The 242,883-nt window shown below is 37.2% G+C and overlaps 2 protein-coding genes and 1 pseudogene across 9 annotated transcripts in view; 1 reads left to right on the top strand and 2 right to left on the bottom strand.

The window, feature by feature from the left end:
- The first annotated feature begins 8,976 nt into the window (after positions 1-8,976).
- On the top strand, positions 8,977-143,067 carry FAM53B (family with sequence similarity 53 member B). 8 transcript variants are annotated; one of them, XM_039340897.1, is made up of 7 exons: positions 8,977-9,042; positions 16,369-16,458; positions 18,088-18,153; positions 48,878-49,122; positions 56,565-56,619; positions 77,604-78,382; positions 136,189-143,067. In XM_039340897.1, exons 4-7 carry the CDS (start codon positions 49,054-49,056, stop codon positions 136,534-136,536), a joined length of 1,251 nt encoding a protein of 416 aa, XP_039196831.1. In that variant the 5' UTR covers positions 8,977-9,042; positions 16,369-16,458; positions 18,088-18,153; positions 48,878-49,053; the 3' UTR covers positions 136,537-143,067. The 8 variants fall into 8 exon arrangements, with proteins under 8 accessions (XP_039196831.1, XP_039197268.1, XP_039197088.1 ...); XM_039341334.1 differs by lacking the exon at positions 18,088-18,153 and adding an exon at positions 83,686-83,821 and having other exon boundaries at positions 136,189-136,345; XM_039341154.1 differs by lacking the exons at positions 18,088-18,153; positions 136,189-143,067 and adding exons at positions 83,686-83,821; positions 93,333-95,674.
- A 7,162-nt stretch (positions 143,068-150,229) lies between these two features.
- Positions 150,230-242,883, bottom strand: part of LOC120306755 (phospholysine phosphohistidine inorganic pyrophosphate phosphatase) — a 130,430-nt gene continuing 37,776 nt past the window's right edge. The window contains exons 6-7 of the mRNA XM_039340587.1: positions 239,483-239,574; positions 150,230-150,657 (exon numbers count right to left, since the gene is read on the bottom strand). Of these exons, the coding sequence (XP_039196521.1) occupies positions 150,561-150,657; positions 239,483-239,574 (189 nt within the window). The 3' untranslated portion in view covers positions 150,230-150,560. The remainder of the gene's footprint in view (positions 150,658-239,482; positions 239,575-242,883) is intronic.
- LOC120312910 lies at positions 213,751-213,935 on the bottom strand (annotated as a pseudogene).

Raw genomic sequence — 242,883 nt, 5'->3', positions numbered from 1 at the left:
GATGAACCCTTTTTCCCTCCCCCTGGCCTAAGCAAACATTGTAGACAGTAAGGGAAATGACCTTGACAGATATACTGTATGCAGGCGCTGCTGCCTGAAGCATTTTTAAGTGCAGAACCTCCAGATAACATTCAAAAGCAGTTCAAGGAGACATTTCCCTAAACTAAACCATAAAAAGGAGAAGCAGTTACAGCACATTTGGCCTTGCATGAATCTAGTACAGCCAATCTCAGCAAAGGTTTTAGCCATTCTCTAGAACTGATTTCATGTCAGTGAGGCTGACAATCACACATATTTTTAAATTGTTTTCAATAAGGTACATCAGGTATGCAAGACATTCTGTCATATTAGAACAGAATGCAAGCGTACTTTACTCAATTTTATTCAGTTGCTAAGCCGTGTCTGACTCTTTGCAACTCCACGGACCATAGCACACCATTTCTCCACTGACCTCCATTGTCTCTCTGAGTTTGCCCAAATTCATGTTCACTGCATTGATGACACTATCTAACCCATCTCATCCTCTGCTGTCCCCTTCTCCTTTTGCCTCCAGTCTTCCCCAACATCAGTGTCTTTTCCAATGAGTCCTCTCTTCTCACTTGGTGGCCAAAGTATCTGAGCTTCAGCTTCAGCATCTGTCCTTCCAAAGAACAGTCAGGACTGACTGTTTCCTTTAGGACTGACTATTTCAATTTCCTTGCAGTCCAAGGAACTCTCAAGAATCTTCTCCAATTTAAAAGTAACCATTTTTTCGGCGCTCAGCCTTCCTTATGGCACAACTCTCATGGTCATAGCCATAGCACTGAAGTAGTATTTTAATTTCATCTGAAGTATGAGAAATGTAGGAATTTCTACTTAGATGGGATGGTAAAAATTGGCAGTTAAAATCTTTGGAAGATTTAACACAAGAAAATATTATTTACTCATGGTTTCAGTATAGGCAAATAGTGGATAGGTGGAAGATAGATCGCAATGTGGGTTTGCTTAGAGAAGATGAAAACTTGTTAAAACAAATAAAAAATCAAAGACGAACTCACATTAAGAGAATTTATGGGGTGTTAGTAGAATTGGATTCAGAAGCAGAATTAGTCAAAGAATGTATGATTAAATGGGCACAAAATTTTGGTGAACCAGTTCTACTGGATACCTGGGAAATTATTTGGGTGAGGAATGTCAAATTTACACAAGCCCAAAACTTCAGGGAGAATTTTTACAAAATGTTTTATAGATGGCACCTTGATTCACAAAAAATGTCTCGCATGTATCCTGACTTATAGCCTAAATGTTGGAGATGCGGATGTTTGGATGCTACTTACTATCATATCTGGTGGTCATGTAAAAATATAAAAGCTTTTTGGATTAAGACATGGTGGAATATTCAAAGAATTTTTGGAAGGAGGGTAAAATTTACCCCACAATTGTTCTTGTTAGGTATTGTTATTGATTGTGATACTAAAGAGACCATATTGATGTTAAATTTAATTACAGCCGCAAGGTTGTTAGTAGGGCAATGTTGGAAGAAGGAATCTTTGCCTACTTTGCAAGAGTGGTTTTTAAAAGTTTCTTATTTGGCGGAAATGGCAAAGATTTCGGCTTTTTTGAAGGATCAATCGCAAGAGAAGTATTTTGTGGTATGGAAAAAATGGATAGATTTTATACAATATAAGTTGGATATAAAAATATTATTTAGTTTTTCAATAACTTATATTTAAAATTTAAAATATTTTATAGACTTTATTCTTTTTTATTTTTATTATATTTTCTTTTATCTTTTTCTTTTTTCTTTTTTTTAAAGCATTTTTCTTTTGGTATTTATGTTTTTCTATATATATATATTATTGTTAATTATTTTATAATTTGTTCAATTAATGTATTTAGATTTATTCATGGTTTATACCTTTTTTAAGATTTTTTGAAGAAATTTCAATTAAGCCTGTATTCAGCTCTGAGAAGGTCGGGGGAGGGAATGGGAGGGTTGGGGAGGTTTGGGGAAGGGTTGTTTTGTTTTTGTAAAATTTAAAAAAAATTTCAATAAAAAAAAGAAATGTAGGAATTTCCTCTACTAACTTATTGTATAATTCCCCTGTACTAATATCTGTCCTATCTTCACTTTGCAACATCTAGAGGGGAACTGTTATCCCAGTTTGTTTGAACAACCTACCCTATATTAGGAATGGTTTGGAGGCCAGAGTGTGCTCTCAATTAAGTTCTTTGGTTTTGCTTAATGTAAAATATTTACTGCACTACTCTAAGGAGAATAATTGTTGACTTTCACATTGTACATATGAATTATTTCTTAGAAAATGCCCAGATAACTTCCACTTTTTTATTTAAAAGATTATGGCAGCTTATTTTAAAACACAACTCTAGGTGGCTCATAGCAGTTTGTATTTTGAGGGTTTTTTCCAAGAAACATATTTGCTTCTTGGATAGTCTCTATCTTCTGAAACTACTGGATAAGTATCACCCACTCCATAAATGCCCTATTACTTTGAAAATCAGCTATATAGAACGGCATCATGCTATTATTCTCTAGAGGAAACACTGAGGATGACATATGGCAGTTCTGTAGGAATGATTTGTACTTGAATATTTTGCATTCAGAACTTGGATTTTTGTTCTTGAATATTTTTGTAAACAACACTTGGGTACGATTGTTTTGATCTATATTTTAACTCCTGTCCTTATCCCTCCTATTCTTCAACAATAATAAATATATACAGTGCCTGGCTTGAAAAAAACCTATAACTTGTTTTACCTTTTACAGCACAGAGTCTCCCTGTAACATAGATGAGCAATTTTAAAAATTTGATAAATAAAATAGCACTTTTTTTCATAAAAAGCATCATTTTCATTTACAAATTGTTTACCTTTGGCCAATGTTTCAGGGTGTTTATTACTATTGTACAAAACTGTTGTATGCATGCAATCTAGAGACATTTTAAATGAAATGTTTGGCAGTAAGTTCTATAATTTGTTTTTTCCTTTTTATTTTCTGGATTATGAGACGGCTTTTCTTACATTAGCATTATGGAAATCAATAGGCTTGCTGTGTTAAATGTCACTAGTGGGCACTTGTGCACTGAGGACATTCTCAATATTTTTTCATACACAGTTATGAATACAAATGTCCCAACTGCAGAAATTCCTGTTATGATTGGTACTAAACAATGAGTTACCAGTTCCAATTTAAGATGAGTAAATTTCTTTAATTGCAGTCTTAACTGCGTTGAGATTGATAAATAACACAGATAAGTTTGACATATAAAATTCTTTCCAAAACCTGTAAAATCTCTTTAACCCTGATTCCTAATATTTCTGGTATTTTAGATCTGTATTATTGACAAACCATTAACATTGGAATTAATTTGATCATTCATTTAACAATTTAACTGATTTGTTTCTTAAACCAGAATTGGCAGAATTCATACAATGCAAAGCCAAAACTGCACTGTGACTTATATGTGTGATTCTAATTGTAAACAAGCAATGATTCATGCTATGTTGCCTTTAACTGCAGATTGTTGTGAATATAATATATATGAACATAATGCTTTAGACCAGTTAAAAAGAAGCTGGTATATATAGTCTATGTCTAAAGCAGGGGTAGGCAACCTTGGCTCTTTTATGACCCATGGACTTCAACTCCCAGAATTCCTGAGACAGCATGGGAGTTGAAGTCCACGAGTCATAAAAGAGCCAAGATTGCCTACCCCTGCCTTAGACATAGACTATATATACCAGCTTCTTTTTAATTGATTTTTAGACAGCCCTACAGATCGTTATACGTATTTTGAATTGTGACAGAGTGAAGCTGTCAGAGAAAGAACTAGAATCATTAGATACAGGAATGCATGTTCTACAAAAAAGGATGAAGACATACATAGAAATCTAAATGGAAGCATTTGAAAAAACAAAGGAATTTGGAATGTATGCCTGTTTTCACTTGAATTTATAAAGCACTATTCAAAAATATTTATCATTCCTAATTTAGTCATGGTCATAGAGGTCCTTGCATTATTGAAACCCGAGTAGATAAACTCAACAGATAACAGCTGGCCAATTCCTTCAAGTTTATCAGGGAAATGATATCCTAAGAGAAGAGAATTGTAACTGTAAGGAGGAATTATGACAGGTCTTTAAAAGTTAACCTTGCCTTAGGAAAGAAAGCTAGAATTAAATTGAAAATGTTATAAGAAGCTAAGGGAAGCAGAGGTTTTGGTTTGCCAGAATGGTTTTATATTATCCAACATCAGTGCTAACATGGATAAAAGAATGGATAACTCTCAGAAATGAAAGATTGTTGAATTTGGAGGGACATGACTTACAACTCGGTTGGCATGCTTTCTTATGGTATGGGAAAAATAAAATAAATATTTTCAAAACCACTATATTAGAAATGCATTGTTATTAACATGGAAAAAAATAAAATGTAAAATATATTTGAAAATTCCAGGATGGCTTTCAACAATGGAAGCATTTGTACAGCCAAATCTAATCAGTCTTGAGAAAATATGGACATACAAAGATATTCTGAATTCTTAAGGGAACTTAAAATCTAGACAAGAGATGGAAAATCAGGGTATTGATCTATCAAATGCAAGAGAGATACGATAAAGATGTTAAAGCGTATGGATTTTATAAAGAGCAGATTTTGTTTCATCAGATATTACTAACCTCTGATGAAAAATTAATTAAGAAAACATATAACTTTCTATTAAATTTGAAAATGGAAGACAAATAAACAATGATACATGGGCAAAGAATAGAAATTTAGAGAAATGGCAAAGCCTGTGGGAAAGAAATTATTAAATTGACAATGTCAATCTCTTATAAAGAAAATCTATACAAAACGTTTTATAGAGGGCACTTGCCATCAGCAAGATTAGCAAAAAGGTTTAAAAATATGTCAGATAAATGTTGAAAATGTAATCATAAACCAGGTACTTATGTGTGGTGGACATGTGTTAAAGCAAAGGGATATAGGACAAAAATACATACTTGGCTAGAAAAGATGCTGGGGAAACATATAGATTTTAAACCTGAATTTTTTTATTAGGTATAATGCCAGAAAAGCTTGATAAAGTGCATATTTGATTTTGCATGTGACAACAGCGGCAAGAATTATTTTTGCACAATATTGGAAAAATGAAGAAATACCACCAGAGGAAGAAATAATTAAAAAAATACTAGACTGCGGAAATGGACAGACTTACTCTGAAGTTGAAATAAAAAGAAGAAACAGAATATTTTCAAACTTGGGACTTATTTTATCAATGTTTGGAGAAACGAACTAGGGATTAGGAATTTAATTTGTATTACTGAATGATAAACTCAGACAATACGTTAGTTGAATAAGCACTGTTGAATTGTATTAAAAAATCAATTAAAAACTTATATAAAAAAAATTAACCTTGCCTTGACATGGATAATTGTATTAGCTGTGAGCTTACAGGAAAAGCTCACTCTTTTCCTGGGCAAGGTGCTTTGCCAGATATAGCTGCAAATAAAATCCAGTCATTCCAGAGAATCAGTTTCAAGCCTGCTTTTGACTTAGCCTTCATTATGGCCATTGTCATAATCACCAATGCTAGAGGACGGATTGGAGGAGAATCATGTTAGCCACCGAATGTTCTAAATCTATGGAGCTTGGCCTGCATCATCTGGAATGCAATGTATTACAGAAAAGTAAAGAATGATAATTACTGTACTCCGCAGAGCTATCTGTGAGTGACAATATACATGGTCTTCATGTCAGACTGGCTATCCGCTGAGATTAATTCACAAGAGGCAACATTTTTTGGTCAGATTGCCTAGTTTTAATTATCCATCTTGTAATCTCTAGACTACAGCTGGAACATCTTATACATGGAATTATCTTTTAAGAAATAGTAATTTGAAATATAGATGTTGAACTGCTGTGACTAACATGTTGGGAGACCGCTTCTTGCCAGTGTTCAAGATTAAACAATTGAAATGGCTTCCAGTCAATTTCTTGTTTATAATTTAATATACTGGTGCTTCTTTTTATTTATCTTAAATAAAACCTTTAAAATATAGCTTGACAAAGGCAACTATGCAATGCACCAAAATTAACACAGTTTATTATTTTATGATGCTATGCATTTCAAAACATATGGATTATTAAAAATGCTAATTACACATGTCACTTTCATTGCTTTAAATCTGGAATATAAGAATTATTTTTACAACCAGTAAAGGTATGTATGTGTCCTCTCTCTGGCATAAATCTTGTTTCCTTATAAAATGGATCACAAGAGAGAAAAACATGGATTCTATCTCTTTCTTTTTGTTCCAATCTCTATTTTACTTGGACTCTTCTGAATTTTTTACATATTAAAAATATTTTTAAATGGTGATACCATTACAGACTGCTAGATAAAACCAAATGGATTAACAGATTAAGTATATCTGAAATTTGTAAAGGAGTTTCAGTTTTCAGTTACCAATAAAGCTCTTATATCAGGTTAACTTTAACCAAGGAGCAATTGTTTTAGCAACCATTAAAAGTGTATAAAAAAACTTCAGGCAAACCAAGCTTTGAATTTCCTCCAAATCAATAACCCTGTGGATTATATTTCTCAGACTATTCAATCTGGAAAACAGGGACTCCAAAACTATAATTTCAAGTGCTTTAAGCACTGAAATCACTACAGCTGTTCTTTTCTATATTAAATCAGACATGTTTAATTCAAATGTAATAGATGTAGAAGGGATAATTTTGCTATGCAGGATGCCTTTTCTTATGAAGTCAGAAGGAATGTGGCAAAGCTGTTCACATGCAGATTTCAAATAACTAAGTGGAGAATTAACAATGGTAGCTTTTTATTTCTATTAAAAATGCTTACTGTATTATTAACTTCAATTTATCCAATGCTTGTTAACATCTGTAGAGTTTGATTACAAAAACTATAAATACTGACTCAAAAATAAAGCCCTTGGATGTAATGGTGTTACAGAACCCTTGTGGAAGAAAGAAATACTTAAAAGTGCTAGCACTATGTTAGTAGCCATCTTCAGATTCACAAAGTAAGAAACATTTATTGTAATAATGAAAGAAGTATAAGCTCCGGGGTCTTTTTTTGCAAGTCAACAGTTTATTAAGGGATCAGTACATGCCAGTAGGAGTCACTCTAAGCTTAATAGAAAATTTAAGAAATTAAAATAAGGCATATTTGCATCCAATGCACTAATTAATTTTAATAAAGTAGCTGATTTTCCTGCTTAAAGAGCACCAGCACCAGTGCTTCTTAAAACACAGCTGTTTTCTAGGTAACTACTCCACAACAGAATTACTGTTGTAATTACTAAAAGTTTCCTTAAGTTCTGAAATAACAAAACATTTAGTTATTGGGGTATTGGACAGAATTTGTTGGACTAAACTGAAATTCTAATATGTGCCACAACACATACCACACACATATCTCACCAAAATTAAACAATTAAACATAGTACAGATAGACTCAATTTACCATAGTAATATGGTGTGACAAGTATTTTAGATTATATAAATTTTTCATGTGCCTCTGAGAATTTTGCTGAATATCTTCTAGGACACAAAGGGTCTGAAATTCGTATCTTTTTAGTATCTCCAGGGCAGATATACAAATACTTGGCCAACTCTGAGGCAGCAGTGTGGTGATTTAAAATAGGGTAGCAATTAAATAGATCCCGATTCAAGTCATTGTCAGTAATGGAAATTTACTAGATGCCTCACTACTACTTTCTCAGCCCAAGGCTTGCTATTGGAAGTTACATCCCCACATATTTAATATGCTTTGGGTTTCTGAAGAAAAGATGGGATGTATATTATATCTGATTGACTTTTGACTAGACCAAAATTTATTTATGATCCAAGACAGCGAGGGTATACAGATTCAGTATAGAGAACCAAATCTTAAGTATGCATATTTTTCAATGTGTACAACTACCGTACAGGTAGTCCTAAAATTACAACAATTGAGCCCAGAATTTATGTTGCTAAGTGAGAAATCTGTTCAGCGAGTTTTGCCCCATTTTACCCCTTTTCTTGCCACATTCATTTGTTAAATGAATCACTGCAATTGTTAAATTAGTAACACGGTTGTTAAGTGAATTTCACTTCCCTGTTGACTTTGTCAGGTCGCAAAAGGGGATCATATGACCCCAGGACACTGCAACCATCATAACTATGAACCAGTTGCCAAGCATCCCAATATAAATCACGTGACCATGGGGATGCTGCAAGCGTCGTAAGTGTGGAAAAAATGGTCATAAGTCACTTTTTTCAGTGCCGTTGTAATGTCAAACAGCCACTAAATGAACTTTTGTAAGTCGAGAACTACCTGCATTTTCAAGGCTTTGAAACATCGGAAGTCTGCCTCAATCCCAAGAAGTACCGTCTCCCTTGCAAGCTACCATGCCGCCGCCTTCTTTCAAGTAAAGCTGAACAGGAGGGCCCCAGCAGTTGCGAGCCCAAAACCCGCTGATGTGCTCTCTCTCTCCCGCCCCCCTGTTACAAATGCAATAGCCATTGCTGGCGGCCCCGCCAAAGTCAGACACAGCCTTTTGCCTACGACAGCCGCGCGATTCGCACCAGAACATCGAAACCAAACTTCCACGCCGCCGTGCTCGCCGTCCCTCGGTTTCTTTTTAAAGGTCTCGCGGAGAGTTCAAACCCGGAAGTGACCAGTTTATTTCCTTTTTCCGGGAAGGTCCCATTCACAGCATTGGCGTTTCAGCCGGGGGGGGAACGGTTTCGTCGAGTCCTCGCTAACGATCAAAATCGGGATTTCAATTGAGGATCCTATAAGGATCAACTTAGAAACTGAATTTCAAGCCCCGAGTCCTAGAAAGGAATGGCAGTGAGCTTCATCAGTCGCTTACCAGCCTTTCTTTCTCAATCCTTCCCCCCCCCGTTTCCCGCTCCTTTGCCGTTGGTTTCGTCCAGGGGCAGATACTGTTACAATGTGTAGACTGGGACAACTCGGGCACTTTCATTCCCTTCTTGGAGAGGCAGAGAGGAAGGCAGCCTACCTTAAGGTGGAAGCTCTTTTTTTTTTTTCCTTTATTGCTTATTCTTCCCCACTTTCTCTCTTTCCTCCTTCCTGGTAATTTGCACTTTTGTTTTCTTTTCTGCACGTGAAAAAGGGCACTTGGTATTTCATGGGGAATCGCCCGAGCGATCCGGTGCCTCCTGCTGTTGCTCCTTCCAGGTCTGCTGCTTTATTGGCATTCCGAAATACTCCGTAGTGAATAGGAAGGAGATGACTGATCTCGGGGAATCCGTTCGGCTTTCTGATTTCACCGCTCGGTGCTGCCATGGGCTGGAAAAGGGTTTGGAGAAAGGCTGGAGGAGGCGAGAAGAGGCATGGGGGTGGGGGTGGAAGGAGGTTTTTTTTTTTTTTAAAAAAAAAAGTTGAGTTGCCTCTCAGTTTAATGTACTTGGCATGTCACTGCATCGGTGGGTTGATTGACTGGATGCAGACCCCGAGGGTAAGCCGCTCCTGCTGCTGATCAAACATTGAGTTAACATTTTCTTTCTCTTCCCGTCCGTCCCCCAAAGTAGATTTTTTTTTTTTTTTTTTTTGCTTTTCTCTTTTTAGGATCATTCTAATTCACTGCATGTTTTACACTTGCACATGGCGATAGGATCTGCCCTTGAACGGCTGTTGTAAAGTCATATTTTTTTTCCAATACGTCATTGATTTATCAGCTGTATGAGCAGATCCTCCCAGGCTTCATTTCTCGCGAAAATGAAAATCCGACTGGCAGCGGATACTCTTGTATGCAAATCTTTTTAAACTGTTCTATTCATCACAGGACTTGCCAGCAATATGTAGATCTCTCTGCCATACTTGCTCTGCGTATTTATATCTTTTAATTTACATCTGTTTTCTGAGTTGGTTTGATAATATATATTTCAATGTGCATTGTATGAACTGTATAATGATTTTGCTACAGTTGAATGGAAGACAGACTGCCAAGAAGTCTGTGTGTTGCCTTTTCAGCTTTATGTCTCTGGGAGTAGGTTACTCATACATTTAAGTAGCTTGTTGTTGTTGTTGTTGTTGTTGTTGTTAAGTAGCTTAACTTTCTATTAATACTTGCATGGACTTTTCTACTCCCTTATTTTTATGAAAGGAGGATGAAGTATGGCCAGTAAATACAGACAAACAGTAATTTATATTTTACAGATAGGGCAAAATGAAATGTGATCTTATTAAATATTTTTTCTTACAAGACCAAATTTGAAATAATCAAATGCAATAGTATTCATTTGTGTTCCACACATGAGCAAAGTCACATTATAAAATAGTCATGAAAAAAAAGAAAATAAATAATTGTTTATTTGCTTTTGCATTTGTCTTAATTTAAATGTCATTTGCTTAGCAACCTATCACACACTGTGTGTTTGGCAGTACATAAGTTAACTATTTGCAGATATTTTAGTTTTGGAAATAAAGCTGTGGAAGTTATAAAATTTGAAGCAGAACTTATTCCCCCCTTTTTGTTTTAAGAGGAAATGAATCATTGGTTGAGATGATTTAAGAGCTAATTTGACACCATGGTATAAGGCTTGAACTCAATCAATATATAAGTTATATTCTGATCATAGCAATGCACTGCTTTGTTAGAGGGAAGAATGCAAAACTATGTAAAGTACCGTTAAGAACCATACAATCCAGATGTGAAAATGTTAATTTGGTTTGATGTATAGTTATTTCACTATTGGGCCAAATTTCAGTTTGCAGGATTTCTTGCACTTGGGTATATAATATTGATTAATTCTGTGTACTCTGCCTATATTGAAAACAACTACTTGTTGCAACTTGAAGAAGAAAGGTAACGCCATCAGCAATGATTGAATCTGCATTTAAATATTTTTTGAATGAACATTTAGGCTGCAGTCCTAAAGTCACTTATAAAAGAGTAAACTTGGAATTCTTAAACTTTGCAAGTACAAACGATAAATTTCCAATTTGATTTAGTGGTGAGGCACTAGGCTAGAACATAAGAAACCACAAGCTAAAGTCCTGCGTTAGCCATAAAAGCCAGCTGGGTAACTTTGGGCCAGTCATTCTCTTTCAGCCCAAGCCATCTTACAGAATTGTGGGTAAACAGGAGTAGGAAGGTGTGTTGAATATGTTCGCTGCCTTGGGTTATTTATAAAAATAATAAAGGTGAAATACAAATAAATAAAATAAAAATAAATTTGTGGGACAGCTCCACATAAATAAAAATAATGCTTTCATTTAGGTTAGGCTCTGGCAGAAAATAAATAGGCACCAGGTTGGCTCTGGCAAAGCTGCAGTGGTGTCAGTATATTTGCTCCAGCTTTGCTTGCCTGGGCAAGCCCGACTGTTTTTAAAACTAATTGCAAATCCCCCTCTCATAACCCCTGGAAATCTGGAGAATCCCTTCAATAAGCACAATTGAAGCTCAATGAGACTTATTTTAGAGGAACATATATAGTAGCCTTCCAACATTGGACATTCTGGCTGGGAATGATGGGATTGAATTGAAACAGTTATGGAAAGCCCACTGGAGAAGACACACATAGCAAGTTAGGGTTGCACATGACTTAAGAATTAGGTCCATAATCACATTTTCTTTTAATAGTGAAAAGTATACTTTAGCATTTTCCCACAAAACACTCTCCCATTGTTATTGAGATTATAAATTCCAGAATTTCAGGTATCACAATCAAAGATCAAGTTGGCTTGAAATTCCGAGAATTACAACTACAATTCCTGGATAATGATAATGACTCCTTTAGTTTAATCTCTTCTGTGGAGTGAATATTATGAGTTCTTGTGGCACAATGGAAAACCTAAAAATATCATAACAAAACCTGTGTTTAAAGATAGAACTATATACTAGTGAAGTAAATAAGGTTGATGTCATATAGGCAGAGCACTGAATATAATTACAGACTCCGATAAGTTTAATCGTCTGTAAGTTTCACTCTTGATTGATGAAATGCTACATGAAAGTTCAGATGAGGCTTGAAAATTGATGAAGATTTTTAATGGCTAGAGCTCCTTGATATTGGGGTTTAACAGATTGGGAATATAACAATATAAGGTTCTGCACATATATTACTTGCAGACCAACCTAATGGACTTTTCTATCTGAGACAAATGCTTTTCTCTTTGGGTAAAGGTATATAATATCCAAGATTAGATTAAGTTAGTTTATTTTGACATCTGAAACAGGAAATTCTTCAATTGCATTTTCCTTTTCTTAGTTTTAAAAATATAATTAAAAATTGAGACCCTGGCCCTTCATGACACAAAAATTATCAGTTGCCACCCATCTATTAAAGAAATGTTGTTGACTAAATGGCATAAAAATCTAAAGGTTTTCCTATCCAGTTGTGTTGGGGCAGGAATGGGAGTTCACTCCATTGCATGGCACTCAGGTTTTGAATCTGAGCTGTCAGTTTTCCAGTTGACAAGCTCAGCATCTTTAACCACCGAGCCATCGTGCCCCCTCTAAATGGCATACTTTCATTTTAATTCTCAATATTGTACTGGAAGCATGTTTGGGGTGCTTTTATTGACCTCTCCTCCAATTAGAGCATCATAGTAATCCAAATTTTTGTGAATTGTTGATCATATGGAAAAATCCTATTGTTGCATCTGTAGGATAGGCTTTTCCATCCCAATTTCACTCATACACACATACACACACACACACACACACACACACACACGGGAAAGGTTGCAAATAGAAAAATCCATTTATATGGTTTTAAAAAACCCATATTTGGTTTTATAATTGTATGTTACACTTCCTTTATCTGGATATAAGTTTTAGTCGATCATTAAAAAAACCTTCTCATAATTATTTCTTCTGAGTTAACATAAAATAATGAAGGTATATTGTGTTTTTATATTTAACATCAAAAGATATTGTATAATATATTGGTAGAAGAGGTGTTGGCTTTAGATTTAACCCAGATGTTAATACTTTCTGAATTCTCAAAAAACATTGCAAATGTAACTCACACTAGAAAATGCTCTTCATGTTTCATAAAGTAAAACTAACTTGCAGGAATTAGACTTCTAAAATTTCTCGGTTCTAGGAGCTGTCTTAAATTCTTGCTTTACATGATGCTTAATCACATTCCCTGATCTTGTGGATTTTCACATCTCTGCCTTAAAAATTGATTTCATCATGTTTTTGATATTTTGGGGATGGACGAAGGAGAGGAAATATATCTTTATCCAGTTTAACAAATTATGTGTAGCTGTTCTATATTTTAGTATACTGTGGGAATAATGGATATATAAACAGAGAAGAATTAGCAGGATAATCAATAAAATGTAATAAGTGAAGTTTACTTCATATTTGTATGGCTGTAAGGTTCAAAAATGATCAGTCATTTTTTGGTGGTTGGTAGGTTATATTAAGTTGTGAAATGCATGCTTCCAATGAAAGACTGCTAAAAATCACACATTGTACCAGCATATTTTAGTGGTTTGATTTGTGGGTGCTCTGCACTCTACAAACTGGAGCCCCAGGAACTGAAGGCAGATTTTCCACCTTCTGTAGGAGTTCAAGGTGACACATGCTGAAAAAAAAATCTTTATTTTGTCCTTGGAAAAAAAATGAGTTGAATGCTAGAGAAATAGAAATCAGGACAAATTGTCCAGGGAGAGCTTGATGGTGATTTGTATTTGGCTGATCTTGTTCCCAATCCAGTCTTAACATACTTAAATGCTATCTTAATATAGATGAATGATTATTTAAGTTTAGCTTGTTTTGTTGTAAGATTTCTCTGCCTCTCTTTATAAAAGAATGTGATCTATATTTCTTCTTCCTCCAGCAGTTTTTTACTCATGCCTTCAGCAAGCTGTTCCACTGAATAAAAAAAATTAAGTGTTCAAACATCAAAAACTTTTGTGGCCTCTTGAAGATTAACAAATCCATTTCAGTATAGGCTTTCCAGGAGTAGTCCATTTCATCTGGGCCACATAAGCTGATGCTGTTATACATATGTTATACTTTAAGGAGCCTCAAGACCTTGATTTAAATTTGGTACAACAGAGTAGCATGATTATGCCTTTGGCTGTTGTTTAATTCAGTGAAACTGCCCAAGACAAATCAAGCTGCCACTCTTGTGTTTATCAAGAATTCACTGCATTTTAGATGGTATAAAATTAGATCAAACAGAATATCTACATGAGAAAAATAGGGCTTATCTGCATGGAGCAACTTTTCAGTTCCATTAGTTGAAGAGGGTTAGTAAACTTTGGCTGTCCCATATATGAATGGCAAAATGGTGTAAACTAGAATTTTTGATTGGTTCTCAGTAGGAAAGCTCTAAATAGCCCTAAATAGCACTTATATATGATGGAATGATTGTTCCTGTTTCACTGGTGATGATTTTGGAAGCAGCCTAAACTCATCAAGTTTTAATGATTTTTAAGAGCTGTAGATATTTACTACTAATAATTTGTTCTAAAAATGTCTTGATGATAGTTTTTGAGCCTTTGTGAGAAGTCTTGGTGACTAACTTATAGTTGTAAACAGAATGACAGCTATAAGGTAAAGTAAGGAGGAGAAGGGCTTTTTGCTCAATTGTCCCCTGTTAAACCAATTTCAAATTGTTTTAAAATTGCAGTATCAAAATGTGGCCATTATAGCTATTGAATTTTGGCAGCATGATCTCAGGGTATTTCAGGACCTGCAAATGGAGTGCTGGGACATATAATCTGCAAACTATGGTTTAACCCATGGTTGGGCAATTAATTTTCCCGAGGAGCCACATGAGAAACTGGGACTGTTGTGGTGGATCAAACCAATAGTGCTGTGAAGGTGCATAGGAACGCACCCATGCACATAGGTAAATTTTAAAAAATAGCAATCACATTTGAAATAAAAGCACTGCAGTTGTATTGAGTGCACTTATTTGCATTTGATTTCTAATTTCTGATTAACCTCACATGAGCCACATAAGGAAGCTAAAGGGCTGGATGTGGCCTGGGGGCTGTAAAATGCCCAGAATTGTTTTATCCAGAGTGTTAGTGATTCATTAAATAAGTTGCTAAAACATCAGCTATTAAAAGCTCCATTTCAAAGTGTCTTGCTGGTGCCTTATATCAGAGGTCCCCAACCTTTTGAGCACCAGGGACCGGTTCCATGGAGAGAGGTTTTTCCATGGACCAGAGGGGGTGTGGTTTCATGTACTGCCTGCATCCCGCGGATGGGTTTTCCTTGTTTGCGCAGACCGGTTTCTGGCATGCTGGGCCTGGTGCCGGTCTCTGCCTTGCATTACAAGGTTGATGTTACCTTCAGTTTCATATATGAACAACATAAAAATAAACAGTCACTTGCATGGCACCAGGCTAGTGCCATCAGAACCAAGCAAACATAATGTGAACTAGTTTTGCATTTGCAAACTTTGTATGATAACAGTCAGCTCATCTTAAACTATTTTTTTCAACCAGAGTCAATATCTGGAAGGCAAAAGCTACTCTGAAGTTCAGTGCTCCTGAAAAACAGAAAAATGTTGACTTAGCCTTCCCTTTTCCCCATTTCTGAAACTGAAGGGTATAAGAGTCTCATAACAGAATTGCGTTTACTGGAGCAAGAACTAGGGAGGAGTACAACAGACATTATACTGTACTAACTAAATGAAATCACTTCTGGCACTTCAAAAACATTTGATTGGGAAATGTTTTGAGTATACTACCAAACTCAAAACCATCCTAGTTTTGAAGTTATTGTGTTAATATCTGTTGAAAAATTTGTGTTGAAAAATTTGAATACCTTTAGAATACCAGAGAAAAATAGGCTCTGTCTTAGAAGTTGACTTCATCTGTATATTAAGTCACTTTTCCAATAGGTTTGAAGTTGGCTTATCATATTGCATAAAGCAAGCCAATTGGGGTTTGTTAAAATGACTTGGTGTGATGTACAAACCAAGCCAAAGTGTGATAGGATGAAACTCTTCCAGTAGCAGATTTGGGAGTATTAATGAAAAGCTGATAATCATGCATTAGTTAATAAATTGTTTCTTTATTGCCATGGGAGGATCATTTTCTTCATCAGATATAAATGACACAGGTCAACATTGAGGAATGAGTAAATATTGAATTGCACCCAGAAGCTTGCTGGTAACCAATATGATTTATGAAATAGAGATGTTACATAGGCATAATGAGCCCTCCCTCCACTGTTCATGCCCTTGTATTCTGGACCAGACTAGCTTTACAGACACCCCCATGTAGACCATATTGCAATAACTCACTTGCAAACTGGCTATGGCATAAGCAAGAGTAAGAATAGGCTTCTTGGTCTAGGAATGAGTAATGTTAAATTCATAGTTTCTACTTTATTTCAAAATTTTCCTAACAGATAAGGGAAGACCATGATAGGAGTCATACCTGCTTCCTGACAACACAAAACGTCACACAGAAAGATCATGGGGAGATCTGCATTTTAAAGGTACAATACATTGTGTAGCATGGCTCATTCTGCTTGTCTAACTGTCTTATCTATCTCAACTGTTTGAAAGATGGATATTGGAAAGTCTGTACATTATCGAGGTGTTTATAATGAAATGTAAGAAACGGTATGGAAATAATGCCTTGTATTTCCAGACGAAATTACTATCAATACAGGAATTAACACATATATTTGAATTGAAATCAACTTAGCTAATATTGCTGTTCACATTTTCTTGGAAATAAACTCCACTTAACTAAGTGAATTATATTATGGAACATAGTATAACCCCGTTATATAAATTAGTATATAAAATCTATTTCTTAGATTTTAATGATGAATCCAGTCTGCCAGTTTGTAAAACACTTTAGAGATTTTTCTATCTTGAGAATCTCATTAAATGTAACTATTTTCAATTGCTCTTATTGGGATTGCATTTCTTAAGTTTAACTGTTTTAATATTGAATTGATACACCACCTTTCTATTTATTTAAGTGTACAATAAATGAAGTTGAATTATCCTCATGTCATTCTCAGCTATTGCCTCTGAGGCATTACTAGATCAGAGCTCAGTTACAGAACCTGGGTGGTCCCTCTGAAACACCTTTTACTTTAAAAAAAAAATCCGAAATGCTAACAGAAATATCACTCACAGGATGAGTTTGAGAAAGGAGTAACTTGAAGCAATAAACCAAATTAGTTTATTTAATACAAGCTTGTTTTGATATACACACAGGAGTTGAATAGGTTACTCCTGTTGTATTTCCATAAACATTAGCAGGAGCTTCCTAAATATACAAATTATGTTAGGAAATGCAAAATTATAACGAATGAAGTGACAAAGTTCAATGCTCATATGTGTGAAGCTATGCTCATAAAGCTTTCAGAGGGGAAAAAGGTCTGAATTTATACCGCTGCATAGGAAAGCAGGTTCAGTGCTTCTGCATTCTCCTTGATGGGAAGGCCTATTTCTGTTTCTCTTCACTTGTCTCTTTTGGGCAGAAAGATATCTGTTAACAAGATCTTGAGTAGATTCTGTCAGCTTTCTTTTCTCTGTTGGGGGCAGGTAAAGTTTCAGTTTTGTTTCAGTTTTGCTAACATTGGACTTCCTTCCTCCCTTGTTTTGCAGTCATGATTTTTTTACATTTCTTTTCCTCATTCACTGCCTCAAGCCACCAACCATCCTTTTGCATAATCTCTTCACTTCCTTGTGTTTTTATGCCACTTTAGTCATTTCACAATAGGTAGCTTACTGTATGTAGGAAAATATAGTATACATTGCATTACAGTTTTATTGATTAGTCAATATCAGTAAAACTATACTCTACTATACCATTCAGAGGCAACATACAGTGATCCAAAAAATTATATCAATGACAATAAAATATAGCAAACAATTTTAACATAATCATAAAACCATAGCACCGAGCAACAGAAATGCATTACATACAGGTGGTATTCATTTAGGAACGGGCTATTAAATTGGTCATTAAGTGAAGTGGTCACTAAGTAACACCACGACTGCTTATAATCTTATTTCCTCTTTCCTTTGTGGATTGAGGATTGGTGGCAAAATTACTTTTCAGTGATGTTCATCTTGTTTTTTTAGAATTATTGTTTTCTTCCTAGAACTGCCACTGAGGAAGTGAGCAACCAACTGGAAACATCCATTAGCATAACTCCACAACTTCCAAGGTATTCTATAACAGTCATATCAAACACAAGGCCTGAAGGCTGCATCCAGCCTGTGATTGGCCGATATTTGGCCTGCGTAGGTGTCCCAGAGATGGTGAGGGACTGGCTCCCACCGCCCTGGCTCTGGCCTCGCCCAGCCCGGCGGCCCCAAAGCATGCGCACAGGAGGCGGTGAGCACACAAGGGCCAACGTTGTCCGGCAGCAGGGAATGCATAGCCCACTGTGAATACCGGGCTGGCCCTCCAGCAGCACTGCGGTGACACTGGCAGCACATGGAGTCGGGGCATGTGATGCGGACAGCCAGATATGCCTATTACGTCCCATCTCCTTTTGGTTGGAGAACAGGTCACTGCTGGTCATAAACTCAGTCCCCTCATTATGCCTTCAGCAAGCTGTTCCACTGAATAAAAAAAATTAAGTGTTCAAACATCAAAAACTTTTGTGGCCTCTTGAAGATTAACAAATCCATTTCAGTATAGGCTTTCCAGGAGTAGTCCATTTCATCTGGGCCACATAAGCTGATGCTGTTATACATATGTTATACTTTAAGGAGCCTCAAGACCTTGATTTAAATTTGGTACAACAGAGTAGCATGATTATGCCTTTGGCTGTTGTTTAATTCAGTGAAACTGCCCAAGACAAATCAAGCTGCCACTCTTGTGTTTATCAAGAATTCACTGCATTTTGGCTCGCAGGTGGAGTGCATTCCCCTCACACACCTTGGTACCCGCCTCAATCACGCTGCCAGCCACTCGCGCAGGTCCATTAGGCCACTGCCCAGAGCTGCAGGCCCATCTAGCACGAAGGAGACAAAGCGGTTGGCTGGGAAGCCCTGAGTAGAGGTGGTAGAGCATGCCCAGGGCCAGCAAGCAAAGGCCATGGTCGCCCAGCCCCAGCAGAGATGGGGGGAGGCACACAATGCTGGCTGGGCCTGGGGGGGCATAGTGCCAATGGGGATCCAGCTTTCCCTGCTCGGGATGGCCTTTTGCTTGCTGGGCGTAGGCATGCTCTACCATCTCTACTCAAGCTTCCTAGCCGGCTGCTTTGCCTCTTTTGTGCTGGGAGGGCCTGCTGTTGTGGGCGGCGGCAGCAGCCCAATGGACCTGCGTGAGCTGCTGGCAGTGTGGCAGTGCAGGCCCAAGGTGGGACCAAGCTGCATCGGGTGCATGAGGGAAACAAGCTCCATGCACGGGCCAAGGGCAAGATCTGCAAGGGGGTCGAGGAGATGACCAGCAGCGACCTGCTCTTCAACCGCAAGCAAAAACAGATGGGACAGAGTAGGCACATCCGGTGGTCTGCATCATGTGCCCCCCTCCTCACCTCCCCTACTCCGCCTGCTGCTGGAGGGCTGACCTGGTATTTGCAGAGTACGCTGGTTGAGGGGCCAGCAGACTGTGGCTGCTGACAGACACTGTTGGCCCCCATGCGCTCGCTGGCCTCTCTGTGCAGGGGCCTATGGTGTCAGGCAGCAGCTGCCCCAGCCCCTACCTCACCTTGCCTTGCCCCATGGCAATGGGACCCTCGCCCTGCCCCCTGCCTCTCCTCACCCCACAGGACGAGCCTCGTCTCCACCGTCCCACTCGCCTGAGATCCTCTGGATCTCCCCCAACCCTGCCCGGCGCCCAAAGGCATCCTCCCATCAAGAAACAGTGAGGTGGCCATGCCCATCCCGGCTATGCCCACCAAGTCAGCTGTATCCAGTGCAGCCACCACCACCCAGTGGGTCAAGCCCAACCAGCCCTCCAGAGGGCACCACAATGCTGAAATTGAGTTTGACACCCCTGTTCTATAACATAATTATTTTCAAAGTGTTGAAGTAATTTTTATACTATCTTTTCTTAGGTCTGTTTTCCATTCATTTATTTGAGAGATTAATCTATCTTGTGGCACTATTTCATATAAGTGCAATCATTCTACCTTATTCTTTCTTGATTATTATTATTTCTTCCATTTCTTGACACTACAAATAATGGCACGTTGCATATTCAAAATCTCTTGTATGCTTGGCTAATACTCTCAATCTTTTACTAAACAAATTATTCATGCTTTTTAATTCATTCTGTTAACCATGTGAACATAAAAATTTATTTGTGTTAACAAACTGATCTTCTACTAAGTAGATGATCAGAGAACTCTTATCATTCTTATTCATTATTGGTTCCAGTTGTTTTTTCTGCATTTTCCTGTTTCATTCCCACTCATTTATTCATGTTACTCGATTTAATTTTTTTCCCCTTTGGATTACTTGCTTTCAGAAAGTTGCACAATTTCTCCTAGCACACATCTGAGATTTTTCTGCTATCACTATTCATTAGAGTAAGTCATGCTACTATCATCAACCTATGGTTTCCTAATTTCATAAAAACCCATAACCATCTGGATGACATCAGTTCATACTTTGTTATTTTATCTCCTTCTTGCATAATTAACTCTATACTTTTAGTTCCCTGCATGTATTCATCAATTCCATTCAGTATGGTCTGCTCATCTTATGAACGTCTTCTATATCTTTCTCTTAATTTCACATGCAATATATTTGTTTTTCTTTAATTTATGCTTTTTACCACTTACTCCTCTAATTTTCAAAATTTTAGTCTCTAAGATGCCATGTAGACCCTTAGCTATTGACCCCTACTATCTGTTATGGCTTTGTGAAATCAGGGCTTTTTAGTAATATAGAGCAGGTATAAACTAGAGCCCCAGCTTTACTCAGTTCTGTACCATATGCTGTCCTACTAACTGTAAGGGTAATACCCCTAAATTTTGACATGTATGTCACAAGCATACCAATGCAAGTTTGACTTGAAACATTGTCCTTTTATTCTATGCCAGCTTAAAATTTGTAATTTAAGAGTTACCTTGCAAGCCAACATAATATTGCTCACACCTGTCATCTAGGAAGAACATATATTACAAAATTACATTTCAGTTTTACCTTACTGTAGAAAGATTTATCTATATTTGGATTTTAAAAAAATACTAAAAATAGTATTTATACTATTGAGAGATCTATGTAGTTGTATATAAAATATGCACATTGCTGCAGTCAACAATCACTTTTAGTTTGATATTTCTATTAGAAAAAAATCTTATGAATTGCACTTAAATTTATGGAATAAACTGCAAAGCAAAGCAAAACTGAAGTCCCAAAAGATGAAAAGCAAAATAATGAGCGTTACAATTGATAAGCGAAGATAAAGCTGTAGCCTTTTATGTTAGGACTTTTACTTTAATCTTCAATTGCTTACTGGTTCCAAAAATAGAGCTGGTCAAGAAACAGAGCAAGGACACATATCCAAAATTGGAAGAACTATCATGTTATCCTCTTTTCAGAGGAAAAAATTATTTTTTTTTCAAATCAGTGAGTCTTTTCTGCTTATGGAGAAAATCGCTTTATTCGTAATTCAGAAATGTCCAAGTACTGCTTTTTTAATGGAAAATTTTAGTTCATTCAAAGAAGGGTAAAATACAAAACACTAGAATATTTTACAAAAGAACAAAAGAAAAAAACAAAAAACCATTAACAAAAAAAAGTCTTTAAAAAAAAACCTGATACATACATATAACATCCTCCCTAGTTGAATGCTGATTAATATAATACAGCAATGTTGGTTTTCCACCCCTTGCAAAACAGGCTAGAAGAATTTTAAACTGTTAAATGTCTAACTCTACTTACAAATGTTAGCCTATTGTCTATAAATTATATTAATAACAAAATGGTTAACAGAAAAAAACAGTAATAATGAACATATTATGTAAAGGTATAAAAGTAATAGAAATTGTGAACAGTATTAATAGAAAGACAAAGTTGAAATTCCAAAATCCTCTATTAATAAACTGTTATTGTAATCAACTTGTAGATGGGATAGGATGATTGGGGATTGAAGCCGTGGTAAATTTTCTATGAGTCCAATACTGTTTTATAACTGTTTCATAGTAACTTGCTGCTCTATGAATCCCCGTCATCCACAGCCATAACACACTCCATTTATAATTACTTATGTATAAAAATAATTGCCTTAAACTTTTGTTATCGCTTGTACTAATGCATGGGTGTTCAGTGTTGGATTCTGTCCTCAGTTTTAAATACTATCATATGCTTAGATACTGTATATGAGCTTTAAAACTCAATAACTTTTATCAAGTTAAGTGAAGTAGGCAGAAAAAAAATAAAAAAGTCTAGAAACTAGCTCATGAAAATACACAAAATTAAAACAAATCATTATTTCAAGTATATTCAGTTGCTATACGCTGACTGTGGCCCCATCTCTTATTATTACAGAATTATTTCTGTAAATGGATCTATTATTACAATTTAATGAAATCTGTTGTACCATTTTTTGTCCTTTGGAGTTTATGTGATAAGAAAAATGTTAGAAGATAGTTGGCTATGGATAGAGGTTGTTAAAAAAATAAAATAGCATTATTTATATTGAGTATGGTGATTTATAATCTTGATATTCTGTATACTGCCCACTAAGGTTTGAGGTTTTCTCCTTTTCCTCCTATCTATCCACACCAGACTTGTTCTTCAGCTCTCTGTTTCTCTACTGATTCTTTCACCATTAAGGGTTTGCAAAGTCTGGAATCAACAGAGTTATTCTATTAAAGGGTCACTTGGGTGGGGCATTCCTGGTTATTCTTTGCATCCACAACAGGGTCAGGGTTTTATCAGCAACATTTGCTATTTACAGATTTCCCACAACTGATACAGAAAGCCATCTGTAGGTCTCATGGGTCTATGCATGTCCAAGGTCCCTCATTCAGAGTACTGTGCATGACTGAAAACTTGTGTGTGTCTTGCCTACACAATTTGTGCATTTTATTTTTTAATTATGATAGATTGAATATCAAGCTGCACACATCTGATCATATATCTGTATATCAGAACAGCTGCAGTTGCACGCAAATGTTTAGAAAATTATGGTTGAATTATATATTTTAATGAGTCTCCACATGAACAGTAGTTGATGCAACTTCTGCAAGATACATAATTAAGCACAATGTATTTCTGGAAATTAGCTTATGCACTATTCATGTGTAGTTGTTCTGAGACTTTAAATAAAAAAATGGTTCATGTGTAGAAGTTTGGACACCCTGTGGATTTAGTGCTATTTTTATTTCATAATAAAGTTATTAAAAGTGATTAACTCATTGGGCCTATTATACAGTTAATGAAGGGGAGATAATTCCAGAGGACAACAAATAGTCTGACCTTTCTAATATCCCAGTTTTGAATTGTTGATTTGCCCATCCTTTAGCCACATAGGATATATTTTGGAGAAAAAAGTATGAAACTTTTGGAAAAAATAACATATTGCCAACATCTAAGGTGGTCCTATTGTGGTTTACTGTTTTATAGCTAGCACTCCAGGGAGTATTGTACAGATGAAAGGAAAAAATTATTTCACCTAAACATCAATGTATCCTAAAATCTAACATTTCATAATTGATGAAGAAACTGAAGCTATAAAGAGGCTGGATATTTCAGCAAGACAGTGGTCCAGAACATACTTACAAATCAACCATAAAGTACTTATAGAAGAAAAAAAATAAAGGCTTTGGAGTTCATAGGACCTCAATTTGCATAGATCACAAACATACAAGAGCACCTGAGAATATTTTTGAGCTAGATGTATGCTGCTGAGAATAGTGGGAAATAAATCCCCCCCATCCAAAAGAAGAACTGAAATATCGTTATTTGGATACAGAATATATTTAGAAGTATTTTTAATTATTGATTTGTAAAATATTTTTAAATTAAAAAATGTTCTTTTGCAGGTGAATTTATTTAGTTTAGCTATTTAAATGAATATAAGCCTGACCAATGAGATATAAAATGCTTAAAGAAAGAGTGTTCTTATGATTCAGATCTGAAAGAACACACTTTCACTGGACAGTCAAAAATGTATGCATTGATCCTTATAAAGTTTTGGAGAAAATTATAATTAATTAGTATCAGTGGTACAATGGTCTTTCCCTTATATGTAATTCTATAAAATATTTTTGGTATATGATTATATCTTTTTATTTTGTTTTCATAATGATTTTCATATCATTAAAGAATGTTGCACTGACAAATCCTGTATTTAAAGCAGACGTGATACTGCCTGAGTTTTCAAAATCTGGGAATTTGATTCGAAGACATAGTTTTAAGAATGCTTCTGGGCTATACTGATGTCAATGAGTGGACAGAAAAAAATAATTCCAAATCTTGAAATACCCCTCTCTCCAGCCTTTTATTTAACATGGTTTTATTTACATATGTGCCACTTGTTTTCTTTTCTGCTATTGTACTTGAACTAAATATGGAAGGACAAATGTATCTGTTGCATCTAATGCTTTATTAAACTGCCCATGAGTGAAGAAGGTTTGTTAAAAAAAAAAAAAAGATATCTCTGAGGTAAAAGAAGTTTTCTTGGTTTCTGCAAGAAACAGGGAAACAGCAGATGTGTGGGGGAACAGCAGCTCGCTGGGGAAAAACCTCTATCACTCACTTGCAAAGAGATAAACACATATATATCAGAAAAACAGCAAAGAAGATAAGCTACCTAGAGATAAAAGTTATAGAATTTGAAGTCAGGGAGAAGCAGGAGAAATGGCAGACAATAATAGCTACAAGTGTTTTGATAATATATTACTGTAGAAATGAGTAGGAGTGGTAATATCCCAAACTTTAAAATGATTTAGAAATTCTCTCAGGCAGAAAAGCCCACAAGGCAAATGTTTTTAAAAATACAGCTGTATGTATTGTAGACCAGGGGGGATATTTATGTGAAGGCCTGTTGTTAAAACTTTGGCAGGGCTTCACTAGGTGGGGCGGCTCCATTTTGTGGATGATAAATATGGTTCTTTGTTTTGAGGAGCAGGAAATAATGGAATGGAAAGAGAAAATATGCAGCCATGTCAATTAGCATATTGTGGAAAGAGTGTTTTAATCCTGCCAATATATCTTTTCTTTTTCCTGTAAGGCAGTGTTTCTCAATCTTGGTAACTTTAAGATTTGTGGACCTCAACTCCCAGAATTCCCCATGCTCACTGGGGAATTCTGGGAATTGCATTTTAGAGTTGAGGTTGAGAAACACTGTATAAGACATCAGAGATAATAACCAAATTTGAATCACCAGATTGAGTGATTTTGTACATAGAAGAGCTCATTGATCATTAAAAGAGTCTGGATAGAAAGTTTTCTTCCATCAGTGTAAGAAGCACATACATTGGCATTCAAGTCATCAACCTTCTTAGAATTTGAATTACATTTGCATTACTTTGATGGGATGTCTTGGTTTCTTTTTATTTCAGTCTGTATAATGTTGCAGTCAGGATTATATTTAATTACAGGCAATTGACAACTAGGAATCTGTCTCAGGGAAGATATTGTACTGAGCGATGACCATATGCTTTAATATCTGCATGATTTACTAGAAATTTGAATTAGATTTGGTAGAAAGAAATTGCTCTTATAAAAGAAAATCTTGCAAACACTTTCTAGTGGATTGAACTTTCTGTTTGCAATCTTATAAAATTATTCTGCCAGCTTCATTCGTTTTAAAAAGTTGCAGCCACCTTAAATATTTAATTCTTAAATATAGTTTTTTAACTATACAGATACATTCTGTTGCTTCTATAAATTGGTCATTAAGAAGCTTCCTATTTTTGACACATAAAACACCATTTTCTATATGGAAAAAAATTGATTCATCGAAAACCTGGCATGTCATACTCTCAATGTAGTATTCTTTTTTTCTTAGCTAAAAGTCTGTGCAAGAAATTTAGAACACCATTTGCAGGTCAATATGTAATCTATGATTTTAAAAAAATGTAATTTTACCATATATATTAGGCTTAGTCATTAAGGTTACAATTTGCCTTTTCTTCCAAGACTTCCCAACTCTGTTTTATTTTGTTTTTCTATATGCTCTAAATAAATAGGCTGGGTTGAAAAAGAGTAACTGGGCCAAATTCATCTAGTCATGAATTATGCCTGGCCCTAGATTTGAGCTTGTTTCTCCATGATACCATTCCAGCTTTTAAAATCAGAATCCTAATTAACATATTAGTAGCATTAACAGCACTACTAACTCTTATGAATGAAAGAAAAACTATAAATATAATTTCTTTTTCATCACTTGCAGAAAAAATTATACAAATTAAAGGATGTGGATTATGGCAACACAAAAGACACACACAGCTCTTATAGCACTGGTAAATGATGTCAACAGAAACCTTCACTAAAGTTTGCATGGTTGAAGAGAGTGGCTGCAGATGGTTTCTCTTACGCTCTAAGAAAATATGTGAAATGGAAAGGGAGAGTTCACATCCTCCTACATATTCATACCCCAATTAGAAATGGCAGCTCTGATTCCTTTGCAGCCAACACACATAGGGGCCATCTTCAGGGAACAGACTATAATGTATTTAATGAATCCAAGGAAAGTAAGACATTTTAAAGGCTGCAGGGCAATATAGACTCATTGTTCAATCTGCTAAATTTGCACTAATTAGAACTGCAGCTGTTTAGCTTCTCCTTCATTAAGAGACGTTTGTATCTGACACATTGAAAACCCTTTGATGATACTGCCCATATTGTAAACAAAGAATATGGTGGTATTCATTTGCAGTGGTATTCATTTGCTGAAAAGATGGGTACAAATATAATTTTTAACCATTACCTTTTAGATAGTTTTCTCATTTCTGAATTCAGAGAAAATACAGTTTTAGCTGAATGAATTATTTATAAATTGTCATAAAAAATCAAGTTATTATGACTCCCTTATCTGGGACTCAGTCAAGCTGAATACAGTATGGTTTTCTTCTAAATTGGCAAGTGTGGAAATTCATTGCAAATTCTACAGGGCATATTCAAAGAAATATGAAAAAATATTTTGTGAAATTGTTTGTGATGTGCTTTCCACAAGTCAAATGTAATAATATTTGGTATAGAATTTGGGATCTGTTTGCATCTGCTTATGCTTACATGTTAAAGCCAAAATATGTGCATGCTGGATCACTTCTAGGCTTCACAATTTGTGTAGTGCCTTGTCAATATTCTTGAATAGGATTTTTTGAGATGGGACTTTTTTGGATGCTGAATTGCTACAGTTATATTTGTTATTGACATTGCATTTGCACACATCTAATGAAGTCTTTCTACTTCTATTTGGGCCGCATATAACCTAGTAAAAATATATACTCAGATCAGCTTAATAAAATATCTACTTGGATATTTTTAAACAACTCTGAATCGCTGATTCTCCAAGAAGGTGCCTCCAAACTGATTATGGTTCCCTGAACTCCCTGGCTGGGATTTCAGGCAGTTGTAGCCCCCAACGATTTTGAGGGGCATCAGAGTTGGCAAATTTGTTTATATTGTAACACTTTTGTATATTATCAATGGAATAACTTAGTTCACTCACTACATTAAACCATAAAGTAATTTGTTTGTTTTGGATGATTAACATGTGGCATGAATATAACCCTTACAGTTAATAAACTGTAGACCTCAGTGTCCCCCTCTTCCCCATCATCTTAGCTGAAAATTGATAGCATGCTATCACCTCATTTTGAGGTAGATAATAGATGAAAGGTATAGTATCATCCCTAAAATAGGCATATTGCCCACTAAGAGGTTGCCACCCTGGGCCTTAATGTGCTGTGTAAATTAATTCCTTATTTATTATACAAACTATAATTTTTCAGTGAAGTATAATCAGGTGAGTAAACCTATAATCAGAGATAGGAAGTTTATACTTTTATGGTCACCGTTTGGAGGGCAACATTCCTTCATTAGATCAGATTCTCTCTGTGGGGTATCAGCTTTGAAGGTTTCTCTCTCTTCTTGGTTATGAAACAAAAGGCATTTCATCAGTCAGCCACAGAAGAAGATAAGAAAGGCCAGAATATCACCCTTAATGAAAGACCAATTTCATGAGTCTGCTTTTGTCCTTGAATTATCCAGCTCACCATTAAGTATGAAATATGGGTTGACTTGAAAGAACTCTTATTCTTACATCTCCCCTCCCTCTTTTTTTCTCCATGTCTTGTCATTTTTAGATTGCAATCCTACACAGAGAAATTGATTCTCCCTATCCCTTCCTTCCTTGATTCTACATAAGCCAATTTGAAAACCTTTCCTGATTTTCATTTTCATTTTATTTTTAAACAGCAAAGAGCTACACAGGGATGAGTTAATTATGTCATAACATTACTGGAGAGGGGAACAGCCGGCATTTTCAGCCAATATGATTTTGCAAAGAAACATCAAATTTTATAAATGCAACATGTGTAAGACTTAACATTTCCTTTTTAATATCAAAATTGGAGAGAAGGACCTTAAAAAATATTAAAATGAATACAGTATTGCTCCAAACTTTAATTTAATCACCAGTATGAGTCAGGCTATTATTTATAATGAAGATTCTAAAATTCCTACATTGTTGTATTATTTAGATTGAGGAATTATTTTTATAACCCCTTTAATCTATAGTCTTGTCAAATACTTTTTCTATGCTTATTTAATCAGAATTCCAGAGATGTTCTGTGATCTGTATAATGTGTGGGCACAGTTACTCAAAGAATACCACATGCTATTTATAACTTTTATTCTACCTTTCATCTGCTCTTGCAGGCACACTTTCTATCTGGTGCTATTCAGATACCCTGCTTAATGATGCTGATTAATCTACTGGAATAGCTGGGGGTCAGAATTCAATTGTGCTACTATATGTGGGAATGTCCTTCTCTTATAACACAGACTCGAAGCAGAACAGAAATAGGCAGATTAGGTATTTGCATAAGTACTGAGTTTTAACAATGTGCAAAGAAAACATAAAAAGGAGATCCAGCCCAACCCTACTCTAGAATTCCATGTAAGGCAGTATCAGAGGCTGCTGATAGAAATCCTAGAATTTCTAATTCTGTATGCTCTCCATGACTCAGCAGTAGAGTTCTTGCATGCTTAAAGTTTAAATGTGTTATGATGGTGGATATTGTTATGTCAGCTGAAAATATGACTGTAAAATTTCTCTTGGAGAAATGCCTCTATTTGTTGTTGTACAGAAGGATCATTTGCTTTGTATTTATTTTCAAGAGCCACATCCTAAAGCAGCTTATCCCTCTTCCTCTGACTCTGGTTAGTTTTAGATTAACATATTTCTTTCATCATCTGACTAGACTTTGTAAGTTCATTTTTGGGTAACATTCAACGGAAATTTAGCATACTCTTAAGAAAGAGTTTGGCAATCCTTTTGCTGAAGAAACTGGATAAAATTAGGAGGTTGAATGCTGTGTATATAGATGGCTGGTGCTTGTTGGTCCAAATTATACAGAGTGGCTGATAGATTTGGAGTTCTGAATATTATGGTTAGCTAGAAATGGAAGTAGAGCCTCTACAGATTGTAACATTCAATTTATTAATTAATTAAAACATGCTTGGACTACAAGAGTAGAGTCACAAAATTTCAGGGTCAAGAATGTGCAAAAATAACAATGGAGATTTTCTATGCAAACTAAAAAAAATATATCACAGTTCGTGATAATTTTGCATTGTTACAGCTGTATCAGCTTGGCAATTTCTGTCTCAAGTCTGGCAAGTTGAAAATGTTTTGTAGGGTGCCAAGGCTAAGCATTTTTTTTTCATGACTAACAAGCATGCATTCTCTGTTTTACTTCCCTTTCTTTAACTGTCTCACATTCTTGGATGCCTGAAAATATTTTTATCCCACCTTTCTTCAGAAGAACAAGTATCGCATACTTCCTACTTCCTGCATTCGTATTAACAACCTTGTGTAGCTGGTTAGGTGAAGTAGCAATGACTTTATTAAGCAATGTTACAGTGGCTTATTATATTTCGTATTTATATCATAGGGCATACACATACATTCTGTTAGAAAACCCTGAAAAATTGATGAATTTCTACATGCCATTATCCATGTTTATACTCCTTCTAAATCTTAATCCATTTGCTTGTGTGTTTTGGAGCAACTCTGTGAGTAACATTTGTTTCATCAGAAACCCATGCATCACTTGAAAAAAAAAATCGCCACAGAAAAGCAGACAACCGATTACACAAGATTTATATTTTTGATGAAACATGGATTCACTGAGAATTGCTATCAGAGGGATGATAGAGTTGCACTCAGTTTTCCTCTTGAACTCACAGGCTTGTAGTCCAGGCTTGGGCCTACTAGACAACAACTGTGACAACCATTTTCTTGTTTTATTCTCATTGGGCATTGTTGTTTGCATTCTGACACACAAAGCCCTAACAAAACAAATGAATTGGGTAGGTGATGCATCTTTGCTTGTCTAGAGTCATGCATGCTCTGGCCATCCGAATTTTATACGCACGCCCTCAGGCATGGGAGTCCTGAACTGCTGAGATCACTCTATACATTAAAATACCAAACAAATAAAAATAAACAATTTAAAAAATCTCAGCGTCTTTGGAAGTTGGGTGGCAGATAAATTGAATAAATAAATTAATGTCTAGCTGCTTATAGAACAGCATAAGGAAATTGTATTTATTTTTTAGATAGTAGTAAAACTTCAGCAAGAGATTGTGTAATATACTCAATTAATGGATAAGAAATGCACATAAATTCTATTAAAAATAGTGTTCAAATTCACCTTTCCCAGCCAGATTTACACAGGGTATCACTACAGTTTATTTAAATAAAATGTAGACAAAGTAACGGGACTCACAGTAACAAACAGGATTGAGGAGAGAAGACTGAACAGCTGTTCTCCACAAGTGAGTAAAAATATCTTATTACTGGCTAGTCAGTACTTGTCTTCTTAAACAAGCCAAATAAATAGATCAGCTTTAGTCAAACGGTTACTGTTGGACACTAACACCCATCATCCCTCATCAACAAGCCAATGAACATAATGCCTAGGATTATGGTAATGCAGACAGACATATCTGCAGAGCACCCTCTTTGGCATGGCTAATATAGACTAATATTATAGCTTGCTTTAATTTTTAAAGCATTGGAGAGTTGCAACTAATGTCCTTCATGATCTGCTAGAAGGAACTTCAGCTACCAATTTAATAGTAATTGTGAAATAATAAATTTAGCTTGAAGACATGCTGTTGAACAAGCAGTTATTTAAAGGGTTTTGCTTTACAGTGTCTTCAGTTGTCTCTAATTTGTTCACAAAGCTTTTTTTAAAGGAAGTTTATCAGTTTATGTTAACAAACTATCTCAGTAACTGTCTCCTGACTAGCAGTAGCTTACAGTATCATGTGCATAATGGTATCTATTTTATTTCAGACTATATATAAGGTAGTGACTCTTAAATGATGTTCACAAAGGTCATTTTTCTTTGTAAAACTGAAGATTTTAGATTAATTAATAGAAATCATGGATGAGAGAATTGGCTTTGTTGCTTAAGTGCATCAAGATGCATCATTTTTGTGCATTTATTTTACTGTTGGAAATAAAATAGTATATATGACACATGAGCTACTGCTTTTTTGCAGACCATTTGGTAATTGCATTGCTTGTTTAAGATGATTGCTTGATTTCATGTTCATTTAATTGTTAAATTTGTTTCTAATAAAATATGAATTAATACTGGATTATTCCCATTATAATCCAAGTGTGTGTTATAAAGACGTGCTAAGCATTACACTGAGTCCGGCACTGCAAAATAGATTAGTATATTAGAAGATAAATAGCTGCTTCTATGTGTGGAATTTATGATTTGTATTTAATAATTGTAGAGAGCAGAGCTATGATAAACTTGGCTCTTTCTATTTTATTTTGTTATTTGGCATTTTTCATGAGTATGGAAAAACAATTATTAGCTCAAAGTTTCCAATTTCCACATATTGAGTATGTATGGTTATTTTTGCCAGTGTTTGGGATCGTCATCTGAACAATGCTATTACTATGCACGGAAAGAAACTATAATGGTTTTTAAACATTGTGTAAGAATCGGTTGAGAACATGTAGTTAAAAGAAAAGAAATGGAATGCATGAGAATTTGTCTGAGAGGATTTAACTGTGTTGGATTATGTAACTTGCTTTTAACTCAGATGGCAAACTATATCCTAGGAATAACCTCTCCCATCCCTCAAAAAATAGATGTGGCAAATTTATTTATTTGTATCGTGTCTTTATTATTTTTACTAACAACCAAGGTGACAAACATATCCAACACATCTTCCTAGTGTTATTTTTCCCACAATAACCCTGTGAGATGACTTAAGCTGAGACAGAATGCTAGGCCCAAGGTCACCCAACTTGGACTAAGGCATGACTAGAACTCACAGTCTCCTGCTTTTTAGCCTGGTAACTTTTTAGCCACTATCCCAAATTATATAAGTAGTAAACTATTTGAAATATTTAATGTTCTCTTGAAAGTACTAATTCCACATAGTATAAACTGGAATTTTTGAAGTTAATTTATAGAATATTATTTTTTATGTTGCTTTTTATTTGTATTTTGTTTAATTTTGGAGTTTTAAAACTGACTACCCAGAGGCATGCATGTGAGATGGACAGTTATATAAATTGAATAAATAAAAAATATAGATGGAACATATAATTTTAATCAATACATCATTAATATTTGGCTTTTTTTTTTCTGAACGGCGGGAATTTAAACTCAGTCTTGATTGTCTTTTTCCTTGTATAACTCAGGAATATCTTGGAAAAAGAAAAGGATGAAGATGTTGATATGTCATTTTTTTAGCTATGCAATATGTCTTGAACTTAAATATGATTTATAAATTGCAGTGTCTGGGTTGCACATGTCACAGAAGCCAAACTCAAACAGACCCCATAACTTAGTGGAACAGCAAAGGAAAGACCAATAAAATACAGCTTGAATAAAATGGTTGCAAGATTAGTTTACTGGGCAAGAAAAGAGAAGTGAATGGTACATCCCATTACATCATAATGCCTTCGTGGCTAGGAAGCACTTGCCATTCTTTAAGCATTGGAGCTTACACTACAGTCATAAAATTTATCTAATTAGACAGAAATGAGAAGAAAGGTAAAGTATCTGAGAAGCTTCATGCTGAAGAAAGGTTGTGCTTAGGGAAAAGAGGAGTAGCCTGTAATATAACTTCTGCATACATGGGGCTAGAGTCTATGGAAGAGATTCATTATTCCAAAGTAATTAGAACTTTCTTTCTGAGGTTATATATGCTTCCTCACCGCATTGCACTGCCAAGTTGGATTGCTACAATGTGCATAAGATGAGATGGCCTGAACATTTTAAGAGGTTCAAAATGTGGCTGCCTGGCAATTCACAGGAATGATTCGTTTTGGATAATTTATTGACTTGCAGTTTTATTTTAGGTCCATTTTAAATCCATTCTTTCTTCAGAAGAGACATTTTGTCTATTAATGGCATTCTTATTACCAATATTAAATAAATAGTAACCCCCCACCCACAAAAGTAAAAGAGAGTGATTTATTTATATATGTGCTTGTTTATATAAATGTAAGTATATGGGTGACTATGGATATGTAGATTATCAAATAGCAGGTTTTTTTATCTGGTGGTCTCACAAAATTAACAGGTTTTTCTCCAAAATGTCCACTTGTTTCCTTCATGGGACAAAGGTATTTTGTAAACAGACAAGCTTTTAATTGTGGTAGCTGCTTATTTGTTTGTTTAGCTTTTTGATGAAAAGGGACACCAACTGGTATTGTAGTTAAACAGTGGACAGGGATCTAGTTTAAATCTGTCCCCTCAGACATGCAAGATCATGTGGTGAATTTGCATTAGTTATTCTGTCCTTGTCCAATCTGTTTGACGATGATGGAATGTTAGTATAAATTGGAGGATTGCTGTATATGCAACATTGAACCTTTGAAAAAAAAGCAGCATATAAATCAAATAAGTAAATAAAATGTGTATAAATCTGAGCTTTTGTGGGATACAACCAAATAAGCATGAGCCCATTTTTCAAGCATAGCAGTATGTATCTTTTATAATAAAATTGCCTGTTCCTTGTTTAATTACTGTGCATTATGGCAGAATTTATAGTTTTAGACTCATGTAATATCAAATCCTAGGATTGCTGTGTGTAAAAGGGAAGGCTAATGATGTTCTTGAAAAAGTTTTTGGAAGGGCATCAAGATCATTTTTCCCAGGGACAAAGAGTTTAAATTCTCTTTCCCCATGCATCTGAAAACTAAAGAACTAGGCCTGTTATTGTTTCTTTGAAAAGTCAAATGTGCATTTAAGTAGAACTTCAATTTAGGGTGAAGAAAACAAATATATTGTTTCTTTACACTCTTCCCACATATTTATATAGGTTCAACTATGTAACAGGATGTCTTTTTAAGATGTATTTTGCCTGTACTTGCACTATCATTATAAATCTTTTGAGTTTCTGCAAAAGCATTAATCATTACTTTAAGGAAAATACAGTTATCCTTAGACAAAATTTTGATTCTAGATAACTTTGACTTAACATTTAACTGCTGCTCAAGAGTTTGGAAGTGAGTTTTAAGACACCATGCTGCTTATTGGAATGGTGGTTTAATGCAGAACTTATTTTATTTATTTATCAAATTTATATAGATGCCCATCTCATCAAAAGTGACTCTGGGTAGCAAAGAATTTAATGAGCACATATACAGTAGGTTATATTTAATTTAGTGATGAATATTTCTACTTGTCTTTTAAGCATACTTTTTCTACTGGAAAAAAAATAGCAAAATAAAGGCAGAAAGAACTTAACACAATGGCAGAATGCTTGATTTCTATGTGAAAGCATGTCTTAAACCATTGATTTTCATGAAAGGACTTCAACGGACCTTAGCTGGAGATTGAGAAAGTGTATTACTCAGAAGAAATAATATTGTGCAAATTCATATATTCTCCAGCACTGAAGATGGAGAATCCACCAATGGGTTTAGACTGTGTTCCTGCCCAATCAGATCAAGTCAGCCAAAGTTGCCACGCCCGTCCTGGACCATAGAGATCCCAGTCTTGACTTGATCTCGCCCAGGACAGACGTGCAAGTTTGGCTCTTAGGCAGGTACAGTCTCTATTGATGGATTTTCCATTTCCCCAGTTTGCTGTGCAGTGCTGTATTTAGCACAGAATTTGGCTTCCCATTATCAAATTTTCTCTTTCTTTCCCATTTAGGAACTTCAGAATTTCTTCTCAATTCCTGATTTGGGGGGGAATAAGAACTGAGTTTCTCTAAGGAAGGGGCTCTTTCCTTTGCTCCCCCCTACCCAACCTCTCTCAAAGCCCCTAATTCGCTGGATTCAACTGAGGACTAACGGCTGTTAGTCCCCAGCTGACATTAAATCGACCCCATTTCTACCGGAGCTTGCGGCTGCAGCTCCGGTGGCTGAATACGAGCGTCGGTGGAGGAGGCTTTTTTTTGTGACATGCTCAGGCTTTCCTCGGGAATCTCATGTTTCTGGGGCCTTTTAGACTTGCAGCTGCAGTTTCACCCCGGTTTCAGTCTGTCACCTCTGTTTGCCTTCTTCAGCTCGCGGCCCTACGATTGTCCCTTTCTTGGTCGGAGGCGCGTGTGCGACAAGAGGCCAGCGCCGATCAGCTGGTAGGTGGCAGATCAAAGGGACGGAAAGCTCCATTTTTTGGCCTCACTAGTCTCCAGGCGTGGACCTTTCCCCTTGCCCAAGGGAGCGTTCGTTCTGCACCAGCATTTTTTTCCGAAGCTCCCTGGACCTCGGCAGACTTAGCTGCCTACTCCTTGCGTGGCCGCCATTTTGGACTGCGTGGTCTCAGAAGGTCCCGTTTAATTTCAAGGGGAATTCTGGAGGAAGGGGCTCCTTCCTCCTCCGTTACGGATGTTCTTCCCTGTCCCCGGAGAAGGGGCGCTCATTGGGGGGGTGAACTAAGACAGACAGTCCAGGGAGAACAAACGGCTCCACCTTCGCCATTTTGGGGGATGGCCACCATTTTGGGAGCCAGATAGGCCCATTTTTAACTTGAGGCCTGCTATCTCAAGGTATTACAGAGCCTCCAAGATCCCTTAGAGCACAATTGCTATCCTGTCTTGAGTTCCACTGGTCTTTAGCCCCCATCCAAGATCTGTCAGGCACAACAATTACAGGCCTTCACAATTATCCAGGCCCTCTTGGTCCCTTTCAGGTTTGGTGTCTCCTGGCCTCACTTTGCTCATAACAGACTTAACCCAGCGTGACTGGGAGCACTAAATTACCAACTGGATTCCAGGCGTACCTTACCGTGTGCCTGTTCTTATCCGTACAATTAGTTTCCATCTGGATTCCAGGCGTCCCCTGTAGTGCGCCTGTTCTTATTCACAACAGCTCTATCCATATTCCAGATGCCCCCTGTCGTGCGTCTGTTCTTATCCGCACAACAGCTATAGCTGGATTCCAGGCGTCCCCTGTCGTGCATCTGTTCTTATCCACGCAGCAGCTTATCTGGATTCCAGGCGTCCCCTATAGTGCGCCTGTCCTTATCCAGTGTCTACTGGATACCAGGGTCCCCTTCATACTCCTGTGTTATCAGAGAATGGAGGATTCTATGCCTTCTGCAAAGGACGCTTTGCTGTCTTCATCGGCTCCTATGCATCCTAAATCCTCTAGTCAGGAGGTTGCTGGCAAGATTGCGACCAAAGCCAAGGCCAGACCTATCACCAGGACCTCCAAGAGAGCTGAAAAGCAGGCCAGCCGGAGACACCAAGCCCTAGAAAAGGAATTTTCAAAGGCACAGAAAATAGCCAGGTTGAAGAACCTCCAAGCCAAAGGGTCAACCTTTGACTTATCCCTGGGCCCCCCCCCCACCTCCCTCCTGGGGATATGGTCGACAGGGGAACCCTTATCTGCACTGTGTGGGATTTATTTATTTATGAGACTTATATACCGCTTTAAGTGCAAGCACTCTCTAAGCGGTGTACACCAGTAAGCAATGTATATATATATATATTTACATTGCCCCCAACAATCTGGGTCCTCATTTTACCTACCCCGGAAGGATGGAATTCTGAATCAACCTTGAGCCGGTGAGATTTGAACCGCTGATCTGCTGAACACAGTCAGCTAAAGTGGCCTGCAGTACTGCACTCTAACTGCTGCGCCACCTCGGGCAGAGCTTTCCCCATTTCCCAACCCGCTGTTAAACGGGCTCAACACGAGACACCCAAGGCTACCTTCACACCTACTGTGGCCGGGCTTCGGCCGAGTGAGCCAGTCCCCTTCCCCATGGAGGACCGTTTGGGCTTGCTGATTGCTCAAGCGGTAGATCGCACTTTTGAGGCAAGAGCGCAAGCTTCTAGGCCAGCGACTGTCGCTCACTTGCCTATTCATCAACCGGTTTCTGAAACCTATTATGCTCCTTCTTCCCCATCTGGGTCCACTTGCTCAGAAGACTCATCCCTTCGCAAACATGACATTGAACAGGAGATTCCGATGTTTGAAGAGGAGGAGTCTCCCCTGAAGCTCCTTCCTTTAGCGGCCTCCTCAACCCTTCCTTCTTTGTTCCCTTGCTCTGCAAGGTCACATCCATAGCCCATCTCGGGCCTGATCCTTCCTCAGCAACAACCACCGTTTCCCCAGAATTGGAGGTGGATCGAAACTTCACCAAACCGGTGGCAATTCAACACCTCATTCCTTGCCCTCCCATGTTCCTAAATGCGGTCCAAAAGCAGTGGACATCTCCGGCCTCTCTTTCCCTCCCAGGTAATACGGACAAAAAGCTATACAATGTGGCTAAGGATTTGGAGGAGGCCCTGGAGGTGCCCGTGGTGGATGAGCCCTTAGGGCCCCTAGTATCACCCACTGTCATTCCCGGCGACATCTCTGAGGCTCTCAAAGCTGAGGACCGTAAATGCGAACTCACCTACCGCAGGACGCATCGAGCGGCTGCATGGGCTATTAGAGCGGCCACCTCTGCATCTTTCTTTAACAGATCGGCCCTTCGCTGGCTAAGGCAGCTCCAGGCCCGTATCCCAGCGGAGGATATCTGCACCCACCAGGATCTTAGCAAGATGGTGGCGGCCACCGAGTATGTGTTAGATGCCACTCTCCAGGCTGCCAGATTTTCCTCAAGGTTATGGCTTCCAGCGTCACTGGTTGCCATATGCTTTGGTTGAAGCATTGGCAGGCCGATGCCAAGTTTAAGTGGCGTCGATCAGCGGTGCCTTATCAGGGAGGCAAGCTGTTTGAGGATGCTTTGAATCCTTATCTCACCGAAAATAAGGACAAACGCAAGGTCCTTAATCATCTCCTTAAGAGATCGGACAAACGGCCCAATTTTTACCCACGAAGACAGTCCTTTCGTGCAGGGGCTAGGTACAGCTACACTCAACCCATCCGTCCCTTCCCGGCCAGGCAGGACAGACAGGATAGGCAGTCTGACAGACAGGCGGTCAGACCTAGACAGCAATCTCAGGGCAAGCGGCCCTTTTGCGGGAACGGCCGACCATTCCGCCGCTCCAGGTGACTCTCCAGCAGTTCCTCCCATAGGGGGCAGACTCTCTCTCTTTGCCCACCAGTGGGAGGCCATCACCACAGACGCATGGGTACTAAACACCGTACGTCACGGTCTGTCCCTGGAGTTCATCTCCAACCCTCCAAATCGATTTCTCTCTTGCCCCTACCCACGGAATCGAACAAAGAAAAGGCTAATGAACGAAGCCGTTCAACATCTACTAAACATACGGGCCATAGAACTGGTGCCGGCGGATCAGAAAGGTCGGGGGTTTTATTCCATCGTCTTTGTCGTCCCCAAGGCATCAGGGGGATGGAGAGCCATTTTAGATTTCAAGGGCTTGAATTATCATCTTGCATACCGCAAATTCAAGATGCAAACGCTCTGCTCCATCTTGGGAAGCGTAAGAAAAGGGGACTTCCTGATGTCTATCGACCTCACGGAAGCGTACCTTCATATCCCCATATCACTCGCCCACCGCCGGTTTCTAAGATTTGCACCACAAGGGGTGCCATTTTCAATACAGAGCACACCCATTTGGCCTATCATCGGCTCCCAGGTATTTACCAAGATCCTGGCAGTTCTAGCAACTCACCTAAGGATGGTACCAGTCAGAGTCCAATGCTACCTGGATGACATATTAATCCAGTCATTGTCCACCCAGTCCGCCCTGGCGGACTTCGAACTGGTGGTGAAGCTGCTCCAGGATTACGGGTTCTCGGTAAACTTCCCCAAGAGCCATATGGTTCCCACAACAAGGCTGTTACACCTAGGGGCCATCATAGACATGGTGGAGTGCCGGGTCTACTTATCACAGGAATGCTGGGGTATCATAAGGGAGTTAGTACTCCAATTACACAGGAGTCGAACTGTAACGTTGGCCAGTCTCTCCCAGTTGTTAGGGAAGATGATCTCGGCCATAACGATCGTCCCTTGGTCCAGGCTGCACTCCAGGGAACTTCAGTGGTTCCTGCTCCTCTTCCAGAGACAGAACTTCAGCGCCTCCCAGTAAAGGGTGAGACTCCCACTACAAGTATCGCACTCCCTCACGTGGTGGCTCTCGCCCGCCATGCTCAAGGGGTTCTACTTCAAGGAGCCAGATCGTCTCGTGCTAACGACTGATGCCAGCCTGTTTGGCTGGGGAGCGCACCTTCACTCACAGTGGACACAGGGCTGTTGGTCTCCTCAGACCTTTGGCACAACATCAATTGGCTGGAACTCCGGACCATACATCTGGCCCTTCGCCACTTTCACAGCCTGGTGACGAGGTGTCACATATTGGTCCTCACAGACAACGTGGCTGCCAAGGCTCATGTAAACCGGCAAGGGGGCACCAGATCTCGGACCCTATTGACCGAAGCTCTCCTACTGGGCTCCTGGGCAGAATCCAATCTGGCCTCCATCAAGGCCGATCACATTTCGGGGGAGGCGAACACTCAAGCCGACCTCCTGAGCAGGGCAATGGTAGATCACTTGGAATGGCGCCTCCACCCAAGGATTTTCAGAGAAGTATGTCACCGTTTTGGCTTGCCGTTGCTGGACCTCTTTGCGTCCCCGACCAACGCCCAGCTGCCTCGATTCCTTTCCCAGTTCCCATCTACAGGAGTGGAACGAACAGATGCTCTTTGGAGCCCATGGCCGGTGGGCCTGCTTTACGCCTTTCCCCCTCTCCCTCTCCTCACAGCGGTCATCCACAAACTTCTTCGGGAGCGGGCGGAGATTCTCCTAGTGGCTCCGTACTGGCCACGGAAGTCTTGGTTCGCCGATCTGGTGAGTCTTTCCCTTGCGGATCCATGGAGGATTCCTCCGGACTGGGTTTCACTCAGCCAGGGGACCATTCTCCATCCGGACCCCCAATGGCCCCAGTTAGCCGTCTGGCACTTGAGTGCACAATCTTGTCACGGGAGCTTTGCTCTCCAGGGGTCATTATGGTAATCCAGGCTTCCTGTCGCCCTTCTACAAACCACATTTATGAGGCCACATGGAAGAACATTCGCTCATGGTGCTCAGTTCGACACTTGTCTCTATCAGACCTTACGATTCCCCATATTCTGGACTATCTGTTAGATGGTTTGGAGAGGGGCTTGGCCCCAAACGCATTGCGCAGACAGATCGCTGCTCTTTCCACAGTACTCACCTGTGACTCCGTGGTTTCTTTGGGACATCCCCCCTACTCTGCTCATTCCTCAAGGGTGCCGCTAACACCAGGCCCCCTGTAGTGCACAGGTACCCTTCTTGGGAGTTCTTCAGGCTCTGACCAAGTCACTCTTTGAGCCTCTAAAAAAGTGCGACGTTCGCTATCTGTCCCACAAAGTTGCATTCTTGGTGGCGATCACGTCGGCGCGACGCATTTCTGAATTGGCAGCGCTCTCTACCTGGGATGACCTGTGCATTTTCCACCAGGATCGAGTGGTCCTTTGCCTCGACCCTACTTTCCTTCCAAAGGTCAATTCCCTTTTCCACAGGACCCAGGAAATTGTGCTCCCGGATTTCTGCCCTAAGCCATTGCATGATGTAGAACGGCAATGGCATCTACTGGACGTCCACAGAGCACTCCGGTACTATATTTCATGGACGGCGGCATTCCGCAGCTCAGAGGCCCTCTTTGTTTCCTTCCGTCCTTCTTCCAGGGGTCGGAAGGTTTCCTCCTCCACGATTGGCAGGTGGATTCGGGCATGTATTGCGGGGGCATACCAAGCTGGTTCATTGCCGGTTCCACGACGGGTTACAGCCCACTCTACCCAGAGTGCTGCTACTTCGGCGGCCTGGGCCACTCAGGCATCCATTGAGGATGTTTGCAGGGCGGCCACATGGTCTTCACCATCTCCTTTTATACGGCACTACAAGATTGATAGGTTTGCCTCGGCGGAGGCCTCCTTTGGTAGGAGGGTTCTCCAACAGGTTGTACATCAAAGTGCCACACCGGACTGGTCTACTTCCCACCCCCAGGGACAGTAGGATTTGGTATGACCCATTGGTGGATTCTCCATCTCCAGTGCTGAAGAAGGGGCGTTATCTTACCTGAACACTTTTTCTCAGCATGGAGATGGAGAATCTACTCCCACCCTTGCAGGTCATTTGGGTCTAGGGTTAGTTTTAGTTAGTGAGCCACAACGTCTTGTGGTCAGTCAATGGCTACGCTCGTGTCAAGACTGGGATCTCTATGATCCAGGATGGGCGTGGCAACTTTGGCTGACTTGATCTGATTGGGCCGGAACACAGTCTAAACCCATTGATGGATTCCCCATCTCCGTGCTGAGAAAAGGCGTTCAGATAAGACAACGCCCCTTCTAATATATTTAGTTATCTGGTATCTTTCAGATCTTTAGAACAGGAATCCTTTTGTCTTGGTCATGTTAGCTAGGTTGATAATACTTATAATTCAAATAACTTGTGGTCTGCTTATAGCACTTAGGTTGCCTTGTGCTCATTGACTATTTAAATGCCACAGTTATATAAATGTTTGCAGCTGAGATGAAATTAATGCCATGAGATATAGCAAAATAAAAGTTTTTTTTAAAAAAAATATTTGCCTGTTTTGCTCTCATTTGAAGGAAAAAATGGAAATTGAATTACAATGCATCCTTCATAGAGATGAGTACATAACTCTTGAATCTTTGGTGAATATAGTCATCTGTCACTCCTTTCCCATAGGTTTCTTGCTTATGATATTTCATTAATTATTAACAATGCCAAGAAAACTCCCTAGAGTACTTACTGTTTTTATCAGTGTAAGAAAACAGCGCTCTGCCCTTTTCAGAACTTAATTGCTTCTCTAGTCCCAGCACAGGCCAAGTGCTGATAAAAACAATTCATTTTGCACAAAACGGCTGTCATGAAAGATAGCATTTACTAATCACCAATCTTTTTAATAAAAAAATAATGTTTAATAAAATTAAATTCCAAACTAACTCAGTACTGCTGCTGCTTCATCTAACATGTGGTCCCTAATGCATGGCCACTTGGATGAGTTACAATTTCCAGTAAGCAAAGCTGGAATGTCAACAATGAAAAGCTCTAGAAGCTCTATTTCATCAGCATCTGGAGGGCTACAGTTTCAGTATTCCTGAAGCGGAATGGTACAGGAAGCTGACAGTAGCTGATAATGATGGGAGTTGTAATCCAGCACATCTACACTGGACCAGGGTCAGGATGGTGATTCTATAAAACTGCTTCTTACTCAGACATTCTTCCCTTCTTTGTTTTAGTCTTGGCTCTTCCTTTATTGTGAGAATGACAAGTGAAAAGAAGGGTGAGGGGCTCATTTTTATGTCTGCCAGAGGAGCAGAACCTCCTCCCCTTTCACTTCCCCTCTCCAAGGAAGCTTCCAGAATATTGGTTTATGAGTTTCAGTTGCTCAGATCTTTTATTACTTGACATTGATACATGATTTGTTTCAAATTCTGCTGGTATGCTATCAATTATTAGCTGCTGTACTTTCAAGGATTTCCCTTTTGCTTTGCTAGTTAACAGTTCTGAGGTGAAGTCACACACTTGTGTGACATGACTAAGTCAGTTCCATTGGCTGGCTAGATTAATGTTCTGGATGCTCTGAGAGGTGAATGATTCAGGACCCTTTGCTTGTCAATAAAATGTCATGGGAGAGGGCATTGGAAGGTCACTGACTTAGTAACACCAGTTTGTGTATGTTTCTGCCTTTGTGAGTTTAACCAATCAGAAACTCAACTTTCTTGGTTTTGTGTCATGGTTCAGGACTCTTTGGGGTCACTAGTTTGGTAGCTTTAGCCTGTTGGAATGAGGTCGAGCAAGAGGTCTTACAGAGGTCACTTTCTCATCGCCTCTATTTTGCTGCAGGAGATATTGGCCATCAAGCATGTGGAGCTGCCACCTCCTAATGGTGAACATTTCAGATATGTACAAATATCAAGTTATGCAGCAGTAAATATGAACTGAGCTACACTTGTTTTTCACAAATAAAAGTGCTGAGTGGAAAAGAAATTTTAATATTGGCAAAATGATACTATAAAAGTTCATGTTAAATAGGCCTTCCGCAAGTACCAGGCTTTATGTCTGTAGGTACCGTTTATAAATACAGGAGTGACAGTTGGAACAAAACAGTAGAAAAATTATTTTTTTTTCTTCTGTTGACCCACCTTTTACTAGTTTTATTTTAATTGGTTTGTACAGGGCAAAGACAGAATGGAAGAAATATTCTGATGCCACTATAGCTCACAGCATCCTCCCTAGTGGTTTTGCTGGCATGAACTGCTAAAATAGATACAATTTTCCACCTTTCTTTTCAACAACAACTATGGATTATCCTAAAGTATAGCATAATTGTCACACTGAAAGTTCTTCTTAATACAAAAAAGTGTTTTGATTATATGTAGATTAAGTGTAGTGCTCAACATTTGTGTTATATACTTTTCTTTTCAGGGAAGAGCAATATTAAGAGAAAAACTAAACAGCTTGAATTAGCCTTCAAAAAAAACCTTCAAAGAAAAAATAGGCAGTGGTGATATTTCTAAATAATTAATTCAGAATAGCATATTGTATTGCAATAATTATTTTTCAGAATATTTTCATTGAATATTCTCATTTTCATAAGACTTTTACTGAGTTTTTTTATGAATTATGGTTATAGGCTTTTATTTTCAGTAAGTGTTATAAGTTACCAAGATAATTTTATTTAGAAATATCTGCATGTTGCTAATAATTCTATTTTTCCCTTTGCCTAGCTCCAATCTCTCATGATACTTTTCTGTTTCTACTTTTATATGTTTTTTTCTCTCTTTCCATTCTTCATCCGCCTTTGTCTCACCAGGCAGTAATATTTGTACTTTTGGGCTTCTAAGGCCTTGCATATCTCTAGCATATTTATTTCTATTTAAATAAAAAATTCCCCCTCATCCAGATATTCCTTTCTGTCTATTTTGCATTATCAGTGCTAATGCAAGTAATTGCTAGCAGGCAAACCTTTCTATCACTCCATGTATTGAAGTTCAATGAAATTTCGTAAGATTTTCATTATTTTCAATTCATCATTCATTATTTAGTCCAATTCAGATTATAATCAAGAATTGATTGTACAGCAAGATACTGAGAAACACACAAAGGGAGCATAGCTAATTACTGTTTCTTGTAACATTCAAAGGAATTCTTAATCAGTCTGAAGTGTTTCTGCTTGAAAAAAAGAAATGGCCTCTAACCCGTCTTCTTTGTGTTAACTCTCTGAGACATGTAAGATATGAAAGGTGCCTGTTCTTTAAGAGCAAGTAAGCAGTCTGAAAATATTCCTAGACCTGTTCTAGTTCTCAGAGATTGAAGTTCCCAGAAATGACTGTTAGCCATTTCAACTCATTACTTCCCTCTTAGCCTTGGGTTACATTGAAGATAATTAGATTTCAAAACAAAATATGGTAGAGGTGGTAAAGCTGCAGACGGGTATAGCAGCTTCTGTATGATGCAACATTTCAGTGGAGGGGGGTGTTTAAATTGAAAAAAAGAAAGAGGGTATGAATGGTGTATAAAACTTTATGTTTTTTATCAGATCAAATCAATTCACTGAAGGATCATTATGCCTAATGGAGAACTAGAATGAGAGTCTCCCCACACCTAATTCATCACCTTATATCACACTAGCTCTTAAAACCATACACAATAATATCTCACAATAATATCTCATGCTGTTCTTGTGTATGTATGATTTAGTATATAATAACAACAACAACAACAACAACAATAATAATAATAATAATAATAATAATAATAAGCTGTTGCAAGAAGATTGCACAGACTGATTACAAGCAGCGGCATGACAAAGTAGCAACAATGGTGCATTGGAAGATCTGCCAAAAATATCATTTGCCTGTAAGCAAAAACTGGTGGGATCATAAAATAGAGAAAGTCATAGAAAATGATAAAATTAAACTGCTCTGGGACTTCAGAATTCAAACAGACAAGCACCTGCAACATAACACCCAGACTTAACAATGGTCGATAAGAAAGACAAAAAAGTCTGGATAGTGGACGTGGCAGTGCCTGGAGACAGCAGAATAGAAGAGAAAGAACTGGAGAAGAGAACAAAATACAAAGACCTACAAATAGAAATAGAAAGACTGTGGCAAAAGCAAGCAAGGGTAGTACCAATAGTCATAGGCTCCTTGGGTGCAATCCCAAAACAACTGGAGCACCACTTGAACACCATTGGCATTGACAGATTCGCTATTAGTCAATTGCAAAAGGCGGCCTTATTAGGAACTGCTTCCATCCTGCGACGATACCTGTAATACCATCAAATATCCACATCTGCCTATCCCAGGTCCTGGGTAAGGACTCGATAGGTAGACAAAATGCCAAATCCAGTCTGAACATCTGGCTGACTGTGTGATGATCCTCAATAATAATAATAATAATAATTGCTTCCATCCTGCGACGATATCTGTAATACCGTCAAACATCCACATCTGCCTATCCCAGATCCTGGGTAAGGACTTGATAGGTAGACAAAATGCCAAATCCAGTCTGAACATCTGGCTGACTGTGCGATGATCAATAATAATAATAATAATAATAATAATAATAATACCTTAAGCAACAACATCTACCTATCCCAGGTCCTTGGGACGGACTTGATAGGTGGATAAAAATGTGAAATCCAGTCTAAACATCTAGCCGACTATGAGATCAACTATAATAGTATGAACAAAGGATTATTTGTATGAATGCGTCAAAATGTATGAATCATAAGATTTCAGAGTCAATTTTAAAGTACTTTTTAAAAAAAATCCCAGCACCCGTACATGAATTATAAAGGTATGAAATGTTTTTAGCCAAAAGGTTGGGGAAAAGAATTAGGCCTCCCTTTCCCCTGAATGGTAGTCTCGGAAACCATTATGTTTAGACTGAAATAAATAAAAAGGAAAAAGTGAGCCGTACAATGAACATTTTATGTGTTGGGTAATTTGCGCCATTAATAAATCACCGTAAAGAGTATCTTTCATAGCAAAGAGAATATTTTATACCTTGTTGTTTTCACGATTCCTTAATGTCATTAGGTTGTTTGCTGATTAACGAGGAAACAAGCAGCAAACTGTATTTGATGATGCTCACTAAGATCCAACTCCATCATATTTCATTTTTTTAAGTAACTGAGAAAATGTATTGATTTTATTCCTTTCATTGTTCTGCACTCTAGGTGAACCTAATTCTGATCAAACAAAGAATAGAATATTTTTCTTTACTTAATCTAGCTAATCTTTAAGTGAATATATATAATGACACTTACTTGCATGTTCAAATACAAATAAACAAGAAGAATATGATTTATAAGCTGAATGGAGAATTAATTTTGGCTCTTACAAGTTCTAATACTAATCACTACATTCCAAATCATTATATAAGACTGCTTGAATTTTATTGCATCTTAGAGAATAAATGCTTACTGTGGTTTAGCTAATGACTTTCCACTTTTTCTTTATATTGGCAAAAAGCAACATTCTAAACAGGATTATGGAATTATTTTGGAAAATTGATTTCAAATTAATCTTACTTGTAATTTGTCCATTTTTGTATTTAAGTACCTAGCTGCTGGGCCTGCCACAAGCTGAAAAAAATATTTTCTTGGCTATCTGACTGCTTTCCTATTGTATTGTATAGCTCATACAGTATAAATGTATTTTAGTTGTTTGAATTTCAGTTTGAAATGGTTTGAAGGCATCCAGAACATAAATGGAATTGGATCATGTGTAAACAAATTCACGAATTACAAAATAGTTATTCAACTTTTAATTTCATTGCAAAGGAGAATCATCCTGCTGGATCTTGATTAACTATATTGATACGTGTGATAGGGTTGAAATATATTATTAGAATATGTGTATGTTTTAACTGTAGCTATTTAAGCAAGCCAGTTAAGCAAAGTAATCACAGCTTGTTTGGCCAATTCTCATTTGTTCTGCCAAGATTCAAAAGAAATGGATGTGGCACCATACAAACGTTCAGAATTTTGAATTCAGATGCAGTGACAAGCTATGGTTAAAATAAGTTAGGATTTGTAAATGACTAAACTATAGTTTCAAATAGTAGTTTGTTGCCAAATAAAGTACAACATTTATCCTAGGGTGCATTTGTATAACACAAAGCAAGCTATGTTACTGCTTTGTGTAAGAACCAGACCAGTACTAGAGTGATGTAGATCATGACAGCACATGCTTGGAAGTAACTCTGGACGAGTCTTCTAGCCAATCTCCTGTCCAGTGCAGGAATTCACATATTATTCCATACAAATGGCTATCCAATCTTTTATCAAAAGCTCCGCTGATGGAGCACACACCACTTCAGGAGGCAGGTTGTTTCACTGCTTAATGGCTCCCAGAGTCATGAAATTCCTCATCCTAACAGTATCTCTGTTTCTTATTTCTCACTGTAAAACTTCTACCTATAAATCAGTACTGCAGAAATCTCCTTAATGCATGTCAGCATTGCTGATGTGTCCTCTCATGCTGTTTGCTAAAACCAGTGCTTTTAATTCCATAGACTCAGAATATAGCATATGCACCTTTGTTATGCAAATCAGTGTGCAAATTTGTAAACCAATAGGCTTTTCTACACAATGAGGAGTTCTTATTTTCCCTCTCTAATAATCCAAGACATGTCAAGTAAAATATATTCTCCTGTTTAGTATATACTACGACACACACAGGTTTCATTGCTTGAGTTGGGGCACAAATACCTGTCCATCTGTAGAAGCCCATTTGCATACAGGTTTCTTTCTTTTTCATAGCAGGACCCTTGGTCTATTGGGGGGGAGACTATTTCCTATAGCTGGAGCCGTTTGTAATGACTGTATTTCATGTTTCAGTAGAATTAGATTTCTAAAGTGCATGTGTGTGTATGTGTGTGTGTTCAATATATGCTTGTTTACTGCTCCTTGTTTAAAAGTTAGAATTTAGAGGTAACTTGGAATTGTTTAGCCCATGCCTTTGGCTCTTCCTTCTGTGTTGCCAGCATATACAGCTTTCTTTTCTTGTTACTTCACTGATTGCTTAGCTGATTGCTGTCAGGACTATACTGTTCCCCACTTACTCACTGTCCTCCTTAATTAACAATCTGTCTCTTGCAACTGCAGAATTCAAGTAGGAAGGAAAGGGCTTGTCTGTTCTTCCTGCAGGTATAATTTAATCCTATGGTCACTGTGTTCTTCTCTGGTACACATGAGAAATGCAAGAACTTGTCAGATTTATTGCAAGAGCAAGGGCAAACTTCCCACAAAACATAATGTTGGTGCAATGATTTGTGGAAATGAAGAATAACTACAGAGTGTTTGTATTTTATATCCCTCCCCCTTTCTCTTTCCTTCCAGAAAGTGAATATTTTGGACTACTTTTTGTCAAGCTGTCCAGTTGACAAAACAGATGGGAATTGGTGCTGTTGATCCTTTCATCTGGGAAAATGCACTGAATGGGATATTCTGCCTAATATGGCCAATTGTGACCTTTACCTCTACTGGAATGGACCCCAGTTCATGACTTTGTTACCATGGTGATGATCTTAACTACAGCTCTGGAAAACAAAGGTGCTGATTCTCTATCATGCAGGGCTGAACTGGTAAGAGTTCATGTCACCCTGATGGCTCAGCTTATATACTAGCATTTATGTCTTTCAGATTACAAGGCTCTGCTCCCATTTTAGACTGCAGCATGTGGAACTATATTCATTGTGTGGTTCTAAGCCAATGTGAGCATAATAATGAGTGAACAAGAAGAGTTTTGTGTGCCCAATATCCCATTTAGAAAACAATATTGCCTTGTCCATATAGGTCAGCGGTTCTCAACCTATGGGTCGCGACCCCATTTGGGGTCGATCGACCATTTCACGGGGGTCACCAAACAAGGCGATCCACCATTCCCCCCCCTCAGGGGGCGCCGCCGCTCATGCGCGCCGCGTATGGGGTGCCGCCGCGCATGCGCGGCACGTTTGTGTGACGGGGGTCGCTGTCACACAGACGTTGAGAACCACTGATATAGGTAGTTCTCAACTTAAAACCGCAACTGGAACTGGGATTGCTGTCATAAATTGCTGTCATAAAGTTAGACATTATGTAACTGAACCATTTTACAGCAGCACTTCCAGCATTCCCCGTTGGGTCATTATTGAGGCTCGGTATTCAGGGACCAAGCCCACAATGGCTTGGACTGAGGCAGGTACTTGCTTAACAACCCATTGTGGGCTTGGTCCCTGAATACCAAATAATAAGGTCGCGATTACTTCCAACTTCTCCTACTTTCCTGTTTCCCCTCCCACCCATCTATGCCCTTTTGGCACCTTGCACCCTGCCTTGTGGGGCAGCAAGTAGCCCCAGGATTGTGTAGCTCCAGGACTGCTTGCTATATCCCATGAAGCCTCAGTCACCCCAGCCCGCCCCAACAAACATTCATTCGCCCAGCTGCCTTCTCTCCCAGCCCCACATGGCTCCCTGACCAGCCCAGCCCAGTCCATATTTGTTTGCCCAGCTGTCTGACCTTTCATCTTTTGCTGTCTTCTTTTCAGAGGCAGCTTCTTCAACAAACTTTTCCTACTTTCCTCCTTTTTTCCCTTCTTTCTGAACACAGCACTGTTTTCATAAAGCTGTCTTGGAATGCCTTGGTGGCTGAGACTTCCCAGGGATTCCTTGCAATTTCAACATTGAAATCTAAAAGCAAAATAGCAATTTTTGCTACTGTTAGTTATGACATTAAAGAAAAAAACAGAGAAAAGATAAACATGTACAAATGTTGCCTTAAATCCCACCCATTCCATATCCCTCTCTTTCCTTTCATCTGCAGATTTTTCATGTTGTAATAAGTTGAAATTTCTGTTACACATGAAAAATGCTAGAAATCATAGTTTGTGCAAATTATAATTAGTTATAGGACATTAATTAGAATTATATTGCAATATTTATATAGTTGTTAACAAGATATGTGCAAACTATAATATACTATTTGATTATACTGAAGTAGAAAACTGACATTTATGGCAAATTACGAAGAGTCCTTTGTAATTTATTTCTTCGCATGCAAAGCAGCAAGGAGAGACTTGCAGAAAGCCAAGGCTGCTGTGATGGGTTTTCAGAACAGTTACAGGTAGACCTCAGTAATAAATGCATAATTACAACTGGTCCTCGAGATTCCAGCCATCCCAGCACCCCTGCAGTCACATGATCATGATCTGGGCACTTAGCAACCAGCTTGCAAGATAGCTACAGTGTCCCAAGGTCACATGTTCATCATTTGTGATCTTCTCTGCCAACCAAGCCAAGTCAGTGGACAAGCTGGCAGGGAAGGTCACAGGTTGTTTGGATAACTCTCAACAGCCACTCCAAGCCATTCCAAGCCTCCAAGAACACTGTGCTCATGTTGCATGGGTCTCCCCAGACTTTCACACACCCTTCGCCACACTGTACTGTCCATTTGCACACCTTGTGCAACCTCCCCCTAACCAACAGCAGCCATTTACGTGCTTTCTGGCCTGCTTGCAAGTCAACAGCAACTTCCTGATGGCTTCCCCATGACTTTGGTTATGGGTGGTTGGCAGGAAGTTGCAAGGAATGCCTCGCTTAATAACCCACAAACCTTGCTTAATGTTGGCAAAGAGGATTGCTAGGTTTGCAATCTCTGAGCAATGTGGTCACGTGGTGTCTCGTTTTATGATCACGTTGCTTAGTGATGGAAATTCTGATCCAATTATTGTTAACTGAGGACTCCCTAAAACTGTGATAAAAATCTGCCTATTTTAAAAATAATAAAATATCTCCCAACTTTAAATTTAAATCTCTCCCTACCATTCATCAATATAGATTGATTTTCAAAATATCACAGTCAACAAGATCTCTAGAGAACATCCACGTTACCTTTCACCGAATAATTCTAATTCCACAGTAATTCTATGTATATGCTGTCTCCATTGTTTGTGTTCTCACATCATAATTAATTTCTTGTATGTACTTAATAATAATAATAATAATAATAGTAAAGTTGGAAGGGACCTTGGAGGTCATCTAGTCCAACCCCCTGCTCGGGCAGGAAACCCTACACCATTTCAGACAAGTGGCTGTCCAGTCTCTTCTTAAAAACTTCCAGTGTTGGAGCATTTACTGCTTCTGGAGGCAGGCTGTTCCACTGATTAATTGTTCTCACTGTCAGGAAGTTTCTCCTTAGTTCTAGGTTGCTTCTCTCCTTGATTAGTTTCCACCCGTTGCTTCTTGTCCTGCCTTCAGGTGCTTTGGAGAATAGCTTAATTCCCTCTTCTTTATGGCAGCCCCTGAGATATTGGAACACTGCTATCATGTCCCCCCTTGTCCTTCTCTTCGTTAAACTTGTGTATATACATATTCCCCCCTTACTGTATTACTTTATTCTCAGTATAGAAATAGAGATTTAATGCCACCTTTTGGTTTGGTTTTTTAGGCACCATATTTTGATAAGTATCTTGCATGTTTTAACGTATTATTAATATTTAATATTTCCGGGTATCCAAGGAAACTTTAGCAAAGCAGGTATAGATAAACAGAAAAACATCTTGCTGTTCACAAGTTTATGGATCAAGTTATCTGACTAGAAATTCAGAAAATAAATTATTTGCTTATTATAAGAGAAGTATGGTAAATGATAAATAACATACTCCTTTACTTCCTGATTTTGGTAGATGGTTTAATCATTATAAAATGAAATTGCAGTTAAGATAGACATAAATGTCTATCTTAAAATGTCTCATTTCCTCATTTTCATCTTGTTCTTGGGCCTAAGCTTTGCCTTATGAATAAATGATAAATGTAGATTTTCAAGGTAAGGGTCAGAAAAAGTGGAAAAAAATGGGAAAACCCCAGAGTTTTTGTTGTTGTTTTTCTTTATAATATCCCTTAAAATTATAAGGATTGTAATTTTCCAATGTAGTGAAAAATGATTATGGACAATACCCCAATGTGTTAATTTTAAATAATGCTTAATAAAATGGTTAAGACATGAAACAAATTTCTGAATTTTGAAATACGCATACCCCAGATTAGGAAAGAAACTAAAGGTAAAAGAGTAGAGATATGTATTTCAACATGGGCAAATATTTTGTTGTCAAAATGTTATAAAAATATTAAATAATAAGGATAGGATTTTAAAAAGTATGCAAGATTTATGAAATAAGAATTGAACCTGTGAGGTAAAAGGGTGGCAGTCTCAGCTTCTTTTTCCAGAAGCCCTTTAGATCCAAACAACCCATCTCCATCTCCTGAGTTAGTGTGTCTTCTGATAGGTGTATGCCTCATCTGGTATCCTTCCCTTAACCTGTTTTGTGTGTGAGAGAGGGCTCCTACTATCTGAGTTTTCTAGCAAATTTAAAATGAAAAGGAGAAAGAGAAATAAATGAAATAAATGCTGTAGCATCACCTCCTGGCCCTGTGGTCCTGAGGCATCTGGCTAAGGTGACGAGCTGTTTCCACTTCCCTTTGGTAGAAAGACCAATCTCACAAGAGATGAATAAAATCAAACTTCATTTTTTAAAAAAGAACATAAACATTTTAGATGCTTGTCACATGTAAAGTATTCAGTGATAATGAAGATAAAAAGATAGAACTGTTCAAATCACAGCTCTGATTTAAGATGATCTCTCAGGGGATGGGGAAAAGGTAAATGTTATAAGATGATATTGATATGCTTGTATTTGGGAAGCAACTCTGCTGTAGAGGTTTCAAGTTGTATGACACATTACTGAGCTTGTACAGTGAATATATATATATATATATATATATATATATATATATATATATATATATATATATATATATATATATCTATATATATGTTTTCTGAGGTTTTCGCGGGTATTTGTATATAGGTCTTTGGTTGTTCGGGTTTTCTCCCGCGTAAAATTGGAAGTGTCTTGGCAACGTTTCGACGAAGTCCCATTCGTCATCTTCAGGCTGGTGCTTTCAGCTTCGTGCCTCGAGCAGCAATGTGTGGTCTTAGCTGTTTCTTCCTTTTAACTGCCAGGGGGGGTATGAACTGATTGGGTGGGAGCTTGGCTGTGTTCTGATTGGGTGGAGGTGTGTTCTGATTGGTTAGGGGCGTGGCTGTGCTCTGAGTGGCTGGGGGGTTGGCTGTGCTCTGATTGGCTGGGGGGTTGGCTGTGCTCTGATTGGCTGGGGGAGTGTTCTGTTTGGTTGTGCTCAGGTTAGTCTGAGTTGCAGAGGGATTCACAAAAAATGATACCAGACCCACACTCACAAAAACCACACAGGAGGTCACCACCAAACATCCACGCAAAAAACAAACCCAAAGCCACACTGACTATGAGGCACGACCACAAACCAGAAGCCAGACCACAGCTGCAGCATTAGCCACTTTAAACCTCCCCAATCCATACATGAAGCAAACTGACACCCTCCATGAAGAGGAAACACGACCACGAACGCGAAGCCAAGGAATGGCAGGGCAGCCCAAAATCTTGAATCCCTCTGCAACTCAGACTAACCTGAGCACAACCAAACAGAACACTTCCCCAGCCAATCAGAGCACAGCCAATCAGAGCACAGCCAACCCCCCAGCCAATCAGAGCACAGCCAAGCCCCTAACCAATCAAAACACACCTCCACCCAATCAGAACACAGCCAAGCTCCCACCCAATCAGTTCATACCCCCACTGGCAGTTAAAAGGAAGAAACAGCTAAGACCACACATTGCTGCTCGAGGCACGAAGCTGAAAGCACCAGCCTGAAGATGACGAATGGGACTTCGTCGAAACGTCGCCAAGACATTCCAATTTTACGTGGGAGAAAACCCGAACAACCAAAGACCTACATATATATATATATATATATATATATATATATATATATATATATATATATATACATACATACATACATACATACATACATTGCTTACTGGTGTACACCGCTTAGAGAGTGCTTGCACTTAAAGCGGTATATAAGTCTCATAAATCAATCAATCAATCAATCAATCAATAAATAAATAAAATAAGCATCAAAGACAATAATGCTCAAATAGCAAGAGACAAAAATAACTTAAAATTAAAATTCTATGTTCTATGGCTAAGCATATTCCTTAGCAAAAAATGGATCCCTGATGCAAAAGTGTCCTGCTTGTTTCCCTGGATTTTATCTATCTACTCTTAGAGTCCAAATTTTAATAAGAGCTTAGGTGAACATTGGTAATCTTCTGCTTTATCTAGCCATCTTTCCCAGTTCATTCTGAAAGGATTTCAATTTTTGTATGGAGCAGAAAGGGAAGATGTTTTAGATAATGTCTCAGCATATGTAATTGAAGCCATGCCTCATTAATTGCAACTCAGTTGTGGCTGAGTGTCAGTGAATGTAGGATGGAATTGCTACAGAGAATGATTAAATAACATCTCATGTGGCAATAAATGTATTCTGAGCCTTGCTTCCCACTTCCCCCTTTAGAGTTTTGCACCCCAAACAGATGTTTGTGAGGATCCCAAGTTATATTATGCATTTTATGAAATTAAAGTGACTTTATATCTATAAAGGATGCTAAATTAAGCATTGTATATATTTCACACACACACACCTGTCTCTCTCTCTCTCTCTTTCTCTCTCTCTCTCCCCCCTCTCTCTCAAAAAAAAATAAATAGGAAAAACAGTATTTTTCTAGTGCAATGGTTCTCAACCTTTTTAATGCCGCGACCCCCAACCGGTCGTAAGTCGAGGACTACTCAACCAGTTGTAAGTCGAGGACTACTCAACTGGTGCAGCACTGTTTGCAGAATGGGACTTTTGGCGGGCTCAGCAGGGCAGAGACAGCCTGGACAATTCCTATTAGCTTTTGAAAGCCAATAGAATTAGACTCTATTCAAGAGAGTCTATTCTATTGGCTTTCAAAAGCCAATAGAATAAAAGGGAGTAGCATAGCTAAGGAAAGGGGGAAAAAATGGCGGACTGTGTTGTTTGGCGACCCCCGTGAAATGGTCATTTGACCCCAAATGGGGTCCCGACCCACAGGTTAAGAACCACTGTTCTAGTGCTTCAAAATTCCTGGAAACATTACTGTATATTTTTAATTTAGTGGAACTTATTTGGTCAACAGCACTCCAGCTTTTATTGTATGCGGTACGAACTTTGAATTTACTTAGCACACAATCTATTTAGTTCAATAAAACTTATTTCTCAATAGATACATTGTGTTACATGATTCAGGGTAAAAAAACAAAAATAAAATAAAATGAAACATAAAATTTATTAACATTAATGTTGTACCCGAATACAACATTATTAATATAAATTTAAGTATCTTTTCTTCTATAATAACTTGCCTTTTTTGGCAAATAAAATGATTTAGAAGGGGGAAAGAGGAGCAAAATATGAACGAGCAGCACTAGATTTATTAAAAAACAAGCCAATTAGTTAAACTTTAGAACCATTACTGCAGTCACTGGACAACTTTCTCTTATTGATTCCTGCAGTGTCTCTATTTCTTTTTCTTTTTAAATAAAAATCCAATAGCAACAATACTAACATAAATGAATAGTTTAAAAAGATTTATAACAATACAACTTAGATTATTTTTCATTCTGTATGGAGTAATTTTGATTTTTATTGCTTCAACTTTATTCCATTACGAACAGGATCATCCCTATGAAATCAATTTAGTAGTAGAAGTAGTAAACTTTTTTGAAAAAAATAATACAATTTTAAATATTATTTCTTTAATTAATCAATATAATTCTAAAGAAAAAAGGGAGTGGACAGTTGCAAATTTTATATCTTCTCTTAGTATGTTGACAGATTTATATAACTTAATATTTTCTCTGGATTAGCCTTTTATGCAGTTTTGAATATTGTTCAAGGGAGAACCATTACAATGAATAAAAATTACAAAATAGTAGAACAAGTGACGATTGTCACTGTCACTTTAGCTTTTCTTGTATACCTGAATTTATATCCTGTCTGCCATTAGGAATGAAGATGTTATAGTACGTGGCCTGGATTTCAGTATAATTCCTAAAAATATTTGATTAGGTCTTATGTTTGTTTTCAGCACACTCCAAAGAAGATGAGTCACGGTTCCACTCTCTTCTCATGTGGAATGATGGGTGAGTATTACTGCTTTTTGCCTCCCAACTCTGATATGATATGAATATTACAAAGGGACATTAGTATGGATTTTGAAATAGATTTTCATTGCTTCATTTTGAAGAAGAATATTTTGTTCTTTTTTTGTAAGCTAAAAAACCCATTTCCTAATTTCTCTTTGAACTTCATATGGTTAACTTCAGATCTGCTTTATATTAGATAACACTCAGCTGATATGTTTTCTGTTTGTAAATTTTCAACTGGCTGTTCTGTGCGTCAAAAACTTTTATGACCTTTTGACGCCTCTCAAGTATTGTGGTATCTGATAAATCATCTATTTTCACTCCAGTCTAAACCAGATGTACTTAATTGGGGTGATAGAGAACATAGTCTGTATATAAAACTGGTAGTTGGAACATCTGGTACATTCAAACTTTGATCTTGTGGTTCTTAGTAATCAGGGTGGATTTGATTTAAATCAAGTCAATTTAAATCACAATTTAAATCATGATTTAAATCACTAGTAAAAAGGCTTGATTTAAATCAAGTCAATTTAGATCATAATTTTTAAAGAGGAACTGTCATCTTTGTCCCGCAGCGGCTCCTCCTTTGATCTGCTGTTGACTCACCGACAGTCCCATTCACTTTAATGGGACGGCTGGTGATATGGCAGTGACACAACAAGGTGAGGGATGTGGCAGGCAACAGGTGAGTGGATGCCCGCTAACAGGCACTGCCATGATGGATCTGAAATGACAGGTGCTCTTTACATGGAAGGACTCATTCTTGCTGGTAGTTAGAATCTTTAATATTACGATTTGCAAACAAAATGAAGGTTTCCTATTTAGAATAATAAGCTGTCAGGTTAGTAAAACAGTGATATCAGAACCGATTTTAGGTTAATAGGTTAACCTATTAATCACACATAGTTGGAGAACTATTCAAATTCTTTTATTTAATTAAAATACTTAGAGCCTGGTACAGATGCATTTCTCTTCAAAAAATCATAGTTTGTAGTGTGCATAGATTTGCAAAACAATGGGATAAAGGAATATTCCTGAACTTTGTTTTATGATTTATCTCATGGTTACTGTGAAATTGTGTGAATGCAGTGCGTGTTATTTCAGTTTGTAGAGCTTGGATTCATTGAATGAGTTTACCAAAAATGTAAATATTGCAGAATATACAGCCTCATGCTACATAGCTAAGCTCCATTTCATGCTGAATAAACTAAATTATTAATGCATCTTAAATAGAAAAGTATATTTAGATAGATTTTTACTCCAAAAGCATTTTATTAAAATAAATTTGATAAAAATAAAAAAAATCCAACTTAAATTAAAAAATCCGATTTTTTTTTAAAAATCGCCGATTATTGTCCACCCTGTTAGTAATTAAATTTTACTTACTCACTGATATGTAATAAAAATTATAATTCTTCACATGCTCCAAGATTATTTTTTTGTAATATGGGGTATTTCAAAAGTATCCTTTATTCTGAATCTGCTTTTGCATTACTTATGTGTACTATAATTTATTAGGTCAAATGGAAGACCAATTCCTAGTCTTTAAAAGATAGCAGAACAGTCATTGTTTAACTGGTAGCCTTGTGCTGCTGCCAATAATGAGATACTGTGCTGGCATGTAAACCACCATCCATTTGACTAGAGAAATATATTGAAATTTATGATGGTTTGAAGTGTTGCTGATTGCTCTTGAAGAACTAGATGTTTTTTGAAAGATTAGTCCTGTATTGTAGTCTTTTATTTCTTATATGACTGAGCAATGACCTCTAGTACCAATTAAAATATTAGAAAGACTTTGAGGCAAACTGTTCTATCACAAAAACTGGTGCTTTGCAAACAAAGCATCTGTTCCCTCCATTCCTAGGCATTTACCCTCATCAGAATTAATTCTCAAGATTCCAGAAATGGAAGTTGCCTGAATAAAATGTGTATGGTGTATGTGTTGGTTGGATGGGAGATTGTTTGCATATATGCACAGTCTGAAGACCCAGGCTTCAGATTCAAGATATGAATTGAAGAATGGTTCTTCTTATGTTTCATATATATTAAAAAGAACAATAGTTCAAATAACAATATACGTTAACATATGTTAATAAGATCTTTCCAACCAAGAAGCTGTATCATCTTTGGAATTGTAGTCCAACATCTTTAGGGAGCACTCCATTGGGCAAGGCTTAGCTATATTAGCTGATCTTGTTTGCTACAATAACCTGTTTGCTACGATAACCTGTTTCTAACACAACCCAATCTTCTTGCTGACCATAGCTCCTCCTGTGCAATAGTCTTTGTTATGCCCAATCAAGAAGATCAAATCCTATTGGCACTATTTTTGTTTTTCTTTGTAATTGTAGGCATTTTTCCCAGTACTTTTTATTTTGGCTTTTAACTGGTCCAGATTAAGCAGCCAAGTCATTGTTGAAACTTGCTCAGATAGGTTCACTGCTGACAGCCACAGTGAATTTCAAACTGCTAGGCTATTTCCGATTAGATAATTATGTTCTTGTTTCCACAGAAGATTGAGACAAATACATCCTTTCAACTTTGGTTTTGGATTAGAAACTGAAGAAATAAAGTGCCTTATGGGACTTCTTTGAAACAGGGAGGGAACTTGGCTAGTTTTCTTGCTTTCTTGGTCAAGAGAAGTAGGGTGTCTTTAGAACTAATTGTCCATTTGGCTTTCAATGGAAGCAGAAAATGTAGGCACTATTAAAGCTGGTTAGTCCATTGAATAAAGTGATGGTCTTGTTGAAGACCATATTGTGTAAATTGAATAGTAGTTGGACAGGACAACTTTTCTCAAGCCCAAGCTCTCTCCCAATGTGCTAGAGTACAACCACAGAGCTCTGGAAAGGAACTGGGCTGAGGAAGTTTGAGACAGATTGCTGTCTAGATCATTCTGCCTCTTAGGCTGTAAACTGAAACAAATTGAGAATGGTGACTCATGGTGAATTCTTACTGCATAAGCCATGGGAAAACTATTCTTTGATTCTGAAAGTCTTGCCAACTTGCCTGAAGGAGAAGGTTAGGCAGGCCTGGCACTATAAAAAATCTTTGTCTTAAGGAACACTGGTGCCTTTTTATAATACTCCTTTTTCATTCTTGCATGCTGTAGCTTTATTCTAAATTTAAAGAAAACTATATATCGTATTTTCCATCTTTATTTACAATATGTGAAGGCTTTCCTAAAATCTGAGCTAACAGAACAAATTTGCATTTAACTCATTAATAAAATGATGTGGGATTTCCTATTTTTGCAAAAACTATTTGTTTATAGGATTTATAATCAAGTCAATGCCTTGAATACTGGTCTGTAGTCATTCACCTCTTAGGTTTACAGCAGAATAAATATTTTTTCTATCTTTAATGTTTTAATATCTGTCCTTTCTCATTCACTATAATCATTGCTTGCAGCTGCTGTTGAAACATGATCATGGAGAGCAAGGAACACATACAATATTGTATACTGTGCTTTATATATAGAAAGTGGTCTGTATAAATGGTCCATTTGTATTATATTTTTTATGGCCATAGCTATATGTTAAACAGTTAGAAAAAGATGTTGAATTAATGGCTGGATATCTTTCAGTCCAATCATATCTATTTTTAATTTGAAAGAAAACTAGTTATAAGTTATATTTCACATAAATATCGCAAAGGTCCTCAGAATATCTGCTGATAACTCTATTCTGCTTTATTTTTAATGAATGTTTAAACAGCCCACAGCAGCCCACAATCCTTAACAGGATTAAGAATATTTTTACTTTTTAGATATGTTGAAGTAAATATTTGTTGGGTTCAAGAAAGTAAAATTTGTTCTGAATTTTTGCTTTGCTGGAAAAGGTTTAAGAAATGTATTGTTAAGAACTGAGCAAGAACAGTTTTATGTTAGTTGGGTTAGTAGCTCTTGAGTCATTCCTTTTTTATCTTCCTCTACTATCAATATTTCATCCCACCTTTAATAAGAATTACAAATGTAGCAAGACAATCAGTGAAGAAAATTAACTTACTTTGATGGTTTGGCAGTTAGCCTTTTTAATGTTCATCTAATGAATGTTATTAAAAACTTTGTTTAATAAACCCCCACTCAAACATTAAAGCTCGACTTTCATCAAAAAATAATATTTAGAGTAATTAGCAGTCAATTGCAGCAAGAAAAGCTGCACTAGCTGCCAAGCTGTTTCTGAGGGAAATAAAAACTTTTGAAAGAGCACCTCTTTCAAGCAGCATTAGGAGGGCTAGAAGTTCTCATTTCTTGTGTCATTCTTTGCTTGAATGATGGAAGCCTAGTCTAATGCAAAAAAAATAAAAAAATGAGCAAGATATCATTTCCAAGTAGAAATTATGGACTTATTTAGCTTTAGAGTGCAGCCAATATCTGATTTACATCTTTAACTGAATCCATCTGTTCTGTTGCTTACGTTATAAAGAAGGAGTGATTTCAAGAGAATGTGAGAAGTAATCAGGAAAACTCATCAGTCCCATCTCGGTTTTGGGAAAAAATAGATCAGATCTGGAACAGAGATGAATAAAAACATTTAGGAAAAAATAGATTATCATAGTAATAAAAATACCTTGTGAAACTAAATAATTGCTAATTTGCTGTTGCATAGAGATAATGCTGATCTTAAAAGCACTTAATCTCTTTGCTTATTGAAAAAGGGATAAAATTAATATGTACCATTTTATGAAATCCTGCTTGAAATTTAAAAAAGTAAAATAATAGAAACACATTTAGTCCAAGAAGTTTTTCTTACATGAGTTTCTATTTGGTGACATATAGCTGGGATTTTTCTATCACTGTTTACCCATAGTTACTTATTCAATGAATTTGTAAAGATAAGACATTACAATATAATTACAAATATATTTTATATTTACAAATACATTACTTTCTATGTGAAATTTATTTTTGTGAGTTTTAAAAGAGTCAGAAGAAAATAAAGTGCTGCTAGATGCAAAATGATAGAATCAAATTAACATTTATAAGCACACTTCAACAGTGACCCACCAAATGTAGTTCCCTAGCCGACCGGACTCACAACATGCTCTTTCTGCTTGATCTGGTAGGATGGTTAGATGTAATCAAGAGAGGCAGTCTCTCAGATAACTCAGTCCCGTGCCATGTAGGAGTTTAAAGCAGGAGTCCCCACCCATTGGGAACTGGACTGCACAAGTGGTGAGCAAGTACGCAAGCATGGAAAACCATCCCCTTTCCCACTCCCTGCCAGTCCACAGAGCCAGAAAGGTTGGAGGCTGCTGCTTTTAAAGGTCAAAAACAGCACCTTGCTTTGGTTCCAGAAACAGACTGGTAGCCAAGGCAGTTCACAAAGCAGAGGTGTAACATGTGTTCTTCTTGAAATATAATTGCTTGCACTGCTGCATTTTGAACCAGATGAAGCTTCCAGATACGGTACACGTCAAGGACATGTAGAGCCTGTTGCCCATGTAGAGCACATTACAGTAATCCAACCAGGAGGTGATGAGAGCATGAGTGACCATGAATAGAGTTTCTTAATCTAGGAACAGGTACAACTGGCATACAATATGAAGTGAGCAAAGGTCCTCCTAGCCATGGCTGCCACCTGTTGTTCTTGGGTATTGATTAAATATTTATCCATCATTCTCCTGTGATGTTGGGTTTATTTTTTTCCTTTAAATATATGTTTTCTATGTGCTGACAATTCAGAGCAGATGTTTTCCAGAACATTAATCCAACCATGCTTAGAGATTTTGGAAAAAGATCTTCACAAAAAGGAAAAAAAAAAAAACAATTCTTTCCAAACATTTAGATTTCTGAGTTCATCAGGAAAAAAACATTGGCAGATGTTGAATAATCAAGGCCAACCAAAAATTTTACCACTGTGCTCAACTACAGAGAATATTTGACTGTTTAAATGTTCTTTGTATTTCTAAAAATTGCAGAAAGGATCCAGTTTTTTTTTTTGAGGGGTGCAATTTTCCTCCCTCCTGCGTTTTGTGTGTATGGTTATAAAGTAATGTTGTCATCCTCTTTTAATTTTGGTTTTCCCCATATTTAGTTTTCTATTGGTAGCAATAGCAATAAACTGGGAATGTATAAAGAGGAGTTGTAACTAGTTTTATTTTCTATATACCAGATTACACAAGAAAATACAAGTGGTAATTCCATTATAGGCCTTCAGTCCAACAACTAGAATGTGCTAGTTAGCTGGCAGTCTTCTTGCATATATCTAGGATATCATTTCTTGGAATTTCCACCCAGTATGATCTTTGACCCAGCACATAGGAGGGTATTAGACTGGGAAGACTGACTGTAGAATTCTGGGAGATGAAAGCCATGCATCTTCAAGCTTCCGAGATTGAGAAACACTATACTTGAGCAATCACCTTTTTTTCTCTCGTTAACAGTCAAGTTTCTGTACAGCATGGTTAATCTTCTTTGGGTGGGGAGGAGAAGTTTAATGTTTCTCTTTTTAAAAGATTTGAACTGCTGTGAATGTTGAAGTTCCCATAATGCTCTGCTTCTTTAGAGTTGTTTCTCAGCAACCCCATTTGGCTCCATTTTTGGCAACTTTGGACAACTCAGTTTAGACATAAATAAAATATAAAACACAATGTTAAATTATCACTGAGAACTCATATTTATTTTCAATTAAAAATGAATTATCACAGTTGTAAACTGTTTTTTTCGTACAGAAGATTTAAAAAATAGGCAATTTTGGAGAAACAAAGGATTTCCATTTGTGTGAAAGCTACACACAATACTGTGTGCTTTATAGGTAGTCCTCCACTTATGACCACAATAGAGCCTGGAATTTTGTTCATTAGTCATTGAAGTTGTACGTTGAAGAACCACCTGATCAGACTCAATATGACCCTTTGTATGACAGTTGTAAAGAGATTCAATATGGTTGCTAAGCAAAGTGCATGGTCATTAAGTGAACCCAGCATATCTAGTGGGCAGAAACATGCAAAAACAGTGCCAGAAACTGGCAAAATGTCACAAATCTCAGTCATGTGACCATGGTGCACTGTAACTGGTCATAAATGTGAACCAGTTGCCAAGTGCCTCAAATGTGATCATATGATTTCAGGCTGGGGTGTGGTAAGGCAATCATAACTTTGAGGACAAATTGTAAACAGCCATTTAAAAGTCTGTCATAAGTTCAAACAATCAATACCCTAATCAAGCAACTGCCAAACAAGGTAACAGTAAACAGCCCAACCAAAGAATCTCCAAAACCACTCCCACCAACACTGATAGGGCAAGCCACTGGAATACAAATGGAAAACAAGCCTCATTCCTTGTTAGCACTGATGATGTTATCTAGTTTGGGTAATTAAACATCTGCAGGAAAACAACCAAGCTCCAAGGGCCCCTCATTTTCAACCCTGAGCCAGAAATATTGTCCTTTATTGAACTAGTCATTGTTGAGGGCTACTTGTATTCTGGAAAGATAAAAAATATGCTTTTATTCCTTTCTCTTGCAAATGCATTACCCACATGTCTTTCTTATTTTTAAGTGCACCAAATGAGAAAGAAATCCTTGTATTTAAGACATCTTTTATTGATGTAGCTAAACATATTCCTTAGTGAGAAGCTGCTTGTTATAAATAAATAGAAGAAACAATGTGAAGGCCACTGGTTTCCAGCATGCATATTATTTACATGATGTAGATTTATGCTTGATGAATTAGATGCAAGTGCTTCACAGATGTATGATAAAACATTGGCTAAAAAAAACCCCTTGTTCTATGTGTCAGACTCAAAAGCATACCCATATTTCAAAATATTTAAAGCCCATAATTATGTGATGTGCTGCCATACACTTTTTAAAGTTGTTGCAAAGATGAAGTCTTCAGCAAACATAATGCATGAAGTTTATACTGTATTTACAAAGGAAGCACTTGAAACAAAAGATTGTGGATGTTTTTACTGGTTTATCAAATTTCTACAGCACCCATCTCACCCAAATGATTCTGGGCAGTTTATCATAACAGTTTGGTAAAAAGAATAAATTGGAAAACAGAATTAAGAACAAAGTTAAAAATTAAGATGTTAAAGAGGTGGAGGAAGCTCCCTCAATCCACCAACCATCCCATGGCTGCATAGCATTTGTAGAGCCCTAGGCCAATTGGGGGCCCAGTCCATTGTAGATATGATTGCATAGCACTTGTGCCCAGCTTCAACTCATATACCAGTTATCCTCCTTTCTTGGAAAAGCTAGATCTAGCGTAAGTTGTCCATGCTTTCATATATAATTGCTGTACCTCACCCTCGAAGCATATTTAGAACTTGGGTTAGTGCAAAAGGCAGTCATTGGTTTGCTTTTTAATTCTTGCTTCGTTGTATCATAAGCTTATCTTGCCTTTATTTTATGGGCTAACAGTTGTTTTCACACAGTTCAAAGTGCTGTTTTTCTTTACAGTATCTTATAGTTTTATACTTTTTAAAAATATCCTTGGCTTTCTAAAGCTTATAGTTGACAAAAATGTGGTGTGTACATTCATAAATAAAATCAGTGCAATTCAGTGATGAAGTTATGCCAGATTATTGTACAGAGGGACAATTTAAAAAGAAAATATAGAATTAAATAAATGAAGAAACCTCTTTTCGTCTCTGTTGGTAAAGATTGGCATAGTTCTGAGACTGCATTATCAAAGGTCTCCATCCTGTGGGTAGAAAGGCCTTGTTCAAGTTTTAATTTGTAAATCATCTTCCAGGTACTTACTGGATTGAAAGGTGACTTGGAAATTATTTTGTTAACAAATACAATATAAATAAGGCTCCAGGATCCTGTTATTATTGGCTATAACTAGTGTGAGATTTTTGCTTATCGTTTAAAGAGGAAGATGGAGGATCTGATGTAAGCAGGATGAACTAGTTTAAATCAACATGACTAATGAATGAAATAAAATACTAAAGAAGAAGGCCAAATAAAATAATGAAATAGATTCTAGTTTTTCATATTAAAGGGAGATAATAGTATATTTTTCCAAGTGCCAGTATATGTCATTTGATTATTTTAATAATTTAAATATAATGCTTTCCATTATACGTTATAGTTTTACAAAGATGTTGGATCATGTAACCCAAATGGATGACATACAGTTTTAACTGTTGAACATTACAAGTAATCCTCGATATACAACTACTATTAGGATCACAACTCTAATCACTAAGTAATGCAGTCATTCAGTAAGTCACTGCCAATTTTACAGTTTTATTTATTGTGGTCATTAGGCAAATCATGTGATTGTTAAGCAAATCCCCTTCTTCCCCGTTTGACTTTGTTTGTTGGAAACCCCTTGGAAAAGTTGCAAATGGCCATCACATGACCACAGGGACACTGCAACCATTGTAAGTGCGAGGACTACTTGTAAGTCACTTTTTTTCAGCCCATTGTAATGTATTTATTAAACAAATTTATATAAGCTACTCAGCTCACACAGGGGTGACTCATGACACCTTGAAAACATGAAACATGCTGACTATAATTTTCATTTCATTTTTTGTTTTGTTTTTTAACTTTAATTTAAATCTATTAGCACTTTCTAACCGTAGATACCCTAATGCAGTATGTGCCAATTTCTGAACTAATCGGATGGTTTGGCATTTTATAGAGCAAACCACAATAACGTACTTCAGATTAAGTTTTCAGGTATTTTGTTGATCTCATGCATTTGAAGAGCTGTTTTGTAGTTCCACATTATTCTAATTTCAGATGATAGTTTTTATGACTGAGATCACATAGTCACTTCTCGAAGTAAGGTAAATCAAGTTATAAATTGTTTTACAGCTTTTTACCCTGCCCTCTTCATGCCACTGCTGTTTGCAGAGTTATTCTCCAGTACAGGAGATGGAGAATCCACCAATAGGTTTTCTCTGTCTGCCTGCTCTTGAGACCAAGTAGCCAAACTTGACACGCCCCCTTTTGCTAGGAGATCCAGTCTTAACTTGGTCTCAGCTCTTGAAGACGTATCAGGTTTGGCTCTCAGCAGATAGCATGTTAGAAAACTCCATTGGTGAATTCTCCTTCCTTTAGTTATCCTCAATATTTTACTAAAACAATAATTTGGAATCCCCTTTAACAAAATTTCCCCACAAGCACTGGGCTCAGTGCTAACTCAATTGTGATTGAGGTGTGTGGTGTGGGGGGAGGTCTTTGCAGCTTTCCTACTTTCCTTTCCCCAGGGCTCTGGGGAAAACTGACAAGCAGGGGCTGCTCGGAACATATCCCACATTCTTCCCCCCCCTTTTTTCCTTCATTTCTGGTGCTCATTTCAGGCTGCAGGTCTGAAATTCAACTTTGAATTCAGACCGTCGGAACATCTCAGGCAGCCGGGGACAGTTGCGGACGCCATTTTGGTTGCCGCTACAGGCAACGAAGCCAATTTAAGCCTCATTTTTGCCTGCCGTTTGGAGGCACTCCCACAAAGAGTATTTTCGGTGTAGCGGTTAGCGCTGCCACCGCAATTGCCCCAACACCAGGATCTTCGCCTCAGTTTCCCTGAGATTGCTCAACCAGGATGGAGGGCAGAAAAGCAAGCCAACCATAGGCACCAGGCTTTGGAGAAGGAGTTCTCCAGAGCGCAGAGGCAGGCCTAAATTAGAGACGGATCAATTGGCAGTTGCTGAATTTGACCTTCCCTTAGGCCCTTCAACTTCGGCTCAAGGCGTGTGGTCCCTCACAGGGATGCCTGTCATGCTCAGCTCTCCTTCCACATTGGCTCAACACACAACAACGGTTCCAGGTCCAGCCCCAGAGGCCACCTTCACTCCTACGGCTGCAGGATTCAGGGGACTGGACATTGGAGACATTTTCTCTGACGGCTGCCTTGAGGCCTTGCTATCCAAGGTCGTGGACCGAGCTCTGCGGGAACGTTCCTTCCATACACCTGGTCAGGGGGCTTCCACATCAGCCATGCTACCTTATGTTCATCCTATGGGGCTCCCTATACTTCAGGAGCCCACATCTCCCGCGCACTCCTCCATGAGCGGCTATTCTTCCCCACAAGGTGAGCAGCCGGACCTTAATCTGTCAGAGGAGGAGGAACTTTCCCCTGAGACCTCCCCTTCGGGAGGCCTGTTCAATCCAGCCCTGCTTCTTATCCTGCTTCGCAAGGCCACATCAACAGCTAACATAGGGCCCGATCAGTTCCCTCAGTCGCAGGCTACATCAGATTTCAGCCCAAATCTGATATTTTTTGAAATGGTGGCAGCCCAACATCACGTTCCATGCCCCTCTATTTTTCTCATGGGGATCAAAAAACAATGGGCCTCCCCTTCTTCCTTCCCTTCCGTAAGCAGGTCTGACAAAAAGATGTTCAGTACCTCTACCTCACGGATGCTTTGGACTCCCCAAGGTTGATGAAGCCTGGACCCCTCTGGTTTCCCAGACTGCGGTCGCTGGAGACATGTCAGAGGCACTTAAAGCAGATGACAGAAAGTGGGACCAGACCTTCCAGAAGACCCATCAATCAGCAGCATGGGCAATCAAAACGGCCACTTGTGCACCTTCTTTGTGCGTACCACCCTTTTATGGCTGCGTCAGCTTCAGGCCAGGGTCCCTGCTGAGGACATTCGGACCCATCATAACCTAAGCAAAATGGTGGCGGCCACTGAGTATGCTGCGGACGCAACACTTCAGTCGGCCAACTTTGCTTCTAGGTCTCTAGCATCCAACATTACAGCCAGGAGGATGCTTTGGTTGAAACACTGGCAGGCTAACGCCAAAGCCAAATGGCGTCTTGCGACAGCTCCCTATCTGGGCACTAATCTTTTTGGGGAGGCCCTGGCCCCGTACCTTGTGGATAACAAGGTCAAGTGGAAGGTCATGGCCCACTTGACCAAATGGGCCAACAAACGCCCTGCTCCCTATTTCTGCAGGCAGTCCTTTCGGCCAGCGGCAGGTCCATCAGTCACTCAGCCTTCCTGCTCATACACACCCAGACAGGATAGGCCATATGACCATCCGTATGACAGGCTAGGCTTTCGGTCCAGACAGCAGGGTCAATCTAAGCTGCCATTTCGAGGGGCAGTAAACCCCTACAGGAGGTCCAAGTGACTCTTACACTGCACTTCCCATCAGGGGAAGGCTGGCCCACTTCTTCCATCAGTGGGAACTCACTTCCATGGACACCTGGGTATTACAAACCATCCAGTTTGGTCTGTCCCTGGAATTTCTGGCCAGCCCCCTGGACCGATTCATTACCTGTTCCATGTCCTGGAATCCACTCAAACAGGGTCTCATGCAGGAGGCCATTCAACACTTCTAGAGATTCAGGCCATAGAACCGGTACCGCCAGACCACAAGGGAGGGGGATTCTACTCCATCCTCTTTGTGGTCCCCAAGGCCTCAGGGGGATGGCGAGCGTTTCTGAACCTCAAGAGTCTAAACTATTACATCACATACAAAAAGTTCAAGATGCAATCGCTCCAGTCCATCCTGGGGGGCATCAGACAAGGAGACTTCCTGGTGTCAGTAGACCTCACGGAAGCGTACCTCCACATCCCCATCCATCGAGCTCACCGATGATTCCCCTGGTTTTGTTACAGGGGCAGTCATTACCAGTACAAGGCCCTTCCTTTCGGCCTATCCTCGGCACCCAGGGTGTTCACCAAGGTCCTGGCCATACTAGCCGCCCACTTGAGGAAGGTACTAATACACGTCCAGTGTTACCTGGACGACATCCTGATTCAAGCGTTATCTTTCCAGACAGCTCAGGCGGACCTAAAACTCACCATTCAGATCCTCCAACAACGTGGTTTCTCAGTCAATTTCCAAAAAAGCCAGACAGTTCCCTCATCCAGGCTTCTACACTTGGGAGCCATCATAGACACCTCAAACTGCATGGTCTATCTCTCCCAGGAGCGATTGGTCAGTATCAGGGATCTGGCCCGTCGGGTGTACAGGGACCGTACCCTTCCACTGGTCTTACTTTCCCAGCTCCTGGGAAAGATGGTTTCCTGCATAGCTATAGTTCCCTGGGCCAGGCTCCACTTGCGGGACCTCCAATGGTTTCTCCTACCATTTCAACGGGTGAATGGCAGTGCATCCAACCGGCAGGTCAGGCTCCCGATTCACATCCTCAGGTCTCTGCGCTGGTGGTTCTCATAAGCGGTGACCAAGGGATCACCCTTCAAGGAACTGGACCACATCACCATCACGATGGATGCCAGTCTATTCGGTTGGGGAGCCCATCTACAGTCTCAGTTTGCGCAGGGCTGCTAGTCCCGTGCAGACTTGAGACACAACATCAATTGGCTGGAGCTGAGGGCCATCCACTTAGCTCTTTGCCAATTCAGGCACTGGATCAGGGGATGTCACGTTCTGATCCTCACGGACAACATGGGATCCACGGCACATGTCAATCGTCAGGGGGGCACCAGGGCCAGGTCCTTTATGTCCGAGGCACGGCTCCTGGGTTCCTGGGCAGAGTCCAACCTGGCATCTCTCAGGGCTGAACACATCTCGGGGGTCGAGAACCAGCAGGCAGACTTTTTGAGTCATTCTAGGGTGGACCCCTCGGAGTGGGGGTTGCATCTGGATCTGTTCTCCGAGATCTCCCACAGGTTCGGCCATCTGATCCTTGACCTGTTTGCGTCATCAGCCAATGCCCAACTCCCAAGGTACTACTCCTGCTATTTTCTTCCAGGGGCGGAGGGGACGGACGCCTTGCGGACCCCGTGGCCGCATGGTCTCCTCTATGCCTTCCCTCCCCTCCCACTCATACTGGCGACCATCCACAAACTATTCCAGGAGCAGGCGGAAGTGATCCTCGTGTCCCTGTACTGGCCACAGAGGCTGTGGTTTGCCGACTTGGTGAATCTTTCCCAGTCTCCTCTGTGGAAGATTCCTCCACATCACGTGTCCTTACACCCAGGGGCCCTCCAACACCCGGACCCTCAATGGTTACAGTTGACCGTCTGGCGCTTGAGTGCAGTATCATGACACAAGAATTATTTTCCGCCCGCGCAATTACCATGATTCAGGTCTCTCGTTGCCCAGCGACCAATTGCATTTATGATTCTACTTGGAAATTTTTTTGTCATTGGTGTAGAAGGCGACAACTGGATGTCTACAAATTGACCATCCCTCAGATTGTAGATTATCTTCTGGCCGGTCTGGAAAGAGGCCTGGCCCCTGCTACTATTCATAGACAGTTGGCGGCCCTGTCAACATTACTCACTTGTGCGGATTCAGTCCCCTTAGCTCACCATCCTAGGATTCGCACCTTCATCAAGGGTGTGTGCAACACCAGGCCTCTTGTGGTACACAGGTACCCCTCTTGGGAATTGCCTCGCGTGTTTCACGCTCTAACAAAACCACCCTTTGAGCCCATGGCTACTTTTCCGTTACAGAACTTGTCTCTTAAGGTTGCGTTCTTGATCGCCATCACGTCAGCCAGGCGTATCTCTGAACTGGCTGCTCTCTCAGTCAGGAGTGACCTTTGTATCTTTCACAGCAATTGGGTGGTCTTTTGTCTGGACCCTGCCTTCGTGCCCAAGGTCAACTCGCTCTTCCATAGGGCTCAGGAACTCATTTTGCCAAATTTTTGCCCCAATCCTTCTCATGACTTAGAGCGGCGTTGGCACCCACTGGACGTCCACAGGGCACTGCGGCGTTACATAACGCACACGGAGTCTTTTCGTAGATCTGAGGCCCTATTTATCAAATTCTGCCTGGCTTCTCTAGGACAGAAGGTTTCTGCTGGAACTATTGGCAGGTGGATCAGGGCCTGTATTGCGGAGGCGTATCAGTCCTCTTCCCTGCCGGATCCAAGTCATCTTTCTGCCCATTCTACTCGCAGTGCTGCGACCTCTGCGGCATGGGCCACTCAGGCGTCCATCAAGGAGATTTGTAGGGCTGCGACATGGTCCTCGCCCTCCCCGTTTGTACGCCATTACACGATTGACCCCTTCACTTTGGCGGACGCCTCCTTTGGTCGGAGGGTCCTTCAGCAGGTGGTCTCCGGGGACACTGTTGCGGCCTTATCTGTTTCCCACCCATCGGGACAGTGAGGCTTTGGTTTGTCCCATTGGTGGATTCTCCATCTCCTGTACTGGAGAAGGGGCGTTGTCTTACCTGAACGCCTTTTCTCAGTACGGAGATGGAGAATCCACACCCGCCCTTTAGGTCAGTTAGGCCGAATTTAAGGGATTGAGAGCCAACATCTCGTCCACCTTCAGCCACTTTCACCCTCTTTAAGACTGGATCTCCTAGCAAGAGGGGGCGTGTCAAGTTTGGCTACTTGGTCTCAAGAGCAGGCAGACAGAGAAAACCCATTGGTGGATTCTCCATCTCCGTACTGAGAAAAGGCGTTCAGGTAAGACAACACCCCTTTTCAGCTGCATGTTTTAGACAATTTACATAATCCAATAGTTTTCTTTAGCTAAATGCTTATTTTAAAAGTCTTCAGTTTTCCTCCCGTATCTGTTTAACTTCTGAATCGCACAGTGGACTTACATTATTATTTCTAGTAATCTAACTTTTCATTTGAGTGTTTATCATTAATTCTAATCAAGGTTTGACATTAGTTCTCTATCACTGATTTTTCTTTCAAACTGTTCAGAGAATGACTGTTTATTTTCTTCCAATATTAAGATCAATTGAGAATCACCAGGTAGTATCATGGTGATGTAAAAGCATCCACAGTTGTGTAGAAAGTACATCATATTCAAAGAACAGTATTTTGATTTTGTTCTTTTTAGATGCATTTATGTCACATTTTTCTTTTCATATTGAGGAAGTCTTAAATCATTTTTTAACTATGTATAGATGTGATTGTGTGAATAATATCTATTACTTCATGGCAACAGACTGATTTGGTTCGGAAAAGAAGGAGATAGAGATAAATATATCACATTTGTATAACTGCCTATCTTAGAACTATTCAGTACAGCTTACAACCAATAAAATAATATAAAACAGTATAAACATCATGGGAATCAGACACTCCCATGAATCATTATTTGATTAGTCTAAATAGTCATAGGATTGGTCACTGCTGACATACGTTGTTCAGGCTACCATTGTTTTGCTCCAGGTACCGGCTCTAAGGCCCTAGGACCTCAAGTCATTTTTGGGTATATTTAAAAAATTGAAATTGTTTAGCTGTCTGCATTTATGCTACACATGTTTTACCAAGTTTCTAGTACCTAATTAAAATAATTATGTCAGCAAAAAGTCCAGAAATTTTAGTCTACATAAGGCAGACATGTCAAACTCGCAATGTCACGTGACATCGTGCAACATATCGGAGCTTTTTCCTCATTGCCAGCAATGGGGTGGGTGCGGTTTTGTCGTGACACATCCAGCCCACGGACTGGCAGTTTGACACCCCTGACATAAGGCTTCAAAACAAAACATCTAAGCAGTGGTTTTAAAGGTCAGCCAATACCAAGCATAGAAACTTTTTTCATATTTGATATCAAGTCTATCAGCTTTTGAGAAAATGATTAAAGAAGAAAGCATGGGATGAGCACATAAAGATTGTAGGAAGGGACCGAAGTTCTGTTTTAGTGCCTGATTATGCGGGGAAATTATTTTGGTGCCTGATTATGTGGGGAAATTATAAAATAAAATAAAATAAAATGGAAACCTTATGGATAGTGATGCAGTTTGAGTGTGATAGTGCATGCACTGTGAACTGTTCCTGAACGACAAAGAAGGAAAAAAGATTATTTCCTCTTGCATACAATGCTAACAGAATAATCTTTTTTCTGGCCTTTGGATTGTTGCCATCTATTGCTTTGCAGGCTTTTTTCCTAATAAATATTCATAATAGATACCCACACATCACTATGAACAGAATTTCCCCTTATTAAAACCTTCATCACTCAAGTCTTTGAAACTGAATCCACCATATGTACACCACCATGTCATTCTGCTTAAATAGCCCTTTCATTCATCCAAATTGTTAGGATACTGAGCTACTTTGGAACACAATTAGATTTGCACTCTAGTGCTTTGAGATTGATTGTAAGCTTTAATAATGTATGGACTTAAAAAATGTTCTCAGTGCTATAATCCCAGTATTTTTGCTTCATGCTGAATAAGATATTAAATGGCCATTCAAATATGGCTAAAACTATATTTCATGCATAAGCAGTTTCAGTTCCACTCTTCTGATTTCCTTTGTCTCTTAGAAGAGAGAAAAAAGTAGAAGAAAAAAACTATCACTTCTGATAATAGTACAGAATCTGTTGCTTTTCTCTGTTTCTGTTCTCACTGTTTGTTTCTTAACAAAGCTACTGTCAGCTGAATTTAAATCAGAACTTTAATAACTGTCAACCGCAGCAGATGTAGGTGAGATGTTGAAATGAATAAGTAGCCCATGCCAGCTTACAATGGATCTCTAATTCTAGATGATTTTATTTTTATCCAAAAAGTCTGAAGTACATCTCATAGGAGAGAGGGTCCATATTCAGGATTTTTTTGCTCTCTGACCCATATTCTATCAACACAATGATGTATCTTTAAGATCACAGTGATTTAAAAGAAGTTCTTGGATGGGCCATAGCTTGAACTGGTTGAGATCCATGGAATAATAATAGCAGTATATATTTAAGGTGAATGTTTTTTACCCAGTGGGAAAAGTATTTTTTCCCTAAATTCAAGTGCTAAGTATGAGCAAAACATAAGTAGAATATAATATAGTGGTTTGTCTGGACATAATACTTAAACTTATGATTTAACTATTGATCTCTGAAAGAAATACAGAACTAAATGTAGAACGTAGTTATTAATAATATAGTTAGATTTGATAAGGACTACGATGTATGATAGGAATTACTACTTTTTCTAATGATCTAGAATAGCTCAGAAGCTTCCTGTGTCTATTTTTTTTCTCCAGTATTTTCAATAACCTAGATAGTAATTTGTACATTTATTACACTATTCTGATCAGGAGAATGAGCACTGCAATCCCAGTAAATTGATTTACTCGAGGGCTAGTACGGTGGGTTTTTTCCCTTTTACTGAACATTATATATTTTATTTAGATTTCACTTAAGACAAGCTTTTTCATAGACAGGTGAAAACTATTTTGATTGATGCTTCAGAGTTCTGAAAAGAATTAACATCAGAGTCCTCTCTTTCTGAAAAATCTTACACTGTATTTTCATTTACTGAATTCCAAGATGTTTTCATATGCCATCTAACCAAATGATCAAATAATAATAATATAAAGAACTAGGCAACTTTGTCAATATAGCTGCAGAAGAGCGAATACAGGTAGTTCTTGACTTACAACAATTCATTTAGTGACTGTTCGAAATTACGGCACTGAAAAAAGTGACTGATGATCATTTTTCACACTTATGACCATTGAAGCATCTTCATGGTCACGTGATCAAAATTCAGTTGCTTGGCATCTGACTCATATTTATGACGGTTGCAGTGTCCTGGGTCATATGATCACATTTTGCAGCCTTCTAACAAGCAAAGTGAATGGGGAAGCCAGATTCACTTAACAACCATGTTATTAATGTAACAATTGCAGTGATTCACTTAACAACTGTGGCAAGAAAAGTCGTAAAATGGGGCAAAACTCAACAAATATCTCACTTAGCAACTGAAATGTTGGGGTCAATTGTGGTGGTAAGTCGAAGAATATCTGTAATGTGGGCATGATTTATCTATTGTATAAATCATCTAGAAATGTTGTAAATACCGATACTGTACTCTCTCATGTAAAGTTATTAAGGCTTTTGTAAAATGGGAAAACTAGGCCCCAGACCCAAAGCAACTTGCTAGCATAACTGATTTCTGTTTTTGTTCCCTTTTATCTGGTGCCCTCACCTCTGAATGTTCTTTTGGCTATCACTAATACAGCAGGACAATTGTCTATGGAGATTCTCAATCATCCAGGTCATAGTTGTCCCAAAGGCAATTGGAGTTTCTTGTCTTTCTTGAAAATATTTTGCTTCTCACCCAGAACTGAAGAAGCTTCTTGGATGAGAAGTGAAATGTTTTCAAGGGAAAAAAACCAAGAAAATGCAGTTGCCTTTTGAAAAGCATCCTTAGCACAGAAGGAAAGTATTTCTCAGCCTTAGCAAGTTTAAGATGTGTAGAAGTCAACTTCCAGAATTCCCTCAGCCAGCAAATCCACACATCTTAAATTTCCTGAGGTTGAGAAAAACTACACCAGGATAAACAGTGGTACCTCAGTTTAGATGTAATTGTTTACTGGGTATTACTGGTTTTATATGGTGTTCTTAAAAGTGAAAAAATAAAACAAGTTACAATTCAGAATAGTATAGAGAAGTGTATCTAGAAATGATCTTAGTATTTGGTTTGGATTGTATGACCATCCAACTGAAGATGGCAATTAATCATTGCCATTAACCATTGATTTTGAGCATTGGTGTATTGTTGAAATATGCTGTTGATTCATATAGAGGCTGTTTGTTTTTCTCAAATTCATTCCTTGTCCTCATTTTTTATTCACTTGCATAAAAATCCCCCAGTAACTGTTCATTTTATTTTTAATGGTAACATTTTTAGCCTATTTTGTTATTACTAAAAACAATTTTAGTAAGAAGACCTGGCTCTGCTTGGGGCCCTAATGGGAGTACCACACTGGAGGTGGTTGATCAACTACTAGCAGCTCCCCCCTCCCCCTCCTATACATGCTGCTCCTTTCCTCCCTATCTTTTGGTCTTAGTTATAATCTGTATTTTCATAATCTGTATTTTTATTGTGATTTTATACATTGGTATATCTACTTACAGCTTCATTTGGTGTTGTAAGCCACTCAGAGTCACCTTGCAACGAGATTGGCAGCAAACAAGTTTAATAAATAAATTTCCAATTTATAAAGGCAGATACCTAGGCCCAAAATGCTTCCATTCCCCTTGCAATTTATATGGAAATCGTGTAGATTTAAAATGGCATCTATGGTTCTTCATTTCATGTTCCCATAGGAACAAAATGTCATTTCTCATCTTTCTCAGAATGAAATAGAATCACATAGCAAAACCCTGCCAGGGAAACCAGCAGCCTGGAACTTGAAACCACTGCCGACTTTCTCACTTGTAGCAGCAGATGGGAGTGAGAATTGGAACAAAAAAGTTAGACTTGTGGAAGATGATGTTCATAGGCTGAAAGCACTCTAGATCCCAGGTGTAAGCACAGGGAACTGACAAATGGATGCAACATGTTCCAAATGTCATTTGTCAAAACTTGCTCAACTTCTGTCATACCCAGCACTTTGGTGTTTCTTTTCATTGTTTTTTTGCAGCTCTTGGTCTCAGATAATTAATTTGTGTCATGCTCCATTTTAAATCAATAACCCATGAAAACAAATCCTAGGGATTAACCTTAAAGAGACCCTGGAGATTTTTTCTTGTAATGTATTGTGCTTTTCAATGATATGGAGGATAAGGGATAAATAGCACTAATGAATGTATATTATTGGATGGCAAATATAAATGGATACTTCTGGCTGAAAGGCTTTGACACTATGATTCTGGAGAGGTAGAAACCTCTGGACATGTCTTTCTTTGCTGGTCTTTTTATGGTGACATTTGAACAAAATTTATTTTCCTGATAATTAATAGGTATCTTGTTCATTCTGACACAGTTTTTCTTCAGTAGTTGCTTAAAGACGAAGAGATGGTAGTCACAGTGCAGGTAGCTAGATTCTGTGCAGCAGCACTACAACTTTGCCAAAACCTGATGAATTATAACTATTTTATTCAATTAATGCACTAAATCTTTTGATATTATCACCCTGTTGTACTTTAGTACCTAATAACTATAGGCCTTCACAATTTAAGGATTAATATTACATTATAGCTTAGGCTGTTTTCTTATTTAGTGCAACTGATAAATAGACTGCCAAATTATGATTTCAACATAGATTTGTTGTTTGTTGCTGTTTTATTCTGACTGGATACACTTTGAGCATTTTAATTGTACTGGTCTTTGACTGTAATAAATATTTGATTGATTGATTGATTGATTATATATTATCTTATCCTTTAAAACTAGAAAATGACAGATGGAGAGATCTCAGCAGGAAATACCCCCTTCAGGTCGAACAGCCAAGTGCCAACATTTGGGACTGCTTGTCTGACAAAAGCGATGAAAGCTCCTTATGGCAGAGAGAGCCAGCTAACGCATGCTCAGTAACCAACTTGATCAAGGATCTCAGCCTTAGTGACCGTAATGGCAACCCTTCAGCACCTCCCAGCAAACGCCAGTGCCGATCACTCTCTTTTTCCGATGAGATGTCCAGTTGCCGGGCTTCATGGAGGCCCATTGGATCAAAGGTCTGGACTCCTGTAGAAAAGAGACGCTGCTATAGCGGGGGAAGCGTGCAGCGTTACTCCAATGGATTCACAACCATGCAGAGAAGTTCAAGCTTTAGCCTTCCTTCCAGGTCATGTACTCTCTCCTCATCATATGACCAGATGGGATTTAGCAATAGATTTGGGTGTCAGCCATGCCAAGGAATGCAAAAGTCAGCCACTTATGGACAGACAAGTGATATTTGGGGTAGTGATCATTGCTCTTCTGAGAGTGGTAGGGTTGACATCCAGCGATCTCTCTCTTGTTCCCATGATCAAATTTCCTTTTCGGAAAATTGTCTGCCCTCAGCAAACAGCACACCTGCCTCAACACCAGAGTTGACAAGGCGCTCCAATGGGCTTTCTCGAAGTCGGTCTCAACCATGTGTCCTTAATGACAAGAAAGTTGGAATTAAGCGAAGACGACCTGAAGAGATAAAGGAACAAAGACCTTCATTGGACCTTGTCAAGATGACACAGGTAAGAATTTATTATCTCACACCAGGAATAGCATGGTTAGACCTGACATTTACAGAACAACTAAGGGATTTGTTTATGCATAGAAGTCTGCACTGTGTTGACATTGTTAGCAATAAAACTCAAACTAGTTTTACTTCTTTACCTAATTCCACATCTTCTTTCTGTGCATGGGTCAAAATTCACGGTTACTGTAATTAATATTTACTCTAACTCCCCCATTTGAAGACTATTTTCATTTTTATTCAGAACAATGTTCTTCAGCAACTTAATTCACTTTACAATGTAACTTTTAAATAAATTTAACATTTCTTACAATTCAGCATTATCAAAACTGAGTTGTTTTCCTCTCGGAAGAAAGATATTGGCAATATTTTTTGACCATATATAAAACTGCTGAAGAGTTGCTTATATACTGTGGAAAGTGGAGGAAACCTCAAAGGCACCAGTGTTCACCTATTTTCTGTTTTGAATTCTCTAAACTAGGGAATTCATTGTCTAATGAGCTTTGACTTCAGAGTCACAACTTTTGTAATTTTCCACTTTGTTATTGCTCTTCTCTTCAGCAGCAGTACTTTCCTGTTCACTCACGAATCCAAAGAGCTGAACAGATAAGCGATCTGAACTATATATCAGAGGATGTGACACCCATACATTTTTACTTTTAGTGAATACTTGAAAAAAAATAGTTTTAAAAAAGTGTGTGCTGCCTGACTGAGCTGTAAGAGCTCTTAAAGCATGCCAAGTCCCTTTTATTCTCGTATCTAATAACTAAAGCGTTATGATTCAGCCGTTCTGTTGTCATTAATTTTATAAGCTTATGCTACTTAATAAAATATCAGCAACTTTTGTATAGTCCAGAGATAAATCAGGCATGAAAAGTAGCTTCCCACCAGCAGTGCATTAATTTTGCCTTTGTATCAGAATTCCAGTTTTGCTACCATGACATGTTTATGCCCTGACCCCCATAGTCATAAGGCTGGAAACACTGCCTATAGGCATGTAAAACAGCCGTATATCTCCAGGAGGCTTTGGTCTTAACTGCTTTGAATTATATATCATTTTGGTATTTCTTCCAAATAAAATATGCTCACTAAATGTTCCTATAGTTTTGTTAAGAGCATATTTCTTCACCAAGTGCTCCTTTTTGTTTTTTGGTTTTATTCCCCTTTACTTTATCTGATTGAAATATCCCTTGATGGAAGGAACTTTTCTCACCTCCTTTCTGTGATGTATTTTATATACCCTTGGCTGATTGAAAAAGTTGATCTGCTTTTGTTTAAACTTTTTATTCCCTAATGAAGTTTGGTACGTAAATAAAAAGGGTAAAGAAATAACATGCATGGGTGACTTCAGAGGCAAATATTACTTTAAACTGCTTTGGAATTAATTCCTGCTTGAAAATGTGTGAACTGTAATATGCTAATTTACTTTTATTAGCCAATAAACTAGATAAGTAGTAAGTTGAAATTCTACTACTTGGACTTCCCAGAAGCTTTTTACTCTCTTGTACTTGCAGTAATCTTTAAAAAAATATAGTTCTTTGTGTCTATATCCAGGAATGTTTGGGTATTCAAGGAAGTAGGAGCCAGAAAAGGGATCTCTAAATAAAACACATTTTTCTATTGCTTAATTCTTTTTAACCAGCAGGGCTTTAAATATATCTTGCACATATTCAGCAGAGCATAGGGGACTTTCAATTGCTTTATTGGGATAAGAAGATTAAGATTAAGAGTGAAAAAGTATGCCTTTGAAGTTGCTCTGGGATAGGAAAATGTACAACAAAACCCATATATTACCAAGAAAGAATAAAGGTAAGACAGTGATAAACTTGATCTGCTGTTATATTTACCTCCAAGAAGATTGCTAGAACTATAAGGTAAATATTCTGTATAGATCTAATCTGCAAATTGAACTTAGATCCCAGTGTTGTCAGTGAGATAATTTAAACAATGTTGGTATCAAAGGAAGAACAAAGTTTACAAAAAGGCACTCTAATCCCAATTATTTAAGCCTCTCAGAATCATTGATAATTTAAATGACTTTCTCAAGTGTCAGTGTAGGTTTCCTTAAAGAAATCAGCAAATTTATCTTACTCTTCATATATTGAACCAGCAACCTTAACATTGCTTTATAGTTTAGCAGCTATGAGTCAGTTCATGTCCTTTGGTCATGTGTTTAAAGTCTCTCTTTCTCTCTCTCTCTCTGTTAATTAAAATGTAGTCAGTGACTGGACAAGTTTAAACCTTATTCCGACCAGTTAATTGCTTTAACATTTTTATTTTATTTTCTATAGAGCTGCATTATTTGATTGAGCAAACATATATAGAAAGATATAGCCATCCTTTTGTATCCATGTTATTTTGATCAAATGCAGAGCTACCTTTTGTGCATTTCATTTAAAACAATGGCAATAAACACTTCATGTTTTTCTTACCTCTTGAATATGTAAATTTAAGTCAAATTTAATCATTCAAGATAGAAATACTTCCAAATAATGGACCATTCATGGTTTAAAGTTGGATAAACCGAGAATAATGAATAGTTGCATTTATTTACTCTTAAAGCTTGGATCATAGCTTGTGGATACTTCTTATCCAAAGACTCCTTTGTGCCAGTTAAATCTGTGGTGATAGATAATATTTTCCCAGGTTTGGATAATTTTAGCCATAATTAGCTAGAACTCTTCTCGATTAAATAAGAATTTAATCTTAATTTATTTCTATTCATGCCTGATATAGTTCCAGGTTTAAACGTTACAATGTCCGATTGTAGGATATATTAATTGATGCAGAATGACATTTTTTTTCTGAAATTTCTCATGAACTGGAGGTTTTATTCTGTAAGTACAGCTTATTTTTACATGTAAATGTCTATGTTGTCTTTTCTACTGGTAGAAAATTATATGCATGTTTTAATATTGCTGTCAAAATTTATTCAGGATCCAGTCAAACTTTCCTGTAGCAAAAGTTGATAATTTGAAACAGAATTTGATAATATAACATGAGCTTTCTTGTAGTTATAGAACTGTAGTTCAGCTTAAATTGTTTTAATAAATCAAAACTAAGTTCAAATTGTTTTATAAATTTAGATAGTCTCTAAATTAATTTTGTGTCCTGGATATCAAAGTCTAAAATATTTTTAATATGGTTATAATAAAGAATTTATTTGATTGCTAAAATATCTTTATAATATTCCTACTTTATCCTGAATATTCATATAGTTAGAAGAACAATCTTGTGTGCCTTCGAGTATGTAAAATGGCTAAATGAGAAAAGTAGCATTTTCACACTTTAAGTACATTTTCTTTTAAGGGTGCCTCCAAACATTGATGGGGTACTCACTATATCTGACAGTGATGCAGAGCAACACAATATGTTCTGCTGTACAGCAAGATTCCTACTGTGCAAAACAATACAAGATCTCATCTACCCCAGCATTGAAGTTAACCATTTCTGTTGTGTGGGTCCTTGTGTGATCTTAACCATCTGGATGAAAGAACTAAATTAATTGGTCCCAAATGGCAAATCAGAGATCTAAAAACATCTTGATGGAATATTACAAGAAGGCATTCAGGCAAAGCAAGCTCCCATGTAATTGTAATTGTGATCAGTCTTTTTCATGATATGCTGGTTTTAATGAATGGAAGAAAAGGGAGAGAAAAACCAAACCAACCCCCCCATAAAACCATGGTCATATTCTCCTAACTGGCCTTCAAAGTTATGGCCATCACAGCACTCCTGAGGTTATGTGATCACAATTCAGGCAATTGGTGGCCACCCCCACATACAACAGCTGCAGCATATTGTGGTGCTGTGATTCCCATTTGCAACCTTCTCTGTTGGCTTCCTACAAGCAATGGGAAAACTAGCAAGGAGGTCATACGTCATGCCAATAAGTTACTGGTTTTTGTCCTGGACCCCATCTCAATGCACCTACCCACATGCCTGCTGCTTATACTGCGCTACAGTATCTCCTCCCCCTCCCACATTCCATAGCATCCACCTACTTGTCAGCTTGATTTCAAGTTGCCTAAGGAAAAGCTTGTTGTGACCAGGACTTGCAGCCTCACTGGCTTTGCTTGTGGGAAGTTGGCAAGAATTCAGTCATATGAAGTCTTCACATAATGACAGCAATCCTCACTTAACAGTGGCAATGGGGACTGCTGGGATTGCTGTTGCTAAATGATATGGTTACATGACATTGCATTTTACAGGTTGTGAGACTATATTTTTATGCTAATACTGAGACTGAGTGTCCAAACTACAACCCAAAACCCACTTATGCATCATCGAGTGCTGGCTGGGTGTGGCCAATTGGGTGAGCGTGGCTGCGGTGATAATGGCAGACTGGGTAGGACTAAAAAGTTCAATCAATCAATTCCAACTTTGCAAGATCTTTTTTTTCCTGCGAGAAGTTAAAATTGACTGATTGAACCTTTTTTTTTTTTTGGTGGCAGAGGCCTAAAGCGAAAAGATTTTATAAAACCCAGCTGAAGGCCTAGGACTGGGGTGACGGTATGTGTGCCCACAGAGAGGGCTCTGGCACCCGTGCCATAGGTTCACCACCACTGTGCTAATACATACATACATCAGACTGCTGGATCTGTTCCCCAGAATCTGTCCATTGTTAGAGAGAGAGAGAGAGAGAGAGATATGACAGAGATGTTTCCTGAGAGAAAAGGCATTGGTAGTGATAGTCAAACCAATAGATTCTTGGCTGATAATGGGATTTATGTTTTAACTCTGAAGAACAAAAGAGTTAGAAATTACTGAGTTGGTTTTTCTTCTCTATTTTTTTTAAAAAATAATTACATTCACCAAAAATGTGACCCAAAACATAAAAATGATATTAAAGGTTAGGTATGTTTACCCCGTCCAGTTTTTTTCCCACTGCCTGGACACTAATAGAATTGCCTTTATGAAAAACTGCATTATTGTGCAAGGACATTAGATACATATTGATGCAGTGAAAATTCATACAACAGTGAACTGGTATATTTGTATGCATTCTGGTAGGAACACAAGGAAGTCATTTGTTGTGACAGGCAAGAAAGAACTTTGCCTAAGGCACTGGAGTAATTCAGGAGACTAGGGTCCCTCTTCTCAATCTTTCCTTAGTTTTTTTTCTGTGTGACCAAGGCAAATTGTTCAGGGTTTTTTTTTTTTCTGCTCCTTAAAGAGTTTTTGTGAGCCATAATCTATTGCTGTTCTTTAGGTCACAAAGATTCCTAGAAAGTAGACTTTATAGAAAAGAGGGGAAGCAAAGTTTTTAAAACCAACAGTGCCTTTTTTTTCTTTTTAAAGGAGCACAACAGAAAACATAGGAGGCAGTACTCTTTCCCACACAGGCAGCAATTCTGTGCTCATGCTTCAAGATCAAAAATGGAATCTGCCATCTTTAACTTATTCATGATCACTCTTTCGCCAATTAATTGGCAAGGTATTTTATTTAATTTTATTTAATTATTTTATTTTATTTTACTTACTGGATTTATAAGACTGCCCCATTCAAACAGTATGACTCAAAATAATAAACCACACATGCAAAGACATATAACATGAAAACCTACTGGATAATCATGTTGGTGGGGAGATCACATTCCTTTCTTCCTCGCTCCCTCAAATTTACTTTGCTTATGAGAAGCTTGGAAGTGGAGAAGAAATTGAGGGGATGTATGGGTCAGGAATGGTACATAAGGGAGCATAAGAGAGGCTATGTGGTTGAGAAAGGTGCATTCATGTGTGTCACAAATGAACAAATGGGGAGGGCATGTAAGTGAGTGGCATAGATCAAGAAGGGTGTTTGAGGGTTCATGAGATGTGTCCTGTGGGTCAGATAGGGCCCTTGGGAAGGCAGTGTGGGTCAAGAAGGGAGTGCAGGGTTCATGGAGCATGTGAGAGGTGTCATGCCAGTTGGGGATGGTATGCATAGGGGTTGCGCATGTTGGGAGGAGTGCACGGGGGTGTGCCATTCACTCTAGGTCAAGGAGGATATGGATGTGTGAGGAAGAGGTGCTGTGTGGGTTGAAGAAGGCATGTGGCGAGACAGCACAGATCAGGGAAGATCCTTAGGGAGTTACATAGATGAGGGGATCATGCCATGGTGATATAGGATGGGAAAATTGCATGGGAATTCCTTCCTCTCTGTTCCACCTCTCCCAGAAGGCTGCTAGATGGAGGGGCAGGGATCAAGAGATTGTGAGACTGGCTAAGAAACTGTCATGGAACATTGAAAAGTATGTATGTATGTATGTATATATGTATGTATGTATATGTTCCCACAGTAGCAGCCAGTAATACTGAAGAGGCCACAAGTTCCCCAAATTTCATTCCCTTGGGAATCATAAGTCCCAGATTTTGGACACATTCTGTAAGTTAGCCCATTTCAGATGCCTTGCTTCAAAAATTGTTGCTCAGTGATACACCATTTTGCCCTGTTAAAGGTTAAACTACTAAAACAATGAGAGCTTTACTAGAATGGATGGATGGATGGATGGATGGATGGATGGATAGATAGATAGATAGATAGATAGATAGATAGATAGATAGATAGATGCGAGATAGGTAGACAGACAGACGATAGAATATATAAACATACAATACAAAATATACTGACACTTTTATTTGATCACCAGCTGTGGTCAATATAATGAAAACCTGCCTCCTCTCATGGTAACTGAACATTCTTTAAGGTAACTCTTGTGCCCCTTTTGTATATGCTATTAACTATGGAAGTATGACTGGTAGCTATGGGCAAGAATGCATTTAGTAGTAACAGTGTGTATGAAAATATTTTGCTGTAAGGGCTTATTGCTCTTTATCTGCGTTTTGCCAATAGTTGAGGAACATTTTTTGTAAACAAGCATTCTATAGATTAATTTGATTTGCTGATTGCTAGCTTTTAAAAAAAATACTGCAGTAAAGCTTTAATAAATGTTTTTATTCCAAATATTTTGTAAGCTGGTTTGAAAAACTCATTGGAAAATAGATTTCATTTCATTTAAAAATCACCAAATCCTGTATCTGTCATACTGTCAACCATGAAGTTTTAATTATTTCTGCAGCATATATTTATGCTGTTTTCAACAAAATAGTTTACAAACCATGATTTCTGGTCCTGCCTTAGGCCTAATACCAGCAGGATTCCTTAGGCCAGTCACTTTCTCAGTTCTAAGAAAGCAATGGCAAACCACTTTTAATTATAATTTATCGTCATAATTTTCCACTGGTTTGTGGATGTCAAATAGGCTGTATAAACACACCCGAATCTAGTAGTTTAATGAGCAACATTAATTAGCTAAGGCTCAAAATGAACTAAGGCTTGCAACCAAAGTCAAAAATAACAAAAAAAGCTTCTTTCAACATGTAAAAAACAAGAAAAAAGTGAAGGAAATGATTGGTCCATTAGTGGGGGAAGTGGCAAGAAGGTGACAAGCAACAGGGAGAAAGCAGAACTATTTAACTCGTTTTTTGCATCTGTCTTTACACAAAGGGAAAAAACAGTCCAACCTATCAAAAACAGTGCCATAAAAAACAGATTAGAAACACAAGTTAAGATAGGCAAGAAAATGGTAAGTGAGCACCTGTCCAGGCTAGATGAGTTCAAATCACCAGGACCAGATGGATTATACCCCAAGGTTCTCAAAGAACTGGCAAATGTGATTTCAGAACCACTGAACTATATTTTTCAAAGATCCTGGAGCACTGGGGAACTACCTGAGGACTGGAAAAGAGCTGATGTAGTTCTCATTTTCAAAAAAGGGGAAAAATAGATCCAGGAAACTACAGATCTATCAGCCTGACCTCAATACCTGGGAAGATTCTGGAAAAGATAATCAAACAACGAATCAGCGAACACCTAGAGGCAAAGTCATTACTAAAAGCCAATATGGGTTTGTCAAAAACAGATCATGTCAGACAAATCTTATTGCATTCTTTGACCAAGTGACAAAATTAGTGGACCAGAGGAATGCTGTGGATATAATTTACTTGGACTTCAGTAAGGCATTTGATAAAGTAGATCACAACCTACTACTTGATAAGATAGAAAAATGTTGGTTAGACAGCATCACCACCAAATGGATTCATAGCTGGCTGACCAGCCGTACACAGTGTGTGGTACTCAGTGGAACTGCATCTATATGGAGGGAAGTGTGTAGTGGGGTGCCCTAGGGCTCTGTTCTGGGCCCAGTGCTCTTCAACATCTTCATCAACGATTTGGACGAAGGGATAGATGGGGAACTCATCAAATTTGCAGAGGACACCAAGCTGGCAGGAATAGCCAACACTCCAGAAGACAGGCTTAAGATACAGGAGGATCTGGACAGACTTGAACACTGGGCGCTATCTAACAAAATGAAATTCAGTGGTAAAAAAAGTAAGGTTCTACATTTAGGCAATAAATGTACTATACTATACTATACCAAATGTACAGGTATAGTATAGGGGGTACCTTGCTCTATCATAGTAACTGTGAGAGGGATCTTGGACTCCTAGTGGACAATCACTTAAATATAAGCTAGCAGTGTGCTGCAGCTGCCAAAAAAGCCAACACAGTGCTGAACTTCATTAACAGAGTGATAGAATCAAGATCACGTGAAATATTAATACCACTTTACAATGCCTTGGTAAGGCCACACTTGGAATACTGCATCCAGTTTTGGTCACCGCGATGTAAAAAAGAGGTTAAGACTCTAGAAAGAGTACAGAGAAGAGCAACAAAGATGATTAGGGGACTGGAGGTTAAAACATATAAGGAACGGTTGCTGGAATTGGGTATGTCTAGTTTAATAAAGAGAAGGACGAGGGGGGACATGATATCAGTGTTCCAATATCTCAGGGGCTGCCCCAAAGAAGAGGGAGTCAAGCTATTCTCCAAAGCGCCTGAAGGCAGGACAAGAAGCAACGATGGAAACTAATCAAGGAGAGAAGCAACCTAGAACTAAGGAGAAACGTCCTGACAGAACAATTAACCAGTGGAACAACTTGCCTCCAGAAGTGGTGAATGCTCCAATACTGGAAGTTTTTAAGAAGAGACTGGACAGTCATTTGCCTGAAATGGTATAGGGTTTCCTGCCTGAGCAGGGGGTTGGACTAGATGACCTCCAAAGTCCCTTCCCACGTTATTATTATTATAACATACAGTCTAGGCTGAAATGGAACTGCCATTTTATCTATTATACTTCCCTTCACAGAGGTTTGTGAAAGAACGTTAAATATTATCGTTTGTAATCACATAGTGATAACATGTCTGCACAGACCTGGATTTACATTCTCTCTTCATAATTACCTATATTGATCCTGTATGTGCACAACTGAGCCAACTTGGAAACTGGTTTGTGCAAGAAAAATCTGCTTGGATGCCACAGCAAACATCCCGTGTTTCCATTTTCAGACTGGCTAGTTGCAATTCTGCCAAGTTTCTTGTGATTGTGGTCACAAGGGAGAGTCAAGGGTGGGGGTAGGGGTTCACTAGGATTTTGGTTCCTGTGGGAATTTGGATGTTAGGCATGGATATACACATATAGACAAAACATATTACACACAAAAAAAACATATATATGATCTCTTTAAAGAGAGAAAGAAAGAAACACTATACAAGTACCCTTATTGCTGTCACTTCTTTGAAAGGAATTTTGTTAGTGACTTTAGGGTGATTTGTGCAAATATCTACAGCTTGTGTAGGGACTGCCTCTTCTGCTGCCCCCTACAGAGCAATTGAAAAGAAGTCTGCTCCTTCCTTTGAACACTGAAAAGCTTTCAGTTTAAAAATATATGTGTGAGAAACATTGTACTCAGGCAAGTTTAGGTATTCAAAACCTCCAACGCATATAACACTTTACTTTAGCATTTGAGGAACAGTAAGTGGGGTTTTGTGTTTGTTTCTTTTTGTTCATGCAGCAGCAGAACAGCTGCTCATAGAGCTTCCTTTCCCTCTTTTTCATTTTTTTAGTGTTGTTTTAATCCCAGACATCAATCAAACCACAACACTAAAAAGGGGTGCAGAAACACAATTTGTTCTAGTATTAGCCTTGACATGCTTCTCTCTGATTGGGGAAAGCGGGAGATAGAATTGTAGAGTAATATAATAGAATTACATTAAGTTCTCTCCTTAGTAGGATAAAGGAGGGTGGTGAGTAGTACTGCTGAGCCTTTAAAGGGAACTGTTAAATATCTACAGCAAATGACTTAATTTAACTATCTACACAATTTTAATAGCCTGTTCAAGAAAGCATCAAACCATTCAGGTTCATTGCAGGGATACCATAATCCATGATCCTTGTTGGTCCAATAGGATGTGAGCAATGTAGTATCAAATGCCAGCCAGGTAAGTCATATCAGAGTTGCCAGCTCTTTGAGAAAGGTTCAGAGCTACAGCGAGCAAAGTAGATGGGGCCCAGGTGTTATGCTATTATGGTAAGTGTATAAAGAAAGGGAGTGCAGATATGCAAAGGATGTTCATTTATCACATTAAGTCTTGGCTTGTTGAACCACAGGTTGTAGGCAAGTCAGAAAGAAACCGCATTCAGACTTTGCCTTATTTGTGGAAGTAACCACAGAGGCAATGACTCCAAACCAGTATTATCAACTGGTGACTCGAGAAGTAGAGGGTTTTCTTCCCTGCTGTATTGTATGGAGGTTCATTGCTATACACGAACTATGATATTCTATTACATACGAATTTTCAGCACAAGACAAAACATATATCTCCTTTGTTACAGTTTAGGCATATGCTCATTTTTTTTTCTCATTTGCATTGCATTCAAGATTGGTTATGGAGTCAATAACAGTTTTTGATTGGTTTTATAACTTATGTAGTTTGATGTATTTTACATTGTATTTTATATCTATATTTCTATGGTAATCTTATATTATACACTCTAAATAGGCAATAAATATGCATTTAAAATAAACAGCAATAGGCAATAAGCCTGCATTTAAAATAAGTAATTGCATGGAATATCCACATTATTTCTTAGTGGCTTCACTGATGTTGACATAATTAAGCTAATGACCAAAGATCTGTGGCCAGTTCTCTTTAACACCTACTATCTAAAAATGCATGACACTTAACTGTCAAAGTGAAAAGTAAATCCTGAGCTAAGAGGGGTTTTGAAGCTTTAATGAAGGGAGATAGAGGGGGTTTAAAACATGGGTTTCACAACCTGTGGAACTACAGTTTGGTACTGGGCCACAGCCCATTGGAAACCGAGCCATGCAAGTAGTGGACAAGCGGGCGAAGCTCCATTTGTGCAAGCGGTGGGCGCACACACAAAATCATCTTCTCCGCTTCCCATCACTGGCAGTGTCAGGCTGCAGAGCCAGAAGGGTTGGGGCCTGCTGCTTTAAAACATCCCAAAAGTTCAGCTACACCTGAATCCTGTTCTTATGAAGAAAGAAAAATTGTGTGTTTGTGTGTTGATTATGACTGTGTGGAGAAAGGTAAGATTAAAGCTTCAGAGAAGTATTTTAATTTAAAAAATGGATTCATATTAGATGTAAATTGCCACACTTCAACCAAACATGAGATAGCACTGCATTTGAAGGGCAGCAGCCTTAAGCAAAGTGATTTTCAAAATAACAGTAAGTCACAGGAAAATATCCTACTAGAATGCATCAAAATAAATCTTATTGCTTGAAAAGTAATAACGAGTAGAAATTATTTGAAGCATAAAGGCATAATGGCAATATCTAATGTCAATTTCATGAATTACAGTTGAGGAATGAACATTCATCAGATTGTGCTGTAAATAGTTTTTAGATGTACTGGCCCCATTAGTCTAATCTAGGGGTGTCAAACTGCCGGCCCATGGGCCGGATGCATCATACCAAAACCGCACCTACCCCATTGCCGGCAATGGCAAAAAAAGTCACGATACGTTGCGACACATCATGTGACGTTGCGAGTTTGACACCCTGGTCTAATCTTATTCAGGATAAGGAAACATCTGGAGTTTGAAAACCAGGTAGCTCAGTGTGCAAATCTCAGCTACAGAAGAACCTCACTATCACTACAATACCCATACATAAAACACATTGGTCTATCTATTTAGAATTCTCCTTTCACTTTAAGGAAGGAGCTCTCTACATATATGTTACTCATATAAAGTTATCCGCCTTATTCAAGCAAGTGGGAGATCTTTATGGAGGAACTTCACATATGTGCAATAGGTTTATGATCCCACATCCATAAGAGTAGTATAACTTTTTGATAAATATGTTGCAGTTTAACTTCTTATTACATTTTCTAAGCTAACATATTCATTAAATATAAGGTTTCATGGACTTCTATAGATGCATCCAATGTTTTCTTTAACAAGGATTTTATATAAATTGATAAATGCATTGGAAAAAGAAACAGAGGAAGAATAGCAAGAGAATAAAGTGCTAATTTAGCAATATTGTCCCCTCATAAACTGAGGTCTGCCTGAACCACCAAATATTTATTTGAAAAATACATATATTGTAATACTTGAGTATTTTCCAACTACATATAATCAATGTCTTATCGTTTTAAAAGTATGGAAAACTGCTGTCCGAGTTTACTCCCCCTACAAATAGTATTCTATATTAAGAACACTTAAAACAAGAACCCAAATATGGGAAGCCTAGTATGGGGTTAAACCTGCTTTTCTTGTTAGTTTCTTGTCATAGGTATAACCTGCCCTCGCTTCACTTTCTTTGAATTTGATAGCTTTGTTCAATATGTCATGACATATCACTACTTGACAAACAGAGCCATAGTGGTTATTGCATTATATGCAAAGTCAAAAGTGCCCTGTAGAATTGCCTTGCATGTCCATGATAAGGATTGGACTAAAGTTCATGGAGGAGATGCAAAAGATTCTGGAAGAAATAAGCTTTATCTTAATGATGCTTGTCTTGTCAGCACTTCTTAAACTGATTAACACATACACGAGGGTTTATATATCTGATATATCTGATGTATCTGAAAAATAGAAACATGAATGAAAGTATGGAATTTTAATATAGAGAGGTTCCATGTCCCAGTGCAGAACTTTGGCTATATGGTCATTTTTTAGTCAATGTGTAAGGAGTCTGGAGTAATAAATGTTTATAAAATGTGTGTATATAGGATACTAGTAAGTGATTAGAGAACAAACAAGATGTATACAAATCCTAGCCAATATTGCATCTTTGTTCAGCTTGTTCCCATATGGGTTGAAACTACAGCTCCTAAAATACACATCTGATATTAACACAGTATAGTTGAGGAGATTTGTTTTGAATATTTTTTCTATATAATATTGATAACTAACATCTTTGCATAATTAAAATCAAGCAAATGACATATTTGCAAAGTTGCTGTTGTTTTAGGCTATGTAATGGCTATTTTCATGGAAGGAAAAAAAAGAAATTTTCTTTACAGATCTTCTATGTTCTAAATAACTTTAGAGATTCCTGGGAAACATAAAGGAATCCTCCCTAAATCATCTTAAATCTGTATTTAGATTTGCCCTGAAATTATCAAGATTTAGGGATTGAAAACCTGGACATTCACAGGATTTAGAATTTGTGCAAGGAAGCAGAGAGTCCACAACTATGAAGTAATTTAATATGTCTGAGCCCTAAGACTAGATTTGGAGGGGGTATGTTATATAGTGAATTGTATAGTCATGGCATCAGACCCACAAGATCTTTTCTAACTCTAGGCTTGAGTCCAGTAGTAAGCAAGATATCCAGACTCCCTTGGATTATTAGCAGTGCTTGTAAAGAATGGGCAGGTGTAGTTCTTTAGCAGACAGCTGCACTGCAGACTCATAAATGTTGGTTCTTTATTTCTCAGGCAGCCTCAACAGACAAATTCATTGAGACAGCAATTTGTCAGTTGAATATACAGCTGCCTTTGTTTTCCTGCTAACGTAGGAGCATATGGAAAGAGGAAATAAAAAGATTCTATTCTTTGTGCTAAATATACTATGGCTTAATCATTAATAAGAAACAGGCCTGGCATGGTATGTGTCAAATGTTCATAAATGGACAGATTTCCCAAAGAAATGGGACAGAAGAGGTAGCTGCTTATAAAAGATTAATTTAAGGTCAAGATTAGGGTTGTGCATATTTGCATTTTTCATTTACAGGAGGGAAAATCTTGTATATGCAGCTGTATGGTAAGTGCCCCAAACACAGCACCAGGTTCCTAAATAGTTATATTAATCCAGCAGAGGAAAAAGAAAAGCTCAAGTAATGCCTCTTTGTGTAACGTTTGGAACAGTAAACCCTGATCTCAATAGCATGTTAGCCATGGTTTTGCGTGAGGAATGAAATGAACAGTACTGAAAATAGAGTACTGTGCATAATTATTTCATTATCAAAAGTAGTCTTTCAAATGCTAAGTGGAATATGTGAATATATGCACTTTTTAAAAAAAGATGAAACGATAGAACACTTTTAAGTGAATAAAAATAAATGTTCTGTAATGTTGGGAATTTGTAAAGCAATATGGGAAGAATTTCTTAAACTGTAAAGAGTAGATTTTTCAGACAAAATGCACACTACTGAAACTTATACTTTTGTAATATGAAAGCATGGAAAACTATGAAAAAGGAATAGAAAATAAGTCTGTTGTATTGAATGGAAAGCATTAATATTATAATTTAGGTTCCAGGCTAGGATCTTGATTTTTGTAAATCAAGGTAACAAAGAAATGTCTCTAAATTGTAATTATCACAAGTCATAATGTGAATTCACTCTGAAGCTTAGCTTGTTCCGCAATCTAGATAACAAACATGCTTTAAACAAATTATGACTTAGCATGATGAATGACCCCAGGTTAATATATTATTTAATTAGCAGATATATTGCCATTCTGTAATATGGAATATTTGTGCTTGGATATGCATGTAATAGTTTGTATTCAATCTGCCAACATATATTTCCCCAGATTGATAATATCTGTCCTGAATAAATTATTTTTTCTTATCTGAAAGGACTTCATGACATTCAAAATCAAGCTTCATCATTTTCTTATGAGAAGAATGAAAAGCCACCTAGGATAGCCCCTACCTGACAAGATAGGTGGCAAATAAATAAGCAAGTTTCATGAAAGAAATCAATTTTAGAAGATTAAACTGGAAAGGAAATTGGAGCAAAGCAACAAAAAGAACACCAGCAACAAAACTATTCCTCCAACAAAGGGGGATTCTGAGCAAAGAGAGTTAAAAACAGCTATGTGTCAAAGTAGAAAATGTATTTAGTAATAAAATTTCAACAGCTGCAATGTGGATTATGTGGCATTAAATATTTGGCAGAAAAGCTAGCTGCAGTTAGAAATAGTATGAAGTTAATTCTTGTCAGTAAAGATACATCTGTAGTAGTACAATAAGATGATATTATTAAAGTGCCAAGTGAGAAGGCATTTGCTTGGATTCTCGAAAGTCTGAGTCTTTCCCTCTTGGTGATCTCACATTCTACACGAGTTTCTGCAAACCAATCAAATATGAATGAGGCCATTGGAATGTGGTAGAACAACAGGTGGTTTTGGTTAAGGTAAAAACTGTCACTCCCTTGGAATACAATTGATCATAGAAAAGGGCAGGTCCTAATAGATTTAGATCCTGAATGGCAACAGGGAAAGTAGGCAATTCATAGCCTTTAAAGTTGTGTAGTATTCCAATTAAAAAGTACAAAACTGGCCCCAGCGACACCTCAACCGCATCTTTTCTTGGGATCATGTGCCAGTTGAAAAAGGCAGGTTGGTTGATTCTACCCCACCCCCCAAAGGTTTGAAGTGTGGACAGATCCGAAACACTCTTTTTGGAATAAAAAATTCCTAATAACTGTATGTGTTTTGAATACAGAACCAGTAGGTGTACCTGGATTACAAATGGCTGATGGTTACTTCCAACAGTATATATTTAGTTACTTTGTAAACCAGTCTTATTGTACCTGACAAGAAATCAAAATTATTTCTTTTATCTCTTTATTAACTCATTTATCTAATGTAATAATTAGACATGATTTATCTACACAATAGCCAGTTGATAAATTATTGGGATTTCTTTAACTAATATTTAAATTCCCTATAATTCACCTCAAAATCCATTTCTAAAATATCTTGTCTTGAAATACTGTACATGAAAAATATGGTGTTAAAATTTTTAATAAAGCTTGCAAGTTGTAGACAATTATTACATGAGCATGCTCAAGAAATGCATCAAGCAAGCAAGATCTCATTTTCTTCAGTGAGGCTCACTAAATGTCCTAAATTGTTTTAGGCCAATCCCTATTTCATGTCAGATCTACATTCAGAAGAATTCAGTGCAATTCATAACCAGGTTAGTTTTTTCAGAATTAGTAAGACTTTATATTTCCAAGTATCTCCATTCTTAGCATTATTGCATTGCTACTATATTTCCATTGATTGCAATTAGTACTTGTTTTATATTTGTATAGTGTGACAGCCAAGTGGTTCAACATGTACTGTGTTAAACAAAGTTTAAGCAATACTCTCATCATCATCAACCATCCAATCTTGGATCACTTTCTTTTCTAGACTTACCATTTTTCCAAGTTTTATCAACCCCTCTAAGAAAAGGGATAAACTTGTCCTTTTTACTATTTGCCTTCAGTGATTTAGTCCTCAGATCCCAGTTGACTATTGGTGATCATATCACTCACCTACCATAAATATAAAACTATACTACAGTATAACCATGAGCCAACACACTTGTGTAGTAGCTGCTTGGTTTTTCTGCTTTTTCTCTTCTTGATTCCAGGTCTCTCAGCAGTAGATAACTACAGCTATTTCCTTTGTATATTTTCTCCATCAGCCAAATTTGCCTTATGGCTTTGTAAGTAAGTTTTCTGTGCAGTGTATATAAAGGATGGTTACTTGGATACTGTGGCTCTTCAAACTTTGGTTGGCATGTGGGTTGAGAGCTAAAACATTACAGAAAGGTAAATATTTTACCTTGTTTGCTAGAGAAAACAAGTGTTTGTGTCATATGAAGATACTAAGCAAAAGAGTTGTATCTTTAGAAGAAGTCAGGGATGCAATGGAGAATGAGAGACACAACTTAAATGCTTGTGCAAGTGATGACAGTTTCTCCCAAATATTGCTAGCCTGAATCGTCCTTAGTAACACTATATTCTCTACATGTTGTTCTATTTATTACTTGCATTTTGTCCTAGATTGTTCTGATACTGTATTTCATTTGAGACAGCTGTCTTTTTTTTAAAGTGCTATTGAAAAGCTTGTACTCATGTATATTGACTGTAATTTTATGCATTTTCCAACAGATAGAGGGTCCTTGTGAAAGGCATTGCTATAGAACAGTGTTTCTCAACCTTGACAATTTTAAGGCATGTGGACTTCAACTCCCAGAATTCCACAGCCAGCAATGCTGGCTGTGGAATTCTGGGAGTTGAAGTCCACATGCCTTAAAATTGTCAAGGTTGAGAAACACTGCTATAGAAGGATCTTTTTGTGCTCTCAGAATTTAGACCCCCTTTTAGTCCTACTGAATGAGAAATGTGGAAATGAAGCGATCCTTTTTTTTTCAATATTAGTGATTTACAGTTCTTGCAGGCTTCTGTGTTTATCACCAGGCACAGTTATAGCAAACAAGTTTAATATGTAACCTATGTGGGTTGACTGGGGATGTTAGTAGATTCAGTATAATTAAGTGTGAATCACTTAACAACATTGCACAGAGATAGAAGCTCTGGCTGTGCTGAAGCCTTACATTCTGTAGTAGATGCAGAGAATACAATGAAAGAGATTTACAAAATGAACCTAAACTTTTACTTAGTAGAATCCTATTAAGTTGCTTCTTCCTTTGCTGCAGAAGTCTCAATAGTGATATGGCAGGAGACCCAATATATGGAAGAGAATCAATTTTAGCTCAGTTTGGGTCCTGGAAGGGAATTTGTATATCAAAATAACAGAACATAATTCTGGTCAGCAACTGAATTTAGCAGTTATTGAATATAGTAGCAGTACTTTCATCTGCAGAATACAACTGCTTTCCTTTGCTTTAGAATCCAGCTAATAGGCTATAGAGTACTACTCATTGTTTACTACTTCACTCTTTCCCACTTCTACCACAACTCCTACTACTGCTCCTCTAACTACTACCCCTTGCAAGTCCTACAGCTGAAGAACAGTTTATTTTTATATCCGCTTTAGGCTGCTTTACTTCCACAGACAAAAGAGACAGCAACACCAAACCCTCTCTGCTCAGCTTTTATAGCCTACAGTTGTTGTGCTGGCTAAAGAAATACCTTAAAGCAGTGTTTCTCAACCTTGACAATTTTAAGGCATGTGGAGTTCAACTCCCAGAATTCCACAGCCAGCAATGCTGGCTGTGGAATTCTGGGAGTTGAAGTCCACATGCCTTAAAATTGTCAAGGCTGAGAAACACTGCTAAAGGGACAGGGCAACAGCAGCACTGGTACTAGCCATTTTGTAAGTAGCTTGTCTTTTCACATACATCACCCTTTTTAATCAAATAATTATTATTCTTTGATTTCCCCCCCCCTTTCAATGAGACTACTGCTATCTCTGTGACCTTCCCATATTATAATAGGTCAGCAATGACATTTTGCTGTCCCACCCAAAATGTAAGAAGACAAGAAGTTTCCATAGCTTCCTAAAGAGATATGTAATCAGATGGTAGTGGTATCACAAACATTTATTTGCCGTACATTAATTTGCTCCATCTAGCCTCCCTTCAATGTATTGGACCCCAATTCTCATAATCACAGAAGGGGATGTGGGGAGGCAAGTGACAATATATGTATCATGATGCGAAATCTTGGGTTAGATATAAGGATACAAATATCTAAGGAAAAGATTTGTGTTATGATATCACTGTGCGTGTGTCATTTCAGTGACCACGATGCCCAGAACCCCATATGGCATAACAGAAGGATACTTGGGAACTATAGAAGTTCAACAGATTGGTTGAGAAAGTCTAGTAGAAATCCAAGTTGGTGTTTCATAACTTTCAAAACAAGATTAATGATCATTGGACAGAAAAAGAAGATATATCATGAAGTATTTTTGTACCATATGATATAAAAATAGGTATAGCACAATCTGAGATGAAATATAAATGTGCTGTTGTAGTTGTCACGTGATTTAGTGGGGGGTTTTCCCCTTACAAATGAACATTGTTCTTATGATAAATGTTGCTAAAGCAATCCAATTGAATAGCAATTTTTCCTAATATTTTGACAGTTGCTTTTTTATTTCTGTTTGTGAGCTTGAAAAAAAAAAGCAAAATCCATACCATATGGACAGCCTTTTCTCCCTATCATCTGTTATCTGAACTAATATGAAATAGTAGCAGTCTTTTTCTCTACTCTTGCAAGAGATAATTGAACAATCTTCCCACCCTGTCACCTTTGGTCTGACTTAACTATATTTCTTAGAAGCATTCCAGATTAAAAATTACAGAAGCAAGCACTGCATACCTTTGTTCTCTCCTTTCTATTATTTTGTTTAATCTCCATCTCCTAATCCAATGGCTCCCAACCTTTTCTATACCCCGCCCCCGTAGAATGCTTCTGATACATTCTCACATCCCTTACAAAAGTTCTAAATAATGGCAATGAATTATGCATATACACCATAATTTTGAAAACCCAAGTTTTCACACCCCCTATATCGTCTTACACCTCCATGAGGTGTGAGCACCCCCCCCCCCCCGGTTGGGAACCCCTGTCCTAATTGCAGCTAAAAATTATTAAGACCCGATGACTGGGTTTTAATAGTACATCTTTAGTTATTTTAAACCCTGAGATCCCGCAAACCTGTTTTTTTTGCAAAGGCTGTTTAAAAATACTGTTTGGTAAGTACATATGCTTGAGCAAGTTGCCTTTGGAATCTAGTGTGCTATACACTTGCATTTTCTTCACTCACGTCTCAGAACGACATACAGAGAACAAATACACTGGAGTAAAAATATAATTCATCAATATAACACAAGGACATTTTTATAAGAATGCAGATGCAATTTCTTTGGTGTAATGATAACAAAACCTGGAAAAGCTGGTTTGAAGCACTATCCTCTTTTTCTTTTTTAAAGGAAATAACCTTTCTTGAAACCCAGCTATTTCTGGGACAGGATGCAAAAGCAAACATTAATTGTGTTTTATTTGCATTTTTGACAATTATTCTCCAAGGATTCTCTTGGACATTTTAGCTAAAAATGGTTTTCATTATATGTAATGATGGAAATGTGTTGCTGGAAAAAATGCAGGAAGATCTGGCTCTCTTTAGTTCAGGAACAGCTCTTCCTTTATTCTGTGGAAATGGTGTGGTTCTGTATGCCTTTCTCAACAAATATTCTAACTTCCTTCCAACTTTAATATTACTATTTCAGGTACTTTCCTATGGTGCTTTATAAGATCTGCGTCTTGCAAATTATTTTTGCTTAAGGGCTTGTCCACCCAAGATGCAACAAATTTGCAATATCCAAATTGCATTTCTAACTTCATATAAAATGCTCAAGAGGTCAAAATCAGCATGCTCAGTTGTGCCTGCAAAGAGACAGAGAGCACTATAGCTGGCAGAGATCAGCATAATACCATTGTAACACCTGGTTCCCATTAGTAATGTAGCCATTCACATCTGAACTGGTGGCATTCTGAACTGTCTTCAAAGGCCGTCCCATGCAGAGCTAACCTAGAGGTTACCAAAACATGCACTGCTAAGGCTAGGCCAGGGATGGGCAATTTCTTTGGGCTGGTAAACCCATCTGGAATTTTGAAAATATGTTGACTGCTGTTACAAAAAAGCTGCTTTGGAGGTAAGGTTACTCACAAAACACCATCAACCATAAGGCAACTTGGTGTGTTTATTTTTAACCTTCCTTCTCTTTTTTTCTGACATAAAGACAGATATCATTAGACTGTGGCCATCTGACATTTGCATCTTCCAAGAATATTTCTCCACCTATGAGGTAGAGATACTAGAAGATCTAATACTGTATTAGGCATTCAAACTTAATTATTTGTTTTGTAGCAAACTTAGTTATTTTTAAGATTCTTAAAAATTACTTTTGAATAGAAGGGACAGTTTGTTGGGTGCCAAGGGAGATATCATCTAGTACTTTGATGTCCTTGGCTCCACACTTTCTATATATAGTATTCTGGTACAAGTTAGCCTGTGATTCACTTCTGGCCATATTACCTGAACAACATATGCATCTAGTGTTGAGCAATTTCCATAAACTGTAAATAGAACAGTAGATTTCACATCCATCATGATGGGAGTCAACACAATGAATCCAGATTTTTCGGAGTGGAAGATTGCATTTAAAAGCAAATAGAACAACAAAGTGTAATTAATTCCTTGTGGCCATTAGAAGGATTGTCATTGATAAGACTGAGATGAGGAGTAAAATTATAAATATTTTCTTTGAAGTTTTTTTTAATATTTGTTACTTCAAAGAAAACAGTTTTGCCAAAGCAGATGCAGAAATCAAATTACATCTATGTGGGAGTAATATGCTAGCTTGCAAAGAAGAACACAGCAGGATTTGACAAGTCAGAGTCAACATTCTTGACTTTGGTTCAGCTAATTTTCATAGCAGAGGAAATATTTTGATATTACAAAAAGCTGGACCAAATTTTTCAGGCAAAAAGGATGTTGGAAGAGTCCTGCCCTTGTTCTGCTTGAGTTATGATGCTAAAAACAAGAATTGCCAGAAGAGTGGTTGTCACTGTGTATAATTGCAGTAAAAATAACTAAAAATTATCCATTATCATTCATGTGTCATTCTTGTTTCTGTTCCCTTTTCCACTTGGAGTACATTAATAGCTTATATATAAGCTAGTCACATCTATTTCATACAGGAGTTTTGATTGTTTGGCATGTAGGTTAAATTAATCTGGCACTAAGTATATGCAGTCTCATATTACCATCTAGTATCCTGGGCTTTGATTATTGTAGTGTGCAATTTGATCTGTGAGTAAAGGTACAGTTTGTACTTTGCTACTCATGTCATTCCATAATAGTACACAACGAGGAACAATGGCAAGACCTTTTGCTTTCTTGCAGTTCATTAATAGATGAGTTCTATTACATATGTTTAGTTGAAAAATGAATATGAATGACTGTGGCTGGACTCAATATTTGCTATGTATATATCAAAATTACTTAAATGCTAATTTTAATAATAATAATAATAGTAAAGTTGGAAGGGACCTTGGAGGTCATCTAGTCCAACCCCCTGCTCGGGCAGGAAACCCTACACCATTTCGGACAAATGGCTGTCCAGTCTCTTCTTAAAAACTTCCAGTGTTGGAGCATTTACTGCTTCTGGAGGCAAGCTGTTCCACTGATTAATTGTTCTCACTGTCAGGAAGTTTCTCCTTAGTTCTAGGTTGCTTCTCTCCTTGATTAGTTTCCACCCGTTGCTTCTTGTCCTGCCTTCAGGTGCTTTGGAAAATAGCTTAATTCCCTCTTCTTTATGGCAGCCCCTGAGATATTGGAATACTGCTATCATGTCCCCCCTTGTCCTTCTCTTCGTTAAACTAGACATACCCAATTCTAGCAACCGTTCCTTATATGTTTTAGCCTCCAGTCCCCTAATCATCTTTGTTGCTCTTCTCTGTACTCTTTCTAGAGTCTCAACATCTTTTTTACATCGTGGTGACCAAAACTGGATGGTATTCCAGTTTTGGAATACTGGTATTCCAGTATTCCAAGTGTGGCCTTACCAAGGCATTGAAGAGTGGTATTAATACTTCGCGTGATCTTGATTCTATCCCTCTGTTAATGCAGCCTAGCACTGTGTTGGCCTTTTTGGCAGCTGCAGCACACTGCTGGCTCATATTTAAGTGATTGTCTACTAGGACTCCGAGGTCCCTCTCACAGTTACTACTATTGAGCATGGTGCCACCTATGCTGTACTTGTGCATTTGGTTTTTCTTGCCTAAATGTAGAACCTTGCTTTTTTCACCATTGAATTTCATTTTGTTAGTTAGTGCCCAGTGTTCAAGTCTGTCCAGATCCTTCTGTACCTGAAGCCTGTCTTCTGGAGTGTTGGCTATTCCTGCCAGCTTGGTGTCATCTGCAAATTTGATGAGTTCCCCATCTATCCCTTCATCCAAATCGTTGATGAAGATGTTGAAGAGTACTGGGCCCAGAACAGAGCCCTGGGGCACCTTGCTTCATAGTTTTTCATCAGGCTTATATTATTGGAAAAAATCTGTACAAAGTTTTACCATTATTTTAACTTTAGTTATAGCAATTGTTTGAGCAGTAATGCTGGGACTCGAAAAATAACAATTGTAGACAGTATCTTATCCATTCAATTTGTAAAAGAATATGGTAAACAGGCTCCAAGGTAGTCTATATAAAATTCCTCCTAGGTAACCTTTGGAGTTTTAAAAACTTCAGTTTTATTTTGGTTTAAATAAACTATTTGCTTAGCATTGTTAATTTTCAATAGTATTTTATAATATTAAATTATAAAGTGCTATATATTTTTAAATTGTTTTCAAAAATACATTTGTGTTCTTTTAAATTAGAATCTTTTAAAAATGGGAGTGAAAATATATCACTTCTACAGTGGGGTAATGAAAGTTGAACTAAAATTGATGCATAAATGATATTTTGATGAATTAGAGTATTTGAGCAAGAAATAATTTAGGAAAAGGGACTGTTAAAATATTTGATTCGGTCCTCCCCAATGTATCATCCATGTAATCCTAAGGAATTACATTGCTAAATGTTGTGCAGTGTCTCTGGCCATGCCCTTAATTCAAAAGGAAGTGCATTATAGTTCTTGTTTTAGAAGTGATGCTCTTAATGAATGGCAGACCTGTCAGTTTGGTTGATTTATTCCTGAACTTGAGACACCTATTTCAGTCCCATATACCAACAACCCAATGCACACGTCAATGTAGTTCAGATCTTGTCTTGGACTCTTGAGCTGTCTAGACAGTTTGGGGTGAAAGGTCATTTAGAAAATGTTACAGAACTGCCTGTGCCATAATTGGATTATTGTGGAAATCTGAAACCAGTTCCCTGAAGTAGTGGTCCATTTAATATCTGCCCTTTTTCCCCGTTGCAATTTGAAAAAAATGGAATAATTTGTCCTTTCTTAGTGCTAGCTTTTTAATCTCTTAGTTTGTAATTCTACTTTTCCTTACTTGGCATTAACCCCATTAAATCTGATGGGGAGTTATTTTTGAAGAGGGGAATTTACATTGCATAATTTTTCTAGGAATATTCTTGCCTTCATAGAATTGCTTTGCCGTGTTGTGTGACTAAAAATTGGAATGAAAGTCAACAAGGCTGACCTTTGTATAGAAACAAGAGCTGCCTGACATCCAAAACAGATTATGGAGAAGCTTATTTGAGATGTTGGCCACTAAGTAGTAACTGCAAAGTATGGGGTGAGAGATCAGTAGAAACAAAACTAAACAAAAATAAATAAAATCTTAGTTGTTCAGGTCCTCTAGTCATATCACACAGTACTAGAAAAACATAAAACTCTCCAAGATCTGTTGCAGGAGTAATTTGAAGAAAACTGCTGGGATTTATAAATGGATCATATCCTATCTACTAACACTATGATGAAATGCTTTTTTTTTTTTAGCTTCTTAGTATATTTGCATCATTTGGATATCCCAATATTCATAGCATTGATGATATTGTTTTATTTCTAAGACTACAGATCACAAAGAGAAAATTTGAAGAAATAAGGAAAAATAAAAATTATTTTCTCTGTTCCCACTACTTACATACATACGTCACATTTCATTAAGAAACTCAAACTGGAGTACGCTGTATTGTTTCCCCTAAGTTTTCCCATGATCATACATTGTTGACTCATCTTGAAAAACTAGGAAAAGTCAGACCTGATTTGTACACAGAAAGCCATATGAATACTGTATAGGTTAGACAGAGAGGTTAAAAAAAAAGCCCATATCTTTGAAGAAGGTAGCGGCAAACCATTTCAAATGATTTCCAAGAAGACCACTCAGAATATGTTCATGAGGTCATCTGGAACCATATTCAATTCAACCTGATATTTTAATGGAAAAATCTAACATATAAATGGAAGAGCTAGCAATCTAGTTAGGAACAGTTCCTGTGACTGTAGTGTTTTGTTTAATTTTGTTTTATTTAGTTTTGTTAGCTAAAAGATAATCAACTAGCCTTAAATGATGTTTTCCTTTCATCTTTATTAAAACATTTCATCTTTATTAAAACATTTATGCCATAAGTCTTTTATATTCTGTATGTATTTGCCTGTATCCATTGCTGCAACATATGATTAAGATCTGTAGTGACTTCAGCATGGAAAAAAAATTGAGGGAAAGGATTTGATCTTGTTGACAAGGCTCTTTGCCCGTGAGTGAATTCGTTGAACTGGAGTATACATATATAATGAGCACCTAATTAAATCTAATGAGAGTTTTTGTTGTAGCTCATTAAATTTAGAAGTAGACATTGTTAAAATATTGGATGGGTTTATAGCAGATCAAGCTGCAACCAACTTATTATTTATGAAACAAAATACATTTTGTAATGCTAATAAGCCGGGGAGATGGTTGGCTTATCAATTAAGAAAGAAACAGAGACAGAGAATAATAGAGAAAATAAATTATAAGGGTAAACTAGTTTCTCAGAAGGAATTAATAATAATCAAAACTTATATAAATCTACTAATGTACAATTGTTAGATATAAATAAATATTTAGCTGAGGCAAGTTTTCCTAAATTGACTGAGGATCAGAAATATGAAATTAATGGCTTAATTACTAAGGAGGAAATTACCTCAGCAATTCAACAATTGAAATTAGGGAAAGCACCGGGTACGGATGGGTTAACAGCTGTTTATTATAAAGCTTTAATGGAGGAGATGATTCAACCATTAAATGATCTTTTTAATGGTATCTTACAGGGTTTAGAGATTCCTCCTTCATGGCGTAGTGCCTTTATATCATTGATTCCAAAGGAGGATCAAGATCTTACTTTACCAAAAAATTATAGGCCTATATCTCTTTTAAACGTGGATTATAAGATATTTGTAAAAATTTTGGTAAATAGGCTTATGAGGGTGGTGCATCATCTTGTGCATAAAGATCAATCAGGGTTTATAACAGGAAGGTATATGAAAAACAATGTTAGACAAATTATTAATCTATTAGAATACTTAGATAAGAACAACCAAGTTCCTGCAGGGCTCATATTTTTAGATGCTGAAAAAGCATTTGACCAATTGAATTGGCATTTTATGCTAAGAGTAATGGAAGAAATGAATTTTGGTGAAAACATATTACAAGCCCTTAAGGTAATATATCAAAAACAAACAGCACAACTTATTGTTAATGGAGGTCTTTCGGAGGTTTTCACAATAGAGAAAGGTACTAGACAGGGGTGTCCTTTATCGCCATTGTTGTTTGTTTTAACATTGGAAATATTATTGATCAAAATTCGAGAGTCTCAGGAAATTAAAGGAATATATGTTAATAAAAAAGAATATAAGTTAAGAGCTTTTGCGGATGACTTGGTTGTTACTTTGTCGCAACCTGATTATTCTGTAGTAAACTTATTACAGTTGATTCATCATTATGGCTTGGTCTCGGGTTTCAAGATTAATGTAAATAAGACCAAAATTTTACCTAAAAATATGTCTAGTCAGGAGAAGCAGATTTTGACTAACCTGACGGGTTTTGAGATTGTTAATAAGGTAAAATATTTGGGGGTGATGTTGTCTGTTTCTAATGTAAAATTATTTAAAAATAATTATGAAAGGTTGTGGGTCAGGGTACAGAAGGACTTGAAGAACTGGGAAAAGTTGCAATTATCCCTCATGGGAAGAATTGCAGTGATAAAAATGAATATTTTACCCAAGTTTCTTTTTCTGTTTCAAATGTTACCAATTTTGAAAAATGAGATTAATTTAAATGAGTGGCAGAAGGGTCTTAATAAATTTATCTGGGCAGGGAAAAAGCCAAGGGTTAAGTTTAAAATTATGCAAGACTTCCGTGAGAGGGGTGGACTTAAGGTACCAAATTTGAAATTATATTATGATGCGGTGGTTTTAACACTAATCAGTGATTGGGTAAATTTGACAAACTCTGAGATACTTTATCTAGAGGGATGGGACTTACTTTATGGGTGGCATGCCTATTTAATATTCAATAAAAAAATGGATTGGGCTTTTAAATCTCATATCTTAAGAATCTCTTTACTTAGGATTTGGAGAAAATATTATAAAAGTGATTTCAAAGTACCATTATGGGCTATACCTTGGCATGCGATAGAAGCAATAAAAAGAGGGGTTAAAATGGATATGGTGTCCTACAGACAGTTACTTAAATGGGATGGACAAAACTGGCTATTAAAATCACGGGAAGAGTTAGCACAAGAAAACTTTATTTATTCTTGGTTCCAATATAGGCAATTACTAGACAGATGGAAGATGGATTGTAAGGTGGGTTTTCTTAGAGAAGATGAAAATCTTATTAAGCAAGTGAAGGATTCAAGACAAACCCACATTAAGAGAATTTATGCGGTTTTAGTTGAATTGGATTCAGAAACGGAACTAATTAAAGATTGTATGATAAGATGGGCGCAGAATTTTGGTGAGCCAGTCTCATTGGACACCTGGGAAAAAATTTGGGTGAGAAATGTCAAATTTACACAAGCACAGAATTTAAGGGAGAATTTTTATAAAATGTTTTATAGATGGCACCTTGATCCACAAAAAATGTCTTATATGTACCCTGACGTGCAACCCAAATGTTGGAGATGTGGTTATAAGGAGGCTTCCTATTATCATATTTGGTGGTCATGCAGAGAGATAAAAGCATTTTGGATCAAAGTATGGTGGAATATCCAGAGAATTTTTAGAAGGAGGGTAAAATTTACTCCGCAATTATTTTTGTTAGGTATTGTTACAGATTGTGATACAAAGGAGGTTGTATTGATGTTAAATTTGATCACAGCCGCTAGGCTGTTAGTAGGACAATATTGGAAGAAGGAATCCTTGCCTACATTGCAGGAATGGTTTCTTAAAGTAGCTTATCTGGCGGAAATGGCAAAGATCTCGGCTTTCTTAAAGCAACAAACGCAAGAGAAGTTTTTTGCTGTTTGGGATAAATGGATAAAATTTATACAATTTAGATTGGGTATACAAAAATATTATATAGTTTTTTCATAAGTTTTATTTTTATATATATTATAGATAATCTTTTTATATATATAAATATAAAGTTTTTAATTTAATTTTTATTTTTATTTTTTTTTTTTTTACTTTTTAAGCCTATATTCTGCTCTGGGAAGCTCAGGGGGGGGGGAAGGGAGGGGGGGTTTGGGAGGGGTGGGGTTTTTTTTTTTTTTATATATGTATTGTTTAGTTTTATTTTTTTGTATATGTTGTCTCTTGTTTTGTATTCTTTTTTCTTTTTTGTAAAATTTATAAAACTTTTAATAAAAAAAAAAATATTGGATGGGTTTTAATATTTTTAGTATTTTGTTATTGGATTGTTTTTGACAAGCTGCTGCTTTCAATATAGTTTAAACAATGACACTATGAAATCCTGTAATAAAGATATAAAGCTTTTCATATCCATGAATTTGTTATGATCTTGCATATCTCATATCACTGGCCACTATAATTACAACCATATTTCAGATGGGAGTCCATGCTAACAGAAAGTAGAAGGGTAGCTTCTTAAAGTATCTAACAATATTGCGTCCTACCAGTCATTTGCTATGTATCAGCTAAAGAACTTAATAAATCAGTTAAGGAAATTTAATTAACAGGAGAATATCAGAATCTATGACAAGGTAGTGATAAAGAATGCAACCTGTCACTCACAAAGAAAACTTAATTGTTAAGAGAATATTAGAATCCATAACTAGGTTGTTCAACTAGTATATTTCAAAATTATGGTGACAGTAATTATTATGCTATTTCTAAAACATCAACCACACAGGTTTTGTAATATTTAGCTGCATTCATAGAATCACAAAAATGTTTAGAGTGTTATATAAAAAAAATCTTTATAGAATGAATATAAGTAAACTTTTTTCTTGTAAGAAATGGATTTATAATTTTATATCCATGTTTAGTTCATAATTGATAATTTAATATATACTCCCATAATCTTGTTTTGTTTAAAATGTCAGATTCTTGGAAATTCTTTCTTCACCAGAGATGAAGTAAAACATGAACATAATCCTGTTCTCCCACTCCTATCTAGTTCTTTATGTTATATGGAACTATTCCTGCAGTAATTTCACCAATTCTAAATTTAGCCAAATTTGCAGTTTTTTGAAACATTTTGCTACCAACAATAATTTCTAAATTATGATAACTTTATGCTGATATATAATGTGAAAGTTTTGACTTAACTGCATAAGGATTTATAAATTAGTTAGTTTACAACAAGGGATTAAAAATTATTCACCTCTGTTTTAGGGAATGTAAGAACATTGATGAATTTTATCTGTCATGTTTCTATTAATAATTTTTGCTTGTTTTCTAATGCACCAGCACTATTGTACAGAACATGGTCTTCCCAAAATTATATTAGCAAGATGAGATTATGGAAAAGGTTCTTCCATTCTTAGTGTGTGTATCAACGGCAATTTTTTTAGAGCTCTTGAAGTAATATTGTAGAACGATATTCATACACATAGTCATTTTTGTGTCTGCCTTCTGGCCAAAACTTTATAATTCATATAATCTTGAATTATAGTTTTGAAAACCAGCAATTTAAGACTTACATTTCTGCTTTAGGTGTTTGTGCCATGTGTATTCAACAAATGCATCTGAAACAGTCATTTGTAATGAACATTGTAGTGGCTTTCTTCCAAAACTGGAACACTTCTAAAACAGAATCTAAAGTGCATTATGTAAGCTATTTAAATATATATTTTTATGTGCAAGTAATTCTTTTAAAAGTTCTACTTTTCTTTAGGGATGAAATGACAACTACTTAAATTATATTGAAGACATTTAAATAATCAACTTAATCTGTAGTTGTAACTAGTTATTAATAAATTCTGAAAATATTTTTCCTATGTAATATATTTCCCTCACAATATTGTTCATATAGTTATAATGTAAGATTAGTGTCATGGTAGAAGTAAGAAAGAAATTTAGGTTATTACTACTCAGAAATAATAATCTTCGTTAATATTCAGGGCATGTTATCAGTAAATGTTAAAAGGCGTGTTTGTGAAATCTTTATGGTGTAGAGGATATCAGTGTGCCTTTGCTTTTAAGGTTGGACTGAGGTGGAATATTCTACTGAAAAACTCAGAAATTCTTCCTGGTTGAGAATTATGTTCTCGCCCTTGAAAAGATAATGATGCCTTTGAATCTTTAGTGAATGTATTCATGATGTCAACTCATAGTGACATGAATACATTCATCCATTCTTGGCAACAGTAAAGAAGTTCTTTGTCATTCCCATTTTCTATGGCATGTTTTATAATTATCCAATCTAGCCTCCCATTTGAGTATTAAGTAGGTCCAATATGGCTTAGATTTTGAGACCAGTCAGGTACTACCCACCTACCAAGACCTACTACCTTCTTTCCTTCCTTAATTCTATAAAGCTGCCTTTATGTCAGAGGATCTTGGTGCCAAACAGAGATAAAAACAAAAACTATTAGCAAGTTGTATGGCTAATTTTTATACCATTTGGCCAACACAAGATATTCTAGATCCTTTTTCTTTAAAGTTCATTTCAGGCAAGAAAGAAAGCTAAATTCTTTCTTCTCTAATCCGAATGGGATTAGTTCATTTATTGCACATTTTGCCTTTCGGCTCAGGCTTCATCATTGAACTGAACCCATTCTAAGTATTAAGTTAATTTCAGACTCACCTTTTTCTGTCTGCCACATTAACCACCATAACAGTTTCAAAAACATTGCATGTTTTACCATGATGTCACTTGAATACTTCCAGCTGTATTTAGCTACTTTGTGGTGTGTCATTATTTGAAATTATTATACCAATAGCAATGAATAGGTCACACTTTTAACAGAAGTAGACCCAGAGACCCATTTCATGCCTCATCTAAAAAACTTTTTAAAAAATAAGTTTTCCAGAGTTAGTTTTCAAATAGTAACTCACTCCTTTCTGGCTTGCCATATTTCAAGCTTCACTTGTAAGCATAAATGTACAGGGAGTGGTAGAATGCTCTGAATTGCAGTTCTTGAATGAAATGTGAAATAGGTACCTTGAGCAAAAATTTTAAATAAGAAATGTCAGAAATAAAATTGTTTGGAAAAAAACTTAATAATTAAAGTATAATAGGTATAGGCTATTCACACTACCATATTCTCCCAAGCATGTAAAAAACTACTAACACAGTTAATCTGGTATTTTCCTTCTTACTAGGTATTAGTGCATGACAAATTGAAATGAGATAAGTTTGTTGTGAATTATTTTTCTTTATCATGGTGCAAATTACATTCTTGTCATATGGTAAAATGAAACCAGATCCCATTAAGCACTAGCATTTCTCATAGATTCATGATGATTTCAAAATTCAGAGGGATGCATTGCTTGTCCTTTTGGTCAAGGTATTTATCTGTGCTTATTTGGTGGTACTTTTTGAATTTCCCAAGAATGGTTTTTACAAGAGTCCTTTTCCTATGATTCAACAATATGCTAACACAACTATGTACAGTGTACTTTTGTATTCTGAAGTGCAGATATTAGCAAAACAAAATGTCGTGAAAAACTGAAACACAAACTAACACAAGAAAACTGATGTAAAATTGTAACTTTCAGGTAATACTTCTAGCACTTCTAGAAATAAAAACTTACTTAGGCAATAATCCTTATCTGGCTTTGAATTTCTACAGAGAGTCTTGAGATATTTTTAAATAAAAAACTCTATCTTTTTCTCATACTTTCAAGAAACTGTCGTTTTTACAATTACAGTATCCATTTTGCTTTTCCATCTGCATGTATGGTCTAATTCTGTCAGCTGTCCGGTGGCACTTAAGGCTCATCCTCGTGGGGAGAAGATTCCATTGTGATGGAGAATATTTTTCATGAAAGACATGTCATACTCCTGTTACTTAAACTCCCTTAGTGTGAGTAAAAGTTCTCTATGGAGTATTGGCAGCACCTCATAGCCTCCTACTCTGACATATGAGCTTCCCCTGCTAGTGCATATTTGTAAGCTTCAGCTTGTGTGATATTCAAGTCTATTTATATTTACTTTGGTCACGGTCTGTGATCAGTAACCTCCTTCCACCCATCCTTTTTTTCTGGGACTTTTTTCTTGTTTTCAAATTTCTAATTTAATAGCTGAAACACTCACTGCAGCAAAATAAGGAAATTTAATAGCATTCTACTTCTTACCTCTAGATCCATATTTTTATCATGTATTTTCATTCTTAAAAATGTATTTAGGGGCAGAAATAATATGCGGAAAAGCATTACATAGAGCAGACATGTCAAACATAAGGCCCGCAGGCCGGAGGCGGCCCTCTATGTGGTTCTGTCTGGCCCGGGGACCTGCTCTGGAAACAGCGAAGGACTGGCCCGGCCCAGGCCGATCAGGCCCTGATCTACAACCTGGTTGTGTCCATCAAAGCCAGAATGTGCTCAGCCTTAAATACATGGGGCAGCCCCGCCCTGCCTCCTGGGTGCATGCGCAAGCATCCAGCATCCCTGTTGGCTGTCTTGTCCCGCAGGCTGACTTCACCCAGGCGCTGGCCATCTCCTGTGCGCACACCCAGGGGGTGGGGCAGAGGTGACGAGGCAGCTCCTTGCTGGTTCCAGTGGATTTTAGGCTGAGCGCTTTCTGGCTTTGATGGACAGAACCAGGTTGTAGACCAGAGCCACACCCCACTGGCACCTCCAGCCTTGAAGCCACGAGGCATCCCTTTCAACAGGACCGCCCCCACCCGCCCACATGGTATAGGAATGTCCGGCAGCAGCATATTAGTGCTGGCAATCTCTCCCCCTCCCATCACCCCTTCCTGAGAGCGGGGGAAGGAAAAAGATGAGAAGGCAAAGGAAGGAATGGAGGGAGGGAGGGAGGGAGGGAAAAAGGAAGGGAGGAAGGAAGGAAGGAACAGGGAAAAAGGAATGGAGGGTGAGAGTGGGAGCGGAAAAGGGAGGGAGGGAGGAACAGGGAGGAAGGAATAGAGGGTGGGAGGGAAGAAGGAAGGAACAGAGGAAGGAAGGGAGGGTGGGAGGGAGGGAGGAAGGAATAGAGGAAGGGATGGAGGGTAGGAGTGACCATGTCCCAGCGCTCGCCCCAGTCCCATCCTCCACCGGAGACCCTCAGATCTGCCCCAGTCCTGCCCAGGCACTTCTGAAGCAAGTGATGTCCAGCTGGTCACACCCACCCCATAGACCATGCCCATCCCATCCACATCCACCCAGTAGGCCACACCTATCCTGGCCACCCCATTCCCACCCCCAAGGGCAACCACAATGCTGATGTGGCCCTCAATGAAATTGAGTTTGACACCCCTGACATAGAGCTATCACATTTATTGTGTATTTAAAATTTTCATGCATTTCCCTGAAAGATGCAAATAAGTTTGTTTCCTGAAGCAGTAAAATACTCCATTATAAACCATTTGTATAGTGAGGAAGACTAAACAATATTACAAGAAATGATCTTGTCTGATCCAGAGGTTTACCATTGGCCTATCTAAATTACTGTTGCCTCCGGCAGGAGCAGACTATGATCCTTCAAATGTAGTTGGATTCCCAGTTTTTAATGAGCTCTAGCAGCATGAGTGGTAGTAAGGGATGATGGAAATGGGAATTCAACATCTGGAAGAACTTAATCTGCTGTCCAGTGACTGACAACAGGACTTCAAGTATATGAGAGGATTTTTTTCGCCATCTTATCTAGAAATGTCGGAGTCCAAGTCTGAAAAGTTTTGCATAGAAGATGTATAACCTTGCAGTTCAATGTTATAGTGTTAAACTTCCAACATAACACTTTATTTACCTAAGATGGTATTAATCATTAATCATTATTGATTTATGAAACATATGCCATCAGATTCTCAGTAACTAGTATTGGTGATTGATAGTTGTCAATTACTTATTTTCAGTTTGAAAAAAGGTCTCAGGTATGTAATGAAAACCTAAGGATATTTATTTTTCCAGCTATCTGATTATTATTATTTAATAATCCATCTGAGGTACAAATGAAAAGCAGTGATTGAAACTGGTGTTCTAGCAAATTGAATTGTTGATAAATGTTTCAGGCTTATGTCTCTTGGTTCATATTTAAGGTTTAAAATAGCTCTGTAATCCTATTACTAACCTGAAAACCTCTGTGATGTCTGCACCTCAATACTGACTTATTTTTTTTCTGTAACTAAATCAGAATACATGCAACCAGAACAATCAATCTATTTGCCATTCCTCCTATGACAATAATATCTGTTTTGCACCAGTTTTATATTTTAATTTTCTGTAACTGGGGATGCGACCTCTTACCTTCTATAAAGTAGCTTGTGGATGATGCTATGTTTTGACTATTTGTTTATTCTAGCAAGAATACTCATTCTTTGGTTGTGCTAGGTATAAAATAATGTTATAACCCACTCTCTATGTGGGCAGTGTAATACTGTGCCAACACCAAAGAGGTACGATACTAAATTTTGTATTCAAAAGACAAAAAAATAATAAAGCATATAAGTTTCAGTTTCTTGAAATACTTCTGGCATCCTCCTACAGTTTCCTGGATTGAAGCAAACACTCAATTACTATCTGTAATTTGAATAAGCCTGTTAAGATATCTGACATATCTTGGACAAAGACAGCCTTACCTTAGTGAAGCTGGAAACCTCCCTTTTGGAAACAGTCTTAAAACTTCAAAGAATCCGGAAAGGACCAGTTAGGTGGTTAATTGAGTCAGCTGATAATGATCATATAACACCAATGTTTGTCATCTACTAGCTCTCTTTCTGAGGTCAGTTCAGATTGCTTGAGGCTAGGCTACCTGTAGAAACATCTTTTTCCATGTTTATCTATTAGGCCCTTTAGTTGCTCCTCCCAGTGACCCAGTGCAGTACCATCAACTTCCTTGGATGATCTTGGCTATAGAGCTTTAAGAGTGTGTGAAACTTTGCTCGTGTGATTTTATCCAACAAGCAGGGTCCAAAACCTTGTAGCCTTTCTCCTAACGAAGGCATTCAAGCCATCTCATCATTCTGCTGAAATTGCTTTTTTTTTTTTTTTTGCTTACTAGTTCTCTGTTCTCTGAATTGGATTTTATGCTCTTCCAAATATTATTTTATATTGTTTTACTCTATTTTACAAGATTATAATTAAAGATGGAAAGATTTATTTAGATATTCAGTGTGTTCATTTATTTTTTAACAAATAAGCTAAACTAAATTAGTATGATATGCACAGCATTCAGAGAATTCTTGCAGTTGACAGCATTAAAGAACAAAAAAAGTGACATTGATAGGAAATTAAAAAGTAATACCATTTGTTTGGGAGCATTAACTAGTCCTTGCTTAACGACCATTCATTTAGCAACTGTTTGAAGTTTCAACAGCGTTGAAAAAAGTGATTTGAGACTGGTGCTCACATTTATGACCACCAATAGCATTCCTGCAATTATGTGATAGCCATTGCAATTGTCCCAGCCAGCTTCCAACAAGCAAAGTCAATGGGGAGCCTGGAAGGAGGTTACAATTCACAATTACATTGCTTAATGACTGCAGGTAGCTCATGTAACAACTGCAACTAGGATTGCTGGAGCCGCCATTACTAAGCAGAGCAGTCACATGGGGTTTTGCTTAACAACCTCCAATTAGTGATGGAGTTGCCCCCAATTAGGGTCATTAAGCTAGGACTACCTATATGACATTAATTTGAGCAAGTCTTTTTGCCCAGTATTCACCTTTAAATTAAAACAATATACCAATTATTTTGTACTTGCTATGTTTACCCACAATGAACAAATACATGGTATAACAAAGATCTATACAGTAAGGTCTTTTAGTGAAAATAGCCCACATGCCAATTTCATCTTAATGAGGGACATTGCCCCCCTTTTATATATGTAAATTTTAATATGAATTTTGATTATAATGATAAAATCTAACCTATACTTTTGAAACTCTCATTATCATAACCTTTAACTGAGTGAAATGGTGCTTTATAGGCCAACAGTTTTTGAACCAAAGTATCTCAAATAGGCTAACTCACAACATGGTTCCAAAATCTGCAAACCATGTCTCCTGAGGAATGAAATTTACAAAGTTGTGGCTGCCTTAATGCTTCCAGGCTGCTTTTGCACTATGGGGTGCTGTTGCAATCACATCATTTTTGTCTTCAATGTTCTGTAACTGTTTCTCAGTCACTCTCATAATCCATGACTTCCTCCCCCATCTAGCAGCAGCCACATAACTGCCGGTCAGAATGCGGGAAGAAGGAAGGGAGGAAGTTAGGGAACGAGGGAGGAATAGGGACACCTATTCCTACCACCCCCTACATCCTCCCTTTTTGTTGTTGAGTCCATTATGTCTAAAGATCTAGTGTGGCACCTGAAAGGACTAAGGTACCTATCATAAATGGTTGTGCTGCCTGCTTTCTTTCCTTTCCTGTGTCAGGCTAATGTTTTGTTTAAAAGTGTGCAAGTATATGAGAATTCTATTAAAAAGAAAGCTGTGGAGATTTGAAGGTAAGAAAAATGACAAGCGGCAGTCTAGAAAATTGTAGATTATGTTTCTTATGACTGCCACTTTGTGAACAGGAAAGCTCTTTGTGCACATGGGTATTCAGAGGAAGGTGATAGTGGAGACAAAAGACAAAAATTTGGGGGTATCAAGGTTGGGAGGTAAGTGGGAGCCTGTAAGGCACTGTTAATTTATTGTTGATTGGGTTTTGTCCTCAATCACCATTATATTTTTTTATAATATATATTTTGGGTTATGTTTTTAATGTGGTATCAGCTGCCCAGAATCACTATGGCAAGATGGGCAGCCATGTAAATCAAATAGTATATTGTGACATCACAATGGAAACATCATTTCCTTTCTACTTGTGTCCAACATTAGGATGCCAAGTACAAAGGAGCAGATTTACATACATTGCAACATAACCAGTGCTTTTTTTGTAAAAAAAAAAAAAAAAAAAAAGGTGGCAGAACTCACATACGTCATACAACCCGCCTTTCCTACCCTACAAGGTTCCATCCAAAAAAGGTGCACTAAAGGTGGCGTTCCTGATTGCCATCACATCGGCCAGACGAATCTCTGAGCTGGCTGCACTGTCAGTCAGGAATGACCTCTGCATTTTCCACAGTGATAGGGTGGTCCTTAGGCTAGATCCCTCCTTCATTCCGAAGGTGAATTCTCTCTTTCACAGGACACAAGAAGTTATTCTCCCAAACTTTTGTCCAAACCCAACACATGACTGGGCCGAGGAATACCAAGCCTCGTCTCTGCCGCCTCCAAGTCATCTCACTGCCCATTTCACTCGAAGTGCTGCAACCTCGGTGGCATGGGCCACTCAGGCGTCCATTGAGGAAATTTGTAGGACCGTGACATGGTCCTCGCCTTCCCCGTTCGTCCGCCACTACAAGATCGATCGTTTTGCCTCGGTGGACGCTTCCTTTGGTAGGAGGGTCCTCCAGCAAATGATCTCCAAGGATACCCTTCCAGCCTTATCTGTCTCCCACCCATCGGGACAGTGAAGCTTTGGTATGTCCCATTGGTGGATTATCCATCTCCTGTACTGGAGAAGGGGCGTTGGTCTTATCTGAACGCCTTTTCTCAGTACGGAGATGGAGAATCCACACCCACCCTAAGGTCAATTAGGCCGTTTTTAGGGAACTGAGAGCCAATACCTCGTCAACCTTCAGCCACTTCGCCCTCGTTAAGAATGGATCCCCTGGCAAGAGGGGGCGTGTCAAATTTGGCTACTTGGTCTCAAGAGCAGGCAGACACAGAAAACCCATTGGTGGATTCTCCATCTCTGTACTGAGAAAAGGTGTTCAGGTAAGACCAACGCCCCTTCTATGGGAAAAAAAAAAGCCCTGGACATAATTAAAGACATTTCATTTTGTATCACTGTAAGTTAGGCATGGATGCTTTTGATCCCAAAGCCATTTTATGACAGCACCTACAATGTCTGCAATAATAAAACATTGATTTACCATAAAATTGGCAACATTGAATGAATTGGGGCCCAGAGCTAAAACGTTCTGGAAAAGAAAATAGGGGAAATGGGGAAATTTATTTTCTGCAACTCCCAAAGTGGTTTTTCTAAGGTACTAAGGGAACTATCATAAATGGTTGTGCTGCCTGTTTTCTTTCGTTTCCTAGGAAGGAAGGAAGGAAGGAAGGAAGGAAGGAAGGAAGGAAGGAAGGGATTTATTTTAGAGTAGGTAGCTGAAATGCAAAAATGAAAGTGAACGTTACCCGCCAGCTGCCTCTATTTTAAGCACAAGTACTGTATAGTCTCTGCTGATTTGGTATGAAGAAGACTGGCCAATTCTTGATAGCTGCTGCCAGATGCCTGACATACTGACATACTGTAAAGTGGCAGCCAGAAGCATTTGTTCATGATGGCTTAAGAAGTTTTCTAGAAATCCTAGGCTGTTCCCTTGGCTTGAGACATTCATGCGCCTTTATTTCAAGCCAAACCAATCTACTGTAGAAACATTAATAGCTTCAACCTGCTCTTCCTCTTAAGCACATTTTAATAGTTGTGTCTTGGTTTTTGGTTTGAGGCTGAGGAAGAATGGTTTAAGAGAAAGGAAAACAGACAAAACAGAGATGGGCATCCAAACAAGACGCGTAATAGGACAATGCCATTTAAGTTCTATAGCCAATTTCAGTCTTGCTGTTATAATAGATCCTTTGGGCATGTTATTCTGAATACCTGGGGCAAATTGCATCTTATTTTGCTCAAGATATTTTTTCTTAATAATTGTAGCCATTATTATGATACACTGGAGCAAATGTTAATTATCTTTTCAAAACTATTGAAGCAATTAACATTGCACACCTTGGCCATAACATCAAACTGCTGATAAATGCAAGCATTGCTGATAAATGCACGCACTGCATTGTTCATGAGACTCATGGCCTGGCCAGTCATAAATATTTGTGTGAATGCATTTTTCCCTTAACGTTTATATGCTTTATCTCTGCCTGTCTATCTGTCCTTCTGTCTCTGCATGCTTTTTTCTTTTTTCTTGTGCTCTCCCTCTTTGGCTCTTTGCTTTTTCTTGACAGATTCCTGCTGGTTGTTATGCTAGCATGAAATCCTGCAAGGTCTCATGGTTACTGTAAAATATTTGCTGTGAAATCTTACAAGAACTCATGGTGACTGTATCCTTCCTTATACATAATACAGGGGAGATAGAATAAAAAAAACCTCTCAGTAAAAGAACTCTAAAGCATGAGTTTCCAATCTTTTGGCTTGTCTGGGCTGCATTGAGTGAAGAGGAATTGTCTTGGGCTGCATAATAAAATATACAATATAATTAATGTAGATACAGTACATAATAATGTTAAACGTTTACGAACCTGTGAGGCTGCATTACTACTATCCAGAGTCACATCCGGCCCGTGGGCTAAGGGTTGGACATGCCTGCTCTAAACATACAAGTATTATGTTGCTTATTACTGCTGTACTTAAAATAATGGTTCTAGTAATGGTTGATCATATCCTCAACACATAGATTAATAGATTGCAATAATAGGAAGAGACTTTGGAGATCATCTAATTCATCCCTCTACCTACTGTTGGAATCCACTACTCTGCAGATGGCCATCTAGCTTCTATTTAGCTGGAGAGTCCACCAGCTCCTGAGAAGTATATTTCATAGGATATTCCTGTGTCCATTTAAAATCTCCCTCTTTGTAATTTAAACCCATTGTCTCCTAACTACTGTTGTGGAATAATACTTGAACAAGTGTTCCCCATCTTCAACAAAATATTATTTCATATGCTTGAAGATAGCTATCATGTTTCTCCTTAGGTTTCTCTTTTCCTGGTTAAACAAAGGCAGTACTTCCAACCATTTCTCCTTTTTAAAAAAATCATTATTTAGGTTTTTTATGATTCTGTGCCTTGTCTTTGGAAATGCTTCAGTTTGCCAATGTCCTTCTTAAAATACATCATGCAGAACTGAATACAGTACAATGTTTTAGCTACGGCCTGAGCAACAGAGCACAATTTTGACTTATCTAGGTCGTGACATTACATTAGACTACGGATACAACCTAAGACTGCATTTGCTTGAGGCCTACTTCATCTGACTTTGGAAAATGGATTGGAGTCAGTATGGAAGCAATTACTGCTGCGAGATTAGCCATTTTCAAGGATTTCTCTGTCCCACTTTTGTTGGGATATGAACAGATTAATTTTGCCCCTCAATAGCAAACATTGAACACAGAGAAGCATACTAGTAGAAGTAGAGAGACAAGTCTCTTTTTGTTAACAACTGTAGATACATAGTATTATTACAGTGTGTCTTATATAGCTTGAAGTTCCAAAACACAGAACAGCTTTTACTCTAGTGTTTAGTAATGCTTTTCTTTCTGTTGCTTTGGAAGGAATATATAGGAAGTTCCTGTTTTTGAAATGATTGTGCCTCTGTTAAATTGGCAGGTATATAGACTACTATTGAACGTATCCTTTTCAGTATTTGTTTTATAAAGATGTTTAATTACTTGTTTTCCTGATACTCACAAGATTGCAAGTTTTTACAGATCCATGTGTCCATTTATTACTCTTGGACTGTAATTGCCCCATTACATATAGAGTTACCATGTTTGTATAAAAATGCATACAGCCTCCCAGGAAGTAACTGCTAGCAAGATCTACTATATTAGATGAGAATTGTTCCCATATTTTTACTTTCTTATATCACTAAGGTTTAATTTTAATTATTTTGTCATTTTATTTTATATAGTATAACATTTTTTCTTTTCTTAATTTATAGTTTTAATCTTAGTATTAAAATTTTTATAGAGCAGTCTTAGCATTGGGTTAGTAAAGCTAGCTTTCAGGTGTCTTTTTTCTCACTGTTTCACTATTATTAGTGAAATGATTGTAATTCTTATTTACGTTATTTTAGGCTGGTGGGTCTATGACTGAAATAAGTTTTATTTAGATTTTGATTTGCTTTTTCTATAGCTGCTGCATCACACCATTCAACTTAAGAACCACTAACACATTCAAATCTTTTTTGGATACTACTTTCAATAGTTTTTCAAGTATTGAAATCACAAAAAGAACTAAAATAAATAGAAATATAGAGTATTTATTCAAATATTTATAATGAGGCATGGGATTTTATGCTGGAAATATTTCTGCTCAGTGCCTCTCTAGATTTTTCAACTCTTAGTAGTGACGATTCCGCAGAGATAAACATTGCTCCATTGTCCCAAATTTTCTGTAGTTAACAAGTTTTTCTATATTCAGGCTAAATAAAGCATTCCCATAGCTGTTTTGGCCTGTTAATAACAGAGCATAATTCCTCTTTTAGACTATGACTAATGTTTATAAATTTTATTTTTAATCCAGTTTTAGATTATTTCTAGAATTCTCTCCTTGAATGGAATTATTTAAACATAGAAGGAAATAATTGAATAAAGTACTGTGCGATACCACTAAAGATTTCAAATGGGCGACAAAGAAGTAGAATTTGAACCCAGCCTTTTCCCAACTAAACAAAGTTGGGAAAAGGCTGAGTTTAAATTCTACTTGTTTGTCAGCTTTCCGTATGTAAGCAGGATTATTTTTTAAGGAGGAGTTGTATTAATAGATGAATAGATCACTTGCAATCTGGGCTAGTCATTTTCTCTCAGCCCAATCTACCTCACAGGGTTGTTGTGAAGAAAATACAAAAGAGAAATGAGCATTAGGTATGTTATCTGCTTTGAGTTATTTATCAAAATAAGAAAGGTAGGATATAATTAAAAAAGACCTTGAAAATTTGAAGGATGCACTTTTTCATCATATGATCTTGTTTTATGTTAAGTATTTTCTATCATCCTGAAATCCTGTTTCAAAAAAAGTATGATTTTTATTCTCTGTTACTTCTCTATGTTCAAAATGTGTATGGTTCGTCTTATACATTAATCCTTTGCAAGGTATTTTGACATTTGTTTTGAAGGACATCCTTCTTTCAAATAACTTATTTGTCTTTCTGAAATTGTCCTTCTTTTCATGGAATATGATAAATGTCTGATAGGTAGAAAGGTTTTCTAGCACCATTTACTTGACTGGCTGCATTTGCATTCAAAGGGGCTATATAATGATTTTATTATGCATTGCTATTCAGAACTGAAAATCACTTAGAAATAATTTTTTTTTTTTATCTATAGGGAGACGTATTTCTTTATAGAGCCAGTGAGATACTTATGTAAGAAATCTGTGTCGCCTGAAATATAAGCCATCCTTCCTATAGCAAACTATATTTATATAGTGGACTAAATAAGTTATGACCCAATCTTTCTAACATATTTCCTTACCTAAACAGAGAAACAGAATGACTACAGGCAGCAAAAAAAAAAAAAAAAAAAGGTGGAAGAGGGAGTGACTTCAGACTTCATGCTGGTTTCTCCATTGACTTTGCTTGTGAGAAGCTGGCAGGGAAGCTGGCAGGGAATGTTGGAAGTAGCAATCGTGACTATGGGCTGACCACAACAATATTGTATTGCAGTGTTTCCCAAACTTGACAATTTTAAGGCATGAGGACTTCAACTCCCAGAATTCCACAGCCAGCAACGCTGGCTGTGGAATTCTGGGAGTTGAAGTCCACATGCCTTAAAATTGTCAAGTTTGGGAAACACTGTTGTATTGGCCACAAGTTTGCAAATACAACTGGTGTGAAAAACTTTGAAATTTCAGTTACATAGGATGACTGCCAGATTTTATCTGCATTCTTTAAATTAGAGAATTTGAGGTACCTTGATTCAAACAAAATTTTGCACTACGATGCCTCTTTGGGTTAATTGAAGGTTACATACAGGCAAACAAATGGAAGAGTTTTAGTAGAATATAATGAATATGCTATTCTAACAGGACTTCCATTTGTCAGGAAGAGCTAGCCAGATGTAGTCATTAAGGTGCCAGACCAAGACTGAAGAGATACAGGTTCAAATCCACTCTCAGGCATGGAAACTCACTAGCTAACTTTGGTCCGTTGTTGTTTCTTAGTCCGACTTAAGAATTAATTACTGTTAGTGTAGTTACTGTGGGAAGAAAATGGAAGAGGATATAATTATACAGCCTTTCTAGAAGAAAGGTAGAATATAATCTAATGAATAAATGAATTGGAATTAGCTAATTAATCCAATATTCCTTTGATTTCTGTGCAGAGAAAAAGCTAGCACTGGGAAGCATTTCTGTAATCAGAAATAAGCACAGGAGGAACATTTTTATATCAGTTCTGCACAGACAGTAGTACTTGATGCAGGCAGAGGCTGTAAATGATCTTAATATTAATTGAGAGGAGAGTGTTTCTACTTGATAGCATGCAGTAGATACCCAGATAGTCCTGAGCAAGGTAGCTTAATGTTTTGACTTATATAATGTTCTGAATAATTTTATGGTGTGATTTTATTCCTAACTCAACATTTTCTTTGTTTCTTTTAAACTTTGAAAAAAGACTAATTGGTAATAATTCCCTGTTGCCTGTTTCTGTTTGATCTTAGGAATTTTTATAATTTCAAAGTGATTGTTTTGTCTAATGGACATAATTAAAAAAATTCAAATGAACAGTTGGTCTCCTGAAATTCAGATAATAAGGTATTTTCTGAAAATGGCAGGTGAGACAATATTTTCAGGATAGAAACTTGCAGATAATTGTATAGCTGCTGTTTAGGGTCTTAATTTGCTTTGTTTGAACCAGCTGGGTAATTTTGTGTTTTAAGTAGATTTCCATATCTTTATATGTATTCATATTCTGTATGAGGTTTCTCAATCTCTGATTCTGGTAGTTCCCAAAGCATTTTTATGACAAATAACAAGACAGTATATGGAGTTTACCATGGTGATAATTTGTGGTCTGTGGAAAGATTAAAAAAGAATTGTGTGGTATTCATTTGCATACTTTTGTCTCCTTGCTCCCTCCCTCTCCCAATTTTGTGATTCCAATGCACTATGCAACTTTCTCATTTTGCCTGCTAATATTGATAACAGCAAATTTGTTTCCTGTCTCAGCTTGAATGAAGGTTGACGTACTCACACTGTGCTGCTTTTCAGACCTATTAGTAGCTGCTTATTTGGAGCATACTCAAAAACCTAAGACTGATTGCCTACCCACTAGATTAACTTTCCTGCTGTATGGTGATGTCAGATACCAAACCTGCAGAGTCACCTAACTATTATGGTTCCAGCACAACCAAAGAGTAGCTCATTGTTGGATTTAAGCAAATACATTATTCAATTTTAGGCAAATAAAAGCATTTGTGGCTTTTAGAGCAGCATGAAATATTGAGGTGTTCAAATGTTGCTTCTTAGTTACTATAAATGATATCGATGGAACAAAGAGTGAATGTAGAATAACTCCAGAACTGATTTATGGAATACATACTGTGTTTTTTCATATGAGCGGCATGGTGAAGATGCTCACCTTCCACTCAGAAGATTTAAAGTTCAATCCTAAGCAGTGGATTGAAGGGGGCAAAGAAAAATATCTGAACTCCACACAGACGTCAGGAAGGGCATCTGGCTAGTAAATGCTCACTCCATCCAGTTACCCTGACGCTATGCTGAATCAGGGTCATAAAAAGAAAAAAGGGCTTTTACTTAAAAATACCATTTATGAGTAAAAGATGTTCTTGCAATAACTCCTAGACAGCAGTAGCACTTAGACTTAGATATCGCTTCATAATGGTTTATAGCACTTATAGTGGTTTACATAGTCAGCATATTGGCCCCAACAATCTGAGTCCTTATCAACAACTCTTAGATATAATTTTCAAACTCTATTCTATCAGTCCATGTATCTTAATGCATTCTAAGAATTATCCAGTGGGCAGATGGTTTCAGATTATCCAATAAAATGATTTTGCAAACCTTTAAATAGACTTGAAACATAAAAGAAATTACCTTATTTTAGGTCAGACTTGGATAAATTTAAACTACTCCTAATAGGCTGTGAATGAAGACTAAGTAACAAAGAAAGCAAGCTGTAACAGGGATGGATAAAGAAAAAAATTAATATAGATATAATTTTATTTAACATTAAATTTGACCCAGCTATGTAGGCATTGATTATCAGGTTATCCAAGCCATATTTAACTGACTACCTATCACAAGGTAGTTTGTCAAATGCTTCTCTGAAATTGATACATTATGTCTACAGCAGGGGTGTCAAACTCACAATGTCACGTGACGTGTAGCGACATATCGTGACTTTTTTGCCATTGCCGGCAATGGGGTGGGCACGGTTTCACTATGATGTATCCAGCCCACGGGGCCGGCAGTTTGACACCCCTGGTCTACAGCATTCCTAGCAACTGTTAAGGAAGTTAAGGAAACCCAGTGACCGCAAACGCTTCCAATATATTTACAGATCCAATAGCTTTGTGATTTATCCTAGAATCTTTCTAAATATTAATGGAAAACTAAATAATCTTAGGCCCCATGATTCTTCTTTTTTCCTACTTTTGAAATAAAAGACAACATTTAAGTGTGTCTCCCCCACCACACACACATACATACTTGGTTCACAGAATCACCTCTTTTTTTTTTTTTTTTTTTTGTCACAATGAATTTCAAATAGAATGCCAGTTGAGCATAGCCCTTGTTTGATCACCCTGTGCCTTTTTGTTTGGAAAAATGCATTTTCTATGTTTTATACAAACATTAAGAATAAACTAAGGGTGCTTCTGTACATTAACTGGCCTGGGCAAGTCATCACAGTACTTCCCTGATGCACAGAGGATGAGCTCAGGGCAAAGTTTAATGGAGAAGATGATGGGGTAGTAAGGGGACTGGCTCCCAGGTCAAATCCAGTCATCTTCCTGGGGTATCTTATCTTCTAATTGTTCTGTTGTTGTTCTGAGATTCTACATCAGGGGTGTCCAACCTTGGCAACTTGTAAGATTTGTAAGACCTGTGGACTTTAACTCCCAGAATTCCCCAGCATGGGAGTTGAATTTCATAAGTTTTAAAATTGCCAAGTTTGGACATGTCTGCTCTACAGTTTTGAAGATCATTCTAATTTTTGTACCCATAGCAATTCTGAATTGGCTTTTTTATGATGAAATATTACATTTTGATTGTAAGAAAAATTAATGTTTGATTATAATAGTATTATAATATTGAGGATATTACATGTATATTCTGAAATTACTTAAAGCAAGTTCTCTGAGTCTGGTGCCATTCCAATACATTAGTCACATATTTCAGCTTGAAACTGAAAGAGATCAATATGGTTTGGGACCCTGATAAAGCTCCAGGAGGCTGGTAATTTTCTCACAGTGAATACAGTCTTATGCTAAGTTTCAGTTTTCATTGCATGGGAGGCTGAAAGATATATATAGCCTGCCTGAACCGCTGAGAAAATAATAGTGGGAAACAGGCTGCTTTGTGTGATTGTTTAAAAACCTCATGTTGCATTGTCAACTTGCAAATTGCATCTGCTATCGGATAAAGCTTTAAGGGAGTGGGAGGGTGGGTGGGAAGCATATTAGCTCCTATGCTTTCTTAATCGTATGTGATTTTATCTTGAAGAGCAAATATAAATTTTTAAAAAGTTCTCTAGACATCCGAATCGATCACAAGTCTAATGTTTATGTCATCTTTCCCACATATTAGGAAGACTGCAAATCTGCGAGGGATGGTGTTGAAAAAATTTTGTGCATTGTTTTTTTGGCAGAATCGTCCCATTTTCACAGCAGATATCATCTGTCTTGCAGTTTAAAGATAACCATAATAAAACAGTAAGACCCAGCAGTGACTGTATAAGTTTTATACCAGCTTGCTTTAAAGTTAACATATTTTAGTTTGTGTGATTTCGGTAGTGACAGCTGAAACATGGTACCCCCAGGGACTACTTCTGTCTCATACTGCTGGCTTGTTCTTTTTCAATGCTCTGCAGATAAAGCTGGTTTTATGTAGCATACGAGAGAGCTTTATGTGGGATAGCAATTATTTATTGGCAGCTGTTGAAATAAAATGAGACCTTCCTTGTTCATTAGGGCTGGCCCCACTTATATTTGTGATACAATTGTTTCCTTGTTTTGCCATTGGATTCTAAGGGCATAACATTTGCTTATTGGCAAAGCACAACAGTGAATTAATAGTCATATGTACTCTTTGGATATTTTGACCAACAAAGGATTGTATCTGTGGGATCACCCAGAATGAGTCAAATATTTGTGTCCTGGTGATCTCTCCCTGTGGATGGTTAAAATAGAGGATTTTAGCTCTTGTCTATAGACTAACTGGTAGGAATTTTAGTGAATTCAGAAACCAATGAAACAGTTAAATCATAGGATTAGGCCATGGATTCTCATTGCTATATTCCTCCCTCTCCAATGACTAACAGTCAGGATGAATTACACAAAATAAGATAAATTATACTTGGTTGCTAAATCAGTATAAATCTAGTCAATATATATAGGTTACAGGATTTGGGATTTCTTGGTGCAGAAGCTGATAGCCTGGAGAAGAGAAGTGAAGGTGTTTCATCTGATTCATTAGAGATAATAATAATAATAATAATAATAATAATAATAATAATAATAATAATAATAATAATAATAGTAAAGTTGGAAGGGACCTTGGAGATCATCTAGTCCAACCCCCTGCTCGGGCAGGAAACCCTACACCATTTCGGACAAATGGCTGTCCAGTCTCTTCTTAAAAACTTCCAGTGTTGGAGCATTTACTGCTTCTGGAGGCAAGCTGTTCCACTGATTAATTGTTCTCACTGTCAGGAAGTTTCTCCTTAGTTCTAGGTTGCTTCTCTCCTTGATTAGTTTCCACCCGTTGCTTCTTGTCCTGCCTTCAGGTGCTTTGGAAAATAGCTTAATTCCCTCTTCTTTATGGCAGCCCCTGAGATATTGGAATACTGCTATCATGTCCCCCCTTGTCCTTCTCTTTGTTAAACTAGACATACCCAATTCTCGCAACCGTTCCTTATATAAAATTGTTCTATGTTGTACGTGCAGCTAAAAGAAACTCTCAGTATTAATGAATGGAAATCCTGAATGCATAGGGAAGAAGCTGCAAATTTCTTGCTGAAATAAATAAAATTGAAAATTAATCCAGAAGGAGGTTGGTCACATCATCTATTAATATAATCTATTAAAAACTTTTTGTCTTGTGAATGTGTGTATAACACACACAAAATATTTAGTGCAATAAATTATTCAGTTTACATTAATGCAAGGAGAGTTACTCTAGAAAACATGAGTTAAAAATGAGTTTGTTTTATGAAGTCACAGGAATTTACTGGGGAAAAAAATCAGCTCTTTTAGCAGGGACGTATATTCTTTTTTAATCTGAGGCCTGCCCTCAATATTTGTAGTACTTGAGCCTAGGACAGGGGTCTGCAACCTTGACAACTTTAAGACTTGTAGACTTCAGCTCCCAGAATTCCTCAGCCAGTTCACAGTCTTAAAGTTGTCAAGGTTGCAAACCCCCGGCCTAGGATAAAAGCTAAGTTTGCTGTAAAAGAGTGATTAAATTTAATATGATCTAATTAAATGGGATTAGTCTGAGTCTCTGTTTATATGACAACCCCTTTCTTGCGTTAAAAACTGTTGGTAACATTTGGAGCAGCTCTGAAGGAGGCTTATGAGCTACAAATGGTGCTTTCTTGCCTTAAAATAAGAACATGGTGGGGGCTGCCTTTTTCATTCAGGCCAAGTTCAGCTCTGGCATGATATAAATCGGCTTTCCTCAAACTAATACCACCAGGTGTTCCTTGAGAAGACTTGGAATAAAGACGGGGAATTGTAATTCTAAGACTTTGGAAGACCATTGCAACAGTTTGTTTTCATATCTGTTTCATAACTGTTTTTATCAGTTATAGAAACCTGCCTGTAGAAACCCTTGAGTATACAGTAATGGTTTCTGGCAGTATGTGATCGGTTTGCTAATATATTAGTACACAGTCCTCAGTGTATGACCATAATTACAGTTGTTAAGTCATGACCATGCCTGATTTTACAACTGTTTCCAGCAGTGTTCACTACATGTAAAGTGAATTTAGTGTTCACTATGGAGGTTGGTTTTTGTTTTTGTTTTTTGGGCTAAAGACAGGTAATAAATGCCAGTTTCTGTCAAAAACATCATAAATTGCCATGAGATGCTGCAAACATCTGTAAATGTTGTCCAGTTGCTTAGCACCAAAAATGTATTCACATGACCAGGGCAGCCATCCAAACTTCAGCCATCCAGGTTGTAAGTAGTTTTTTTCAGCTCCATCAAAACTACGAACTCACTAAGTGATCAGCTGTAAACTGCTTTTAATCTCTGATTAATCTACTCCTTCATTATTAAAGCATTAAATAAAATAATTAGTTTTGATGCTTGCATTGACTAGTTGCAAAAAACCCCAAACTGCAATTATTATAACCAAGTGATTAAAAACAGACAAAATGCTGTCTGGTTTTATAAGGAATACAATTTAATACATAATTTGAGAAAATGTCTTTATTTGAAGGTGGTAAATCAAATAGCAAAGTGTGGGTAAATATCTTTCCAACAATTTTAACAGCACAAACTGTACAAATGATAGGGTAACCATCACCAGTATATATAAAAATACTATATGCTTAACTAATTTCTGCAGAATAACTTCCCCACAAAGGGAATATATGCTGTGTTATAGATCATAGTCAGTTCCATGCTAGAAGAGGAATGATGGGAATTACATTCTAAAATGTATGGAGGGTACGAGCATAGAAAAGCTTTCTGATCAAGGGTAAACAACAAATAATTCTTTAGATTATGTTTAACTAAAACTCTTATCCATACTCATGTTGAATGATGATGTATGTGTGTGCACTTCAAAAATAGCTCTTTACAGAACTCTTTACTTCAAATGTTGGTGCTTAAAATTTGTGCCATATCCTTATTGAGAAAGAAATAAAATAATGCTCAAATAGATACATACAGTATCAACTATGAGGAGAATTATATTCCATGTTTATGCTGGCTGAGCCCCAATTTATGCATTTTTCTGATCAATGAAAGCAGAGTGCTGGATGTAGAAATAGTTGATGAAATAATTAAATACCATAAACTATTCAAGTGCAGCCAAAACAAGACTGGTCAGGTAGAATTCACTGGCACAGTAACATTGGCAAGAATTTGCTTCCTTAGTTTATAACCCAATTCAGAATTTCTGCCAGACATACAGTATTCTGTTTATCCTTCATGCAACTTATAACTACTTTCTGTGTTATTTTTTCCCCCTCAGCATTGCTGTCATATGTATTCCTGACACTTCATTCATCACTTTGGAAGTTCAAGCCAGGGGGAAAAATTGCCAGAGTTATAACCACCCCTTTTTTTTATGTAGCTGTTGATCTTGGAGTTCTTTGTTTTTTCCTTTACTGCTTTCATGTATCCTGGCAAAGTTGATCAAGTGCTGCTGGGAGCATTAAAACAGCCATATCTTTCAACGTCTTTTGGAGCTAAGCTCAGGTCAGGATGCAAATTAAAAACCCAAACCAACTAACATAGACTATTATGTTTCTACGCCGACTTTAGCACAGACCTTCCATGTATTTCATTTTAGTGCTTGAGTGTCATGGAATGTCAGAAAAATTCAGTCTCAAAATCCCAACATCTTACTCCAACAACTTGAGGAAGAGTTTAGAAGTGCTAGTTTCTGCTTTGAATTAGAAATACTTTATTGTCATCCAAATCTCAAACGGTAGTTAATTTCTCAGATGATTTGTTTGATAGGAGGAGATATATGTATGTAGGTAGGTATTTATTTGGTAAGACTTTCAGCAGTGTTTTGCCTTTCTTCCTTCCTAGGGCTAAGAGCAAGTGACAAATTCACCTACAGGTAGTCCTTGACTTATAACCACAACTGAGCCCAAAATTTCTGTTGCTAAGTGAAAGATTTGTTAAGCGAGTTTTGCCCCATTTTACAACCTTTCCTGCCACAGTTGTTAAGTGAATCATTGCAGTTGTTAATACTGTTGTTAAGTGAATCTGGCTTCCCCATTAATTTTGCTTGTCAGAAGGTCACAAAAGGTGATCACATGACCCTTGGACACTGCAACTGCCATAAATTTGAGTCAGTTGCCAAGTATCCGAAATTTGATCAAATGGTCAAAGTGATGCTGCAAATATAAGTGGGAAAAACGGTCATAAGTCATTTTTTTCAGTGCTGTTGTAACTTTGAACAGTCACTAAATGAACTAACTATCGTAAGTCAAAGACTACCTGCATTTGGCTTCAGATTTACAGTCTCCCAGTTTCTAGCCCAGTGCCTTTAACCTTTAATCACTACACAAAACTGGATCTTAGCTTGTTTTTATACTGTGATTAAAATGAAGGACATTCTTCTAACTTTTAGCAGTATCTCATGAGCACACAAGCCAGGAGGAAAGCTTCTTTATATCATTAATGACATCTATCCACAGTCAACCTTTTTTTTAAAAAAAAACATGTTTTATAATGGGTGCTAAAGAATAATAATGGTGACTTGTCTACTTTCTCTTTAAGTACCTAAGTAACTATTCTAAGAGTTGTTAAAGCACAAATGAACAATAACAATGGAACATTGTTCTTTTAGCCTCCAACTTGTTGACAAGAGTTGATTTAAATGATTAACTGGACAAATTTTGAACAGAATATTTCAGTACTCATTTCACCTTATCAAATCAGGTGACGTTGGAAGTTAGTTAATGAAAATACCATTTCAGCTAACCCAGCCATAAAGAATAAAGAGTTAGTTGTATTGCATAAAGTCAGTCAATGGGTTCATTGTAATTGATTAGGGAAAACAACATTGGTTACTATTTTATAGCAGTCAAGTTTGTATTTGACAGTTTCTACTCAACAGTAATTATTGTTTTTTTCAGAAATGTATTATGGTGTTAGTTGCCTCCTTAATATAGAGATAGAAAAAAATATTTATTTGTTGTAGCAAGGCAACCAATTTTTGCCTAGATTAGGATAAAAACCATTTGCAGCCACATAGCAGAGCAAATACATGGTTTTAACTCTAATCTTTTACTGTTGAAGTTCTTTACTATTAAAAAATTTCCCTAGGAATCTCAAAGAGAATATTTGCCTGTACAAGGCATTTCCTGTCTTGTGAATGCTTTGAAAAAGAAAGTTGATATTCCTGCAGTTTACAGGTGTTTGGAGTAACATAAGGTCCCAGTTCACAATTACATAACTTATGTAAATGAAGACATCCTTATGTGCACATAGAAATGATCCACTTTCATAGAGAACCCAGCTTCATAAAGGAGACTCAATATCATGTTAGTGTTTCCTTCTTAGAAGCTGGTTATTTTTTTCCAGCTCTGTGAAAAAAACATTTTAGCAAAGTAGTAAATGGCAGAGGATAAACGATGAATTGGTAAGACTGATATTGTTTAGAGCTGGTAACAAGGAAACTTTTGCAATATCCAATGTGTAAGGGGGGAAATCTATTAATAATTCTTCTAGAAGAGCTGCTTAGGGTTTCTATATTTTAGGCAGTTATGAAAAAGTGTATAGGACTTAAAGGTTTCTGGCTATGTGGCTTATAAAGACAGCTGAGCCCAAGAAATAGTTTGAAAACTGATATTCGGGATATTTATTGTATATGTAATTAAAAAATGCAGCCTATACTTTACACGGTTACAGTGGTAAAGTCATGATAATTTACTGACTACCTCATAGTCCCAGTTGATATATTTTCCAAAATACAAGCAGTTCTGTTATAGATATGTATTAAAATCCTAGGTTCCCTGTATCAGCTTTCTCTAACCTAGTGCCTTCCTTGATTTATTAGACCAAATTCTAAAATCCTCAGCTAGCATCAGGCAGCCTGGGAGTTGGGGAAAAGATGGCCTCTGTTACATCTCATTTCATGAGTTGAAGCTCTCACTGTGATTTTCCTTGCTTACTATCCATGTTTATTAGTGATTATTTAGAAATCAATTATTGCGGCAGTAAGTTCTCCCAAGTACATACGTGATCATTTGGTCTGGTTCAATGTGATGATTTTTATCTGTTTAAAAAGTTGAGTAAAACAATCCAAATAACATTGCATTTTTTTTTCCTTGAATGTTGTACAAAGGTATGCATGGGAAGATATACTTCCTTGTAATCAGAAAAGGAACATTTATTTTGGTGTTGAATTTCTTGAGCATATTTGATTTTAGTCTGGCCATTCAATTGAAAGTTTGGCTGTAGACCCAACATTTTAAGCCTCCTAGTGAAGTAGCCCTTCAGTCAAAAATCCTGGTTTCAGAATGCTAAAAAAAAAATACATGCTGAAACAAAGCTACTGCACATAAACAGGAAAAAAAACCACCAAACCAAGGTTTTTAAAAATAACATTCCCAGCCTTTTCAAACTAATGCATACAGGAGGTGCCAAGGTGAGGCTTGTATTGGCATGACGAGGCATGTTTGCAGAATATTAGTCCTGTGTGTGCAGATAAACCAAACCTTTTTCTCAGGGGCAACATGTAATGCTTATTCACAAGTAGTCAGCTGAGAATGAAATCAACTCTGGAATTTAAGGAATGCTGGGCCAAGCAAACAAGCCATGGAATCTAGATCTTTGTGTAGAGACTCATTTTGATAGATGATGTGTCAACACTTTTTCTCCCCTCTTACATTGAAGTATTTTTCTCTGCATCTGTCTATATAAAGATTAGCTAACCTATGGTGGCAGGCACCAGGCTGCTACTAGAATATCTGTCCCTCAGTTTTCCCTGTCCTCCCATCACATTTATCTTGTGTTTGGATGAAATGATTCTGCTATGTTTTCCTGGCAATGCCACCTGTGGCAACTAATGGATATGGAAAATTCATGACATCAGATTATAAAGTATGGAAAACTACAGGTAGTCCTCAGCTTACAACTACAGTTGACCCCACAATTCCTGTTGCTAAGTGAGTGGTTCAGTGAGTTTTGCCCCATTTTATGACCTTTCTTGCCATAGTTGTTAAGTGAATCACTGCAAGTTGTTAAGTTAGTAACATGGTTGTTAAGTGAATCTGGTTTCCCCATTGACTTTGATTTTCAGAAGGTCATAAAAGGGGATCACATGACCCTGGGACATGGCAGCCATCATAAATATGAGTCAGTCACCATGCATCCAAATTTTGATCACATGACCACAGGGATGTTGCAATGGTCATAAGTGTGAAAAATGGTCATAACTCACTTTTTTCAGTACGATTCAGTGGTGGGATTCAGCCAGTTCACACCAGTTCGGCAGAACCACTAGCTAATTTTTGGTTGCCCAGGCCCAAAATGGACTTCCGGAAGCGGTATCCACACAGAGAACCGGTTGTTCACATATTTGAACCCCACCACTGGTACCATTGTAACTTTGAACAGTCAGTAAGCGAATTGTTGTAAGTTGAGGACTACCTCTACAGTCTTTTTTGTTTGCCTCAGTGATTCACATATTATACTACACCAAGTCAAATTTTATATATCACATCCAAGTGTGAATCGTCCGTTTTGCCCTTATGAGACTGCTAGGCATAATTTCATGTCATTGGCTCATCTAGTCAAGTATTACTCACTGTAATAGTCCTTTATACCTTTAAGTTCCAATATCTGGGATCACTTAATGAACAGAAAGTATTTGCTTCTACTTCATGGAAAATAAGGCTTAATAATCGCAGGATAATCCTGCTTTTATATAGTAGGAGGATCAAAGTGTAACCATAACTTCCTTTTGGGAGACTTTGTTCTTGCTATCCAATAACCCATTTTCCATTTTTGTTAAATCCAGAGAGGATCAGTAATAATGGAACCTTCGCTATTTCCCATGTCAGTATAACATAAGCACATGTGGGGAAGGAGGAACATTAAAGTTGCAGAGAAAAAAAGCACCTGCCTTATCCAGATGCTGCAGAGTTGAATAGCTTCAGCATAGATAAATTTCCCTATTTGGGTTGTTCTTTCTGCATAAGAAAGCAAGCTCTATTTTCTGCTTCTTTTTATATTGAAGAAGCATATAGTATGACACATCAAAGACTGCATGTTATCATGTCTTAAATCAATATACAATGTCTCTCGCCTTCTCTTGCCTGTGGCATCTCTTCATCTTTTTCTTATCCCTTGTAACATTACTGTATTGTTGATTCCGTTTTTCAAAAAAAGGAACTTTTTTCAGATTTCGGGGATAAAATTCTTGAACATCTAAAAAGTAGAAAAGACATGCACACTGAACTAAAGATTTTAAAGCTCAGATTTATTTATTTTTTACTCGGATCTCACAATGTTTCACTCCTGATCTGTCTCTGAAACACCATTTTGATGATATAGTGGAGAACACGTAGGCTGCAATTGTTAATCAGTTTGGAAGCAGGAATCCTTGCTGATCAAGTACCCAGGTCTAGTCAAGTATGCATCAATTGGTTTCTGATCAGTCTAGTCCTCATTTTCATTCCCTTCTCACAAGCCGAGACACATATGGCTATGTGAATGTCTTTATTTAAAGGCAGTATGTTATTGCAGCAATAAATTCATTAAAAGGGAAGCCGGACTCCCACTCTGTGCAACCAGGAATCCAGTTTGCTGCATGTTGATGCTAGATTTCCAACCATCTTTTTATAGTGCAGAACAATAGATGAAGGAAGAAGAGCTAGATGGTAGTTCACATTAGTGCAGGAAAATTAGTTAGCAAGACGGCTTTTAAAAGGGAGATTGAGGTGGGTAGTGGCTGCACAGGTTGTTCCCAGAGCACTTTTTTTCAGAGGTTGCATGACCTTGAAACAATAGGTTACAATGGGAACTACTGTTTGCTACCTGACTTGGTATCTCTCCTCTTTGCTGATGTTTTTTTTTTTTTTTTGGCAGAAGTTCCGTTCCCATAGCTTCAAATTTACTCAGTGCCTACCCAAAACCTCTGCCCTGCCCTCTCCTAATATTTGACAATTACAATAATATTTGATAATTACAATAAAACCACAAGCTGTTCGAACTTGTGTCTGGGAACTGGCCTTGAGCTTAGCACCCCAGGAATGGGCAAATCATCTCTGCTTGTCACTTAAATTTTGCAAACGGGTGCAGAATTCAGTGGGATATTATCTTTTGTCTCTATGAACTTTGGAACATCACCTCAGGCTTCTCTGGATAAAATTGGCAGCCTGTCGATTGCAGTTGAAGGCAGTGCTGTGTGATTTCAAAAGCTCCAGCAGAATTGTGCTCTTCCTCTCATCTAGTCACAGCAGTTATACAATGGTTCAGACTAACCAACTAATTAGTTTGGTGCTTCTCCAATAATGGACTAATCAACAGAACACTTGTTCTGCAATTTAAAAACTGAAAAAAAAAACCCTTTTCAGTGCAAGATAGTACAGTATACACCTTTAATCCTGGGACACAAGAGAACAGGTGTTGACATAATTGCTTCGAAGCAGAGAGAGTGAAAAATGCCATTGTGAGAGCTAAACCACTTCATTTGCAGCACTGTTTGCAAACTGAATGCTTTTTGGTAGTTACCAGGTAACTGGAAATCAAAGAACCATGTCAGAGGCTGGGACCTCATGATTAACAAATGCTTCCTCTGCTAATAAGCTTACATCTGCAACAAAGTCATAGTGCCTCCTTCCCAACAGAACCATCCCTTCCCCCAAACTCTAGGAAACCTTTCAGTATGGGCAAACTTGGTTTGTGGATTTCAAGGATGGGGAAGGAAGCTTTCAAATGTGGTCTTTCTGATTTGTAAATTAAAAAACCTGAATGACAGCGACTCAGAAGTAGAAATCTGTGACCCTGTATCTTCTCAATGCATGAATTTAATCTATAACCTTGGATGGTTTCTAATGAACGGTTCTAGGCCTTTCCTATAAATTGAGCTAAATTATCTATCTGGCAAAAGGAAAAGCAAAGGAAAGTAAGAAAGCAGTACTGACCTATGGCTTTTATTTTAATCCCTGTTTTAAAAAATAATCACCTACCTCTTTGCAAACAGAAGAGAATATATCTGGTCTTTTGGATCTAATGTATTTAGACCCTACCTGGCCACCGTTTAAGTTCTTGAACATTTCTGGAGCTGACAGGAAGGCAGAACAAGCAACTTGATCATGTTCTTCCTCCTCTGAAGTTCAGATCTAGTTCCTGTGTTTGGGAGATGGGCAATGTTGATCTGTCCCATGACCGAAAGTTTGCCGTTTAAGAATCATGCAATAATAAAATGTTTTTACTGATATTCAGAATTAGGGAAGTAAAATTCTTCCTTCCAGCATAAAGCCTGAACTACTTGGGGAGTTTACACAATCAATTTCAATCAGGTCTGCTAAAATCTCAGTAAAATGTAATTAATATCTCTAACTGGGATAGGGCTGGTTTCTTGGCAGCACTCATGTTCTGTATATATTTCTTTTTTTTTATTAAAATTTTTATAAAAATTTTACAATAAAATCCCTCCCCACCTCTCTCCCCCCCTCCCACTAATCCCCCCCCTTCCCAGAGCTGAATACAGAGCTAAAAAAAAACCCAAAACATAAAAAATTAAATAAACACCAAACAATTGTACATAAATCCTAAAAGTTCTGTATATATTTCTTATGGCAATGAATTAAAATCTTATTTAAGCTTTGGAAATCATCCTAAAAGGATAAGGTAACAATGTAATAGAAGAAATAATCGAATTCTGAGAGGGAAAGAGTCATGTTCATGTATTGATTGCAGCACATTCAGCTGTCCATTTTCTTTTATCTTTTTTCAGAATTGTCAAACCTTTAACAGTCTTAGCACGACAGTTGATGACTGCCCTCAGCAGAACCAGTTCTCCCTTGGCACCAGCAGCAATAACTCATGGGTCACCAACATGGACATCATGCCTGGCAGGACACCGGCCTGCACCCCTGTGCCAGAGCCTCATTCAAATTCAGAAGAACATCATCCTAACCAGGAAGAAGATTTCTCCTATGAAGACTCAGATTTCTGTGCTACAGAAGATGAGAATAGTAGGAAAGAAGTTGAGAACTCCTCATGGAGGGAGAGTGGGACTGGTGGGGATAACATCTTTCAGTTGGGTGGTGAATTAGATATTGAGCAAATAGAAAACAACTGAGAGCACTAAAGGGGAGGCTCTGCCTGCACCAAGGCATTTAGCAGTGGCAAACTTACACATGTTAATGCAGACCAGAGGAAGAAAATCCGCATTTTCCCTCTCCTTGGCAAGTGAACCAGAACAAAAAGCTTTGCCAAAATTTGTTTAGCTTTTTGGGGGGAATTATTAGAACTACTGTAGCTCTTCATAGAGAAAATGTCCAATGTAACATCCACATATTTAAAAGAAAAAGAAAGCTCTGTGGATATATCAAAACTTGAAAGGAAAGACCAAAAACTCCTGGTCATTTTTTTTTTTCAAAGTAGGCTAATTTGCCGCCCAGAGAGTCAGCAGGTCCATCTCCTGATGGGAATGGCATTTGGTAATATAAATAAGCTTTTTCTTTTCTTTTCTTTTCTTTTTCTTTTTCTTTTTTTTTTTGCTGTTGGCTGATATAAATTGCACCTCAGCTGTCCTTATCAAAGGAGCAAAAAGTGGAGATTAGCGTTACGATTTGAATTCATTTTATGTTGTTTTTTAGATCACCTATTCATAGATCTTACAAAATCTCACAAATCAAATTTCTCATAATATATGTAAAGTCATAATTCTCAGAATCACAGTAGTTTGTTATGGTCTACCAAACACACACACACACACACACAGAGAGAGAGAGAGAGAGAGAGAGAGAGAGAGAGAGAGAGAGAGAGAGAGAGAGAGAGAGAGAGAGAAATACCAATAACATTATGAAAAGAAAGCACAATGGATTTTTATCCATACTAGTAAAAGAGATCTGTGCTGCTTAAGAGGCCTTCTTATCCAAATCAAACATACACAGGTATCCTTTGCAATGCACTCTTACTCATTTCCCCCTGGACCAGATTTAATGATTTGGATGCACAGTTTGATGCATGACCTCTAGTTCATTGTTGTTATTACTTTACTGGCAAGAAGAGGACAGAGGCTTTGTCTGGAGAAGTCAAATATTGAGAACATTTTTGCACTCTTGATATGATTTAGTAGTTGGCATCTGAAAAGGGATCATGGCTCTTATCTGCTATTATCTGGCATGAAGTTCTTAACTGCATTTTGTACCATTTGTCGTCCTTGGTATATAGCCTATTGCATTCATCAGTAGAAAAAAATTAAAGATAAATCTTGTTTTTCATTCATTACTCAGTATTTAGATATTTTCATCAAGTGAAAAGATAAAAGCAATATAGACTATACAGTAATTTGTTATTTCTAGCTTCAGTGAATGACAGTAGCACAATAGTGAGCACACATGGCACTGTTGAGTGGTTTGCATCTGTTTAGAATATGTCACTTTCTGCCATTGCTACCATGGAAGATAAGGATGTATATAACTAAGAGAAAAAGAAAATCCATCCAAAAGAAACCCACTTCCTTGTTTCCTTAACTTACTATAAAAGAAATTAAACTTAGTGAAAAATACAGGCAGAAAGATGTCATCACTCATTGCCTGTTATTTATAGATTTTCTCACCCTTTCATTTTATGTCCACGCTGATTTTGCTCTTTTCATTCTCAGCTTTCAGTTCTTTGACATATTAAAGCATATTACATATAGTATCCCCAAATTCACTAATCATTTTAGCATACATCTTCAAAAGATGGAACAAATAATCAAGCAGAACTGGGGTTCTTTCTTCTAAACACTGGAAATCCTGGTCAGCCACAGCTTCAGGTTCTGTTTTTTCAAAATACATCTAGTTTATTTCTAGAAACAAGTATGTTTGTGTGTACGTGTGTGGCTTTTGTAAAATAAGTCTTGATGTTCAGGAGGCTAAATTTTGTGCTCCTAAAATACAGGATAACATAGCAATGTGACAGAAATGCACTCTTCTAAGCTTGATGCAGTTTTGACTTGATTGTCAAGATATCTAAAGTAACAGAAGATTTTATTCAATTATAACACCAAGCCGTGCTTTTAGCAACAGACAAACAGACCTTCATTGTCAAAGCATGCAAATTTAAACTGCCAAAAATAGTATTTGCATTTATCCTCTAAAGTAAGAAAAATAAGATTATAATCCATTATCAGCCTGTCTCTTACAATTGTTATTTGGTTGGTAAGCACAAATCATAGTTTGCAGATTATGAAACAATAACACATTTATTATGAAGGAGAATGGAATTCAACTTTCCTAGTGAATTGAGTGATTCTTGCATTTTATATTTCATTCTAAGGAAACTTGATCATATAGCTATGTAAACAGGGACAAATGGATCACAGTAGACAAATGAGTTTTAGACTGCATCTATTCAATGCTCTGCTTGACTTTCCATTATATTGCTGGAACGTGTGTTTAACCACCATGATCATTCAATACATATTTTAAAATAGCCTTTCTTACTTTAGTATCCTCTAATACATTGTGATTATAATTCTCTGAATTTACAGCAGGCATAGTTTAAGTTATGTGGATAGTAGAGGCTCTGGGTCTTGCTATAACAAAACTAATACAAAATGCTGTTTGAGATTCTAATATTCACTTGACACTCCAACATTTTTCCTTCCACTTCTTACAGCTTATGTTGAGCAACCAACGATTATAATTTAGCACATAATGACACAGCCAAGTTATTCACTTATGAATGAAAACCAGTCCTTTCTTTATAAAAGAAAAAATAAGAGATGATTTCTTAAAAATGCTATCCTATTTTTACATTTTCCCATAATGGCTTTAATGCTTATGGCATCTAAAATCACAGAAGATCTCACCAAAGCTAAAGCTTCACAATTGCTCATTTAAGCTTCATACAGTAGGTTTTGTTTCTTCACATGTTCATTTTTTTATTTTCTGTCTGAAGCTTATGTGACATATAAGCCATAGGTTTATGCGTATACAGATATGCAAGTGAAAATAAATAGTATTATGCTAGAATTCTATTTCTATTCTGGTGCCATGGAATAACATGGTGGTCTTTATGAAAAGACTCTTTTCATTCTTGCAAAATCTGTTGATTGCAAACCAAGTTAATATACATTGCTTGTTTCAGAAACAGAGAAACGTAACGGGCAAGTTTTCATAGATTTGAGTTGGATTTAGATTTTGTTTTTATAGTTTGGGCTGAATTAGTTATTTTTAGATCTCACTGTGGGTTATCAGGAACATGACAGATCTGGAGGTCTTCCTCCTCATGTATCTCTCTTGTAAAACCTCTTGCTGCTTTTGACCCTTCCCTACAAATTTTATCAGGTAGTGGCTTTAATTATGTAGCAATGTTATTATGAACACTGAATGTTAGGAGTTCTGAGAAAATCTGTTAGGTACATTGTATTCATGTAAATGTGTTTGGATTCATCATGGGCACAAAGCTCCTAAAATTGTACTTATACCAACCTTCTGTAATTCCTGAAGGTTTGGGTTTTCACAAAACCATATTCCAGTCCTTCCTCCAGTTTTTGGTGTAAAGATAAAAGAATGGTTTGGTGTATATATGTCTAACTGACTCAAAGCCAAATCCACATTTTGAATTGTTAAGAATTTCCAAGGGAAAATTCTTCACTTTCAGACTTCAGTTCCATAAGTAATGACTGCTAAAGTTAATCCTTCCTGAACAAATGAAAGCTTATAAGGCACACTGAAAGAAGATGCTTGGCAATTCACACACAAAAGATTTTGGGTTTTTTTTCCTGAATTTTACTCTGCTACAAAAGTATTAAGATAGTTTGGTGTTCTGCTTTACAGAGAGAAACTTCTGTAGCCTAAACACAAAGCTATTGCTGCTGCCCTTCACAACACCACTCCAAGGAATCACATTTTCTTCTTGAGAATTTCTTCCTACATGGAAGACCTGGAGAAAGAGTCGGTGGAATGAATGGCAGAGGGGTTGGATAATACAGTATATTGTGATAAATGAGAAAGAATAAAAATATGTGTGAGGCATGCAAACTCATTTTTAACTACAAGATGCTTACAGCTATTACTGAGGACAGAACCAGAGTCACATGGTGCTATAAAATTTGCCCTTGTTCAAGTGATATCCAAGCTCTTACTAGAGAGGTAACATTTCTATTGAGTGTAATAATTAAATACATTTATGCTGACAACCTAAGCCTGTTGTTTATCACCTGGATATCACTATGGGCAAAAATTAAAATGGCAAATGAATCATCTTTAATTATTGATATAAACAGAGTGCAGTTTGTAGGGTATATGCAAGTATGCATACCATGTTATTGGATGCAGTTTTGGTTGTATAACATCTGGACAACCCATCAGGTGGCTCTGGCCAAAAGAGCTTATTCAATGCAAATTTGAATAATAGGTTTGATATTCAGGCTATATGTGTATCATCGGAGATCTGTTGAGCAGTGCTTGAAAATTCCTACATGGCAAATTGTAATAGGCACTCAAATGGATTATTATTTAGGCTATTAACTATTTCAGATACGGCATACTGATCTATATTTGTTTTCTGCATAGCTGTTCCTATTTTTTTCTTGGGAAAAAAAAGCATTGTGTAAATATAACATGCAGCATTTTGCTCTGGTACTGTTAAAATAATTGCAAATTTTGGATCAGATCCATATCATGATTGTGGTTGTATATATATTTACATCAAAGTAAGTGAGTTTGGTGTGACTTACTTCTGAGTAAATGTGTAGGGTTGTGCTGTAAGTTATCTCATTAATTTCAGTAAGTAGTATCTTCATTTCATTTAATCTGGATCCTACCCACTGGATTTATTTTCCATTTTATTGCATGGTTCTGTCAAAATTCTCTCCACCATCTTGGATTACATAGAGATTTTTTTTTTTACTAAACATTACCTATCCTCAGAGAAATGGTTGCCTGTCTGCTGTGCACAAATATAGCGTTCTTTGCTATAACATTTTCACTTGGAAGTAATGATAGCTAATCACACCATTTTTATGTGGGCTTGCCAACAGAGAGTACATCTTATGCCATTAACCTTACACTTTTTGAGATAGTGTATCAGCTTTTACTTACATACTTCTTGATTAATGACAGTTTGCTTTGTCTTTAGTGCTGTAGAGGCAGCTTTTTCTATTTGGGATTTTTATGCATAAGGGCTTCTAAAAAACAAAAAAAAAAGGGCTGCAACCTATGAGAAGCTAAGTACACAGAGTAGGAAAGGGCCCCGGAGCACCACTACCTAACTCTCCTAGCTGTAGCTTAGTTTATATAACTGCAAACTTTCTTTGCCTTAGCAATGATGCTTCACTAGCAAACCGCCTTACAGTGAACACATACTTACAATATACTGTTTGCCTAAGATTAATTCCAGGTGGCATTTCATTGGATTGCATTGGGTTTGGTGTTGTATGATTTATGTATTGAAACTGAGTTTTTAAAGCCTTACTTCTTTTTTTTAAATAGAAGCAAAATGTTATGGAATGTATGGATGCGTGTACACGTATGTATGGGTGTATATAAAGATGAGACGTCTGTGGATGTATGTACATTCACACAAAAGTAAACATCTGAAATATAAGCTTATGTTTACGGAAATACTTTCAATGATAACATACAGGGGTGCTGTTCTGAAAAAATGTTCAGCTGCATCTATGCTTGGTCATATCCACTGAAAAAAATAGATTGGATTCCTCTAGTGGGGAATCTTGTGTTCCTGCCAGATTGGTTAGTTTACTGGAACTAGCTCATATAGCAGGTTTTGATCAGGTATATTGACTTTTTTTGTGAACATTCGCTACCATCGCAACAAATATTTTTATTTGCTAAGCAGTACATTCAAATCAGCAGGGAGACGGACAACATCTTAGTTGGCACATGGATCAATCTGTACTGTGGAAATGTAATGACAACAGCAATAAATGTTAAACATTTTCCCTTTTTTTAAAAAAAGAAAAAAACGTTTTTAAATGCAACTTTTATGGAAGGGTTTTGTCTTATTAGCACTGATGAATGTTCTTATAGGGAATGTATTGTAGATCTACAGTCATTGCTATTTAGAACTGGTTTTCATAAAATGTTATATTTAATTACACATTGAAGAAAAAATAAGGTGAACTAGACGTATCTCTGGATTTTACTGTAACTTTTCACAAGTAGCATAGTTTCTTTGCCCCAATAATAATTGTATTACAAATACATTTTAAATACTTCTTATTGAAACAGGATTAGAGAATATTTTTAGAATTATAGCAGTCTTTTTCAGCGTTTTATATTTTCAGTGTCTGAGAACCAATGAATCAGAACATGATGGCCCAAAAGCCTTTGAAAATCCATGAAGTTTAGCAATGTTTAGTTCCAAGGGTGTGTGTGTGTGTGTGTGTGTGTGTACACACGTACACGTGTATGTATGTGTCTTTTTGTTCATGGTAATTGCACAGATGCAAACATATTGACATATATACCAAGTCAGCTCTGTAGTTGGTGTTTGTTCAAAATCTAATGTTGGTGAAGACTGTTCCCTGACATGAAAAATTAAGAAAACTGCTGATTTGTACTCTCTCAAATGACTTTATTGCACTATAGAGCAGCACAGTCTCAGGAATTTACTTGTTACTCTATGTAAATAAAGCTTTCTGATTCTGTAACTGCTAGTCAGCACTATTTTTTTCTTGTGTTATTCTATTGTTAAATGTATTCAGCTGCTGAAATGGTGGGAATGCTTTCATTGCACCTCTCTATTTAGTAGGACGATATTTTTTGGATATATCCCTTCTTTAGCATATTTTTAAAATTGGTCGTATTAGCTTAAAGCACTCCATAAAATTATACAATGAGATAAAGCACATTCTCTTTAAACTTAATATTAGTCTGCATAAAAATGTTGAGAACTGCCAAAAGAAGCATCATGTTGATAGAATATTAGTATAATATCAGAATTACAATAAAGCAAACAATTTTAGTAGCATTATAATGAGTAAGGAAGAAAGCCAGTTCAGTGTACAGATTGTTCAGATAGACCAGGGATAGGAAACTTTGGCTCTTTAATGACTCATGGACTGGCTCAGGAATTCTGGGAGTCATAAAAGAGCCAAGATTGCCTATCCCTGAGATAGACCAAACAACAGTTTAAAGTTATGACAGCAATAAAAAAGTGACTTATGACTGGTTCTCACACTTACAACTATTGCAGTGTCCCCGTGAACACATGATCATAATTTGAGTGCTTGGCAATTAGCATGGCAGTTGCAACATCCAAGGTCATGTGATCCCAGGCGGCGTCCAACAAGCAAAGTCTATGGAGGAAGCTTAATGACCGCATGATTCCCTTCATAATTGCAGCAAAAAGGTCATAAAATCACTTAACAACCACATCACTTAGCGACCAAAGTTCCTGTCCCAATTGTCTTAAGTTGAGAAGTACATCTAGTAGTTCAAGTACTAGTCCAATTCTTGTCCTACCTTAGTACAAAGCCAGCTGGCCAATCCTTCTCCCAGCCCTAGGAAACAGGCAATGACAAATCAATTCTGAAATCTTGCCAAAAAAATTGCAGGGATTTGTCCAAGCAGTCACCAGAAGTCAACACTGAATCCCAGGCATAATCAATCAGAAGAAGTGGAAGGGGGCTAGATATTTTTTTTCTCCTATTTTTCCCTCATTCTTTCTATTATTAGTAAAGGTTCTCGTAGGCAAGCTAGATCAATCCAATTGTCTTCTTGTTCTCCACTGGAGTTGAGTCACCATGGGACAATGCAGTAAGTAATGATTCAATTAACAAGGAGCTACCTTGCCTTGAAACATAATGAGTAAAAGATGGAACAAATGGATCTTGAGACCAAACAATAATTGGGTGATTGTGTCTTTTGAAGTGTCCCTAATTTCCAACTAGAATAAAATATGCTTTTATTTATGTGGAAGGTCCACATTTTTGGAAGAAAACTTTCTCAAGTTTTTATGCCTATTCTAAATGAAGTACATGTAATTGTCTTGGCTCAGATGCACGTTTCCTAGTTACCACTGCAGCTGATTTTTCTTCTACTAGCACGATACTACCAGCATCAGAGTGAATGACAGTTGTATCTCAGAGTAACTTTAGATTATGGGAGCATCGTATGATCTGCTGCATCTGCATTTTGAATCCAACTCATCTGGAGGACACAAGGCTAGAGAAGAGTAACTTAAATAAATTACAGAAAATGTAAAGATTTACACAGCAGTTGCCAGCAAGTTGGAAAGCACGGGTGCTCCTTGACTTATGACCACAATTGAGCCCAACATTTCTAAGTGAGACAGTTTTAAGTGAATTTTGGCCCACTTTATGATCTTTCTGGCCACAGTTTTTAAGTGAATCACTGCAGTTGTTAAGTCAGTAAAATGGTTGTTAAGTGAAATCTAGCTCCTCAATTGATGTTGCTTGTCAGAAGGTTGAAAAAGGTGACCCCAGGACACTGCAACCGTCATAAATACATGCCAGTTGCCAAGCCTCTGAATTTGATCATGTGACTATGAGGATGCTGCAATGGTCATAGGTATGAAAAATAGTCATAAATCACTTTTTTCATTGTGATTATAACTGAATGGTCACAAAATGAACTGTTGTAAGCTGAGGACTACCTGTAGACCAGGGGTGCCAAACTGCCAGCCCGCAGACCAGATGGATCATGCCGAAACCGCACCCACTCCATTGCCGGCAATGGCAAAAAAGTCACGATACGTCGCGATACATCACGTGATGTTGCGAGTTTGACACCCCGATGTAGATGAATCTGCAATATTTTTTAACACAGTTGAATATAGCTGTATGTATAATTAGCTGATCAAAAAGCCTCTCAGTTTATATGAAAATTGGAAGGCAAGCAGCCGCCTGATTTGGGAAGAGACCATGGCACCAAGCTCACTGTGCTACCTATCAATATGAGGGAGGGGCAAATTAATGTTTTAGTGGGCACACATTACAACATTTGAAAACCCCTGATTTAGCAAAATGAAATGGTACATCGTTAGGCATGAAATTATCTAAAAGTAATTTCCTTGCTCTTAAGTGGTCATCTAAATGGCTTATTTATTTATTTATTTATTTATTTATTTGCATTAAACAGCCATAGATTTCATGCTCTGTAGCATAAGCAGCTGAAGAAACATTTCCTTTTGTTTGCATCCTTGTCTCCCTTCCTCTAACAATCTATTCAAGTTTTACAGAAACTAAATTTGTTTTTCTAGTCCTGGAACAAAACTTGAATGATTTCAGCCATATAGTAACAAGAGTGAAATTTGAGCCAAGGACCAATGAGAATTAATAATGACATGGGAATTATATTTCTGGGCTCAGAAATGTAAGCCTTGGGTGTTCATAAAGCCCAGTTCAAATGCAATACAAGTAGTGGTAACCTCTGAATTCACTATGGGCTTTCAATTAATTTATAACTTGTCCATCAAGCTTTTCAGAAGGCCGCCTTTCTAAAACCCAATGTTGCTTATTGGTTTGTCAGTTCATTTAACCGTGGTGGTCCCTTTATCAAGAGAAAAGAAACAGAAGGTATTCCTAAGCCTGATTCCTCAGGAATCTGACAGGATAGGCTCTGGAAGAAAGTTGTAGGATCAGAGGATTTCCATCCTTCCACAGGATCCATTATTTCATTTGGTGTATTGCAGCATAAGAGCCTCTAGTATCTCCAGCAACAATATTTTCCAAGCCAGTTGTGTGTGTGTCAGCAATGCCAGCACAAAATGGTGGTGTGCTTTGATCCTAACATTATGCGGAGTTTTATTCAATTGATTCCCCAGCTCAAGTCTTCCAGCTGAGTTTGAGTCAGGAAATCTGTTGCCACCCAACAACACACACATGCCTTTAAAAATTTGTTGTAAAAATAAATATTTTTCTCCCACAGAGCTAATGTTATTCCATGGAAAAGGCGTGTTTTGGAGGGGAAAAAAGGAAGAATAAAAATATTTTTGGCAAAATAAAAGATAAAAGAACATATTTAAGAAGTCTTGAATCATCAAAAAGCCTATGAGTTGTTTAAGGAACACACACACACACACACACACACACACACACACACACACACACATATATATATATATATATATAGTATGCAGATGTTAAGAGTGACCTCTCACACTGAGTAAACCAGCTGCCAAAAAAGGACTTGATAATGACTAAAGTAATCAGATTCTTTTTTTTCCATTAGCATCTGTTAATATTGTGCACTAAAAGGAATATTAAGTATTTCCAAATTGTTTTGGCAGCAGCTATCAGTGTACACATGTGCTTCATACAATATAATGTTCCAAATCAAGAAATGTCCTTACAATAGCACACAAACATATATGAATAGATGGGTGGTAGTCATCGGATCTGTTGAAGCTAAGATTCAGCTTAGTCACAGCTAAATGTTATACTAATTCCTGTGCGGAAGTGTTTTATATAATTTGTAGTAACATATGTATAGCTAATGCTTTCTCTTCCAACTTGGCCAATATCTAATCATATCTATAAATGAAGCATATCACCAATGCTGATCATGTCCACTTTTTTCCAACTTTTATGACTCAGTATAATTTTAAATTCTAGGAAAACCTTCTAAATACTGTTATGGTGTGGCACCAAATCAAAAATGTTTCTGTAATAACAGGTCCAATCAAGTATATATTTATGCAGGAAAGGGACCTGGTTGCATCAGCTTGGTATTGATAACCCGAGCTGAACAATTTTGCAAAGGTATTTGTTTAGGGCAGGGTTGTCGAACAGCAACTTCAAAACCTGTGGACTTCAACTCCCAGAATTCCCCAGACAGCCAGGCATCATCAGACTTACACGTTTTCTTAAGTTTAAAAAAAAAAACTGTACAAAAGCAATTTTCTCCACTCTGCCCCTCTCTTCTTCCCCTCCCAACAATTGGAAGCCAATCCTATTATTTCTAGATTTGTAAAGATAGTTTTGATGAAAAATCTGGAAGCCACTAACTGCAATTCCAAGTAATAATTAACATTCATTAATGTGTTAATTCCTCCCTTTATGGAATATTATAAATGGAAATGTCAATCCATACACAGCAAAGAAAGACTGTCAGTGCAAAAAGCATGTCATAATGAAGTCTAGGATCTTGAATGCCAGTTTGATGAGAAGTCAATTGTATATTGAGTATGATTCGCAACCTAGGTTATAATTAAATTTGACAGAACAACTCATGTAATTAGAGGGTGTTAAGAGGGTTTTTTTTAATTTTAATTAAGGACCTAATCTGAAGGAGAGTTGGCTTTAAGTAGCTGGATATGTCTTTGGTGCCTGATCCTGAGACAAGAAATTATTTTTCTCACATGTCAGGGAAAATATCCTGTATGTCTGAAAACTGAAAAAAATTACATCTCTCTTAGGATGCAACTGCTGTATTCTCACATACAGGTAGTCCACAACTTAAAATAATTCATTTAGTGACCATTCAAAGTTACAACACTAAAAAAGTGACTTATGACCATTTTTCACACTTATGACACTTGGACGCTTGACAAGTGGTTCATGTGTATGATGACTGCAGTGTCCCAGGGTCATGTGATCATCTTTTATGACCTTCTGACAAGCACAATCAATGGGCAAGCCAGATTCACTTAACAACCAGGTAACTAATTGAACAACTGAAGTGATTCACTTAGCAAACATGGCAAGGAAAGTCATGAAATGGGGCAAAACTCACTTAACAGATTTCTCAGCAACATAAATTTGGGCTTAGTTGTGGTCATGAGACGAGGACTACCTGTACAAATTGGTTAGTTTCTATAGGTAACACACTATACATAGACATCTAAAGGGTGAGTGTGATTACAAATGCAGTCTGTGACTTCAATTACTGATAAAAGATTTAAACCCCATTAAATAATATCTGGCCATTTTCAAAAACTTCCAATAAGCATGACGCCAGTCATATAGTGCAACTTTCTACATACAGTGTTTCTTTTCTTGAGATATTAATTAATTAATTTGTTTGTTTGCTTATGCACAAATTTATATTTGTGCTGTGGGTGGCATACATTAAAAATCCCCAGTTAAACATTCATAATTTAAGCCCACTGCAACGTCATGTATCAGAATTGCTATCCCAGAATTAAGCTAATTGGGAAAGATAGGTGTTCCAATCCTAATCTACATCTGAATATTTTCCCTGAAAAAGCACCTGTGTGCTGTGCAAAGTATGTAATGTGTCCGTATGAATACTCCAAGTCATTTTTATTTTCAGTCTTAAATTGCTCAGTGCCAAGAAGATAGAGAGAGAGAGAGAATACAATGAACATTCTTTGAATTCAATCCAACAATTCTCAAACTATTTTATTATGTATTTCAAGCTGATTTTGTGCAATGCCAATGGCTTGAAACACAAGAAACTCAACATCAGTTCTTTCAGCTTGGCAGCTGACCATCAGAAGGTGTTCTCTGTAAGTAAGCCTATTTAAAGAAAAAAAATCACGAGTAAAATGATGTGATTAGACAAAAACAGCTCAGCCATGGGAGCTGATCTTAACCTGCAAGATATGAAAATGAACAGAGAGGTACATATTTCTCAGGATGGAAGTCATAGAACTCTTCACATTCACAGAGTGCCATAGGCACAAAATGTCAAACTGCTGAGCTCTTATTTAATTTGGGTTTTACCAGGAGGTCACAGTAACTGTAGGTCAAGTATTTTTTTGAAACTTCCCAGGGACAGTCCAGACTACTTCTGAAACAACCCATTCACTTATCTGAGAAATACAGGTAATCCTCGACTTAACAACCACAACTGAGCCCAAAATTTCTGTTGCTAAGCGCGAAATTTGTTAAGCGAGTTTTGCCCCATTTTACGACTTTTCTGCCACAATTCTTAAGTGAATCACTACAGTTGTTAAGTTAGAGCGTGGTTGTTTCAACAAATCTGGTTTTTCCCCATTGACTTTGTTCGTCACAAGGTCACAAAAGGGGATCACATGACCCTGGGAAACCTATAACCGTCATGAATATGAACCAGTTGCCAAGTGCCTGAATTTTGATCACATGACCACGGGGATGCTGCAATGGTTGTGTGAAAAAATGGTCGTTAAGTCAACTTTTTTCAGTGCTGTTGTAACTTGAACGGTCACTGAATGTTTATAAGTCGAGGATTACTTTAAAACTTCTTTCAAGTTTCAAAGGAGAAATGTAATATATAAATGTAGTATGAAGATAGCATCTATTGTATGTGGCTATTTCAATCCAGCTTTGAAACTAAAGTAACTGATGCATGCCTACCAGTGTTTCAAATATTGGCTTGGAATTTTCTGCTGCTCCTCCTTTAATACTTCAGAAAGGCTGGATGCATCTTAAAACCATCTACATGTTCTGTGTTGTGTTTATGTAATTCATTCATCTTCTTGTTAAAACAGATTAAAAGAAAGCAAAATTGCTTCAGGGACTGGGAGTGGGCAAAGCTTTGTGTTGATGTTACAGGATGCCACCCTCAGAACATTGGAAAACCAGCTTCTACTGCAAACTTGGAAGATCCATCCCACCCCAGAGGAAGGAGGAGGAGGAGGAGGAAACATTTGGGCCAGCTGATCAACACTCCGATTGTTGTATAAACATCTGTCTTTATTCCTAGCATGATCCTTTCTTTCTTCCTACTGAATGGGTGGAGACAATAAAATGAAAAATTATCCAAAGGCGTGATCTTACTTGTGTCTTCTGAGGCAATTCTGCCCAAAACTCTTTAGGCTCTACAGTGATTGCTTTCTGTAGGGTCTTTTTTTTTTTTTTTGCAAGAAATAAGACAATAATAAAAAATAGCCAAGAGAAGAAGCAGTTCCTATCTTGAGTGGTACATGGCACACAGATTTATTTGGTGATGTGTTACAATACTCCCAAAACAGACAGACAAGATTCAAATGATTCCTAGAGCAGAGTAACAGGGGGGAATTAAACTTTTTTTTTGTTTTTCATTGTGGTTAATCTATCACTTTAGCTGGATAAAATAGCAAATTAAATTAGACTGTTGAACGCATGTTTGTGGTGCTGTACATTGCTTCACAATTAGTCCATAAACAATGGATGAAGATTTGAACATTACTAGAAATGTGCAGTTATGCTAAAGATCTTACATTAACATCTGCCTTAAGTGGACTCCTGCAGCATTTTTATTTATGCAAACATTTGAGAATTATATCAACAGCTTCTGCCAGATTGTTCACATAAAGGTCGGCTTTGACTTTTGGATGCTGCTCATCACAAGGTCTGCAAAGAGGATAAAAAGTACAAAACAGAGAGAGGATGAATTGGGGCATGGAAACAATAGCAAGTACACATTTCATTCTCTGCAAAGTCTCATTCCTAGTGCTACTTCACACGGTGCCTTCTGTCTCTTTTAACCATGAGTCAATGTTTAAACAAAGATATAATGAACATGGCCAACAGCAAGTTTTGTACTTTATCTCTCCCCCACTCCCATCCCAGCATTGTGATCTGTTTGTCTATGAACTTGACTATTGTAGGGGTTGCTTGTACAGACATGGTTTTGAGCAGGATTAGGCAATTGCAGTCCCAACCCCCCCCCCCTTTTTTTTGGCAATCTCTGGAACCACTTCCAAACATACCACCACAGGCTGGCAGTGCAAGTCCTAAAAATCTGCAGTGGGCTTTTCCTACCATTCTGAGAACAGGAAACCACAAACATTGTTCAAAGAATCCCTGAAATTCCCATGTTTTATAAACAGTAAAACCTAAAGTGTATTAAATCAGGCCATCATCCATCTTAATAGGAGACAAAAAGAGGATGCTACTCCTGCCACACTGGTCACTGCCATCTACCTTCTCCTTGCCCAAACCAATAAGCTATGGATCATATCTACAAATGGGCTGTTCTGTACAAAGAAGACACTAATTAATTCTATCCACTAATTTGTTATTTACAGTATGTAATTTTATGTTAAGTAAGTTAACTTACTTAACCAAAGCAAATTTAAGGATTTGAACATGTTGTTCAGTACCAGTGATGAAATTACAAAAACAAATACTCATCCACCTTAATACTTAGGAAATTAAAGGAGGATCCTACTTCTACCCACACTATAGTTATTGAATAGGTCATGGTTAGCATGCAGAGGAACTTGCCTAATGCTCCCTTTAGTAAGTCACTTGTTTTTAAGCACTGCAAACGGTGATCAATTTCACATCTATTTATTTGTAACATCTTGGAACTGGGACTAGTCCTGTAATCCCCTATAAATGATTTATTAAATACATTATATTAAATGTTCAAATTGGCTGCCATTTTGTTCTAAATACTTCCTTACTCCTTTAACTCATGACACAGTAACATTCCTTCTAATGTGAATTCTAACATGAAGGTCTCCAACATCATCTGTTGGCTTATGAAGACTGATTTTTGGTACATTCTATATATTTTGGCAGATTTGACTGCAGCGGCAGTCTTTAATGAGCTGTATTTTGGAATGATTCAAGGTGATATCTTGAGACCATCTTAAAAAATCATCTTAGTCAGTGGTGAAATTCAACCGGTTCACACCGGTTTGGTAGAACCGGTAGCTAATTTTTTGTTGGCTTCAGCGAATCGGCTGCTGATGCCCTAGCCCTTTTTCGCAAGGCCCAGAATGGACCGCCAGAAGTGCATGGACACCACTTCCAGAAGTCTGTTCTGAGCCAGGGGAGACCTTCCAGGCCCCTAACAGCCCACCAGAACTGCGTGGACGTCACTTCCAGAATGGACTTCCGGAAGTGGCATCCATACAGAGAACCAGTTGTTCAGGTATTTGAATCTCACCGCTGATCTTAATTCTATGGGCTTCAAAGACAGAAATCATAGGCAGTGCAGCTTCAGTGACTCGTTCCATTTTCATTCAACAAGTTTAAAACTCAAGGTTTTATTTACTTCCTCAACTGGTGAAAATAAAGCTATCAATGACTGTGATTTGCAGGATTCAACATATGCTTGTTACAACAAATTATATATTTGGTTTGGGGTGAGGCTTCCAGGGAGTTTTCTCTTTTGATAATGCTCTGAAGTTGTCTTGGTTTCTCAAGTGGATGAAAGTCCTCATTAATACTGTTTGGAATCACTCTTCACAGGTAGTCCATTGTTCATTGATCTCTAATTTGCCATTCTGTCAGTGTATGAAATTACAATTTTCTTCTATTTATTCAGAAAATTTCACTTTTGTGAAAATCACCATAATTTACACGAGTTAAAGGGCAACCACCAGAAATCAATAGCATAATGAAAATTTCAAGTAGTGATATGTTCATTAGCAATAAATTTAAAAAAACTAAAAAAATTAAAATGATTAAGTTATACTTAAGATAAAATTATGGTTTTGATATCCTTTGTAAGAACAAAGAATGCAGAGACTAATGGCAGCTACACAAATAAGTGGAAGAGTCTTCAAAAAACACACAACTATTTGTGTTGCTTCCAAACTCTGGAGGGCAGTCCCTTTGTAGCTTTGATAACTGAGATATTATCCTGAGAAATTATTACCCATAATAACAAAGATGCTTTATCCTGCAGATAATTGATTTAAAAGCATTTTAAAACTTAAAATCAGCCTCTCAAATGAAGGCTGTGAAAAAGCTTGTAACTAGTCCTAGATTTTCAATATAGAATTGATGCAGTTATACCATGTCCAGTTTGGCAAACAGAAATATATAGTTCTAAAAGCTGGACCCTTCCTCTCTCCAGCTACTCACTGTGCCCAAGGCCACATGAGTAACAGAATATAACAGCTTTTTTATGGGCAGATCCACCACTTTGATCTGCTGATTGTGGCACTGTAAACCACTTGGCTCTGAATTGACTCTTTTCGTTCTAATCCTGTTTCATTCTATGCTTTTAAATATGTAATTCTGCAAGAAGGGATTATTTCATTTATGATATTTGTAAGCTATATTTTCAGATGAGGAATGGTGTAATGCATCTTTAAATGCAGAAAATTAAAGCTTTGGGTGTATGCGTTTCATGCCCATCATTTTCTAGTTTGTACACTGTAATTATAAACAGTACTGTCTTTATTAAAGCAGTAACTTCAGAGTTAAGGCATTGTAGCAGATAATCATATCCTAATAACTTTGAGCTTAGAAATTTTTATTATTGTTGTTACATCAGACCATCTGGTAATCTGCTGTTTATTTTGCAGTTTCCTTTGTAGAGCTCAAAAATAAAGTCCAATGTTCAAACGAATGTGTTTTCTTTTCTTTTCACACATGAGTATTTAGTGATATATCAGAATCTATGAGCAAATGTTTCTTATGTTAATGAATTTGATTTTTTAATAAACAAGAAAAGCTATTGCTGACACATGGAACATTTTATTTCACAGCAGGAGAAATTCAAGTCTTGATGTTGATTTTGAAAATATTTCATATTTTCCCAATAAAATTTTCAAATTGTCCTTTTTACAAAAGCAATTTAGTTTGAGATATATAAGGTGCACACATTTTTCAATAATCAGCCACTTAGCTGAAGAGAAAATTCAATATGAGAATTGAAGAAATAATATTTCAATTTAATAAGCTGTTAAGCACCTTGGCTATTAAATCAAAGTGTATTATAGGAATATGGACTTTCAAGAGACAAGACACAGGATTTTTTTAAATTTTGGCAGTGAATGTTTTCTTCCCAAATCAATGAAATATTATTTAGCATACTGTGCGAATGGTTAGGTTGAAAATACATGAAGTGTTTTGACCATTACATAATGAAAAGTTACATGCTAGTATGCATTTGGCTAATGAGGGTAAGGACAATTCTTTGATTCGCTGTTAGATGATTTTGAAATATTATGACTTGCATGTGGTTCAGACATATCTGCAGCAAGCCAAGACTTTGTCAGAATGGTGAAAAAGTGTGCCATGGCATCACAATGCAAATTATGCCCATTACACACTGTGAAGTATCACAATGCATGGTTCCTCCTTGTGCCCATAATGTGGTTAGCTGAAGATGTTTTTAACATCCCTAGGCTAATTACAGTTAGCAACTCTGTATTAATTTAAATAGCAGAAATGTTGATGACCCGCAAGATGTGTGTACCTAAAATGCTGGATCACCAGTATAGGTACTTTTCAACTTACAACAGTTCATTGAGTGATCATTCAAAGTTACAACGGCATGAAAAAAGTGACTTATGACCACACACTTACGACTGTTGCAGCATGGTCATGTGATCAAAATTCAGATGCAAGGCAACTGACTTGTATTTATGACAGTTGCAGTGTTCTGGGGTCAAGTGATTCCCTTTTGTGACCTTCTGACAAGCAAAGTCAATGGGGGAAGCCAGATTCACTTAACAACCGTGTTACCAGCATAGCAACTATGGCAAGAATTCACTTAACCACTGTGGAAAGAAAGGTCGTCAAATGGGGCAACTTTACTTAAGAAATGTCTCGCTTAGCAACAGAAATGTTGGGCTCAGTTGTGGTCTTAAGTCAAGGACTATCTGTAGTTCAGTTCATTTTCTGAAATATGGATTGGAGGAAGCTGCCCTTATCCTATATTTAGAGGGATAAATCTAGATAGTGTATACTTATATTACGCTTGTTGAAAGGTGCCATGTGCTGAAACAACTAGCACCTTGAATTGCACCCAGAAGCTAACTGGTAGGGTGTTCAAAAGTTATTAATGAAAATATTGAGACTTTTATTTTGAGGCATCAGTAGACTTTCCCTGCATTCAGAATATAGTAGGGAAGAAAGGAGGAAAGGAAATAAAGATCATCCCAGAAATTTATTGCAAATTTGTCTTCCTCAACTCTCGCTTGACATGAGCAGAAAATGCTGGGGGGGGGGAATTCCAAAAGTATTTCATTATTTTAAAAATAATATATACTTGTATTTATCATTAATGATGCTGCTTAAGAAGGATTTGTATCTTAAAAGACAAGCTACTTGAAATTAATTAAGAGTCAGTAAAAGTATAAGCACGTGCTATTGTATCTCTCTGAAATATGTTCCATCATATATTCCATGTTGGCGAGCCAAGATTTAAGCATACACTCCTTCCAATAGCCTAATGTAAATTAAATCAATTAATATTTTAAGCTGTGCTGATATTCCCCAGTTCTTTGTGTACATTGGACAAAAAATGAATATAAATATGCATACACACATACAGAGACACTATATTACTGAAAGATGTAAAGGAATATATATCGCATACTGTGCTGAGCTCCCTACAGCTTTGGTCTAAGAGTTTTGTGAACTGTGGCTTACTGTGATGTGGCAACTCAGACAGTGATTTTGTGCATATTTCATGCTAAGCCATAAATCTTCTGGCAACCATGCTCACTCAGACTAATTGATTCCATTTCTGAATAAGTCTGAATAACAGCTTATCAGTCCTTGATTATCTTAATCTAGCCTCATGTACGAATATAGGAGTTGCCTGCCCAGAAGCCAGTGTTATACAAAGCCATGGTTTGTTTTTAATGTTTAAATAGTATTGTTCTTTGACTTTCAGAGGCGATAGCTGCAGCCACCCACCATTTTTCATGGCTAGGATTGTATTATTTCTTCAGGGTCAAGAACCAAGTTCTTTTAAATGGAAGGTTTTGTTTTAATCTAAATTTAAGCTTAATTTAAACAAAGTCAAAGTAACATTTATTTCTTCTATTTGATAAAAATTATGTGCTCTCTTTTAATTTCTAAATACTATCAAAAGCAGAGGTACAATGTACAGTATTTAAAAAGACAACTAAATTCAACTAGTGAAACTATTCCCTGCACATTTAATAAGGAGTGAGGGAGTAAAATAAAGACATTAGAGCTCATCATGTAAAACTCATGTTATTTATTGTGGACAGACCAGATAACCGACCCTAGATATTTTTCTTCATTGCACATAATCAGGAAAGGACCCTGCCATAGCAGGATTAAGCAGAACCTGGCATAGCACAGGAATAACACTAGGAAGAAGAAGAAGACTGCACATAATCAGGAAAGTAAAATAATTATTTCCATAAATAAATAGGTGAATTGAATAATGTCAGGAAACACCAGTCTAGTGCTTGTGTTTCCTGCTACTATTTTTTCCAGAAAATCTGCATTTGCTGGAAGATAAAGTAACAGAGTTGCCAAGGAGATTTACTTTAGAGACCCATACATTTGCATTTTGATATAGGAACCTCATGCTTTTTTCTCCTCTTCAATATCCTTGATGCTTGAAGATCAGAGGATGGAACGGTGAAATACTGTATATGCAAACTGAGGATGCTGGGAAGATTTGGCAGGAAGCATTACAGAGAGAATCAGAAAGAAATGATTTGTAACCTTGTTCCAAGTCCTTTGTTGTGGCTCATAATTGTCAGATGACTATTAACAACACAGCTAAATAATTAACAATCTGGCTCCATCATATTCCCAATGAACAGAGAAGAAATCTAACAAAGGGAAGATAAAGATCGCTGGGGAAGAATTCCTGTTCAAGTTTGATGTGTATAAAATGGAAGCGTAGCATGATTTTTCAAAAGCTATTTTCTTGCCCTGGACCAAAGCCAGTTTCCTGCAGCAACTTCAATTTTCAAATATTCCAAAGCAATTCCATGTGCTACAATATAAATACGCACAACTTCATAGTGCAAAAGCCAACTTATCAAAAAAACATTTAAAAAGTAAGGTTCTACATTTAGGCAAGAAAAACCAAATGCATAGGTACAGTATAGGTGGTACCTGGCTCAACAGTAGTAACTGTGAGAGGGATCTCAGAGTCCTAGCGGACAATCACTTAAATATGAGCCAGTAGTGTGCTGCAGCTGCCAAAAAAGCCAACACAGTGCTAGGCTGCATTAATAGAGGGGTAGGATCAAGATCACGTGAAGTGTTAATACCACTTTACAATGCCTTGGTAAGGCCACGCTTGGAATACTGCATCCAGTTTTGGTCGCCACAATGTAAAAAAGATGTTGAGACTATAAAAAGAGTACAGAGAAGAGCAACAAAGATGATTAGGGGACTGGAGGCTAAAACATATAAGGAATGTCTCGTTTAATGAAAAGCAGGATGAGGAGTGACATGATAGCCGTGTTCCAATATCTCAGGGGTTGCCACAAAGAAGAGGGAGTCAGGCTATTCTCCAAAGGCAGGACAAAAAGCAATGGATGGAAACTAATCAAAGAGAGAAGCAACCTAGAACTAAGGAGAAATTTCTTGACAGTTAGAACAATTAATCAGTGGAACAACCTGCCTCCAGAAGCTGTGAATGCTCCAACACCGGAAGTTTTTAAGAAGAGATTGGACAACCATTTGTCTGAAATGGTATAGGGCAGTGTTTCCCAAACTTGACAATTTTAAGGCATGTGGACTTCAACTCCCAGAATTCCACAGCCAGCGTGGAATTCTGGGAGTTGAAGTCCTCATGCCTTAAAATTGTCAAGTTTGGGAAACACTGGTATAGGGTTTCCTGCCTGAGCAGGGGGTTGGACTAGAAGACCTCTAATGTCCCTTCCAACTCTATTACTATTATTATTATTATTATTATTATTAATAATAATAATAATAATAATAATAATAATAATAATCCTCTTTTCTGTATCATCTTAGTGTTGTTACTAAAGATACAGGTCCATATTTAGTGGGTAAATTCCATTAAATTTCATAGTACAAGAGTGTATGCTGAATAGAAATGAATAAAAATCTAGTATTAGAATGCTGGAGTTTTGTTAGAATAAATCACTGCAGATATGTATTCATTTACATATATTCTAAAGACAAATATATACAGTTAAGAAAGAAAAACAAAAGAAAACAAAAAACACTGTGGAAAGGAAAATAAGATTGAAAGAACTCACACTGTGAAAATGATCACTGGCTGCACAACTGATTGAAAACCAGGAATATTTTACAATCTACTTTCTCAACCGTTTCTGGCCCAAAAGTAAATGCAGTCTGCTTTCTGGCAGGCAAGAATTACTGATGAAAATAAGATTCTAGTTCCAGAATAAACAAGTTTCACATTAAGCAGTTCTTCCAACTCTAATCTGCTTCTTATGTGCATTAGGCATCTTAATTGTATCAATGTCTGTCAAACATTACAATAGCTGCTTTTGATGCATCTCTACTTTCTAAACGCCTCTGGCTCTCAAGATGAAATAAGAAGGCAGCAAATAGACAATGCATTAGCTAATCTACTATCAAATATGTAATCTAGAAACCCTTTTTTACTGATTTTAATTGTCTGTTGAACTGGTTGCTAAATGCTTCCCAGTCTCTTCTCAGGATATCAGGGATCAGACTCAAAGCCCTGAATAGGAAGGAGCTTTGGAGACTATGACAGTTGAGAAAACACTGCTTCTGCTGTGAGTGTTTATATTTTTATTTCCTTATGTATTAAATCTGCTGCTGTCTATCTTGCCACGGTTTATATCCTATCATCACTTTCTGGAAATGTAAGAGAAAAGGATTCTAGATAGTGGTAGCCTAACTATGGAATATCCTTTCTTTCTCTCTCTACAATCTCATATTCCTGAACAAGCAAAATGATAAACATATCATTCTATATAACCTGGCAAGTTTCTAGAAGATTTAACAGTGGCATATTTTTGCAAGAACATCTTATCAAACATGTTTTAGCTAAAGATAAAATAACCATTCTTTTTCTCTTAGTTTTATATCCAGCATTTTCAGAGGATTGATTTTGGAAAATTGGCATATATATATTATACCAGGGTTTTCATGCTGCTTCAATCATGAGTCTAAAATGCATGAGGTAATATACTACCTTGTACACATAATTTTCACTGAGATCAATGCTATAAAGTTTACTTTTATATAAATAATTATACAGGGATAATCTAATTATCATATTAAATTAACATTTTCTTTAGAAATATATACTTGCTATGCATTTATAAACTACTTCAAAGAAATTCTTTGTGGTGTACAGAAGCAACAGCCACAATAATGTATAATAACAATAAAATACAGCAATATACAGTAAAAACAAAGCAATATATAATTACAGTTAATCAGTAATTTTAATAATAATAATATCTCTTTAGTTGGTGCTTTCAATGGTTCAGCTTCAGTTAAATACATCCTCAAGAACAGTAAACATATATTCACACAAAAGAGAGAATAAATCTCCTAAAACTATTCAATGTCTCTCACAGATTGTTTTTTTTTTAAATTATGTTGAAGAGTAATTCTCAACTTCCATAAAATAACACATGCCACTAGCATTTATTTTAAGTCCAAACAACATCAAATTTTACAAAATATAAGAGTACATGGGAGGGAAAATCATTATTCTATAATTCCCAAGGAAGATTCACACAATCCTTTTTGCCTTATGGAACAAATTCCCCCATTCCAGGAGGTGAATCACTGTCAGCACTGTAATTACTTTCATTAATGCTTAGACTTACATTGTGATCACAATTAACCTGGTGAGCTATGGTTTTTTAACATGTGGTAATTTGCAAATGTCATCTAATCACATCCTCAATCAAACCAATCACCACATCCCCATGAAGGTCAAAGCTTCACAACCACACAAAACTGATCTACAAAACAATGTGTGTCTTGGTGAGATGCATACATATAGAACATATTTCTCTTTATAAATATTCTCCCCAACAAGTGATGGGGATGTGAAAAAGAGAAGTGCAACAGATATTATCCCAGTTTCCCATTCCATATAACTGTTAATTGTATGGATGGAATTCTCAAACGATGTTCATTTTCGTTGAGAATATGAATCAATCATCCTCTCTATATGGTTTAAAAAGGTTTTTTTTTTTATCACTTGCCTTTCCTTTCCCAGAGCAATTTGTACTGCTCAAGACATTTCCACAGAAACATCTGTTAATCATTTCAGCCTAGTACCTCTCTAGGACTTTGAATAGAGGTCTTTCTCACTGCTAATTAAATATGACATGGATTAAATCTGGATCAAATGTATGCAAAGCATGTGTTCTAACACCATCCTTTTAGACGTGGGGAACTTTATTTTAATTGAAACATTCCTTCTGCAAAGTTATTAGTTTCATCATATTCCTCCTCCCTTTTAAAATAACAATTATGGAAAGAATATGCATAATAGTAAAAGGAAGATAAACTTCCTTCATGCTATTTCCTATTACAACTAGTTATAGATTCATTTGTCAATCTTCTCTCAGTTACTCATTTTCCTGATCATAAGTTCAATGCCAAATTTCCAAATTCTGTCTCAAGAAGTGGTATTTTTTGTGCACATTGTTCCTAAAATGATTCATTTAGTGCACAGTTCTTATTATGTCCTTAATCTTTGTTTCTGCATTGCCCCTCCATGCAAATTTTGTGCAAAAAAAAAAGAACACAGAAAAGTGTCATATTTCAAAGCTTTGTAAATGCATTTGATTCACAGTACACTTGATGTGTGCTTTGTATAAATAATATATAAAGGCATACTTTTTTGTTATTACAAGGAACCCTTTAACGTAATGCCTAGATGGGGTGCTGAATGTTGCCTACCAATATATTCACATTATGCATTGCTCAAGGCCTGTTAGCCTCTGACTGCGGGAAAAGCTGCTTGGTCTGCTTATCTATGCTGAGAGATGGTCTTACCAGCTGCTGTGGGCAATGCTCAAAATGTGCAGTTCAATATCAGAGAAGTCCTGGGCTAGAAAGAAGGAAGAAGCTACAATACCCTCTAGTGGCTTTCTCTAATCCTGGGGATGATTATCTGAAACTTGCTATTTTGCTTTTAAGCACCAATTGCCCTTTGGTGGCAATTCTTATCTACTCTTTTCTTTCTCTTGGTTCCCCTGCTAACTCTGTTTTTAAAACCTTCCTGGGCTAATAAGTCACTTATTTGGGGAACTTATCATAAGGAAAGGAATGATAGGACTGTAGGCTTAGAGGTGTGAAGTTGTCATTACTAATGGAAATAAAGAGTGTTTCTACACTCAGTTGACTGAAGTCATTGATTAGATCTATCTATCTATCTATCTATCTATCTATCTATCTATCTATCTATCTATCTATCTATCTATCTATCTATCTGTTTCTATCTCTATATATGATATACAAGAACCTAATGCTAAATGAGTAAAATCTGGATTAATATCTTTGTAAATTGGTTTTATTACCTGTGAGCTACATTGTTGATTCCTCTCCATCTCTCCCCCAAATGGCCTGTTCTGTATCACAGTAATTAGATACCATCATGAAAAGTAATCTTTCATGGAAAGAAACAGGATTCCAAATATAAAAAAGAAACCTGAAATTAACCTACAGAATGATATAGGATATGTTTATGAACTCACTGTATTTGTGATGTTAACCTTTTGTTCTTTCTCAAGCTGCCTGAAAGACTGAAATCCAGCATTTTGGCTTCTAATAACTTTGAGCAACACAGATTACAAGTTGGTATATTAAATATATCAATAATCATTCAAGAATGCAATCCTTACATAACAGGCAACCCTGTACAAGAGGACTCAATGCACCATCCTATCAAAATGTCATTTAATCTGTCTCAAGTAAAAAATTGTTTATTTATATCCTGACTTTATTATTTTTACTGACTTTTATACTGCAGTGAGTCTTGGACTCTTCACGTACGGCAGGAGGGAAAGCTGAACACTTTTCATATACGCTGTCTCCGACATATTCTCAGCATCACCTGGCATGACAAAGTCCCAAATAGCGCAGTCCTGGAATGTGCTGGAATCTCTAGCATGTATACCCTATTGAAACAGCAACGTCTACGCAAACCTATGTCAAGTATGTAGTTTAGATAATAGCTTTAGAAAACAACATCTTTTAAATAGGTAGGTTTTCTTTAGAGATGCATGGGTTGAAAATAACACTTCTATAATCAAAGCATTCCACGCTTCTTATATACGGTAATAATTTGCTGGTAACACAGGAACTTTAATGGTCACTGAGGAGGGTAGGTTCAATCTGCCCACAAAGCCTGAAAACAAACATTGATGTCTCCCTCCACATGTAAAAGGGGCAACTTAGCAAACTAGAAAGGAAAAACCTGTATCTTTTATGTATGGATAATAGGGATTAGAGTATATACTGTATATCCATTACTTTGTAGGAAAGCCATGCAAAACCAGGCATTGATGTAGAGTTAATTACTCCATAGCTTCAAAGAAACAGAAACAAGTTGGCTTATCATGCCATCTATCTCTCATTATTACTTTATGACCTTTCAGTAAAATATAGGATGTAAAAATGAAATCTGATTCTATTCCTGTGGTTGAGAGATGACACAGCTCTGGCAAGCTAATTATAGAGTTTCACTGACACAGAAAATTCCTCTTGCTCAAGAGTGAGAAGGATAGCTCAGTAAAACATCTTTCCACATTTATCTGATTCCCTGTTTGATCTTTCCAATACCATTTTCCACTCTTTTTTCTTAATTATAAAGATTAAATTTAACATACTCAAGCTTGTGTTCAACACCTGCTTCAGGAAACTCAGTTCTACATACTTTTAATATTTAGATATTGATTGGTCAGTAATGATAGGAAGAAAAAATTACAATATTAGAATACAGTTCAATCAAAATAAGGTTAAAAAACATCTAAGGCCCCAAATGAGGCATCTGTCTGTCTGTCTGTCTGCCTGCCTACCAACCCATCAAAACTTAAAATACAGCACACCAATACATACACACACAAGACATACATATATAAAAGAAAGAGTAAGAAACTCTATAAAATTAATAATTCACTGGAGCCACCAAACAATTTCTACAAGCTAAGGCTATAAATAAAAAATTGTGACTGTTTTCAAAACACTAAGTATCGATCGTTTAGTAAGAAAAATCTCATTGTGAATGGAATCTCTCAGGCTTAAAAGGGGTGTATTAATTCTAATCATCAATGAAAGTACAAGGGCACAGACTCAACTTCTATATTTGAGGAAAATCACACTTGATCTTCATATGGAAGCTGACATATTGACCAGCTGTCACCCAAGTAGGAAAAGTATTTACATGAACTAGAGAGAAGACTCTTTGCTATGGAAATACAGAATCTTATGGAAGTTAAATGGGCAGCATCCAAGGGGAGTTTGGCTCTGTCTTCCTGAGTGTCATATGGTTATAGGATTTTGTTGAAGGCAACTCTGGAAAATCCGTCAAAAAAAGATGCCGGAACTCCATTCCAGTGCATTCTATGACAAAAAAAGCCTGACTCTAGGGGGTAGTGTTTATTTTTGTTTCCTAGCCGAGGGACCCAGTGTTGTCCGAAGATGCTTCCATGGTCATGAGGCCAGCATGACTGTATGCTGAGGCACACAGAACACTGTTACCTTTCCACTGAAGTAGTACCTACTATCTTATTGCATTTGCATGCTTTCAAACAGCCAGGTTGGCAGGAGCTGAGGCAAGAATGGGAGCTCACCCTACCATGTGGTGCTTGGGTCTCGAATTGCCAAACTTCCTGTCAACAAATCCAGTGTCTTTCCTCTATTTATGTTCTACCTAGGCTTTTTTAAAGTCTAAAGCAGTGGTTCTCAACCTTTTTAATGCTGCGACCCCCAACCAGTCGTAAATCGAGGACTACTCAACTGGTGCAGTACCGTTTGCAGAATGGGACTTTTGGCGGGCTCAGCAGGGTAGAGACAGCCTGAACAATTCCTATTGGCTTTTGAAAGCCAATAGAATTAGACTCTATCCAAGAGAGTCTATTCTATTGGCTTTCAAAAGCCAATAGAATAAAAGGGAGTAGCACAGCTAAGGAAAAGGGGAAAAAATGGTGGACTGCATTGTTTGGCGACCCCCGTGAAATGGTCGTTCGACCCCAAATGGGGTCCCGACCCACAGGTTGAGAACCACTGGTCTAAAGAAAGTGTGGCTGGTATTGACCATCTATAGTCTCAAATCTTGGTCTAATTGTTTAGACCATGATGTATACCATGTGGAATGAGATGTACCAATGATGTTCCCCAATGATTTGTTTTGTCCAGAATCTTACGTGACATAATCTTGCCTGAGTCTTGAATGAGATGCAACCAAGCTCTACTCTGGTGATGGCATTAAAAGTTGAGTAAAGAATACCTGATTTTAAGAATTTTGTTTGTATTTGTTCAAGGATTGAAACATTTTTGTACATACATATCTGAGATTCATTAACATCACCCCTAGGACTTTGGCCTTTAATAATTTAATTGCTGCAAGGACAAAGTTGCTTCTTTGAACTTTCACAACTAGCTCTTTTATTTAATGAACCTGGGATGTAGAAGATTGAAAGTGAATAACTAGATATTTAAATTTCACCCACTCAATAGGTCTGCCATTAACTGTCCGGCTTGATATATTATTATAGGATCTTCTCCAAAAATCAAATTTTGTTTTTGGTAATTGATTTTGAGCCATTCCCAAGCAGAGTACCTCGAAAGTTCTTTAAGACCTCTACATAGCCCAATTTTTGAAACCATAAAAATGACTGTCAGTTACATATAGAAGAACTGGCATTGGATGGTAAAAGAGAGATGGAGGACAAAAGTTACAATATCATTAATTTAAAGGCTGAACAATAGGGGAACTAATGCTTAACGTGTGTGAGTGGGGATAGGCTCTATTAGATCACAAAAATTAGTGCTTTAACTGGCTTTCTGTTATTGTAGTGCAACTGAATAATCAAATTAAGCAATCATCAATCAATGAATTAGCTAGTTTCCTTAATGTTTTTCTCAGGGAATGGAGTAAAAAGTCACTTAATTTAATAAAGGCAGCAACAAGAGCTCTATTTGAAAGTTTGTGGTATTTTTCTGCCAAATGATGTAATATCAGGCACTGATTTATTGTTGGATGTCTGTCCTTAAAACCTGCCTGGTTTGGTGCTATAATGTTCTCAGAATACATTCAGACCTGTAATTTGTGCCAGGGAAATCTAGCATACAGTTTATTAATTACAGAAAGAAGACCTAGTTACTTACTTTATTTGATTTGCCATCCATCTCGCCTTGAGGCGACTTGGACAATATTTGTCAGGATCTCATCTATCTCCTTATAAATTGGGAGAGTAATTGAATTGACCCAGTTATTAGAGATTATTGTGGAAGAATTTATAGGGGTGCAGACTAAATGCATTTATCTTTAAGAATTCTGGAGGAGTTAAATCTGCACCAGGAACTTTATTATTATTTTGTTCCGCAATTAGTTTTTGTATATCTCCATAAATTACCGTTAGCCATTCTGGAATAAGGTCCTCTAATACCAAAATGTCTGAGATACAATCCTGAGTTAGTGAAAATACACTTTGAATGTCTATAAACAGTGTCAAGGTGGGAGGGTCGAATTAATATAGTTTTCTGGCCTTGTGAGAACTTCACTTTTTTAATATACAGTATTAAAAGCCAAAATAATCTATGATTTTTATTTGTTACAGTCTGTTGACTCTCTGCCCAGCATTCCTGGGCATAGTTTTTTTTTTCTTTAATAGCTTCTTATACTTGCTTTTATGTTCATAAAGATTTCATGGAAGTAGAAATTATGGGTTAAAATGCCTGCATTACCTGGAATTTAACTAGGGCATTTTCTTTATCAACCCATGGTTTAGATCTCCTAAAATGGTTGATATAAAGATGGGATAGCTGTAGGTTGGACATAAATTTGGACTAGATTAATAAAACTTTGAAAAACAGAACTTGTTTCATTAGAGATGTTCAAAATCAACAGAAGCTGGGGTAAAGGATAGCTTGGGGACCATTAAAGAAGTGGAATGCAATCAAGGTTAATGTACCGGTATTTGTCCATTTCAGCTTGATATAACTACCATTGGCAGATAAGAGCCTACAGTCTTGTTGTCTATTCTGCCTGATACCAGCCAGGGTAACAAGGCCCAGTATTGGGAGATTATCATTCCTTTTATGGAATATCACTCTGAAATCTTGAAACAAAGACAGATTTCTTTTTTTATATATTAATAGCTAATCCAGAGTAGATATTGCCAATAAAATTATAGGAAAATGTATTGCTCTAATTCTTAAAAACTGGGTTTATAATAATTATTTCTTGGCATAAAGGCATCACTGTTCCAATGGCTCAAGTGCAATAGCAAATGGAAAAGTAAGATCACAACAAATAGTGCAGAACAAAAAATTCCAAAAGTAATTCTAACACCAAACATGGTGTCTCGCTTTCCTTAAATTCTTCAGGAAGGAAGCCTTTCTGTTGCTATGTCTGCCCCTTTTCTGTTACAGATAGGCCCTGGTCCTCTTGGTTTTTTGCAAGCTTTGAAGACATGGTTCTTTTCCTGGGCTTGCGGATCAGAGTGTCTATTGGAGCCTGGAAAATAACTGAAATATTTGCCTTGTATCTGTATGGATTTTTTTAAAAAAATCATGGCTGCCAATTATCTACAGTAGTCTTTTTCAACCTTGGCAACTTTAAGACATGTGGAATTTCCAAAATTCTCCAACCAGCATATGGTGGCTGGGGAATTTTGGAAGCTGAAGTCCATACATCTTAAAGTTGCCACGGCTGAGAAACCCTCAACAATATTCAATTGTATTTTTGTTTTTGTGCTTTTTTTTTAATTGTGGTTAGCTAGGCAGTCATGTAAATTGACTGACTGACTGACTAAATAAATAAAACCTTGGTCAGTATTTGGAACTGGGACTAGCCTAACAAATGTAATCCTGATTAGACAAAGAACTCCTGATTACTTAGACAACAGTCTGTTTTGGATATGGTAGGTTACTATATAAACAATGGCCAGGTTTTGTGTATATCAATGCCTACCTCAGGTGTGCCTGCTATAATAAAGGAGGATTTATTTGCAGTTGCAGTTGCTTTAAGAACTTCATTGTAACCTCACTGAAACACTAAGCAACCTGGAACATTGGTATATTTTTACTGAAGGATACTGGAGATAAATCTACTCTATAAATAAAAATGCTGGCCATTGCCCTCAAAGATCATTATACAAGAATTCCAAAATTCTCTAAGTTTCTAAGTGCAAATGTCAAGATCTCAGAAGTGAAGAGACTGAAATTTTCTGAGATATAATGAGCTTGAGAGATTTTGTACAATAGAAGGATTGTCTTTAGGCAAGACCACCCAATGGTATTCAGTGCCTGAAAAAGTCACCCATTTTACCTAAACCAGTTTAGGTCATGCTTATTTTCATATGGCATTGTACTTGATTTTTAATTTAACTGTTTGCTTTTTGTTTTACTATTCTTTTGCTGATTTTGTTCATATATACGGATGTTTGTTTTTGTCATTGCTCAACTACTTGAGTTCTTCCTTAATTTTGAATAGGAAGGATGTAATCACCAAAAATATCCTGGCCACAATGCTTCTAAAGTCTATGCCTCTATTTTAAAGCCCTGAACAAATAGCTGTAAGATGCATTGCATTCACAATTTGACATGTAGTTTGAATATTTGGGATACATCTCCTGTAATGTGATGGGACTGATCTGAATAAAATTAAGAAATATGCATTTGCTTTGTATTATTTTGAGTGAGGGTCAAAAGAGGTCAATATAATTATCTGTTTACATATAGCATATCCAGTATGAAAAGGGCCACTATGGAAGTGATTAAGCAAACAAGCTTACAGTTTCACAATCAGTTTTAATACTTATTTTCATATATTATTGAAGGTCTTCAAAATAATTTCAGTTTCCTGATCATATATATGTCTATACTTAAAAAAAGGTCTTCTTTGAGATCTACCTTTTGTGTCTTCATGGATATGTCTACTTCTGTTATGGTTGCAGGGTTGGGTGAAACAAGAATATAGAAAAGATACAGTTTGGTCAGGAAATATCTATATGGTAAAGAACCTTCTCTATTTCTAGGGTGCTAATACTTCATGTTTGCATCTAATAAACTGAAGTGCTTAAATGAGTCAGAATAATCCTTTCAGTTGTGGTTAAATTCTATATAAATAAATAGTGAACACAGACCAACATATTAATTCTATGTTCATTTAAGGTTTCACCTCTCATAATGTTTTGTAATGAGGGCAGATACCAAATAAATACAAATATATATTTTAAGTAACTCCCAGGTATAAAGAACAAAAGGATTTTCTTTTCAGAATCTTTGTTTACTTTTCTCAGCACTTGAATGTATAGCTTTTAAAGAGATAGATTTTAAGAAGTTATGTAATACAATTCTAGATAAATCCATGATTAAAGTTAATGATATATTAGTAATTCATTCTATTAAAATAAAAATACATTCATTTTTTCTAGTCATCTTGGAGGCTCCATGGCAGAACAAGAAAAGGAAATTTTGCCAACTATGATTCTCAATTATATATCTAGTGTTGATATCAGTTAAGTGGCTATTTATGGCCTGCAGCTTTAGCCATGATAATTAATCACATGTGGAAATTGCAGTGCTTGCTAGGACCACAGCATGTTAAAAAATAAAGTGAGTGACAAAAACCTGAGTGACAAATAAGATTAAAAAAGAAAATTCAAGCCTATTTGAGACAATTAAAAGTCATAGTTGGTCTAATGGTTGAGGTGCTCCTAGGATCAGGAGACTGTTAGTCCCACCTCGGCATGAAAGCCGATTGGGTGATTTTGGGCCAATCACTCTCTCTGAGCCCAACCCACCTCACAGGGTTATTGCTGTGGGGAAAACAGGAAGAGGAAGGAGTATCAGGTATGTTCACTGCCTTGAGTTATTTATAAAACAATAGTAAAGGTGGGATTAAAAATAACAAATAAATAAATATGTGGGTCTATATATTCCATAATCATGTAACAGTAGAAAGAGGGGTAGCGTTGAGCATTTCTAAAATGGTTTTTAGATTTTTCCATGTGCCCTCCTTGCTATATAGCATTCTTGAGGTCTTGAGGCCTTCTAAGACTGACTTTTTCTTTCAGAAAGATAACATTTCTCAGACCACTATGTCCTAAACAGTTACATTTCCAGGGATTCAGCCAGTTATAAAGGTCTGAACTCAGTATAATGAGAAAGGTTGGTTAGATATGACATTGTCCTGTTCTTCCAATGCAAACAGTAGACAGCTATTCTTGCACACTTTCATTCCATACTGAAAATGTCAAATTATTCTTCCACTATAACCCATGGGACTAGTTCATATGCTCAATTCCCGATTTGCTAGTATGCTGAGGCTGAATGCTCACCCACTTCATTTTCCTGCTACATCATTATTTAATATGGCCAATAATGTAATTTAAGTTCTTAACTAGTAAACTAACATTAAATCACAGATCCTTGTTTTGAATGAAATAGCTAAATATGTTAGACTTCAATCAGAATGTAGGAACTGAGGAAAAGAGGAGGCAAAGGGTGTAGGAATAACTAAGAAAAATGAGAAAGGGATGAGTGTAACTTTATTCAGATTCCATCAATGAAGCACAGAGTAAACTGAAACATTCTGTCATTATATCCACCCCATGTCAAGTGGAACCTACTTGATTCAAACAACAGAGTAATCATAGCAAATAATAATAGTAATAAAAATTTCTGCACTTCTGTAGTTCTGAAAAGATTAAAGGTACCAGGGCTTAGATAAAGAATACTTGGCTTAAGAAAACAAGCAAACATTTTACAAAGAGCAATTTAGGAATTATACTGACCAAACTAAAGCAACAGAAAATGGATTAATGACTATGTTCTACACACATATTTAAAATTTTCTAAAAGTCTCTAGATGACTTTCAAACCCTCCATCAGGACATTCTTTGTAATAAAAAAAAAACCCACACATTTTACTTCCCTGTTAAGTAAGCTTGAAGCAATTGTCTGCTCTTATCCTTTACAAAGAGCTGGACTGGCTAGCCCTGTTTTTATACAATCAACTCAAAAAGATCTGCGGAGGACTTCCAAGGAAACCTTCAGCAAACCTAGTGAACTTAGAGGTAAACTCTTGTAAAGATAGAGAAGGCCTTGTGTCAAGAAAAAGAGACTGTTTTTTTCTGCCATACAACCTAACATTGTTTCAGTATCCAAACAAATAAACCAAACAGATCTTGGGATCCATACATCCATACATTTAAAAAGAGCCATACAGATGATGGACTTCTACAGTTCTCAGCTTACTGGATTCCACCAATGTTTAATTCCTCTAAGGCAGTGGTTCTCAACCTGTGGGTCGTGACCCCTTTGGGAGTCGAACGACCCTTTCACAGGGGTCGCCTAAGACCATCGGAAAACACATATTTCCGATGGTCTTAGGAAGCGAGACACCGCTTATAAAGCTTTCAGCGAGCAGTTTCCAAAGCTAGGGACAAAGCTAGAATTCAGAAATAATCGCCCATTCAAAGCCACGCAAGAAATGGGTGGGGGAAGGGAGAAAAAGAAGAAAGAACAAGAGGAATTAAAAGCACTTCTCCTCCTCTCCCCCAGTGAGGGGGCTTTTTCCTGCGTCCCACGTGTATTTTGCAAGGGAATGGGGCATCAGTGTCGGACATGTTCCACTCTGCGCAGTCCCTTTGTAAAACCCCCAAAACAGCAAGGGTGGAGCTTACCTTTTCCAGGCAAATGTGGCAAGTGATGGGCAGCGTGAAAGACAATGTAACACTCTGAACGTTCTGAGCCATTGTGACGTTTTGAATCCCGCGTGAAAGTATCAACCCACAAAGCTGCAAGCACTGCAGCAGGGATGGAAAGGGGAACCCCTCTTCCAACTCTCACGCTGCTTAAGGCTTCACGTACGGCGAGCCACCGAGGCCAATTTCCTCTGTGAGAAGAGAACTCTTTCCCTCTGCTCCCCCCCACCCGAACTCTCCTCCTCAAAAGGGGTGGGGCTGAGAGACAGGAGCTCCTTGAGCGCCACTGCAGGCAGTTCTTAGGGAAATTACCTTCCTCTCTGACCGTTTTGAAATAAAATAATAAAATATACTAAGGGTAATTTGGGATTCATTTCACTCCAAATGCAAAGCTGGGAGATGTTGAGAATGATCGGAAAGTTGTCATTTCTATAACTGAATCTTTTTCAAATAACCAGGAAGAAGATGATCCTAAATAATAGAATAGAATAGAATAGAATAGAATAGAATAGAATAGAATAGAATAGAATAGAATATAGACCAGACCAGACCAGACCAGACCAGAGTAGAGTAGACCAGTGATGGCGAACCTTTTAGTGACCGAGTGCCCAAATTGCAACCCCAAACCCACTTATGCATTGTCGGGTGCTAGGTGGCCATTGGCTGGATATGGCCCATTGGCTGGGTGTGACCCATTGGCTGGGTGTGGCTGCAGAGGTAATGGCAGACTGGGTGGGACTAAAAAGTTCCATCAATCAATTCCAACTTTGCAAGATCTTTTTTTTCCCATGAGAAGTTGAAATTGACTGATTGAACCTTTTTTTTATTTTGCACATGGCGGCGGAGGCCTAAAGCAAAAAGGTTTTATAAAATCCAGCTGAAGGCCTAGGACTGGGGTGATGGCGCACATGCCCACAGAGAGGGCTCTGAGTGCCACCTCTGGCACCCATGCCATAGGTTCACCACCACTGGAATAGACAATATGGAAGAGAGAATAGAATAGACAATATGGAAGAGAGTAGAGTAGAGTAGAATAGAATAATAGAATAGAATAGAATTTAATTATGTTCAATTTGTAACAATGAAAATACACCCTGCATATCAGATATTTACATTACGATTCATAACAGTAGTAAAATTACAGTTATGAAGTAGCAACGAAAATAATTTTATGGTTGGGGGTCACCACAACATGAGGAACTGTATTAAAGGGTTGCGGCATTAGCAAGGTTGAGAACCACTGCTCTAAGGCAAACTAGCATTATATACAGTGAACATTCTGTATTTTAGTGGTTTTTATTAAAAAAACAACAACACAGTACCGTAAGAGAGAACAACATTCTGTTTTTTTTCAATCATTCATTTATTTACTTCTTCCTCAAAAAAAAAATAACCTGCATTGCTTTATTCTTATTAAGAGAAAACTTCATAAAGCAAAAAAAAAAAAACACACAAAAAAACCCCCAACCCAAATATCCTACGCACCTGTTTATCTTCACTTGTAGATTTCTGTGTCTGGTTTTCACAAAAAGTTGGAGAGGATAAATTATATATAACTGAAACAAGTCATGTTTACATCCAGGCCTCTGAAAACTTTCTCAGGCCTTAATGCATAATATCTTCCAATTTCCTATTGCTTTAAAAGGTGAAAATCTTCACACATCTGAACTATTTATGGAATTTTTGAGCTAATTATGGACTGAGAACTATCACTGTGTCAGGAAAAAATGAAAATTGAGTATAACTTGGGTATTATTTTCTTTTAGCTTTCAGAGAAAATCTGAGTGGATAGATTCATTCCAACTTTTGCTCTGTTTTAATGATAATTTTGCAAACTTTATAAAAAGAAAACAATCATCCATCAATTTAACTTGCTTATTCTGAGTTGGAATCAATGGGTTTTTTTGCTTTTCCATAAAAGCAAATCAAAAATTGAAGTATTACACATTATCAAGCATGTAACATTATCAAGCATACATTATCAAGCATGCAACAAATTTGGGAAAGTCATAGTCAAGCAATAAAAGCAATGTATCCTTTCAAAGCCACACAGAAGAGAATAATTTATAGGGTTATGCAGTGCTTTGGAGTTGAAGGTAAAGTGTATTTCAAATCAGTGGGGGCACAAATAACTTTGCTTGCAAGTTTTAAACTAGCCCTGTCTTTTCTTATGAAAAAATATGTACTCCATGCTTCAGAAGAAACCCATCCTTAATTTCAGAATTGCTTCATATAACACATTAAGCCACAATGGACTTTTTTGGTTTTGGCTCAGCATGTAGTGATTTAATTAAGCAAACCATGGTATAAAATGCTATAAAACCCTTACAGAATAACAGAGTTGGAAGGAACCTTGTAGGTCATCTAGCCCAACTCCCTGCTCAAGCAGGAGATCCTATATCATTTCTGACAAGTGACTGTCCAGTCTTTTCTAGAAAGCCTCCAGTGATGAAGCTCCCACAACTTCTGAAGGCAAGCTGTTCCACTGGTTGAGTGTTCTCATTGTCAGAAAATTTCTCCTTATTTCTAAATTGGATCTCTCCTTGATCAGTTTCCATCCATTGTTTCTTATCTGGCTTTCAAGTGCTCTGGAAAATAGGTTGTCTCCCTCCTCTTTGTGACAGCCCCTCAAATACTGGAATACTGCCATTATGTCATCCTTGGTCCTTCTCTTCACTAGACTAGCCATGCCTAGTTCCTGTAACTCAGTGGTTCTCAACCTGTGGGTCGGGACCCCATTTGGGGTCGAATGACCATTTCACGGGGGTCACCAAACCATGCTGTCCGCCATTTTTTTCCCTTTTCCCTAGCTGTCCTACTCCCTCTTATTGGTGGCCACACCCACTTGGGGGTCACCACAACATGGGGAACTGTATTATGGGGTCACGGCATTAGAAAGGTTGAGAATCACTGCTGTAACTGTTCTTCATATGTTTTAGCATCCTGGTCTTAATAATTTAACATGAATAAAGCTTAATCTCTATTTTCCTCAAAACTATGGCATTATTTACCGGTCACTTCTAAAAAGTGAAACACATCCCGTATTTTCTATTTTGAGTTATCAGCTATGTAAATCATCCACTTGTGATTGACACAATCATCTCCAAGACTATTTATCTCTAAATCTACCTAGTTCCTCCCATAGCTGCAGAAAACTCTCTAACTACTGAACCCCAATTCTCAACAATTGTCTACTGTAAATAAGATTCTTTTTTCTTCATATGCCCTAGTATTTATCTTTACAGAACATTGCTTTTACTAATATCATTCTTAATACCTTGACCCTCTCCTTCACTTATCTTCATAAAAACCCTGGGAGGCAAAGAAAGGAAACAGGGTCTTTAAGACATGTGAAATAACACTACATGTGGAATATAGATCTGAATTCAACTTCTTTTTCCAATGCAATGGTATCTTAATTTACTTCTATTTCCTTCTAGAAATTACATTTGCAGTACAAGATTGAGGTGAAGGTCGGGAAACTGCAGCCAAGAGGAAGTGGTTTGCAGCAGAAAACTAAGCCTGGCCCCAACTTCTGGCATGTCCCAACTTGTAGACTAGTAGCTATGAACAATAAGAAAAACACAGAATGTTTAATAGCTGTAGTACATCCTTTGTTGTATAGCCTTTTGTCTCAGGGCTAAATAGAGATTTGGTTCATTCCTCCACCTTAGCCACTATGCTACATTAACTTTTATATTAATATTCTTTCTAATTTGACAATTAGAACTAACATTCCGAATTCTGCTTTGAATATTATTTTCTTCCATGTACTGAATAATAGATTGCATATATGCCTTGTTTATATCATTTTACACTGCAGTAGGAATTCACATCATTTTAAATTCTAAAAAATATTTCTACGTAAACTAGTTTACTAATTTAGCAGGGAGAAGGCTTGGCTAAAATAACTGTGCCTGACTTAGTATTTTCTATGTGAAGGGTTTTTATTTATTTAGTTTTGAGCTATGGAACTATACTTAAACCATTAGTTCCATGTATGGTTTTAAGTAGCACAGGTCAATCCACCACCATTGGCAGTGGAAAAACATAAGATCCATTCTTTATTTTCAAAACACAGAAATCACGAAAGTAAACAAGCAGTAGATGGGAACAAGGCCCATTGAATGCTTTACAAATTGAGCAAGGAGGTCAAAGTTCACAAAGCACATATTTTATGTAAGTCCAAGGAAAACTATGGACTTGCTGTGAAATATAGCAATCCAACTGTTGACTATTTCCCATCAAATTTTTCTTCCTGTCAAGAGGACCCCATGCCAAGTCCCTTTCCATTTGTTTTCTTCCTCAGTCATAAAAATTCTGCATATCATGGGGGCTGTTTGGCTAATACATTGGGCTGCAATTAACCTGGTCACTCAAGCAAGGCAGGTCATGGTGAATAAATCAAACCAAGTCAGTGCCCCAGCCTGACATTTGCAAGCTATCCACTTCCTTCCATGCCTTTGTATACTTGTACTGAACTTTACTGATGTGTATTGCAGATGCAAGAACACTACCATCACAGCAAAGTAAACTAATTAAGAGTCGCCAGATAAAATTAAACAAAACCAAAACAATTACTGGCAATCGTATAGAGATTATCTTAAAAGAAAATGATGACATGTATAATCAGACCTGCCCAAGTGGTCATGCTGGACAATCTGTACTACTCTTTCCACGAGACCAGAAGCAGGAAATGGACTGACTGGATAGTTCCACCCAACCACAGATGTGTTATACTATAACTACAATTGTAAGATCACTTGGAAAACCCAGTTGTAGCCATTCTTTTAAGAAAATGTAATTCCTGATTCCCCAATTAATAAACAGCAATGTTACCACAACTCCATTTTTAAACAGCTGGTCTTTATGCATTTAACAGTGTTTATTATATACTACCCCAGCTTTACTTCAGCTCTTTCAATCAAGGCTACATCTCCTTCATAATTCAATGGCAACTGTGGTGCATAGCACAAAAGAAGACCCTTCTAAACCTTAAACTGTGCCTGACAGGATTGTTTTAGTTAATGTTCATAATTTCCTACTTAGCAATGCATTTTGTTATTCATTTCTAAAGAATTAGAAGAACTTTCTGAAGGTTTCCATGGTCTGCTTCAAAGTTAACTAGAAGAGTGAGTTATCCAACTCAAATTTCTGTTAAGTTCTTCCCTCTCTTTTATTTCAGGAAATTTGGTCTATTAGTAAAGCATCAGACTAGAAGCTGGAAGACCATGAGCTCTAGTCTCACCTTAGGCCCAAAGCCAGCTGGGTGACTTTGGACCCGGCCTTTTTCTTAGCCCTAGGAAGGATGCAATGGCAAAACACTTTAGTAATACCTCACCAAGAAAACCGCAGACTCTGAAAATTGGACATAAATGAATGGAATAAAAAAAAAAAAAGAATGAGTAAAACTCAATATAGAGAACTCCACTATTTACTTTTTCCTGTATTAACTATTTATCTTGCTTAATTTCTTAACCAACTGCTAATCTCTTAAAGGGTACTTATTTTGATGTCACTGATATCACTAGATTTCACTAGTATCAATGCAGTCACCATGATCCACAATTTTGTGAGAACCTCATAAATGCTATAGGTTTTGAAAAATTTGGCTTAGCTTGATAAATTACCTTAGCATACTGTGGGGATTCCTGAAAATAAGCACTGTTTTCAACAGTGGTTCCAGTTCATTGGTCTAATACGAGTATCGTTAGAAAATAAATAGGAAATAGCATAACTGAAAAAGTTTTTTTTCCTTTCTAACTCATTCTGAAAAGTGCATTTTAAAAAAATCTTAGCTAAATATTGTTATTTGACCAAATAAACATTTTCCAAGTGTGGATTTGCAGTAATGTTGAAAATTGAATTTACTGAATGCATGGTTCTTGTATGGCTTTGGACCTAAGTCGTCTTTCAGAAAAGAAAATCAATATTTAAACTGAACTAAAACAAGAATTAAAATGTAGAAATTATATGAAGAAAAATAAATATTAAAATGCAACTTCTGATCAGTTGTTGAAAAGAAGCATTGTTGAAAATTTCAAGCCTCCCAAGAAAGCTACTATGATGATGTGTTCAGAGCAAATCTAGCTACTTGGGACCCTCCAAATATCCACAATTGTAAATCCCAGATAAAACAGTGAATTCTAGTCCCAATCCATTTGCACAATTTAAGTTTGGGAAAGGCTGATTAAGTTAAGATCAGAGCCAAAGCCAAGTTCAAGGACTAAGATCTAGTTCTGGCCATATTAAAATCTACAGTTCTTGCTCACTATGATGTTATGACGTCACATGATGTCACGCAACGTATTGGGACGGTTTTGCCATTGCCAGCAATGGGCTGGGCATGGCTTCCGGGTGATGCAGCCTGCCCGTGGCCGGCAGTTTGACACCCCTGTGTTATGAGGATAAAAGGGAAAATGGATAAAAGATGAATGCGTCTGCTAACCTGAAATTCATGGCGGAAGACCAGAATAAAACAAATACATGATATGAATAAGGACTAGGCCACATGTCTGCTTTACTTTTAAATTGGCTATTTTATTTATATTGCAATTTGATAGGTCAACTGAATGATGTGGTTGAAGTTGTAACCCAGTGCCTAGAGCCTGTGTGTAACTGGATGGAGAGGAACAGATTCAAGCTCAATGCTAACAACATTGAGTAGCTATGTCAGTATCAGCCTACACAACTGTACATATTCTATCACTAACTCTCAACAGGGTTGCACTTCCCTATTCGAGACTTGCATACAATGTAGGGATGCTTTTGGACTCTCACCTCTTGCCCAAAGAGTTAGTGGAGTTATAATTAGAAAAGCCTTTGCCTAAGTATATCTGGTACATCAGGTGCATCTTTTTGTGGATTGGAAAGCCCTTCAGACAATCACTCATGTTCTTTATGTTCTGTACCTACTTTCAAAGATAACTCACCTGGTTCACTGTGCAGCAATGAGGCAGTGATGGAGATAGCTGCATTACATGCATGTAACCTAGCAGTTTTGTGAGCTGCACTAGTTACCAGTTGTCTTCTGGGTTCAATTTAAGGTGGTTATCAGCTTTAAAGCCTTTATGTTTTAGGGCTTGGCTATTTGAGGGGCCTTATGTCTCCAGTTGTCTCTGCCTGCCTGATACAGTCTAGCATGGAAGTAGCACTCCAGATCCTGCCATTTAAGCAATATCATCTTGCAGGACCTAGGAAGCACGCCTACTTTATTGCAGAACCTGCCCTCTGGATGTTCCCCTGGATATTTGTTGTTTTGGAAACAGCTGAAGACTGGCTGTTCACCGAGGCATTGATTGTGGGGCCCCCTTCTGTTGCGGATGGCTTATACTTGTTATCTTGCTCTACCAGCCAGTTGTGTATTTTTTCCATGTATTGTATTCCATATGCAGTTGTTGTAGATTAATGTGGCCTTGACATTTGATTAAATAAATAAAATATATGGAAGTAGGATGGCAAGTGGGGTCTTGAGAAAAATCTCAATGGTGGACCATAATAGTGTTGCAGTATGATAAATAGGGGTATCATAAGGGAAAGGAAGATTTCAAGCTTGAGACCTCACTTTCCCCCTCTGATCTTGAATAGTAACAGTTATATGTAAAAATCTAAATTATTTAAAATTTGCTTCCTTGTTTTGTTACATTTTGTTTCAGGTTTCATACGTTGTTAGTAGACTTGGGTAACTGTAAATTGTTTCACGGTTATATAGGACCCCATCCAACTATACATTAGGAATTCAGCTCTTAAATTCATGGAGGGCATCATGGATGTCTCACATTCACAGCATGAGAGAAGATTTAATTGATAGTCTGGTTTATTGTGGAGCATAATTTACTGTTATGTCCAACCCTGCCCCAATTTGTTTAAGCTCCTCTAATGTACTTTGGGCTCAAGTAGAAAATACACTCCAAGGAGCATGGGCTTCTTTGTTATGTGGCTTCTGGAAAACACTCATTTTCAGGCAATGCCATCTCAATATCTTTGAGAAGGCCTAAAAAAAAAATATTTGAAATTCAGTATTAAGAAAGAAGAATTACATAAGGCATTAATTGTTTAAGAGAACTCAAGCATGAAACCTGCAGCTGGTCTTCTATCATTTACATTTCTATCCAAACCACATAGTTTGGTTAAATCACTAACTTGAAAATTAGGGGGTTGTGTGGAAATGCTGACAACTCTAAGCTTCAGTAGCACAGTCATCCTGAGGGCCATTTTGAAATAAACTCAGGGTTGTTGGGTTTTTTTTTTAATGCAATTTAGGGGTGCCTTGTACCACAAAAATAAAATTATAGGCTTTCTTTTTCTGTCACACAGTAGTGTATTCAACAGGGTAAAGCTGATTGAGGTAGTAACTAGTTCCAGCCCTGGTGTTTCTATCAACACCTTCGTGTTTTCTCCAAAATGCTCCATTTCCTCTTTCTAGCTGAAATATTCTCCCTTTAACCTGCCTGAGCCTTAGTTCTCTTCTTACTTTTTCTCTTTCTATGATTTTTACATTTTTGTCTTGATAATGATAGTAATTAAATAAGTGATATCGCTATAATGCAACAAAAAGACCCACCACTGCTTTATCACAAGAAATTTTCAGAGAGACCTCTAAAGGCAGCTCCATAGAAAAAATATGAAGAAAAAAATTTAGGGGTAAATAAAATCTATAATAAATAGATAAATCTACGAGGGCAGAAATAAATTGAATGGCTACTTTATTCTACTTTTGTTTATTTTTTTCCCCCAAACAAAAGCTCCTATAATGCATTGTTTTGCCCAAAACTAAATTGGGAAAAAATGATAAGTGCATTAACAGCCCAAAGCCAGAGATCACTTAGGATACAACTTGTCCATTATACTAAACAATTAAAAAAACATTTCTGAGTACATTTCGAGTATATTTATTTACAAAGTTTGTATGCTGCCTTCAGACCCCAGCTGAAGACTTTCACCACATTATTTAACTTTTAAAGCTGTATATGGCTTTGTTCCTAGGTATTTTTAGGACCACCATCCCTATATAGAATAGACTCACCAAGTGCATGCTCCTTGGCAAAAATCTATTAATGGTCCTCAATACTTGAAACGTCCAAAGGATAGGGGCTCAGACAATGTTGTTACTGCAACACCCAGGCTAATGCCTATCCTAACTGACCTTCCAGAACTGAGTAAAACAAAACTTTTCTGAAAAAATCTGAGATAAGTTGGCACCGTGGGTTTTTTTTAATTAAGAAATTTTTAGTTATTAATTTGTTTTATTGTTTTATTATGTTACTGGGGGGTCCATATAGATTACATCAATACATAAAACAAATAAATATAAGATATACTTTGCTAGGGGCAGAGATATGCAGAGATTTGCAAATCATGTATCATGCATTGAAGATACCTTACTTTGTGTCAATGAATGGTCTCTCCCAGTGGTTTAATGCAGCTTTTAAATAATATGAGAGAGAAAACCTAACTCTAGGAAATTTCACAGTGAAATGGTTAAGGGCTCAACAAGCTTCATAGGCACCCAAAACTGAACTGCCACTACAAAGGACTATAATCTCTCCTTCAACAGAATCACATCTTAGATGCTCTGAGATAAATACCAGACTCAAATGTGGCTCCCCATGTTAGTAGGGCCCGTGGTTGCCATGACTCTCTTAAATCCTGAACCACTTCAATTTCCACTAGGAGGTTGCTCTAAGAGCAGCAATACCAGTTTTGTGCCTTAAGTCCAACTTCTACTTGCACACATGCACACTGGCCTGCCGCTTGCATGAGTGTAACTGTGCGCACATGCAGACCGGCCTGCCACTCACACGGCCCGGTTCCAAATAGGCCATGGCCCGATAGTGGGCTGCAGCCCGGGGGTTGGGGACCCCTGGTCTAGTGATTAAGGCACCAGGCTAGAAAGCAGGAGACTGTTAGTGTTAGTCTCACCTTAACCATGAAAGCCAGATGGGTGACCTTGAGCCGATCACTCTCAACCCAACTCACCTCACAGGGCTGTTGTTGGAAAAATAGGAGGAGGAAGATGTGCTGGATATGTTCGCCACCTTGAGTTATTTGTAAAAATAATAAAGGTGGAATACAAACAGATGAGCAAAAAATAAATGTGTTCAACTGAGCAGTTTTAGCATGTTTGAAGAATTTATGTCAGTCACTAAAACCTAGCTCAAAAAGGGACAACAGTTTTAACAAGTAAATTCCTTCCTCTCATCCTGCAGGAATATGACATTTCAAATAGGGCTAGTATAATATTTATCCCATTTGAGGGTAAACTTAAAAACCTTCTCAGAACAGGCTGAAAACAAGAAATCGGGTTGCAACATGTACAATCCGAGTGAGATTACAACTGTGGTTGGCAGGGATTTGCTCTGGTTTTACCAAAATAAGCTCTGCACTTGTTATCAATTTGTTTCCATGGTACCCACTCCCACACATTGCTTTATTTATTAAATTATATCATTAAATTAGCCTCCAGAACTTTCAAGTATGACCAATCCAGGGACACGTTTATGGCAACATGAAGGGGGGGGGAAGTTATGAGTAATTTATAAGCTGCTTTCCCCCGTACCACAAAGTTATGCTAAAGATTTGCAAAACGGCTTTTTGGTCTTCTCCATACAAAAAACTTCCATGAAAAAGGACCACAAGGAATGGGGTTTTTTTTTTCCCCAAAAAGCAAACCCACAAACAAAGAAAATAGATGACAATGATGAATACAACATGAAAACATTTAATAGTTCTCATTAACAGAAGAAAAGACTTGATTTATGAACAGTATGCCATGGTTATAAATAAGCTGCACTTTGCTTCCAATGCAGCTGCTTAAGAAAATTAATGTTTTATTTTCTGTAACCTTTGCACTTTCTCTTCCTCTGCTACTATGGTGAAGCTTAATGCATATTTAGCTGGTTGTTCTCAGAAAAATCATAGAATGTACCCAAGAAGAACATATAAAAGCTTTGATGGTACTGAAGATGAAAGCCATACCTTTGCACACTAGGGCAGAGGTCCCCAACCTTTTGAGCACCAGAGACCGGTTCCATGGAGAGAGGTTTTTTTGCGGACTGGAGGGGGCGTGGTTTCATGTACTGCCTGCATCCCGCAGATGGGGCTTTGCTTGTTTGTCCGGACTGGTTCTGGCATGCCACAGCCCGATGCCAGTCCATGGACTGGGGATTGGGGACCCCTGCACTAGGGCATTACCCCTTTTCAGAGGGTTTAACTTGCTAGAATTTCTTTTGCTAGCATCAGCTCTCCTTCTGTGTGTATCAGGAAAACATGCTTACAATGTTTATTTATTTAGAACCCTTCTGAACCTTTCAAATAAATAAAAAAATTAGATTAACGTAGCAAGAAAAATATCTGGGTTGAGTCTATCTACTACATTATTAAAGTAGTACTAGACATTTAAATCAGGCAGAACCCCTTCTGATTGTGATAAAAGTGGATGAAATATTACAAGTCAGCTTTATCTACATAAAGTATTTACCAATATTTTTTTCAAATGAAGATAATGATTAATTTAAATGTATTGGTCATCAAACTCCAGTGGACTGATTCTGCAATGTAATACTATTAAATTGTATTGTATCTATTCAAATCGCCAACTAAATGAAATATAAAACCTTGTTTATATTAATATAAATTACTGTCATACAGCAACGGCTACTTTCAGTGTAAGAAAAGATTTCGGCATTGTTTTGTTGCCTAATTTTCTTAGGAGAAAAAAAAGCAAAAGCTTTTACTTAGGAATGTATTTACTGAGAGAACAAAAGGAGTAAGAGAAAAGAAAACTCTTTAGGCAACACAGGAATTATACTTGAAAGCAGATTCAGAAAAACGGGTTTCCATAATGTACTTTTTGGCAAAACAGCATCTTTACTTACATAAGGAATAAAATCTGATGGATCTCTAGCCAACTATTGTTAATCACTTTTCTTGGTCTAGTTATTTCATACAGAGGTCAATGAAGTTATGTAGTAAATAGCTTTTTATAGCAAAGAAGAAGATCATAAAACAGTTAAAAAACACCCTGAAATGAAATTGTATAGCACAAAAATTAGGATTTACTGATAAACTGAATATGGTTAAAGACAGGCCCTGAAACAAAACAGCAGTTTCAAGAGTAACAATTTTTAAATCTATGATGAGGAATATGCTTGGGAAGGCAAGTTTAAAAGAGCCACATGGAAATAAACCTTGCTCATGTTTTATAAAAAACACAAGCATGGATAGAAGATGGGAAAAGTCTATATTAATGTGATCTAGATGATGAATACAGTTACATCGTTTTGAATCCATTTCACACACTACATTCAGTAAAGTTTACAATTTTGCTTGATCCAGATGAATATGGGGAGGTCAGGAGTGGCAATAATTAGCAGCCATAGGCAAATGGAGAACATATTCTTTATATTGAAAGCTTTATACTTTATACTTCATATGACATATAGATCCAGTGTGATATTGTGGTAAAAATGTTGGACAAGGATCAGCATTTTCCAGGCTGAGGTCCACCACCAGCCTTAGAAGTTCATTGGATGACTTGGGGTAGTTCACCCCCTCTCACTCCAACAATAGGGTTGTTATTCTGAGGAAAAACAATGCAAAAAACACTACACTTATAACTCTACCAAATACATAACTAAAAATTGAAACCATGAGTCTTTCTGGAATTTTTGATTCATCAAGCCAACTTCATATGTTCTAGACAATGAAGGACCTTGACTGAGTTAGTACTTTTTCTAAGCTTATAATATGACTTTGTTTTGATTTTGGCTTAATGTTTTTATGTGAATACAATCACTTCATATATGGAATAAGTTATGGCTTTGTGTAATGTGCAAAATCAGTTTATGTACTCATTTAATGCTGATAAACCTGCAAAGTAAGAAAAGGCCCCATAATTGTCAATCTCTTTCCCTTATTCTATTGAAATGAATCAAGTCTGTTTAAAGTTTTTATTAATGTTAAAAAAAAATTTCTCCTAGCTCAGTATGTGGAATTTACAAAGTAATGGCTATATTTTCAAACATTCATTTTCAATAAAGTTCATTCATTACATAAAGCACTATGCTCTAGTCTATCCTAAATTCAGTCACAAAGTTTTATGAAAATGAATGGGTAAAAATACTTCCATAAACTTGTAAGGACTAAGCTCCAAGCTCAATTATTCCAGATGCTTCAAAGCAACTTTCCCACAGGGTAATATTGGCTGACACTCCATATAGTAATAATGAACTCCCTAAAATGAGATGCAGGTGGTATTTCTATAGTTATTTAGCCCTGATTAAAACATATCGGTAGCAATCACAAGAGGAAAGCTAGTATATATACTGCAATTCTGATATAATATCCTTATGTGCTACAGTAGTGTAAAAGAGTATTGAGTGGGACCTGGTAGTGTCAACAGTGGACTCCATTTATTTCTCATAAATTAATCGGATAGGTTATTTATTCAGTCTTACCTGATACCTTTTAAGATATAAGCCTCTGCTACATTGTATAATAAAATATCTAATCCTTGAAAGCAAAATTTACTTTGAAATGTCCCTTTGCAAAAAACAAATCCTTTACATGCAGAACTTCTATAATGAATAATGATTCAATCCAGATTTGAAGTAAATGAACTGTTGTCAGACTGAAATGATTGGAATAGGTTAGTTATGACACCTTCTTTCTCACTGATTTCACCTAATATAGAGTCAAATTACAGGAGACATCCTCTCTAGATATCATTTCAGGCAAAACTTTTAATATGATTTGAGCAGGGAAGAGACTTAATGGCAACATCTTTCTCCAGATAAGCACAAAGAAGTTGATATGACAAGTGGGTAGCAAATGGTGTCCTTTCTTAGGTTCTTAAAGGAAGGAAATTGGCTTCTATGCAAGTAACATTATTACCGCCTAATCTACAATTCCATAAAATTATATTTAGGAATTCTGCCTCTTCTAATCTAATCCTTGGGAGAAGTGGAAATTTGGCTCCATGTTCCTATGGCATTAGCATCACTATAAAATACAAGAAAAGAGAATGTATTTTCTGCAATAAAAATACAAATATATTGTCATTGTTTTAAAATTCTAAGAGTTTGTGTGTATCAGGGGGAGAGAGGGAGACAGAGAAGGAGAATAAAAGAGAAATTTCAAGTCCATTTTATAGCAAACTTTCTGATATTTCTGTACAGAAGAATATATTCATAAATATATTCTGACCATTAAGAGCCTTAACTGGGGCACAGCTATTTTTGTAGTTTACTAGAAATTAGCAGCATCCTCATGGGACTGTCTCCTACCTATATAAGGAAAAAATAACATTTTCCTCTTATATTTTGGTGAGCCAAAATATTTCTTCCAAGCCCCCAGGGAAAAATATTGTCTTCAGTTATTGGCTCTGGATCTAGCTGAAAACAATGTGTGAATATACAAACTGGATAGGAAGAAATAAAGACCTACCAACTCCATATAATATTAACTGAAGCAAGTTTTTTTTTTTTTTGCATGGCATCTATATGATTCTTGAAGCATTCAAGCGTTGAAAATACCGATACACCCCAATTTTTGCTCATGCTTTCTTCTGTTCTATCTTTGGAGGAGTAGAGAAATTATTAGCTATGAAATGCTTTCCGAATGGCAATAACAAGGCTGAAAACTCATCTAAAAACACGAAATTTATTTTTGATCATGTAGAAAGCAAGCCTGAAGCTCAAGGAAAAGGAAAGGAAGTGTGTTTCAGTTTATTTAAGCAAATCCAGAATGACAACATTTACCTGAAGCACCAACATATTTGTGTTAATGTAGCCGTTTAAAAAGAACGCTGAGTCATACTGTGTAACAATAACTGAAGAAAGAGAGAGATGATATCCTGTCAGCAGTGCTCTGGTATTATTTAAAATGTACTAATAGTGCTGTTATACTTAGCAAATGGATATTTTCTGTAGATGCATAGTATGAGGCTCGTTAGTTACCCGATTGGCTCACTGCCTCTGAATCACGATGAATAATCAAGAAATAGGACTGAAAAACAAGGATCAGAATGCCAACATGTATAAACATCCTCTAAAGGATGTGATTGCCCAAATTCAAGATGAGATAGTTTGAGTGATGGAAATAAACTTTTTCCTACCTCAATAAAACTGGAAGTACCTTGGACTTTTTTCCCCCTCTTTCACCATACGGCTAGACTTAGGAGAATACCTACAGGTATGTGTCTGTAGACATATTTCTGTATGGTTGATTGAGGATAGATTTGAGATGACAGGAACATAGCTCTCTTCTCCTTCTATTATTTTTAATTATCTTTTCCATCAGTTAAATTTGCTTCACGCTGCTCTTTCTGCTGCTGAATGATACACAGAGGTAGTCAGTAGTCTTGAATCTGACAATGTTTTTCATTGACTTAGAATGTGTCAATACAAAGCAAGAGAATGAATTGAACTTCTCACCATTATGGAAGTCATCAACATAAGATTTATAGTGCTTAAGTATGTTAAAAATGGTTAGTTATTGTACATATTTTTCACAAAGAGAAGTCATAAGACAGGTGGCTTAATATTAAATATAGGGTCGATAATTTTTGAATAGTGATGATTTCAAAAAGTGTGAATGTATTCTATCACAATGGAGATACTTAGTGGAGTACAATATTTAACACATCATAATTTGTGTTTTTATCCAACTCACAATGTGCTTTATGTGGTTCATATTAAGTGGTGGGCTATGGGTTGATGGGGGATTGATTTTTATCTCTGTTGCAGCTTTTTCTCCATCCGCATAGCTGCTTCCTCCATTTGATCCCTTTGCTCGCTTTCTTCTATACTTTTCTCCTTGGAATTCAAAGCAATCTTTGAAACCGCAAACCTGATAATATGTCTCTTCCAAGCATTGTCCAGTTAACAAACATCTGTGCTAGTTCTTTTCAAGTACAGATAGCATTTCTCCAAACGCAATAAAGCTTTGCTTTTGTCAACTGAACATAATTTCAGAATTTCCTAATTTTGTTGTCTTGGATGCAGATTTAAGAGGCCAAACAAACGAAGTCTGGGTTATGAACTTCTACAAGAAAGAAATAATTGGCATGGATTCATTAGGAAAAAGGGGAAAACTGTTCCTTACTCTTTTAAATTGCTCTTTTTGTCCAGTCACTTTTGACACTTGATGAACAAGTTTGCCAATAGCTCCCTCTTTTGAACTCAATTGTAAGCTGAGACTCACTAGTTATCTTATCTATTGCTTTTGATTTTTTTTCAAGCATTAGTATCTTCTCCAAAGACCGTTGGTTTCCCATTATATTACGGTAAATCTTATATACAAGACTTAGTGCTTAGTTATTAGCATTTCCAGTGAGCTCTCTGATTTTACAACTATTACTGAATGATTTCTAATTTTTGCTGGCCAAGGTATTCTAAATAATTTTTTTTTCAGCACCACAATTCAAAAATACTGATTTTCTCTGGGCATCCTTTCCGGTAAACTTGCAATTTATATTATGACTGGGAACACTATTGCCTTCCCTTTGCACGTCTTTCCTGACAGCCTGATATTTCTGTACTTCGTCATTTTGTTGAGATTTGCTACAAGCTTTTCCCCAAAGAAGCAGATGTCTATTTATGTCAAAATTACAGGCAACATCCCTGTGGAGTTTTGAGCCTAGGAACATAAAGTCTGTTACTATTTCCATTACCTCTTCATCTATTTGCATTCAGTTACCACTAGCAGCTGACATCTTTTTTTTAAAAAAATACTGAGAATCAGAATGACTGTTATCCTTGTACTTTACCTTCATCAAGAGATTCCCTAAGTCCTTCTCACTTCCAGCCACTGAAGTGCCGTTATTAGCATTATCAGAGATTCTTTTCTGATCTCAATCTTTTCTTCAGCAATTTTAATTCCTGAATTTCTCTCTCTTTCATGTATCTCGTTTAGAGGGTTTTCCGTCTCAAAGAAGCCACTCTGAATCATGTATAACAATATAAATCTAAGTAAGCTAGCAAGCAAATAAACTAATAAGTTTCTAATGATATGCTCTGTGAGTCCATGCTTGTGGCAGGATAAAAACAGAATAAATAAATGCATAAGGTGACAGTATGCAACTCCTTTCCTACTTGTGAACCATCAAGTGTTTCCATATTCCCTTTTAATTGTTTTTTCTTTGTCAGCCTGCAAAAACTTCAATATGCAGATGAAGCGGCTGGGTATGCTCATCTCTTTAAGTGCTAGCCATCTAAAATTGGTCTATGGAATCAAGAGCTTCAGTTGCAATAAATAAGCAATAAAGCAAATGTAAATGTATTTTTGAAAGACTCTGTGCCTTTTTCACTATCTCCTGGAAATTTGCAGTCTGATCCTGTGTGCTTTTCTATTTTTTTTTTTTTAAACTACCTGGTACTTCTAGAAGCTTTTTTTGCATGTTTTATTGAAGTTTGGATTGCAAAATCTTAGTATTATCTTACAAGTGTGCGAGAAGATTGTAAATGTTCAATAGCTTGAAATTAATTTTAGCAGTAATCTTTTTGAAAGATAGCTTGATTTTTTTCCTAATCTCCTGGCCACAGTCTTTTAAAACTGCTTTTAAGAGAAAGAGAGGAAAGTTGAGGTAATAGACGTACAGTATGAGGTAAAGAAATTGCAGGACACTTAAGTGTTATCAGAACTGAGGCTACCTACGCCATTAGATTTTCTTCTGGGAATAAGGAGAGCAGGCACAGTGGGAACTGAAAGGCAACCTTCATATAATTAGATGTACGGATAATCCTTGAATTACAATCCTAATTGGGACTGGAATTTCTATCACTAAACAAACTGATCATTAAGCAAAAATCACATCACTGTGCCACTTAGTGACAGTAGTCCCAGCAGTCTAAATTGTGGTTATTAAGCCAGATTGTTAGCAAGGACTTCATGCTTCTCTTGCTTTGCTTAGCTCCCTTTCACTTTAACTCCGATTTGCCCATCTTCCTCACCACAGCTGCCCTTTTGGCTTGTTCTGCAATCTACACCTATCTCTGTCACTCTCTGCCTTGCTGCCAGTGGCAGCTGATCTTCATGGAATTCTTCCTCCTGTTGCTTCCCTGGTTATCTGGGTACTGGCTGATGATGCAGTCCTGGGACATATTGAGAGAGGGTGGCAGGATGGCAGAATTTTGTCTGCTGAAGGGAGTTTGCTGAGTCCAGCTGGGAAAGAGGGAATGGGCAGCGGTGTGGGTAGAGCAGGGGTAGGGAACCTTGGCTCTTTTATGACTTATGGACTTCACTCCCAGAATTCCTCAGTCAGCCAAGGTTCCCCACCCCTAGGGTAGAGGAACTCATCTTCCACTGCCAGGACAAGGAGCAGTAATCTGCAGACCTTATAGAACAAGGGGGACAGCATGGCACATGAACTAGGTCTCTGGGAGAGGCAATGCAGCTCCCGGGGTGAAGGTGACAGCTCTGTGGGAGGTGCAGAAGGACGAGAGGCATCCTGGAGGTATAGCACACTCTGCAGCTCATGTTGGAAATACTATGGAGAAATGTCCTGTGGACTTCAGCAAGGAGTGGAGGCAACCCCAGTGCGAAAAGAGCCTACTGCAGGCCCTCTGCTCACTTGCCCCAGACTTCCTCCTGAAAAATTTCATGAAGGGCTAGAAGTTTCCAATGCACTCCTGGAGACCTGGAGGTAAAGTGCAGGGCAATCTAAAGGACAAAGATGAGGGAAGTTATGCAGGAAAGGAGTTGAAGCCTAGGGATTCATGTAGGGCAGCAGAACATGACCATGGAATTCTGTGACAGGTCATAAATGCAAGCAGGTAGGCAGGCTGGCAGGCAGGCAGGCAGGAACTTAAGACTGCCTTGCCTTTGTTTTATTTCATTTAAGATAGGGAGAGAAAAACGAGATCAGGCTTTCAAGATTCTATTATTACTGTATATCCTGCATCAGCATAGCAGAGTTTCAATAGTCCTTATAGAATCTGATCATTGACCTGGCCTACCTCCAAGGAATAGCATTTGTGGTCATTTGTCCTATTCAGGCTTTTAATATTTTTTCTTTTATGGAAGATATACTTTACTATTTATTTATTTGTTGTATTGTTGTATGTTATAAATTTGCAATTGCAAGTCTTGGCAGCAAACATAAAACAAAACTAATAAATCAACAGCAATAACACAATAATAACCCAGAGGCACTTGAGGGAAAATACATCAGACACATAACCACAGTCCTGCTAACAAAATTACAGGATGGGCTCTTCCATCCTGTAGGCCTCAGACCTGGGAGAACATCCAAGTCTTCAAGGATTTCTGAAATGCCAGCAAGGTTGAGACCAGAGGTAGGATTCAAATATGTGAACAACTGGTTCTCTGTATGGATGCTGCTTCCAGAAGTCCATTTTGGGCCTGGACAACAAAAAAAAATTAGCTACCAGTTCTGCCGAAGTGGTACAAACCAGCTGAACCCACAACTGGTTGGGACCTAATAAATCTGAGGGGTACGGTATCCAAAGTGCAAATGCTACAATAGTGAAGGTCTACTGTACTACAAATATAAGCAACAGCAAAAGAGAAACAGTTTTCAGACAGTAGAAAATAACTGTCTTTTCTACTGGAGGTAAAATACAGCCATCATAACTTCATAGCTACCAACAGCTTATTTTTCAAAGCTCTTCTGGATATTTTTGCAAAAATTCTGAATGCATACTTTGTTATATACTCCATCTCTAAAGGAATTATGTCACTTTTAAAATCCAGAGACACATTATTTATGATTTCTCCAGAGAAAATGACAATGACTTAACTGTTGTTGGATATTCATATATCCTGATCTGTGACTTTGATGATGAATATGATTTGATTCAATGTTCGTATATAGAAAAAAAGAAGACTTATAAAAAGCATTCCTTTGAGGAAATAGAACAGATGGAGGATACAACATATGAGCCGCAAGTGAGCTATCATGTAGTTCTATCTTCAAAGAAACTTTGGAATAAGAAAGGTAATAAGACAGAAAGCAGACATCCTGAAACAGTTGTGATGAGTGTAGATACTTGGAAACTATGCACTGGGTGTTTCACAAGAGACTGATTTATGTGCTCTGAAACAACATCTGTGTAAATAATTTTGTTTGGGTTTGTAAGATGAAAACATGGAGGGTACAGGTCTCAATGAGATTTGCAGGTATTGAAACTGTGCTCACCTTTTCTGTTCTCATCTCTATGATTGTAACTAATGGAACAGAAACATAAACATTTTAAATGCATAGCTTTCAACTTCCTGTAGCTGCTCTGATGAGAATAAAAAAAAAAGCTTAGGTATGCCATTTTGGACAAAACTCTTTATTTTACTGAGCAGACTGTTTGGGCTTATTTATGTATTCTACTGTGAAAAAAAGCCAGCACTGTAGTCACGAACACTTCTCAAAAGTTTTCAGGGTATCTTTCCTAAAATTGGAGGGTTTGTTTTTTTAACCCTGAAAAGAGGATTAAATATGTATAAATACATACATAACTGGTGTGCATACATTTCATAACTTTAAATACTAAAACACAGTTTTATAGGTGTTGTATACAAATTCCCATACATCTCTAGATTTAGCCAATGAATACTTAGTCAAAGTCTGTTAAGGTTTAAGTACTGAGCTATTTTCAACAAAGTTGTTTAAGACAGCACTTCAGAATATTATGAGAGATAAAAAGAATTCTATTAACTTCCTGAAATGCCATTCTGAGAAGGAGAAAGAAATATTTTGTACTTGTGAACTCTAGAAATTCCTACAAGAACAAAACATTTCTAAAACAGCCCAGTTCCTTCCAGTTAGAATTACAAATACTTGTGACTTTTTCCCCCAAATGTGTTTAAAGTTATTTAAAGAGAGCGGTGTTGTCACATCTAAATGGAAATATTCTCATATGAAAATGTTACAGAATATTACCTGAAGTGAGGGAAAAAAACAACCCATCTCACAGGTCTATGAAGATTTTCAGTCATCCAGGTCATGGATGTCCCAAAGGTGCTTTTTTCAAAAGGCAACTAGACTTTCTTTGTTTTCCCTTGAAGATGTTTCGCTTCTCATCCAAGAAGCTTCTTCACTTCTGAATCTTCAGAATCTTTAGCACTGAAGAAGCTTCTTGGATGAGAAGTGAAACATCTTCAAGAAAAATCAAAGAAAGTCCAGTTGCCTCTTAAAAAAGGACCTTTGGAATAATCCATCTAACATACGCTACGGTGCATACGATTTCCTGCAGCATGTGTGGATGAAGACCTCAGGTTGGCGAGAAATGCTGTCGACATGGCCTGATACTGGGCAAATGTTATTTAATTTTAATCCTATTTATTTTACACACTTTTAAACGTGCTATATTTTTGTGACCTACTTTATGCTGTTTTACTTGCTCAGTGTTGAATGCTATATGTATATAATTTGTACGTGTTTCTGTCACAAATAAAACCTGGAATGATGAACAATGGATGCTGTAGCTAATTCATGACAAACATACTGTATACCGTAAATGCCGGCGTATAAGGCGACTTCCGCGAGCGCTGAAATCGGCGCCAAAGACGGGGGTCATCTTATACGCCGAGTCATCTTATACGCCGGAAATACTGGTAGTTTCCAGCGTATAAGATGACGTTCTAGGAATGCGGCCCGGCTATAAAGATGGGGGTCGTCTTATACGCCGGGTCGCCTTGTACGCTGGCATTTACGGTATATTCCTTTCCAGTTTATTTAATTATATATTCATTTTAATCAATTTATGGGGCTGCCCAATTGATTAAAACAAGCTTGCAAAGAACTGAATAAACATACATTATTAAAATAATATTAAAACTGTAAAAGAAATTCCATGCTAGGAAAAAACTAAGTTAAAAATAAAAATAAAAACTAAGAAGAGACTGGACAGTCAATTATCTGAAATGCTACAGGTTCTCCTGCTTGAGCAGGGGGCTGGAGTAGAAGACCTCCAAGGTCCCTTCCAGCTCTATTCTATTCTAAATTCAAAATACCACAGTACATTTAGAAATCATTCCAGTTGGCTCCTGCTGAAGCAGCAAGAATTTTAAGGCCTTCAAAAAGAATTGCAGGCTTGGGACAAGATGGATCTCAAGAGAAATACTTTTCCAGAGAGCAAGTATGGTGATAAAATTTTATTTTTTTTAAAAGCAAAAGAATTAGTTTTCGAGATAATGAAACATAAATTGGTGAAGCCAAATTCTCATATTATAACTTGATATACAAATAACAAAAGTAATTTTCTTGAAATGATAATTTTGAGATAATTTCAAGACATAATAGCAACTACTTTTACAGGTCAGGTCAATTGCTATTTGTAAGAAAAACTTCACCCTTTTTTCATAGCACCATTATATAGAAGAAAAACTAAAACCCCATTTCAAAACAAATTAAAGTTAGTTGTGACATAAAATCAAAATTACAAATTCAGAATAGAAGGATGGAACAATATATAATAGCATTTAACTATTATTTAATAATAATGCTATCTTTTAAGTCGAAATGAAAAGGGTTCAAAAATACACAGCGGAGTAGAAGATAAATTTCAATAGTCTCATATAGCCTCATCGCCTCCATTCTGCAGCATTCTCCATAATGCCTCTTAACATCTATGGAAACTACTATATTTGCTAAATCTCTTCAGCATCCACTGCTGTTGGCTAAAGTCTGAAAGTAGTCAAGGGAAGCACATCAAAAAGCAACAGGAAAAGGTTACCCATCCCTTCCTCTAATTATTTCACCTTTACACACCTGTTCAATAACACCTGGTGAGACAAGGAATTTTCTAAACTTTGCTTGGTCATCATTTTATGTCAAATGGATACGATTTGCTATCATAAGACAGGCATTCCTCCATTTTTGCACTTTTCCTAATTTTTACAATTCAGTTCCAGGCATATAAGAGGCACAACTTTAAAAAGCATACATTAGAAATAAAGATATATATTTTAGGGAAAATGCATGTATCTGCATTTTATGCTAACATGCGTTCAGTATACAGAAAAATAAGAGAAGATTTAAGGTGCAGGACTATAATAGATGTGACTTAAGTATTCATCTCTAAATTATATCCACCAAAGTAGCCCCATGGATATGTAAGATAGGATGTGGCACAAGATTTCTTAACTAAAATCTTTAAGAAAATTAGTGCAATGGACTATTGACTGAATGGTAATCTGTGTGGAGAGAGAAAGAGTTCCCTTCCTACAAAAGGCAAGGCATGAATATTTAACATGTAGCCAATTTAGTCTGATAGCTTTGTTTGGAAGCCCTTAAGCTATATTTGCATTGAAAGCACATGATGTGGAACACATGTTTAGTAAAAAGGATAAAGCACCTGAATTAGAAAATGAATTGCCTCTTTCCATTTTGCTGCCTAGAAACTGTTTTGTTGAAGTTTATTACTGCCAGAGTTATAACCGGATAAAACAGATGGGACTGGCACATTAGCATGTTCATATCAACCATCTGCTTTGTAAAGTCGCAAGTGAAATGTTAGTGACACAGACAACCTCCCCCCCCCTTAACATTCTGAGGTTCCACAGGATGCCTTTGCCTGATTCAAGATCTATGAAATGCAGTCATCAACATTTTATCACATCTTTATTCCTATAAAAAATATTTTTATGAACTATGTAGTATATGGGGCAGCTCAGTGGTTACGTCTGAGGCGGAGATGAGCACCACTCTCTATAGACAACTAACACAGTAGAATCCACAGGGATTCCTATGCAGCAGGGATCTTCAAACTCAGCTCTTAAGACTCATGGACTTCAACTCCCAGAATTCCTCAACCAGCATGCCTAGCTGAGGAATTCTGGGAGTTGGTCCATGAGTCATAAAAGGGCCGAGTTTGAAGACCCTTGCTATGGAGTATATAGCTGAACATGATCCAGAATACATATATAATGACAATACCTACATAGTAATTTGATGTTGCTTAAGGTAGAACATGTATTTGCTGTCTATGCCAAGTAAACTCCAAATTCTTCCTCTAAAAATATATTCCATCCAGGATATTCCATCCATTCTTATTGGTCAGCAGCAGTAGAGAAATCAGAATCTATTGTAAGCATCTCATACTATCAGTGTTTGAATACAGGAACTAGATGAATGGGATTCACTCCTTTGGGATGAACCCTTTGAATACAATCATATTTTTCTTCTTGATTCACTGAATCTCATTCTTTCAAAAGCATGGTCTTCTTGCAGGACTATATTTCATGCTGGCTTATAGCAACAAAGATATCTGATAGATTCAGCTGCTTTGGGACTGAAACATAATAAGCTAGTATTTTTATCTTGAAAACATCTGGGCTTATTCCAATGGGACACTAGTACCACAGCTGTTGCATCCATATGTTATTTCTGCATAACCTATTGCTTGAGGCACAGCATGGGAACAGGCCGATGTTCGGGCAGCAAAGAATTAGATGACCACTAGATGGAAGCAAAAAGTTAGAATATTCTGTATATCTTTATTGCCATCTAAAGTTTGTCTGATTTTTGCAACCTGGATAAGGAGACCTAAAACAAAAGGCAAAAAAGTGACAGAGTAGTTAAAGCTGACCTTTAGGCTGGATAATGTAGATAGGTGAGTAATATTTGAATCTTCAGGATACACAACGTCCATTTTATTGCAGTCATATATTGTCAAAAATACGAATCCCGGGTATACCCATATTAACAGTAGAAGAACAACGATCTCCAGGATAACTATAAAAACAATTGTTTATTAGCTAAGCTTTCGTTGGTTCCCTGCTGACATCATCAGAGTAAAAACCAGGGATTTGAAAGTCTGTTTATAAAGCTGGCTGTTTTTGCGCTCTGCTCATAGAGCGCGTCACTGGTCTACCCACCCCGGTTGGTCATATTCTCTCAAGCCGCATCACATCCGCCCGCGTTCTTTTGAATTCCAGCACCACCTCTCCTCCCATCATTGCCTCCCCCTCCTGCTACACTCGTGTCTGGATGTTTACAGCTGTTGTCAAATCGCCCTCTAGTTTATCTCGTCCTGTGACTCTCGTCCGGTACTGCATATTTGCATATCGTAATGCCCCTCCCCTCGTATGTGTCACCCTGTTATCACTTGGCTCTTGAGTGAACACAAGCATTCTACATGCTTTAAAATCTCAGACTTTGTACCAATAAATAGGATAGGACGGTGAGTTTGCCTACAAATGTACAGATCAACGCTTTACCAAACAATTCCCAATAATGTGTCATATAAATCTCTGAAAAAGCGGTAAATGTGAACGTAGGTAAAATAGAGATCATACATATTAGAAGTTTATAGATATATAAATAAATATATAAATGTTTTAAATAAATAAATAGATTTGACACTTTTACCTTATATTCAGTATTAAAATCTGGATTAACACTAGATGGTAATAAAAAGACCCAGATTACTTTTAAGACTCGGCTAATGTGTAGTTATTGTCTTGATTTTTGCAGCCCAGATGTAGTAAACTTAAAACAGTGTAATTTATAAAATCAGGTGCATTTTCAAATATTTTCTAAATAAGTTTTCCCCAGGAGGAAACCATTTTTTAACTTTCTTGGGGGGGGGGAGGGTATCAATTAAATGAAAGACAGTCTTGAGGCATTATCCTGTATAATGATTAAAAACAAATCCTTCAACACAAGGACAATTAAAGCAGAAAGTATTTTAACATGAATGAACTACTTGTATAGTACAATTCTCTGTGCTACAAACAATGCTTGGTAAAGCGTTGATCTGTACATTTGTAGGCAAACTCACCATCCTATCCTATTGCCCTTAAGGGAAATAGCAAGCATTGTTCCCCTATGCCTGTTAACTGGTTCAAATTTGATCAGTTGGTAGTAAGTATTGCCAATTCAATGTTTAGGAAATATTATTACACTAAAAGAATAATTTTAATTTGAGAACAATCCGTTTTTCAGAAAACAAATGGCTTACACTTAAAAAAAGGTCCATTTTAACTGTGAAATTGTATTTCATGTCTGTAATCCTCAATAAATTTATCTAATCCCTTTTTAAAGTTATATAAACTAGTAGCTATCATCACTGCCAAGGAATGCAGTAAGAAATGCTTTCAGCTTATAGTGTACTCAAACTTCTTTCAGTTTATACTGTACCCTATGACATGTTGCTTCCTTTTATTTATCCTAGAGCCACTGTCAATCAATTTGATGGGGGAAAACTGTTTCCTTGTAAAAGTGAAAAAATGTACTTTCCCCATAATATAAATAGTAGCATTTGTAACTATTATATTCCTCTTATGCACCTTTTTTCCATTTTAAAGTGCTGAATGCTTTTATAAATATTGTGCTCCAGCATCTTAATTATTTTGCTGCCATTTCCTGAACCTTTTTCATTTGTACAGTAAAGGTAAGATACCTTTAAGGAGTGGTGAGTATCTATGAAGTATGAGCATTGTCATCATGTCTGAAATACTAGAGGGTTTCCTGCCTGAGCAGGTGGTTGAACTAGATGACCTCCAAGGTCCCTTCCAACTATAATTATAATTATAATTATGATAATGATGATGATGGATCATCGTACAGTCAGCCAGATGTTCAGACTGGATTTGGCATTTTGTCTACCTATCGAGTCCTTACCAAGGACCTGGGATAGGCAGATGTGGATGTTTGATGGTATTACAGATATCGTCGCAAGATGGAAGCAGTTCCTAGTAAGGCCGCCTTTTGCAATTGACTAATGGCAAATTTGTCAATGCCAATGGTGTTCAAGTGGTGCACCAGTTGTTTTGAGATTGCACCCAAGGCGCCTATTACCATTGGTACTACTCTTGCTTGCTATTTCTATTTGTAGGTTTTTGTATTTTGTTATCTTCTCCAGTTCTTTCTCATCTATTCTGCTGTCTCCAGGCACTGCCACGTCCACTATCCAGACTTTTTTGTCTTTCTTATCGACAATTATTAAATCCGGGGTATTATGTTGCAGGTGCTTGTCTTTTTGAATTCTGAAGTCCCAGAGCAGTTTAATTTTATCATTTTCTATGACTTTCTCTATTTTATGATCCCACCAGTTCTTGCTTACAGGCAAATTATATTTCTTGCAGATCTTCCAGTGCACCATTGTTGCTACTTTGTCATGCCGCTGCTTGTAGTCAGTTTGGGCGATCTTCTTGCAGCAGCTTACCAGGTGGTCCACTGTTTCTTCAGCTTCTTTGCATAGGCGGCACTTACTGTCTGTTGCTGTCTTCTCAATTTTGACTTTATATGCATTTGTCCTTAAACCTTGGTCTTGCGCAGCCAGAATTAGTCCCTCAGTATCTTTCTTCAATTTTCCTGCTCTTAACCATTGCCAGGTCTTTTTATTATCTGCTTTCCCAGCTATTTTTTTTAATGTACTGGTCATGTAGTGCTTTGTCTTCCCATGCCTCTATTCTGTTCTTCATTTGCAATAACAAATAGTAATGTTATTACTATTAATAATGAATCTCCTTGAAATATTCCTCTTGATATTAACCTCTCCCAGTCTCTTACGTTCTGCAACTGTGTCTTCCATTGTGCCATTGATCTTTGCACAAATTTTCTGATGTTTCTACTGACTCCTGTTATTTCTAGGCACTTGATTATCCAGTCATGTGGCAGAGAGTCAAATGCCTTTTTGTAGTCAATCCATGCCACATTCAGGTTGGTCTTCCTTCTCTTGCAGTTTTCCAAGATCATTTTGTCTATTAGGAGTTGATCTTTTGTTCCTCTGCTATTGGGGCGGTTTCCTTTCTGCTCAGGTGGAAAGAGATTGTTTTCAACTAGATGCTGTTGTACTACATCAGCTACCACACCAGTTAGTAATTTGAAAGTTGTTGGTAAGCAGGTAATTGGCCTGTAGTTGCCTGGTGTTGCCCCATTTGCTAGATTTTTCATTATTAGGTAGGTTTTCCCAGTTATTAGCCACTTTTCAATTTCTCCTCCTTGTAGTATATTGTTGAATTGCTTGGCAATGAGTGGGTGTATAACAGTTAGATGTTTCAGCCAAAACCCATGCAGTTCATCTTCACCTAGTGCTGACCAATTTTTGATTTTCCTTGCTCTTTTTTCTACCATTTTTGTTGTTATTACTAGTTCTTTCATTTCAACTTCTGTTTTATTTGCATCCACCTTTTAACCAAGCCACATCCTTGTTGTATTTCATTATTATTATTATGGATCATCGCGCAGTCAGCCAGATGTTCAGACTGGATTTGGCATTTTGTCTACCTATCGAGTCCTTACCCAGGACCTGGGATAGGCAGATGTGGATGTTTGATGGTATTACATATATCGTCGCAGGATGGAAGCAGTTCCTAGTAAGGCCGCCTTTTGCAATTGACTAATAGCGAATTTGTCAATGCCAATGGTGTTCAAGTGGTGCTCCAGTTGTTTTGTGATTGCACCCAAGGAGCCTATTACTATTGGTACTACCCTTGCTTGCTTTTGCCACAGTCGTTCTATTTCTATTTGTAGGTCTTTGTATTTTGTTATCTTCTCCAGTTCTTTCTCTTCTATTCTGCTATCTCCAGGCACTGCCACGTCCACTATCCAGACTTTTTTGTCTTTCTTATCAACAATTGTTAAGTCTGGGGTGTTGTGTTGCAGGTGCTTGTCTGTTTGAATTCTGAAGTCCCAGAGCAGTTTAATTTTATCATTTTCTATGACTTTCTCTATTTTATGATCCCACCATTTTTTGCTTACAGGCAAATTATATTTTTTGCAGATCTTCCAATGCACCATTGTTGCTACTTTGTCATGCCGCTGCTTGTAATCAGTCTGTGCAATCTTCTTGCAACAGCTTACCAAGTGGTCCACTGTTTCTTCAGCTTCTTTGTATAGGCGGCACTTACTGTCTGTTGCTGTCTTCTCAATTTTGACTTTGTATGCATTTGTCCTTAAGGCTTGGTCTTGTGCATCCAGAATTAGTCCCTCAGTCTCTTTCTTCAATTTTCCTGCTCTTAGCCATTGCCAGGTCTTGTTATTATCTGCTTTCCCAGCTATTTTTTAATGTATTGGCCATGTAGTGCTTTGTCTTCCCATGCCTCTATTCTGTTCTTCATTTGGTCTTTCTTGTAGGCCAGTTTGGTCTCTCCAGTAGTCAGTAAGCCTTCCTGATATACTAATTTCAGTGCATCTTCATCATTATTCTTCAGATATTCTTCCAAAGCCATTTTTTTCTTCTTCAACCATCTGATGTACTTGTAGCATTCCACGCCCACCTATTTGCCTGTCAATAAAGTCTGTCAATGTCATTGCGTGGATGAAGAGCATGATACATTGTCATTATTTTTCTGGTCTTCCTATCCATTGCTTTTAGTTCTGCTTGAGTCCAGTCTGCTATTCCAGCTGTGTACCTAATGACTGGAATTGCCCAGGTGTTGATTGCCTTTATGGTATTTCCTCCATTGAGTTTGGACTTTAAGATCTTCTTCACTCTCTTGATGTATTCACCTCTAATCTTTTTCTTGACTTCAGTGTGCTTGATGTTGTCAGCTTGAAGGATACCCAAGTATTTGTAGTAATCTTCCCCATCCAGACTCTTAATGTTATTTTTGTGGGGCACCTTGATTCCTTCAGTTTTCACTACTTTTCCTTGTTTGATAGTAAGTGTGGCACATTTGTCCAAGCCAAACTCCATAACAATATCTTGGCTATATATACGGACAGTGTTGAGCAGCGATTCTATTTCAGATGATGTTTTTCCATACAGCTTCAGATCATCCATGTAAAGGAGGTGGGATAGTCTGGTAGATGTTTTTGCTGTTTCATAGCCATGTCCTGAGTTATTCAGTATTGTTGACAGAGGAAACAGTGCAATAACAAATAGTAATGGTGACAATGAATCTCCTTGAAATAGTCCTCTCTTGATATTAACCTCTCCCAGTCTCTCACCATTGATCTGCAACTGTGTCTTCCATTGTGTCATTGATCTTTGCACAAATTTTCTGATGTTTCTACTGACTCCTGTTATTTCTAGGCACTTGATTATCCAGTCATGTGGCAGAGAGTCAAATGCCTTTTTATAGTCAATCCATGCCACATTCAGGTTGGTCTTCCTTTTCTTGCAGTTTTCCAAGATCATTTTGTCTATTAGGAGTTGATCTTTTGTTCCTCTGCTATTGGGGCGGTTTCCTTTTTGCTCAGGTGGAAAGAGATTGTTTTCAACTAGATGCTGTTGTACTGCATCAGCTTCCACACCAGTTAGTAATTTGAAAGTTGTTGGTAAGCAGGTAATTGGCCTGTAGTTGCCTGGTGTTGCCCCTTTTGTTGGATTTTTCATTATTAGGTAGGTTTTCCCAGTTGTTAGCCACTTTTCAATTTCTCCTCCTCCTTGTTGTTGTTGTTGTTGTTGTTGTTGTTATTATTATTATTATTTAGTCAGTCACAGGATATCTATTTATCAGAAAACAAATAGATAAGATTGTTCTGGGGTATCTGATCCCCTATCCTTATGTACTCTCTCCATAATCTTAACTTTTCTTTGTCACACTATTTCATTTTTTTGAGAAGGTCTATGGAACTGATCTCAGGTTAACAAGCCCTTTTGTAGAAAGAGATGCAAGTGATGCTGAATGTGACATGTCAGCTTCCCATTTAATTATGTTTAATTAGTTTTAAAAAACAACTGCTCTTAATAAATTTAAAAAGATTTAAATGCAAATATAAACAGTAAGCAGTTTTATTAAAATTGTTAACAAATCAACAATAGAAGAAAAAATATTTGCAGCTCAGGGTTGAATTGTGGAGACTTTGATGCTCTCTGGGCTTGGTTGTTTTCTTGCAGATGTTTCATTACCCAACCATCTGTGCATTGATGATGTTACCTAGTTGGATAATGAAACGTCTGCAACAGCCAAGCTCAGGCAGCATGAAGGATCCTATAAAATAAGTTAGACATAGAGCCTAGGGCAAAGCATTCAACAATCTATGCCTGAGAACATGATTTTGAAATCTGTACATCAGAGGTGTCCAATCTTGACAACTTTAAGACTTGTGGACTTCAACTCCCAGAATTCTTTAGCCAGCATCAATTCTATGAGTTAAAGTCCACAAGTCTTAAAGTTGCCAAGGTTGGACAGCTCTGCTGTACACAGCATCCTAAATACAGGACAATAGATTTCTATTAAACATGTTAATACTGAAAGTCTCTAACAATTCTCAATAACGGTATTAGTTTTTCTGATGCTGCACATTAGTCCTAATCTTAAAATTTCTACTTATGTGATCAGTGAAACAAATACAAACCCATCTACTCTGCTACTGTGTGCACATATATCCCCAAAATAATGACATTGTTTGGAACAACCAAAAATGATCCTAGTATGCTATCACTGTCCTAAAGCCTAGTAACAATCAATCCATTATAGACTTCTGCAAAATAATTCTATATGGTGATGTAGCATATGTATTCAAGGAAAGACTTTTGCTGAATAACTTTTGACATTATATGTTTTCTTAGTGACATTTCAACCCATAATCAAGTATGTTGGTAATACCATGTATTCTTATAAATGATTTAGTCTGGATTGTTGCTGTCACATTTCAGTTCAATATACAGACTTTTAAATTTTATGATTTAAAGAAGACTTTGAGAACCGATGCACAAGGAGCTATTAAGTTAGAGGGAAGATTTTTGAATATGGCTCCTGCCAAAAGTATCCATTTGAATAATTGTCTATTTTATTAAAATGGAGACAATTGTTCTGTTATATTTATAACATTTCCTTCCTGAAGGAAGAAATGAACAAAAGACAGACGTCTCTTTCACGTTTCTTCTGGAATCACATTTGGCAGACAACTCCACGTCTGCTGCAAATGCCTAAGAAAGTACTTCGCAAAAATATTTTCAGGTTTAATTTATTTTTGCTTTCTTAAGACACCGGTACACTCTTAGCTCTCTAGAGCCAACCTTTGTAAATTCCAAATCAAAGCCCAACCTCAAAAAGACAAATTCAGTTTGGAATTAATGACCAAAAGTGGTTAATGCACATATTTCTAGAGAAAAATATTAAAATTTATCTATTTAAAGAAGAAAGTATCCTTAAAACTAGGATTGGAATATAGTTAACCGTAACAGCAAAACACCCTGGTAATGAAATATTAGTCTCAGCACTTAGCACAAATACATTCATATTATGCTAGGCTTTGAGATGTATTAAATATACTATGTGTTAGTATCATGAAAGTCTAAATTAAAGTCCAGTCTTATCTACAGAAAATCATAGGATGACTTTGGAGTTACCACTTTATCTCACCTCAATGTCACAGGGTTGCTGCTGCAGGAAAAAAAAATACAGGAAGGAGTACTATGTATATTATTTTGTGTTCTTAGAGGGAAGCGGGAAAGCCCAGGTCCACACGTGAAGGTCCAGTTAAACAGATGTATTGTTTAAAAGCCTAGGTATAGGCCTAACAGTTAGCTCCTGCTTGAAGCTAGATAAGGGTCAGTGGTATTCAAGGGTGGTTGGACTTAGTCCACTTGTGACTATGGAGGGATTCTAGACTGATCCCTCTTTTAACTCTGCTCCTAGGTTCTGGCAGTCTATTCAACTTCGTGCATATAGTAATCTTGTGGCCATAATCATGTACAAGAACAATCATCCATGAGTCTTTCTAACTCTTTGTCCATTAGTCCTAATAAGAAAAGGTCTGGTTTCACTTGACTATTGGTCTTTAAAGCTCTTTACATTACTTTATGTATTTGAATCCAAAATTTTCTGGCTTATTTACAAGTCAAAAAAAAGTATATTTTTCTTTAACAAAAGATACTTCTCTTTGCAGGTAGGGCAGGCAAGTAGGACATTAGAGACAGAAATAGTAGAATAGTCAGGGGTCAAGAAGGAAAAAAACAGGACTGGGCATTCCTGCTCTTTACCAGGGGCTAATTCTGAAGCCATAAATTGAGCATTTTTACCTAGAATGGATCTGTAAAATATATCAGGGCTTTTCAACCTTTTCACCCATTGTACCACTTTTAGGATATGGCAACATCCGAGTACCACCAGTCACCTAGCAAGGTGTAAAAACTTGATGACCAAAAAAAAAAAAAAAGGAAAAAAGTGATAAAGTACAGGTAATCCTCGACTTACAACTGTTCGCTTAGTGACTATTCAAAGTTACAATGGCACTGAAAAAAGTGCCCCCCAAGGCACAGCCGAGCAAGACACCTGCCTGCCCACCTGGCCGCATTCTTTCTCCTGTCCAAGGTTTTCATTGTTGTGAGTATTTCTGTTGAGGATTGGCAGCTGGGGTGGGGTGGGGAGGTGTTTGGTTTTTATTCCCCCTGTCTGCTGGGTGGTTGCAGCAGGTTTTGGTCACTTCACATGACCCTGGGACACTGTGACCATCATAAATATGAACCAGTTGCCAAGCATCTGAATGTAATCACCAGACCCTGGAGATGCTGCACCATTCCAGCTGATCAGCGCTTCTTCTGGGCTCAGCAGAAGCACCAGGATCAGCGCCGAGCTACAGCTAGAGCCTGGCACTGATCCTGGTGCTTCTGCTGAGCCCTGACAGCCCTGCAGCTCCAGTCATCTCTCACTCAGGTTTGTGCGGTGCTGCCACCGGTTCAGCTCATTCCCTTCCCCTGCTACCACTTTTCTAGGATAGTCACGTACCACCTGCCAGGTGCCAATGTACCACAGGTGGTACCCATACCACTGGTTGAAAAGCCCTGAAATAGATCATATACTTGTTGTGCTGCATTAGCTCCTCCTTACTTGCTGCATCCTCCTATCTCTGTGCCACACCCCTGTTATAGCATATTTGGCAATGGAGAGATACAGAAAATACTACTTGCTGCCATCTAGTGGTCACCTAGTTTTGTACAGACTCAGATACGCCCTACCGTATGTATCAAATTTGCTGAAACTGTTGAACAAGGAGTTGGCTGTACGGGAGAAAAAGATGGGATCTTTGTGCCTGTGCACCTGCCTTGCCTGCTTTCTCTATATTTATGCTTCTGATTGAAAAGATGATTAACTTGCAAAGAGATTAATGGAGATATCCCATAGAACTGATTAACTCCTTGATTAAGACTTCTCTATGCTGCAGATTGAGAATTCTTGGCATTTTACAAGTTACACTTCAAATACATTAAAATATTCCCAGTATATAAATAAAAATAAATACAACATAATATAATAAAGTATCCATGATAATATATCAACATGAAAGAAAGTGGAATTAAATCTCACCAACTGCTAACAACAGACCAAAACAGAAATGATAAATTGATGGCAACATATCACACTAACTTTGTCTCCTTTTCATAATTTCTTCTGAATGCCTTCTGCTATAAACACAGTTCTCACTTTCCTCCATTTCTTTCTGAATAGTGAAAAGAGTATTAGTCATAACCACAAGTATTTATTTTTTCATTGCCATCTTTAATGTACTCATTAAGGTGCATCACAAGAACATTATCGACTCTAATTCCACTTAGAGTCATATTAAATAGTTGAAAGAGATTCTGAAGTGATCAAGTGTATTCACTGTATTTCCCATTATGGCAGTGTTTCCCAAACTTGACAATTTTAAGGCATGTGGACTTCAACTCCCAGAATTCCACAGCCAGCAATGCTGGCTGTGGAATTCTGGGAGTTGAAGTCCACATGCCTTAAAATTGTCAAGTTTGGGAAACACCGCATTATGGTATTGTTTCTCCATTATGTTTTCTAATAAAAAAGATGAGACACTACATTCTTACTACTGTGTCATTTCATGTGTTCACTATAACACTTCCATTTAGTAATCAGTCTTAGCATGGTAAAAAGTAAAGGTAAAGGAGTCCTGTGGGCTTTGCGCCACAATTCATTGCCGATTATAGACGGCGGTGTGGATCTCAGTTTCAAAGCCATTGAGCCAGTGATGTCCAAAGACACTTCTGCAGTTATGTGGCTAGCATGAAATCATGGAGTACTGTTACCTTCCCACCGAAGTGGTACCCACTTATCTACTCGCATTTGCATGCTTTCAAATTGCTAAGTTGGCAGGAGCTGGAGCGAGGATGGGAGCTCACCCCATTGCATGACACTCAGGTCTTGAACCTGAGCTGCTGGCTTTCCAGCTGACAAGCCCAGCATCTTAACCGCTGAGGTTACAAGGAAACTGCAAGTTTCCATGTCTGTTTTCAAGTCATTTTTTTTTATTTTTATGTCTAAACTTCAACAAACTCTGGTTACTATTATCTATGAATTAGACCGGGTGGTGGGTGACTATATCTCTTCACAACCTGTGAACTTCAACTCCCAGAATTCTTGAGCCAGCCAAGCCCTGAGTTAGACCCTCCTCTCCTGATCACATCCCTTCCAAAAGCATTGGACAATGGGAATTTACATAAGATATTATCTAAATTTCTCATTCTCTCCACGGTTCTGAGGTTCATGTTCATTATCTTCACTCCTGCTGACTTCAAAATTCTTTTTAAAAAGCCAGGGAATAGCCAACCAGAAACTACTTTCAACCAACCACAAAGAGAGCACAAAAATCAACATCAGTCAATGGCAATCTCTTGAAATAACAACTGTGGCAACTCCTGAAATAACAACCTCTTCAGCCCCAAACTGAAATAATGGCATGGCACTGCATGTTGGTAGATTTCAATAAAGTATGTATGTGTTTGTGTGCACATGCATGTGGACAGAAAGTAATGGATGACTTGAATTAAGGAAATGAGAGGTGGATGAAACAAGAGTTCAGGGCAGGCTACTTATACATGCTGGGACAATCAAGTCAGGTGTTGTTATTTTTTAAAAAAAAACAGGGATTGTGAAACTGATTAGACACTGACTACTAGGATTAAGATCAGGTTCCTGATATCATTGTTTATGAAATCTACTATGCCAGTGTTTCTCAACCCAGGAAACTAAGATATGTGAACTTCAACTTCCAAAATTGCCTAGTCAATCCGCATATCTTAAAGTTGCCAAGGTTGGCAAACACTGCACTAGATCTCCAGGAGTTCAAAAAGCAAGAGGAGTGATAAGGCTAGTCCTCCCATGGATGGGGAAATAGCCCATTCCAAAGTTCCATTCAGGCCCAATACTACAAATAGCAAAACTGGAAAGTAACAACATAAGATAATATGGCCAATGTGGACCAGCAACAAAGCTCCACACAGAAATATCCAAGTCAATTTTAAACTCAAGCTTGTTTTCCTAACGCACAGTGTATGAAAGTGTGTGCAGGGTACAAGCATGAAATACATTTAAATGCTATCTATGAATCAGGCAGTCTACTTAAATATGGTGTAATATTTTTATTAACCCATTATTATTGTGTATTTTCTTTTTGAAACCAGTACAATTGTTAAACAAAGTAACTGCACTCATAATCTGAGTATTATAGTGCCTGCCCCAAAATCCATATTTGAATATGTTTAATTCAGCTGATCCAAATGTGAAACCCTGATTCAGAAACTGGTTTATCTAGTTATAAACCAAAGTGAATAGCATGACTTTACCTCTTTTTGTCATCTTCTATGGAGGCCATATGAAAGGACATGGAGGCAATTAAAAGGTTGTTTTAATGTTAATTGGTACTGACTTAATTAACTAATGACTGAGTGATCTTTGGACTGCATTAGATTCATAAGTACAATTATATTAACTGAAGTATGGATTACAATATTTGCCCCATTAATCTCCTGCAAACCATGTTGTTGATATTTGCAACCCAAGCTCACTAAACTGTTTTAATATGATGGTAAGGTCTTCTGTGATTAAGTTTTCCAAAGTATTTATACAATATCTAGAATAGGGATTGTAGACTGGAATTTTCCCCACTTTAACTAAGTATTGACTTAGTTATGCTTTAATGGAAAAAAAAGTTTTTATATTCAGAAAACTTACTGAAAATACACACAAGTAGATAAACCATCTATTCTTAGCTAAAACCACAAATACTACCCGTGCTTTGCTAGCGGTCAGAAAGGAATTACGTATTTTATTGTTAAACATATTCTAAACCCAAAAATCCTGATCAGAAGAAGAATATTCCAGTCCTAGGAATCAAACATGGAATGCTTAAGTCAGGCATGTAAAACTTGCGACATCACGTGGCGTTGCGCAACATATCAGGACTTTCCCCCCATTGCTGGCAATGGGGTGGGCGCGGTTTCGGTGTGACACATCCGGCCCATGGGCCGGCTGCCTGGTCTAGGTGGTTTGGGGCCAATCACTCTCTCAGTCCAACTGACCTCACAAAGTTGTTGTGGTGAAGAAAATAGGAAGCAAGAACATTATGTATGCTGTTTTGAGTTGTAGAAAATAATTAGAGGAGGGGAAAGAGGCAAATAAAGAAAAGTCAGGATTAGCAAGCATTAACCAAGCAGCAAGAAAAGTGAACAAGTATGTCTTCATATAGCTCACACTTCTAGGCAAGCTAATTTCTCTTTATTCTACATTCAGAAGAATAGAATAGAGCTGGAAGGGACCTTGGAGGTCTTCTAATCCAGTCCACTGCTCGAGCAGGAGAACCTATACCATCTCAGACAAGTGACTGTCTAGTATCTTCTTAAAAATCTCCAAAAGAAGGAACCTAATTTCTCCTAACCTTATGGAAGGCAACAAAATGACTGAATCATTTGTATTCAGAAGCAAAGCATTTACAGATTTCAAGACAAATACTTGGTGGTGGCGGCAGTAGAGAGACTGCTTAACAGATGACACAGAGAAAACCAATAACCTACAATTCAGCATATCCTACAGGCTGTGCTCTTTAGTTTTGTTCCGCAAGTGATTTTGTTCTTGTTTTCCTCATTTGCTATATCATTGCACTAGGTCATGGCAATAAGTATAACAAATATGAAGAGAGTAGAAATGAAATGGTTAATTACAGGATTTTCCAAGATTAATGACATTTCACATAACATTGGAGTCACCCCCAACAGAAGCTTTCTATTATCTCAATTTTTAGCTGTAGCATAGGAAAAAAATAGAATATTTGGGAAATGGAAACAATAGCCCATTCAATTAATTGTGGCTCAAGTCAGCTGCCTAAAACCACAGAGACCAAAAGTAATCTATAGATCAAGATGACTGGAAACTAGAAACACTATTCTCAGTTCCCAATATTCTCAGTACCCAATTCAAGTGTGCGGACCTTGATAGAACTAAGGGGGATGGATTATGTTTCTCTTGGCCAAGTCTTGCATATAGCCCAGCAATCCCCAATCTTTCAGGGTTGGCAGACCAATGGTGGGGAGGGTGAGTCGGTGGGTGAGCATGAACAGTGGGTGAGTGCAGACAGTTTCATTTGTGTGAGTGCCAGGCATGCATACCCACTGCTCATGCAAATGGAGTTTCATGCGCGTCCACTGCTCATGCAAGTGGAGCTGTGCACGCGGTCACTTCCATGGCCTGGTTGCAAATGGGCCACGGCTCAATAATGGGCTGCAGCCCTGGGGTTGGGGACTTCTGATATAGCTCATTTCTCAATTTTAGAAAAATTACTTTCAAGACCTGAGGCTTGATAATTGCTTTGGAGTTTGAGGCTAAAGGACTAGAATTGAGAATTTACAGAACATTTTAAGTCGGTTGTCTGTCACAAGCTGAATAACCAAAATTGGATTTAGATGCTTTCTGCAATGATTTGTATGAGTTTATCATGTGATAAATTTGTTGTTATACATGTTTTATAGAAAAGGAAAACTCTGTAGTCAAAGAAGCACATGCAGTGGTTTTAATACAGGCATAATTATGGCACAGCAGCTTTCTTTAGGAAGCAAAACACTTTTAATATGCTCATTTGTTGAGGAACATTTAAGATACATTTTATAAAAGATGTAAGATTAAGATGCATACATTTTGAAGAGATTGGTTTCCAATGTCATACAGTTATGTCTGTATCAAAAACTTGTTAGGTGCATGACTGCATCAGAGAATAAATATGATAGTTAACATGTAAGAAATATCATACGTAAATAGAATTACAATGGCTACATGAAGACATAAATGGCTTACCTGCATTTATTAAAATGAGGGCAATTCCACAATAATATTAATATAATTCTTCTACTCCTATTTTTAGATTAATTAATTTATTTCTGTAGCCTTAACCTAACACCATGGCTTTAATATGATCTATGATCCAATAATGAAATGAAACTTATTTCATTTATGAACTTCCCTATAACCAAAGCTTTTTAAGGCAAGCTATATTAACAGGCCAAAATAAAAACAATAATAAATGGATAAACTAACTAAATGAAGATATAAAAATTATGACATTCTAAAAGTAGAACATAACCAACCAAATAATCCAGAATTAGTCTTCTTTAAATTAGAGGATTGATTTGGAATTTTAAAAAGTAATAAGCTCTTGTTTAAAAATAAGCATTCAAATCTCATGATATCCCAAGACTGATAGTATCAAGCAGATTAAGTTTCTACTGATTCTGAATATGAATGGGACTAGAGCAGGATGTTATTTGATTATTTCTAGGTAAGGATAAAAATGTATGACCAAAGGAAGACCTTACATATAATGGCTTTCGTAGGATAAAAATCAGTATTGTTAATGAACTAGATGGCACCATGAGTGATACAACCAGAGCCAGCTGCGTAGGCACTGGCCTAGGGCACCAAAATTCATAGATATGAATGCTAGCTCTTCTTTCCAATCATTCTAAATATGCGAATTTTTGTATCGGTTGAAGGCAATGCCATCAATCATTGGAGCCTAGAGGCAGTATATACCAGGGGTGTCAAACTTGCCATGTCACGTGATGTGTCGTGAGGAGCTGGGCTGGGCGTGGCTTCCGCGTGACGCATCCAGCCCACGGGTTGGCAGTTTGACACCTGTAGCATATACTATACCCTTGAGCTGGCACTGGATACAACATTACGATAAAATGAGTGTTATAATATTGGGATAAAATGATTATAGTACAGGTAGTCCTCAGCTTATGACCATAATTGAGCGCAAAATTTATGTTGCTAAGTGAAACATTTGTTAAATAAATTTTGACCCATTTTATGACTTTTCTTGCCACAGTTGTTAAGTGAATCACTGCAGCTATTAAGTTAGTAACATGGTTGTTAAGTGAATCTGGTTACCCCATTGACTTTTCTTGTCAGAAGGCTACAAAAGGTGATCACATAGTCTTGGGACACAGCAACTGTCATAAATATGAATTAGTTACCAAGCATCTGAATTTTGATCATGTGACCATGGGGATGCAGCAATGGTTCTAAGTGTGAAAAACAATCATAACTCACTTTTTTTCAGTGCAATTGTAACTTTTTTTAATGCATTCAATATTTTAATCTTTTTTCCTTCTTCAACCTTAGCCAAAATATAATTCTTAATATTTTCAATATATAAATGATTAAGTAAAGGCATTTTTTTATATTTATACAAATAATAATAATAATCTCTCTCTATAACATTTTTTTCAGCTTATATTATTCTCATAACCGTCATCTCATCCTATTTTTATAATTTTTGTTTGCTTAGATTCCCTTATAATTCAATCCAATTCTTATCAGTCATAATTTCTTCATATTAGTCATCTCACTGTCTAAATTTTCTCATTTAGGTACATCATCCCAATATTTTATGTCATTCATTATAAAAATACGATACTTTTTATCTGTCTTATAGTATTTAGATATAACATTCTTTTTAATCAGTTTATATTTTACTTATATATTAACAAAAGTTACATCAACCTACTATTTTAACATTTAATATATTATAAAACATACTATATTACTTAAATCTCATTATCCTTCTTGTTATAAGCCCCCTTTATGTTTGAACCTCTCAGTTCTTTTAGCCATATTCAAACAAATGTTTATTCACATAACAGTCCATCTGGTAGAGCGAGTCAAATCTATTGTATTTGTCTCTGATCTTCTTCTTTTGCCAAGTAATTTAAAAGTTGATGAAATCCACTTACCCAACAGTTCCTGTATTTTTACAAATGTTGTTGGGAATACAAAAGAGGAAGTAAGTAAGATAAATTCTTTCTGTCTCCTAAACTTTAATAGTTCTCCTATAATTCCATTTTTCTTGTTGTATCAGAACCTTGTAGATTTTTTTTCCTGTTTGTGTCAAATTGTAATTCTTTTCCTTTGTTATTTCATCAATTTGATTATACTCTTCTAGTTTGTAATCTGCTGTCTGATTTGTTTGTTCCTTTGTTGTTATTTCCTGGGTATTTTTTAATTGTAGATTTAGATTGGAAATATGCTTATTTAAATCCTCAAAGTTGTTTCAAATTTGTCATGGTTTGAATCTATTGTCATTTGTATTTGTCCTAACGTTACATATATTTCCTCTGGGAATGTATTTATCTTGCCTTGAAGTATTGCTTCTGGAGGCCCTTGATTTTCCAGGCTAAGTCCTTCAGGAGAAAATATTGAATGTGGCATCCTGTCATTTTTTGATACGTATGTGATATCCATGTTGTCTCCCCCCTTCAAATAATCTTTCATCAATGTTTTAAATCAAAAGTCAGTTTATCAGTCAGTCAAAATTACAGATTGAGTATATTAAGCCACTTTAAATCCTGCAAATTCTCCTCTAAAAGATTAGCCAAAAAGCCAAAGTTTTTTTTTTTCCATAAACAGTTCTTAGGTTAAAGCAACAGTCCAGGTGTTGTTGTTTTTTCTTTCAAACACTTTTCAATCTTATAGCTGGCTCTTCCTTTGTTCCCAGCTGTCTTCAAGGTTATTTGCAATTCAAAGGAACAACTTTTTCTTTGTTTCTGGGCATTCTGCCAATTTCTGAGTCCTTATTGTTAGTGTTCTATTCTTTGATTCTCCACTAGGTGTCAGGAGTTATTTCTTTTTTCAGTTTTTCTTTCCATCCAAAAGTTATTTTTGTTATATTTTTATAATTCCATCAGAAATTTTTTAGGATATAATCTTGACAGTTTTTTAGTTCCTAGATTTGTCCAGGCTGAAATATTTTAAATCAAATTTTAGTATATCTCTTTCAACTTTTTATGCTAATTCGCCGTTTCTGTCTATAAGGGAATGGGGATATAATTCTGGAAGTTTTCTTGCTTTGGGGATCTTTTCGAGGATATAAATAGTAGATAGAAGAAAGAAAATCAGTACTCTCATCAATTCCAAGCACCCTATTCACCAATGTTTAAGTTTGTGCTGTGGGATTTTGGCTGCAAGCAGCTTGGGCTAGACGCTGATCTCACGTTAGCCTTTCTCCTTTTGGGTTCGGAGGGCTTTCCCCAGATCTAACAAAGTGATTGCCATTGCTTCATGATCAACGGGGTGCCCCTCTTTCACAGTCACCTCTCCGGGGCAACTTCAGACCCATCTAGGGTCCCCCAAGCAGGAAGAAACTAAGTTGTGGGAAGCGCAGATCTGCTCTCGCGTGGCCATGCACGGCAGATGCAAAAACCGGAAGTCCTCATCAGTGTTATTGTAACTTTGAATGGTCACTAAATGAACTGTTGTAAGGCAAGGAGTATCTGTATTCTCCAGCCATTAGTACTTTAACAACCATAATCTAAGCAGGACATTATCAATACAGGACCTGCTGTTTTAGAGAAGTGATTAATCAAATGACTGAGTCATAGTTTTATTAACCTCATCCAATTTTTTACCAAGAGCTTGCACTGCTTAAGCATTTTCAACACATTTTCCTACCTAACAAAAAGAGAAGCAGAATCATGTACCATCATATACTATTTATTAATATGCAATCATATTCTCATTCTATTGCCAAATGCCTTGAAGGGAAAAATAACATAGTTTAAGAAGCAGATATAATCTGATATGGTCAGTCTGAACAAAAGAAATTGGAAGGCAGTCATGCCAAGTCAAGCACTCTAAGTAAACATCAACAGAAATCAACAACAACAACAATAATAAATCCTACCTTTTTATTTTTAAAAAATAATGTTGCTGTACACACAATGCTTCCACAAAGCAATCAATTTAAGTGGAAAGCATGGTGGAACAAGGATGTTTTGCGGATCAGCAGTCCTCACTACCCCAAATTATGCAGCCAAGTTTCCTGCACATGGGGAAATTGGGGAATTTTCATGCTCATTTGGGGATCAGCATGTTCAGAGTGCAATGGATGAGGCTTACCTTGGGAAAACCACCTTGATGATCATAGCATCTTCCCTGCCAGGTAAGTCCAATCAGATGGGACAATTCTGTGCAATTGCCTTTTGGGGTAATAGGAGGGGGCTACAAAAACTTCCAGGGGTAAGGATTCTACAATAAGTCAGGCTTAACTGAAAAAAGCTACATAGACATAATTTTCATCATTTTCTTGACTGAAGTGAATCAAATGTCCTTCTTCAAATCTACTGCTTTCCAATTATTAGACTTAATTCACATCATAATTTCACATAATTGAAATTATGGGAACTGAGTTCCACCATAATTATTCTCACCTTTCAAAGGAAGATCAAATGCTGTGCGAAACAAGTCTGAAAACCCAATGAAAAGGTAATTTTTTTTTCTTACAGAACCCCCCCCCCCATTAATCATACTGATGGGTAAAGGGTCTATATGATCCTCATATCTTATTTACTTAAGCATTAGAAATCTAATCTACCGGATTCTGAAAACTAACAAACTTGAATAATTTTAAGCCTATCTGAAGAAACTTTTATTCAGCAGAAGACAAAATGAAATTGTTTTCCTAATGATTTAGGCACTTAATACCTATCTCCGTAACTTCTGGAGCTACTGAGGAAGAAAAAAATGCAGCTATGAATTTTGCACTAGCACATTGTTATTCAAAGCATGAGAGTTTTGATGGATTATAAAAAGACCTGCAAGTTAAAGATGGATTTTCATAAATCTTTCTATGTAGGCTGGTACTCATTAAATGTTTACACTTACACTGGCACAGGTCTCCCTCAGTGAAGAAAGTTGCAGTTCTTGATTAATCCATGTTCTACTCCAGAAAATTGCCTACCTGGAAGAAGTGAAGCCGACATCTAGTCTTGGAGAACTATAGCCAAGGGCAAACAAATTCTATGACTTCATCCGTTGCTGATTCCCCTACAGCTCATACATTTTTAATGAGCTTCTCACGCATAGATTTGCTCTAGTGCAGCAACATCATGGTCTTCATTAAGTTGCAGCCCGTGTCTTATTTTCTGGCATTGAAGATTTTCAATCACCCACATGATCTAATTTCTATTCTGCAGCATGCAATCTGATAAGGTTCTGAAAGTATAACAGAGAACCATCTCGCAGAAGATTATATCCCTGATAGCATATCAAAAGTATTAATCACAAAAAAATTAAGAGAGGGGCTTTAATGGGTAAATCATGCCAAGTTATATATCAAATTGAAACCTACATGTTCATTAGGATGTTTCCTACAAATTAACCTTTTGAATAATAACTGAATTATAAGTTAACAGGGGAAAAACACTACTTTAAGATAATAAACTACAAGCAGTTTATTCTTCTAGTTCAGCGGTTCTCAACCTATGGGTCGCGACCCCATTTGGGGTCGATTGATCATTTCACGGGGGTCGCCAAGCAAGGCTGTCCGCCATTTTTTTCCCCTTTTCCGGCGGGTGCCTTACCTCCCTTGGGTGGCCCAGCCGGTGGTCAGCCTGCTCTGTCTCTGCCGCTTGCCAGCTACGCCTCGGCCGGCGCAGGGGGCGGCACCACGTATGTGCGGCACTCCCAGGCAGGGAAAGTCCTCGACGTACGACCGGTTGGGTAGTCCTCAACTTACGACCGGTTTAGTCCTCAATTTACGACCGGTTGCGGGTCACGGCATTAAAAAGGTTGAGAACCACTGTCCTAGTTAATATGCATGCCATTACATTTTCAGTTTTCACATTTTCATTTTATAGATAACTAAATTTTTCTATCCCTAAAAATATGATGAAAGGGTGACAAAATATAATCCTCCAAAGTATTTTTCTATACTACTGAGCTTTCCCAAAGAAAGAGAACAGATGTAACATTATGTAATAACAGTTTGAAGATTTCTCTTCTATAAATAAGTTTTGTTATAATCTATTTGCACATTACCTAACCCTAATCCTAATCGTAGTCCCCCAATTATTTCTGCAGGGAAACAAAAATATTAATCAAATGTAGTTAGTGCATCTCTATCATATTTAAGCTTTGATTTCCACATTCCACATATTTCTGGGTAGACTTATTCCCAAGTATTTCATAATAAGTAGAGCTGATGGCAACAAACTCATATAAGAATCAGTATGACGAGATGACTTTCATGCCAGTTACACTGGTGAAGCCTGCAGGCATACAAATCTGTACAAATCTGTTTTATGTGCAGGATAATTACCATAAAAATATATGACAAGGCAACTTAAAGTGTGTGTAAGTCCATAAAGCTTTAGAAAAAGAATAGAGTCCTTTTTAGCATATGAATTGCTTTCGTTCTGGGACTAAACTTACAATTGCAAGTCAATCTAAAAGAATTTTTAAATCTCCCAGATGGCAGTTGCTCTAAGAAAATTGAACTATAAGGGCCTGCTACATTACTATAAATGGTAAATTGCTTAGGCGAAGAAAGGTTATTTATTTATTCTTTCATTCATTCTTAAATCCATAAAGAATCAGACTTAGCCTGTCTTATTCAAGAACATTTATTATAGTGGAACTCCTCCTGACTGTGAGACAAGAAATTTTTGTCCTAAAAGAAGACACATGGGAAAAAAATCCTCAGGCACTACAAAAATATGCAACATAATAATACATTTTCTTGGAAGTTTTCTCTAAAAAGTAACATAATTTTTAGCAATAAAGAACAGATAACATATCAATATATCAACAGTTAACATATCAACATATCAACCCAAAACAAATATTAGATTTGTTTTGGATTGATATATTAGATATTACCCTATCGAAGGATGGTTTTAAATTTTTCAGAAATTAAATTTCTGAAAAAGAATCAATGGAACTATAATAGACTTTCCTCACATGGTTTCTTTTATAGGCACACATTCAGCCTTCCTTATCGAATTCTCCATATGTGCGAAGTTCAATTTTTAGAATTTTTAGCAAAGGTTGATTAGGAACTACTGGCAGTTAAAGAATATTTCTGGCTAGGAAAGCTGATCCCTTTTTACAGCAGTTATGATTTGTATGTTCTATTCTATAAGTACAATCCAGTTAAGTTATGGAAAATAAAAACACGAAAAGGACCTGGAATGGTCTTGAAATTGTTCAAAAGTTTTGAGAAGCTATAAAGCCAAGGTACTCAGATACTTGCCCAGAGTGTTTCCAATGCATCTAACCGTGCTGAGGTAAGTTAGTTTTGTTTTGTGTATATAGCATAATAACCATAGAAATATATAAAAGCAATCTGAAGTTTGTTAAATCCATAAAACTTCAGACAAACTAGTGTTTGTGTTCTCTTGATCTAAGCTTACAATTGCAAGCCAACTGAAAAGATTTTTAAAATCTTCCAGATTATACTTAAAATCTTTCAGCAATTATATTATGGGGAATGATTTTTTTAATAATCACATTCTTTATACTTAAATAAATTAAATTTTTGATGGGATCGAGAATTGGATAGAATACAGGTAGTATTGAATTCCTTATATGCAAAAGCACCTTTACATTGTCAAAAGATAGAACAAGAGTATGTGGATGGGTACATAGATAAAAGAAGCAATTAGCTCTGCATAGTAAATCAGGTACAGACAAAACCCATCATGTAAGTAATACATTATAAAATACTGACAGTATTCCTTTAAAAATAGGCCTGCCTTTTGAGTTTACATCTTTCTAGCGGTAGTTTCAGTCCTGAACAAATACATTTGCATGGAATGTTGAATTATGCATCTTGATTTGAGTATCTGAATTACTTCAATGGAATTTGCTCTTAGGAGTACTGCAGGCCTGGTTCATGCTTGTTTATTCAGAGATAAGCCCCACCAAATTCAATAAGTTTTATTCCCAAATAAACACACAGAGGAATTGAACTTTTGTACCCATATTTTTATTTATTTCAAAAAAATTGTAGGCCCTGTTTCAAGGTAAAGCAGCAAGAGGCAGCTCAGCTTCAAACATGCACTGTAGCTTGTTTTGCAATTTACAGAAAAGTTCTAAACCAGTGTTTTTCAATTTTGGTCATTTTAAGATGGGTGAATTCCCATAATTTCCCAGCCAGCATATTGGCTAGAGATTTCTGAGAGTTAAAGTCCACAGACTTAAAATGGCCAAATTGAAAAACACTGCGCTAAACCATAAAATATCCAAGATTAGCAAGAAATAGTAATACCAGTAAAACAGGAAGCACATAACTCAAATAGTACAGCCAAATAGATAACAAAAGCTATAAACATTATATGTGGAAGTGTATGTAAGTAATAGTACACTAGGGAGTCTTTACCACATAAAGAGCTGCAGTGGAAGACCTGATGTACATTTCTAAAATCAAGATCAAATAAATCTTTTTTCTCCTAATAATTTATTATGCTATGTTTCAAAGATTAAACTCACAATTACCGACTTAATTTCAGTTATTTTCCTACTCCTCCTTTATGCCAGAACAAAATTCAATGATCTATTCTACATAATAGTTGGGCCATACTAGTATTAGCAGTATTTTTTAGCTTATATCAAAGATGTTAAGGAATGTGATGACTTAATGATCAGCAGTATATGGGTATGAAGTCTAAAGCCCTAAACCTACAGTAGTGGTCAAAATTGTGGAAACCTTTTGGGAAAAGTGTACAGTAGAAATGCCACCTTTGGTTAAGTTTCCACCAATTTTTCTTCTAATTTCTTTATAACTGTAGCCTTGTTCACTTAATAATACTATTTTACATCGCTTTCTGGGTGACCAGTCAACTCTTTGCACCATTACTTTAATTTTATTATATTTTATAAGTTCACTAAATGAAAGAACACAAAAAACCCAACCAACTTGATAAGTGATCACATAACACACTGACAAATGTCCTCCTTTCAGCTTCAATACATGACATCGATAACTGAATCCTACTGTGATCTGATTGGCTCATTGCCAAAACAAGATGACATCTGATTGGCTCTCTAAACACTCATGCTCATTGGCTACAATCAGATGAAGGAAAGCTACTGATATCAACCTAAGCAAGTTGTGCTTCCTTTTTCTGGTTATTTGGCTATAATTTTTCATAGAATACAGTACAGATAATTGAACAAACTTTATTGCATTACATTCTTGATTAAATTATCTTTCCATTGATATATAATTTTATGGTACTACTCCAAAAAAATGTGGTGTTATTAGCCATCAAGCCTCAAAAATACACTTTTCCCAAAAGGTTTCCACAATTTTGGCCACTATTGTACTTTCAACAGAAGAAAACTTTTAAATATAATGGGGCTTACTTCCATGAAAAACTTTGCATGGCTGTGCAATATTTCGGATTTGGGATTCGTAAGTACTTTGCAGCATCTCTCTGGAATTGTTTAGACCAACCACATTTTATTGTACAATCATATGGCAGTTTCAGAGAACAGCTACATGATCTTGGGAAAAGATGCAGTTGCTTTAAAGAGCTGTGGATAGATACTATAATCATGCTGTGAAATATCTTTTCTAAATTATGTTTGAGACACCACACAGTCCTACTGGATTGTATTTACAGGCAGAATTGGTTCCAAAGCCTCTCACATTTTACAGCTATAATTCCATCTTTCTCTTACACACACAACCCCCCCCCCCAAGTTGCTATGGATTGCAAGAGAAGTCAGTCAATTGTTTCCAGTTGTGTCAAGTCTCTATCATATCTTTAATTTAAAGATTCACCTAGACCTCCCAGTGAAGCAGTTCTCAAGATAAACAGTATGAACTTCACAATTCCTAAATATTTTCAAACCTGCATTCCCCATCAGCAAAAAACAGATTGACAGAAACAAGATCTAGAAACTTTTAAATTACTTCCATCCTTTCTTGTATGGACACTGGGATGAGAATTTCCCATGTGTTTCAAGATTCTTGAGGGTATTCTAAGATCCTGACCCTCTTTTTTTTTTATCCTAAGAACATACACAAGTAAAATGTTCCATGTGACTATTCCCTGGGTTTGTCTTTTGTCATCTTGACATACTTATTACTTAATCCTGTTTTCCAATCTGTTTTTAAATGAACACATTACACATGTTGCTTTTCAATGCCCTCCTGCCAAACCTGACTATTTAGTACTACATTTCTTTTTCACTGCTTTCTGTTCTCCGTATCTTTTAAATTAGACACATAATTATTTAACACAAAGCCTTTTTTTCCACAAGGCCAAACACCATCACAACTAGTATATTGAAAATTTTACTATTCTCACTAGATAAAGTACTTTTTCTGTTTCTGACATAATATATTATACACTTTGTATAATCCTCTGCAAACCTATTTTGGAGAAATTCCCACAGAACCCAGAATAAACACATAAAATCAAATCCTTGGACAGAAACAACAAAGTATTCTGTCATAGCTCTGTAAGAACCTCCAGTCTGGTAATGATCCATGAGGGATTGCTCAAACCAAATCCCTCTTATAATCTATATAGCCAGATGTCAGATTCTCTACAACAGTTGGTTAATTCCTGTTAGAATACAGAACAGAATACAGAATTGGTTGATGCCTTGGAGGTCTTCTAGTCTAACCCCTTGCTCAAGTAGGAGACCCTATACCAGGGGTAGGCAACCCAAAACACTCAAAGAGCCACTTGAACCCGTTTCCCAACAAAAATAAAACACCGGGAGCCCCAAAACCCTTTTGATATCTAAAATGAAGATAACACCGCATATATCCTTTTTTATCTTTATTATAGGTGTGTGTGTGTGTGTGTGTGTGTATGTGTGTGTGTGTGTGTATGTATATGTATATATATATATATACATACATACACATACACACATTAAAAATAAAAGTAAAAATATGACTCTTGGGAATATCCATACTATTAAAACAATGATCACCAAGAGAATGCTTTAAGAGAATAAAATTACATACACACACAGGTAAAAAAAGGATATATGCAGTGTTATCTTCATTTTAGATGTCAAAAGGGTCTCTCTCTCTGTCTCTCTCCCTCCCTCTCTGTCCTTGGTCTGCCACTCCACTTTCCCCACTCTCTTTCTTTCTCTCTCTCTTTCCTCTCTCTCTCCCCCTCCCTCTCTCTCTCTCTCTTTCTCCCCCCCCCTCCTATCTGCTGCTCACCTGGCAAGATTCAAATTGTTGTCCAACAAGCTCAGGGGTAAGCAACCTCGTCTCTTTTATGACTCATGGACTTCAACTCCCAGAATTCCTGAGTCAGCCTAGCTGGGCTAGTTAGCTCTCTCCTGCCCTTCCTGCTTCCTGCTTCCTGCAGAGACGCAGCAAAGGGAGGAGCTCCGCCCAGTAAGCTTTTCAGCTCCTCGGAGAACACTGTGAGTGCACTCTTTTTTACACACACAGAGAGAGAGAGAGAGAGAGGGGGGGGGAGGGAAGAGCAATTGCCTCTCTCTGTCTCTGTCTCTCTCTGCAAAGGCAGAGGAGGCTGGGAGCCACAGGGGAAGGCCCAAAGAGCTGCATGCGGCTCCGGAGCCGCAGGTTGCCAACCTGTGCCCTATACCATTCCGGACAAATGGCTTTCCAATGTTTTCTTAAAAACCCCTAATGATAGAACACCCACAACTTCTGGAGTTAATTGTTCTCCCTGACAGGAAATTTCTCCTTAATTCTAGGTTGGATCTGTCTTTGATAAGCTTCCATTTGTTATTTGTTGTCCTGCCCTCAAGTGTTTTGAAGAATAGGTCAAACTCCTGTTTTCTCTGGCAGCCCCTCAAGTGTTGGAAGACTGCTATCATGTCACCTCTTGTTTCTTCTCCTTCTGCTCTGTGATTGTAGCCCAGAAGCAGCACTCTGCCAGATGACTTGCTGGTGGTGGGGCTTACCACCACAAACCCCAGCAGAAATGAATACAGGCAGTACTCGCCTTACAACAGTTCATTTAGTGACCATTCAAAGTTACAACAGCTCTGAAAAAAGTGACTGATGACTGTTTTCCACACTTATGATCATTGCCGCATCCCCATGGTCACATGATCAAAAGCCAGATGCTTGGTAACTGGTTCATATTTATGACAATTGAAGTGTCTGGGGGGGTCATGTGATCAGCTTTTGCAACCTTCTGACAAGCCAAGTCAATGGCTTAACAACTGTGATAATAATTTAACAACTGCAATGATTCACTTAACTATGACAAGAAAGGTCGTAAAATGGGGCAAAACTCACTTAACAAATGCCTCATTTTATCAACATAAATTTTGGGCTCAGTTGTGGTCGTATGACGAGGAGAACCTGTAGTGGACCTGGGCTACTGTCTCACAATTCCCTTTCATGCTTCGCTTTTGCTTTCTTATACCCTGGGAATGGTGATATTATTACCTGTTTCCTATTTTCCTTTATGCCAGTGTAGCCATGAAGAACATGAACAAACCATTGAAAAATCTATGCACTGTAGCAAACAGCGACCTCTCTCACTTAAAAACCATGGCTGTACTGACTAACTCTAGATTTCTTTCTTTTTTTAAACACTTCAGGTTTGTTCAGGCTTTTGCCCATTCAGGGTTAGGAAGGCAGGATGGAGACCTGCTGCTTTAAGGCTAAAATCCACTGCAGCCAGCTGTGAAGAAAAACATATCCTTGAAAGGAAAGGGAAAGAATGCCACTTCAGAAAAATTTGTCCCAGGATACATATTGTATTCAGTCGGCTTGCGCAGTTAAATTTGCTTATTGTTGTTACTGAAATATCTCCTTGTTAACCCTTGACCTCATCACATATAGTGTGAAGCCACTAAGTGGTTTCCAGGCATTCTGTGCAGCAGAGAACCAGGGAACACCAAACTATTTAACCTATTTTACCTTAAGCCCATTATCCTTTTCTCCTTATTTCCGTAATTGATTTCATATTATTTATTTCTTCAGATGTACTTGACTTGCAAACATATTAGAGAGGGGTGCTCTAAGAGATGCTCATAGCTCTTGTTGGTGGGTTATTATGAGCACCTTCAGAATTTTTGAGTGGTACAGTGTTCTGTACTGGTTGTTACGTATATGGGATATTCAGTCATGATAATCAAGCTAAATTCTGAGAACCTCCTTGCATGGTAACATCTTATAATGCATGCTTCTATATCATAGCATTGGCTAGAGCAGGGGTAGGCAACCTCGGCTCTTTTATGACTCATGGACTTCAACTCCCAGAATTCCTGACTCAGGAATTCTGGGAGTTGAAGTCCATGAGTCATAAAAGAGCCAAGGTTGCCTACCCCTGGGCTAGAGGTTTGATCTAAGAGCCCATTACCTCCAACTGACAAAATCTCAGCATTCAGAAGGATTATAAAGTCATAAAGTCCTAGAATGGCACCCTTCTTACTCCTTAAACATTCAGACTGTTTCAGGCAAATCTATGGTCACCCGCATTGCTATCAACACTGAAATATCGAGGTCACCTGAACTAATCACTGCATCTTCCAGCTGACTGGAGAAAATAAAAAAGAACATCTAATCAGTGCCAGTCCACTTCCATAATTTATTAGGCGTGGTATTTAAACCTAAGCATTCCCAACCAGAGCTAGCTGCAAATCATGTGCCATTGTTCTATTCAATTTATTAAAACAATATAAAATGAAAGCATGAAGCTAAAGTAACATAATCTTGCTATGAAGGAGGAAGAGTCCAGAAAAAGGGAGGTGGGATGAGACAAATCAACCATCTGATCCCAAGCTCCAGAATTCCTGCACTTCTACTGAAAACTGGACTGTTTTTCATCTTGAACAGAGATGGAGAATAATGTGAGCATGAAGCTAATAAGGAAGCGCAAACCTTGCCTGCGTACATGCTCATAGCTCAACTCATTTGGAAATGAAATTAGAGGAAATTGTTCTAGTGCATCCTATTTTCTACCAAAGTTACTGTCATCTAAGAAATCTATTTTGTCATCATTAGTGACAAAATACAGTAGATATAAAAAAACCCAGTTGTGGTAACTAGCATGCACATATAATATTCTGAAAGTTGTAAAAATCTTTTTTACTATCCCCTCCACCCTCAATTTTTCTAGGGCCTTAGATTTCTAAGTCAGCACCAACCTTCTTTAAATTAGCACAACCCATTTTTTGTCCTCCCACTAGAAGAAAGCTTTCATTTAACAAATCCAATAATAAAATGGAGAACTTCTGATAGGTATTCTGGGGGTAGTCGAAATAGCTCTTTTATTGACTCCTGATGGGAAATTATGCTAACAAAGCTGTGGTAAAGAGACTAAGGTTAAATTATTGTAGGCAGGAAAAAAATACAAATAGGTTATCACCCAGTTATAAGCTTAAACAGCCATTGCTACGGCAGAAGAATATGTGCCTCTTATTTCTTGGTACCAATTTATGTCTCAATAAGGCTACTGTGAAAAGCAAATTCATGAGATGCTATGCTGTCTGCTTCACCGGAAAGTCCCCGATTCTTGGTGAACTCACACTTTGTATATAATGCCACCTAATGGACATATGGATGTATAACCATGAAACTTTCCAACATAAATATGTTTTTCTCTGTTAAAACTTGTTCAGCAATTATAGAACATTCAAGAACAATATTCAGCAAGATAATTACTATAAAATATAGCCTATGTCACTGCAAATTACAATGAAGGATGCTGTTGATTTTTCAATTAAAGGTTCTGTTGGGGAATTGGACATGTCAGAATCTCAGAATCAGAATGGCCATTATTTTGGCAGTAGTACTATGTTAGTGGTTTCTCATTGCCAGGACTTTTTTTTTCTTTTTTTACTATTAATGGCAAATATGTATGACTCAGATCTTGGTATTTGCTGAGCTTGCTTGTCTTCTTGCAAGCATTTTACCAGCAAACTAATTAACACTGTCTGTGCTTTGATAGAAAGGAGTTGGGTTTACTGGCCTAGATTACAGTTCAGGTTTTCTCTGAAAACCTACTTAGTTTCTCAATCCAGGCAACATAATTATTTTATTAAAGTTTACAAATATAAAGGTAAAAGACTAATACAAACTAAGGAAAATATTAATAAGAAAATGGAGAAGAACAAAGAGACAGAAAAAACAAAATTAACAAATAATAAAAAAGATAATAAAAAAGATTACTTACCTATCTCTAGCCAAGTATAACCTTCAGTAAGATAACACCTTTATAAAATTGCTTCCCATATCTCAACTCTTATCAATCATCTAACTGCAGAAACCTATGATTATTAATCAGCAAACGTCTATTAAGAGCTTCCAGAAACAGTAACATACATATTTAACCTTAATTAAAGCCATGTTATAATCCAATTTATCATTTTCTCTATGAGAGAAAGAATAAAAGAAATCTCTCCTCACTTATAAACAGACCTTTAAAACCTCATCATTCAACTCTGATCAGCATTGCTAATCCTGGAAGCAAGACTTCGAGTACTATTTAGAATGATCTGGGGGGGGGGGGAGGAAACAGTTTGAGGGGGTTTTTTTTGGTTCTGCATTGAAAAGTTGTAATGCCATAATCCTATATCCAACTGGCTTGTTTATCGGGCTTGTGATTTTTTTATAGACAAAAAGGCTTACATTATAAGTTTAGCAGAAATGTCAAGTATGCAAATACATATTTTAAGACAGGACATAATTTATACACAGCTGCAAATTATTGCTAGGCATGGTTTTCCACAGGGATATTTTCTAGAGAACACTCAATCCACTGCTAGTAATTTAATGCTCACTTGCACTTGATTCCTAAAAATATACTACCATCTCTTTTTTTTAACTTAGAAAAACTTTAATAAAAATAAGTAAACATTATATCATGTTGGTGACGTTTTTCTACTTCTCATGTCCTGTTTCTGCAGCACAGCTTATGAGAGAGAGAGGGGGGCAGGGGAATATGGTCTATGCCTGCGTACGTGTTAGGTCTGTTAACAAGGAGCCAGCATTTTGCCTAAGAATGCTATCTGAAAATTGTTTGTTAGCTTCCACAAATAAGAAGACAGTATCTGTGTGGGTATGAATGTGTATGCATATGAATTCATGTCGGTGTGCCTTATCAATTATCCAGCCAACACATGATTTTGTGATCTAAAATATTATTCATTGTCACCGTTTTATGAACTGGGAAGAATAATATGTTTTTTTGCATGTCTAGTTTGAAAAAGCAAAGAAATTCTGTCTTAGATCCACCCGCAATTCCATTTCAAAATCCATTCCTTCAGGGAACTCTAGCAAGTTAAATACAGCAAGAGTTACTGTAGGTGTCCTGCTGGAAATATCAAAATTTTCTGACATCTGGTATAAGGTTTCAATTATCTGAAGGAAAAGGGATTTCTTTGGAAGAATCCAGTGGATACCATGGAAACACAGGTACCACACTAGCTATGTTAACTTCTCTTCCCTGTTTCTCTTCCAATCTTTTCTGGACTACAGTTTACTTCTAATGTACTAAATCATAGGTGTCAAACTCGCTGTGTCACGTGACATATTGCGACGTATCACAACTTTTTTTTGCACTGCTGGAGCTGGGGTGGTGCGGCCTCCACATGACGCAACTGGCCCGCAGGCCAGCAGTTTGACACCCCTGTTCTAAATGATATGTTTTCTCCTATGACAGAGAAGTTATCTGCTACTATCCAGAGGGTTGGGACTATAATTTCTACACTTGTCACTGACCATAGTACCTGAAACTAATACTGTATATAGATTAAAATCTAAAACATATGCTTACTCACTCCTTAATCAATGTCATTTTTTGGAAATCACTTTCACTAATAAAAGCAATGTCAAATAGCCTTAATGCACAAATACCTAATTTAGACATATCCTTGGTATTTCTCTTTCTTCGTTATAATAATTATAATAATTATGTACCATATAACTGTAATGTCACTTTTTTTCTCCAAGATGATCTATCCCCAACCTTCAGGTCTAAGATAACAATGTGTAGTTTTTCCACATTTCACTGTATTAAACTTTCCTATATTCCACAGTCATTATAACTTCTCCTTGCAATCTCAGATATTTCTGCATGTGAACATCAGCACCTAAACATCCCAAAGGTGTTACAAATCATAAGCACCATTAAAAGATTCTCAGTTCTCCTCAGAAGCATATTGAGAGGCCTACATTCCGGCATTACATCATCAAATACTTTAAATGGATTATTCATATGATTTTCATAGTGAAATACAAGAATAGCTTCCCATTGCTTTTCCTGCACATTATGAAATGACCGCCATTGTTGTCTCAAAGGTGTTTTTTTCAAAAGGCAACTGGACTGTTTTTCCTTGAGGAGGAAGAAGAAACTTTTTTGTTTCTCATCTAAGAAGTTTCATCAGTTGCGATGGTAGGGGATTCCCCCACCCTCACCACCATCACAACGGATGGATCTTCTTGGATGAGGAGTGAAACATTTTCTTCTTCTTCCTCAAGGAAAGGGTGCTTTTTGAAAAAGCACCCTTGAGACAACTATGACCTGGATGACTGAGAATCTCCACAGACAATCACCATTGTTAATAATGTGCTCATTTACAGCATCTTTCTGTATCACTGCAAGTCAATGCAGATGCCTGCTTGTGTGATCCCACTGGAGTGTATATTCTTGGCAAACACTTCTAGCATTCTTTGCTTATTCTTCCAGGAAAACACCGATACAATGAGGACTTGACAGAGCCTGATCCTCACCACTACAATTCAAATGGACCAATTGAAGTTGTTGAGAAGGCATGGTAGCACTCCTTCACACTTCTACATTTTAAAAAATCATCCTATTCGTATTAAAATGAACTTTCATAGCATTTATTTGAATCAAGCCCTAGTAGGAAAAAAAATATTATAATTGTTAATGCAACATGCATTATTGTAATTTGTAGACCTTATGACACTAAAGCCCCATAACTGAATTTCCATCAAGGCCAGTTGTTCAGATTAATCCAGAAAGTATGTATCTGGAAGACTGCCTGTGAGGATACTGAATTTGGGCAAGATTCATTTCACACATGATATTGTACTATTTTCCCTCAATTGTATTTTACTGAATAAGCTTCATTCTGGCATCAACAAAGTTCAGTATATAGGGACACAAAAAACAGAGGGTGAGTGGGATCACATTTACTCTAAATATTGCCTATTTGAATAGGGCCCAAAATATCATTTCCAATATAAAGCAAGTACTTTGTTATTCCATGCAAAAAACCAAAAGCAAACACACAACCATTTGCTATCTCCAATAATGTGCTTCCCATTTACTCTCCACCATTAAAGCAAACTCGGAGACATACAGTATTTCATTTATTGTCAGTATAAAAATTCTATCTAACAACTACATGATAACTTTGTTATCCATGCAAAAAACAAACAAACCACATAATCATTTGCCATCTCCAATACTGTGCTTTCCACTATTCTCCATTATTACAGTAACCTCGGAGACATATTTCATTTATTGTCAATATAAAAATTCCATTTAATAACTATGTGAATACATGCTCGGAGTATGTCCCTTTATCAATTATATATTACTTATTCCTATGTACAACATTTATGAATGTGCATGGAATCTGATACCAGTTTGAATTAGGCCAGTAAGAAAGGAAGTTACAAAGGAAGTGTTCATTAAGATACACACAAATACACACCACAGTGTTGCTTGTATTGCATTTTTTCAATCACACATAACAATAAAAAGAAAATCAGAACTGAACTTTATGCTAACTGTACTCAAAGAAGAGCAATATTCTCTTTCAAAAATGTTCCAGCTAAATATTCATAGCATAAAACAAAATTCTGCTAAAAACATACCAAACAGCAGGACACATAGCTGTAATGAAAGTGATGATGGAAAGAGTAGCTATAGACTTTGGAATGATCTACTGTATGAACAAATAGCTTTTGAAATCCCAGCTAAATTAAAAAGTAATGAAAATAAAAACCAAACCAAACCTAATCCCTCGGTCATTTGGGGACATTCATATTTTAACTGAAATTGCAGTACTCTCTGTGCCTTTATGACAATGGCAAACCAGAATTACTGCCAGGAAAATAACAAGGACTTATTTACTATATGTTGTGAACACAAATCAAGTGCAATTAGAGGTTTTAGGAAAGATACTTCTATTATTCTTCAATTTACATATAGCTATTATAGCATAAAGATATTCCTCAACTGTAAATGGAACTAAAATTCAGGTCATAAGTAGATACACCCTTATGACTAGACTGAATCCTACATCCATTTTTATTGTTAAATAAATATTTTGTAAGTTTGAATCACATGGTGATTAAACAAATCATCTGGTTGAAAGTCCAAATCCATTCTCCTCAATGATTGTTTTTTTTTCTGGAAAAAACATCACAAATTGTATTGACACGTGGTATGCTACAACCAGTTGTAAATGTGAGCCAGGTACCAAGTGCCCAAAATACAGTCATGTGACATTGTGTGTGTGTGTATGTATGTATGTGTGTTTGTGTGTGACATTTTACCACTGCTGGAATGCTTTATAGGCCATAAGACACCCTTTCTGAGGCTGTGATAACTTCACATGGTCGTTAAATGATCAATTGTAAGATGAGGACTATCTGTAATCCCTTCAGAAAGGCGGGGAGAGGGGGAGGGGGAAGGGAGGGAGGGAGGGAGGGAGAGGGGAGGGGAGGGAGAGGGGGAGGGGGGAGGGGAGGGAGAGGGGGAGGGGGAGGAGGAAAAGGAGAAGAAGAAGGAGAATAAGATGACGACGACTTGGAAAGGTAACAAACTATATTTACTAAAGCCTACTTCATCTGTAATGGTGGAAAGTTTATTATTTCTGTCAGTTCTGTATATGTAAATGCTCCAGGAAATGGTGAATTTGTAACAGCACAGTTGACCTATGGCTGAGCTGCTTTGTGCTGCTGGTATTAAAAAGTAGATTTATTTCATCCACAAAGGTTTGTATCCATACTGTTCACACAATTACTCATGAAATGGTACCCTAATAAAAGTTAGTTAGCAATAAAAGGTGAAATAATGCCTAAACTCCCCTTTCCTTTTGTTGTAAAAGCAAGATTCATGTGGCATCTGCAGTTCTAGGGAAGCCCACCATCTCCAATAACTGAAATGACAGTAATTCACCAAGCTCCAGTATTTAGCTCTGACTGATTTCAGATTGTTTAAAAGCATTTTAGAATATTCAATCTGCTACCTACATAGCAGGAATACTCTAACCTACATCTTCACAGCAGCAGTTTTAAACGTATTCTGAAGGAATCCTTCAAATTTTGAAGCTTATCAGAGGTTCATCAATAAAAATTAAATTAATGCCAAATATGCATAAAGTTTAAAGCAAACACCACATAGTAATGGTCCACAATGCTGCTTTATCCTTGTGTCCAACTGTTTTTTCTAAAGCAAAAATCTTTCTGAAAATCGTTGAGGCCACTTTGAGGTTTATGTGATGACTGCAAGGAATATAAATCCTTCTATCCTCCACCATTCAATCAGAACTGAAAAAGCTTCTTGGATGAGAAGTAAAACATCTTCAAGGAAAAACAAAGTCTGGTTGCAGTTTGAAAAAGCACCTTTGGGACAACCATGACCTGGATGATTGATAATCTCCATAGACTTCTAGACAGAGAAGTTACAAGAGAAGTGCTGATGCATGGAGCTTGTTAATTTCAATCATTCAGAAAAAAAACTATCAAAGCAGGTTTGCTAAGGAGGGGAGAAGCTTTATCCTTGTCCCCCTTGTGAGGGTGCTTTACTTTACAAGGGCTAGACACACCACAGCATAGCAATCTGTACACAATGCTTTACTGCAGCACATACCTTCCTCAACAATGAGCTGTTGCCCCTTTGCCCTTTCAAGGTCATGTTGCCCTGTAAATATGTCTTTAATATTCAGTCCTTCAGAAAGTATTAAAAGGAGTCCTTTAATCCTTAGTTCAAGCAAATATCTATTAATCAATAAAGCGGAATATAACTTTCGCCTCCTTCCAAAAGTTCTTACATTAGTTGGGATGAAGGGCTTTTTCAGTTTTGCTGGTTCCTCTTCTATTTGTTCCTGACAAACTCTGAGCTCCAGGGAGAAACTGCACCAGGATATGACTGCATGAAGAAATAAACGAGGAAAATGGCATTTCTGGCTGCCTGCAGCTGCTTTTCTGAACTTCACTCCCTCATTCCTCTCTCAAAGATCCTATGCAGATCACTGTTTCTTCGCTGGTATTAATGTAAGAAGAAAGCAGTCTTGGACAGAATAGCTGGGATTAGTCTCCTCCATTTCAGCAATCCTGTTTCATTCTCTGCTGCTATTAGCAATGAGGAAAAAGTACCTTTGCCCTACTGGCAGCTGATGACCAATCTGTTGTGAAAGAAGAAAAATGAGAACGGTTCCTGGAAGCTTCAAAGATCGAAAAAGGTGGTAGCAGCCATATGTAGTATCCATGGGCAAAGACTGGTATCTCCTGAAAACCAAAGAATGAGTCCCAGATTCATCCGTTCATAATTTCAAAGTTGGCCATTTGGCATTAGTTCCAAAGAAAGTAAGTGTGAGAGTTATTCTCTGAATGCTGAATTCCCCCCCCCCAAAAAAAACCAAACCCACCATCACTTCTTGAGTCTTGTCTATCTGTCATCTCCAAAACTTTTGCCACATGTGAGCAGCAATAATTACACTTACATATTAAGATATATTGAGTTAAAATTAGCCAAATATATTTTATATGGAAACTTACCAAAGTATTTATATTTGTTCAAGGAAGAGAATAGGGTTTGTCATTTCTTTTACTGACAAAGGAGCATGTATTCTTAATTTAGCGTCTTGCCTAACATCTGCCATTTCAAAGAAATTAAAGCCAGTTCCTCTTCCTATCATGATAATTGGGAACAGAATAGGAAAAGGGCTGCTTGGAAAAAGGCTCACAAGATTATGCTCCAGCCAGTTATATCAGGGTAGCCTTCAGACAATTATTACTTTATGAGATTCCAACTTCTAATCTTTCAAATGAGTTGGACTATAGCTCTTACCTATCTGTTATGAATAAAGGAAATAGTAGATTGATTATAGCAATAATTATAGGATTATAATTGCTAGCTTTTAAAATACATAAGGCTACAGTTAGAAATATGACAATTTTATTCTAGACCATTAGTGAATTTCATGGCAAAGCAAATGTGTTTTATCTTGTTCTATATAACATTGGAATGAAATTAATTGTACACCACTTTATGCTAATTGATTTTTTCTAAGGCAGGATTTGTTCTGAAGATGAGATCCTTATGTCGTGTATGCTGGCATGGTTTAAATTAGGTTTTACATAGTAATTTTACCTTCACCATTTCACAAGAAAAGTTCTTTTAAGTATTCCTGAAATAAGAGGGTAGAGACATATTACATACCATAAAGAGTAGTACTGTTTTATCATTGCTTTTCTTTGGAATAGAAAGTTTTCTTTTTTGTAATGTTGCTCCGTTATACAAAGCAGTGCTTATTACATATACCATCCATATTATGTGCTGCCTAATCCTAATCCTAAAATTTGATAGATAAGAGAAGCCTACAAAACTGTACCATCAATATTATATCATCTTTTCAGAAGAGACATTGCTTGATGATAAACCTCATGGACTTTATGCCGAACCTCCAAAATTCAATTCAAATTTCTCCATCCAATGTCTAATATTTAGGTGGCAAATCTATGCAAATTATAATCAATCAATCTCTGGTCAAGCAGAAAATGACCTCTGTCTGAGGCCCTGGAGGATTATAGCCACTCAGTAAAGACAAAGCTGTACTGTAGAGATCAATGTTATTACTTGACATAAAGCTCTACATTTATGTCACTGCAAGCAGCTACTGTAGGATAATAAAACATGTGAGTAATTATAGGGAAATAGAAGTCAACAAACTGAAATATTCTTTTGATAAAAATGGAAGGCTCTGTTGACTTGTCTTATGACAAGATCACTCATTTAGGTCAGATTGAAATAAAATAATAAAATACAAAAATAATTCAGTTAGGACCTCACCTTTAACAAAGAGGTATACAGTCCTCAAATCTATTGTTCCTGTTCTTAGAAACTCTGCAAAATTGCATCATTGATATTTCATAGCAAATCACCTACTCTTAGTTGAACAATTTGAATTTACTAGGTATATGCATGCATTTGTGCAAGCACTGAAACAGGTAGGTCCAGTGTTTCTAGAAGCCTTAACATATTGTTTTAGCAAGTCTTTTAAAAGGGGAAGTTCTGCCCTACACTATTTGGGGATAACCCTATAATCCATCCTATAGATCTCGAAGATAAATAACATTTTTCTAAATCGTGCATCTTCTGCCTGCAAAAAGATTTTCTGCTACATCTGCTTTTGATAAGTGGGGGAAGGAGGGGACCTACACAGTGAGGTTTGTATATTAGCTGTTGTTTTAAATCTATTATTCCCAGCCTAGAGTCACTTTTGTGAGATTCATGGCCAGATAAATTATTTAAATAAATAGTAGCTTAATTGGAAAGGGAGAAAACATTCACTTCCATGCAATATGCATGGGAAAACAAAGTGAAGGAATGCAATGGAAGAACTTTTGAGAACCCAAGAAGATTAGGAGAAGTTGGTTCTTTTCTGGGTCCTTTCAAAATCTTAGAGTAATGGAATAATAAGTTTATTCTATTGAAGTGTCATAAATTATTCTAGCTCAGACCAATTCCTTTTCCTTATCTCAGGAACCATATTAGGAAAGCCTATTAGTTATTTTCCTTTCATTTCCTAGAAACCTATACTCTGTGGAATATTTTAGCCGATCATTAGGTTCAAATGTATGATTATGAATCCCATGCAAGCAGTCTCTACTTAAAAAAAAAGAAAAAAGAAAGACAAGTTCTTATTCCCTAGCAGGTTTCTCTTGCATTCTTATGCTTAAAAAATACTGCCAACCACAGGAACATTACACAATTATTAGCTGATATAGCTGGTTAAGCACTTTTTAAGAAAAGCATCACTGTGGAAGCTTTTCCAAGTTCCCAGATGATGTAATCTGCAGGCAAATGTTAAAATTGGTTACATCTACAAATTCTTTATGTCAGAGCTGGACAGACTTTTTAAACATTCTCCTATTTTTAGGTTTTAATCCTCTCCCCTGCAGCCTATGGCAATCGTTTTCAACTTTGGCAACTTTTAAAATGTGTGGACTTGGCTGAGAATTCTGGGAGTTGAAGTCCAACACATTTTAGAGTTGCCAAGGCTGAAAAACACTGGCCTATAGTTTAGCAGAAGTTAATGTTATTCAACCATAAAATGTCTTTCACAATTGAAAACAAAGATTCACTTTATAACAGTTACAACACTCAAAGCAGCTGCCTCACTTAGTTTGGTGGTGAGACCCCAACTGTCCATAAACTGCATATTCCGGGTAAACAAGAGCTTGCATTTAAAATAACATGAACAAATTTGTAAATGGAAGCATTATGTTCAGTTGCTGTTCTGCAATGTTATAGAAAAAGAAAAGGTTAAAGAATACAGTAATTTGTGTTTAGCCAAATGGTTAGGAGGGCACTGACTTTTGTTAGCTACCTAATCTATGTTTCCTGGTAAAATACATGGGAAAATGCTATTTGGGAAAATTCCACTTAGGGTTAAGGTTAGGTCACCATAAACTTGGGGAGCAAAATGGAAATCGCCAACAAACTCGGAGTGGTTGGGAATATTTAGGAGGGCACTGACTTTTCTAGCCTGTCCTATCTATCTTTCCTGGTAAAATACATGGAAAAATCCTATTTGGGAAAATTCCACTCAGGGTTAGGGTTAGGTCACCATGAACTCGGAGAGCAAATGGATATTTCCAACAAACTCGGAATGCTTAGGTATGGTTAGGAGGGCACAGACTTTTGTAGTATGCCCTATCTATGTTTCCTGGTAAAATACATGGGAAAATCCTATTTGGCAAACTTCCACTTAGGGTTAGGGTTAGGTCACCAGGAACTCGGAGAGCAAAATGGACTTCGCAAACAAATTCGGGGTGCTTGGGAATAGTAAAGAGGGCACTGACTTTTTAGGCTGACCTATTTTTCCTGATAAAATACATGGAAAAATCCTATTTGGGAAAATTCCACTTAGGGTTAGGGTGAGGTCACCACGAACTCGGAGAGCAAAATGGACATCACCAACAAACTCTCCTAACCATTCCCAAGTACTCTGAGTTTGTTGGCGATGTCCATTTTGCTCTCCGAGTTCATGGAGACCTAACCATAACCCTGAATGGAATTTTCCCAAATAGGATTTCCCCATACATTTTTCCAGAAAACATACATAGGGTAGCCTAGAAAAGTCAGTGCCCTCTTATACATTCCCAAGAACCCTGAATTTGTTGCCTATGTTCATTTTGCTCTCCGAGTTCATGGTGACCTAACCCTAACCCGAAGTGGAATTTTCCCAAATAGGATTTTCCTGTGTATTTTACCAGGAAACATAGGGTTCCAGTTAAAGTTAGGGTTAGGTCATGATGAACTCAGAGAGAAAACTGGACATCGCCAACAAAGTCGGAGTGCTTGGAAATGGTTAGGAGGGCACTGACTTTTGTTGGCTACCTAATCTATGTTTCCTGGTAAAATACATGGGAAAATGCTATTTGGGAAAATTCCACTTAGGGTTAAGGTTAGGTCACCATGAACTTGGGGAGCAAAATGGAAATCGCCAACAAACTCGGAGTGGTTGGGAATATTTAGGAGGGCACTGACTTTTCTAGGCTGTCCTATCTATCTTTCCTGGTAAAAGACAATACAAAACAAAACCTCAATGAAAAGTTCGCCAGAATGAGCTTGCCAGAAAACTAAAGCTGCTAAAAAATTGGTTGGCAACTATGGTTGTTATTACTATTAGAAAATAAACTATATCAACCTGATCTGGGCTACAAAAATCCGGACAACCACTAGATGATAGCAAAGGGTTAGATTATTTTCATACATTTTGGCCGTCATCAATTTTTTTTGGGGGGGGGGGCAGAAGCCCAGAATTTAAACAATGAAGGATGGTTGGCTACATTTTAAGCCCAGTAATAGGTCTTCAGCTGACCATCTTTTCCCATAAAGATTCACTCCTGGCCATCCCAAGCTTGTTTCAGTCCAGATTTCTTATATAAAATATGAAATAAAAAATAAAATATGAAACAAAAATCCACCATGACAGGACTTTTCAGACTTTTTATCAACATAGTAATAAATTTAAGCTCCCCAGGAAACTAAGTCACCTTGGGTGACTAACTAAAGCAAAAATTTCACTCTTAACATGACATAGAGAAACTGTTGCACTATGGACAAAAAATAAATACACACACACACACACACACACATACACACACACACAGGGAGAGAAAGAGGAGGGAGGGAGGGAGAGAGAGAGAGAGAGAGAGAGAGAGAGAGAGAGAGGTCTACTTATTCGTATCTAATTACACAAAGAACTTGTCCTTCTCTGCCTCTCTCTGCTCTCCCTAGATCCAAATCTTAACTCTTGTTAAGCCTTTTTCTTCATGTTTTTGAATCAGTGGATTTCTGCCTGTTATCTTCCAAGCCTTCATATTAGCAGCAGCTACTCAACGTTTAACAATACAGTTTTGTCTACACCAATGAGTTTTGTCTCACCATTTCCATCCCTTATACCAGTGGCCCCCAGCCTTTTGGGCACGAGGGACTGGTTCCATGAGGAAAGGTTTTTCCATGCACCAGAGGGGGTGTGGTTTTGCATGCTGCCTACATCCCGCGGATGGGGCTTTGCTAGTTTGCATGCTGTATATTCATATTGTAACTGCTGACCATTGCTAATGCTGGCTCAGAGGTTATGACAAAAGTATCACCTCAGATTGGGAAAGGCTTCCTTAAAGAATAAGACATATATCAAGAAATAAAAATGAAATGTGGATTATAAGTTCTCTGTATACCTGGATGTCATTTTTCTGATTTACAAATAAAACAAAGTTTATAAGATTCAACAAGAATATCATTAACATTAAAATAGAACTGTTATTTGAACCAAATTAAAGGAACAGGCAATAAAGTAAGCCTCAACAAGCTGTTATGTCACAGAAACAATACTGAATAGCCCAAATGTTTTTAGTACTATCAACGGGGAATCAAACTACATTAATTGTAATGCATACCAGCCTCCCAAAAAAGCAGAAAGGACAAATTGGCAGAGGTTGAATATAATAGCCTCTGCTTCACAGTGATAACAGCTATCCAAGAACATCCCGCCTCTTCCCTGAAGAGCGAGGCTAAATATTAAGGACTACTGTAAACAATGAAGGAAATATTCCATATCCAAGGGAACAGTCTTTTCAGTTGGCTTTCTGCTCCTCATTCATTTTAACAATAATATTATGTAACAATGCACAGCAAAAGATGCTATATGACACAAGTAGGAAACAGTAAACAAGTGGCATCAATATACATTCCAAGAAATAGCAATCTATTTATTCCATCAAATAAACTCAGTGACCAACATCAAATTTAATTAAAAAATCAGTAGTATGATCAAACCTGCATGGTAAATTCTAAACAAAGCAGTAGGTTATTAAGCACGGTGATCCCTGCTAATTTAGCAGTGTAGTTTGCTTGTATTAGGCAATCATTTATCTTGTGTACGTGTGTGCCTTCAAATCAATCTTTATTCCTGGTAACTACCTTGCACAAAACCATGAAATTTTCTTGGCAATATTTTTTGGGAGGCAAACAATTTGCCTCTGACTTCATCCTTCAGCTAAGAAAACATGATTGGCCCAAAGTCATCCAGTTGGGAGAGACAGTGGTAGAATTCATGGTTTCCCAGTTTCTAGCTTGGTGTCTTTAACCACTGTACCAACTGGCTCTCCCTTCAAATTAGTTTTATCTAAAATGTGGAATTCATAATATATAAATGTCATTCAAGAATCAGCAGAGAAGGTTCTCACTGGATAGTTAATACTTATTTATTTGACTTGTAACCTGCTATAATCTACTAAGATAGCTGAAGTTAACAAAAAAGATTATCACAAAACACAAACTGTCCATGGGAAATATAAATAAACTATCCATCAAGAAATACAATCTCCGAAATCATGGGATACTATCTTTCTGGGCAACCTGGATAAGTTGGGAGCTGGAGTCACCAATGGGTATGGGAAGTCAACCAGGCAGTCCCTTGTTTGTGAGGTGCTGCAAGACTCAGTCTTCCCTCTCCCATTTTTTAACATCCACATTAAGCTGCTCGGTGAGGTTATTAGCTAGTTTGGGATTCAGTATCAGCAATATGCTGGTGTTGTCCAATTGTACACTGCTACCTTAAGCTACATAGGTGATGCTCTCAACATCTTGACTGGAGACTATGCAGCTATGGATGGGATAGAAGAGCATGAACCCTAAACAAAACAGAACAATGTTCATTCATTGCAGGTCCCTGACATTTGTAATTGTGTCCCTTGATGGAATGGCACTGCCCTTGAAGGATTTGGAAGTTCTCCTGGATTCCCAGCTACTGATGAATAAGCAGGCAGAGACTGTGTCCTAGAAAACTTTAGCCCAGCAGGGAAATTATTGGTTAAGAAATATTTCTGATGGCAGGTCTGTTGTACAATTCCTTATAGAACTCATCTTATTGGGAATGTTTGCCTGGCTCCTATAGATTTATTTATCCAACCTCCTAAATTTCTGCATGTTGTCCTGAATGTACATCTCCTATGCAGTTACATCCACTTTGTTTTTCTCTATAAATCACACTGGAAAATTCTTGATCCTTCAAATGTTGAATTCAAAATCCTACTGGCCCCAGCCAATCTGGTCATTTTTTAAAAATGTTGTAATCCAAAAGTGTAATCCAGGTTCCCAGTCCGTGATATATATACTTTTTTTTCTTCATCACTTCATTTCCAGGTTTCCACTAAATAACTGCTTCACGCCTCAATTCTTTCAACACTTTAGGTATTGTGACCCACATGTATGTATGTACGCATTACAAGCCATTTTGTGTGCCCAGCCTGAGGGGTTCTGCAGTGTTAAAAGCATTCAAAAGATCACTGAAAGATCCTAAAAGCTTATTTGAGAAAAGTTTCAAAGTTCAGAAACTTTAAAACCTCTGATCAGTAAAGGATCTGAAAAAGATCAAATATGCTGACAACTTTCTTCAGACGTAAGAGTGATTGGCAAATCTGCTAAAACAGCCAGGAGAGAAGATCAGTCAGAGCTACAGTAATGTACAAATGGCACCATCTAAGGGAACTACAATGTAATACACATGTCTTGTCTCAAAGGCAGCACTTTCTGCAAATAGTCATCCACTAAAACACAGAGATCAGCTTGGATTTCAAATAATGTCAATTATGCACGACACTTCATATTTTTCATGTTGTTTTAAAGTTCTTTTTTATTTTAAGCACAAACTACCTAGAGTAAGAAATTGGCTTTTGATGCACTTTCTCTATAAATTAATAAATGTATGTCCTACCCAATTACCAGGATTAATAAAATAGTACATCATTATCAAAGATGGGCTTGATGGAGAACACATGGGCCACATACAAACAGATTCCTAGAACAAAATTTAGACTGCCAAACCATGTATTCCACAACTTTGCTAGAGAAAAAAATAAATTTTATTTTTTTCATTATAAATCTATGCATCATAGTTACAATATAAAGCCATAAAGAAAAAAGTAAGGGAAGCAAATTGTTATCTATAGAGGATAAAAGGCTTATTTAATATGCACTGACCTGTACTTTCCTGTCCGTACTTGTACAGCTCTCATTCCACATTGCTGGGCTCCTCCTACATCGTTTACAATATCATCTCCAATCATGATGGCCTGTCACAGCAATGAAATACAGACAGACATAAAGCCAAATGCATTTGAGTCCCGCCCTACTTCATCTTCCTTGACATAATAACCTGCCTGATTTGATATTTAATATAGCCATCATACAAATTAAACAAGTTAGTATTGTCAATGTATCGTTTTAAAGTTAATCCATCTGGACTATAATTCAATCTCTACTTACAAGGCTATAGAGTTGAGCACTAATTTTTCAAATGGTCTGAAAGTCATCAGAAAAACTCAGTAGGTTTTTTTTTTTTGACATATTGCAATGGGGAAGTTAATACTTCAATACTTCAGAAATTCAAATACCCCAAACACTAAAGGGTAAATTCCATAGCTTATTCTCCTGCATTTCTTTCCTTCCTCTACTCTCTCCTTTACTCTTCTTTATTGTCAGTCTAGAATATATAATTTAGATTTAGATACTACATACATTGTCTTACAATCTAATGTTGTTCACCTTTTAACAAATAGCAACTAATTACATATTGACATGCCCATGAATTAAATATATTGTGAGTCCAACATTTTTCTCTTACTCTTTTAAAGCTCAAGATGTAATCAAAAAGTTAAGTAAGAAATACTTTACAAAGCCATTAAAATTAAGTGCATTCAACTTCGGCATGATTTCATACTGAGACTACAGAATGCAAAAATCAAAACTTAAAAGTATCACTTATTCCTTAATCAGTTTGAAAGTTGTTTTTTTTTTTTTTACTATGGATCCTAATAGTGAAGATTTTAGCTCCCAGAAGTATCTTAGGCTAGAAAGATGATAGAAGAAATGAAGTCTGATCAACTTGTCTTTCCTCATTTTTTTTTATGGTTCAAAATGTTTGATGGTCTTGGCATTTTCTTGTTCTTTTCTATAGCAAAAAAAATCATCCCAACTCAAAGGTGTTTCTCAGAGACTTATTGTCCTATGCAGCATTTTCTAGGTGGGCTAGGTATCCACAGGATATTGCCTAATCATTCCAGGAATTGTTGCAAAGGAACCGCAGCAGTGAGTATGAGGACCTTTTGCTATGAAAAAAAGTAAAACAAACAAACAAAACAAAACAAAAAAACCACAAAAGCCTCAGCTTAACACATACATTTTCACAATTAAATATCCCCCATATTTAAACAAAAACTAGACAAAGAGAAAAACAAATTCTGCCTCTAAAGCAGAAAGAAAGATAGACTAGACCAGACATGTCAAACACAAGGTCCGGGGCCCGGATGTGGCCCGCGAAGTGGTTTCATGTGGCCCGCAAAGCCATTCTGGAAACAGTGAGGGAACGGCCCCTGCTGCCTTGGCCCTGGCCCAGGCCGGCTGGGAGTCAATGTACAATTTTGTGGTGGCCATCTATGCTGAAATGCATTCAGTCTTAGCTCCACAAGGCCGTCTGGAAACAGCGAGGAACCAGCCCCTGCTGCATCGGTCCCACCCCCTGGGTGCATGCTGGGGAGGTGTCACCCTTTATGAGGAATGAAGAAATGCACCATCACCTGGAAGTGGCCAGCCCTGGTCCCACCCCTTTCTGCCAGAGACCCTCAGATCTGTCCCACTCCTGCCCAGGCTCCCCCCCAGGTACCCTTGATGCGAATGATGTAGAGCTGGCCACACCTACCCAGTAGGCCACACCCACTCCATCCACACCCACCCAGTAGGCTGCCCCCCGCTCTCCCGAGGGCAACCGAAATGCTGATGCGGCCCTCAATGAAATTGAGTTTGACACCCCTAGTCTATCCCAATAATTAAATATAGATATTGCCATGGCTGAAGTATATATTTCTCAACAACCTATGAAAAATTATGGAAGTTTATCTCCTAAGCACATTATTTATTTGTTAACTTGAAACATAAATATGTTATCTTCTAGTTTCTATTCCTGTACCACCAATTCCTGTAGACTCCTGAATGCTCAATGTAGGTTCCTGTAAATGCAATGGCTCAGCCTTTATGGTGCTGAGCTTGTCAGCTGGAAAGTCATGGTTCGAGAGTCAAGGTTCGAGAGCCAAGCACCACTCAATGGGATGAGCTCCCATTCCTGCCTCAACTCCTGCCCACATAGCAGTTTGAAAGCATGCAAATGCGAGTAGTTAATAGGTACCACTTCAGTGGAAGGATAACAGCGTTCTGTGCGCCTTTGGCGTATAGCCATACCAGCCATGCTCCTCAGGATGATGAAGAAAGGAAAGCAAAAATAGAACCAGCCATCTTTCAAGAAGTTTTGTGTGCAATGATTCAACTACCAAACAACAAGGCCCCAGGTATTAACACTGTTGCTGCACAATTGTTGAGACGTGTACCACCATTACAACTATTACAGCCTTGTGCCAGAAAATTTGGGAAACAAATGGCCACAGGATTGGAAACAATCAGTGTTCATTCCATTGCCAAAAAAGGACAATATCAGGGTTTGCTCTAATTTCTACTTAATTACCCTAAACTTCATGCTCATACAACATTTGGTACCAACCATCATAAGGGACTTATCAGATGTTCAAGCTGGCTTCAGAAAGTGACCATACTGCAAATCTGTGTTGGATCATGAACAAATCTTAAGCATATAGAAAGAAGATCTACATCTGTTTTAAAACTTTTGATTCTGTCACCCAGCAGTTTGGGAGTTCGATTCTCAACGGCTCAAGGTTGACTCGGCTTCCATCCTTCCGAGATCAGTAAAATGAGGACCCAGATTATTGGGAGCAATATGCTGACTCTGTAAACCACTTAGAGAGGTTGTAAAGCACTGTGAAGTGGTGTATAAGTTCTAAGTGCTATTGCTATTGGTAGTTGCTGTGCACAAATAAGGAAGACACTGTATGGAGACACTGATTGGTTCCAGATCAGAAAGGATCTTTGTGGCAAAGTTGCATTCTTTCACCATTATTATTTAACCTATATGCTGGAGTACTCATGAGGAAGTGGAACTTGAAGAACCAGAACTGGAGTAAACATTGGAGGTAGGAATGTTAACAATTTTTGATAGGCTGACGACATAATTCTCTCAGAAACCAAAGAAAATTTGAAACATCTGATCAAAAGAATTAAAGAAGTTAGTGAGAAATTTGGCCTCTTCCTAAACAACAAAAAGACCGAGCTTATGACCACTGCAAGGAATGGAAATATCAGAATAACAACTGACAGTGAAGAAATCGAATACATGCAAAAAAGTCATTTTCCTAGTTCTGCAATTCACTTGCAGACTGACCAAAAGAGTGAATGGAGACCAAAATGTCGAATCACACTGGGTTACATACAAAAGATGAGCATGGAAAAGCAAGGACATCAGCCTGGCAACTAAATGC

This window comes from Crotalus tigris, unplaced genomic scaffold (genome assembly GCF_016545835.1).
Source record: "Crotalus tigris isolate CLP2741 ecotype Arizona unplaced genomic scaffold, ASM1654583v1 scf7180000017536.10889498, whole genome shotgun sequence".
Classification (NCBI taxonomy): Eukaryota; Metazoa; Chordata; class Lepidosauria; order Squamata; family Viperidae; genus Crotalus; species Crotalus tigris.
Note: the sequence above shows the minus strand (reverse complement) of the source record. Positions and strands in the feature narration are given on the sequence as shown.

Bases quoted from the DNA above. Each gene is read 5' to 3' on its own strand.
- FAM53B (XM_039340727.1), top strand. From the start codon at position 49,054: ATGGTGATGATCTTAACTACAGCTCTGGAAAACAAAGGTGCTGATTCT. The intron at 56,620-77,603 runs GTGAGTATTACT...CTTTAAAACTAG, and splicing joins CTTCTCATGTGGAATGATGG to AAAATGACAGATGGAGAGAT. The intron at 78,383-136,188 runs GTAAGAATTTAT...ATCTTTTTTCAG, and splicing joins ACCTTGTCAAGATGACACAG to AATTGTCAAACCTTTAACAG.